Below are 243,793 nucleotides of genomic sequence, written 5' to 3'. Positions count from 1 at the left end.
AGACTATAAAAAATGTATTAATTTACAAATAACTTAAGTGCTTGCTTGACAAAGAAGACTACAACAGCATAGGGTGGCACTCTGAGTTCCTTTTCCAAGTCTGATCTTATTTTCCTTTATAGTTTGTTGTCAGACGTATTGAGGTGGAGACCTTATGTGGCCTTAAAAATGCATTGATTCACCCAACCAATACTGTTAAGCATAAGCAAATGGCTGTGGAATTAGGGAAAGTTATTAAAATAGTTACTAAGTTAGGAGGTAGGGGGAGTTATTAAGAAGAGGGACTCTCATGGACCTTAAATTTTGAAGAGTATAGCCATGCCCACCAAGAACCTCGACCTAAGGTGTTAAGAGGCATGAGAAGCCTTCCTGAAGGAGACTAAAGAAGGCTTTTGATTTGGGCTTTGAAGGAACTATGTGTATAAAACGTCTTAAGAATTATTCCCAGACGGAGAAAGCCAGTATGGCCATCGGGCACTTTTCTAAAGAACAACCTGCCCTCTCCCTCGAGGGTCACTGCTGCTTTATATACACAAAGCAAAGGGTTTTCCTGCAGCAAAGTAGGCACAATTCCAAGGGCAAGAGGATTCCATTAAGCGCTTCTGGGTACTGTGACTTGAGGATACAAAGATGAATGGAGCAAGTCCCAGATCTCAAGGAAGCGCCACCAGGAACTGAATCAGGCTCGGAGTATTGTCAGGCCGAGAGGCATACGCGGGACCAGAAGGAGTCACTGGAATGGATTTTCCGCACGGGGCCTCGAGGTCTGGATGCGCACTCAGTCCTCTGGTAGGCTCTAGCATTGCAGCACTAGAGATGCAAGAGGTTTGTTCCCGCGTGGGAGCAGCGGGCAAGCCTCCCCTAGCGCCCCGCAGTCCCTCTCGGCCCCGCCCACGCTCCAGGGCGGCTGCGCGACTAGGCCCCCTCGTCTCCACGTGATTGCCGTCACTGCTTCCACGAAGCGTGAACCGCCATCATAAGTCCTGGCGACGGGGCCTGGTCCTTCTTCCCTCCCCCTTCTCTTCTTCCGCGGGGCAGAAGTGACAGGTTGGAGTTGTACTGCCCGCGTCCTGTCCGGCTAGTGAAGCCTTGGGTCGCCAAGAGCCGGACGAGAAATTAAGACACACGGACTCCGGGGCAGACTGACCGGCTGGCCCCTCAGGTGACGGCACGGCGGGGGCGGTGCCCAGGGCCGCGCCCCGCCCCTCGCAGGCCAGCGCCCAGAGCCCGCGGCCCGTGCCCGTTTCCAGTATGGCCGCCCGCCGTGCTTGACCCGCGGCCTCTCCGCTTCGACTCTTCGTAGGCGATGCTGAGGCCGAGGCCGTGACTGACACTCTCGCTCACACGCACGTACGGACCCAGACCCACGCCCGGAGCCCGAGCCCTGGGCCCGGAACCACTCTCGCCCCCGGCGCCGCGGTCAGAGCCCGGACCACGGCTCCCGTGCCGCTGCCGCCTCGCCGAGAAGGGCCGCGCCGGACGTCGAGCGCGGCGGCCCCCGGCCGGCAGGGATGGGGAAGCGGGCTGGAGGAGGAGCAGCAGGAGTCGCCGCCGCCTCCACGTCCGCAGGGGCCGGTGTGGAGCCCGCGGCCAGCCGCGGCGGGGGCCCGCGGAGCGGGGCCGCCGGCCTACTGGGAGCGCTGCACCTGGTGATGACCCTCGTAGTGGCCGCGGCGCGGGCCGAGAAGGAAGGTGGGTGTCAGCCGGCCGGCATCTCCCAAGCCCGGCCCCGCGGCTGTCAGCGTGCCCTCGCGGACCCGGCAGCGGGACTACGAACGGGGACGAAGGGCTGCGGCTCGGGGCTCGGAGGGCGGCCGAACGCGCAGCTCCGTCCGGCGCGAAGTTGCCCGTTCGAGTCCCGTCCCGAGCCGGGAACTTGCAGTTCGGATGCCAACTCGTGGCGTTGGCCGCACGGAGTTGCTCTTGTTCGTGATTCTTTCCCCTTGCCTTCCCTGTTGACTCCTGTCACTGCCATTTCAAAACTTCCTGAGTTCTCGTATCTTCTTGCCACTTGGCTCACTACGTAGGAGGGGCATATTTGTAGTCTTGATTGCTGTTAATGGGCAAATTTTAGGACACTTTTCCCCCTTTGGTTGCGGTTTTAATAACGGCAGCTCACTTTTAAATGTCGTAGTAAAAATGGCAAGACTGGTGGAAAGGCTTCAAAACATAGCTCACAGAATTTTACTTTGAATTTGTTCAAACATTTCTTGGTGAGGAATCTTGTTTCTTCATCTTCCCTTTATCGCTTTGCAGTAGATTGTTTAGCTAGCAATTCTATATCCATAATACAGTTCCGTTTAGTTCTCTAGTTAAGGTATTGGAAGTCTGTTTACATTTTTAATTTAAGATCGGGTGTCATCTTTAACGTGAAAGATTTTAAAAGCAGATGTCCTTTCTAGTTTGCAAGCCTTTATAATTTAGTTAAGAAATGACACCTACTTAAGAAAAACTCGTTAGTATTGAAGACTACCAAATCTGTAGTTGTGTTGGGACTACGTGTTTTTGAGCCTAAGGAAATGGGTGGTCATAGCTTTCACAAAGAAATCACTAAAAGTGAATGGTTTTTAAAAAGCTAAGCAAAACCTGTTTAGCTTCCGTTTCCCACTAAACTGCCACTACTAGAAAATAATGTCTTTCCACAGTAACTTTCGGGTTGATATTCTGCTTTATGACTAAAGTCACTTGCTTTTTTATCATTTTTGAAGGCAATGGCTAAATGCAAACCAAATTAATGTTGAAGTGCAAATGTGCCTCTATTTACTGTTTTTCAATTTTTGCTCAAAACATTACATTCTCTCATTTAACTCTGTAAGCAACCTTAGTCTGGGTTCACATAGGTGGAAATTATTCAGAGAATTGCCATCTGTTGAAAGAATTAATCGACAGAGGCAAGATTATTTCCAGAATGAAATACTGCTGCTTTAGGACTAGTCAGGCCTGGTATTGTCATAGTTCATTGATTGGTTACAGATCTGCAGTTAGATGATTGTTACTATTGTGTGCCTACGGTGTCCAGCACGGGCTGGCCTGTGGTTTGTATCCAGTAAAGCTAAAACAGTACAGCAATTTAACGGGCATGTCTCCTTTTATTTCAAGTAGTCCTTGGCAGGTATTGTGGCCTTGATTTTCTGTTCTTTTGCTTACCTTGTACACTGCACACAGTGTACTCCTACACACAGTAGGAATTTAACACTAGTTTGAGTGAATGACTATCTTCATGAGCCATTAGCACGGGGAACTAAAATAATGATTGAGTCTTGTAAAACATTAAGGTTATCTTTCTGCTGCTTTTTTTTTTTTTTTTAACCCCAGCAGCCTTATATATGTTAATTTTCTGTGTATAGTTAACAACTCCTTTGTTTGAGAAATGTCAGCCTAAATTATATTTGCTAATTTCCTATTTGTTTATAAGTTTTAGTGTACCTCTCTACTCATGAATGTAGGGCTCACGTGAGAAAAATTACTTGCCAGGGTGTAAGGTATGAAAAGATGTGGTTGAATCTGTCAGTGGTCCTGGCAGAATCAGACATCTTTTGTGGCCCATGTTGTGTCTGTATGAACAGTTTGAATGTACAAACTAGCTAGTCAAGCTATTGCTGGTAATTACACTAATACAGAACACAAGCCTCTGCCCATCATAGATAAAATCTGGTTCTAATAAAATATTCTGTGAAGGTTGCTCCAAAAATGGCCTATGCTTTCAGCCTTCTTCCTGATCAAACTTTGGTGTTGTTTTTGTTTGAGTAAGTAGAAGAAATGGGATTGATTTTCTTAAATGATTGTGAGTGATACCATGAGTTTAGCATCTGATGGGGCACAAATACACCATTTGCCCCCCAGAATGTGCTGTTGAGTTTTTTCAGGAAACCTGGGCAGATTTCTGGAGGTGGCTGAGTTCAGTTTGTCAGTTTATACCCTGAGGATTTTTTGTGTTTATTTTAGTAGTATAAACTAGTAATTTTTCAAAGTTAAGATTTCCCTGCAATATTAATGATGGTTCTCTGAGTACTTTGTATTTGGTATATTTTTCCTCCATTGCAGCAGAATTTCACTAGAACATCTTCAAAACAAAATAAAACTCATTGATGAAGAAAAACAGTGGAAATAGCTAATTGCGTTACCTAATGCAGTTTTTTTTATGTTTGGACTAGATGTTAATTTTCTTATGTCAGAAGCATGAGCCATTTCCTTGTCTTAACATCCTAGATGTCTTAACATTCCTATATCTTAACAGCCATTTTTACAGCTCAATGGTAGTATGTTATTATTTCAGAGAAAAGGGACCTTTGAGAATGTTTTGGCTGTGGTCTATAGTTTGTAAGGATTTTGAAAGAGTTGGGAGAGGTAGAAGCTACTATAATTACTACAAATAATTCACTTACCCTGGATTGGTGTCAGGATTTTTCTTGAAGCTAAGATCTAGATATTGAGAACAGTGGAAATAGATGTGCGTAGTGAAAATGTAATAAAAATATATAATGAAAATATGTGTACATATGTTAAACATATAATTTTTAGTAGTATTCGATTTATAAATCTGCCCATTGTGGGGCACCTGGGTGATCAGTCCGTTAAGCATCCGACTTTGGCTCAAGTCATGATCACACGGTTTGTGGGTTCGAGCCCTGCATCAGACTCTGCACTGACAGCACAGAGCCTGCTTGGGATTCTCTCTCTCCCTCCCTCTCTGCCCCTCCCCCGTGCTCGCTCTCTCTCTTTCTCTCTCAAAATAAGTAAATAAAGACTTAAAAAAAAAAATCGGCCCAATGTGACCAGCAAATAAGAGCTTTTTTAAAAAAACCATCATCTATCAGCTAATACAGTTTCATTGTGAAATGGATCTTTGGAAGGCATGGTTGTCTTTTAATTCATTGTAAATAAAAAGCTACATCTCGTGTAGCTAGTAAATATAAACTTGAATAGATTTTCAGGAGTATGATTGTTTTAGTCTGTGGCAAATTAAATTTCAGTGTCACATGTATTTTCATAAATTGGCTATTAATGGCAAGGCAGAGTTTGATAGTGTGTATTAGGACTTTTAAATTTGTTTGCAGGATACATTAGTTTTGTGCAGAAATTTTTGTTTTAAGTTGTATTTGTGACAGATGCAGGAGGAGGGTACAAAAGTGTTTTATATACAAAGCATATGAACAAAATGCTGTACTTAGGAATAAAGGCCAGAAGAGATTAAACATAATCATTAGATTCGTCTTAGGAAGGCAGAATTGATCAGGAGTAGTATTTACTTTTTCTAATCAAATTATTACTTTATAATGTAAAAATATTTTTAGAAGTGATTTTCTTAAGAGTGAGGTATTTTAATCCTTTGTATGGTGGTGGAGTGGCTACTCTTTCATTTAGAGCCTAGTAAATGAATATTATTTTGTTAATACTACTTCACTAATAAACTTTTGTTGGCTTCTTTTTACTAAAAGCTGTTTGCTACTGCCAGAAGCTTTGGAATCCTGTAGTTGGAAAAAGTGTGCCCTCTCTTTCTCTTGTTAATGACTATTTTCTTTTTCTTTATAATCCTTTCAGTGGGTCCTCATAGACACTTGCCAAAAAGATCAGCTTTGGAAGTAGATGTAAAATCATCTAATTGGTTATCATCCGGAGTAGTAATAAGCCAGCCTACTCTTGGGGAAAAATTAAATCATTACTGAGTGCTTGATATTTTAGAAATTCTTTTTCATCCTGCATGTGGCTTGAGCTTTTTGACTGGCCTTGGCAGACAGAGGCCTTTCTTCTATGGCTGAATTTTTCTTCACTATCTGTTTTAAGCAGCATCAGACACTGTTGATAGCTGCTTCTTGGAACTTTTCTCCGTTTCTATGATTTTGTGCCTCTTGGTTGTCATCCTGCCTTAGTTGTCAGTCACTGCTCTCCAGCCGCCCACTGTCTTCTTTCCTATGTGTGTCCAGCCACCAGCACACACTGCACATGTCCAGGGCAGAATTACCTCGCACCACCTCTGGTTTCCCAGTTTTTATTAATGCTGTGATTATTCTCTCTGCCACATTGGTCTCATTTTTGACCCCTTAGCAAGTGGTGTCAATGTGTGTTTACTTTCTTGGGCGACTCTCCCAACAGCCTCCCGCCTGGGGGCACTGCAGTAGGCTCTCCCCTCTCCACTTTCTCCATTTCTGTTTGCATTGTCTGTTACTCATCTGTCATTCATTTTGACACATTTAGCTACTTTAATTATTTTATGGGGGACATTTCTTCACCCAGACTGGAATTTCTGAACCTCTGTCAATAGCAGCATTATGTACATAGTAGGCATTCAGTTTTAAATGAAGGTTTGTCTAACATGACCTTATCTTCCCCCAGTACCTGAGACCTGGGCTGAGAGTCAAGAGTACACGTAAAACTCTGACTCGGTTGCTGGTCTCACTAGGAATTCTGCTGTAATAAGACATAGGGTGACACCACTTTTTTCTTCCCTACATGTTGCTTTCCATTGTAACCGAGTGATAGACACTTATGTAAACCACACTTTCGTAACTTTTGGATTTTAAGATTTCAGATTCTCATATACCCGTTTATAGATCATGAAACAGGTACAGAGAAATTAAGTAGTATTCTGAAGGTAAAAGAGTTGGTAGGTAGTTGAGCCAGGATTCCATCCCAAGCCATCTGTTCCTAGACCAAGCTGTACAATCCTGGATGAGTTCTTAATGTAGTAGATTTTGTTGTACACCAACTGGAGAAAGAGCAGAACTGCCAGTTTGTGCAGAAGCAATGTATTAAATATTCCCGTGAAGTGCACTTTTTTTTATAGCTGTAAATACATATCCATATCACTTACCATTAACTTTTTTTTTAATGTTCATTTATTTTTGAGAGTGAGTGCGAGTGGGGGAGCCACAGAGAGAGAGGGGGACAGAGGATCCAAAGCAGGCTCTGCACTGACAGCAGAGAGAGCCTGATGTGGGGCTTGAACTCATGAGCTGTAAGATCATGACCTGAGCCATAGTTGGATTCTTTAACGGACTGAGCCACCCAGGTGCCCCACTATTGACTTGATAACCATTAAAATGATCTTAATCTTAGGCCATTCTGGATCATGTACATTCTGAAAAAGAAATTGAGGAGACCCATGAATGTGTGATCTGGGGAACAGATATTTGGTATTGAAAGCTACTGACCCTGTTCTTAGGTTCTGATATATTCTTGGATTAAGATTTAGACTAACTTGAATTCTGTGAACATTCCTTAGTTTTAGATTAGTGTGACAAGTTAGTCTAGATATGTGGAATATTCTCAGAAACTGGCCCTGATTAAAAGGAACTGGAGATAATCCAGAGGCTGGTGGTGACATCAGCTTTTGACAGTGGAAAAATCTCTTTGAGATTTCTATTAGAGGTCCAGGAGCTCCAGAAGTTCATTTGTGGGGCTTTGTTCTTTCTTATGAAGGCATTTTTGGATTAGGTGGTCATTAGTTTAATTTGCCATACTAGATCAGTTTTTCATTCCTGTGTTATTGCCTTAGAAAGATTTTTAGAAAGCCCTAACTCTTTGCATGATTCATCTTGTTGCATATAGCACTTATGGCAAAGGTCTGAAAAATCCCTACTGTCTAAGAGGATCCTTGACATGCCTGTCATGATAGTGTCAAACCTGCCTTGTTTGTTTCTCTATAATTGTAAAAAAACACGTGACATGAAATTTACCATCTTAACCATTTTAAGAGTACAGTTCAGTACTATGAAGTATATTCACATTGTTGTGGAACAGATCTCCAGAGCTTTTTCATCTTGCATAACTGAAACTCTATCCATTGAATAGCAGCTCCCCAATTCTCTCTCTGCTGCTCCAGCCTCACCATTCTACTTTCTGTTTTTATGAGTTTGACTACTTTAGATGCCTCATTTAAGTGGAATCATGCAAGATTTGTCTTTTTGTGGCTGGCTCATTTCACTTAGCATAATGTCCTCAAGGTTCATTATATTGGAGCATGTGACAGGATTTCTTTCCTTTTTAAGGCTCAAGAATATTCCGTTGTATTTATATACCATTTATCTATTTTATTTATCCATTTACCCATCAATGGACATTTGGATTGCTTTCACTTTTGGCTGTTGTAAGTGATTCTGCTATGAACATAGATGTGCAAATGTCTCTGAGATCCTGCATTTAATTCTTTTGGGTTATATACCCATACGTGGGATTATTGGATCATATGGTAGTTCTATTTTTAATTTTTTAAACCACTACCGTACTGTTTTCCATAGTAGCTGCACCATTTTACAATTCTACCAACAGTGCACAAAGGTTCAGTTTCTCCCCATCCTCACTAATACTTATCTTCTGTGTTTGTTTGTTTGTTTGTTTGTTTATAGTGGCCATCCTAATGAATGTAGGGTTATATCTTGTTTTGATTTGCATTTTTGTAAGTGATATTAATTGAGCATCTTTTCATATGTTTGTTGACCATTTGTATCTTTGTTTTTTGTTTTTTGAGAAATATCTATTCAGGTTCGTTGCCCATTTTTATATTGGGTTATTTTTTTTATTGTTGAGTTGTAGGAGTTCTTTATATATTCTGGGTAACAGCTCCTCATCAGATAGAAGATTTGTAAATATTTTTTCCCCATTCCATAGGTTGCCTTTTTACTCTTATGAGTGTAACCTTTGATGCACATAACTTTTAAAGTCTGTTGTAGTCCCATTTGTCTATTTTTGCTTTTGTTGCCTGTGCTTTTCATGCCGTACGAGAAAACATTGTCAAATCCGATGTCATGGAGCTTTCCCCCTGTTTCCTCTAGGAATTTTACAGTTTGGGGTCTTACATTTTGTTCTTCAGTCAATTTAGAGTTAATTTTTGTAAGATGTAAGGTAAGTGTCCAAATTCATTCTTTTGCATGCAAATACCGCATTTTCCCAGCACCATTTGTTGAAGAGACATCCTTTCCTCTTTGAGTCGTCTTGGAACCCTTATATGAGGGTCATTTGACCATATATATGAGAATTTATTTCTGAGTTCTCTATTCTTTTTTTTTTTTTTTTAATGTTTATTTTTGAGAACGAGAGAGACAAAGCATGAGTAGGGGAGGGGCAGAGAGAGAGGGAGATACAGAATCTGAAGAAGGCTGCAGGCTCCAGGCTCCAGGCCCTGAGCTGTCAGCACAGAGCCTGATGTGGGGCTTGAATCCATGAACTGTGAGATCATGACCTGAGCCAAAGTCAGATGCTTAACCGACAGAGCCACCTAGGCGCCCAATGAGTTCTCTATTCTGTTTGTCTTTTTAGGCAGTTACCACACTGTTCCAGTTACTGTAGCTTTGTTATAAGTTTTGAAATCAGGAAGTGCAAATCCTTAAGCTTTTTTCTCTTTCAAGTTTGGTTTGGCTGTTTGGGGTCCCTTGAAATTCCATATGGATTTTAGGATTTTTTTTTTCTGTTTATTCAAAAAGTGCTGTTATGGTTTTAATAGGGATTATATTGAATCTGTAGGTTGTTTTGGGGAGGGTGAACATCTTAACAGTATTAAGTCTAACACTTCATGAACACAGGATGTCATTCCATTTATTTGTGTTGTCTTTAATTTCAGCAGTGTTTTTGTATTTTCAATGTGTGTAAGTAAGTCTTTCTCCTCCTTGGTTATTATATTTATTCTTAGATATATTATTATTGATGCTGCTATAAATCAGACCTGCATTTTTGAACAAATTATTTCAATTCATACATGACTAAGCATTGTGAACATGTAGTTTTGGAGAAAAGAAACATGTTCTGTATTTGAAACAAAGAATTGTACATGCTTAAAGTGTTTCCTTAGGTTACTTATGTATAAATTGAAATGCATTTTAAGTCCTTTTAAGTTCTAACAAACTGTGACTATTTTCTGAATCAGTTATGATTGCAAAATCATATGACAGTCTAACTTTGGTTCTTAAGAACTAATTTTTTTCTATATATAGTATTACATTTGCATCAAAACATGATAGTAAAAAACTATCTCAGCAGTAAAGTTTGAGAAATAGTCTAAGCCAGCTCTACTGATACAAATTAATTAGCAGTTTGTATTCATGGTATGGCAATGGCCCTACTTGGATTTTTTTTTTTTTTTTTTTTGGTGGGGGCGGGGGGTGGGTGGCAGGGAATGATTAAATTGGAAGCAGAGGATTTTCTAGGGAATTTATAGTAGAAGGGTGCTGTCTAGAGCTTAAACCCTATCTCAAAGCTCTCTATAAATAAAGTTTATCATTCTAAAAGTTATTTGGTAGAGCAGTGCCTAAGAGAGGGCAGTGTGCTATTCAGACTGGATCATTTTAAAAATTGCTTGTGTGAATTGGTGGCATGGACTCATCTGAAGTATTGCTTCTTGGTTTGCAAGTAGGGAATGAAGTAGTGGTTAGCACTACCAAGAGGCAATTTGTCTTTCCCGAACTGGTGCAGCAGTAGTTATCTTTCATATGTAGGGGAGTTATTTCATATTTAGAGGTTTATCTCACCATACTTGGGGCTTCTCTTGGTTATAGCTGGGTGTGAAAAAAGGTAACTGAGACTCGAGTTGAAGAGAGGAAGATGTAAGAAAGAAGCAGCAGGCTGGAATTAGATTGAATTTTATTAAGATCCTAGAGATTCTTGTAGATAGGAAAATTTCTGAGTATTGTCAGTTTCTTCCCAACTGCATTTGGGTTTATTTGTGTTTGTATAGGATCTTGAGCTTTTGGAGGTTGAGGTCTGGGTCATGTTCTTCCTGCACCTATCATTTTAAGTGCTTCAATACATTCAGTCCTGTCTTGGTAGGAGAGGCAGTGAACCATAACCAATTAAAAATGAACTGGAGTGAAGAAAAGGTATTTCTGAAATGATAGTGTTTATCCAAGTTTGACATCTCACCATTTCAGGAATATATTATGTAAGCAGTTATTGCCTGTAATTGATAATGGTTGTAATTACTTAATGACAACAGCTAATGTTTATCAAGCACTTTCTTTGTATCCAGCACTGTTAATTGCTTTGCATGCCTCATCTCATTTAATCTTCACATTAACCCTATGTGGGGTGCTAGTCCTTCTTCCCTCACCCTTCAGATCTGTTTTTGGTTACAGTTCCTCTGTGGCTGTCACTGCTCCTTGGTGGGAGCAGGGTACGGGGTGTGGGCTTGCTTGTGATAGTGTAATACACAATTTTAAATCTCCACTGAAATGGGACAATATAATATACAATAATTTTAACTGTGCATACAGTCTGGAGGTCAGTTTGGAAAACTTTTCTTCAATTTCACAAAAAATGCATGTTGAAACAAATTGTAAAATACAAACGAGTAAATGGAGAAATTTTTCTGTAATCTATCAAGTACAAAGAACCAACATCAGTCATCAGTTTTCTAGGTTTCTGTGCCCTCCCCAACTCTCTTCCTTCCCCCTCTCTTCCCTCCCCCCCACTCCCCATTCGAAAAAAAAAGATATTGCTACGTTGCCTTTGAAGAAAACTTATCATTTGACATTTCAATAATACTTTGTGAGGGTGCCTGCTTTTCCTCATTGGCTATTACTCTTCTTTTAAGTCCTCACCAATCTGGTGAGAAAAGTTGTCACATTGTTTTAATTGATTTTTTAAAAATTGCTACTGTTTCTTAACCATGGCTTCATACCACTGTTAGAGTGATACAGTTAGGTGTAACAAGTACTTCAAGTTCAGAGAGAGGAAGAGTGCTCTAGGTGGTAAATTCCTGGGCCACTCTAGGTAGTATGCTACATATGTACCAAAGTGAAAATGTGTGTCAGCAAGGAAAGAATTCTGGAAACCACTATTCTTTGAGTATGGCAAGGAGTTGGGGTAGGAAGAACATACCAAAACTGCTTTGTGAGTTACCTAAGTCAGTGAGTGAGAATCATGGCCTTGCCTAGGACTCCAAGAGGTAATAGTTGAAAAGTGGAAATGGTGATTGAGCGTGGCTCTGGACTCTTGTCATCTGCCTTCTGGCTGTGCGACTTTGGTAAGTATGATTGACCACTTTGTGTCTAAGCTTCATTGTTCATAGAGTAGGGATAATGATAGCATTTTTGTCATTGAGTTGTTGCAGAGGTTTACTGAGTTGGTGGAAAGCTCTTAGCACATTGCTTGACACATTAAAAAAAAATTAGTAAGGTTGAATACTATTATAGATTTGCTCATTTGTATTACTTTTGTATTGTTCAATCATGTCTTTTTTCAGTTTTTCCATTGGTATTTGGATTTTCCTTTGTGACTTGATAAACACTTAATTAAAGATTAAGAGTTGCATTTTTCTAAATTTTCATTTGCATTTGAATATTCTATATTTGAATTTTCTTTCTTCTTAAAGAAAATTTTTTTAATGTTCATTTATTTTTGAGATAGAGACAGAGCACCAGCTGGGGAGGGGCAGAGAGAGAGGGAGACAACAGAATCCAAAACAGGCTCCAGACTCTGAGCTGTCAGCACAGAGCCCCACGTGGGGCTCAAACCCATGAACCACGAGATCATAACCTGAGCTGAAGTTGGATGCCCAACACACTGAGCCACCCAGGCACCCCTCTTTTTTTATTTTTAAGAGAGAGGGCACAAGTGAGTATAGGGCAGAGAGAGAATCCCAGGAGGGGCAGAAAGAGAGAAGCAGGGCTCATCCAAAGCAGGGCTTGAGCTCGCCAGAAGCAGGACTCAGACTCATGAACTGTGAGATCATGACCTGAGTCAAAGCCACATGCTTAATGACTGAGCCACCTAGGCACCCTATATTTTAATATTTATTATTATTATTTTAAAATTTATTGACCAAATCTGTCACTCTTTTCCTTTATGCTTTCCTTTATAGTTGTCATGTGTAAGAAGTCCTATGCATAAAGTGTATTCACCAATATTTTTTCTCTCTGATTCTATTTTTAAATGAAAATCTGTAAGTCATCAATCTTTTGTTATCAGGTAGGGAATCTATTTTTCTCAAATGGTTAGTTGCCTTCATACCACTTAATGAGTTATACACAATATTTTCTTTTCATGCAAATTCTATTATATATTTGGATGAGTTACTTGATTTTCTATTTTTTTTCCTAACTGATAATTTTATTTTATTTTGTCCATTTTATTATTAGCTGGCTTGACAGTTTATTACCTCCCCCTAAATTACTGTTATTCCAAAAGCATTTTCTGGTCTATCTTGTTTTCATTCTCTACAAACCGTAAAATCATTTTGAAAAAAATTTAAAATTTCTATTTGCTTTTTGATTAGGATTGTGTTAAAATGTTAGAAAAATTTGGAACTTGACATCATTTTTAATGTTTTCTATTTTCCTTTCACACACACACATATTAAGTTGAACTGTATGAAATTGCCATTTTTGTGGGCCCCAAATGATTGAATAACAGTGTAGTTATTCAGTAATATTAACATATATGTTTGCATGTATTATTGCATCGGCTAGAGCTTTAGAACACTATTAAATAAGAGTGGTGAAAAAGTGGGCCTACTTATGTTTTTTTGGTCTTCATTAGGGAAATACCTTCAGTGTTTCATTGTGAAGTATGATTGTGGCAGTTGGTTGGAATTAGATGTTCTTGATAATAGAAAATTTCTTATATTTTTAAGAGTTTTAGTCTTAAGAGTTATTAGGGATAGATGTTATACTTTATCAGTTCAAATTTTATGGGTTTTTTTTGTTTGTTTGTTTGTTTTACTTTAAGCTGTTGATTTTGGCTGTTTGAATTACAGAAGCAATTATTTTAACTCATTCCACTCAACTCTCTTTGTCAATTAATCCATGTTTCTCTTCCCTCTAGAAACCTGTTCATGGATGCCCATTGAGCTTGGGCTGCTAACTCCCACAGACATTCACATTTGTTCCCTCTAGTTGATGTATAATTTTTTTTTTTTTAATTTGAGAGAGAGAAAGAGTGCATGCGTGGGGGAAAGGGGCAGACAGAGAGAGAGAGAGAGAGAGAGAGAAAGTCCCCAGCAGGCTTCATGCTGCTGGTGCAGAGCCCGACTTGGGGCTGGATCTCATGACTGTGAGATCATGACCATCTGAGGTGAAATCAAGACTTTGATGCCCAACCGACAGAGCCACCCAGGCGCCCCAATGTGTGTATTTTTATTCATTGTTTCTTTCTTTATTTCTCTCTCTCTCTCTCTCTCTCTCTCTCTTTCTTTCTACCAAACCCTTTAAAAGCTTTTAAAATATTTCAGAAATTACAGTGCCTGAAATATTTCAAAAGCTATCAATATTAATAATAGTACCAACAAAAAGTGGTTTTAAGAATAACAAGAAATGTGCAGAATCTGAGGAAAACTTTAAAACATTCTTGAAGGCAGAGAAGTAGATTTGAACAGTGGAAAGACATTCCTTGCCCTTGGGTAGGAGAACTCAACATCATAAAGATGTCAGTTCTCCCTAAGCTAACATTAATTTAACACAGATGCAATTAAAAAATACCAACACAACTTTTTATAGAGTTAGAAAAGTTGATGTTAAAGTTCATATGGAAAAATAAACATGTAGGAATGCTGGGGAAATGCTGAAAAAGAAAAGTTATGAGGTGTGATTAGCACAGGCAGTTATTAAACATATACTGTAAAGCCATTATATACTTGGAAAAAGTAAGGTATTGATATATAAATAGATAAGTGGAATAGAATAGAAATTTCTTACATAAATGGAAATAAGTGGATGTGAAGTCCATGTGGTTTATGGTATATACCTGCTTTCCTTCAGGGAGTCTAGAATGTGCTAGGTGGAGAGTGTTTATATGATCAGCCCCCAATTAAAACCTTGAACCCTGTATTAATTTCCTATTGCTTTTGTAGCAAATTACCACAACTTTAGTGGCTTAAAACAATGCACACTTATTCACTTATAGTTCTGAAGGTCAGAATTCTAAAATCAAGATATTGGCAGGTCTGTGTTCTTTCTAGATGCTTTGGTGGAGAATGTGTTCTCGCCTTTGTGGGCTTCTAGAGGTCACTTGCATTCCTTGGCTCATATTACTCCACTGTCCTGCTTCATTCATTCCAGCTTCCTTCTTTCATTGTCATATCACCTTCTGACCCTCTGATCTGCCTCCCTCTTGTAAAGACCAATGTGATTACATTGGACTAATTTGGGTAATCCAAGATGACCCCCCTGTCTCAAATCCTTAGTTTAATCACATCCACAAAATGCCTTTTGCCATATAAAGTAACATTCACAGATTTTGGGGATGAGGATGTGGACGTCTTGAGAAGCTGTTATTTAGCCTGCCACAGACATTGAGTCTGTGCTTGAGTTGCCCTGGTGGATAAGACACCAAAAGCACAAACAACAAAAGAAAAAGTAGATAAATTAGACATCATCAAATGAAAAAGTTTTGTGTTTCAAAGGACAACGTCAGAGAAGTGAAAAACCCACAGAATGGGGGAAAATTTTTGTAAATCACATGCCTGAGACATACATGTCTCGGGGAAAATTTTTGTAAATCACATACATCAGACATGTATCTAGAACATAAAAAGAACTCGTAACAACTCAATAGAAAAAGACAACCCAATTAAAAGATGGACAAAGGATCTGAGAAAGCATTTCTCCAAACAATAAGCTCATGAAAAGATGCTCGGTATCATTAGCCATCATGGAAGTAATACAAATCAAAACCGAAATGAGATACTACTTCACACCTACTAATATGCTTGTAGTAAAAATGACAGATGATAACAAGTGTTGGGGAAGATGTGGAGAAATTAAAATGTCACATGTTGCTATTGAAAACATAAGATGGTACAATTTCCTTAGAAAATAGGCTGGCAGTTCCTCAAAATGCTAAGTAAAGAGTTATGTTCCAGCAATTCTGGGTATATTCCCAAAAGAGATGAAAACATATGTGCACACACAAACTTGGACAGAAATGTCCATGGAAATATTTTTCTTAATAACCCAAAAGTGGAAATAACTCAAATGTCTGTCTCATCAACTGATGAATGGATAAATAAAATGGAATATTATTCAGCCATAAAAGAGAATAAAGTACTGATGCAGGCTATAAATACAAATGAACCTTGAAAACATACTAAGCGAACAAAGTCAGTCACAAAAGACCATGCACGACCACACACACACACACACACAAAAAATGTCCAGAATAGACAAATCCTTAGAGACAGAAAGTAGATTAGTAGAGACAGAAAGCTTAGGGCTAGGATGGAGGAATAGAGTGACTGCTAAAAGGTGTGGGGTTTCTTTTTTGGGGTGATGAAAATGTTCAGGAATTAGTGGTGATGATTGAACAACTGTGAATATACTAAAAACCATGCATTGTGTATTTTAAATGGGAAATTGCATAATATGTGAATTATATCTCAATAAAGCTGTTATTTAAAACACTTATTTAAAAATTGACAAACATCTAAGAAAAAATACATAAGGTACCATTTCTCACTTATCTGATCGGCAGAAGTTTAAAAGCTCTTTAACCCCTCTGGTGAGCCTGTGGAAAAGTACGACTTTACTGGTGGAAATGCAAAAAAGGTACAGCCTTAATGGAAAGAAATTTGGCATGTTATCCGACATAACTACATATGTGTTTAGTATTTTGACCTAGCAATCCCAGTCCTAGGAACTTACTCTGAAGATATCCTTCTGATATACAAATGCATATGCACAAAGTTATTCATAACATGATTTGTAACTGAAAAATACTGGAAACTGCCTAAATGTCCATATGAGGTTGAATAAATTATATTATATTCCCATGTGGATTATTATTAGTACTTATAAAACAGAATCAAGAAGGTCTCTAGAGTCTGATATTCAGGGATTACCTGAATACACTGCAAAATGAAAGCAGAAGAGAAGTAAAGAGAAAGGAAGGGAGGGAGAGAAGGAGAGAAGGATGGAGGGGATATGTCTGTTTGTGTGTATATGGAGTATGCATGCTACCTTAACAAATTTTTTTTTTACTGAATTTTGTGTGTGTGTGTGTGTGTGTGTGTGTGTGTGTGGTGTGTCATTCTATGAATACATGTATAGATTTCTGTAACTACCACCACAATCAGGATGCAGAACAGTTGCATTACCCCCAAAACTCCCTCATGCTTTGCCATTATAGTCATACCCTGTGTCCACACTTCTAAACCCTGGCAAATGATGTGTTTTCCATCACTATAGTTTTCTCTTTCTGAGAATGTCATGTAAATGAAATCATACAGTATGTATAGTTTTGAGACTATAATGTTGAGATTGGTTTCTTTGACTTACCACAGTGCCTTTGAAATTCATCCAACTTCTCATGTATATCAATAGTTTGTTCCTTTTAATTGCTGGGTAGTATTCCAGTGTATGAATATACCATGATTTGTTTATCCATCATATTTTGATAAAACTGTGTGGTGTTGGCAGTTTTTGGCTATTACAAATAAAGCTTCTCTTGGGTAAATACTTAGGAGTGGAATGTCTGGATCATATGATAGCTGTATGTTTAAGAACCTCCTTTGTTTTCCAAAGTAGTTATTCCCCAGTGAATAATGATATTGAGCATCTTTTCATGTGCTTATTTATCATCCAGATATCTTTTTTGGTGAAGAAGCTCTTCAGATCTTTTGCCCATGTCTATATTGCATTATTTTTTTTTAAATTTTTATTTTTGAGGGAGAGAGAGAGAGAGAGAGACAGAGCGAGAGCAGGGGAGGGGCGGGGAGGGGGGGGGGAGACACAGAATCTGAAGCAGGCTCCAGGCTCTGAGCTGTCAGCACAGGGCCCCATGTAGGGTTCAAACTCACTAACTGTGAGATCATGGCCTGAGCTGAAGTCGGACGCCTAAGTCAGTGCCCCTGTTTTGTTTGTTTGTTTGTTTGTTTTTTTAAGTTTATTTTCAGACAGAGAGCATTCGTAAGTGGGGGAGGAGCAGAGAGAGAGGGAGAGAGAAAATCCAAAGCAGGCTCTGCACTGTCAGTGAGGAGCCCAGTGTGGGGCTCGAACTTATGAACTGTGAGATTATTCGACTTGAGCCAAAATCAAGTCAGATGCTTAACCTACTGAGCCACCCAAATGCCCCATTATTGGTTTTCTAATTGAGATTTGAGAATTCCTTATATATCCTGGCTGTAAGTCCTCTGGAGGTATATGTTTGCAAAGATTTCCTCCAAGTCTGTGCCTTGTATTTTCATTCTCTTAAGAGGTGTCTTTTGAAGAGAAGTTTTTAATCGATTAAGTTCCAGTTTATCAAGTTGTTCTTTAATAGATTATGTTTTTGGTATTATATCTAAATCTTTGCCTAACTCAAGGTATCAAAAATTTTCTCCTGTGTTCTCTTCTAGAAGTTTTATAGTTTTAGGTACTCCATTTAGATCTATGGTCCATTTTGAGTTAGTTTTTACATGTGGGACAAAGTATGGATCCAAGTTCACTTTTTTGTATATGGATATCCAGTTCTAGTGCCATTTTTTGAAAACGCTGTTCTTTTCTTACTGCATAGTCAGTGCAGTTGTTGAAAATCAGTTGCCTATGCATGTATTGGTTTATATCTGGTCTCTTGTTCCAATAATCTGTTTGTCTATCTAGGTGCCAGAACCACACTGTCTTCACTACTGTAGCTTTATAATAATTACTGAAACAGATAGTGTTAGTCCTCCAACTTTGTTCTTTTACAGAGTTGTCTTTGCCTATTGTAGGTCCTTCACATTTCCTTAAGAATGTGAGTCTTATCACTTTATGTAACAAAGACTGCTGGGATATTGATTGGGATTGTGTTAAGTGTATGAGGAGAATGGACATATTAATATTTAGTCTTCTCAACAAGGGAAATTTTATGTGTTTAGGTCTTTAAGTTTTCTTAGTAATATTTTATAGTTTTCAGTGTAACAGTCTTTTTATATCTTTTATCAGATTTATCTCCATTGTTGTATATTTTTAATATTATTCTAAATGGTATTTTTTAAATTCGGTTGTTATTGTTTTTGCTAACATATAGAAATGAATTGGATATTTGTCTATTGATCTTATCTTCTGTAATCTTCCTAAACTGACCTTTAGTTCTATAGCTTTTCTATAGATTCCATTATATTTTCTCTGTAGATCATTATGTTTGCAAATAAAGACAATGTTCCCTCCCCTTTTCCAGTCTGGACACATTTTATTTTTGTTGCCTGATTGTACTGGCTGAAACCTCTAGGACAGTGTTTAACAGAGATAGTAAGAGTGAACATCCCTATCTTGTACCTCATCTTAGGGGGAAAACATTCAGTCTTTCACCATTAAGTGTGGTTTTAGCTGCACCTTTTTCAGATACCCTTACTCTGGTTGAGGAAGTTCTCTTTTGTATCTGGTTTGATGAGGGTTTTTAACAGGAATAGATGTTGAATTTTTCAAATGGTTTTTCTGTGGCTCTTGAGGGTCCTTTTTTAGGCTGTTAATATGGTGAATTACCAGCCTTGAGTTTCTTACTTGATCATGATGTATTATCCTTGTAATGTATTATTGGATTTGGGGGGTGGGGTGTCTAATATTTCGTTTAGAATTTTTATGTCTATGGTCATGAGAGATAGTGTTATGTTTTCTTACAAAGTCTCTGCTTTTGGTAATGCTGGCCTCATAGAATTCGTTGAGAGGTATTTTTTCATTTTTAATTTTTTTGAAGAGTCTATATAGAGTTGGTGTATTTTTCGTATAATGTGTGATAAGAATTAAGAATTGAAACCATCTGGGCTTGGAATTTCTTTGTGGGGAGATTTTAAACTATATAATCTCAATTTTTAAGATTAAGACTATTCAAGTTATCTCTTTCTGAGTGAGCTTTGGTAATTAAAGTCTTCTCAAGACTGCGTCCATTTTGTGTAAGGTGTCACATTTATCAACAAGGTTGTTCATAATGTTCTAGTATTTTTTAAATATTTGTAGAATCTGAAGTGGTAACACCTCTCTCATTCCTGATATAATTTGTGTCTTCTCTCTTTTTTCTTGATCATTCTGTTCAGAAGTTTGTCAGTTTTAATATTTTGCTCAGAACCAGCTTTTGGTGTTTCTTTCTTTTGTTTCTTTATATTGATTTCCACTAAGATTTTTTTTTGTAATTTTTTATTAAAAATTTTTTTAAAAATATAATTTATTGTCAAATTACATACATCAAGTGTATTTTTCATCTCACACATTGTCATTTTCATCTCTAGAAGTATAATTTCAGTCTTTTTTATATGTTTTATTTCTCTCCTTTTAGAACATGTGGAACACATTTATAAAGCCTCTTTTGTTAACTAATTCTAACTTTTGTGCCAAGTCTAGATTGGTTTCAATTATTATTCTCCTATTGGTTCATGTTTCATTTTGGTTTTTGTTTGTTGTTTGAGAGAGTTCTTGCCTGTGCATGTGGTAGGCAGGGAGGGACAGAGGGAGAGAATCTCAAGCAGGCTCCACACCCCCATGAAGCCTGACATGGGCTCCATCTCATGACTGTGAGATCATGACCTGAGCCAAAATCGAGAGTCAGTTGCTTAACCAACTGAGCCACCCAGGTGCCCTGGTTCATGTTTTCTTATCTCTTTGCTCACTAACCTGTAATTGAATGCCAGATGTTGTGAATTTTATTTTGTTGTTGGCTGGTATATTTTTGAATTCATAGAACTATTCTTGAGCTTTGTTCTAAGATGCAATTAAGTTACTTCGGAACAGCTTGATCTTTTTTGGGTCTTGCTTTTCAGATTTGTTAGGTGGGTTTGGAGCAGTGCTTAGTCTAGGACTGAAAATTCCCCACAGCTGAGGCAAGACTTTAATGAGTACTCTAGTCCATATCTCATGAATTATAGGTTTTTCCAGTTTGACTGGTGGGAACAGGCACCATAAGTGGCTCTGTGTGAGCACCAGGTGCTGGTCCTTCTAATCCTTTTGGATGTCTTTTCCCCAGCCTTAGGTAGTTACTTCACATACATGTGCTTATCAGGATTTTGCTGGTATTCAGTGGACACCCTCTGTGATTCTCCAGTGTTCTCTGTGCAGGGCTGTTATTTCTGGTACTCTGTCCTATGAACTGTCAACTACCTTGGTTTCCTTAGACTCTCAACTCTGTCTCAACAACCCAGACAGTCCATCAGGCTCTGTCAGTTTCCCCTGCCTGCACTGTGGTCTTACTCTCTCCTGGTAGTAAGTTGGAGCAGTCATAGGGCTCACCTTGTTTGTTTCCCATATCTTCGGGATTGTTGTCCTTCATTAACTGATACGTAGGGTCTGAAAACTGTCATTTCATGCATTTTGTCTGACTGCTTGGTTGTTTCTGGTGGGAGGGTATTTATGGCCCTTGCTGTGCCATCATGCCCAGAAGCAGAAGTCTAGATCTCTGTATCAGTTATTATTCTTCAGTATAGCCGACATTGTTATTTTCAGGTGTTGTTCCTGAACCTCTTGCTACAGAAAACAGTTTGGTAATTAATATCAGGGTGTGTATTAGTTTCCAGTTACTGCTTTAATAAGTAACCACAAGCTTAGTGGCTTAAAACAACACTTATTACCTTATAGTTCTAGATATCAGAAGTCTGAAATGGATCCCATGGGCTAAAATCAAGGTGTTGATAGGGTTGTGTCCTTTTTGGAAGCTCTAGGGGAGAATCTGTTTGACTCTTTAAGCTTCCAGAGGCCTTGTGGCCCTTTCTTCTGTTTTCAAAGCCAGCAACATCTGGCCAAGTTCTTTCTTTTTTTAATTTTAATTTTATTTTATCTTAATTCCAGTGTAGCTAACATATAGTGTTATATTCATTTCAGGTGGCCAAGTCTTTCTTATGCTGCCATGTCTTTCGTCCTCCCCTTTCTGCTTCCTTCTTGTTATCTAGATAATCCAGAATAATCTTGTTATTTTAAAGTCAGCTGATTGTGGGCACCTGGGTGGCTCAGTCAGTTAAGTGTCTGACTCTTGATATTGGCTCAGGTCATGATCTCACAGGTTTGTGAGATGGAGCCCCGCATGGGGCTCTGTGCTGACAGTGCAGTGCCTGCTTGGGATTCTCTCTCTGCCCTTCCCCTGCTCATTCACTGTCTCTATCTCTCTTTCTCTCTCTCTGAAAATAAAAATAAATAAATATTTTAAAAAGTCAGCTGATTGCAATCTTAATTCTATCTGCAACTTTTTGCTTTGTGACCTAACATATTCACAGGGTCCTGAGATTAGGATGTGAACATCTAGGGGGTGGGAGGACGTTATTCTACCTGCCACTGATAGATGGCTTTCAGCATCCTTTTCCTTTGCTTTAGACGTTTTTCTTTTTTGTTCCAGTGAAGAAAAATGATATATTAAAAGATTTTCTTCTTAACCTGTGCATGTTAAAAAATATTATTAGAAGAGTAGCTGGGTGGCTCAGTTGGTTAAGCATCCAACTCTTAGTTTCAGCTCAGGTCATGATTTCACAGTTCATGGGATTGAGCTCTGCATTGGGCTCTGCAATGACCCCATGGATCTTGCTTGGGATCTCTCTCTCGTCTCATTCTCTGCCCCTCCCCAGCTCATGCTGTCTCTCTCTCTCTCTCTCAAAATAAATAAACATTAAAAAAGTAAAAAATAAAATAAAAAATACTATTAAAAACAATGAAACTATAAATCTGCCTTTTTAAAAAATGTTTATTTGAGAGAGAGACAGACAGACAGAATGAGCCAGGGAGGGTCAGAGAGAGAGAGGGAGAGAGAGAATCCCAAGCAGGCTCCTGCTGTTGTTGCAGAGCCCATCGCAGGGCTCAGTCTCCTAAACCATGAGATCATGACCTGAGCTGAAATCAAGAGTTGATCCCTCAACCAACCAAGCCACCCAAGCGCCGCTTAGATCTTAATTTTTATAGATTATTTCACAAGGTAGTGATTTGAGAATTTTTGAGCCCATTATATCTGGCAGTCTATAGAAACTTCCCAAGCTTGTGAAGTTGATTTATTGCCACAAATGTAATTTTAGACCGATCTTAATCTTCTTTGTATTTCAATATTTTTTTCTCTTAATATCATGTATTACCCCTCTCTCCCTTCCATCACAGTTAACTTCTTGTGCTTTGTGGTAGTTTATCACATGGAGCAGCTGGGAAGTCCTTGTGTGTGTTCTTTTCCTATTAGGTCTTTAGCAGTGTCACCCCCCACATGTCAACCGTTTCAGTATTCTTTGACAAACGTCAGTGTTGCAGACCCATGATCTTCTCCCTGACCTTTACCCGTAGTTCTGTGGGAAGGGTTATGTGTACTTAATATTGACTGAGTAATTTATGTTCAGCAGCTCTGAGTGATTAAATTTCACTTTCCCTTCCACAGCTGTCTTTGTGTTGTGGCTCCCATATTCCTCATATGTCTATCTACTTGTTGATGAAATTCTAAAGTAGTTTAATACAATGTTTCTTTATACTATTTAAGCCAGAAGTCAAGGCTCAAAACAATAGTGCAGAATGGTAAAGCAAATTTTAATCATTCTTTATTACCACCACCCCTTCCCCCCACCCTGCATTAAAAACAAACCAGGCTTTTATATGACCAAGCACAGTTGAAGGTCAGTAGGACCAGTTTTTACACCACACAGTTGAGCCAGGGACATTTGTCGATGAAGCCTTTAGCTGCTGCTTTCTTCTGTTTTGCTGCCACTGGCACACCCCTGGGTGGATGTGATTTCAGTGTGCTCAGCATGGCAGACCAGTAAGAAGTTGGCCGAAGAGCCCAGCACTTTGTCCTTGTTGCAGGAAAAGACTTGGAGTTGTTATCGTCCTCTGGCCACAATTCTGGGACCTGGACCCCAATTGGCTGAGCACCACTTCTCCCATCTGGCTGGCTTCTGACTGAGGTCTGGTACCTGGTAAATAGACAAGTTCAAGGCTTTGTGGATGGATGACTTCACTTCACATACTAGTTTATCATTTACTAGCTGTGTGTGTCTAAGGGACAAGTTAATTACTTGTGGACTTTTCTTAGCTATAAAATGGGCATACACATTCTTAACAGAGTTGTTAGGCACTTTACATAGGTACTCAAATGTTAGTTCTTGATATCTTTAGAGAGTACTTCCTTCTATGCTGTTTCCTTTGGCCTGTGACTCTGTTTACATCTTCCTGCCCCTTTTACCTCAGGAAAGGAACTGTGCCTGGAGCTTCTTTTGTCTCTTGCTCCCTCCCAAGCAGTTCCTTGGGGGCAAGGTAATCCTAAGGACATACCTCAAAGAGGTAGCCATTTCTTTAAGGTTGTTGTGTTTTTATTTTAATCATATAGGCAAATTTTGCATTCCATTCCATGCTGATTTCAATTGGCAAGCAATTTTTCCTAAGCAGATTCTCCTGGAAGATGTCTCATATTTCCTACTTCTAGTTCACAGCAGCACATTCCTGGGAATTTTGCTTTTTTCTTTTCTTTTCTTTTCTTTTCTTTCTTTCTTTCTTTCTTTCTTTCTTTCTTTCTTTCTTTCTTTCTTTCTTTTTTTTTTTTAAGAGAGAGAGCATGAGTGGGGGAGAGGAGCAGAGTGAGAGAATCTTAGGCAGGCTCCATGGTCAGCGTGGGGCCTGATGACATGGGGCTCAATCCCACGACCCTGGGATCATAACCTGAGCTGAAATCAGTTGGATGCTCAACCGACTGAGCCACCCAGGCGCCGGCCCCTGGAAACATTTATTTACTGGGTATAGCATCACTATTAAAGCAATTCTTAGTCAACAGTGAGAATGGAATGGAATGTTGCCGGGGTCTTGGTTTGTGGAGGCTGACTGCTAACCTGGGGTCCCTGCACAACTCAGCATCAGACATGCTGTTGTGAAAGGCAATGAGTAAAATTTAGAGAAATAAACAATTTTGTATTACTATGGTGAACCAGCTAGTCCAGTGTCGTACTTTGTAAGTGAAAGCCCATGGTGGATACCAGCTACTTGTGGGAGAAGGTGTTTGGCTTTGGCTTTCAGCTTAGTGGTTCTGTACCTCTAGATTCTTCCCGTGTCAGATTTTTTTAAATTGGATCAGGTTGTATACAGTGATATACTGATAATCTTTGTCAGATGGGTGTGTAGGTAGGTTTCTGAACCATTGCAGAATTAGTGCTCCAAGACCTTGGGATAGCAGCCTGGGTAGAGGAGCATCAGCACAGAAAGATACATTTGAAGATAACAGAGCAGGCCTAAAAGTATCATTAGTTAGATTCTGAAAAGGTAAAGTTTTCAAAAACATGAGATAGGCATTAGTGTCTGCAGACAGAGTTAGGGGAGGAAGGAGGTAATTCTAGCAGAGAGAAGTTTGGAAGGAGATGTTGGGGGTAGGGTGAAAGACCTAAGCAAGGGAGCTTGGCCTGGGGCCTGGAAGAAACTGGTGATTAAAAAAAAAAAATGGTCTCTAGCCTCCCCCACTACCACCCACCCCCAGGGTATCTTTAGGGGGCTTAAGATATGCATCACTGTACAGGATGATTTCTCTTCAGAGCCTTTGTACTCTGATAATAAAAGTCTTGAAAATAAAAGTCTTATACATTCTCAGTAGTCGTATCAACAAATTGTGCTTTAGTGAGTTAAGTCAGCTATGTAACCTAACTTGTCATATCCTTCTTGTTCTGATGGGAAGGCTGTGTCTTAGAAAACTGGCTTGGGGGGAGCTTGGGTAGCTTAGTCGGTTAAGCGTCCGACTCTCGATTTTGGCTCAGGTCATGATCTCACGGTTTGTGAGATCGAGCCCCTCATTGGGCTCTGTGCTGACAGCAAGGAGCCTGCTTGGGATTCTTTGTCTCCCTTTCTCTCTGCCCCTCCCTCACTCATGCTCTCTCTCAAAAATAAGTAAAGCAGATGATCTCCTAAAACAAACAGAATTGACTTGGGTAGTGAGTTGGGGGCAGCTGAGAAGCTTGCTGTGTTCAGGTCTCTGTCTTCACCACACAGACAAGTAGAAGCTGCTAGGAGTCACTCTTGCTTTGCACAGTCTTCCCTGCAGGCATATGCCAACACTGCTTGGCATACTGTCTGACGATTTATGTTTTCATCTGAACATCTTCCTTCTGAGGGTAGAACTGGTTGGTTCTTAGAGACCTCATTATGGAGAGATAAGAGCATCTACTGTTATCTGCATTGTGCATGGCACACAGCAAGTGCTCAGAAAATCTTGACTCATTTGAAAATTGAATTACACACTGTGGGTGAGTTCATGACCATCCCCGTGTTTACCTCAGAACTTTATGTTCGTTTCTCAAAATGTGAATACTTAAAACACAACATTGATTATTATTATTTTTTAAGTATTTTTTAATGTTTATTTTTTATATTTGAGAGAGAGAGAGTAGGGGAGGGGCAGAGAGAGACAGAGACAGAATCGCAAGCAGGCTCCACACTGTTAGCGCAGAGCCTGATGCGGGGCTTGCACACACAGACCGTGAGATCATGATCTGAGCCGAAACCAAGAGTTGAACACTTAACTGACTGAGCCACCCAGGCACCCCTGATTATTATTATTTTTATAAACACAGACCCTGTGAGCCCTTATCTGGTAGCCATACCTCACCAGACGAGGTCACCAGACTAGGCTGAATACTGATAAATTAATTCTTTAATTTTTCTTTATTTAGTGCTGTATCCTACCCTAGGTCTAGAAAGCTAAAGACACAGTTCTGGCCCCACACGAGCCTCCAGCACAGTAGGATGAGCAGGCCTGCAGACATCTGAATTATGGGTTACAAGTGGTTGCCCAGGATAGGCCAGTTGCTTTGGGCAGGAATAAGTGTACTAGGGTTGTTGCGGGAGGCAGTAGACCTTCATTGGGAACCGTGAGAAAAGACATTCAGTGTGATCCGGTGTGCACATTTCTTATCAGGATCATTTCTTCCTTAGAAGCCAAAGGTTTAGCTTTGAATAAAGCTTTTGGGGTCCATAAGTAAGCAAACACATTGTGAACTGACCTTGCTCCGACTAGGTAACCTATTTTTCGGTCTTAGGCTCGACACTGTAGCTTTGTCATGATATGTGTATGCCTCAAAGAGGGAGTTTGGGGTTTCCTTTTTCCTCTTCCCTTCCCCTCACCTTAAAAAAACACTAAAAATTGGGTAAGATATCTCAACAGGATGTTTTATGTGGGAAGACAGCATGGTTTGATTTAAAAAAAAAAAAAAAGCATTGAGTCTCTAGTATTTAACTAGCCCTGTGACCTTGGACAAGTTACTTAGTCTTTTTCCTCTTAGATTAAATTGAAAATATTTTATGCAGTGTTGAGGAGTCTAAACTTTTGGTTGGAGAGTGCTTAGTAAATCTACCAACACCATCTCTCCTTCAATATCAACCCTCTTGAAAAATTCCCCATTGTAAGCTTCAGAATAGTGAGTGTATAATTTTTAATTATAGATAATTTGTTAATTATCTATTAAAATTCCTTATTTCTATGTGATCTTCATATTTTGATTTTTTATTCCCTTCTCCTTTCTGCCGGTTGGTCTGTACCCAGGGAATTTAAATAAATGGAACCATCTCAAGCCTTACATTCTGTAGTCACGTGTGAATAAATTTACACACTGTGCTGTTATACTTCCTGTTACCTATTACTTTGCTTCTCTCATGCACCCAGTATTTACTGAGCACACTGTGGAGCTCTGGGAGTATGTTTATGAGTAAGACTTAGAAACTTATAAGAATTTCTGTTAGGCAGGCATAAACAAATTACAATGTAGGGTTGAAGATATGTATCAAGGTTGTGTGCCCACAGGAAGGACTTAGGTTGATTGTATAAATAAAGTTATGTTGGTCAGTTTATATAATGGAGAGAACAATACTAGTAATGATGTTAGGTCTGGATCCACGTAACCCAGTTTTACAGTGAGTCAAAACACTGCTTCATAGTTCCATTCGACTCACCCCTGCCACCCATCCATGTGCCTTTTTTGTTTGTTTCAAGTGGTGAGTAGGTGTGTCTGCATTTAGACCTATGAACACTCCTGGAAAAAGTTTGGTCAGAGCAAGCTCCTGTCTTCCTGATAAGTGATCAGTCCTGCATGGAGCCTTGGCTTCCTATCTCCCTGTAGAGATTAAACATATAGGTAGCTTGGAATACCACTTCCATTGTGACCTGGAGGTGTATCCAGCTGGCATGCCACAGCTTTCTGATATGTTTTGATAAGGATATTAGGAGTACCTACCTTCTAGGGTTGGTGTGAGGACCAAATGAGATCATCTGTAGGGCTTGGCATGTAGTAAGTGCTAGATTAGTGCTAGCTCTTGTTGTCCTTACATATTCATATTGTGTTTCAATCTGGACTGCTTGTGTAATACCTAGCCAGATTGCAATTTGTTTTCAGTTGGACCACGCTGACTCCTTGGACTCAAGGTATTCCATGTATTCAGCTCAACAAACATTTATTGAACGCCAGGCAGTATGTCAGACATTGGATCACTGAGGCCTCAGAGACAAGTAAGAGGTGATTCCTGTCCTCAAGTAGTTGATACTTTTTTTTTGGTATTGTACTCTGCTTTCCCAGAGTACTTTTAAGATCAGGACATTTAAGTAGTTATATTTGAAAAGTGGAAGAAAGAAGAAAATTTAAAAAGGGTTCTCTTAAAGTTAAAATATCAGGTAGTTAAGTGAATTGCCTCTCCCAGACCTTATTAACCGCCCCAGAAAGACTTCATCAGAGTTGAATGCCAGATACTGTGCAAATTTAACATCTGCTGAATTATGTTACAGTGAGCAACCACTCTACTTTGCCAGGTTTACATGTTTGGTGTATGCATTGTGTCAGCTTTAGTAATCAGACAGATTGACGTTAGATATCTATGATAAAAATGTATTTTATGACCAGGAAAAATATAGCTAGCCCTGTCAAGTTAATGATGGCAATTTAAATTTTAAAAAATTTGTTAGTGTCACATATGAAGTTTTCTTTAAGTTCTAATTTTGCTTCTGATTAATTTTTTTCTCTAGGTTCTGCTTATTCTTTTACTGGATTATCCTTACATTACTGTTTTTTGTCTACTCACTTAAATTTTTAGATGTAGTTGAAAGAGCCACACTACGAAACTTGTCTAATGCCATCTATTTCTGCCTTTATGTGAATTTCAGAATTGTATTTAGATCATTTCTCCATGGCAGACTAGAGAAAACTAGAAGCTAGCTTTTGAAGTTAGCCTGTCTAGGGGTAAGCCAGCTTACAAATCTAAATTCACTGGAGAATCTTCATATTTCCAGAAGCAGTAATTTTCATTACACTAGGGAATTTTTAAACAATCGATGCTGTTTGGGAAATCAGATGAGTTGATGCCCAGTCACAGGACTTGTCACACCGTCCACATTCATCATTCCTGGTTTCTAGTTGGTGCATGTGAGTAGCCCATAAATAGTCTTGATAGTAGGTACTTAGTCAGTAAGTGGTGGCTATTATATGCCAGGTACTCTACAATAGTGCCTGTTATAACAGGAAATGCATGCATATTTTAGAGGAGACTGGGGCTTAAAGATTATGTGTGTCAGTGTTTTCCCAAATTTTCCTGAGTGTGGTTAAATAGCATGTTTTTAATAATCTTAATCATTTGATAATGTTTCCCTATTTTAGAGATTAATATCTCCTGAGGATTTTTTGGGATTAAATAAGAATAGTGCATGCAAATTGTCTAGTTCAGTGCTCAGTGTGTGGCATTTAGCAGATGTAGTTTTTTGATATGTTTTTCTGTCAAAGTAAAGGTATAGTATAAGGATGTAACAATCTGGTTATAGTAGGGTTGACTTAGTCAAGGACGTTATCTTTTAACTGTGTATTAAACAAGCTCCATTCATAGCTACATCTGATTTTTGCTTTCCTCAGCAAGAATTATTTGAGTATTTTAAGGAAATTATAGAAAATATTGACTTCTTCCCTAACTATATTCCCCAAACTATAATTGCAGTAGGATTGAATTTACTCTAAATGGGAGTTGTGCGACTTGCATACCGGTTTAAGTAATAGAAAGTGACATGAGCAAAATTGCAAGGAAATAGAGGTCAAGGATCAGCCTTGAATAAACCCAGTAGAATGCCATAACAATTCTCCCAATTTCCTAAATTTTGGAGAAGTATTTGGAACTTTTAGAGGTGGTCTCCTTTATTTCTTTTTCCTGGGGACATAGGAGTTCTGATTGAGAAAGAAAAAGAGACCTTTGCCTGAGCTGTGTTACAGTAATGGGTGTGTAGGGATTGCTACTGTCCTATTGGCAGAACATTCCAGAATGTGAAAGCTTGGTTTGCCAGTTTTCTGGGAAGCAGGTTTGAGTGTCGTAAAACATTAATGTACCTATGCCACTTTATGTAAGCCTGTGGGTCAGAAAACTGGATTGAGGAAAATGTTTCTATTTGCAAAGATAACATTCTTTCAAGTATTAGATCATCCCGTATCCAATCTTAAAAATTTTAAACTTTTAACAGAAATTTACCACAATACATTTGCATAGAAGTATGCAATACATGATGTAGTATAAAATTTTTTTTTTTTTTTGGTCTTTAAAGTGAAAATCAAATTGTTTTAGCAATCTTAAAAATTTTTAAGCTACTTCCTGAGACCTTAAACAAAAAAAATTAAGCAACATACCTCTTTTCCTTTCCCCTTACTGTATAGGTGATAATAAAAGACAAAACTAGGTGACAGTTGTATGCCTGAGGGGTATTTACAGCATGTATGGCTGGAGTAATACGTACCTACAACAGTGAATAAACTTTATTGAACTTGTGCCAGCTTTCTTTTTTTCATGTTTTAACCAGTGTTACTGAAGTGTAATTTGTGTACAGTAAACTTCACCAGTTTAAAGTGTATACTTTGATTAGTTTCACAAACATGCCCAGTTATGAAACCACCACTGGAGTAATACGTGACACTTGCACCATCTCAAAAAGTTCCCTTGTGCCTCTTTGCAGTCAATGCCTTCCTCTCATACTGGCCCCAGGCAACCACTGATCTGTTTTCTGTCACCATAGTTTTGCCTTTTATAGAATTTAATATAAAGGGAATCATACTGCAGTTTCACTTTGCATAATGACTTTGACTTGTTTCACTTTGCGTAATGATTTTGGTATTCATTCATGTTGCACGTATAGTAGTAGTTTGTTTCTTTTTATTGCTGAGTAGTGATCCATTATAAGGATATACTACAATTTATTCACCAACTAATGGACATTTTGGTGGTTTCATGTTTTGGTCTATTACCATTAAAATTTTTATGAACATCCAAATAGAAGTGTTATTCATTTTTTTAAACAAATATGTTCATCTCTTGTAAGTAAATAGCTTAGGAGTAGGATTGAGTGTTTGGTAAGATCATATTTACCTTTATAAGAAATGACCAAACCGTCACCAGTAGCGCATTAGGGTTCCAGTTGTTTCTTGCTGTATGTCCTTGCCCACTTGGTGTTGTCAGTCATTTAGTGCATGTGTGGTGGTATTTCATTATGGTTTTAATTAGCTTTTGCCTCATAGCTAATGATACGAGAATCTTTTCATGTGGTTCTAGACTATTTATAGATCTTTTGTAATGTTTCTAGTTAAATCTTTTCCTCTTTTTTATTGACTTGTCTTATTAGCTTTTATAAATTCTTAATATTCTGCATATGATTCTTTTATCAGATATATAGGTAATATTTTATTAATTTTATTATGTATTATATTTCTACATTTATTTAATATCATATTTATTATCATACTTCACATAATTTTTTCCAAGTGTATTGTTTGCCTTTTCATTTTTTAAGTGTGTTTTGAGAGCAAATATTTTAAATTAAGTGAAGTCTAATTTTTTCAATTTTTTCATTTAAGGTTCTGTGCTTTTTGAGACCTGTAGCAATTTTTACCTACCACAGACTCACAAAGATTTACTACTCTGTGTGTTTTTCCAGAGTATTATAATTTTAGTTGTTCTGTTTAGGGTCTCTAATCCATTCAGACCTAATGTTTGTGTATGTTATGAGGTAAGAGTAAATATTCATTACTTGCATATAGGTATTTAGCCGTTCCTTTTTCCTGCTTAATTGGGGGAAGTTAATTAATTTTTCTCAGTCTTTCTGAAAATCATGTATATGTCTGGGCTTTCTTAAATCTATTCCATTGATTTAGTCATTTTGTCAGTACCACATGGTCTTGATTACTGAGATGTTTTAATTAGTCTTTAAAAGAGGTAGTAGAAGTTCTCCAAGTTTGTTATTTTAAAAAATTGGTTTAGCTATTTTAGTTTATTTGCATTTCTATATAAATTTCAGACTTAAGTTGTCAATTTCCTAAAAAAGAAAAAAAAAAGGCTGCTGGAATTTTGAATATTTGAGTCAGTTTGGAGAGAATATAATGTTGAATCTTCAGTCCTTGAACACAGTGCATCTTTATTTATTTAGGCCTTTAATTTCATTAAGTGGTATTTTATAGTTTTCAGTGTAAAAGTATTGCACATATTTTGTTAAATTTATGTTTTTGAATGCTATTATAAATGGAATTATATTTTTATTTTATTTTTCATTTGTTAGAGATGCAATTCATTTGTGTATATTGACTCTGTATCCTGCAGCCTTAATTAATTTACTTGTTAATTCTAATAATGCCTTTCTTTGGGTAGAGTCATATATGGATTCATCTACTTTGGGTGGATTCACACATGATCATGTCTGTGAATAAGAACAGTTTTACAGCTTCTTTTCCAATCTGTATGCCTTTTGCTTCTTTTCCTTGCCTCAGTGCGATGGCTAAGACTTCCAGAACAATGTTGAATAAGGAATGGACATCCTTGCCTTGTTCTTAATTTAGGGGGAAGATGTTCATTAAGTCTTTCGCCATTTTATATGATAATGGTTGTAGGTTTTTCATAGATGCTCATAATCAGGTTGAAGTAGTTCCTTTCTGTTCTTAGTTCATGGATAGTTTTCATTACAAATGGGCGAATTTGTCAAATGTCTTTTCCTTATCTGTTGAGATGGTTAGACAGTTTTTTTTTTTAAGTATGTTATACTAATAGCTAATACTATTAAATACTAATGTGATAACATTTTTTAAAAAATGTTTAACCAACACTGCATTCTTGGTATTATCCTCATTTGGTCATTATGTTACTCATTTTTTATATATTGCCGGTCTCAGTATGGTAAAACGTTGTTAAGCATTTTTGTATCCGTGTTAATGGGGGATATTGGTTTTAGTTTTTTAAAATATTTTTGTCAGGGCGCCTGGCTGGCTCAGTCAAGTAAACATCTAACTCTTGGTTTCAGCTCCAGTCATGATCTTAAGGTTCATGGGAATCATTCCCACATCATGCTCCTGGCTTACAACATGGAGCCCACTTGGGATTCTGTCTCTCCTTCTTTCTCTCTGCCCTTCCCCTGCTCGAGTCTTTGCACACACATGTCTCTCTCTCTCTCTCTCTCCTGTTTCTCTCTCTCTCTCAAAAATAAATAAATATAATAAAACCTTTTTGTCAGTTTCTCGTGACAGAATAATGTTGGCCTCATAAAATTAATTAGGAAGTATTTTCTCCTCTAATGTTGAAATATTTATTAGAATTGGTCTTTTTTCTTTTTTCTTTCTTTTTTTAAAAAATTTTTTTTTCAATGTTTTTTATTTATTTTTGGGACAGAGAGAGACAGAGCATGAACGGGGGAGGGGCAGAGAGAGAGGGAGACACAGAATCGGAAACAGGCTCCAGGCTCCGAGCCATCAGCCCAGAGCCTGACGCGGGGCTCGAACTCACGGACCGCGAGATCGTGACCTGGCTGAAGTCGGACGCTTAACCGACTGCGCCACCCAGGCGCCCCTTTCTTTCTTTTTTAAAGCTGTTTCAGGAAATCATCTAGAACTCACACAGGAAAACTATAAGGTGCTCCTGGAACATTTTTTTGTGTGTGTGCCAGCAAGCAAAAATGTGCTCAAGGACTAATGGGAACATATCAATAAGTCTGGCTCGCAGGGACTCCACTTGACCAAATTTGGAACATTTTGAGCATCAAAAAAGAATAATAACAGTAGTCAGTTATATTGGGAGAAAAATACACGAGTCCATAGTGATCCTCAAAAATGAAAAGGGTGGAAGGCAATGAAAATAGCATTACCAAAAAATGTCATGTAGCAAACATATAAGGAATGATTGAATTAGAAAATCACTGTTTTACAACCACAAGGGTAATAATTGATTCAGTCAAGAACCACCAGTGGATACCAAAATCATTGGTGAAAAGTGGTTGATTAGATGCTTAGTAGCTCAATGCTCTCCCCTATATACTACTTGTTATTTCAAAGGGAAAATGTCATCTTTCTCATAGAAAGATCTGGTGGATACTGTATTAACAAAGTAATCCAATTTAGCATCACCAGTAATGTCAGACAAAGCAACATATCTGCCTTAGGATGGGATGCACAATGTCTACTATATAATGTTTAATCTGTATCTAATCATGTGGCAGTAGTAAAGTAAATCAAGATTGTGGGATATTCTGTAAAATACTAGGTCTGGATTCTTCAAAAATACACCAAAGACAAAAAAAATATTTAAGGAGACTGTTCTCTCTTTGTTTTTTAATGTTTTAATTGAGAGAGAGAGAGAGGGAGAGAGAGAGAGAGAGAGAGAGAGAGTGTGTGTGTGTGTACACACATGTGGGTTGGGGAGGGGCAAAGAGAAAAAGAGAGAGAGAATCCCAAGCAGGCTCCGCACCCAGTGTGGAGCTGGATGCAGGGCTCAGTCCCAAAACCGAGAGATCATGACCTGAGCTGAAATCAAATGCCAGATACTCAACTGACTGAGCCACCCAGGTGCCCCTTTGAGGAGACTGTTCTGATTGAAAGTAGACTAAAGAAACATTACAGCTATTTGTAATACATGATCTTTGATTGGATTCTGAACTGCAAAAAATATCAGACACTTAGGTGGACAATTGCAGTAAACTTAAATATGTACTGCATGATCAACATGAAACTAGTCGTTCTGCTCTGCCAGTCAGAAACCTGTCTCAAGACTTACTGGTGGCTTCCAGTTGACCAGATCTGGTGGCTCATTTTAGTCTTTGCTTCCCCTTCCTTCCATCTTCTCTGTATGATAGCTTTTGACGTTGTCAAACCTTCCTCTCTTGGCCCCCATGACACATGCTCTGCTTTTCTGTTCTTCTTTCTCAGACACCTCTACTGTCAGTAGCTCCATTGCTGCCTGAGGGAAGTTCTGCCCTGTGTTAATCTATAGACTTTTGTATATACTTACCCTATACCTGAACTGTATAGACTGTGTATAGACTGTCTGCACCATTTCTTTCTTGGTGACTTTTTAAAGCTGAGGAGCTTCAGTTTTCATCTTTGTTTCAGGAGTGTCTCTAGTTCTGACCTCTTTCCCCAAGTTCAAATACTATCCTGGGACTGCCTGTATCAGCATTTTCACTTGCATATTCCATTGTTATCTCAAATCCTGTATGTCTGAGGTTGAGTTAAGCCTTTTTCTTTCTTCATACTCCCTTCAAATCTGGTCATCCACCTAGCTTCAGTTGAAAAGGCCTTTAAATCACTAATCTCTAAAGCTTGTGTGTGTATCACTATAAAATCCAAAGTCCCAGGCTCAATCCCAAAGAACATGATTCAGTAGGTTAGAAGTAGACTCAGAATGTCCATTTTACTGAATACTAAGGTGATTTGATCCAGGGATCCAAGGACAACCCCATCCCTCCCCCCTCCCCGCCCTGCTCTGAGAACTGCTATTTTGATGATCAACTTAAGGGTTATTGTACTATGGTTCACCATGGAATTCCTCTATCTTCAAGAAGCCAGTCTTGTTGAGAGAACCCCACCCCCCAATTATGGAAAATTGTTGAGAGGCAGCCTGAGTTTGAATTTTGTAGAAAAAACAGACCTGAGCTCTCATCCTGACCCTGTCCTTTACCTGCTGTGTGGTTTTGCGCAAGTTACTAGAAAAATGGGGAAAATAGCATATAACTTCCAGGGCTTTAGCATGGGGTGTGACTCAGCCTCTGCTTCCCTAGCCAGCTTTTTCTCTAATTCCTCCAATACTTCCTAAATTTCAGACTTACTAAATGACTGTTATTTTCTGAGAGTACCATAATTTCTCATACCCCTAATTCTTTTGGCCTGTTGTGCTGACTTTCACTTGTCTGGCATTCACATGTAACCACTACATGGAAGCATCTGAAGACTTGTGGCTAAATTGGGGGGTGTTAGTGTACCAGGAGCCCCCAGTATTTGATTTACTTGTTTCAAGTACCTATCCATCTCAGTCTGTGAGCTCCTTCAAGATGGCCAGTGTCTAGCTGTATCCCCTAGGCTGTGTGTAGTAGCTTCCCGATGAAAGTTTTTCTTGTTTGCTTTTTAAAAATAAATTACCGGAGGGCCACCTGGGTGGCTCAGTCGGTTAAGCGTCTGACTTTGGCTCAGTTCACGATCCTACGGTTTGTGAGTTTGAGCCCCGCGTCGGGCTCTGTGCTGACAGCTCAGAGCCTGGAGCCTGTTTTGGATCCTGTGTCTCCCTCTCTCTGACCCTCCCCCTTTCATGCTCTGTCTCTCCCTGTCTCAAAAATAAATAAACGTTAAAAATAAATTACCGGCTAACCTACTGTAGCATTAGGTAATTGTATCTTGGAGGCCTAATTTTGAAATTTTCTTCCTAACCTTGTTTGTCAGCATACATGGCAGCCATACCAACAGATGGGAAACTTTCCAGCACATTTTCAAAACAGGAAATATATGTCCTTTTCAAATAGAAGTTTTAGCACTTGAACACATTTTTTCCCCTAATGTCCGAAGAGGTAACTGGTTTCTCTTTTTTAAATTTAGGTTTGTAAGTGACTCACCCCCACGATGAGAACATACAGTAACCTGGGCCCTCCCTGTCCTGTGAGTTAGCTGGTACCTTCTGTTTATAGCCAGTGGTTAGTGCCAAAAATGGTATCCCTAGAACTTCGAAGCAAACCAAGACAGACTAGAGGGAAGTTAAGATTTGTGTCTCATTACTAGAGGGGAAAAATATATATAATGAGACTTTTATGTTCATATAATCATATGATAACATGAAAATAAATAATTTTTAAAGTAATAAAATTCATAATATTGCTACAATTAACATTTAAGTAAAACATTAAGTACTTAATGATAGTAGGATTTTTGTTTATTTTTTGTTGGTTTGGAACCTACAAAATTGGTGTCTTTGATTTTTTTTCTCTTTGTAAAAAGTGTCACATTTGTTTGAACATCTAATTTCATTTTTCAATTAATGTCCAACAATTTTTTTCAGCTTAAAATTTATGTCAGAGGTGGGGAATAAGCTATTAAAGAAGCTACCACTAAAGGGGCACCTGGGTGGCTCAGTCAGTTATGTGTTCGGCTCTTGGTTTCTACTCTGGTCATCATGTTGTGGTTTGTGAGATTGAGCCCCATGTCAGGCCCTGTGTTGACAGCACGGATCTTGCTTGGGATTCTCTCCCCTGACCCTATGCCCCCCCCCCCAAATAAATAAGTAAACTTAAAAAAGAAACTAAAGACTGAGTGAACAAAAATATTAAATCATGCATTTATAAAAATCACGTTTAATAGTAAAAAAAAAAATCTAGTTTCCACTGCTTACTGAAGAAAAGAAATATTCTTTAACTCTTTATTTCTAATTATAACACGTTCTCAATTTGGCATTTCTGTTTTCCCCCCAATTACTGTTGCGCCCAAGAAAATCTTTTCTAACTTTAAGTCTTTTATTCTTTTACCAGTTTTCGAGTATGATCTTGAGAGTTCCTTGAAAGAAACTGGAATTTAATTTGCACCCAAAACTGTTTGATCAGAGTATAGGAGATGTGAGTTAAAGCAAGGAATGGAATTAAAAAAAAAAAAAAGTGTTATTTGTATAATCAACAAATTATCCAAGGAGACATTGTAACTATTTTGTAACTTTCACATTTCAGCCGAGGGAAGCAAAATAAATTTGTTCTAAGGCACTAAATTGCTGTAAATTGCTTTAGCACCATTTGTTGAGAAAAGACTATCCTTCCTGTGAATTACTTCTGCACCTTTGTCAAAATTGGTTAGGGCTCTGTGTGTGGGTTTGTTTCTGGGTTCTGTATAGAATCCCATTCATTGATCCGTGTGTATATCCCTCCTCCAGTTGCACTCTGCCTTGACTGCTTTTAACTTTATAATAAGCCTTAATATTGGGTAGAGTAATTCTTTCTACTTTATTCTTATTTCGCAAGACTATTTTAGCTACTTTAAGGAGTGTGCCTTTCTATGTATATTTTAGAATATGCTGGTCTATGTCTATAAAATACCTTGCTAAGATATTGATAGGAATTGCACAAAATCGGTATACTAATTCGGGGAAAATTGACATTTATACTACAGTGAGAACTATAGTCCCTCAATATAGTGTATGTTCATTTCCTTAGGTCTTTTTTCTTAATCCACACTTTATAATTTTTAGCATATAGATCCTGTATATATTTTGTTAAGTGTATACCTTTTATTTTTCTGGATTGATTGTAAATGGTGTTTTGTTTTTAATTTGGTATCCATATATTTATTGTTAGTATACAGAAATTTGGGTCCATCTTGCATATACTGAATAAGGCCTAATCAGTCATGGTATATATATCGTTCCTTTTACACATTACTAGATTCAGTTTGCTAGTTCTTTTTATTGAGGATTTTTGTATCTAAGGTAATGAGGGATATTGGCCAGTAGTTTAAAAAAAAATTTTGTCATGTTTTTGTCTGGTTTTGATATCAGGTTAATACTAGCTTCATAAAGTGAGTTGGGAAATACTACCATCTTCTATTTTCTGGAATAGATTATGTAAAATTAGTACTATTTCTCCTTTAAATGTTTGATAAAGATTTTCAGTAAAGTCATTTGTGCCTAAGAATTTCTTTTTGGGGGGTTCTTTCTATTGATAAATTCAGTGTTTTTAATGGCTATAGGTGTATGCTGGCCATCTGTTTCATCTTGGTTGAACTTGGTATTTTGTGGTTGTCAGAATTGGTCAATTTTTTTTTAAGTTGTCAAATTTATGAGGGTGAAGCTGTTCATAGTATTCTCTTATTAGTCTTTTAATGGTTGTAGCAGTTATAGTGCTATCCCCTGCTCCATTCCTGGCATTGGTAATTTCTTTCTTCTCTTTTTAGTGTGTTAGTTTTGTTAGAGACTTGCCAATTTTGTTGATTTGTTTCAAAGAACCAGCTTTTGGTGTTATTTTTGTTATTTTCCTGTTTTCAGTTTCATTGATTTCTGCTCTTACTTGTATTATTTTCTTCCTGCTACTTGCTTTGGGTTTATTTTGCACTATTTTTTTTTTAAAGAATCCTTTGTTAAAGGATTCCATCTTGTTTTATCTATATTGTTTTTGAGTGTATTGCTTTTGTATTTATTTCTTAGTAATTGCTCTGCACATTTGTAGCATTTGTAACTCATCACAGTCTACTGATAGCAATGTTTTACTACTTGTAGTATTAAAACCTTGCTTTCATTAAGATTCCATTGCCCTCCTCACTATCTATCTATCTATTTATTTATTATTTTTAATACTTATTGATTTGTTTTGAGAGAGAAAGAGCAGGGAAGAGGGAGAGAGAGAGAGAGAGAGAGAGAGAGAATCCCAAGCAGGCTCTGTACTATTAGCACAGAGTCCTACATTACGCTCAAACCCTTGAACCCATGAACCGTGAGATTATGACCTGAGCCAAAACCAAGTCAGACGCTTAACCAATTGAGCCAGGCACCCAGGCATCATACCCTCCTCCCTTTATAAAATATAATTTCTGAAACATTTACTCTGCATACGTTGAACACAACAGATGTCCTTACAATTTTGTCTCAACCATCAAGTATGATTTAAGAAACTCATGAGGAAGGATAGTCTATTTTATTTATCCCTATTTTTATTTGTATTTTATTTATTTATTTTTGAGAGAGTATGTGCACAAGCAGGGAAGGAGCAGAGGGAGACGGTGAGAATCTTAAGCAGGCTCCTTGCCCAACATGGAGCCTCTCACAAGGCTCATTACCGTGAGATCATGACCTGAGCCAAAGTCAAGAGTCAGACACTTAACCAACCGAGCCACCCAGGCACCCCTATTAATCCCTGTTTTTAAAATATCTTTCTTGGGGTGTCTGGGCAGCTCAGTCAATTAAGCTACTGACTTCGGCTCAGGTCATGATCTCAGGGTCCATGAGTTCGAGCCCTGTGTCAGGCTGTATACTGAAGGTTCAGAGCCTGAAGCCCACTTCAGATTCTGTGTCCCTCCTCTCTCTGCCCCTCCCCCACTTGCACTCTGTCTTGCTCTGTCTCTCAAAAATAAATAAATGTGAAAAAAAATTTTTTTAAATAAAAATAAATCTCTTTCTGTATTCTTGTTTCCAAGTCTTCTTTTATCATTTTCTTTTTTTGGCGGGGAGCTTCGCTCAGCTTTCTTTAGGGGTAGGCATGGTAGTGACAAAGTTTTTAGTTTCCTTTCATCTGGTAATATTTGAATTTTTCTTCCTTTCCTGAAGGATGGTTTGCTGGATGCAGAATTCACAATTGACAGTTCTTGTATTTCAGCACTTAAAAAATGTGCTACTTCCTTCAGGCCTCATGATTTCAAATGAGAAATCCACTGCCATTGGAATTGCTGTTCTGCTGTAGGTAATGTGTCATTTCTCTTAGGTTGCTTTTAAGACGTTTTGTCTAATTTTTGGCAGTTTACTTGTGATATGTCTTGGCATAAACTTCTTTGGGTTTATCCTGTCTGGGATTTGTTTTGTAGGTTTACATCTTTCACTAAATTTGAGGAATTTTTGATCTTAATAGAATTTTATTTTCTGTTGTTTAACCTTCATTTCTGTAATTGACATTTTTTATAACTTTTTTTTTTAACTGAGGTTTGTATTTTTCATTTTTCTCAAGGGAATTTGTAACTACTTATTGAAACAGTATTAGGCAGCTTTAAAATCTTTTGTCAGTTCAAGCATTGGATTTATCTTTGTTTTGGCTTCAGTTGATTGTCTTTTCTCATTTACCTTGTGTGGTCTTGTATAATAAATGAGTGATTTTCTATTGTATTTGGAAATGTTGTCTGTTAGGAGACTCTGGATCAATTTAAATCTTTTATTTTAGCAAGCAATTACTTTTTTTATGTTTAGTGGGATGGCTTAGGTTTCCTTCTCCTGTTCCTCATTTCTCAGTACAACTAAATACCTTGGAAACAACTTGGCAGACAACCATTAAAAGATTCTGAAAGGTGGAAAGAAGTTAGACTGGCTAGGGACTTCAGGACTTGAAGGATGACACTATGGTAGATTCCCTGTGTTTTCTTTTTATTTCCCATATATTCCAGACTGGTGGGGTCTACAACTTGTTATTCCCAATAGACATAAACAAACAGAAAAACCTGTTGTTTCTGGCCAAAGGACCAGGAAGGGGGAGCCCAGCAGGGACCTAGCTGTGAGACATTTACCCAGCAGCATCAGTGGGCCTGGTCTGCCCACAGCAATAGCACCAGCACATATAGGGCAGAAAGCTCACGAATGGGGTGATCAAAAGAACAGGCCACGGTAAATGCTGTCCACCCATGGGTCTGGCATTCCTCTACCCAGCAACCTAAGCATACCGTGTGGCTGAAGGAAGTGCCTTCCACCTCTTTGTTGGCCTCAGAAGGTATCCACTGGGAGCTCAGGCAGGGCTAGAAGAATGAAGCAGGGAAGTATAGCATTACAAAGACTTGTTACAAAACTAAATTGTCTTCAGAACTGTAGACCACAAAAGTAGACTAGAACCTACATACCAAGTTTAAATGAGACCGTGTTTTGCTAACCACTTTAGATTAATTTCGCCTAATCGAAGGGAATTTTGCCATTTAAATATGTCGAGTGGTGTTTAATGTGAGTCTCCACGATCAGTTGAGTTGTTGGTTTATTTGGTTCCATTATTATTGGTTAGTCATTTTAACTTTACAATAGGTGAATCTGGTGAATACTAAAACTACGCTGCCTATTTCTCTAGGAAGTGAGTTCATCTTGGTTTGTTGGCTATGTCTAGGCTCACTATACTTCCTTTACTGCAAATTTTGGGACATTAGTGTCTCATAAAATACTAAACTTAATTCCCCTCTTTGAATTTATTGGCTCAAATTTTAGTCCTCTTAGGTTACAGGTTTACAACTGAGCAGTTTTTAATTCCATTGTATAAAAGACTGGATTGCAGTCTTGAGCTAATAAATCAGGATGTAGATGCAGTAAATACTGGACTCTGGAATCAACAGACTGATGTCCTAGTACTGGCTCTGAACTCATTCAACTTCTGTGTGATTTCTGAGCTACCCTTAAGGTTTAAAAAAAAAAAAAAAAAAAAAAGTCAAAAACACGATTTCTCCTAGGTTGCTGAAATTTACTGCTTCCCCAGTCTGTTACCACCTGAAGGAGAATATCCTGTAAAGGGGCCCTTCCCTGATGGTCTTTGCTGGAATGTGGAAGGGTACCAAGAGAAAAAGGAAAAACTTAGGGGCATGAGACTCAGAGCATACTGGAGAGAAGACTGGGGCTACAAAACCACAGAGACATGTCTGGGATAAGTCACAGAGAGGAAAGGTAGGAATGTCTATGAAATATAGTACTGGTACTCTCAAACTTTCACCAGTCCTTTTTTATTGAAGCATAATTTGTATGCAGTAAAGTATATACATCCTTAAGTACATGACTTTTAAAATTTTTACCTATGTGTATACTTGTGTAATTGTCATCCAGATGAAAATGTAGAATATTAAAGCTTTGCCAGTATTTTTGACTGGGAAATCATTTTTCCCATTCACTGCTTTAATGCCATAGTTAAAAATTGGTTTAATAGGCATTTATTTGTCTGTCTCATTTGTGCTGAAAATTCGATGTTCTACAAGATGAGATTAATATATGGCTATTTCTGAGAGGAAATATTTCAGTGTAGTAGGCTAGTCGAGTATGCAAGTCCAAGGAATAAGACCAGGAGAATGGTTGTACTTAGGAAGAAAAGGCTTCATATAGTTAATGTGAGGTAGTGATTTGGAATCCTTCAAAAGCTATTGTATAAAAACAACCAAAGAAACAAACCATGTATAGAATACAGAAAGGAATGTTGGCTTTTTAAAACAAGGTGCTGTGGTATAATTCACATACAGTAAACGATATACATTTAAAGTGTGTAGTTTGAGTTTTGACCCATGTACAACATGTGAAACAATCACCACACTGAAGATAATGAGCATATGCCCCCTCCTAAAGTTTCTTTGTGACCTTTTGTAATGTCCTTCCCACCCCCTTAGCCCCAGGCGACTACTCTTTTTGCTTTCTATTATAGTATATACTCTTAGGCTATCTGCCTTTCACTCAACATAATTATTTTGAGATTCAGCCATGATGTTTTTGTTTGTTTTTAGTGCCAAATAGGATTCCATTGTGTGGCTACACTACAATTTGTTTATTCAGTCACTTGTTGATGGGAATTTGGGTCATTTCCCCTTTTGAGCTATTACAGATAAAGCTACATATAACATTCATGTACAAATCTTTGTATGCACATCTTTCATTTTCTTTTGGGTAAAAGAAACTAGGAATAAAGTGTCAGGGGTATATGCAACTGTAAGAAACTGCTAACTTGTTTTCCAAAGTATACCATTTTATAGTCCCATCATCAGTGTGTTAGAGTTCTAGTCCCTCTACATCCTTGCCAACATTTAGTATGGTAAGAATTTTTTTTTAGTCATTTCAGCAGGTATGTATTGGTGTTGCATTTCCTGAATGAGGACCTTGACCATATTTTAATATGCTTTGTTTTCGTGTGCCATTTTACTGTCTTTGCTTACATGTTCAAATCTTTTATGCATTTTAAAAATTTGCATTGTTCATTTTCTTTTTTTTTTTTTTTTTTTTTTAATTTTTTTTTTTTTTTCAACGTTTTTTATTTATTTTTGGGACAGAGAGAGACAAAGCATGAACGGGGCAGGGGCAGAGAGAGAGGGAGACACAGAATTGGAAACAGGCTCCAGGCTCCGAGCCATCAGCCCAGAGCCTGACGCGGGGCTCGAACTCACTGACCGCGAGATCGTGACCTGGCTGAAGTCGGACGCTTAACCGACTGCGCCACCCAGGCGCCCCGCATTGTTCATTTTCTTATTTAGTTGCAAGAGCTCTTTACATATTCTGGATATCAATCCTTTATCAAGTGTTTTGCCAAGTATTTATTTCCAGTCTGTGTCTTTTATTTTTACTTCTGCAACAGCATCTTTTGAAGAGGAAAAGTTTTTAAACGTCATTTAAGTCCAATTTATCTTTTTATATTTATGTACACAGTTCATGATTTTTTGTATCCCACTTAAGAAGTCTTTGCCAAACCCAAGGTCACTGAAATTTTCTATGTTCCTGTCTAGGAGTTTTGGAGTTTTAGCTCTTACATTAAGTTGTCATTCATTTCAGGTTGATTTTTCTAAGTGTGATTTTTGAGATATTGAGGTTCTTTTCCCCTTTCCCATATAACTATCCACTTGTACCAGTGTTGTTTAGAAAAATTGAATTGCCTTGATACCTTTGTCAAAATCCATTGACCATATATGTGGGGGCCTATTTCTGGAGTCTCTATTCTGTTCCATTTATCTGCTGTCTTTGTGTCAGTGTTAGACTGAGTTGATTACTACAGCTTTAAGCCTTAAAATCAGGCATTAAGTCATCCGATGTTTATTTCCTTTTTCAAAATTGTTTTTACTGTTTTGGGGTCCTTTGTTTTATATATTTTAGAATCATTTTGTAAATTTCTACAAAAAGGTCTGCTGAGATTTTGATTAGGATTGCACTGAATATCTAGATCTATCTGGGGAGAAGTGATGTCTTTTTTTTTTTTTTTTTTTTTTTTTAATTTTTTTTTTCAACATTTTTTATTTATTTTTGGGACAGAGAGAGACAGAGCATGAACGGGGGAGGGGCAGAGAGAGAGGGAGACACAGAATCGGAAACAGGCTCCAGGCTCCGAGCCATCAGCCCAGAGCCTGACGCGGGGCTCGAACTCACGGACCGCGAGATCGTGACCTGGCTGAAGTCGGACGCTTAACCGACTGCGCCACCCAGGCGCCCCGGGAAGTGATGTCTTAACAGTATTGAGTCACTTGATTCACAAGCATAGGATTATTTTTCCATTTATTTAGATGTTCCTTAATTTCTCCCACCATGCTTTGTCAAATATATCCCTTAGTATTTCATATATTTTGGTGATATTGTAAGTGGTTTTTAATTTTAGTTTCAAATTGTGTCTTGCTAGTATTAGACATGTACTTGGCTTTTGTATGTTGCCATTGTATCCTGTCACTTTGCTAATCTTCTGGTAGATTTATAAGGATTTTCTACAGTGAAGAAGATATCTGTGTGTAAAGACAATTTTATTTTCTCTTTTCCATTCTACATGCCTTTATTTCTTTTTCTTCTTGGATTGGCTGACTTTTCAGTATGTTGAATAGGAGTGGTGAAAGGGGACATCCCTTTTTTGTCTTTCATCATTTAGTATGATGTTAGCTGTGACTTTGGTACATGGCTTTCATTGGTGTAAGGAAGTTCCTTTTGTTCCTGTGTTGTCAAGATCTCTTTATTATGGAAGGATGATGAATTTTATCATATGCTTTTCTTGCATCTTTTGAAATGCCTGTTTGTTTTTTTACTCTTATAGGTTGGGTTATGTTGTTGTTGTTGTTGTTATTGTTATTATTTTGAATGTTAAACCAATATTGCATTGCTCAGATAAACTGTACATAGTCATGATGTATTTATCCTTTTTATATACTAATGGATTATACTTGGTGAAATTTCAGTAAGAACTTTTGCATATATGATACTAAAGGATATTGATTTGTAATTTTTCCTTAAGTTTCTGGTTTTGGTATCAGAGTAATACTGGCTTCATAAAATGAGTTAGGAAGTTTCTCCTTTTCTGTATTCTGGAGAGTTGGTGTTAAATTGGTATTTTTTTCTTAAATATTTGGGAAAAGTCATCAATTAATCCATCTGGGCCTAGAGAGTTCTTTGTGAGATTTTTTTTTTCCAATATATGAAATTTATTGTCAAATTGGTTTCCATAGTGCTCATCCCAAAAGGTGCCCTCCTCAATACCCATCACCCACCCACCCCTCCCTCCCACCCCCCATCAACCCTCAGTTTGTTCTCAGTTTTTAACAGTCTCTTATGCTTTGGCTCTCTCCCACTCTAACCTCTTTTTTTTTTAATTTTTTTCCCTTCCCCTCCCCCATGGGTTTCTGTTAAGTTTCTCAGGATCCACATAAGAGTGAAACCATATGGTATCTGTCTTTCTCTGTATGGCTTATTTCACTTTGTGAGATTTTTAACAGCAAAATAATTCATTTAATACATACAGGACTGTTCAAGTTAACTATTTTTTCCTGACTGATCTTCAGCATTTTGAATTTTTGAAGGAATTTGCCTATCTCATAATTGAAATTGTTGACTAAATTGACAAAATTATTAATGACATTTCCATATTAGCCTTCTTATGTCTATTGAAGGTATAGTTGTGCCAGTCTCTCATTTCTTACGTTTCTAATGTGTGACTTCCCCTAACTGACTAGTCTAGCTAGAAGTTTATCAACCTTATTCATCTTTTCAAACAAAAAGCTTTTGATTTCTTTGATTTTTCTTTATTTTCTATTTCATTTATTTGTGTTCTTTATAGTCTATTTTATTCTTTTTTAGGTTTAATTTGCTCTTTATTTTCTAATTTCTTAGGTAAGATATGGATGATTACCCAGTAGTTAAAAATGTGATGTTATTTATTGTGTATATATGGATGCAACGTAGATGCTATATGCATATGCTGTATATCTTACATGATTGCATATTAGAAATACATACAAAATAAAGTCACTGCACAGTAGCTGAGTTGACTTACTGATTGATTGATTTATTGATTTATTTTGAGAAAGTGCATGCATTAGAGAGTGAATGGGTAGGGAGAGGGACAAAGAGAATCCCAAGCAGGCCCCATGTTGTTAGCGCAGAGCCAGACATGAGATTGTGACCTGAGCCAAAATCAAGAGTCAGACACTTAACCAACTGAGCCATTCAGCACCCCTGCATATTATTTTAACAGACAGTTTTAAGATGGCTATAATACCACTGTAGTCCCAGATACTTCAGCAATTTCTTGTTCTTGCTATAGTTAATCTGTGCCAGCAGTAAACATACCTCTGTAACCAGTATTTCCTAGTTGGCATAATTAAATAAGGACATTTACCATAGCTTGACATATGGCTTTTTAAAAGAGTATGTTTAAACATTCAAAATTTTATAAGTCTTGCATAAGTGATTTTCTGTTTTGTAAACTACATATTTAGAATATTCTCAAACTTCCAGAAAATTTCTAAGAATAAAAATAGACTTAAAAAAACACTCACATACCCTTACCCAGATTCACCTGTTATTTGAATAACTGCCAAACTGTTTTTCAAAGTGGCTGCTCCACTTTTTTACAGCCACCAGCAACTTATGGGTTTCCAATTTTTCCACATCCTCACCGATACTTATTATTATATACCTTTTTGGTATAACTATCCTAGAATGTGTGAAGTGGTACCTTATTTGGGTTTTTGACTTGTATTTCTCTGAGGCCTGATTTTGAGTATATTTTTATGTATTTATTGGCTATTATCTTTTTTAAAGAAATGTTTATTCAGATTCTTGGTCCATTTTTAAAAATTGGGATATTTGTCATTTTTAGTGAGTTGTAAGTGTTCTCTATACATAGTCTATGTACATATCCTTTAACAGATAGGTCATTTGCAAAAATCTCCCATTCTGTGAGTTGTCTTTTCACTTTCTTAATTGTGCCCTTTGAAGCACAAAGGTTTTAATTCTGTGATGAGGTCCACTGTATCTCTGTTCGTCCTTCCTTAGCTGTCTTAGATGAAAAACATTGCCTAAGCCAATGTTGGGAAGAATTCACCTGTGTTATCTTCTAAGGGTTTTAAAGCTCTTACACTGAGGTCTTTGATCCATTTGGAGTTAATTTTTACATATGGTATGAGGTAGAATCCAGCTTCATTTTTCTGCATGCAGTTTGCCAGTTGTCCCAACATCATTTGTTGAAAAGGCTGTCCTTTCCTCCTTTGAATTGTCTTGGCACTCCTGTCATAAATCAGTTGATCTTAAATGTTATTGATCTTTCTGGGCTCTTTGTTCTATTCCATTAATCTGTACATTTATTTTTTATTCCTGGTATTACACTGTCTTGATTAGTGTAGTTTTGCAATCAAGAAGTGTGAGACCTCCTGGCACAAAAACAGACACTCAGATCAATGGAACAGAGTAGAGAACCCAGAAATGGACCCACAAACGTATGGCCAACTAATCTTTGACAAACAGGAAAGAATATCTAATGGAATAAAGACAGTGTCTTTAGCAAGTGGTGCTGGGAAAACTGGACAGCGACATGCAGAAGAATGAACCTGGACCACTTTCTTACACCATACACAAAAATAAACTCAAAATGGATGAAAGACCTAAATGAAAGACAGGAAGCCATCAAAATCCTTGAGGAGAAAGCAGGCAAAAATCTCTTTGATCTTGGCCGCAGCAACTTCTTACTCAACACATCTCCAGAGGCAAAGGAAACAAAAGCAAAAATGAACTCTTGGGACCTCATCAAAATAAAAGCTTCTGCATAGTGAAGGAAACAATCAGCAAAACTAAAAGGCACCCGACAGAATGGGAGAAGATATTTGCAAACAACATATCAGAAGAAGTGTGAGATTTCAACTATGTTCTTTTTCAATATGATTTTGACTACTATGGGTAGTATAGAAATCTCAACATTACTAAGTATTGCAGACTATGAACACGAAATGCCTTTCCATTTATTTAGATCTTTAGTTTCTTTCATTGAAGCCTTTTAGTTTAAAGTATACTAGTCTTTCTTACCCTTGGTTGTGGTATATTATCCTCTTTATATGTTGCTGGATGTCATTTGCTGTATTTTATTGAGGACTCGATAATCCATATTTGTAAGAGATATATTTGTAGTTGCTTTTTTTGTGATAACTTTATCTGATTTGGTATCATAGTGTTAAGGCCTCTGTTTCCTCCCCTGTTATATTTTGGAGGAGTTTGTGAAATATAGGTGTTAATTCTTTAAATATTCGGTAAATTCATCAGTGAAGCCATCTGTCCGTAGGCTTTTCTTTGTGGGAAGATTTTTTGATTACTAACTCAACCACTTATTATAGGTCCATTCAGATTTTCTATTTAGTCTTGAGTTAATTTCAGTAGTTTGTGTCTTTCTAGATATTTGCCGATTTCATCTTGGCTGTCTACTTTGTCAGTGTGTAGTTGTTCGTAGTTCTTCTCTTATAATCACTTTCCTGTAAGGTTGGTAGGTTCTTTTTATTTCTGTTAAGTCAGCAGTAATGTTTCCTGTTTCATTCATGAGTTTTTGGTTGGTCAGCCTAAGCTGAAGGTTTGTCAATTTTGTTAATGTTTTCAAAGAACCAAATTTTTGTTTCATTAATTTCTCTGTTCTCAGTTTCAATTATTTTCACTCTAACTTATATTATTTCCATCTTTTTACCTGTGTTGGGTTTGGTTTGCTCTTCTTTTTCTAGAAGAAGGCCGATTAGGCTATTAATTTGAGATCTTTGTTTTATTTTAATATAGGCATATACAGCTATAAAGTTTCTTCTGAGCACTGTTTTCATCGCATTTCATCAGTTTTGGTATTTTGTGCCTTTGTTTTCATTTATTTCAAAATATTTTCTAATTTTTCTTCTGATGTCTTATTTGACACATTGGTTATTTAGGATTGTTTTTGTTTGTTTTTTTCCTCCAAGTTTTTATTTAAATTCTAGCTAGTTACATGCAGTGCAATATTAGTTTCAGGTATGGAATTTAGTGATTCATCATAAGTGCCTCCTTAATCCGCAGCACATATTTACCCCATCCTCCGTCTCCCACCTCCCTCCTTCAGTAACCAGCAGTTTGTTCTCTGTAGTTCAGAGTCTGATTCTTGGTCTGCCTCTCTTTTTTCCCTGTGTTCATTTGTTTTGTTTCTTAAATTCCATGTATGAGTGAAATCATATTGTATTTGTCTTTGACTTCTTTCACTTAATTAACACTCTCTGGCTCTATCCATGTTGTTGCAAATGGCAAGATTTCATTTTTTTATGGCTGAGTAATATTCCATTGTGTGTGTATATATACACACACACATGTACATACCAACCACATCTTCATTATTCATAAGATTGGTTTTTGGTTTAAATATATATATATATTTTTTTAATATATATATTAAATATATATTCTAATAGAATATATTCTATATATTCTAATATATAATATATATATATATATTAGAGAGTGAGAGTATGAGTGGAGGAGAGGGGCAGAGGGAGAAAGAGAGAGAATGTTAAGCAGACTCCATGCTCAGCACAGAGCCTGATACAGGTCTTGATCCTACAATCCTGGGATCATGACCTGAACTGAAATCAAGAGTTGGACACTCAACTGACTGAGCCACCCAGGTGCCCCCATAGGATTGTTTTTTGATTTCCACATACATTTTGAGTTTTTCAAATTACTCTGTTATTGATTTCTAATTTTATTCCAGTATGCTTCGATAAGACACTTTGTATGACTTCGATGCCTTTAAAGTTATAACTTGTTTTGCCTAATATATGGTCTGTTGTGGAGAAAGTTCCATGTGCATTTGAGAGTGTGTATTCTGTTGTTGGATGGAGTGTTCTATTGATGTCTTTTAGGTCTAGTTGGCTTCTAGTGTTGTTCAGCTTTCCTCATTTCCATGTTGGTCTTTTGCCTAAGATTTCTACCCATTTTTGAAAGTGGATATTGAATTCTCCAAGGATTATTTTGAATTTATTTCTTCTTTCATTTCAATCAGTTTTTGCTTCATGTATTGTAGAGCTGTCTTGTTAGGTGCATATACATTTATGTTTACTACGACTTCTTGATAGATTGATCCCTTTATCATTATGAAATGTCTCTTTTCTCTAGTAATAATTTTTGTCATTCTTGCCTTAAAAGTCTATAGTGTTTTTAGTGATTGCCATGGGGACTGACGTCATAATTTATAACATTCTGGTTCAGATTAATACTATGTATTCTTCAAATATTCTTCCTACCTTCTTTGTTCTCTCCTCTTCTGGGATGCCAGTTGTATGTATGTTGGTATTTTGATGGTGTCTCTTAGGTTACTGAGACTTTGTTCATTTTTCTTTTTCTTTTTCTTTTTTTTTTTTTTTTTTTTTTTTTTTAATTTTTAAAGTAATCTCTACACCCAGTTGGGGCTCAAACTCACAACCTTGAGACAAGAGTTGCATGCTCTATTGACAGCCAGCTAGGCACCCCTCTTCATTCTCTTCATTCTTTCTGTTTCTCAGAGCAGATAATTTTAATTGACCTATTTTCGAGTTTGCCGAATTTTTTTCCTCCACTTGTTGAAATATGCAGTTGAGTCCCTGTAATAGTTTTTAAATTTCAGTTATTGGACTTTTCATGCCCAGATTTCTACATACATGCCCAGATTTCTATTTCCTTTTCCTGATTTCTTTTTAGTGGTATTTTCTTTTTTCTTTTTCTTTTTTATTGTTTATTTTTGAGAGAAAGCGACAGAGACAGAGTGCAAGTGTGTGAAGGGCAGAGAGACAAGGAGACACAGAATCTGAAGCAGGCTCCAGGCTCTGAGCTGTCAGCACAGAGCCGGATGTGGGGCTTGAACCCACGAACTGTGAGATCATGACCTGAGCTGAAGTTGGACACTTAACTGACTGAGCCACCCAGGTGCCCCGATTTATTGATACTGTCTATTTGGTGAGACAACATTCTCATACTTCTCTTAGGCTTTTGTTTTGTTTTGCATATGGTTTCCTTTACTTCTAATTTATTTACAGTAAGTTATGTAACATTTTTGTATAGTAAGTCCTGTGTTTGGACTTCCTTGGGAACAGTATCTATTCAGTGCATTTTTGCCCTGTGTATGGGCCATATTTTGTCTTTTTTGTTGTTGTTACATTGCTTATAATATTTCATTAAAAACTAGGGAATTCGGGGGCTCCTGGGTGGCAGTCAGTTAAGCATCTGACTTCAGCTCAGGTCATGATCTCACGGTTTGTGAGTTCGAGCCCCGTGTCAGGCTGTGTGCTGACAGCTCAGAGCCTGGAGCCTGGAGCCCCCAGATTCTGTCTCCCTCTCTCTCTGCCCCTCTCCCGCTCATGCTTTGTCTCTCTGTCTCTCAAAAATAAATAAACTTTTTAAAAAATATTTTAAAAAACTGGGTAATTTCAATTACTGTACTTTTATTTGGTTCTTCTTATAAATTCTATCTCTTTATTAATATTCTCTACTTTGTGAGACATCATTTTCATACTTTTCTTTAGTTCTTTAGCTATGGTTTCCTTTAGTTCTTTGAACATTTTTAATACAGCTACCTTAAAGTGTGTGTTTAGTAATTCTAACACCTGACTTTTCTCAGCAACACTTTTTATTGAATACTCCTTTTCCTCCGGAGCATACACGTGCATGTCTTTCAACTTACTGTTGAAAATGGGACATTTAAAGTAATATGTAATTTGGCAACTAACGATCTAGATCTAGGAGGTTTTTTTATTTGTTTTTGAGTCTTTGGGATTTTTATGTAGATAATTATGTAACCTGCAGATAGGGACAGTGTTACTTCTTTTCCAATGTATATGTTTTTGTTTCTTTTTCTTGCTTTGTTGTAGTGATTGGAACTTCTAGTACTGTGTTAAGAATAGCAAAAGCTACATCCCTGACATGTTGCCAATCTCACTCTTTAACTATTAAGTTAGATATTACCTAGAGGTTGAGGTAGTTCTACTCTTCTGTCTCATTGAGAATTGAGCTTTTTTGTCACAGTGGGTGTTGGATTTTGTCAGGTACTTTTTCTGTTTCAGTTGATACAGTCAAGTAATTTTTCTTCTTTAGGCTGTTGATAATGGTAAGTTACATTGGTTGTTTTTTAAATTTTAAGCCAGTCTTGCACAGCTTCAATAAATCTCATTGGTCATGATGTGTAATTTTTATACATTGCTGGATTCAATTTGTTAGTATTTTGTTGCACTTTTTTTTGGTCCAAGTTAATGAGACATAGTGTTATAGTTTTTTTTTGTTTCTTGTTTTTTTAATACTGTTTGGATGAGTTTTTTGGAGAAAAATTAGTAACATATGTAACACAAAATTCAGTATTAAGCTATTCATAAGTATACAATAGAATAGCATTAATTGCATTTTACTATTGTGCCACCATTATCTATTCCAAAACGTTTTCATAATTTCAGACAGAGACTCAGTAACCATTTAGCAATAACCCACATTCCACCTTACTTCAGCCACTGGTACCTCTAACATACTTCCTGTCTCAATAAATTTGCCTGTATTAAATATTTCATGTAAGTGGAATCACAATATTAGTCCTTTTGTGTCTTAATTATTTCACTGAGCATAATGTTTTCAAGGTCCATCATGCTGTAGCGTGTATCACAACTTCATTCCTAGGGTCGCCTGGGTGGCTAAGTTGGTTAAGCGTCTGACCTCAGCTCAGGTCACGATCTCACGGTCCCATGAGTTCAAGCCCCATGTCGGGCTCTGTGCTGACAGGTCAGAGCCTGGAGCCTGCTTTGGATTCTGTGTTTCCCTCTCTGCCCCTCCCCCATTCATACTCTGTCTCTCTCTCTCTCTCAAAAATAAGTAAACATTAAAAAAAAAAAAAAACTTCATTCCTTTTTATGACTGAATAATATTCTATTGTGTTTATAACCATGTTTTATTGGCACATTCATCTTTTGATGGACACTTGGGTTGTTTCTGTTATGTTTGGAGACTTGGGTATTATTTACATTTTTAATTTAGCAGGCAGTCAGCCTGTTTAGGTTATTATGGAGATTCTTTTGTGAGCTGTGGTTCCAGTAACAGCTTAATTTTCACAGCCTTTACGTTGGTATTTTGGTCTGCTCTGGTGCTCCCCCTAATCCCTGCCTGTGCTGGGAAGGGGGAGTATAGGAAGATGTACTTAAGTGTATTTATTAGTGATGCTCTGTTGCTTGTTCAGAGTAGTTGGTGCTTCTCAGACATTCATTTGAAAGCTTAAGGTTACTGATTTTTTAAGTAAATTAAGCACTTCAGGATAAAATGAAAATTAATTATGGTATTTTATCATAAAATTTATTTTGGAAATATATGTGCCTCACCATTTTAGGTGTATGATGTGTATCTGGCACATTTGAGTTGCATAAACCTGTATTTTGACTTTTAGTAAACAACATGAACACAGCCTTTTTTAGGGAGCTGGTAATATTGAATGGTCTTGGTAAAATTAGAATTTGGCATATCTGAATTCTTTTGCACTTTTATTTATTTTTTTTAATGTTTTTATTTTTTTTTGAGAGAGAGAAAGAGCACAAGCTGGGGAGGGCAGAGAGAGGCGAAGACACAGAATCTGAAACAGGTTCCAGGATCTGAGCTGTCAGCCCGAGCCCAGCACGGGGCTTGAACTCATGAACCTCAGGATCATTACCTGGGCTGAAGTCAGACACTCAACTGACTGAGCCACCCAGGTGCTCTATCCTTTGCACTTTAATGTGAGAAAAAGATAACTTAGGTGTATATTACGCCTTTCAGATAAGAAAATTAATGAGGGGAAAATAAGGTTTCAGTAATAAAATATCTTTACAGATGTTCAGTCCAGAGTGTTCAAAATTTTTGTTAGTGTGCATTTGTTGAAGTAAAATACTGAGCAAATCTAACTTTAAAGAGTTATTAATATCATTAACAGTGGTGAATTCTGAAGTAATAATGCCATGATTTTAACCCATTTTTTAATTTGCCATTTTTCGGACTTTGTGCTAGATGACAGGCAAACCACAAACTAGTTACAGATTGTGGTAAGAGTTAGAATAGGGTAGAGGATAGAGGATAACAGAGAGCTGTCTGGGCAGTCATGGAAAGCCTGTCTGAGGGTTGGCATTTAGGCTGAGACTTGAAGGAGGAGAAGAGACTAGCCATGAGAAGAATATTCCTACCAGGAATATTCCTATCAGGAATAGGACATAGGCTTTGGGGGCCCTTCCAAGTCCTGCTTGTGTGGCCTTTTGCTTCCTGGTGATTAAAAAAGTCGCTTATTTAACTAGTCCACTCTCCTAACTTTGTGAGTGAGGAGACCATGAAGGCTAGAAAGTAGAGAATCAATGGTGACAGGCTACCATCCCAATGCCTCACACACACACACACACCCATACACGTATGACATATTCTGCTTATTTACATTCATTGTTTTCATGAATTATTTTAGAAGATGTGTGAAAACAGGCAGTTGCAATATTCAGGAAAAGAAATCTCTAGCTAAACAAAAAAAAAAGAATAGTAAAGATTTGACTTAAAGGGAAGGTGTTTTTCTTTTGTCATTCATTACTAAATGAAATAGGGAAGTAAAACTCAATTTCTGAACTGTTTTGAAAGTGAGTGATTAAAGACTCACTTTCATGGCGATTTTTACAGTGTATGGTAATGTGTTTGTTCCTCTCAGACCTCCTGGGGATGTGGGACCTTAAAGGACATCTTATGGAGCCCAGCTACACAGAGTGAATGCCTGCAGAATCATAAAAGCCGAGATCTAAATTCCTTTTGTTTATATATCCTTCTTTCCTCACTTTTTATTAGAAATATATGCCTAATTATAGAAATTAGTTTGCTTCAAGGTGCTATCAGTCAAATTTATTTTAATGTCAAATGTCAAATTTATTTTAAAAGTAAATAGTAATGGGTTTAGAAGCATAGATTCTGGGGTCCTTTTGGTGGAATTGATAGTCTGTCTCTAGCCACTTTTCTTGCTGAGTGACCTCAAGCCTAACCTCACTGCCTGCTTATCTTAAAATGGAACCTATAATGTCTAGGTCATGGGATTAGTTTGAAGTTTAATAATATAGTGATGATAATTATTAGATGTTATTCTCATTTCTGTTACATTGGATTGCTGTTTGTACTGGGGAGCATTGGGACAGTTTGGGATTCATTTAAAGTATAAATTTAGCAGGGCACCTGGGTGGCTCAGTCAGTTAAGTGTCCAACTTCAGCTCAGGTCATGATCTCACAGTTCCTGCGTTCAAGCCCCGCATCAGGCTCTATGCTGACAGCTCAGAGCCTGGAGCCTGCTTCAGATTCTGTGTCTCCTTCTCTCTCTGCCCCTCCCTTGCTTGACTCTGTCTCTCAAAAATAAACATTAAAAAATGTTTTTAAATAAAAATTAGGGGGGAAAGTTCTTGGAGTGGAAGTAGCTTGTAAGTTGTGGTTTTGAATCTGGAGATGGGAGAACTTGACTTGCTTTGGTTACTTTTTATATTTTATAGCCTAACGTTGTTAACACGTTAAATGGTTAAGTATTTCTCTAGTGTCAGTTGTGTTTTTCTAGGCATGTAATTTGAAGTTATTATAACTGGTCATTTAAAGTGAAATATCTTTTTTTTTTTTTTCTTATGTTTGAGAGTGAGAGAGAGCAAGCAGGGGAGGGGCAGAAAGAGAGGGAGACTCAGAAACTGAAGCAGGGTCCAGGCTCTGAGCTGTCAGCACAGAGCCGGACGCAGGGCTCAAACTCACAAACTGGGAGATCATTACCTGAGCCGAAGTCAGACGCTCAACCAACTGAGCCACCCACGTGCCCCTAAAGTGAAATATCTTAATTTATTTCATGCCTGAGTTGAATGCTATTCATTTCTACATCTTTTAAGGAAAATTGATGATATATAACACAGTATTTTAATTTCAGGGCTTTATAAGACAGCTACTGATACTGTTTTTGACCATGGTTATTCATGTTTTTTTTTTTAAAGCTCCTAATTAAAAATGCAATACAGCCAAATTATGTTCCTGCCTTTATCTTTATTTAGTGAAGTTCTCCTCATATTAGCTAAAGGTCTGATCTAGCTTGATGATGGGAAGTTAGGCGGTAGTCATCATATCATAACTAGTAGCTTCCAAATATATCATGTTTCTAGTACCTTCTGTGATGTCTCTCCTGATCAGATGGGGGCCCCTGAATATGGGGCAGCCCTAACGGGTGGAAGCTGGTCGTGGAGGTGGTAAAGGAATTCACCCGAGGCAGAACAAAGGAGATAGAAGGTTATTGAGTACATCACAAGGAAGCGGTAAGTAGGACAGCAAAGCAGTCTGCTGGCCAGGAAGCCCTGGTAGGGGGCTGTAGTTAAAGAGGGGAGGTGAGGAGGTATGGGAGCTTACGGAATTTACCTTTTTTGGTGCCTATGCCCTGGTGTAAGTAATCCATTGGTCAGCTAAGTCTTAGGGACATTTTGAGGTGGGTTGCCTAATGGGCCTGTTTGTATTAAACTAGGGGGTTGAGGGTCACTCTGGACCCTGTTACCTTACTCAGGTTTCCCTTGTTCAAATTGCCTAAATGTGGCTACTTTCTTACTGGTTTCCTCTGCTGATTAACTGGAAAGCTTCAAACTAGGAGCTCCTACTTTTTGTCTCTTCCATTGTAAGCATATGGCTATTCAGTTAATCCTTGTTAGTTCATTGTGCCCTGAGATCAATAAATCTCTCTTAAACGGGAGTATAACAAAAAGATATTTTCTGAGCATCTGAAATTTCAGTTTATGTTAAAAGGTGGAGGAAGGGTTAGAAATGGGGTGGGTGAGCTAGGCAGAGCCTTTTACATTCACAGTATGAATCTGAAACTAACTATAAGCTAGGACTAGATAACAGCCGGAAGGAGATCATTTGCATCAGCGAATGCAAATGCAATACTTACATCTGGGCAAAAAGGTGGGATTTTACTCATGCACTCAGTATTTGGAGTGTTCTCTATGTACTGAAAAGTGATGGGGAATGAGCAGTGGAGCAGGTTGGCACTATGGTTGAAGAGAAGCACAAGAAATGGAGGACAGGACTTTCCCAAAATAAGATCGGGATGTGATTACTAGAACAAGGGAAAAGTGATGCTCAGCAGGCAGGAAATACCATCCAGTTAGGTAATGTAACCTAATTGGCTTGTATCTCACCTTGCTGCTTGGCTTTTAGCTTTAGTCATACCGGAAATGCTCCCCAGTACATGGGATGAAACAGTAAGCTGCTTCCCTGATGAATACCCAAAGACCAACAAAGACGAGTCAGTGAATGTTGTATTAAGCCAAATGAAATATCATTACTTCATGTTTTTAAAGAATAAACTTTTTATTTTATTTTTCAAGTGTATTTATTTTTTTAGTAATTTCTACATCCTATATGGGGCTCGAACTCATGACCCCAAGGTCAGGAGTAGCACGTGCTCTTCCAACTGAGCCAGTCAGGTGCCCCCAAACATAAACTTTTTACTTTAAAATATTTTTAGATTTATGTAAAAATTTTAAAGATAGCACAGGGTTCCTATCCCCCTTACCCTTTTGTCTATTGCTACCTTACATCAATATGGTACTTTTTGGTTTTGTTTTTTGTTTTTTGTTTTTTTTTACAAATAATGAACCAATATTAATACATGGTTATTAACTAAAGCCCATATTTTATTCATATTTCCTTAGTTTTTACCTCATTTCCTTTTTCTTTTCTAGGATCCCATTCAAGATACTGTATCATATTTAGTAGTCATGTCTGCTTAGGCCACACTGGTGTGTTACAATCCTTTAGACTTTCCTTGTTTTCAGTGACCTTGGCAGTTTTCAGGAGTACTCGTCATGTATTTTGTAGAATGTTTCTTGTTTGGGATTTGTCTGATGTTTTTCTTATAATGAGATTGGGTTATGTGATTTTGGGAGGAAGACCATAAAGTACCATTTAAAAAAATTATTTTTATTTGTGTTTTTTTAAATGTTTATTTATTTTGAGAGAATGACCATGCTTGTGCATGTGTGCATGGGGGAGGGCCAGAGAGAGGGAGAGAATCCCACGCAAGCTCCTCCTCACTGTCAGCACAGAGCCCGACATGGGGCTCCATCTCAGGAACCATAAGATCATGACCTGAGCTGAAATCGGGAGTTGGATGCTTAACTGACTGAGCCATCCAGGTGCCCCTTACTTTTATTTATTTACGTTTTTTATTTGAGAGAAAGAGAGAGTGTGTGTCTGAATGGGGCAGAGGGAGAGAGAAGAGAGAGAGTGTGTGTGAGAGGGGCAGAGAGTGGGGGGTGGGGGGAGGGGGGAGAATCTTAAGCAGGCTCTACACTGAGTGTGGAGCCAGACATGGGATTCGATCCCTGACCCTAGGATGGGATCATGACCTAAGCCAAAATCACGAGTTGGACACTCAACCAACTGAGCCACTCAGGCACCCCTAAAGTACCATTTTTATTATGTCATATGAAAGGTACCATACTGTCAACATGACTTCATTGGAGATGTTGAATTTGATCATCTGACGAGGTAACATTTGTCAGTTTCCTCCACTGTAAAATTACTCTTTTTTCCCTCCTTTTCAAACTGTTTTCTTTGGAAGGAAACACTTTTGTTAAAAAGTTTCCCACATTTGTTAAAGGGTGAGGAGTTACGCTCCATCTTCTGGATACATAAATTGTTCAGAAACCATCCTGGATGGCTCAGTTGAATGTCCAACTTTGGCTCAGGTCATAATCTCGCGGTTCATGAGTTTGAGCCCTGCGTTGGGCTCTGTGCTGACAGCTTGGAGCCTGGAGCCTGCTTTGGACTCTGTGTCTCCCTGTCTCTCTGCCCCTCCCCTGCTCATGCTCTGTCCCTCTCTCTCTCTTTCTCTCTCAAAAATAAATGAACATTACAAAAAAAATTATAAAAAGAAATCTGCCTGGCAGTTTGTCTCTTCTCCCAGCTTATTTACTTATGTCAGTATGGACTCATGGATATTTGTTTTATACTTTGGGTTATAATCTAACACTGTTTTATTGCTTAAGTTGTTCCAGCTTTGGTCATATCGGAACTCTTTGTCTTAACTCTTTCACTCCTTTGACAAATTCTCATCAGTATATTATTTTTTTGTTATTTTGATGGTTAGCACTTTCTCACTTTCTGGCACCATGAGATGCTCCAATTTCATGTTGTATATATCTTGTCATATCTTGTCCTGGTCCTTAGATTGAGTCATTTCTCTAAGAAGCCTTTGTTCCTTTTACTAGAGAATGGTATTAGAACCCAAGATCTGGATGCTAGGTCTGCACTATGCTACTTGTGTGTTATTACTTCTAGGCCCTCTCAACTGGCAGAGCAAGAAAATATATGTGTGTATATATCTGTAACCTCCGCATGTATACATATTTATAAATATTTCTATATGTAACTCTCTGTATCTATATTAAACTAAACGTGAGTTCATACTGATGTTGTCAACTCAGTTTATTACCACATGGAATATTACAGCTTCTTTTCCTTACTTTTGTATAAACTCTTACTCCAGTAGTGACAAGCCAGACTTTCACCATCCATGTATTTAATTGTTCAATTCCCGTATTCCATGTATAGTGGCATCAGAATACTTAACCTAAGCTCCCATGAGAAGTAACTTTATCAACTAGAATATAATGCTTATATACAATTTCTTTCACCATTAGTCTTAGAGATTCCCTCACTTTCACATTACTTATGTCAGCTCCTCCTTCCACTCTACCCCTCCTTCAATGAGGCGGTTTCATACATTTGTAATAGAGTTAAATGGTTTTGTCATATTCTGCATTTCATCGTGGGATCCCCTGATCTCCAAAATGATTTTTTTAATTGCATACATTAGATTCACTCTAAAGTTCTGTTTTGATGAACGTGTAGTGCTGTGAATCCACTGTTCCAGTGTCATATAGAACCGTTTCACTGCTCTGAAAAATTTCCTTTGCTTCACTTATTCACATCTTCCTTCCTCTCCCCAAACCTCTAGCAACCATTGGTCTTTTTGCCATCTCTATAGTATAACCTTTTCCAGAATGTCATATCCTTGGAATCATACAGTGTGTGGCTTTTTATTTTATTTTTTGTTACTGAATAATATTCTCTTGTAGGATGTACTACAGTTTGTCTATCTACTCATCTATTGAAGGACATCATCTTGATTATGTCCAGTTTTGGGTGATTATGAATAGAGCTGCTATACAGAATTGCTTGCAGATTTTCATGTGGGCATACGTTTTCAAATCAGTTGCATAAATACCTGTGAGCACAATCACCAGATTATATGGTGAAAGTTCAGCTTTCTAAATATCGTGTCTTTGCACTATACTCAGTTTCTTGGAACAGAATAATCTCCTCTTGCCATTTTCCATGCCCATTTTCTCTCCAAGTCTCTCTCGACTGATGATGCCAGGTCTTGTCATTGCTATAAAAGAGCAGATGATACAGAACGTCAGCTTATCTTTCTTGGGGGAAGTAGAATCCTCTAATGATCTTTTCCATGTGCTTGTGATATTTTTGGTTAATCTGTCAGTGAAAATAACCAGTTGCATCTAGTTGAATTTGACTGTTTTGTGCTTTCTGGGAGTATAGCAGGAATAGATATTTTGCAAGTGGCTTACACTGCCTATAGGTTGTTAAAAACTGCTTTCTAATTGGGTTGTATTGTTTTATTTTTAAAGCATTTCATAGTTGCTAAAATCCTGAAGTATTGCATTTTCCTCTTTAACCATCACCCTCAAGCAGTACATTTTTTTTTTAATGTGTAATTGTATTTATTAACTTTAAGGTAAAAGATATTTAAATGAAATTTATGTTCCTGTAAAGTGATGGTATGTTTTGTTTCCTTCACAGCATTTATTCAGTCGGAGAGCATAATAGAAGTACTACGTTTTGATGATGGAGGACTACTACAGGTAATTTTATTTTAAGTTGAAAAATTATCTCAGTGTCAAACCTTGAATAATATCCGATTGTTATTTACCTTTAAAAAGTGTAACTGGGGCGCCTGGGTGGCTCGGTCGGTTAAGCCTCCGACTTCGGCTCAGGTCATGATCTCACAGTCCGTGAGTTCGAGCCCCGCGTCGGGCTCTGGGCTGACAGCTCAGAGCCTGGAGCCTGTTTCGGATTCTGTGTCTCCCTCTCTCTCTGCCCCTCCCCTATTCATGCTCTGCCTCTCTCTGTCTCAAAAATAAATAAACGTTAAAAAAAAAAACACATTTTTTTTAAATAAAAATAAAAAAATAAAAAATAAATAAAAAGTGTAACTGATTTCTTTGAAATATATTTTATGAGCTTTATATGCAGATAGGTCAATAGAGTCATTAGTAATAATAAAAGCCTCCTTAGCTATATGAATTACCTTTTAAATTAGATATTTCTGGGGAATGTTGGAAGGTTAGGTTGGGAGAGTCAGATCAGGAGCAATGGAATTGGTGGTTAGTGCTATAAGTATGGGTGTCAGACCTCAAAATATTTACCTGGAAGAGGACTTCTCTAGAGTGTAAGTTCTGTAGATGTACATCTATATCACTTTTCTAGTTGCCAGTCTAAGCCACATCTTTAAACATGTTATACCTAAAATTAGAAAGTATAATCTGATGTCCTTCCTTTCAGACCTAGCATAGATATCCCATGAAGCCCATTTTAGTCTTCCTAGCTAAAAACCAGTTCTAGAATTTCACAGCTGAAAGAGGGAGAGTGAAAGCAACTTAACTACCCCTCTGATTTTTATGACTGAGGTGTTTTCTTCCTTCTTCCAAACTTTTATTGTATTTGGTACTTGTCTTATAGTACTTACCACTTTTGTAATTATAACATCTGTTTTCAAGTACCATCTATTTGGTAGCATGACGTACGGTTTTTCCAAGGTTTAATTTAAGAAAGGTGCTGAAGATCCCATGACTTTATGGTAATGGGGCTGGTGTTAGAATTCTCGTCTCCTCACTCCAGGTGATTGTTTGTCTCTTTCCTACATGGTGCTGCCTATGATGTATTTATTTACTTAATTATAACTAAATACATGACTTAGCTCTGAAAAAATATTCCCTGTAGCTTATAATAATGTCAGGAAACTAAACGTTACATTAAGGCAATATATAAAAAATAATTGTGCTAGAGACCTGAAATAAGATTTCTGTTTACATTTTATCATAAATTTAGATTTCAGACAATAAGCCAAACAAAGAGAGCAAGAAAAAAAGTGATGGGTTATAATGTTCCTTTTCTCTGAAAATAAAGCAAGTAAGTGTTCTGAATGTTAACTTTTTCCTTGCTTCCAAATTTTTAAATAAATACATCATTCATACCTTTACACAACTGATGTTGAGAAACACAGCAGGCAGTGGCTGCATGGTACTTACAAAAAAGTCTTTGTACAGCTTTTTATATTGAAAAACTGAATAAAAACTAAAGATATATAATCTCAAATTTTGTAGAGCCACCTTACTAGAAAATGAGCTCGGTCTTGTTATCTGGTTATTTAATCTGTTACAAGGTGAGAACTTGGAGAACCAATAGGAATGACGGTTTTAAATATCTCCCTTTAGGTGGTTTGTGGGATCTAGATAACAGGCAAATCAGGACTGAATTTTTTGAAAATTCATTTTTCTTTATTGATTAAAGAAGGATCCATATCCTTTAGGAAATAGACACCCACCTAGGTTGCAAGTAGTAATTCATTTTGAAAATTCTGGAGTTTGATTTATATTTTTGTTGGGAGAGGTTGTCAATCCCTATCTAAATGGACTTGGCTATGGAGTAACTTGTGGCCTGGGATGTGATTTCCTCATCCTCTTTGGGTCTGCTGAAATGCTTGGACAAGAGCTTGGTAGAGACCTGAGTTGAGACCTGAGAGTTCTATGGCAAAGGTAATTTTAGACTGGAACAGGATTGAAGGCAGATGGTACCAGTTGGTTACCTCAGCCACAATAAAACCTCACAAAGATTACTGCAGAATGTCTGATACAAAGATGCTATATATATAGTGTATTGTTTATCCCCAAGTAGCAGAGTATAGACCTTTTTGAATAGATAAAGTAAATAGTTCATTTTAATGTTGAAGAATGTTTCCTAGGAACAACAGTTTTCATGTTGACATGAAAATTCATGTTGTCACTCTTTCTGATGATAATTTGCCAGTAGGTTCAACCATTTCTTGTTTCTTATGGTATGATTGGAACAGATATGTATGTGTAGCAGTCTTATGACAGAATATATATCACGTTTTTTCCAATTAAAACTAATGTAGAGAGAGAGTCAAAGCAACAGCCTTGTTTTGCATTATTTAAAATGAGAATTTTGCCTGAGAGCATTCCTTCTCAGATCATACATTTTATGTTACATTCATGTGGCTTGGCTCTTAGTAACTTTTTAAGCCCTGAAAATTAATTGATGAAAAGACCATAAAAATTGCCAAAACTCATAAAAATTTGCTACAGATTTTGTATTTGCCTTCCTTGTTTTTTAAAGATAAGGGAAATGAGGCTTATAGAAATTAAATAATTTGCTCAGTATTCAATTATGAGAGCAGAAATCCAACATCCAGTAAGTACTCGGCCTGTCTGCTTTCAGAGTTCTTAACACAGCACCATGCATGTGCAGTTCTTCTAGTGCGTTCCCTGGATTACCACTACTAATACTAGCTTACGATTAGAAATCACAGTAATCACAGAAAAGCCCACATTTTCTGTCATTGGTGCTTTGGCCATTGCCATTCCTGTTTGGCAAGGCTACTAAGATTTGGTATATAGAATATACAAGGATGAAACCGTGCCTGAGGGGAACATAGACCCTTCTCAACAGAAGACTCATCACCATAGGGTGTGCATGCCAGGTATCTCTAATGATCATTCCAATCCTAACTGATCAGAATGGTTGGCTTTTCCTGACCTGTTCCTTTGATAGATTGAATAACAAAAGATATTTTTAAAAGCCTTAATCTGTTTCCTAATCTAACTTTCTTACAAACAAAGATGAAGCCCAAGGAAAAGCCTAGCTTTTTAATTTATTTATTTTACTATTCTACCAGAACAGTAAACAGATTTTTAAGATGTTGGGAGGCAAGCTTTCTAACGTTCAAGTTGAAAACACATGCAGAGTTTTGCTTTCTAAAGCTCATAACTATATGGGGTGCCTGGGTGGCTCCAGTCATGTAAGCTCCAACTTCGGTTTAGGTTATGATCTCACGGTTCGTGAATTCAAGCCCCATGTCAGGCTCCATGCTGACAGCTCAGAGACTGGAGCCTGCTTTGGATTCTGTCTCCCTCTCTCTCTGCTCCTCCCCTGCCTGTACTCTGTGTTTTTCTCTCTCTCAAAAATAAATAAACATTAAAAAATAGTAATAAATAAACAAATAAATGAAGCAAGCAAGCAAGCTCATAACTATAGTACCACATAATTTCGTTATCTCACTTTGGTCAAGAAACAGAAATACTCTTTTCTGACTGTTCATTGTGCACTCATTGGTTTTTCTCATAACATCTAGGCATCTATTATCTCAACTCACTACCTGGCTTTCAGGTGCCTAAGGCAGAGGTGGCTAGAATTAGTATTTTTTAAGTACTTGCTGGAGTCTCAGCTAGTTCATTAATTGGCCCAAAATTTCAGTACTAATAAGGAGTACAAGAAGAATAAGAAGCAAGTTTGATTCCAAAGCTCTTAGGCTTTATACTTTCCATTGCTCTACTTCCTGAAAAGTTACAAGGTTGCCTTAGGGGAAAGATAAATTCCTAAATGCTGTGATTAGAAGACAGTGCAGGTCTAAGAGATCTTTTTATATACACACAATAGGTAATGGGTTCCACTTCTTGTTGTGCCCCAGTATGTCAGTTGCAGGACTATGGTTAGTCAGCCAAAGGATCTTTTGTTCATATTACAGAAATAACTCTTTTCCCAATCTTCTCAGAGGACAGTTGAGGGAAAGATTGTGGAAAGTTTGCCTCCTATTCTGTGTTAGGTTGGTTTGGAAAACACTATGGAGATCTTCCTTAACTAGACAGTTATTTGCAACACACGAAAACACCAATTGAATAAATGAGCATATACTTGTTCTTGGATGAACTTACATTTAAAAGATACTAATTTTTAAAGATAGCTATAGTAAAACTTAACAGGAGTTAAAGAGGTTATTGTTACAGAGGTTAGTGGGGAAAACTTTAGCTCCTAGATGACTTTGTTTAGTTTCTGTAACTAAAAGGAGATGAAGCCACTGGAAGCTTTGCCGTCTAGAAGATAAATCGTGTTCATTCTAGAGGTGGCCTAGTGTAGGTAATCTTCTAACCACTTAATTAGAGTCGTCTTCCAAGGAGTGTAAAAGATGTCCAAGAATTTGATTATTTCTTTTTCTTTAATTAAAGTATTTATTGTGAGATATAATTCATACATACATGCATAAAATGTGGGCTTTTTTTCCTCAAAGCCAACACCTATAAACAACTACCACCCTAGTTAAAAACTAAACACTCTCCTGAGTTCCCTCTGAGGCTCTCTCCCAGTCACTATCCCCAAAGTTGCCCATAGTCCTGAAGTTTATGGTAATTTCTTTCCCTAGAAGTCTTACCATCTGAGCATGTGTCTCTAAACACTATGGTTTCATCTGTTTTTTGAACTTCATACAGTTTGTATTCTTTTTTTTTTTTCCAGCTGCTTTTTCTTGTGTTATGTTTCTAAGATTCTCTGTGCTGTTGAATGTGGCCATAGTTATCCATTTTCATCACTGAATAGTATTGCGTTATGTGGATATGCCCCAATATGTATATGTGTGTGTGTGTATATATGCATATATATATACATACATATATATATGTATATATGTATGTATATATATAATTTCTGCTGTTGATTGACATTTCACTTGTTTCCAGTTTTGGCTCTTATAAGTAAATGCTGTCTCTTGGTGAACATACATATGCGTTTCTGGTGGAGTTAAGTGCAACTGCTGGGACATAGGGTATTAATCTTCTATTTTAAAACATAATACCATGTGGTTTTCCAAAGTGCTTGTTCTAGTGTACAGTCCCATCATCAGGAATTCCTCTACAATACTTCATAATGTTTTTTTAAAAAATTATTCTGTAGAGTGGGTAATGGTATCTTTTTGTGGTGATAGTTTACAATCCCTAATTCCTAATAAGGTGGAGCAACTTTTCGTGTTTATTTCACCATTTGGGTATCAACTTTTGTGAAATCTAAGTTAAATCTTTTGCCCTATTTAACTGTTGGGTTGCATATCTTTTTCCTTCTTGTTTTTTAGTTCTTTATAAATTCTGGATACAATTGTGATTATATGTATAAGAAATATCTTTTCCTACTTGTGATCATCCCTTCCACACATAATGGTGACTTTGATGAACAGAAGTTCTTAGTTTTAATTAATTTTAATTTTATTGTAGTTTAAGCTCTCAGTCTTACACATTACAGTTGATATTTTTTGTGTACCGTTCAAGAAATACTTTCTTATCCACGGTCATAAAAATGTTCTCCTGGGTGCCCCTGGGTGGCTCAGTCAGCTAAGTGTCAGACTTCAGCTCAGGTCATGATCTCATGGTTCATGAGTTCGAGGCCTGTGTGGGGCTCTCTGCTTTCAGCGCAGAGCTCGCTTCAGATCCTCAGTCTGCCTCTCTGCCTCTCTCCTCTTTCTCTCAAAACTAAATAAACATTAAAAAAAAAAAGGTTTAAAAAATTATTCTCCTGTATTATTGTCTACAATATAGAAATTTATTGTTTTGCCTTTCACAATTATAGCACTAATTCTAACTGGAATTGATTTTTGTTATTGGTGTGAGGTCAAGGTTTTATTTCTCATATAGATATTCACTTGTCCCACCACCCTTTATTAACTGTTCCCCAATATTTTTTCCCCAGTATTCTTCAGTGACACTTTATTCATAAGTCAAGTAGGCATGTATGCATGAATCAATTTCTGGGCTCTCTTGCCTGTTCTCATCTCTAAAAGTGGTAATTCGTATGGCTCAACATAAAATGTAGAAATACAATTGTTTTTTATATTTTGACTTTTACTCTGCAAACTAGCTAAATTGCTTATTGATGCTATTAACTTACCTCTAGATGCTCTGAACTAGGTCCATAAACTATCACAATCTGAGGTTAATAATAACATTTTATTTCTAACTTTCCAATCCTTTTAGTTTTAAATTCTTTTTCTTTTCTTGCATTACTTTACTGGCTACAACCAGCATGATGTTGAATATAAGTGGTATTTAGTAGGCATCTTTGACCCATAACTCATCTCAGATAAACCTTCAGCATTTCACTGTTAAGAATGTTGTTTACTATAGTTTTTCTCCACCCCCACCCCCAGATATCCTTTATCATATGTGTCAGTTGGGGTTCTTAGCAAGATCCTAAGACAGAGTTAGGAGTGCAAGAGATTTATTGAGGGCTAATGCCTTTGAAACATAAGGGGAAGGAAACATGATTGGGCAGGGAGAACCTCAGACAGGTTTGCGATATCTTGGCAAATCACTGGGGAATTGTGGAGTAACAGCTGCTTTTTGGAAGCATATCCAGAGATAGCCAGGCCCTACTATACCTGCTGGGCCTATTCATTGGCTGGGAGTTGCTCAAAAAGAACTTGGCCTTACCTTAGTCACTACAGTCAGGTACTGCAGTCACAGGCTGATAGCTAGCAGCATTTTTCATAGCTTGGATGGCAAGTTCTTCCTTTTACGGAGATCTGAGCAGTATACAGTAAAACAACTGACTATCAAAGGCAAAGAGATACATTCTAAAACCAACCAGAGAAAAAAAGAAGACCTTCAAAGAAGCTAGAATTAGCCTGACAGCTGAATTATAAACTGAAACAATTGGAGGCAAAAAAAAAAAAAAAAAAAAAAAAAAAAAAATTAATGAAAAAAATTGAACTAGAATTCTATACCCAGTGAAAATGTTCTTCGTGTGTAAAGAAACACAGGCATTTTCAAACAGACAAGAACATAGAGAATTTGTCACCAGAAGATTTGCACCAAAGGAAATAATAGAGGATATTCTTCAGCTTGAAGGTAGATTACCTCAGAAGCTTAGAAATGCAAAGGATAAAGAGCATTAAAAATAAAAATATGTGGATAACTAAATGCATGTATATTGTGTATAGCAATGATAATAATAGTATCCTGATGAATACAGCATGACAGCATTCTGGTACTACTAATACTAGATCATCAGAAACTTGGCAGCTTTTACCTGGGTCTCTTGGACCTCTAGAAATTGGGACATTTCTTTTGGGACCCAGTTGCCATGATGTGAAAATCCTAAGCCACATGGGGAGCCCCCATATAGTCCTACAGTCAGTGGTCCCAGTTGAGTGCCCACCTACCAGCCATCATCCCTTTCCTGCCACTGTGGATGAGCAGCACATTTAAACCTTCAGATGAATCAGCCACAACTTGCATCTGATGGCAGCCATTTGAGTAGCATCAAGTGAGACCTAACCAACTGAGTCTAGTCAGCCCAGAAGAATGTGAAGGATAATAATAAAATGCTGTTTTAAGCTGTTAAACTTCGGAGTGTTTTATTATACACCATTAGATAGCCAGAACATCTAATATCATGTAATACCTGGTTGGTCTGTATCCCTTTTCTTCTACCATTTCAGAAATTCTTTTTCATACTTTAGTTATTTAAATCAAGATCCAAACAAGGTCTGTATATTGCGTTTGGTTGATATGTCTCATAAGTCTCTTTTAAGCCATCTCCCTATGCCAATTTTTTGTTGTTGAAGATACTGAATCATTTGTCTATAGGACTTCCTACAACCAGGCTGAGCTAATATCATCTTCTTGGTATAATTTAACATACCTCTGTCTTGCAGATTTTCTATAAACTTTTAGCTAAATATAGAGTCTTGATCAGGTTTAGATTAAATTTTTTTCCCTTGGCAAGAATATTTGAAGTAGTTTTTGTGTAATGAAGAATATGAATGGTCTCTGTCTATAGGGAGACTTTAAATATTGGAATATCCTTAGAAGTAAGAGTGTCTTTGTTATTCATGAGCCCTTGGATCACACCTGAGTTAATGCCTACCACGATGACTGAAGATGGGGGTTGGTCACTAGAAAAACTAATTATGTGGTTAGAGGGTTTGGACTTTGAGTCATCCCATCTGCCTCCAAGAATGAGAGGGGGCTAGAAATTGAGTTCAGTCACATAGGTGGCCAGTGATTTAATAAACCATATCTTTGTAATGAAACTCCAATAAAAACTCTGGACACTAAAGCTGTATAGAGCTTCCTTGTTAGTAAGCACATCTGTGTGCCAGGAAAGTGACATACCCTGATTGCATAGAGAGAAGGCACAGAATTTCTGTGTTTGGGGCCCTCCAAGACTTCACCCTATATGTTTCTTTAGAAGAAAACTAGTTTAAGTATAGTTCTGAGTTCTAAGCTTGACGGGGAGGAATCATGGAAACCTCCCAGATCTGTAGTCAGTTGGTTAGAAGTACACATGGCCTCAACTCCCTAGCTTGTGGTTGGTGTATGAAGTAAAGACTGTCTTGTTAGGGACTGTATCCTTTAGCCTGTAGATTCTAAAGCTAACTCAAAGTGATTAGTGTCAGGATTCTATTACAGTCCACCAGTGATACTGTAGTTTTTGTTTTTCATCAGAAGACATGTCATGTCAGGTTGGTTGTTTTAGATTTTTAGGTCACAGATTTTCATATGTAGGCATTTAATGGTTCTGGAAATAAAGTGTTATAACATTACTTCTGTTGCTCTTCTAAGCTGGAAGTTGGCACACTTTATGTAAAGGGCCATGTATTAAATACTTTAGGGTTTGTGTGTGAAATGGTCTGTGTCCCAAGTACTCAAGTTCTGTTATTGTACTATGAGAGCAACCATAGACTGTATACAAGGAATGGGAATAAAACTTACATTTGCCAAAACTGGAGCTAGACAGAGGACTCTGGGAAGATGATAGAGTATGAAGTAGCAGGATTCCATCTCCCCACGTAGACAACAGTGGCACTGGTAGAATATGTCTTAATGTCTTTTGAAGGCTTGCAACTTTCAGAGGAAGGCTTGGGGGTAAATTGAAGTAAATTTCAGTCCATTTTAGCTCTTAGCACAGAAGCAACTACCTACTCCCACCCTCCAGCCCTGTGGCAGGCAGCTCTGCACACATTCATTGAATAGCTTGTACACAGAGTGCAGGAGTCATGGTGGGCAAAAAAGGAACTTGGAGATTCATGCCCTGATCATTACCCCTGATCTCAAAGGGGTAGATAAAGGAGGTAGCCATTGTTGTTGCAACTCCATCCATTATTAAAGTTCTCTGCCTAAAGTAACCCAGAATACTTAAAGGGCTAACAACCTTTTCCATCCATTTATTTTTCTCTTTTTCCCCTTTTGGGAGCCAGACATTAATGAGTAGGACATTCAAAGCAATTGCATATATGGGGAAATGATAAAATTACCACAAATGTTCAGGGAAAGACCTTAAATTTTGGCCTAGATAGAGCCTACTATAATTAAAAAATCAAAAACAATACAAACAAAACAAAAACAAACAAACCCTAGGAAAGAGGAGAGTCTGATGTCCACAGTTACCACATTAGGTTCACATGTCCAGTTTTCAACAGAAAAAATAGCAATGTATACAAAGAAATGTGAAAGTATGGCCCATTCCTGGGGAAAAATGACAGAAATTGTCTCAAGCAGACCTGATGGCAGATATACTAGACAAAGACTTTTTAACAATTTTCTTAAAGATACTCAAAGACCTAAAGGAAAATGTGTGGAGGAAGTCAAGAAAGTGATGTATGAACAAAATGGAAATATCTGTGAAAAGATAGAAAACTTAAAAAGAGTGACATCATCAAGATGGGGGAGTAGTAAGCCCTACTCTCATTCATCCATAGAAACACAGACATAATAATATTGGTATCAAAATACCTTGAGAGAAATTCAGAATTCACCTAAGAAGTTTAAGCACCCAGAGGAGCACAAACTGAGAGCATCCAGATATATACTTAGAAGAATAATATCACTTTACCTACATTAGTTCTTCCACCAAATTCAATACCAAGATCACCTAAGCCAGTGACTTCTTTCACAGTAGAGAAGTGAGATTGGAGTATGCTCCTAGCCTCCCAGCTTCACAGGGCATCCTCAGTGGGGCCAGTTTTTCTCTCACCTATGCTAAGTGCTAAATGAACTATAGAGCCTGATTCCCTAGGACATCTAGGAATGAATGAAAGAGGAGGGCACATGCCTGCAGGCATCACTGCTCTATGAAATTGTGAATAGACACAAGTTTGATTTTTTTTCTCCACAGTAAATGGAAGGAAGCTAAAAGACCCTTATCCCTGGCATTTCAGTGGACCTTCACTCAGTGGAACAGATTTCTGTGTTACCTCATAACAAGTACCCAGTGCCCTTGGGCAGCTAAGAACAAGGGAAGGCAAAAGGTATGCCCTTATAGCCAGCACTGGTCTGTGAGCCTGGGAATATGCATAGAAATGAGGTTCTTCCTTCACAAGGAAGGGTAAAAAGTAAAGGTCTTGTTCCCAGCGTTATGTTGCACTTCCTGAGGGGTCAGTCTGTATCTTGCTTTGTGTTTAGCACTGCTGACTGTGTTTAGAACTGGAAGAAGAGGGGCGCCTGGGTGGCGCAGTCGGTTAAGCGTCCGACTTCAGCCAGGTCACGATCTCACGGTCCGTGAGTTCGAGCCCCGCGTCAGGCTCTGGGCTGATGGCTCAGAGCCTGGAGCCTGTTTCCGATTCTGTGTCTCCCTCTCTCTCTGCCCCTTCCCCGTTCATGCTCTGTCTCTCTCTGTCCCAAAAATAAAAATAAAAAAAAAAGTTGAAAAAAAATTAAAAAAAAAAAAAAAAAAAGAACTGGAAGAAGAAGTTGCTTCTTCAAATGTGCAGACAACAAGCAAACCTACAAGAATCGTGAAGAATGAAGAAAACAAACACAGAGAAGGAAAACAAATCTCCATTAACCAACCTGAAAGAAATAGAATTCTGTGGAAATCCTGGCAGTGAGTTCAAAATAATCAATTTAACTTAAAAAAGCTCATTTACAAGAGAACACAGGTAAACAACTAAACAAAATTAGGAAAATGATACATGAACAAAATGAGACTCAACAGATAGAAACAAATAAAAAGACCCAAAAACACTGGAGTTGAAGAGTACAATAACTGAACTGAAAAATTTATTCGAGGGGTTCAAAAGCAGATTTTTTTCAAGCAGAAGAAAGAATGAGCAAACATGAGGAATTATCTAGGAAGAGGAGAAAAAAGAAAGAATGAAAAAAGAGTGAAGAAAGCCTATAGGAATTATGGGACTCCATCAAGTGAACCAATATATTATATATTTTTTTTATGTGTAGCAGGCGTTCCAGATCAGGAAGGAGGGGGAAGGTGGCTAGAAAGCCTATTTAAAGAAATGACTAAAAAGTTACCAAATCTTGGGAGGGAAATGGGCATCCAGATTCATAAAGACCCCAGGATTCCAGATGGATTAAATTTAAAGAGATCTACACTGAAACACATTATATCAAATTGTCAAAGAGAGTTGTGAAAGTAGCAAGAGAAAAGCGACTTGTCACAAAGGAGTGCTGATTAGACAGTCAACTGATTTCTCAGCAGAAATCTTTCAGGCCAGGAGACAATGTGATGATAAAGTCAAAGTACTGAAAGAATACTGAGAAGAATACTATACCCAGCAAAGCTGTCCTTCAGAAATGGAGAAATAAACATTTTCCCAGACAAAAGTTGAAGTTCATCACCACTAGACCTGCCTCACAAAAAAATGCTAAAGGGAGCTATTCAAGCTAACATGAAAAGACAGCAGTTAGCAACATGAAAACATGAAAGTATAAGCTTTCAACTGTAACGTAAATAAAATATAAAAGTATGAAAAATAACTATAACTGTAATAATTTGTTAATGGATGAATAATATAAATGATGTAAATTGTGACATCCATTACATAAAGTGTGGGGAAGGGGTAGAAATATAGCTTTCATATGTGATTGAAACTTAGTTGTTATTAGCTTAAAATAAAATGTTATAAAAGGTGTTTTATGCAAGTCTCATGGTGGACAGAAATGAAAAACTTTGTGTAGCAGATACACAAAATAGATATCAACGCATATCACTACAAAAGAAAAATCATCAGATTACAAAGGAAGAGTGTCAAGAGAGGAAAAGGGAACAAAGGCACTACAAATCGACAGAAAAATAATTAACAGAATGGCAGCAGTAAGTCCCCACTTACTAATAATTACTTTAAATGTAAATGGATTAGGGGAGCCTGGGTGGCTTAGTTGGTTAAGTGTCTGGCTTTGGCTCAGGTCATGATCTCACAGTTTGGGAGTTAGAGCCCCACGTCGGGCTCTGTGCTGGCAGCTCGGAGCCTGAAGCCTGCTCCAGATTCTGTGTCTCCTTCTCTTCTCTGCCTCTCCCCCTCTCACACACTCTCTCTCTCACTCTCAGAAATAAATAAAATATTTAAAAAATTTAAAATTGAATGGATTAAATTCACCAATCAAAAGACATATAGAGTGGCTGAATAAATAAAATAAAATAACCAATATCCAACCATATGCTGCCTATAGGAGTCTCCCTTTAGCTTTATGAACACACATATGTTGAAAGGCTTGGGAATAGATATTCCACGCAAACAGTAACTAGAAAAAGTGGGAGTGGCTATTACATTAGACAAAAAAGTACACTTTAAGTCAGAAACTGTCATAAGAGACAAAGAAGGTGATTATATAATGATAAAAGGGCCAATTCATTATGAGGATGTAACAACTATAAATATATATAGGCACTCAACGTGAGGGTCTCTAAATATATAAAGCAAGTGTTAACAGACCCGAAGGGAGAAATATCAGAAAGGAGAAATATTATTCTCAATAGCCAAGATACAGGGAAAAAAAGCCCTTAGGAATATTATTCAGCCCTAAAAAAGAAAGAAATACTGCTATTTGCAAAAACATGGATTAATCTGGAGGACATTATGTTATGTGAAAGACAGATACTGCACAATCTCACTTATATGTGAAATCTGAAAATGTCAAATTCATAGAAGTAGAGTAGAATTATGTTGCCAGAGCCTACAGGTTGTGAAATGGGGATACAATGGTTGGTCAAAGGGTACAACATGTCAGTTATACAAGATGAATAACTTTTCAAAGTTTAATGTACAGCAGGGTGAGTACAGTTGGTAATACTGTATTGTATACTTGAAATTTGCTAAGAGATCTTAACAGCTTTTACTCCCCAAAAAGGTAACTGAAGTGATGGATATGTTAACTAGCTCGTTTGTGGTGATCATTTCACAATGTGTATGTTTATGAAAACATCACATTGTACACTTACATAGTTTTAATTTTCCAGTTACTCTTCAGTGAAGCTGGGGTGGGGAAGAAGACAAAAAAGAAAATCTAGATCTCAAAGTACAATAGCTGGAATGAAAATTCCGGCAGAGAAGTTCAAAGGTAGATTTGAGCAGACAGAAGAAAGAATCAGTGAACTTGAAGATAGAACATTGAAATTCCGAATCTGAAGAAAAGTAAATGATTAGAGAAAAGTAAACATAGACTAAGAGACCTGTAGGGCACCATCAAGCAGGCCTGCATATGCATTGTGGGAGTGCCAGAAGGAAAGAGACAGAGTATTAAAAGAAATAATGACTGAAAAAGTCACAAATTTAATGAAAGACATGAATATAAGCATCAAGGAAGCTCAGCGGACTCTAAGTAAAATGAACTTAAAGTGACCCACTCTGAGACATGTTACAATAAAACTTTTAAAAGACTCTTGAAAGCAAAAGCAGTAAGATTATTAACAGATTTCTCATTACAAACTTTGGAGGCCAGAAGACAGTGAGCTGATACATTCACAATACTAAAAGAAATAAAAACTACTAACCAAGAATCCTGTATCAGGCCAGACTGTTCTTTAAAAGTGAAAAAGAAATTAAGACATTCCCAGATAAACAAAAGCTGAGGAAGTTTACTACTGTTAGACCTGCCTTGTAAGAGATGCTAAAGGGAGTCCTGTGAGTTTAAAATGAAAGGACACTAGGCAACAACTCAAAGCCATATGAAGAAACAAAGATCACAGTAAAAGTAAATACAGGGGCAATTATAAAAGCTGGTTATAAGAATGGTTTGAAACTCCTTTTTTTGTTTTTCATGTGATTTAAGAAACTAATGCATTTTTTTAAATGACAATTAATAGTCTAAAAGCTAGGATTATTGTAACTTTGGTTTGTAATTTCACAGTTTGTTTTCTACATAGGTTAAAGACTAATGTATTTAAAGAATTATTAGTCTGTGGTTTTGGACACACAATATATAAAGATGAAATTTTGTGACATCAGTAACTGAAAGGTATAGGGATGGGTCCATAAAGAAGTACAGTTTCTGTATATTGTTGAAGTTCATTTGATATAAATTCAAGTTAGAGTGTTATAACTCTAAGATTAAATCCCCTTGAAAACCATGAAGAAAATAACTAGAAAATACACAGAAATGGGGTGCCTGGGTAGCTCAGTCGGCTGAGCATCTGACTCTTGATTTCAGCTCAGGTCATGATCTCATGTATTGTGAGATTGAGCCCTGCATTGGGCTCTGCACTGACAGCATGGAGCCTGCTTGGAATTATATCTTTCTCTGTCCCTCCTCTGTTCATGCTTGCTTTCTCAAAATAAGTAAACTAAAACAAAAAAAGATTTTCCAAAAAAAAAAAGAAAATACACAAAAGGAATTTGAACATTTTGTTATAAAAGTCAGCTAAACACATACAAAAATCAGCTAAACACAAAAATGAAAGTAAAGAATGAAATGGCCAAAAAAAGCTATAAGGCATATAGAAAATAAATATCAAAATGACAGAAGTAAGTGTACTATTGAAGGTAAGTTGGTATTAATTTGAACTAGTTTGTTAAATATTTAAGATAATTATAATCTCTATGGTAACAATGAAGAAAATAACTAAAAAATACAGAGCAAAGGAAATGAGGAAGGAATCAAAATGGTACACTACCAAATGAATGAAACACAAAAGAAGGCAGTAATGGAGAAACTGAGAAACCAAAAATGTAAGACATAAAGAAAACAAAGCAAAACGACAAATTCTTCCTTATCGATAATTAGCTTAAATGCAAATGGATTAAACTTCAATCAGAAGATGGCGATTGGCAGAATAGATAAGAACACATGACCCAAGTATATGGTGTCTACAAGAGAATCAGTTTAGATCCAAAAACAAAAGTAAATTGGAAGCTAAAAGTTGGTGATACGGTCTGAATGTGTCCTTCCAAAAGTCATCAATGAAAAATTAATGTCTAGCATGATTAGGGTGATTAAGTTATGAGTGTGGAACTCTCATAAATTTTTTTTAGTAAGAGACCCCAGAGCGATCCCTTTCTTCTTCTGCCATGTTAGGATACAAGAAGACTACAAAACAGAAGGGAACCTTTATCCAACATGCTTGTAACCTGATCTCAGACTTCAGCCCCCAGAACTGAGAAATAAATTTCTCTTTTTTTAAATAATGATTTCAGGAGTAGAGTTCCACTAAACTCTAGCACCCAGTACTCATCCCAACAAGTGCCCTCCTTAATGCCCATCACCCATTCAGCCCCACAACCACACCCAACACCCCTCCAGCAACTCTCAGTTAAAAAAAATTACATGAGACAAAGGACATTATTTTATTCTATTTTATTTATTTATTTATTTTTTGGTAGAGAGTGCATGTGTGTGTGTAAGTGAGGGAGGGGCAGAGAGAGAGAGAGAGCCCAGCATGGGGCTTGATCTCACACTTGTGAGGTCATTACCTGAGCCAAAATCCATAGTTGGACACTCAACCAACTGAGACACCTAGGTGCCCCAGGACATTATTTATTATTAAAAGTCTCAACATAGCAGGAATATATAACGGTTATAAAGATTGGTGCAACACCTCTCTGACCTCAGCCGTAGCAATTTCTTACTTGACACATCCCCAAAGGCAAGGGAATTAAAAGCAAAAATGAACTACTGGGACCTTATGAAGATAAAAAGCTTCTGCACAGCAAAGGAAACAACCAACAAAACGAAAAGGCAACCAACGGAATGGGAAAAGATATTTGTAAATGACATATCGGACAAAGGGCTAGTATCCAAAATCTATAAAGAGCTCACCAAACTCCACACCCGAAAAACAAATAACCCAGTGAAGAAATGGGCAGAAAACATGAATAGACACTTCTCTAGAGAAGACATCCGGATGGCCAACAGGCACATGAAAAGATGCTCAATGTCGCTCCTCATCAGGGAAATACAAATCAAGACCACACTCAGATATCACCTCACGCCAGTCAGAGTGGCCAAAATGAACAAATCAGGAGACTATAGATGCTGGAGAGGATGTGGAGAAACGGGAACCCTCTTGCACTGTTGGTGGGAATGCAAATTGGTGCAGCCACTCTGGAAAACAGTGTGGAGGTTCCTCAAAAAATTAAAAATAGACCTACCCTATGACCCAGCAATAGCACTGCTAGGAATTTACCCAAGGGGTACAGGAGTACTGATGCATAGGGGCACTTGTACCCCAATGTTTATAGCAGCACTCTCAGCAATAGCCAGATTATGGAAAGAGCCTAAATGTCCATCAACTGATGAATGGATAAAGAAATTGTGGTTTATATACACAGTGGAGTACTACGTGGCAATGAGAAAGAATGAAATATGGCCCTTTGTAGCAACATGGATGGAACTGGAGAGTGTGATGCTAAGTGAAATAAGCCATACAGAGAAAGACAGATACCATATGGTTTCACTCTTATGTGGATCCTGAGAAACTTAACAGAAACCAATGGGGGAGGGGAAGGGGGAAAAAAAAAAAGAGGTTAGAGTGGGAGAGAGCCAAAGCATAAGAGACTCTTAAACACTGAGAACAAACTGAGGGTTGATGGGGGGTGGGAAGGAGGGGTGGGTGGGTGATGGGTATTGAGGAGGGCACCTTTTGGGATGAGCACTGGGTGTTGTATGGGAACCAATTTGACAATAAACTTCATGTATTAAAAAAAAAAAAGAAAGTAAACTTGCATTGAGTTAAGTCAAAAAAATAAAATAAAGATTGGTGCAACAATAGACCATCAAAATATATGAAGCAAAAGTGACAGAAAGGAGAAATAATTTCAGATAATATCTGTAGACTTCAATATTCCACTCTCACAAGTGGCTAGAAAAACCAGACAGAAGATAAGGAAATAGAAGACTTAATACAATAAAACAAATAGATCTAATGCACATATATATACAACATTCTATCCAATAACAGAAGCACACACATTCTTTACAAGTGCACGTGGGACCTGTTTCAGGACAGATCATGAGGGGCCACCATTAGGTCTCAGTATCTTTTTTTTTAATTCAAGTACAGTTAATATACAGTGTTATATTAGTTTCAGGTAATACAATATAATGATTAAACAATCCCATACATTTTTCAGTGTGCATCAAAGAAAGTGTACTCTTGGGGCGCCTGGGTAGCTCAATCAGTTAAGTGTCCAACTTTTGGATCAGGTCATGATCTCGCAGTTTATGAGTTCAAGCCCTGTGTTGGGCTCTGTGCTGACAGCTCAGAGCCTGGAGCCTGCTTCTGATTCTGTGTCTTTCTCTCTGCCCCTCCCCCACTCACATGCTGTCTCTCTGTCTCTCACACAAATAAACAAACACTAAAAAAAACAAAAAAGAAAAGTACCCTCTTAATCCCCTTTTTCTATTTCACCCATCCCACCCACCCATCTCCCATCTGGCCACCAGTAGTGTTTTCTGTATTTAAGAATTTGGTTTTGTTTCTTTTGTTTGTTTGTTTTGTTTCTTAAGTCCCACATATCAGTGAAACCATGTGGTATTTATCTTTCTCAGTCTAACTCATTTCATTCAGCATTATAACCCTCTAGTCCATCCATTTTGTTGCAGATGGCAAGATTTCATTCTTTTTTATGGCTCAGTAATAGTCTATTGTATATACATACCACATCTTCTTTATTCATCTATCCATGGACACTTAGATTGCTTCCATATCTTGGCTCATGTAAATAATGCTGCATTGAGCATAGGGATAAGTATATCTTTTTGAATTTGTGTTTTCTTATTCTTTGGGTAAATACCCAGCAGTGGAATTACTGAATCATATGGTAATTCTATTGTTAATTTTTTGAGGATCCTCCATACTGTTTTTCATGGTGGCAGAGCTAATTTGTATTCCCACCAACAGTGCATGTACGTTCCTTTTTCCACATATGCTCACCAGCACTTGTTATTTCTTGTGGTTTTAATTTTAGCCATTTTAACAGGTGTAACATGATATCTCATTGTGGTTTTAATTTTCATTTCACTGATGATTAGTGATGTTGAGCATCTTTTCATGTGTCTGTTGGCCATCTGTATGTCTTTTTTTGGATAAATGTCTATTCAGGTCCTCTGCCCATTTTTAAATCAGATTTTGTTTTTTGTTTTTTTGGTGTTGTATAAATTCTTGATATGTTTTGGATGTTAACGCCTTATTGCATATATCATTTGCACATATCTTCTCTCATTCACTAGATTGCCTTTTCATTTTGTTGATGGTTTCCTTCACTGTGCAAAAGCTTTTTATTTTGGCGTAGTCCCAATAGTTTTGCTTTTGTTTCCCTTTCCTTAGGAGACAGACCTAGAAAAGTTTCCATGGCCAATGTCAAAGAAATTATTGTCTGTATTTTCTTCTAGGAGTTTTATAGTTTCTGGTATCAATTTAAGTCTTTAATCAATTTTGAGTTTATTTTTGTGTATGGCATAAGAAAGTGCTTCCATTTCATTCTTTTGCATGTAACTGTCCAGTTTTCCCAGCACCATTTATTGAAGACACCATCATTTTCCCATTGTGTATTCTTCCTTCTTTTGTTGTAGATTAATTGACAGTAAAATCACGAGTTTACTTCTGGATTTTCTATTCTGTTCCATTGATCTGTGTGTCCCGTGCGTGTGTGTGTGTGTGTGTGTGTGTGTGTGTGCGTGCACGCATGCTCACACATGCATGTGTGGCAGTACAACACTGATTTGATTAGTATAGCTTTGTAGTAGATCTTAAAATTTGGGATTGTGATACCACCAACTTTGTTCTTCTTTTTCAAGATTGCTTTGGCTATTCAGGGTCTCTTGTGTTCCCATACAAATGTTACTATTATTTGTCCTAATTCTGTGAAAAATGTTTTTGGTATTTGATAGGGATTGCATTAAATCTGTAGATTGCTTTGGGTAGTTCTTTGGGTATGTATGTATGTATGTATGTAGTATGGGATGGGTAGTAATTTTACAATATAAACTCTTCCAATCCGTGAACATGGAATATCTTTCCATTTGTTCATATCTTTAGCTTCTTTCATCAGTATTTTATAGTTTTCAGAGTACAGAACTTTTACCTCCTTGGTTAAGTTTATTTCTAAGTATTTTATTATTTGGAGTGCAATTGTAAATGGGATTATTATTTTTTTATTTCTCTTCCTGCCACTTCATTATTAGTATATAGAAATGCAATGTATATTAATTTTGTATCATGCAACTTCCATCAATTCATTAATCAGTTCTAGTAGGGTTTTGTTTTCGTTTTTATGAAGCCTTTAGGGTTTTCTGTATATAATATCATGTCATCTGCAAATAGTGAAAGTTTTACTTCTTCCTTACCAATTTGGATGTCTTTTGTTTCTTTTTCTTATTTGATTCCTGTGGCTAGGACTTACAGTAATATACTGAATAAAATAGGTAGAGTGGACATCCTTATCTTGTTCTTGACCTTACAAGAAAAGTCTCATTTTTTTACCATTATGATGTTAGTTATGGGTTCTTCTTATATGGCCTTAATTATGTTGAGGTATATACCCTCTACACCTACTTTGTTGAGAGTTTTTATTATGAATGGATGTTGTACTTTGTCAGATGCTTTTTTTGCATCTGTTGAGATGATCATATAAATATTGAACCACTCTTGTATCCCAGCAATAAATCCCACTTGAGTATGGTGAATGATTTTTTTTATGTATTGTTGAATTCGGTTTGCTAATATTTTAGCAAGCCCGGTTGAGGGTTTTTGTATCTATATTCATCACAGATAGTGGCCTGTAATTTTCCTTTTTTTGTAGTGTCTTTATCTGGGTTTGGTATCAGTGTGATGCTCGCCTTGTAGAATGAATTTGGAAGCTTTCCTACCTCTCCTAATTTTTGGAATAATTTGACAAGAATAGTTTAACCCTTCTTTAAATGTTTGGTAGAAATCACCTACTGATGAATCTTTGTGGTCCTGCCTGGACTTTTGTTTGTTGGGAGTTTTTTTAATACTAATTCAATTTCGTTGCTGGTAGTCAGTCCGTTCAAATTTTCTATTTCTTCCAGATTCAGTTTTGGAAACTTATGTTTCTAGAAATGTATCCATTTCTTCTAGGTTGCCCAATTTGTTGGCATATGGTTTTTCAAAATATTCTGTTGTAATCCTTTACATTTCTGTGGTTTCAGTTGTTATTTCTCCTCCTTCATTTCTTTTTTTTTTCTTTTTTAAAAGTTTATTTATATTGAGAGAAAGTGCGAATGGGGTGGGGCAGAAAGAGAGAGGGAGAGAGAGAATCCTAAGCAGGCTTTGTTTGAGCTGTCAGCACAGAGCCCAGTGCAGGTCTGGAACTAAAAAACCTCAAGATCACGACCTGAGCTGAAGTCAAGCCAGATGCTTAACCAACTGAGACACCTAGGTGCCCCACTCCTCCTTCATTTCTGAGTTTATTTACTTGACTCCTGTCTCTGTCTCTGTCTCTGTCTCTCTCTCATTCTCTCTCTCTCTCTTTTTTTTGGGTGAGTCTCGGTAAAGGTTTATCACTGATGTTTATCTTTTCAAAGAACCAACTCCTGGTTTCCTTGTTCTGTTCATTGTTTTTTAAGTCTCTTGTTTCATTTATTTCTTCTCTAATCTTCATTATTTCCTTCCTTCTGCTGGATTTTTTTCCCTCTTTTTCTAGCTCCTGTAGGTGTAGAGTTTTTAATTACTTGAGATTTTTCTTGCTTCTTAAGCTGGGGTTCTTTGCTGCATCCTAAAGATTTTGGACCATTGTGTTTTCATTTTCATTTATCTCCATGTATTTTTTTATTTCCTCTTTGATTTCTTGATTGAATCATTTATTGTATGTTACACATGAATATATAGCATGTTATTTACCCTCCATGTATTTGTGTTCTTTGCAGATATTTTTGTTGAGATTGATGTCTATTTTCATACTGTTGTGGTCAGAAAAGATGCATGGTATGATTTCAGTCTTTTTGAGTTTATTGAGGTTTGTTTGTGAACTAACATGTCATCTATCTGGGATAATGTTCCTTGTGCACTTAAAAAGAATGTGTATTCTGCTTGGGGATGTTCTGAATATATCTGTTAGGTTCTCTGGCCCAATATGTCATTCAAAGCCATTGCTTCCTTGTTGATTTTCTGTCTGGATGATCTGTTCACTTTTCTAAAGTCCCCTACTATTACTGTAATACTGTCAGTTTCTATATGTCTGTTAATAGTTGCTTCATATACTTAGGTACCCTCATATTTGGTGCATAAATATTTACATTTGTTATATTCTCTTGTTAAATTATTTTATTTATCATTATGTAGCGTCCTTCTTTTCTCTTGTTACGGTCTTTGTTTTAAAGTCCATTTTTTTTTTGTCAGGGAGCCCGGGTGGCTCAGTTGGTTAAGCGTCCAACTTCTGCTCAGGTCATGATCTTGCAGTGTGTGGGTTTCAAGCCCCACATCAGGCTCTGTGCTGACGATGTGGAGCCTGCTTGGGATTCTCTCTCTCCCTCTCTCTCTGCCCCTCCCCGACTTGTGCTTTCTCTCTCTCCAAATAAATAAACTTAAAAAAATTTAACGTCCCCTTTTTTTGTGATAAAAGTGTGCTACTCCAGCTTTCTTTCTGTTTCATTTTGCATAGTACATATTTTTCCATCCCTTGACTTTCAATCTGCATGTTTCGTTAGGTCTGAGATGAGTCTCCCTTAGGCTGTATATAGAAGGGTCTTGCTTTATTATCCATTCCATCACCCTGTGTCTTTTGATTGGATCATTCAGTGCATTCACATTCAGAGTAATTATCGATAGATATGGGATTGGGATTGCCATTTTGTCAACCATTTTATGGTTGTATTTGTAGTTCTCTGTTACTTTCTTCTCTTGCTATCTTCCTTTGTTGTTTGATGGCTTTCTTTAGTGATATGCTTGGATTCCTTTTTATTTTTGCATATCTATTACTGGCTTTTGATTTGTAGTTTCCATTAGGTTCATACATACATCTTATGCAGATAGCAGTCAATATTAAGTTGATGGTCACTTAGGTTTGAACTTATTTTAGAAACACTAAATTTTTATTCCTCCACACCCATGTTCTATGTATATGATGTCATTTTCTCCAACCTTTTATTTTGTGAATCCTTTGACTAACTTTTCTATATTTAACTGATTTCATTGTTTTTGTACTTTAATGTCTCTACTTTTTTTATAAGTGATAAATCTACTACTTTTATTATGTTTGCATTTACCTGTGAAATTTTTCCTTTCATAATTTGTTTCCTCCTGATTATGTACTTTTCTTTTCACTCAAGGAATTCCCTTTCATGTTTCTTGTCATGCTGGTTTAATGGTAAACTCCTTTAACTTTTGTTTGTCTAGGAACTCTTTCTCTCTCCTCCTATTCGGAATGATAGTTTTGCTGGGTAGGGTATTTTCAATTGCAGGCTTTTCCACTTTAGCACTTTTAATATATTATGCCACTCCCTTATGACCTGCAAAATTTCTACTGAAAAATCAACTGACAGCCTTATGGGGTTCCCCCTGTGTGTGACTGTTTTCTTTTCTCTTGCTGCTTTTAAAAGTCTCTTTATCACTACTTTTTGCCATTTTAATTACTATATACCTTGGTATGAACCTCCTTTGGTTGATTTTGTTGGGGACTCTCTGTCCCTCCTGAATCAGAATACCTGTTTGCTTCCCCAGATTCAGGAAGTTTTCAGCTATTATTTCTTCAAATAAAATTCTTGCCCCTTTCTCTGTCTTCTCCTCAGATCCCTATAATGCAAATGTTATTATGCTTAATGACATCACTGAATTCCCCTAACCTATTCTCATTTTTTACTCATCTTTTTTTCTTTTTGATCTTTCATCTTGTTTGCTTTCCATTACCTGTTGTCCAGTTCTCCGATCTGTTCTTCTGCCTCCTCTAAATATGCTGTTGATATCCTCTAGTGTATTTTTAATTTCAATTATTGAGTTCTTCATCTCTGATTGGTTCTTTTTTATATTTTCTCTCTGTAATGAGTTCTCACAGAGATCCTCCACCCTTATCTCAAATCTAGTAAGTATCTTTATGACCATTACTTTGAATTCTTTGTTGAGCATATTGCTTATCTCCATTTCATGTAACCCTTTTGATGTGTTTTTGTCTTGTTCTTTCATTTGGGACATATTCCTGTGTCCTCATTTTGTCTAACTCTGTGTTAATTTCTATGTATTAGGAAAAATCTACCCTATCTCCTGATGTTGAAAGTAGTGGCCTTGAGAAGAGTACCTGTGGTGCCCTGTAGTGCAATGACCCACGTTCACCAGAACCATACATTTCAGGGGTGTCCCCTATGTGGGTTGTGTGTGTCCTGCTGTTGTGGCTGAGCAGCATTTGTTTTCAGTCCAGTTAGCTGCTGTTGTCCACTTTACCTCTTTGGGGTACAGTTTGGTCCCTGTGCTGTTAAGGAGCCAGTCTGGGGCTGCCTTGCACTTGTAGTTAGGTGTTATCTAGTGGTCAGACCAGATGCCTGCCCTCCTCCAGTTTGCCTAGGCTACAGTTGCACGGAACTTCAGAGCTCTCTCTCTGTGGTGCCCCCCGAGAGGTTTTTATTGGTGGACAGGGCCAGCAGTCAGATCAGATGTCTACCCCCATTTCATCTGCCGGGGCTGTAGTCAGACTGGTGTGTGTGGTTATCTTCCCCTTTCCCCAGAGGAGGAGTTACTTTGGAGTGGTACTGGTCCCTGCCAGGACTGCTTGCAAGAAGTGACAGCAGGAGCCACTTGGGAGGGACTTCTACTGAGTGGGGCAGGTTGGACGGGGCAGATCTGCAGGAGAATGCTGGTGTGTGGTGTTGCCGTCTTAGCAAATAGGCTGTTTTCACTGGCTCCCACAAGTGTCTAGCTATGTGAGGGGGTGGGGGATGGTACCCACCAGATCTTTTGTTCTTAAGGAAGTCTCCTAAAGATTCCTCCCCCTCCAGCACATGTTCTGATTTTAGTAAATAAATCACCTTCACATACACCCCCAGGCACTTTTCAGACTGCTGCTTCTATGATGTACTTCCATGGATTTGTGTGTCATGTTGTCTCTTTAAAGGAAGGGACTCAGTTACCTAATGGCCTCTAGCTCTCCCAGACCTAGAGTTTGTAAAGTACCCAGAGTTAAGTTAAGCTCCACTGATTGTAAAACTTGCAAAGTTAAGGCCCATTGGTTTTCTAAGCCAGATGTTATGAGATCTCATCTTCTTAGGGTAGGTCCTCCTGTCTGGGGTGCATGGTGTATAGTTTGCTTCTATCATTACTCCCTGCTTGTTGTGTCCCTCCCTCCTGCTTGTGGTTAGACTCGCTAGGAGATTGATTCCCAACCATGTTTCTGCCCTTCCCACTCTTTTCAGTTGGCCTCTTCTCTGCAGTGAACTGTGGCAAGTCTGTTTTCCCAGCCCACATCATTTTCTGGGTTAGTTGCACTGATGTGGCTATTACCTAGGTGTGTCTGTGGGAAAGAGGTGAGCTTAGTTAGGATCCTCCTACTCTTCCCAGAAGTCTATTGAAGACTATTGAAGAACGCGCTTGAAGTGTTTATAAGATAGATATCATACAAAGTTTCTTCTCCAGCCACAAGATGAACAGAAGGAAAACTGAAAAATTCAGAAATTTGTGGAAATTACACAAGGAAGTTAGAAAATATAGATAGATAAATGAAAATGAAAATGCAGCACACCAGAAACTCGTGACACACTAAAAGCTGTGGTAAGAAGGAAATTTATAGCTGTAAACGCTTATGTTAAAAAACAAAAGGGGCACTTGGGTGGCTCAGTCATTTAAGCGTTCAACTCTTAATCTCAGCTCAGGTCTTGGTCTCAGGGTTTTGAGTTCTAGCCTTGCATTGGGCTCTGCACTGGACATGAAGCCTACCTAAAAAAATAAAAATAAAAACCCCAAACAATCTCAAATCAGTAACCTAACTTTATAATTTAAGGAATTAGAAAAATAAGAACAAACTAAACCCAAAGCTAGCAAAAGGAAGGAAGTAATAAAGATGAGAACAGAGATAAATGAACTAGAGAATAGGAAAAATAGGGAAAATAAATGAAACCAAAATTTGGTTCTGTGAAAATATCAACAAAATTGACAAAGTCTTACCTATGTGGATTAAGAATGAAAGAAGACCAAACTACTAAACTCAGAGATGAAATTGAGGATGTTACTATTGATTGTACAGAAATAAAAAGGATTATAGGAGAGTACCATGAGCAATTGTACACCACCAAATTGGGTAGCCTCAATTAAATGGACAAATTCTAAGAAACATACCAAGGTTAAATCATAAAGAAATTTTTAAAACTCTGAATAGACCTATAAAAAGTAAGAAGATTCAATCAGTAATCAAAAATCTCCCAAAGAAGAAAACCCTATACCTAATGGCTTCATTGGTGAATTCCACGAAACATTTGAAAAACTGCCAATCCTTCTCAAACTTTTCCAAAAAATTTAGGAGGAAGGGAACATTTCCTAACTCATTTTATGACACCAGCATTACTCTGATACCAAAGCCAGTGCACTACAAGAAAGGAAAAGTACGGATCAATATCCTATATGAATATTGATACAAAGTCCTCAACAAAAGATTAGCAAACTGAATGTAGAAGCATATTAAAAGGATTATATACCATGTCAAAGCATGGAAGCAACTCAAGGGTCCGTTGAAAGATATATAGATAAACAAAATGAAGTTTACAATAGACCACTTTTTACATACAGTAGAACACTACTTTAAACAAGTAGGAAAGGTCAACATATGGTACAACATGGATGAACCTTCAGGACATACACTAAGTGAAATAAGTCAGTTACAAAAAGATAAATCCTGCATGGTTCTACTTATATGAAGTACTTAGACTAGTCAAAATATAAACACAGAAAGTAGCATGATGCTTGCCAGGGCTGGAAGGAGGAGGGAATGGAAAGTTGTTTTATTGGGTATAGAGTTTCAGCTTTCCAAGATGAAAGGAGTTTTAGAGATACATGGTAGTAACGTCACACACTATGAATAATACCACTGAACTGTTATACTGTTAAAAATAGTTAAGATGGTTAAGTTTTACATTATGTGTATTTTACTATAATAATAAAAGGGAAAAGCAAAAAACTGGTGGCAGGCTAGATTTGGCTTGTGGACTGTAAGATTATCAGCCTCTGTTCTAAATTTTCTTGGGAATGGCCTTACTCTTTTCTTAAGATAAAGGGAGAAGGATCTGTGATTTGGATGTATACAGAATTATAAAAGTACTCATCTTTTTTTGTAAAGTAGTTCTTTTATAAAAGAAATATATTCTTGTAGAAAATATGGAAGATTTGGAAAAATAATAAATAACTACAGGTAATATTTACTGGATATTGTGGAGTGCCAGGCACTCTTTTAAATTCTTAAATACATGAGTTAGTCATTAATTTTATGATCATTTACCAGGAGGCATATTAAAGTATAGAGAGTTTAAGTAACTTAACCCAGTAAGTGCCTTGTAAGTGGTAAAGCTAGAATTCAAAACGAAGCTTTTGGACTCTAAAGCCTACATTCTGAACCACCATGCTCTAGAGTGGGGCTTGGGGTGTTATGCTTGTATCCCAGTACCAAATGTAATATAAGTTAATACTTTGATTTGTTTCCTTTCTATGATTTTCACTGCAAACATAGCTATGGTTTCTCATTTTACAATATAAACAACTAACGTTATGCCCAGAGCAGCTGTTTCTCATCATGTCAAGTCAGTTACCTGTTGCTGGAGGTGGGGACATGCATGGGACACAGGAAGGCCTTCATCAGAGGCTAACATCTGTGCAGCTCTTCACAGTTGACAGAAAGTCTCCTGACAGATTTCCCATGGTTGCTTGGCTAGGGCAAGCAGAGCTGCTTCTTTGTGTTTTTTTACTTCAAATTCTAAGTCTTCTCAGAACTCTCTGCTCTCCATCTCATGCCCATTTTTGACTCTGTACTCTCTTCACATTACCATTTCCTACCTTCTGTTTTAAAAATAAATGGTACAAAAGAAGTTGAATAACTGGCTCAGAAATAGCCTTAAAAACTAGGATCAAAGAACACTAAAAAATATTTATATAGTATTAAATATACAGACAGCCCTCATACCCTGTATACAGAAATTAGCTCAAAACTGATTGTAGATTTAAATATAAAACATAAAACTATAAAACCTTTAGGAAAAAAAATTGGAGAAAAGTTTCAGGATATAGGGCTATGCAGAGTTCTTGACACCAAAGACACCAAAGTACAATCCGTAAAGGAAAAGCTGATAAATTAAAAGCTTGCTCTGCAAAAGGCCACGTGAAGAAATTAAAAGCCAGACTATAGGCTAAGAAAATACTTGCAAACCATGTATCTGATAAAGGACCTCATTTTTAGAATATATAAGGAACTCTCAAAATTCAATAAAAAAAAAATCCAGTTGGACTCAGCAAAGGATATGACCACACATTTTACTGAAAAGAACATACAGATGGCAAAGAAGACACTGAAAGGTGTTTGACCACATTGCCCACCCAGAAAATATAAATTAAACACAGAGAGGGAGGGGTGCCTGGGTGGCTCAGTCGGTTAAGAGTCCAACTTTGGCTCAGGTCATGATTTCATGGTTTGTGAGCTCGAGCCCCACATCGGGCTCTGTGCTGATAGCTCAGAGTCTGGAGCCTGCTTTGGATCTTGTGTTTCCCGCTCTCTCTGCCCCTCCCCTGCTTGTGTTCATTCTCTCTCTCTCTCTCTCTCTCTCTCTCAAAAATAAAAATAAACATTAAAAAAAAAAGAGGGAGGCAAGTTATAAGAGACTCTTAAATACAGAGAACAAACTGAGGGTTGCTGGAAGGAAGGTAGTAGAGGGATGGGTTAAATAGGGTGATGGGCATTAAGGAGGGCACTTGTTGGGATGAGCACTGGGTGTTATATGTAAATGATGAATCCCTAAATTCTTCTCCTAAAACCAATACTATCCTATATGTTAACTAACTTGAAACTGAACACACACACACACACACACACACACACACACACACACACACGCACACACGCACACAAAACCAGTAACACTGGAAGCTGAAACAGTATGGAGAAATGATGTAAAAATTCTGATAGAAATGATTTTGAATCTCAAATTATATACCCAACTGCTGTCATTCAAGCGTGAGAGTGGAATAAATATTTTCTGACACAAAAAGCATAAAAAAAACCCACAAACTCAACAAATCTTTTCATTGTAAGATTATTAATATTGTAACCCTTCTCTGTGTGCTTTTTTCCCTTTTCCCATTTTTGGGGTATAGGGACATTTACCCTATTTTTGCCCATTGTTTGTCAACATTTCTGCATCATTTTGTATTAGGTATTTACAGTTTACAGTTGGGCTTTGGTTTTCTAACACAATCCTTTTGTCTTTTTTAACTAGATGAGTTTATCTCCTTTAATCATACTGTATATGTGTTTACTGCATCCAATTTTTATGTTTCCTTTTTTGTTTTTTTTCTCTCTCTTGATTTAGGGGCTTAACTTTCAGATATACATTTAAATTATGTTTAACCTATTATTTCTCAAATTATTTCAAAAACAAAATAGTGTCTATTGTGATTTTTTACTTTCTCTCAATACTTAGGGTGTTTTGTTGGCATGTACTGAGATTTTTATTCTTTATTATAATTAAATGATTTTTCTATTTTGTGGCTTATACTTCAAAAACAACATTTACTTTCTGCTTTTCTAATCTTATTTCCACAGTTCCTTTACCGTGACCATCTGCCTATCTTTCACAAGACAGCTTCCTCATTTGCAATTCTTCATGAGTAATCTTGTTGGCCAGATTGTCTTCATGAAGATTTTTCCCCCTTAAGAAAGTGTACATGGGTGATAAACTTTCCGAGTTCCCTTTCGGTCAACTTCACATGAGAACCACAGAGTTTTGCATGTTCTAGAATTCTTAGGTTACGTTCTTTATTAAGGTATGAATGACAGACAATAACCTGTACATATTTAAAATGTACAGTTTGAAGAGTTTGAATATTTATACGCTTGTGAAACCATCCCTGCAATCAAGATAATGAACCTATCCATCACACCCAAAAGTTTACTTGTATCCCTTGGTAATCTGTCCATCCTTACCTCTGTCTCTAGGCAATCACTGATCTGCTGTCACTATCAATTTATATTGTAAACTATTTTATATAAATGCACTCACACAGAATGTACTTTGGGGGGGGTACTCAGACTCCACATAATTGTTTTGAGATTCATCCATGTTGTGTGTATCATCAGTTTATTCTTTTTTTTCCTCAAATGTTACTTTCTGCTCTTTTAAAAATAATATATTTATTGTAAAACAATAAATGTTTAAGAAAAAAGGTTCCCAGTCTTTACTTTATTCTTTTTATTGCTGAGTAGTATTCCGTTGTATAGATATACCACACTTCATTTATCCATTCACCTGTTGATGGAAATTTGGATTATACCAGTATTGACCTGCTATCAACATGCTATAAACATAAAGCTGCTGTAACCATTCATGTATAAGTGTTTTTCTTGTGTTTCTCTTGGGCAAATATCTAGGAGTTGAGTGGCATCATCATATGTTTAACTTCGTAAAAAATTGGCCAAACTTCGGGGCATCTGGGTGGCGCAGTCGGTTAAGTGTCTGGCTTTGGCTCAGATCTGATCTCACTGTTCATGAGTATGAGCCCCGCATTCAGGCTCTGTGCTGACAGCTCAGAGCCTGGAGTCTGCTTTGGATTCTGTCTCCCTCTCTCTCTGCTCCTCCTCCTGCTCACACTTTGTGTGTGTGTATGTCTCTCTCTCTCTCTCTCAAAAATAAATAAACGTTAAAAAAAAATTTTTTTTTAATCGCCAAGCTTCTTCTAGAGTGGTGGTTTTATTTTACATTCTCACTGGCAGTGTAAGGAAATTCTAGTTGTTTCACATTCTCACCAACTCTTGTTACATTTTCAGTTTTGGACATTGTAATAGGTGTATAGTATATCATTACGATTTAAATTTCCTTAATAACATACTGAGCTTTTCCTTAATAACATACTGAGCTTTTCCTTAATAACATACTGAGCATCTTTTCATGCACTTAACTGACATTTGTATAATTGCTTATTTTTAAAAATTGTGTGGCTTTTATTATTCAGATTCACAAGTTCTTTATATGTTTATTATACAAGTCTTTCATCAAATATGTGATTTGCAAATATTTTCTCTCAGCATATGGTTTGCCTTTTCATTTTCATAACAATGTCATTTGGTGAGCATCTTAAAACTTTTGATGAAGTTCAGTATATCAGTTTTTTCCTTTTACAGTTAGTGTCTTTTTGTCCTGTTCATGAAATCTTTATTTCCAAGATTGCAAAGATAATCTCCTGTGTTTTCTTGTTGAAGCTGTATGATTTTAATTTTTATGCTTAGATCTATGATCTGTATAAATGTAATTGAATACATGGTATAACATAAGGATAAAGGCTTATTTTCCCTTACATAAGTTTGTCCAGTTGTTCCAGCACCATTTGCTAAAAAGATACATGTTTCTCCATTGAACTGCATTGATGCCTTTGTTGAAAATCAAATGTCTATAAATCTATGAGTTCATTTTTGGCCTTTCTCCAGTTCCATTGATCTATTTGTGTATCTTTATGGCAGTACCACAATGTCTTCATTACTATAGCTTTTTTTTAAATTGTAGCAAAATATGCATAACATAAAAATTATAATTTTAACTATTTTAATTGTGTAGTTCAGTGATACTGAGTACATTCATATTTGATTTTGTATCACTACCATCCTGCTCCAGAACTTTTTCATCATCCCGAACCTTAACTACTCTGTACTCAATAAACAGTAACTCCTCATTCCCTTCACCCTAACTCTTGACAACCACCATTCTACTTTCTATCTCTATTTGACTTCTCTAAGTACCTCATATAAATAGGATCATGTAGTATTTGTCCTTTTGTGACTGATTTATTTAACTTAGCGTAAGTGTTGACTTTGTCTTCGAGGTTCATCCATGTCGTAGCATATGTCAGAATTTCCTTCGTTTTTCTTAAGACTGAATAATGTTCTATTGTACATATAAACCACATTTTGTCCGTTTATCCATTGATAGATACTTGGATTTCTTCCAACTTTATTGTGGACAATGCTGCTATATACATGGATGTCCACATATTTGTTTGATTCCCTGCTTTCTGCTTTCAGTTCTTTGGGGTATATGCCCAGAAGTGGCATTGCTGGATCATGTGGTAATTCTGTTTAATTTTTTGAGGAACCACCGTACCATTTTCCATCGCAACACCACATTTTACATTCCCATTAGTAGTGCATAGGGTACTGATATCTCTACAGCCTTACCAGCATCTGTTATTTTCTGGTTTTTTGATAGTAGCTATCCTGACGAGAGTGAAGTGGTATCTTATTGTAGTTTTGGTTTGCATTTCCTTAATGATTAGTGATGTTGAGCATCTTTTCATGGGCCTGTTAGCCATTTGTATATGTTCTTTGGGGAAAGGTCTATCAAGTTGTCCACCATTTTTTAATCATGTTTGTTTGTTTGCTGTTCATCAGTAGTAGCAAAGTTGAATTGTAATGGTTCTTTATGTATTTGTATATTAACCCTTTACCAGATATGTGATTTGCTCCCATCATTAAAATCTTCATAACGAAAAGTTAAACATACATAAAGTTTACTTATTTGAGAGAGAGTGTGTGCACAAGTGGGGGAGGGGCAGAGAGAGAGGGAGAGAGAGAAAATGCCAAGGAGGATCCGTGCTGTCAATGCAGAGCCCAACACGGAGCTCGATCTCATGAACCATGAAATCAGGAGTTGGATGCTTAACTAATTGAGCCAGCCAGGCATCCTGAAAAGTTAGACATATTTTTAAGCACAGGAGATAGAAGAGATGAGAATGAATTACCTACTGCTGCAACGGTTATTAACATTTTGCCATATTTCCTTTATTATACACACATACTTCCATGCACATGCAAGTCATAATCCTGAAACAATTTAAAGAAAATTACAGAATTTAAAGAAAATTACAGACATCCTGACACTTCACCTGCACCTGAGCTTTCACTTTCAAACAATAAAGACGTTTTCCCACATCTACCATATTTCCCCTGTATTCATTTTTCAAAATACCATTTCAAAAGAATACGTATTAATGGGGAAAATAACACCACAATTCTACTGCTTTTTCTAGTTATGACATAGAAGCTAACTCCTTTTGGAATAAGTTCACTGACAGTATTCCTTAGGATTTTGGCATTTTCTCACATATCATTATTAAGAACCTATCTTCATCAATTGCCTACCAACTTCTTGCTTTCTCTCTTGTCTTCCCCTTTATCCTCTCTACACTGCAGCCAGAATAGTATCTTTAAAACTTAAATCAGACCATGTCTGTCTCTGTCTCTCTTACTCCGACAGACCCCTTGTACTGCATTTAGGATAGAACATGTTCCAAATTTACCATGACTTCTTACCAGGACACAGCATGGTCTGACCCCTGCCCAGCCCAGCTCCATCCAATTTGACCTACTATCTGTTTCTTCAACATCCAGGCTCTTTCCTCAAGTAGGACTTCTGTGCATGTTGTTTTCTCCACTACCACACAGCCCTGCTTCCACACACAGCTCTTTTTTACACTTTATCACATTTAACATAAATATGATCTCTTCACACAGGCCTTTCCTCATGACATACTGAAGCACATCACCTATTTGTGCTCTTTCACAACAACCTTTCCAATATTTTCCTAGTTCTTTCATATTTATTTAGTTTTAAAAGACTGTCTCCTCCTACCTCTGCCCCCACAACCTTCAGTTCCCTGATGGCAGGAACCGTGATGCCCCAGCACCCATGACATAGCTGGTAAGCAGAGAGCAGTGAGAGGCACAAGTAACCTCACAAAGTGATTATAGACAGGGCTTTTTTCACAGGATATATTGGTTGGGCAAGCTTTTAAAAATCAATCACATTACATTGTATTATTTCCATGTGTGTTTAAAATCTAATCCCAAATTATTCTCTCATTTGAATTACATAATGTGACAAATCATTTCATATGATTTAGGGATCAGGTTTAACCTGGAAATCTGAGTGAGTATAAGATCAAAGTTGAAACTACAGTATATTTTGGATGTTCTCTATGTCTGTAATATAAAGATTTGTTTTCAGTATTGTCATGGTTTTCTTCCTTTTACAGACTGAGACAACACTTGGACTCAGTTCGTATCAACAGAAAAGGTAAGGAAGGAATATATATATATATATATATATATATATATATATATATATATTATAATGTATAAAATGTTATGTATTTGATAAGATAATAACATAACTTCAGTTCTTTTTGGGGGATTCCAGCAATGCTGTCCTTCTCTTGCACCAACTTTTTTGGTGAAGAAGGAAAAGCAACTTATAAATCACATTATATCATGTTATTTCAAGTACTGTGTATGGCAAACCAGGTTTAAATCTGGATTTGCAGGTGATATACTGCGTAGCCTTTCTCTTCCTTGTATACGAAACGGTGTTACCCTCAGTGAGGGGTGAAACGCCCCCTTGCTTCTTAGAGGATCAGCTTTGTAAGTCCCTGGTGACTTCTTGTGGCTATTGCTGCCTTTCATGGACCGACCCTTGCTACCCTCAGTTGTTACAGGGTGTCCGCCTGCAGGCCCCCGGAGGAGGAACTCAGAGCAGTGAAACTCAGTCTTGTGACTGAAAGAGAACACTTTTGAACCCAGTTCCTCTATGATAACAAACAAGGGAGTTATTTTACCCTAAGGTTTTATGAAAATATGTACATGCTTGTGAATTTGAAGATGTCTTCCTCACATCTGAATTCTTTGGTCTTTTGGTAGCTTTTCACATCTGTTAGACAATGTAAAAGAAAGTTACTATCCTCATAACCTTTCCAGGCCAGAGGTTCTGCACCTGGTTTTTAAAGGACAACGTGAGCTATCTGTGAATTAGATAACCTTGAATGTCCTTAGGGCTAGTGAAGTGCAGATTGCATCAGCAAAGAACTTTATTTTGAGAGAGATATAGCACATATTAAGACTATATAAGTTTAACTTCATAAATACCAAAATGAAGCTCCTTCAGTATTCACTGGTTTTGTTCTTTTCACTCTTTCATATCTGCAATAACGTGGCCCTATTTCCCCATTTTTGTCCATCTCCCTAATTTTATATATGCCCTGTTGGGACGGGCTCTACCCATGAACCCTGACCAAAGGATACACCCACTGCCTACAGTAAGATGTAGACTTCTCTGCTCTTATGATTATATAGCATAATGCCACTCTTCCATCCCTCTACCCCTTCCCAAATATTTTTGGCACAAGGATGGATTGTTTCTGGACTACTTCATATCTAGCCTGATGCTAGACTTGGCTGGGCTATCTAAGAACCTAGACTCTGACTCATTTAGAGCTAAACTGGTGGGAAGAAAAGCATGCCTGTTATCTTAGGCTTCTTCCATGATACTTTATTGCAGCAGTTAGGAAATTAGCTATGAAACTATATTGGCTACATTTATGAAGATGATGTTATTCATCCATGATCAAGATTTGGCTTTAAGGTATTTTCTTAATATAATGAAGAATTTACATCAATACATAATTATATTCTGATCTCATGTTCCACTTACCTATGATCTACATCTGCCTAACAAACTACCCAAACTTACTAGCGTAAAGCAATCATATTATTATGCTGTCAGACTCTGTAAAGAGTTGAGACAGAAGGAACACAGCAAAGATAGCTTGTCTCTGCTCCATGATGACTGGGGCCTCTGCTGGGGAGACTCCAGAGCTAGAGGCCTGTTCACTTGCATAATGATGCTAGCTTGTTGCCTGGGACCTCAGCTGGGCTGTCACCTAGAATGCCTACATGTGGGCCCTTCTGCCTGGTCTTTTCACAAAGGCTTGTTTGGGCTCCCTCACAGGATTATAACTGGATTTCAAAAGAGAACATCCCACAGAGAACCCACTTTTGTTTTTTCAACCTGCCTTCTGAAGTCATAGTGTTACCTCTGTCAGATGCTGTTGTTCAGTCATTTAGGTGGTTATTGATTCAAGACATGGCGGAAGTAGAGAGACATGGGGGTGAGGGATAAGGTGAGGGGAATGACCCCCCACTTATCTATAGCAGGAATATCAGATGATTTGCAGACATGTTTTAAAACTGTCACACTTTTGTTTTGTTTTGTTTTGTTTTGTTTTGACCAAGATCATGAACTGGATAAACACTTGATTCAAACTGGTATGCATACCCTATGGGTTTGAAACTAGATTAGGTACTAAACATATGTTTTAGTTCAGACTGCTGTAACAAAATACCACATAGACTGAGTGGCTTAAACAACTTTTATTTCTCACAGTTTTGGAGGCCTGGAAGTCCAAGATCAAGATGCCAGCAGGTTTGGTTCCCTAGTGAGGGCTCTATTCTTGGCTTACAAGATGGCTACTGTCTCTCTTTATCCTCAGATGGCAAAGAGAGAGAATGGAAGCAGGCTCTCTGGTGTCATTTGTTTTGAAGGCACTAATGCCATCATGAGGGCCTCACTTTTGTGGCCTTCTCTGAACGAAATACCTCTCAAGATTTTCATATTGGAGGTTAGGGCTTCAGCATATGAATTGGAGTGGGGGGTACCAATTCAGTCCATAACAACATACAGGTCTAAATTTATATTTTGAGCCTCATATCAACTAACTAAAAACTAAACTGAAGAACAGGGTTTATGAATCACGCTTAATAAGTCATTTTAAAACATTTGTGACATGGAAAAGCAAGTAGTCTCCATACATACCAGGCATGTGATGATTAGAACATAGCTTCCACATTGAAGGGATTTAGCCATTTTTTTAAATATGTGACTTAGTGCTGCACAAATTAAACACTGCCAGAGCTCTCTATAAGTAAGAATAACTTTAATGAACATGCATATGTAAAATAAAATGTGAATGAAAATACAAAATTGTGCAGTTGTAGAACAGATGTTGTAAATAAAATGTATAGTTGTAGAACAACAGAAATTGTGATTTGTTTTCAGTTTAAAAACTATTCTATAAAAGTGCCAGCATTTGGGTTTGAAAACTTGAGTAAAATGAAAGTTATCATATGATTAAATATTCTAAGTACAGAAGACCCTATTAGATGGTCTTCTTGAGCCCCTCGTTTAACAGACGAGGCAGCTGAGACCCTTAGAACCGAAGGATATGCTGATGGTTAAAGTGGCAGAGTTTCATTAAAATTCATCATCTTGCCAGCCCCATGTTGCATTCACTCTCTTTGCATAGCAAGTATGGAATCCTTCAGTATTCCCTGGATTTTCTTTTTTATTTTATTTTATTTTTTTTTCAACGTTTTTTATTTATTTTTGGGACAGAGAGAGACAGAGCATGAACGGGGGAGGGGCAGAGAGAGAGGGAGACACAGAATCGGAAACAGGCTCCAGGCTCTGAGCCATCGGCCCAGAGCCTGACGCGGGGCTCGAACTCACGGACCGCAAGATCGTGACCTGGCTGAAGTCGGACGCTTAACCGACTGCGCCACCCAGGCGCCCCCTGGATTTTCTTTTTTAGCCAGTATTCATTCCTGGGAGTTTCTGAAAGTATCTGCTCAGTGCAGGGACTATGCACACAGCCCCTGCCTGCAGGCATCTTGAAGGGCACTGAAGACACCCGTTCTGATGAGGTCATAAAGCATAGGTGTTGAAGTGACAAAACACAGCCTACTTTGTGGAAGAAAGCAGCACGCTTGAGAAGGATGTTTATAATGGGTTTAATTGCAGGGATCAAGGTACATAAGGTACACGCATGTGCCTCACTTGCATCATCAGGCCCAGGTCATAGCTGAGGTCATAGCTTCTGACTCCAGAGTCTTGTCTCCATCTCTGGAGTGTGCCACGTCCACCATTCTCTCCTCAGGGACATGGTTAGTGTCCACTGAGCTTTAGAGATTGCTGGGAGGGACCCTTTGTCTTTTGACCTTCTGTAGTCATTTCTGCATCAATTTCTCACTTTTTCTCTTCCCCAGTTTTACAATCCACATGCTACCTGCTCTCTGGCTTTTTCAGTAAGCCAGTAGATTCAGCCCCATCCTTTCCCACGTTGCTTGTACATGATCTCTTGAGTCAAAACTCTCATTCTGTAAGTGGAATTTAACCTGCCCCAGGGAAATTTGTATCATGAAAAGATCAGCTAATCAAATGATTCTGTAGCTAGTGCATTGTATGGCAGGCAGTACAACAGTAGATGCTAGCCTCTGGCCACCATTTCTTCCTCTCCTGCCTCTTCTCCCTCCTCTCCCTCACCACACACCATTATCATCTGCATTAGTTTTGGGGGGCAGGCTTGGCTCCAAGGGCTTTCTGGGAATGAAAGGGAATGAACTACTGCTTTCACGACCACAGGATTGTGGGAAGTAAAACCACGGAAAACAGAATTTTCCAGAATACTCTTTTTTTCTATTCCTCTCCTATGTTCCAGCTCATGCTTTCTAATTTGTTTTAATACAGTTATCAATTACATAATAATACTTTGTTTAAAAGTGAAAGCATGTGCTGCCTTTATGATATGATGGTGGAGAATGTGCATATAGTGTTCCATCAGTGTTTATTTGAGTTGAACACCACAATATTATAACGAGTACCAGTAATGATTTAATATTTTGCGACATGAGGCCATCCTTTATGGATGACTTTTCCTAGGATTGTGGAGCCCTGTGGTGGAAGATTAGGCATCAGAAGTCCTGAGTTCTCTGTTTACCGGCTGTGTGACCTTGAAAACAACTGTCTAACTGCTCTGAGCATGACTTTCATTTGTAAACTGGGGAAGATTCTTTCTTGGCCTGATATATATATGATATAAGGTTATGCATTATTTGTTGTGAGGATCAAATGAAAATATTTGCTTGGGTAACAGTAGTTTATAAACTTTAAAATGTTATATGAATACAAGTTGTGGGTATTTGATAATTTGCTCAGTCATTCAGCAAACATTTGCTGGGATCCTTGCGTATGCTAGGCTTTGTTATAAGAACTGGTGACTCGGTAATTGTATCTGTTATCTATGGCCGTGTAGTATAATAAACTACCCCCAAACCTGGCAGCTTCAAACAGCAGACATGATTTATCTTTTTGCTTCTGGGAGTGAAGAATTTTGGAGCATCTTAGCAAAGTAGTTGTGGCTCAGGATCCTTCCTGACATGGCAATCAAAGTATCAACCAAAGCTGTAAGTCATCTGAAGGCCTGGGAGTGCTACATCCTCTTCAGGATGGTTCATTCATAGAACTCTTGCAAAAGGCCTTAGTTTTTGCTGGCTGTTGGCAGGAGGCCTTAGTTCTTCACCGTGTCGAACCCTCCATAGGCTTGCTTAAGTGTTGCTGCATCATGACAGCTGGTGACCCCAGAACAGGTGATGCAAGAGAAACAAGGAGGAAGCCACAGTGTCTTTTGTAATTGAGTCTTGGAGTCACACTATCACTTCTGCCATATTCCATTCATAAGAGGTTACCTCCAAGGCCAGGGGAGTTATCAGAGAATCTTTGCACGTATTTTAAATCTGCTACAGGGGCGCCTGGGTGGCGCAGTCGGTTAAGCGTCCGACTTCAGCCAGGTCACGATCTCGCGGTCCGTGAGTTCGAGCCCCGCGTCAGGCTCTGGGCTGATGGCTCGGAGCCTGGAGCCTGTTTCCGATTCTGTGTCTCCCTCTCTCTCTGCCCCTCCCCCGTTCATGCTCTGTCTCTCTCTGTCCCAAAAATAAATAAAAAAACGTTGGAAAAAAAAAAAAAAAAAAAAGAAAGAAAAAATAGAAACAGACCTAGAAATGACAGAGATGATGGAAGTAGCATACAGGGAATTTAGTACATCTATTATATGTGTTCAGTGATTTAAAGGAAAACATGAGAATAACGAAAAATGGACATTATGAAAAAATAAATGGAACCTCTGGAGCTGAAAAATACAGTTTCTGAAGTAGAAAATTTCACTTACAGCAACATAGATGACATTAAAAAAAGAAAAAGTGAAATTGAAGACGTAGTGATGGAAACAACCCAAACTGAAGCACAGGAAGAAAAAATTACTGGAAAAAGAATAAACAAACCCCTGGTGACCTGTGATACCATGGCAAGCAATTTAACACACATATAGTTGAGTTCCAAGGAATGGCGGGGGGGGGGGGCGGGGAAGGCTGTTGAAGAACTTCAGTAAACCCAATGCAAAAGTAACAAAGAAAACCACACCAAGTCGTATAGTATTCATATTGCTGAAAGCCAATGATAAATTGAAAGGCAGCCAGAAATAAATAAATTACATGTAGGGATACTAAAGAGAAGAATGACTGGTGCCTTGTCATCAAAGACAGTACGAACCCAAAATCAACAAAATGGCATCTTAAAAATATCAAAAGAAAAAATTGTCAACCCCCAAGATATTATATCCAGCAGAATTATCCTCCACAAATACATTTCCAGACAAAAGCTGAGAACATGTGCAGCCAGCAGACTGTCACTATAAGAAGTGTTAGGGAAGTTCTTTACATTCTGAAGCTAGTAACCATTACAGGTGAAAACACAGCTCTAAGCACAATAATGAAGATCACCAAAAAAGGTGAAAATATGTGGATAAATATAAAAGACATTTTTTTCTCATTAAAGATTGTTTTGAGATAACTGACTTTTAAAAACAAAAGTAATTACAGTGTTTTATGGGATTGATAGCTTGTATATGTTACACGTATGATGACAGTACAAAGGGCAAGGGAGGGGTAATTGAGTTGTAAAGCTCTTACATATGTAAAGTAGTATAATATTATTTGGAGTTAGACTGTGATAAGATGAAGCAAATACTAGAAGATATATTAAAATCATTTGAAAAGAAAAACAACCCAAAGAGATCTAGCTAATAAAGCGGTCATGGAGACAGAGTGGAATACTAAAAGAATACTTGATCTAAAAGAAGGCAGATGAAGAAGACAAAAAGAATAAAAAGCAGATGGAAAAAAGTGAAAGCAAATAGCAAGATGGTAGCCTTAAATCAAGTATATCAAAAATAATAATAAATGTGAATGGTTTCAATACCAGTTTTCAGACTCTATTAAAAAATAAAGATCCAAGTATATGCCGTCTATAAGAAATGTACTTTATTTTTCAAATTATATTTAATTTTTTACCTTCTGTTTTGCAGTGATTTTAGTTATTTTTTAAACATTTTTTAGTTTATTTATTTTGAGGTGGGGAGGGGCAGAGAGAGAGGGAAAGAGAAAATCCCAAGCAAGCTCCATGCTGTCAGCACAGAGTCCAGTGTGGGGCTCCATTCCACGAACTGTGAGATCATGACCTGAGCCAAAATCAAAGAGTCAGATGCTTAACTGACTGAGCCACCCCAGGTACCCCAGCAGTAATTTTAGTTTAGGGAAAAGATGCAAAAATAGTACAAAGGATTCCTATATACCCTTGACCTAGATTCCCACTTTATTTAATATTTTACATATGCCTTATTCACAATCTGCCTCTCTACCTCTTCTCTCCTTCCTTTTTCTTCCTTCCCTTCCCCTGTTTGTCCTATGTATACATGTAATGTATATGTAAGCATTTTTTTTTAATTTTCTGAGAATCAGATATAGATGTTGCTCCTTTACTCCTAAAAACGTCAGTGTATAGTTCTTGTAAAGAGGGATATTATCTTATAAAACCAAAGTATACATATCAAAATCAGTATATTAACACTAACACACATAGTATTTTTTAATCTGTAGACTTTGTCAGTTGTCCCATTATTGGGACAATTTTTATTTTAAAAAGAAGATAAATTTTGATCCAAGCCTCAAGTCCATATCGGTCATATTTAATTTTCATGTCTATTTAGTCTCAACTTTAATGTGCAACAATTGATTTGTCTCTTTATGTCCTTGACATTTTTTTTTTAAGTAGTGGCCATTTTATAAGTAGTGGCCACCATCCTAGTTTGGGTTTTCTCATGTTTCATTTCAGATTATGTGTTTTTGGCAGGAATATCACTTAAATTTGTGTCCTGCCCAGTCCATCTGATTATCAGCAGGTACATGATGTCTCTTTGTTCGATTTTTCTTTTGTAATTTATAAATACCTCTCCAAAAAGTACCTTGAGACCATGTAAATATGCTGTTTGGCATCAAACTCTTACTAGTTACAGCATTCACTGGTGATTCTTGCCTGGAAATTACTGCTCTGGTGATTTTTTTTTTTTAATTTTATCATTCTTTCTGTGTTTATTAGTTGACAAACTAGTGCAAGGAAGATGTAAAGGTCAAACTTCATTTTTGCAGGTGTAGATATCCAGTTATTTCACCACCATTTTTTGCAAAGACTGTCTTTTCCTCATTGAATTACCTTAGCACAGTCACTAAAAATCAATGGACCATATATGTTTGGGTCTGTTCTGTATGCTTTTCACATGTCCCCTTTCATTGAACACTTCCTTACTTTCTGAAACATCAAGATGTTCTAGGCTTACCTCATTATTTTCCTGCCCAAGCCCTGGAATATCCTATTTATTCAGAGACTTCTGCTTCATTTTAGTGGAGGATATTTACAAACTAAGATCTGTGTGCTATGTGTACTCATTGCTGCTGGGGTGTCGTTGTCTCTGGGTCTTGTTAGTGAGAGTTAGGAATGTTTCTGTATGTGTGTGTGCACAAACACACACATCTCTTTCTATATCTATGTATATTCAAAACCATGAGTTGTTACCAATAACTCCATTTTTAATACACCACCACAGTGTTCCTTCTGTCCCTTTTTTCTGTATATTTTCTGTATATATTTTTGTGTTTTCTCCAGCTATGAGAAACCTGGCTCCAGTTATCCACAGAATTTATACCTGATTTCTCAATCCTAGAATACAAACAAATTCATTTCAAATTGGTTAACTCATACCACCATGAAAAACAAACCTACTAGTTGAAGTACAGTGTTTAGAATTTATTTTTAGTTTGAATGTATATGGTCAAAAATACTATATTCAGAATTTACGTGTGTTATGTTCTTTACCTTTCTCTCCATCCTCTCCACTGCCCTCTTCCATCATCATCTGCATTGTAGGTCTGTTCATTCAAAAGAAAGTTTGGTTCTTTGGTTTCTGTCTATATTCCATTTGAGATTTTTTTACCTCCATTTTACAAGTCCACTCATTTTAAATATGTGAAAAATAGGATTCAAAAAGTCAGAATGATACAAAAATGTCAAATGTGAATGTTTTTACTATATTTCTTTCTCCACAAAAGGAAGCATGGTATAGATTTTTTAATGTTTCGTTTTATTTACTTAAAAATCTATCCTTTAGAGACCTTTCTCATTATTTTTATAGACTGCAGCATACTATATTATGTGAATGTGGATTATATACGAGCAATTTGCTTCTAGTATTTTGCAGTTGCAAACAGTGCTTCAAAGAATAGCCTTGTGTATATGGATTTTCACATTTTTGAAAGTTATCTGCAGAATAGATTCCTACTGTTAGGATTTCTGAGTCAAAAGATAAGTGCATATGTAATTTGTATTGTTGAAGGAGCATGGTTAGGGTAAATTCCTAGACATGGGATTGGTGAGTCATATATAGGTTTGTTAGTGTTGTCAAATTCTCTTTCAAAAGAGCTGTGCCAGTTGGCGTACCCCTCATCAGTAAATTAGAGTCCCTATATTCCTACAGCTTTTCCTACAGAAAAGGGAAATACTTTTTAATTTTTGTCAATCTGATAGGTGAGAAATTCTGTTGTCATGTAGTTTTAGCTTGTCTTTCTCTAGTTATGAGTGAGGTTGTATATGTCTTTTATACTATGCTCATATTTATCTTTTGATACTGTCTGTTCATTTTTATTCTACCTCCTTTTCTATAGGACCTTTGATCTTTATTTCTTCCATTTAAACAGTTTTTTATTAAGGATAGTAATCCTGTGTTGCAAATATTATCTTCCTGTTGGTCATGGAGATGTGATTTTGAAAAAAAGTACTTTTTTTTTTTTAACATTTATTCATTTTTGAGAGACAGAGTGTGAGTGGGGGAGGGACAGAGAAAGAGAGAGAGAGACAGAGACAGAGACAGAGACAGAGAGACAGAATCTGAAGCAGGCTCCAGGCTCTGAGCTGTCAGCACAGGACCTGACAACAGGGCTCAAACTCAGTAGACCACAGATCATGATCTGAGCTGAAGTCAGACGCTTAACCAACTGAGCCACCCTGAAGAAATGAACTTTAAGTATAAAAACACAAAAAGTAAAAAGATGGAGTAGGGAATAACACTATCAGAGAAGTTAGACTTTAGTACAGGAAATATTATTAGAGATAAAGAAACACATTTTATTATTACAGAAGAGATAATGTATCATCCCAAGTCTGTATAAGTCTAAATATCAGAGTTTCCAAATACATGAAGAAAACATAAATGGTTTTTGTTCCAAATATTTGTTCCAAGTAAATGAAAAAAACAGAAATGAAGGCAAATTCACAATTATAGTTGGAGATTTCAAAATTCAGCTGTCAATAAAATAAACAGAAAATCAGTAAAGGTATAAAAGACTTGAACAACACTATCAACCAGCTTAACCTTGTAGGTATTTTTCTTCATAGATATTTATTGAACACTTCACCCAGCAATTGCAGATTATGTTCTTTAACACAGCAGAATTAAAATAGAAATCACTAACAATTTGGGAAATTTTTAAAATTGAAATTAAAGCCTATGACAGAATTCAACATCTATTCATAATTAAAAACACTGAGCAGACTAGAATTTCCTTGGTCTGATAAAGACCATCTGTGGAAAAACAACAGTTAACATGTTTCTTATGGTAAAAGATTCGGCTCTTTCTTTCTATTGAGAACAAGACAAGGATGTCCACTTTTATTTCTCTCCATTATTGTACTGGATGTGCTAGTCAGTACATTAAGGCAAAAAATAGAAATAAGAGACATCATCTGGAAAGGGAGAAATGTGTTTGTCTACAAATAATATGATTGTGTGCATAGAAGATCCTAAAGAATATACCCAAAAAGCTTTGAGAATAAGTTAATTTAACCAGATTGAAGGATATATAGTACTTTTCTATATTCTAAGTGAAAAAGTAAAATGTTATATAAAAATGCCATTTACAGTAGCCTCAAACCATGTTACATACTTCAGGATGAATTTACAAAAAAAAAAAAAAAAACCCAAAAAACAAAAAAACACCAAACTTTGAAACCCGTACACTGAAAACCATGTGGGAATTAGGAGCACCAACCCCCTGTCCAGTTGAGAATCCACTTATAATTTTTGACTTTCCAAAAACGTAACTACAGATAGCCTAATGTTGACCAGAAGGCTTATTGATAACATAAACAGTTGATTAACACATATATCGTATGACCTGAGCTGAAACCAAGTGTCAGACACTCACCTTACTGAGCCACCCAGGTGCCCCCCCATTCTGTTTTCTTTTTGCTCCTCTTCTTGGATAATTCAAAATTACCTTTCAGTTCATTGATTCTTTCTTCTGATGGTCAGATCTGTTGCTGAAGCTCTCTGTTGAATTCTTCAGTCCAATTATTATATTCTTTATCTTTAGGATTTCTGTTTGGTTGTTGTTGTTTTTTTATAGTTTGTTTCTTTGTTGAACTTCTCATTTCATTCAGGCATTTTTTTTTCTAATTCTGTTTAGTTACCTGTGTGTTCTTACAGAGACAATTCTTTAGTCAGCTTAACTTGGGGTTCTTAATGAGTCAGCTGAAAGTGTCTTGAACAAGTGGGATTTACTATCCAGGTCGCTATTTGGCCAAGGATGCTTACTGAGCTCTGATGTCAGCAGGGGCACTGGCTGGGAATGGTTAGATAGGACTGCTGACTTAGTTCCCTGTCCATGCACAGCTAGAACATGGCCTCCACAGTGCTTGGATTCTCTGCCCATGTTTCTTGGTTGGGCAGGACTGGGTGCTATACTCAGCAGTTAGGCAGGACTATGAATTTGTTTCCCTGCCTGTATGGGGCCCTAAAGCAGGCTCCCTAGCCATTATGACTTGATGGCTGGGGACCTGAATCTAGCAAGCTGCCCACCAAGCTCTCTGGCCAGATGGGGCCACCACTTCAGCTCTGCACATGAGCTAAGCCACTGGCTGGGTTCTCTGCTCAATTGTCCTTTTAAGCAGGGCTGCAGGTTAAGCTATGCAGCTTCCCAGATGTTCTGGTTAGGTTTCCTGGTTGCGTGGGGTGGAAGTTATATTCAACCCTAAACAGATCTTTTAATTTGCTTCCCAGCCCAGGTTTGCTTCCCAGCCCAGGTTGGGCTATAGAACAGGCTTGTGGCAGGTGTGGCTCATTGGATAGGGATCTAAATCATGTGGAATTGTCCACCAAGCTCCCTGGCCAGACGGGCCGGTGGCTTGACTTTGCAGTTGGGCATAGCCACTGCCTAGGATCTCCACTTGGGTGTCATTGCTAGGAGGAGTGTGGTCTGTCAAGATCCAAGCACTGGTTGCTGTACATCCTTCCCTCCCTTGCATCCCAATCTGATCTCCAGTGGTCAAGACCCACAGGTTCACCCCTGCAGATTCCCCCAGTGGTCCCCTTGTGACAAGACCCAAGTGGGCCTTCTGGGAAGCAACCCATAACACTGAGGAAGCTGGACATCCACCTTGGTCTATATCTTTCCCACTGGAAAAACTGTAGGCCCAGGGTACTCTCTTAGTGTGGTTCTGTCCCTGCCTTGGAGAGGTGATGTGGTCAGAGTGTAGCCATTCCTCTTACCTTTCTAATGTAGTCCTTTTCAGTCTCTGTGGTCCAGGAGGGTTCTTCAACCTCACTGCTGTGTTCTGGGATTTTCACAATAAGTGTCATGTCCATGGATAGTTGCAGGTTGGTCTTCCTGTGAAGGGTGCTATAGTTAGCAACAACTTGAGTCACTGTCTCAGTGACATCACTCCCCAAAAGACAACATTTATAATAAGAAAAGGAGGAACAGGGAAAAGATATTCACAGTACACATATTTGACAGAGGGCATGTATCTAGAATAGGTGAAGACCTCTTATAACTCAGCAAGACAAACACCCCTGTTAAAAAACTTTGAATAGACACTTTACAAAGGAAGATATCTAATTGAACAATAAATAAATGAAATGATATTCAACATTATTAGTCTTTAGAGAAATGAAAATTTAAGCTAAAATTTATAATTATGTGATTTATTTTAAGTCACTGTTTTTCAGCTGTCTCTAATAAGAATCATGTTTGAGGGGCACCTGGGTGGCTCAGTCGGTTGAGCGTCCGACTTCAGCTCAGGTCACGATCTCACGGTTTGTGAGTTCGAGCCCCGCGTCGGGCTCTGGGCTGATGGCTCGGAGCCTGGCGCCTGCTTCCGATACTGTGTCTCCCTCTCTCTCTGCCCCTCCCCCATTCATGCTCTGTCTCTCTCTGTCTCAAAAATAAATAAACATTAAAAAAAAAATTAAAAAAAAAAAGAATCATATTTGAAACTATTTTAAACTGTTGATGACTTTGAAAATTTTATATGTTAAGGTACTTTTCCCCTCTTATTTCTTCTTGCAGTACTTATTGTGGATCAAGATGCAAAAGAGTAGTAACCAAATGTGAGAATATAACTGGCTTCTGGGTTTTTTCTAGACTTAAGGAATCACATTCTGGAGGTGGGGCTCTGGAATCTGCATTTCTACAAGCGTTCTAGATGATTAAGAAAGATACAGGTAGACCACAGAGCATTCTTTAAGAAGTACTGGGCCAAAGAGTACCTTTTGTTTAGGTACTAACTGCCTTTAGGAAAACATTTTAAATTTCCTGGTTTAAACAAATTCCCAAAGCTCCAAGAAGGCTTTATTTGCTTCATTTGGGAGCTACCTGCTTAACTTGGACCTCACAGTCCACCAAGCAACATAGACAATGTCTCACAGGAAAGATTTTTTTGTATCTTCTCAGTTGTTCCCTTGCTTGAAGTCAGAAAATAGTCCTTATGCATCTCCTTATCCCCACATAAATAATAAAAGGAATAAAAATATTTGAGACTTTGAGAACAAATACAATCACTGTAGGAAGCATAAAATCATCCAATATCCTATTATAATGTCTCAGTCTATTTCTTTGAAATTGGCAAAGAATACCATTTTTTACATTGCCTTTGCCCCAATTTATTTTTCAACATTAAAGACTTGCAAACATTTGCTTTCTGTTAATAAAACGCTCAACAATGTCATGCCCTTTTAAAAAAAGCGTAGTAGTGGGGCACCTGGGTGGCTTGGTTAAGCGTCCAACTTCGGCTCAGGTCATGATCTCACGGTTTGTGGGTTCGAGCCCCGCATTGCGCTCTGTGCTGACAGCTCAGAGCCTGGAGCCTGTTTCAGATTCTGTATCTCCCTCTCTCTCTGCCCCTCCCCCACTCGCACTCTGTCTCCCTGTCTCAAAAATAAATAAACATTAAAAAATTTTTTATTATTTTTTTATTTTTTTGACAGAGACAGAGCATGAGCAGGGGAGGGGCAGAGAGAGAGGAGACACAGAATCGGAAGCAGGCTCCAGGCTCTGAGCTGTCAGCACAGAGCCCGACGCGGGGCTCAGACTCACAGACTGCGAGATCATGACCTGAGCCGAAGTCAGACACTCAACCCACTGAGCCACCCAGGCGCCCCTAAAAGAAATTTTTTGAAATAAGCATAGTAGCAAACATCTCCGTCAGCTGTGGATACATGACAGCTATGTCATTGAATTTTGGGGTTTTTTTAAATAAGATTATACCTGTGACAACTTGTGTTGTACCCACTCAAATATTAAACTGTTTCTTAGACATAAATCTGCTATTGTTTTGAAAATACATGTTTGTTTATGAGGGAATCATCTTTATGTATTTTTCCCCTCTCATATTTTGTGAGAAATCTGTAAATAACAAATGTCAGACACCACTTCTGTGGAGCACTTTTTGGGAGGTCTTAGCCCACTCAAAGCATAAAAAATGAAAACAAGGGGCACCCGGCTGGCTCAGTCAGATAAACATCTGACTTCGGCTCAGGTCATGATCTCACATTTGTGGGTTCAAGCCTTGCGTCAGGCTCTGTGCTGACAGCTCAGAGCCTAGAGCCTGCTTCGGATTCTGGGTCTTCCTCTTTCTCAGTCCCTCCCTCACTTGCGCCCTGTCTCTGTCTCTCAAACAATAAAACATTAAAAAAAAAATTTTAATAAATTTTTAAAAAATGGAAACAAGTTCTAAGGATTTAAAAGGAAGAAATAGAATTGCCATTGCTTGCAGATGATTTGTCTACAGAGATAATCAAAGATAGTGATCATTTTGGCAGCACAGGTAGTGACAGGAAAATCTAAGGGAATCTATAGACAAACTATTAGAATCAACTTGCCAAAGTGACTTGGGTATGAGATCAGTACACAAAAATCAGTAACTTTAAAAAATAAAAATGTGGGGGCGCCTGGGTGGCGCAGTCGGTTAAGCGTCCGACTTCAGCCAGGTCACGATCTCGCGGTCCGTGAGTTCGAGCCCCGCGTCAGGCTCTGGGCTGATGGCTCGGAGCCTGGAGCCTGTTTCCGATTCTGTGTCTCCCTCTCTCTCTGCCCCTCTCCCGTTCATGCTCTGCCTCTCTCTGTCCCAAAAAAAAAAAAAAAAAAAAAAAAATTTAAAAAAAAAAATAAATAAATAAAAATGTGGAAAAAAGTCATTAACTTTTTTTTTAAGTCAGTAACTTTTTTATGGAAAGTAATAACCATATATATCCAGCAGCCTACTTAACATCTCATTTAGATAAGACATCTCAAATTTAAATGTCTAAAGCCATAAGTACTCTTGAACATCTAAACTGTCTATCCTTCCTCACTTCTTACCCACACTTCCTATGTCATGACTACATATCTGGTTTCTCAGGCCAAAATTTTAGAATTAAGTCATTCTTGATTTCTCTCCTTTCTCTCACGTTCCAAAACCAATCCATCAGCATGACCTATTGCCTTTACCTTCCAAATACATTCAGAAAAGAGCCACTTCTCGCCACACTGCCTCGCACTCCCACAGACCACTGCTACCATCATCCCCTCTTGTCTGGACTACTGCGAGACTCCCTTGCTGTCACTCTGGGGCTCCTACAGCATACAGCATCTAGAATTAACCTTGTCAGATGTGTCAGATCACGTCACTCCCTTGCTGAAAACACTACAGAGGCTTTTTGTTACACTTAGAATAAAATGCAGGCTCCTGAAAGGAGACGTGGCCTTTGTACTTCTCTGATCTCAGCTCCTACTTCCACCCCCTCCTTCCCGTCACTCTGGCCACTTCGGCCCTCTGTTCTTCAACATGCCAAGGTATGTCTCCTTTCTTCCCCCGGATCTCCACCACTCAGGTCTTGGCTGCAGCACCCCTCGTCACAGAAGGCTTCTCTGTTCCTACCGTGTTTGGTCTGCCTCTTTGTATGTCCCATCATTACCTTGTAGGTTCTACTTTTGTCTCCCCTACTGGGATGTTAGTGCAATGAGAGCAGGCTCTTTGCCTTGTTCCCATAGCACTGGCCACTAGACAGCCCCAAGCATTCACTACCTTTGTGTTGAGTCAGTGGGGGTGTGCATGTTTTTTGTTTTTGTTTTTGATCTTACCTGACCACTTTAGATGCTTCCATTTGCAACTTGGGGAATAGATTCTCATTTCTGTGAGAGAGAAAAAAAAAACTGTATTTTAATCTTCTTTATATTTCTAGCATCTAATACAGTCAATGTTTATATATATATAAATTAATGACATATACATATGCTTCATGCATTATACTTTTCCCCCTTGATTGGATTAAGATTTTGTATGTTTGAGTTTCACACCCTTGAAACTGATGAGCTAGTCGGCATCCCTTGACTTAAAGGTGCCAGAGAGTATCCTTGTTATATCATGCCTAAGGAGAGCAGAAATCAAAAGAGAGTAGATTCTTTACCTCTCACTGCAAGTGGCTCCTGTCTTGGGGGCACTTGTGCCTTCTTTGTTCCAGTGTCTTTAGATTTTTGCAAAGTAGGATCTTAGATTTTTTGTAAAGTAGAATCTTAAATTTGCTGTTTTCCTCCTTATTTGTGTTTTTCATCTTTTCTGTTCAGCATATGTAGAGGGATTATCAAGCTAAAAACTCTTAGACATTACTTTTAGCACATTGATTCTACTACTCAGACTATGTAATCTTTGCAGAGTTGAGTTAAAGCTAAATTTGCAACATATTCTCAATGTCCTTGTCTATTTCTAATATATTTCTAATGTATCATTTGAAGCTTGTGTTCTTGTGAATTATGGTAATGGAAATAAAGTCTTACAAAATGGTTTTGCTCTAACATCATTTCTTAAAATACAACAGAAAGATAAGCATTCACTATTTAGAAATGTTAGTGGCTTCCTCAATTTTTTACTTTCCCTGTGCTTAAACAGATGACTAGAGGCATGTGGACATCCCCACATCCTCCCTGTCATTTCTATATTGCATCATTGTTAGGGCGTGTCATGGTGATGTTTAGGAGGTTTGCTGTTCAGAAATCTGTTTTGGTGACAAGTTCTAGTATCAAGTGGGATAGTTAGAAATGATATTCATATATTTAGGCTAAGATGTTATAGATCAATGTGTTCCAAACTCTCAAATGAAAAAGCTATTTCAGTTCCTAAAACTTTGTCCCCAAATTCATTTTTGTTTAGTTCCTTTGACACTCTTGTTACAATGTGATTGTGGTTTTTGTCTGTATACTGTATTGTCTGCCAAGGATGTAGTTGTGTTGACTATTTATTGTTCATTGTGCATGTATCAAAAAATACAAGTGAACATATTTAGATATGTTGGTGTCAACTATATCAACCAAATAAATTTCAACATTGAATCTACTTGAGCATTTTCTGCTTTCACATACCTTTGAATAGGAAAAATACTCCCTTTTCTTCATTTTTTAAAATGTACATTTCTTGATTTCATCTAATAAGAAAAGTAATGCACAATCCTGATAGGACATTAGACTCCATTTTTCCTAAAGATGACAGTCTCCTTCCATCAAATATAAGAGACTTAAGGAAACATGGCATGTATTTTGATCTTCATAAAAGAGTTCATTATTTTCTAACTAACAGTGAGTTTTCTCTCTACAGTAAAATTGTCTTTGAGTATGTTCTCTCATCCTAGAGTGGACCAGAATGGAGACTAATGAACCATTCTGAGATTATTAGGGCACGAGCAGTATTTATGGCGACACCTGAGGGCAGGGAGAGGAGGTCGGCATACAACACCAAAATTGTTAGGCTCAAACACCGAGTATTCTTACTTAGAAAGTATTCTTTCTTGTGACAGAATTCAAGTGTCTGACTTCAGTTTGGGGATATATATTTTAAAGAATTATTTCTTACGCTGTTTTCTTTTTACTTACAGTATATCTCTGTACCGGGGTAATTGTAGACCTATACGATTTGAGCCACCAATGCTGGATTTCCATGAACAGTAAGTTTAAAATTTTCAGACCATAGTTTCTCATTAAACTATTATTTGTATTTTATGCATGCATTTGTCTTGCTTTTCACCCATGTTGTCTCTATGAGAAAGTTACATTCTCAAGTCGTCAAGGAAACCGTGTTGTTGAATATGGTTTGAAAATGGGAAGCAAGTATCTATTATGAGTATTAACTTCTGAAGTTTGAAAGATAACTACCTATAGAGTCCCTGGTTCAAAGGATCTTATATTCAGGAGCTGCATGAAACTTTTAGGTTACTTTTTTGATTAGCACTTTATCTCCACTTTTATTATGTAAGTTTTCCATGTGGATATAGAAAGATACAGTATTTATTTGTTTGCATGTGCTTTTAAAGTGCAAACTTCTATATATCACCAAATAAATATTATCAGTAACCCAAAAGGACAAACAAAAGAAAATCCTGCAGAGAGTTGTAATTGAACCACAGAATTGCTTCCTCAAACCAGATTTCTGGCTTCCCTTCTACCTCTGCGTATCAGGTTTTGCACATCTCAGATACACTGAGGAGAAGACAAGTCTTCATCTGTATTTGGTTCCAACCTAATTTAGCAAGTAGATAAAGAGAATATCTTAGTGATATAACTGCTAGAGTAATGACACTCTGGTAAGTTAGGAGAAAAAAAGAATTTGAAAGGTAAGTGATAGAGAAACTGTACGTAGATCTCTTTTGATTCAGTTAATGAAATTTGTAATTTTCTTTAGTGTTGTCAAAACTGTAATTAGTCATTTTTTATTATAGTAAACACATAAGGTTTGAATAATTTATTTCCAATCTCAAACCTGGAATAATCAAATACACTAATTATATTTGTGTAGAACCATGTTAGAGTAGTTAGCATTAATAGCAAGATATCTGATAGCAGCCCCCATCTTCTAAGGAGATTATATTCTGACACAGATCATGGATTTGGGTGGTGGGAGTGCACAGAAAACTTCGTGTGATTCTTTGGGCATTTCTAGGTGGAATCAATATTTTGGAATAGTCATTATGTAAGCAAAATTGACTTCTGGGGTGTCTGGGTGGCTCAGTTTAAGCATCTGACTCTTGATCTCAGCTCAGGTCTTGATTTCAGGATCATGAGTTCAATCCCCATATTGGGCTCCACACTGGGTATAGAGCCTACTTAGAAAAAAAAAAAATTTGACTTCTGGGTGTTAGATTTAAAGACCATAATGTTCTGGGATGCCTGGGTGGCTCAGTTGGTTCAACGCCCAACTCTTGATTTCTGCTTAGGTCAAGATCTCACAGTTCGTGAGATAGAGCCCACATCAGGCTCTGCACTGACAGCACAGAGCCTGCTTGGGATTCTCTCGCTCCTTCCCTCTCTGCCTGCCTCTCTCTGTCTCTTTCTCTCACTCTCTCTCTTTCAAAATAAATAATAAACATTTAAACAAAGAAAGGACCATAGTGTTTAGATAGGAAACACATCACTATCATTTCTTATAAAAACAGTTCAGGTACAATGTCGAGATTGCAAGGAACATAAAGTAGAGCCTTAATCCATTCATAGTAATGTGTCACCCACAGTCTCCTTCTGTCAGATGTAAGAGATTTAAAGAAATATGGCACATACTTTGATCTTCATAAAAGAGTTCATTATTTTCTAACAGTGAGTTTTATCTCTACAGTAAGATTCTCTTTAAGTATGTTCTCTCATCCTAGAGTGGACCAAAACAGAGACTAATGAAGAAACATTCTGATATTAGGGCATGAGCAGTATTTATAGTGATGCATGAGGGCAGGGAGAGGAGGTCAGCCTACAACACTGAAACTATTAGTCTCAAGCACCAGGTATTCTTACTTGGAAAACTTAACAGTAACTATTCTGGAGAGATCTTGTCAAAAGTTATATCCAGCCCTTTTCACTTTATATAATTTGTTTTTTTTAGAGAGTTTTATAAATTGTATACATCACTTGAGATAAAGACATTTTCAGCTGTACAAAATGCCTAAATAGAAATTAGGAATTCCTGTTCCAAATTCTCTCTCCCTGGATCCTTTAAATAATGCCCCATCCCTGAAATAGGAGAAATTGAGATAATGTCACACAGGATTCTGGACTAGTGATTTTAACCTTTTTTTGATCATGGGATCTTTTGAGGACTAGATGAAAGCTGTGAACCTCTTCCTTTCTCTCTCCAAACTCACACAAAGACACACAGTTGTATACAAATGGCATCTTGCACACAGGTTCAGGGATTTTCTAGACATCCCTCTCAAGGTCCATACCAGATCCTTCAGAGCTAGTGAGGAATTCCTGTTCTAGGCCACAGATTATTAAATCACCACCACAGAACTTACTGGGATTTTGCTTATTATGCTAGCAGTGCACGTCCACTGTAGTAAACTTAGAAGATACTTACCAAGGGAAAGAAGAAAATAAAAAATTACCAACAGTTCAGCCCCTCAGAAACATTAACATTGAACTTTTATAACTCAAGTCCTTTTTCCATACCTCTATATTTATTTATCGAGTCACAAAAAACATAACCATATTTTCTGAACACAAACTGTTTTATAACCTGCTTTCTAAACATAATACAGTGTATTTTCTTCTTTATTCCATTGAATTATCTGTTACTTTATTTTATGGTATTAAAGGACATTAAATTGTAAGGATAGATCTGTTAAATTCATTTATTTTTTTTATATTGTTTTAAGTTTAATTCTTACCAGTGCTGAAGCTAATGATTTAAATACAGCATGACTATATCCTCAGGAGAAAGTCCTAAGAATGGAGTTGTAAGATGAAATGATATGCAGAATATAAAGGTTTTCAATTAATATTTAGGCTAGAGAATAATTTGGTGTCATGCACAAAGAGAACTGGTAAGAATAAGTGAATTAATGTGTGACTAGAGAGGAAATAGATGGGATTTCCTTAAGAGCCTGGAACTGAAATCTCATGAGCTGAGAGAAAGTGTGGAAGTTTATTGAAAGTGTGTGAGTGGACAGGTGAACTCCAGTGCAAGCAAGGCTCAGGCAATACAGTGAAGAAAATTATTTGAAGCCTAGCATGAGGTCCTAGGTATAGCACAGGAAATGAATATAGTAGGTATACTAGGCTATTCCCTAAGCCAGCAAATTTACATGCTACTCCCAAAATAGAGGAAAGGAAAAAAAAAAAAAAGAAAGCCATTCTACCATTTTAAACTTCTCTTTGTCCAGTCTGAGAGCACTGAATGGAGTTTGTTTTTTCTCACAAAGGTAGAAGTGGATCTGTAGAAGTAGGAGTTGGGGGCAGATGTGAACACATGTATATTAGGGTTCAGTCAGAGTTTTTATATGACTGTGTGAGTATATATATGTGTGGAGTTTTTATGAGGAATTGGTTTATACAGTGTGGTAACTGGTTAAGCCCAAAGTGTACAGGGGCAAGCAGTCAGGAATGGAAGATCATGAGTAGTCTGGAACCCCAGGGGCAGGAACTTAAAGCTTGATATCCACAGGCAGGTTCTCAGGGAAGATGCTGAGGAAGCAGAACAATTGCAGATCCATCTGTTATTTGGAGTCTCTTAGGTAAGGCCTGACTTCTCTTTGAAAGGGCTTCCAACTAGTTAAAAGAGGTCTACATAATCTCTCTTTTAATTAATTTGAAGTCAGCTGCTTAGGGACTTGAATTATCTCTGCAGAGTCCCTTCCCAGCAGCGCCTACATTGGTGTTTGAGTGAATAACTGGGAGAAGGTATATGTATGCTACAAAATGGTGGCTGCCTCCCTTCCATGTTCCAGCTCTCAGGAGAGAGCATCACGTGGAACCCACCCTACGCAGAAATGTATGAGGGAATTCTGGGGACTATAGTTCAGCCCGCTCCAGTTCATAGACCAGAAAGCCACCACATGGATGTAAACAAAGAAGTTACTAAATTTTGAATTTTGACCCTACAAGATTGCAGATAATGTGACTGGAAGAATTTGCCCAGCAGTTTAGAGCTAAGTTTCTTTTTATGAAACTTGAAAGTAGTTTCAGTACAAAGAGAATGAAGTTGTGCGTTTTCACTGCAGAAAGTAAATTTTCAGTGGGTTAAGAAGTAACTGATTGTTACTAAAGGATTTCAGGGAACAGATTTTTTTTTTCCACTCTAAAAAAGAGACTTAAGGAAGAATATTGTCTGCAGGCAATACCTGGGGTACTGTGGGAACCATGTTGCAATTAGGGGTGCTAGTCTAAGGATAGAGCCAGCAAAATTTGTCTGAAAGTGGAAAAGTGGAAAGAACTTGCGTCCTTGATTATAGTGTTGAATTAATCGACCCTGGAACTGCCCTACTTTAGGTCTTCTTGTTGGATAACACTAATCTTGTCTTTCTTGATCTCTTGTAGAGTACGTGGCACCGCTGACTTCCTCCTTCTCAGATCTTTGTCGGCCTCTATCCTTGTGAACTCACTCTGTGTTTTTCTCCTGTGTCTAAAGCTCTTTTTTTGTAGTCTCTTTCAGGGTTCTGTTCCCTGTCTGTCCCCTAACTATAGCTGCTTCTCTTTCCTCAGCCCCTTTTAGCCAACTCCACGTTTTTTACGGGGTGATCTCTTCCATGCCCTTGGCATATGCCTATGGCTTCCCAATCTGTGTCTCACCCCTCTCCCCCTACCACTTCCCTTGTGTTTGCAACAACACCTTAAACTCAGTGTGTCCTGCTTTTCTGTATTTCCAATCTCCGTGAATGGTACCAGTTAGTCACCAAAGCCAGAAATCCTGATGCTTTCTGGATTCTTTCCTTTACCTCAAAGCACTCCATCCCTTCCCTCCCCCCCCCAAATCCATTACCAGAATTCTATCAATTGTTCATATCTGCTTTTCTCTAATCTTGATTTCTCACCTTTCTCCTCTTAATTCAGACCCTCTCATCATTTCTTATCTAGACTCTTACCACATGCCTGCCTTTTTCCAATTTATGATCTATACTATCAACAGAGAAATCTTTTTACTATCCAAATCTAACCATGTCATTTCCTGTATGCTTTCCCACAAAAAATCCTTTGATGGTTCCTGATGTCTTTAGGATAAATACTCAATTTCTCAATATAAAATCTGTCCTTTACCTTTCTCCTGTACGACCCCACCCTAAACCACCCCTGTGGAGCACTACTTACCATTTCCTGAAGTAACTGGGCTTTCCAAGCTCAGGCATGTTGTACATACTTTGAGTCTCCCCTGTAAAAAGAATTCTGTGGACACTTTCATATAATAAAAAAAAAAAAAAAAAAAAAAGGAGAAAGGACAGGTAATAAATGTGCCCTTAACCTAAATTCAAAAATAAATATTTTTGCCATATTTACTTCATATTTTTGCCCATTTTAAATCATTTGAGAGTAGTGGACATAATGCCATTTTACTCCAATACTCTTGAGCACACATTTCCGTATATAAGAACATGCTACATAGCTATAGTAGTATTACTTGTAAGAAAATTAACAGTAGTTACCGGGTGCCTTTAATCCCTCTGTTTTGGTTAGTGCTGTAGTTGTTTGGTTCTAAGTAATAGAAATCTGACTGAAACTACAGAGGCAAAAATGAACATATATTGGAAGGAATACTGAGGATTGTAATATATCTGCAGAAAGGTCAGAGATACAGCTATGACCCAGAGACAACAGGATCCATGTTATCACACCGCCAGAGGTCTTCTCTCAGTCTTGTATCTCTGCCCCACTCTGTATTGGCTTATTCTCTCCCACTGCCAATATCTTTTTCCTATGACGATGAAAACAATTCCACTGACTGCTCTTCAGACCTATATTCTGTAGCCTCCCTCTATCACCACATTTATAGCTTCTTTTCCCTTAGTTTGAAAAATCTCAAGAGTAGCACACTGATCACCTATGGTTAGATCATGTATGAACCCCACCAGACAAACAAGGAGAGTATTTGATAGTGAACATGCCTTCCAGGTGTTGTCCCTATGTTTATAAGGGTTTCACCCAGTGCAGAGAAATCATACAATGGGCAGATACTCCAGTTGGAGTCCACTACAACCTCCTTGGCCTGTTGAATCCCTAATGACCTTTAGTACTGTAGAGTACTCCTCTTCTCTGTACAGCAAGCCTTCCCCAACCTGCCTAGCAGAGGTCGAAAGTGCCTTCTGTCTGCTTCCATGGTGTTGTGTTCACCTCACAGAGGTGGGGTGGATCCCGACCCAAAGTTTGGGTCAGCTGTCAAGACTGATAATGTCACATGCACACACACCAAGTTTATTATATTCACAGAATGAAGCATGCAGGGTGGGCTCCCCAGCAAGTCTGAAAAATGCCCTTTAGAGTGCAGAGAAAGGAGACTAGCTTGGCTTTTATTGGCAGGAAGGAGTTGGTGAGGCTGGGGCAAACTTGCAAAGTTTGAACTTCTCACTAGATCCGAGAGAGAGAGAGAGAGAGAGAGAGAGAGAGAGAGAGAACTGGCTTTCTTATCTGCTTGCCCAGGTGTGGGATGTAATCAAACATCAGAAATGAAATTAGAGTCTTCATTACTCATGACATCTACTGACTTATGTCAGTGTGCTGGGTTTTGCTCTAATTGTCTGTTTAGATGTCTGTTTCCCTGCTAGACCAGGCTGTGAAGATAATTTACCTATTTATTTTTGTGTCTCTGGTACATGTTACACACTCAACACTTCTGAAAAATTTTATTTTAGAAAGAGAACATGAGTGGGAGAGAGGGGCAAAGGAGAGAGAGAGAGAGAGAGAGAGAGAGAGAGAGAATGAGAATCCAAAGCAGGCTCCACGCTCAGTACAGAACCCAACACAAGGCTTGATCCCACGGCCCTGGGATCATAATCTGAGCCAAAACCAAGAGTTGGATGCTCAACCCAATGAGCCACCCAGGTGCACCACACTTAACACTTACATATGGTACATTATCTTATTTAAAAAAAATTTTTTTAATGTCTATTTTTGAGAGAGAGACAAAGAGCACGAGCCAGGGAGGGGCAGAGAGAGAGGGAGACGCAGAATCTGAGGCAGACTCCAGGCTCTGAGCTGTCAGCACAGAGCCTAACATGGGGCTCGAACCCACGAACTATGAGATCATGACCTGAGCTGAAGTCTGATGCTTAACCGACTGAGCCACCCAGGTGCCCCTTCAGTAAATTAAGTCCAGCAAGATTGCCTGTTGATTTCTTGATTTCAGTTAACTTAATTTTACATTCTCAAGTGATTTTGTCAGACTACAATGAATATTTGTTACACCTTTTCTACTTGATCCGGCAGTGTACTGACTTAATGCCCATGCTGGAAATGTTTCATTGTCTTGATATGTATAGCAATAATTTAAGGACTTGAGAAGAATATCCTTAACAGAACACTTTACAGTATTTTTCCAAAAAGCGTAAGTAGTTATCATTGCTTACTACCTTGACTCACACACTGAAGTTTTGCCTTGTATGTTTTCTGTGACCTATTTCCATTGCTTGTGGTCATTTTTGGTAAATCAGTTTTAAAACACCCTTTGCAGTATCTGGAACAACTTTCAATTGGATAGAATTTACCATTCCAAGTTGTATCTGATGGTCATCCAGGGCTTCCAGGAGAGTTTCAGGCCTCTTAGCAAGGATGCCACTCTAGTACCCTGGCTGCTTTCTAGACCCCCCTGTAACTGATTCCTCTCACTACTTTGCTCATTCCTACTGCTCTCTAGAGCTGCTTTCGTAGTAAATCATGTTAACTTTCTTCAAAAATAGGCTTTCTTTGTTTTCATCTATTACATTTCAATTGATTCTGTAATTCTACCTCTTTTCCCCTCTCCCCTTCCTTCCCCCCATCTCTCTATTAACAGTTAGTTGGAACAGTCTGGGCATGGCCACCTCCCCGCATCCCTCTGCACCCCCCTCAGTTATTTATGCCAGTGCTGTTAAATATTTTTCTGTTTCCATAACAACAACTTTTTTCAAACATTTCTTGCAGAGTGCAGAAAGATGCTTTGGGTGGAAACTTGGTTTGCTGAGTTCTTTGGTTTATGTAATTATTAAGTACAGAAAATCTTGATTTCAAATCTAAAGCTTAAAATGGAGACCTAATGGCTTGAAGAAAAATGGAAACTGTTGCTTAAAATGGAGGTCTTTATTTTCAAGTTAAATTCAGTTCTTGAAAGGTGTTTCTTCCAGTCACTTTTTCATAGTCCAGTAAAATCAGGTAGGTTCTCTTCTAAAGAGATGTTTGGTGCCTTTTAGCTTTTCAAGTTTCTAACTATTCCACCAACAGCCCCCTCAGCCCTCAATCTAAAATGTGCTTAAGAAGATGTTCAGATTTTGTGGTAATTGAGTGGTACAGAGTACTGCATATTGATTTGACCCAGTTTCCTGCCAAAAGTTGTGTTTGGTAGAGTGCTGTGTCACTGTCATTCATAAGGTTTGTCTGAGGGCACTTGCTCAGCCATTTCTTCAGCTGTTTCCTGGCATTGCGTTGTCTTTCTGTGGCATGGGAAACTTGCCATTGACCACAAAATTGCAGCTTACTTTTCAAGCCGGTCTCTAGTTCATAACTTCTTCCTAATTCTTTTGTGCCTCAGACTCTTCTGAAATATGGACAGTCAGTAGCTCTGCACAGACAGCACAGAGAAAGCTGTGTATTTGATTCCACTTGGTTTATCTATAAATAATTCACACTGTCCTCTTTGGCCCTCCTTTGGTCTTTGGAGTAGGTGACAATGGAAACAAACAGAACTGGCACTGTAAGCATTTGAAAATCTTTTTTTAATTTTAAAATCTTACTGTCTAGGAGCGCCCAGGTGGTTCAGTCGGTTAAACATCTGACTTTGGGTCAGGTCATGATCTCATGGCTCATGAATTTGAGCCTCATGTCGGGCTCTGTGCTGACAGCTCAGCCTAAAGCCTGCTTCGGATTCTGTCTCTCTTTCTCTTTCTGCCCCTCCCCCGCTCATGCTCTGTCTCTCTCTGTCTCTCAAAAATGAATAAACGTTAAAAAAAAAAAATTTAAATCTCACCTGTCTAGCCAAGTGTCTCGCATGCTGTTTATGACGGGCAGAATTCTAAGATGGCCTCCCAAATTCCTGGCCTCCAGGGTGCACACACACACCTTCTCCCAGTCAAACATGAATCTAGATGTTGCTGTGAAGGATTTTGGAAATGTAATTAAGATCCCAAATCAGTTGGCCTTTAAAACAGGGAAATAACCTGTGAGGCTGAGATGATGTCATGAGCCCTCCACATTTGGCTGTAAGAGTCATAGACAGAAATGGCAGTGATTTCAAGAGAGGTGTTGATGTAAGGGAGTTTGTTGTGCCGGTTTTGGAAATGGAGAGGGCCATATGGCAAGACACTGGGAGCAACCTAAATATCGCCAATAACCTGAATGAGCCTGGAAGATGTGTGAGTGAGACCCTGAGCAGATCAAGCAGTCATGCTGGGCCTGGACTTCTGATTTACAGACCTATAAGATAATAAATGGGTGTCATTTTAAGCCTCTAAGTTTGTGGTAATTTGTTGTGTAGCAGAAAACTAATTGCGCTGCTTATTTATTTACAAGTAAGCATGCATTAGTACTTGACCAGAGTTTTTCATGGTTTAGTGTGACTTCTCTTTTCAGTCTCCCATTTTATCATGGATTCTGTTCACAACTCCAAGGGAAGAGAAGAGAGGGAGAGGGAGGGGCAGGGGAAGCTGTTTTAATATGAGGTCTGTAAGCAGTTCTGTCCTAGGAGGACTCCTTCTGCTTCCTGTGGTGTGGACTGCCCAGAGCTGCAGGAAGCCTACTCTGTCCAAGCCTGCATAACTAGAGTGGCCTACTGATACCCTTCCTGAGACGTTCCCTCTGTTCTTGTTACTACTAACTTCTTTGAACAGCACGAGTAGATGACCCTTCTCCCCTGAGCAAAGATTCATTTCTGTAGGGTGTGTCATTTCCTCTTTGATCCCTGGAAGAAAGGGCAAGACCAGCCTCAGCAGCATTGCAAATCAAGCATTCTGATCCACTCCCCCCTGCCAGGCTCCTTATGCCTCCAAGCTTGTTTCCTTACCCCGGAGTCCTCTCCTACAGAAGGCCATCTTCAGTCGTCTTCTTGAAGGATCCCCCAGATTACCCGTCTGTCTTATACTGTGTCTTCTTTATCTTAACTGAGATTGATTACACTGAGGTCATTGGAGGGAAAACGGGAAGATCGAATTCATAGGGAGTGAATGACTGGTTGCCAGTCACCCTGCAGGACATTTGAATTGTGAAAGAGTGTAGTGGTAAACTTACAGGATATAAGGACATTTTTGTTTCCGTGTACTGTTATTCTATTTACATATCTATATAAAGCTTGAGAAAAAGGAATTTTATCTTCCATGTTGTCTTTGTACAGCTCCCTGCAGCATCACACACAAAATTTGAGACCCCAGCTGGCTCTGTACCTATTTCCCTGTTTCATGGTCCTGTGACCCCCACATGCAATTGATGAGCCTGTTGGTTAAGGGGTCTAGCTCCCGAGAAAGTCTCGGGAGCAAGAGGAATTCCACTGAGTTTGAAGAGCTTCTGAGGGCAATCAGCTTCCTACTTCCTAACCCTAAATGTGTTGTTATAAGCCTCCTGCAGATACCCCTCTGCCCCTGCCTCAGGACCTAAGCCCTGGTTCTGCCTTTGGTTTTTTTTTCCTCACAGTTGGACTCTTAAGCCACAGAAAGATTGTAGACCTCATGGTGGCTGGACTGTAAGCCATGAAATTATTCTGGACCAGTCTTTTGCTTCTACATCCTTCCCACTTGTGACAAGAGTTTGTAGCATCTGCAGTGTTGAGCTCTCAGAAGGGAAATATGACTTGGTGTTTAGCCCTTAGAGGCACCAGAAAACATTAACCTCAACAAGAAAACTTCATGTCTCATTATAAAGAAATTCTCAAATGATGTGTAAAATAAACCATAGTGTAAACCATTAATCAAAACCTTTAAAATGGGTTAAGTGTTATAAAAGACAGCGAATAGTTCTTTACAAATTGGTAAACCTTATCTAGATGAACCTGACTTTTTTGTGTAATATGGAACAAGAGAGTGTCATTCCATTGTAGAAAAGACAAAATGTTTAAAATAATCCAAGATTAGGGGCGCCTGGGTAGCTCAGTCATTTAAGCCTCCAACTCTTGATTTCTGCTCAAGTCATGATCTCACGGTCGTGAGATTGAGCCCCACTTCAGGTTCCACACTGAGTGTGGAGTCTGCAAGATTCCCTTCCTCTCCCTCTGCCCCTCTGTCACTTGCACTCTTTCTCTCTCTCAAAAAATAAAATTTTAAAAATGACAACATTTAAAATAATCCAAGATTAAAGTATAGACAAAGCTGCAAAAAAAATGAGTAAAGGGGTGGTAAATTGATTTTGATGTTGATTTAGATGATAAGGAATTTGAAAATCAGGTGAAATAATGTGACTATATTAAAAGTCAGATTCAATACATGAAATTCTGACCAACTTTTGACTTTAAGGATTTTGGAGAAAAAAAAAAGTGAAGCCCTAATGAGGACGTTAAACAGAAACCTTAAGGAAACAAACTAATCTTTCTACTTGGACAATAAAATGACCTTTGATTTTATTTATTGTAATGTTTAATTATAATACTTCTGTCCTGAGTTCTCTAATATTCTGTTTTGTGTAGCATTTGTTAAAGTACTTTTCAAATTGAATTCTTGGGAGATCATATTTAATATATGGGCTCTCTCTTGACTAAACAGGATTCAGCATCGTACAGTTATATAAGAATCACCTGTAAAAATAAGCCAACATCATGATAAAGCTGGCTTACATGTAGGCCTTCAGCAAATACCTTTTAACTCATTGACCTCAAGTAACAAAACCATCTTAACTGATGGTCACTCTAAACCAAAAAAAAAAAAAAAACCTCCAAATGCTTTATTCTAGTTTTATATGGTGATGCTTAATAATTATAGAGTAGTATTGCTTTCCATATATTCTCATTACTTTACCATAACGCTGTTTACTTTTTTTCATGAAATATACACATAGAAAAATGCATAAAGTATATATGTAGTTTTACATATGCTACCCAGTCAGATATTATTATATATTTTTAGTTTATGTAATTATGTTTCAGTATACAGATACTGTGATATAGATCATTCTGGGGGTTTTTTTTTGTTGTTGTTGTTGTTTTTGGTTTTTTTGGCTGTATTGAGATGTAATTAACATAACATTGTAAAAGTTTAGGTACACAACATATTGATTTGATATACTTACACATTACAAAATGATTAACATGGTAAGGTTAACACTGTCGTCACAGCACATAATTACCACTCTCTTTTGTGGTAAGAACATTTAAGGTTTTAGCAACTTTCAAGTACATAATACAGTATTAACAACTATAATCACTATACTGGACATTAGAACCCTAGAACGTATTCATCTTCTAACTAGAGGTTTGTACTCTTTGACCAACATCTCTCTCTTCGCTCCCCGCCCTTACCCCTGGTAGCCACCAGTGTTTGTCTTTCTCTGTCTAACTTCATTTAGCATAATGCCCCCAAGGTCCATCCATGTTGTTGCAAGTGGCAGGATGTCCTTTCTTGTGGCTGAATAATATTCCATTGCATATAAGCATACCATATCTTCTTTATCCATTCATCCATTGACAGACACTTAGATTATTTCCATTCCTTAGCTATTGTGAGTAATGCTGCAGTGAACATAGGAGTGCAGATATCCCTTTGAGATCTTGTTTTCATTTCCTTTGGATATGGGAAGAAATAAGATTGCTGGATCATGTGGTAATTCTGTTATTAACTTTTGAGGAACCTCCATATTGTTTCCATAGTGGCTGCATAGTTCCTTCTTTTTCTTACCTTTTTAAAGCTTCATTTTTGTTAGATGTCCATCTGTTCTCTTATTTCTAACCATAGCAAAGAATCCACATTTTACCCATAACTCCTTCTTCAGTGGCTATACATATTATCTCTAATACCCTACCGCCACAAACAGCCCTGCAGTGAATACTCTTGCAGGTTCACTTACGGACTTTCATGAGGATTTCTTTGGAATATAAGGCCAGGAGAGGAATGCATAGGTCATAAAGTGTGAGTACACTTCACTGTCTAGGTGTTGCCTGGTTGCTTTTGTGCTTATCTGTGCCTTCCTATATTTCCACATCCCCTGTATTTGTACTAATGCTTAACATCAGCCAACTTTCTGTTTTTGCTAGTTAAATAGGGATAATGTGGTACTTCATCATTAATTTTGTATTTCTCTGGTTGCTATTAAGTTACAGTATCCATCTTTTTATATGCTTATTGGCCTTTTGGGTTTCCTCTTCTGTGAATCGCCTGTTCATATCTTTTGACCTTTTTTCTTTTGGGATTCTTACTAACTTGTTAGAAATTCCTTTTGTAAGCTAGAAATAACTTTAAAGTCTAAAGATATATTTAGATATTGTAAATATCTTTTCCCAGCTTGTCACCTGTTCACTCTTCCCATCCCATACTTTGTTGAATCAGAAAGTCTTAATGTTTTCCCCAAATTTTGAAAAATTTAAAAGTTCAGAAAAGTTGGAAGAATAATATGGTGAATACCTATATAATCTTTATCTAGATTCACCAAGATTCAACCTTTAGCACATTTACTGTCTCTCTTCTTCTACACACACACACACACACACACACACACACACACACAACACACACACACAGAGACTGCTTTTTTTTTTAAGTAAATGTGGACATCCTGCTACTTCATCCCTGTGTTCATTAGTATGTAAATCCTAAGGGACAGACATAACCATATTCAGTTTTCCCTAATCACCAAAAATATGTCCATTATTGTATACGGTCCCCCAACCAGGATCAAATCAAGGATGACACATTGTATTTGGTTGGTTGGTGTCTTTAATCTTTAAACTACCTTTCTCCTTTTTTGCATTTATAAGATAGAATTTTTTGTAGTTCAGATCAGTTGATGTATAGAATAGTCCACAAACTGGATTTGCCTCATTATTTCTTCATGATTAGAATCAGGCTAAATACCTTTGTCAAGAACATTATATAGATAATGTATATTTCCCATCACATAACATGAGGAGGCCAGTAAGGTCCGTATTTCTAATTGTTAATGATGCTGAGTTTGAGTACTTCCTAAGGTACTGTCTACCAGATTCTGTACATTGTAAAGGTACCTTTTCCTTTTTGTAATTAGTAAGTAATATGTGGGGTTAATAACATGTTCTCCAGCAACCTTTCATTTTAATAGTTCTACCTACTTATCATATTATTGACTCTTGCCTAAATCATTTACTACATTGATAATTGCAAAATGGTGATTTCTTTTTTTCCTCAAATTCTAGCAGGTTTTATTTTCATTTAGGAGCCAAGATTTTTCTGTGAAAAGTATCATTCTCTCTTTTTCCTTTGACTGTCACTATAAACAAAAGGTCAGCAAATTATGGCCCTTGCCACCCATTTTTGTAAATAAAAGTTTTATTGGAACATAATCATACATGCTCATTTACACTTTATGGTTGCTTTTACACAACATTGGCAGAGTTGAGTGTAATGACAGAGATTGCATAGTCTGTAAAGTCTAAAATATTTACTGTCTGGGGGCGCCTGGGTGGCGCAGTCGGTTAAGCGTCCGACTTCAGCCAGGTCACGATCTCGCGGTCTGTGAGTTCGAGCCCCGCGTCAGGCTCTGGGCTGATGGCTCGGAGCCTGGAGCCTGTTTCCAATTCTGTGTGTCTCCCTCTCTCTCTGCCCCTTCCCCGTTCATGCTCTCTCTCTGTCCCAAAAATAAATAAAAAACGTTGAAAAAATAAAATAAAATAAAATAAAATAAAATAAAATATTTACTGTCTGGCCCTTTACAGAAAAAGGTTGTTGATCCCAATTATAGACTCATATATTCTCTTCTTTATTTAATGTGTTATAACCCTTTGCTTTCACTCTTCTTTTTGTTCCAAATTTTATAAATTTTCCCAGTAGAAGCCTGTTTAAGCTGATTTCTATCATTTTTTGTAAGTGCCATTAACCTTTGAACATTTCTTTGCTTTCTGATTCAACAAGACATTCTAGACTTCCCTTTGTTTTCATTGTCCTAGACCTGGAATGAGCCAAAAGTATGAGAAGTCCTGGTTTCTTTTTAGGGGAAGTGACATTTCAAACCCATATCTGGGCACCAAAGTGTGCTTATTGCTCTGGATGTCATTGCTTCTAGGCTTTTGTGAAAAGATCTATAGAGGAACATAGGCGTATACTATATAAATGAATATATGTAAGTCATGTCCCATACTGATAATTCTAATTCATATTTTACCAGTTCAGATCCAGAGTCATAGAGTTCTTCCTCATTATTCCCCATTTTGTATCTGCATCTTATTTTTCCACAAAATAATTATTAGAATATTACCTTTAAATATTTGGTAAAATTTGCCAGTTAAGTACCCATGGGCTGGAATTTTCTTTGTGGGAAGGTTTTAAATTATGAATTTAATTTCTTTAGTAGTTTTATTTTTTGTAATGCTTACATTTTTTTTTCTTATTTTACCAGTTTTGGTAAGCTGTGTTTTTTTCTGGGAGTTTGGTAGTTTTAGGATAATTTTTAAATTTACTACATAAAGTTGTTAATATTGTTTTAACGTTTGCAGTATCTGTAGCGATACCTCCTTTTATCATTGCTCATACTGATATTTTGTGCCATCTCTTTTTTCTTTCTCAGTCTTGCCAGGTAGTTGTCAACTTACTAGTTTTTTACCCCCAAGAAGGGTGAACTTCTGACTTCATAGATCATCTCTGTTTTACGTGTTTTATTACATTGATTTCCACACTTGCTTTTATCCATTTTTTACTTGTATCTTCTTTAGATTTAATTTGCTGTTCTTTTTCTCATGACATGGATGCTTAGTTCATCAAATTTTAGGCTTTTTTTTTTTTTTCAAATATATACATTTAAATTCATGAATTTTTCTTTAAGCACAGAATCAAGTTTATTTTGCAAGCTTTTAATAAGTTAAGTTTTTAATTTTCATTCCAGATAGTTCTTAATTTTTATTCAGATTTTGTCTTTGATCCATGGGTTATTTACACATGCACTGATCTATTTACATATTTATAGAAAATCAAGTTATCTTTTCTTATTGATTTCTGTTTAACTGGGCCAAGACTAGAAAATTCTGCATATAAAAGAGTTTTATAGAAGAGATAGAATAGAAAATAACTAGCAAGATGGTACCTTAACCATATCAATAATTACATTAATTATACATATAAATAGTCTAAACACACCAATGAAAAGACCAAGATTTTCAGATTAAAAAAGCAAGACTCAACTAACAATAGAAACCCAAAATATAGGAAGCAAAACTGACAGAACTGAAGGGAAAAGTAGACAATTCAGCACTAATAGAGACTTTAGTACCCCACTTTCAATAATGGATAGACCGTCTAAGCAAGAGATAACAAAAGAAACAGAAGACCTGAAAACAGTTCAATGCCATTAGACATCTATAGAACATTCCACTCAACAACAAAGTACTTACACTGCTCACACACACAAAGAACGTTCTCCAAGATAAACTGTATGCTAGACCATAATGTAAGCCCCTATAAATCTGGAAGTCATACAAAGTATGTTCTCTGATAACTTCATTCTTTAATTAAATAAATTGGCAAGCAATAAAAAAAAAAGAATCTTGAGATATTAAACAACATATTCTTTAATAATGAATCAAAGAAGAAAATCAAGAAAGGAATTAGAAAATGCTTTCAGATAAGTGAAAAGAAAATATACCAGAATTTATGGGGTACAGCAAAAGCATTGCTCAGAAAGAAACTTACAGCTATAAATGTCTTAATCAGCAAAGAAAAAAAATCTCAAATCAGAAATCTAACCTTCCACCTTGAGAAACTAGGAAAAGAAAAGCAAAATAAAAAATAATTAGAAAGAAATAATAAAGACTAGAGAAGAAATAAATGAAATAAATGAAAAACAGCAGAGAAAATTAACAGAAATTGGTTCTTTCAAAAGAGCAACAAATTTGACAAACCCTTAGCTAAATTAAGCAATAAAGAGAAAAAGACTCAAGTTACTAAAACCAGGAATGAAAGAGGTGATCTTTGTATAGAATATAACCTTACAGAAATAAAAAAGGATTGGGGCACCTGGGTGGCTCAGTCGGTTAAGCATCCAACTCTAGATTTTGGCTCAGGTCATGATCTCATGGTTCATGAGATCAAGCACCTTGTCAGTCTCTGCACTTGTAGAATGCACTCTACAAGTGCAAAGCCTGCTTGGGATTCTCTCTCTCCCTCTCTCTCTCCCCTCTCCCACTCATGCTCTCTCTCTTTCTCAAAATAAATAAATAAACTTAAAAAGAAATAAAAAAGGATTATAAAGGAATACCATGAACAACTGTATGCTAACAAGTTCATTAACTTAGTTGAAATAGACAAATTCCTGAAAAGACACAAATTTCCAAAACTGACCTAAGAAGAAATAGGAAATCTGAATAGACTTATAACAAGAGTTTGAATTAGTAATCAAAAAACTTCCCAGAATGAAAGCTCTGACTCACAGAAAGCCTTATTGATTAATTTTATAAAAAATTCAAAGAAGAATTAATACCAGTCCATCATAAACTCTTCCAAACAATAGAAGAGTGAACATTTCCCAACTCGGTATGTTAGGCCTGCATTACCCTTATACCAAAATCACACAAAGACACTATAAGAAAACTACAGACCAATACTCCATATGTTAAAATTCCTCCACAAAATAATAAAATATCTAAAAAAGATTATATACCATGGCCAAGTGGCATTTGTTCCAAGAATGCAAGGTTAATTTAACATCTGAAATTCAATTAATGTAATATACCATGTTAATAGAATAAATGGGAAACATGTGAGTATGTCAGTAAATAACACACACAGAAAAGGTTTTGAATAATACATCCTTTCATGATAATAACACTCAAAAAACTAAGAATAGAAGAGAATTTCCTCAGCCTGATAAAGAGCTTCTATGAAAGTCACATAGTTAACATTCTGTTTAATGGTGAAAGACTGAAAGCTTTCCCCCTACATCCAGAACAGAGCAGTTATGCAAGAAAAAGAAACAGTAGGCACCCAGACTGGAAAGGAAAAAGCATCTCTATTTTCAGATGTTATACTCTTGTATATAGAAAATGATAAGCAGTCCACTTTTAAAAACTTGGAATGAGTGAGTTCAAGGTTACAGGATATAAGATCAATATACAAAATAAATTATATTTCTCTACACTAGCAATGAGCAATTTAAAATTAAGAAACAATTCATTTATAATAAATCAAAAAGAATAAAATACTTAGCTATAAATTTAGCAAAAGTAGTGCAAGACCTATATATTAAAAACAACAAACCATTGTCAAAAGACATTAAAGAACTATAAATAAATGGAAGCCATTTCATATTCAGAAATCAGAGGACACAAATAAAGATGGCAGTACTCCCTAAATTGATCTATGAATTCAACAAAATTCCCATCAAAATACCAAATGACATTTTTGTAGAAATGGACAGGCTGATCTTAAAATGGACATGAAATCAGAGGGATTCAGAACAGCCATTTTTTTTTAATTTTTTTTTTTAACGTTTTATTTATTTTTGAGACGGGGAGAGACAGAGCATGAATGGGGGAGGGTCAGAGAGAGGGAGACACAGAATCTGAAACAGGCTCCAGGCTCTGAGCAGTCAGCACAGAACCCGACGCAGGGCTCGAACTCACGGACCGCGAGATCATGACCTGAGCCGAAGTCAGCTGCTTAACCGACTGAGCCACCCAGGCACCCCCAGAACAGCCATTCTTTTAAAAGGAGACCAACATTGGAGAATTTTTAGTGCCCAATATTAGAAACCTATAAGTTTTAGTAGTCAAGACACTGTGACACTGCCATAAAGATAGACATATAGGTAAACAGAAAAGAATTTAGGTTCCAGAAATAGAAATTTACATTTATTGCCAATTGATTTTGACAAGGGTGCCAAAACAATTAAATAGAGAAAGAACAGTCTTTGCAACAAATGGTGCTGGGCCAACTGGGTATCCACATGCAAAAGAATTAAGTTGCACGCCTGCCTTAGAGCATACACAAAAATTAATTCAAAGTATATAATAGAGCTAAATGTAAATGTAATAAAGCTGAACTATAAAAGCTTTAGAAGAAAAGATTGGAATATATGAACATATCTCCATTATCCATTGGTTTATGCAATGATTTCTTAGCTATGACCCTAGAAGCACAAGTGATAAAAGACAAAATATACAAATTGAATTACATAAAAATTAAAAACTTTTGTACTGCATGCAAATGATACCATCAGGAAAGTTTGGGGCACCTGGGTGCCTCAGTCAGTTAAGCGTCCGAATTTGGCTCAGGTCATGCTCTCGCAGTTCGTGGCTTTGAGCCCTGTGTCAGGCTCCATGCTGACAGCTCAGAGCCTGGAGCCTGCTTCAGATTCTTTGTCTCCCTCTCTCTCTCTGTCCCTCCCCCACTCACACTCTGGCTCTGTCTGTCTCTCAAAAATAAATAAATGTAAAAAAAAAAAAAAGAAAGAAAGAGAGAAAACAGTCCACACAATGGGAGAAAATACTTGGAAAAAAATCTCATAAGATACTTAGATCCGCAATATATAAAACTCTTGCAACTCCTTAAATTTTATTCTCTGTTTAAATACAGGGTTTCCTTATCTCTCCTTGTTGACACTTCATGAACCCTTTCAGTCAAGAATTAGTTCATCTTTTTTTAAAGTTTGTGTTTTACCAGGGCACCAACTTCGGCTCAGGTCATGATCTCACAGCTCATGGGTTCAAGTCCTGCGTCAGGCTCTGTGCTAACAGCCCCTGTGCTAACAGCCCTTGCTTATGCTGTGTCTCTCTCTGTCTCTCAAAAATAAATAAACATTAAAAAAAAAAGTTTGGGTTTTACCCATTAATTTTGTCCATATTCCTTAAATATTCCTATAGTCCACCTTCCAAATATTACCATTTCTAGGTGTGCCCTACATATCTGCTTCTCACCTTTTTTTTTTTTTAGCTCTGTCTTTTAAAATATTCTGAGTATGTATTTTTTTCTTGCTGAATTGTGAGCTAAATTGTCAATCCGATCTTCCAACTCACTAAGAGATTTTTACCTACCTTTATACATTGTACTTTTATACTAATAATTTCTTTTGTTTTCTGTATGATTTCTTGCTTCATTTTACTAATATCTTGCCATATCTCCTTAAGTATATCACACTGTGCTTGTTTAGTTCCTGGTTCAACTTTTCCAACTTCAGGTGTGTGTTACTCAGCCTTTACCAGGTTATGCTATGACCACAACCAACCCAAAATCTTAGTGGGATGTAGGCTAAAAGCAGCACTCCTGAGATAGGCCATTTCTTGGAAAAAGAATACAAGACGACTTTTAAAACTTAATGTTACATGTCACTTTTGCTCACATTTCATTGACCAAAGAAAATCATATGGCCAAGCCTAATGTTGAAGCAGAATTCTCTCACAGGTTCAGTCAGCAGGTTGGGAATACCACAGTTTATCACAACATTTTCTAATGTTTGTTTTCTAATTCTATTCCTCATGGAGTTAACTTAAGAGCTCCTGTCTTGTAGTGCGTATTGAGGAAGGGCAGAATAGAAAGACTTGGTCTTTGTCTCTTGTGAATTTAAGAAGGGAGATGATCCCCAAGGTAGAAAGACCCAGTTCCACACACACATACATGTAAAAACTATTAATTGTCCTGTTTGCCACCACTGTATCTGATAGTGCTTAGGCAGAAGCATCTGGGTGGAGATGTAAATGTAATCAAATAGCCCTTGGTCTTTGGACTACCAAAGAGGAGTTAGAGGCAAGTGTGCTCCAGGGTAGCTGATTATCAGCTTCTTAGCTCTCTAAGCCTCTCTGCTATTCTAGGTTGAAAGGGCAAGCTCTGATTGTTCCAGGGCAAGCAGGGAAAGAAGGAATTGGAGAACAGAGTTTTGAAGACTTCTACCCTAGCCTCTCATTGTCAGCTTAAGCTATTCTTTGTCCCTCACTTTTCCCCACCTGCCAGTTCAAGTCAACCTTCTGTTCCCCCCAGGGTTTCTTACTGTTTTTTAGTTAATCCTTGGAATCAGTACCTTCCTCTAACTTCTAAATTTTTCCAGGATTGTTGTTGGGGGGTAGGTGGGTTCAAGGAGAGCCAGGAGCATGAATAAAATAAAAATATGGACCAGGGGGTACCTGGGTGGCTCAGTTGGTTAAGCATCTGACTCTTGCTTGGTTTCAGCTCAGGTAATGACCTCACAATTCATGAGTTTGAGCCCCACATCGGGCTCCAAGCTGACAGTGCAGAGCCTTCTTGGGGTTTGTTCGTTCTCTCTCTCTCTCTCTCTCTCTCTCTCTCTCTCTCTCAAAATCAAAAATATTTTAAAACAAAAACACATGGCCCAGAATGGTTGCCTGAGGAGAGGACCTTGTGAAAGAAGTTGCATTTGAATTAGAAAATGAGGATTTGGATTGGAATAGGGGGATAGGGAGGAAAACGGAGCAAAGAGATTGGTAAAGCCATGGGGGCTATGCACATGAAACCAGCCTGATCCAGGTTGGAAGGTTTAGATTGTGAAAACATAGGGAGTTAGTTACTTGTTTAGGTCAGGTGATGTCAGGGTAGGGAGGATCTTAATTTCCACTAAGGCAGGGGGGGAGAAAAGGGAAGGGAGGGAAGCTCACCCGTGCACACTCTTACCAAGTGCCTGTGCTAGATAATATGGAAAATATGGAGTACACATATAATGTAACCTTTGTCTGAAAGGTGCTGATAATCTTGAGGAAATAAAACTGGTGCTAATTAAATTATTAGAGGACATTAAGAAACAGTTTATATGCAGAATTCTCTGATGCTGTAGGAGTTAGGAGGCCTGCCTGTACAGCTGAGATTAGCTGTGTAAGTACTTAATGGACTGCATAACTAAGGAGATGTCACTTTTAAGAGGAAACTCTAATGTGGATACCAAGGAGAACATTAAAATGGATCTATGGATGTCAGATCACTGAGTGTGTGTCCTCCTTAAGAGGAGGCAGTTTAGTATAATGAGTTAGAACATGGACTAAAGCCAGATGGCCTGGATTCAAATTTAGAATCCAAGTATGACTTTGGACAAGTAACTTTTCTGTGCCTCAGTATCCTCATCTATAAAATGAGGACAATAATAGCCCCTAATTCATAAGGCCGATCTGCTCACATAACTTTGCCACTCAGTTTCTCCTAAATTGAAGAGCATGTATCAGTGGAATTTGGGGAGAAGGGGACATGATTCAGAATTAGTAGGAAAGCAGGGTGGTATTACAGAAGGAAATGAAAAGATCTGACCATTTTATTCCCTGCCTGCTTCCTCACTAGACTGTAAGCTTTATCTGGACAGAGATTTACTTTATTGTATCCTAGCCCCTGGCTCAGTGTGAGACATAAAATGAGCACTCAGTATATATTTGTTGAATGACAAAATGCATTTCTATGTGTAATTTTAAATATAAACCAATTAAATAGTTTTATATGTTTGCATATGTACTTGTACAATAATTTTGATGTTTAAATTTTTTTAGCAGCTAGAAACTAATTCAACAACTAGAAATAATCTTTGAAGTATTTGTGACAGTGGTTTTGTTTTTTGTTTTTGTTTTTGTTTTTGTTTTGCTTTTACAGGCCAGTTGGAATGCCAAAAATGGAAAAAGTTTACTTACATAATCCTAGTTCTGAAGAAACTATTACTTTAGTATCAATATCTGCTACAACATCACATTTTCATGCATCATTTTTTCAAAATAGGGTAAGTTTTTCTATAAATGTTTCTCTTGAGTTTGAAATTGAAATATCTAGATATTTTATGTATAATTTCATTTTGCTATAATTAAAATCCGGTTCGAGTGTTTCATATTTGTTGCGGGTTTCAGTTTGCCCTATTTCCTAAGAATTATCACTTCTACTCTTAAACACACATTGTGTTTCTCAACATAAAACAATTTAACAATTCCACTTTGAACCTAAGTACTCTGAAAAATGTAGTAGTCAGAAATTTAGTTGATTTTTTTTCCTTTTTAAATAATAAGTAATTCCTCAGTGTTGTGTTAGTTTTCTATTGCTACCTAATAAGCTACCACAAACGTGATGGCTTTAAACAACCCCCACTTATTAGCACATAGTTTATCAGTTGTAAGTCCAATGTGTTCTTTGCTCAGAGTATCATAAGGCTGTAATTAAGATGTCAGCTGGGCTCAGTCCTTGACTGGAGACTCAGGGAAAATCCACTTCTAAATTCACTTGAGTTGTCAGCAAAATTGATTTCCTTATGCTTGTAGTCCTGAAGTCCCCATTTCGTTGCTGGCCCTTGGCCAGGAACCTCTCTCAGTTCCCCAGGGCACCCACATTGCTTGTCACCATCTTTAGGCCAGGAGCAATGTGTCATATCTCCCTTATGCTTTGGATCATTTTGGCTTTCTCTTCTGCCACCAGTAGAGAAAATTCTGCCTTAATCATGTCATTGGGACCACCTGGATAGTCTCCTTTTTCATGATATGAGTGAACTAATGTCCTCAGTTACATTTGCAAAATCCCTTTTTATCATGTAAGGTAATTAACCACAGGTGTGGTATCTCCTCATACTTACAATCTCAGAGATATTAGGGCAGGAAATTTGGGAGGCTATTTTAGAGTTCTACCTACCACAAGTATCCTCTAAAATTTTACTTTATAATCAATTTCATAGATAGTTTGCAGACTTGTTATTTACATAAAAATTAATCTGACAAAAAAGTTGGGTCTTAATAAATTTTGAATTTGAGAGAATACATACATTAATCTTTAATATATAGACTGCTAAAGTAATAAATAAGCTTCAAAAACAGCTAAATAGCAAGTATTAGAAGGAAGTAAATAAGTGAAACCTAATTTCATCTTCCCAGAGTTTTCACTAATTCCTTTGAAGAGATGTGACCAAATCAAAAGGAGCTTTTTTAAAAAAAAAAGCATCTAGGGGCGCCTGGGTGGCGCAGTCGGTTAAGCGGCCGACTTCAGCCAGGTCACGATCTCGCGGTCCGTGAGTTCGAGCCCCGCGTCGGGCTCTGTGCTGACTGCTCGGAACCTGGAGCCTGTTTCCGATTCTGTGTCTCCCTCTCTCTCTGCCCCTCCCCCGTTCATGCTCTATCTCTCTCTGTCCCAAAAATAAATAAAAAACGTTGAAAAAAAATTAAAAAAAAAAAAAGCATCTAAAATTATATCAATTATTTAGATTTTATACTTCTCCTTTCAAAAATCCTATTTCATCATATGCTGTCCTTAGCAACATATGTTGCTAGCAACATGTCCAGCAACTTCTGAAGTCAAAAAAAAAAAAAAAAAAAAAACAACTTAATTTTGGCTTTTTTAAATTTAAAAGTATGTTATTAACAAGGAATTGATGAGTTACCATATTGCTTTCAATAGCAAAAACTTCATTTTTGTGGTATTCATGAAAAACACCCCTTTTCTAATATATTTCTTTAAATAAGTTTCCCTTGAGTTATTTTTTGTTGTTACCTAAAGGATGTTTTCAGAGTTTTTATAAACATGCTGATGTTCTCAAATAATAAAATCCCAGTGCTAGAAGAGATTTGTATATTCATCTAGTCTAATAATACCCTCATTATACAAAATGAAGAAAGAGCTCAACTCCAGAGGGGTTTGCCCCCCGTCATGCAGTTAATGACAGGATCCAAGTTGAGGGTCTAGGTGCTCTATTGGCCTACACGGTGATTTGTATCGTATTAAGCTATGGTGTGTGGCATATATGTTATGCCACCTGTACACAGAGATGCACTTATGTGTAAATGCAACCACACGGGCACGGCCAGTATGCAGAGACATGTTGGGTTAAAGGGCAAAATAGTGAAGTGAAAATGGAAACAGTTTAAAAATAGTTCACAACTGCCCTACAGATTTTATTTTTAACTTGTTAATGGTACTTTGCTAATTCAAGCAATGTTTTGTTGTTTTTAATCATCCAAGCTTAACCCCGTTAAAGGGTTTTCATAGACCAAGAGTTACAATTACAGATTCTTACAGGGGGCAGATAGACAATGTAAATGAGAGAAGCAGGCCATGTGGAATGAGGGTGACCTGGAGAGCACATGGTCTGTCCAAAGGGATCAACCCACACTCTGTTCCAGCCGGTGGTTGCCATGTGGGAATGTAAGCACATGCCCCATTCTTCTCATGTTCCAAGAAGAAACAGAAATAGGAATTTTTATATGATATCTTCCAGTTTTTACACATTGAAAATAAATTCAATTTTAGAAAGACAGATGGTGTGGACCAAACAAAACAAGCTAACGGCCCCTAGTTTGACATTTTCGAACTAGACTCTCCCAGGGACTTATTTCTGCACATGAACTTTATGTAAAGAGGAGAGTTTTTCTGAAAATTCTTCAGAAGGTAAACTAAATGTGCCTGTTAGTCAAAGGACAAGTTGAAAACCAATATGTGTTTTCCATTGTCAGGAAATTGGATTACACAATAAAAATAATCTATACCCATCAAAACCTCCAGTTAGGTCAGCTAGATTTGACTTCAAAAGCAGCTAGCGAAAATCTGTGCAGTCTTCTCTGTCTTCTTCTTCCTCTTGGTTTCCGTTTTTACTTCTTGCAGTAAGGTATGGATTCCCAACAGCTCAAGAAATGGAGAGGAGACATGGAATGAATTCTTAAGGGAAGAAATAACCTTATTTCCCCTCCACTTCAATTTTATGCCTATGATAAGAGCCTTTGGTGAACAATGAAAAGAGTCTTCTCATGTTCAGGAGAGTAGACCATTTCTGTAATTTTATTTTAACTCTTTGTCACCTTCTGAATTCCTGGTCAGGTCTTATTTCCTTGAGAATAGAACATTTTCTATAACTCACTTAAGTTTTTGGTTATTTACCACTATCATCTCTATATTAACTAACCAGTAGGAAATAGAGAAAAGAATCATTGTTTTCATAAGGCCAGGTTTAAATAACCATTTTATAACACACACGCAAATAACCCCCTTATAGGAAGGTCTTGTTTTAACCTGGAAATCAAGAAGAATAAGGGTAATAAGGAATGTGTTTGTGTGAAAATTTGTTTTTCTTTGTTTAACTTCTAATAATTATCTGTTATTTATAATTACCTGCTAATTAACTATAATTGTCTAATTAGTTATAATTACAATTAAAAATTATATAATAAGACTGCAACTTAGGCCTACTCATCTTTCATGACTGTATTGTATATTAGTTGTAAAATATGTAATACATATTTTGTGTCTAAGAATACAGATTTTTTAATACTCTAATAGTCAAATTTTGATTATGGTAAGAATTATTTTTTAAATTTTTTTTTTCAACGTTTTTTATTTATTTTTGGGACAGAGAGAGACAGAGCATGAACGGGGGAGGGGCAGAGAGAGAGGGAGACACAGAATCGGAAACAGGCTCCAGGCTCCGAGCCATCAGCCCAGAGCCTGACGCGGGGCTCGAACTCACGGACCGCGAGATCGTGACCTGGCTGAAGTCAGACACTTAACCGACTGCGCCACCCAGGCGCCCCAAGAATTATTTTTAAAACTGTGATGTAATTGCGGTATAACATTGTGTAAGTTTAAGGTATACAGTGGACATATAACACTGTGTAAATTTAAGGTGTACAAAGTGTTGATGTGATATACTTAGGGGCGCCTGGGTGGCTCAGTCAGTTGAGCGTCATGACTTTGGCTCAGATCATGATCTCATGTCTCAGCTCGTGAGTTTGAACCCCGCGTTGGCTCTATGCTCAGAGCCTGGAGCCAGCTTCGGATTCTATGTCTCCCTCTCTCTGTCCCTCCCCTGCTCATGGTCTGTCTCTCTCTAAAAAAATAAACATTGAAATAAAAAAAATTTTTTTGATACATTTATAAATTGCTATAGGATTATCACCATAGGATCAGCTAACTTCTCTGTCATGTCACATAATTATCATTTTTATGGTGAGAACTGTTAAGATCTAGTGTCTCAGAAACTTTGAGATTTACAATACAGTTTTATCTGTGATCACTATGCTGTGCATTAGATCTCCAGAACCTCTTTTTCTTATACTTGCACGTTTGTACTCTTCAACAACACATCACTACTTCCCCCTCCATCCAGTCCCTGGTAATCATTGTTCTGCTCTCTGTTTTTACATGTTTGGCTTTTTTATTTTTATTTATTGTATTGTATTGTATTTTATTTTATTTTATTTTATATTTCATTTTATTTCATGTTTTAAGTTTGAGAGACAGAGCACAAACGGGGTAGGGGCAGAGAGAGTGGGGAGAGAGAGAATCCCAATCTCTGCACTAACAGTGCAGAGCCTGATGTGGGGCTCGAACTCCTGGAACCATGAGATCATGACCTGAGGCGAATCCAAGGGTCTGATGCTGAGCTACTCAGGTGCCCCAAGTTTGGCTTTTTTAGGTGCCATATAAGTGATAGCAGAAAGTTTTTGTCTTTTTCTGTCGGAATTATCCCATTTAACATAATGCCCTCAAGGTCCATCAGTGTTGTTGCAAATGGCAGGATTTCCTTTTTTCTTATGACTGAATAATATTCCACAGTGTGTGTGTGTGTGTGTGTGTGTGTGCACGCACATATCTTTTTTACCTATTCATTTGTTGTAGACACTTGGGTTGTTTCAATATCTTAGCTATTGTGAATAATGCTCCAGTAAAAATGGGAGTGCGTATATCTCTTCAATATCCTGTTTTCATTTCCTTTGTATAAATACCCAGACCTCAGATTGCTACATCATATGATTGTTCTATTTTTAATTTTTTGAGAACCTCCATACTGTTTTAAACCAGTTTACATTCCCACCAACCGTATACAGGATTCCCTTATCTCCACATCTCATCAATACTTGTTATCTCTTCTCTTCTTAATGATAGCCATTCTAACAGTTGTGAAGTGCTATCTCTTTGTGGTTTTGATTTGCATTTCCCTGAGGATTAGAATTATTGAACATTTTTTTATATACCTGGTAGTCCTGTCTCCTTCGGGAAAATACCTATTTGGTTCCTCTGCCCATTTTTTATTCAGATTGTTTGGGGTTTTGTTATTAAACTATTGGAGTTCTTTTATGTATTTTAGATATTAACCTCCTATCTGACATATAATTTGCAAATATCTTCTCCCATTTTGCAGGTTTCCTTTTTGTTTTGTTGATCTTTTATTTTGCTATGCAGAAATTTTTTAATTTGATGTCGTCCCACTTGTTGATTTTTGCTTTTGTTGCTGTGCCTTTGGTGTCATATTAAAAAAAATCATGGCCCAGGCCAATATCGGTGTTTTCTTCTGGAGGTTTATTGTATTAGGTCTTACGTTTAAGTCTTTGATCCGTTTTTAATTAATTCTGGTGAGTGATGGAAGATAGGAGTCCAATTTCATTTTTCTGCATGTGGTTATCCAGTTTTCTTAATACCATTTGTTGAAGAGACTGTCTTTCCCCATGAAGTGTTCTTGGCTCCCTTGTCAAATATTAGTTGACTGTATATGCAGGGATTTATTTCTGGGCTCTCTATTCTGTTCCATTGGCCTATATGCCTGTACCATACTGTTTTAATCACTTAGCTTCGTAGTATAGTTTGAAAGCAGGAAGTGTGATGCCTTAGGCTTTGTTCTTTCTTGAGTCTTGCATGCTTCCATACAAATTTTGGGATTGTTTTATCTGTTTCTGTAAAACATGCCATTGGGCTATTGATAAGGATTGCACTGACTCTATAAATGACTTTAGGTAGTGTGGATATTTTAACAGACAGTTATCAGTATATTCTTCTAATCCATGAGCATGAGGTATCTTTCCATTTGTTTGTGTCTTCTTCAGTTTCTTTCATCAAGGTTGTATAGTTTTCATAACACAGGCATACCTCAGAGATATTACGGGTTTGGTTCCAAACCACCGCAAGAAAGTGAGTATCACAATAAAGTGAGTATCACAATAAAATGAATTTTTTTAGTTTTCCAGAGCACATAAAATTTCTGTTTATACCCTATTGTAGCCTGTTAAGCATGCAATAGCATTATGTCTTAAAAAACAATGTACATACCTTAATTTAAGAATACTTTATTACTAAAAAATGCTTACCATTATCTGAGTCTTCAGTGAGTCATAATCACTAATTACATATTACCATAAAAAATATAATAATAATAAAAAGTTTGAAATATTGCAGAAATTACCAAAATGTGACACAGAGACACAAAGTGAGCAACTGCTACTAGGAAAAAATAGCACCAGTAGACTTGATCAATGCAGGGTTGCTATAGGCCTTCAATTTGTTTAAAAAAAAAAAAAAATATATATATATATATATATATATAAATAAAATAAATGCAATTATCTGCAAAGTGCAGTAAAGTGGAGCACAATAAAATGAGGGTAAAGCTGTACAAATCTTTCACCTTCTTGGTTAAATTTATTCCCAGGTATTTTTTTTTTTTATGCCACTGTGAACCAGGATATTTTTCTTTATTTCTTTTTCAGATGTTTCACTGTTAGTGTATACCAACACAACTGATTTCTATATGTTGATTTTATATCCTGCAACTATACCAAATTGGTTGATTAATTCAAACAGTTTTTTGGTTGAGTCTTTAGGATTTTCTTTTTTTTTTTTTCCAATATATGAGTTTATTGTCAAATTGGTTTCCATACAACACCCAGTGCTCATCCCAAAAGGTGCCCTCCTCAATACCCATCACCCACCCTCCCCCCCCCCCACCCCCTTCAACCCTCAGTTCTCAGTTTTTAAGAGTCGCTTATGCTTTGGCTCTCTTCCACTCTAACCTCTTTTTTTTTTCTTCCCCTCCCCCATGGGTTTCTATTAAGTTTCTCAGGATCCACATAAGAGTGAAACCATATGGTATCTGTCTTTCTCTGTATGGCTTATTTCACTTAGCATAACACTCTCCAGTTCCATCCATGTTGCTACAAAGGGCCATATTTCATTCTTATTGCCACGTAGTACTCCATTGTGTAAATAAACCACAATTTCTTTATCCATTCATCAGTTGATGGACATTTAGGCTTTTCTATATATATATATATATATATATATATATATATATATATATATATATATATATAAAAGACCATATCATCTGCAAATATGACAGTTTTACTTATTCCTTTCTGATTCAGGTGCCTTTTATTTCTTCATCTTGCCTAATTGATCTAACTAGGCCTTTCAGTATTATGTTGAGTAAGTGTGGTAAGAGTAGGCACCCTGATCCTAGAGGATCAGGGCATCCTGATCCTCAGTTTTTTGTCATTGAGTATGATGTTAGCTGTGGATTTTTCCTATATGGCCTTTTTTTTTTTTTAACTAAGATATCTTTTTGTGTTTATTTATTTTAAGAGAGAGAGCAGGGGAGGGGCAGAGAGAGAGAGAATTCCAAGAAGGCTCCATGCTGTCAGTGCAGAGCCCAACATAGGGCTCAATCTCACAAACTGTGAGAGCGTGACCTGAATCAAAATCAGGAGTCATACACTTAACCGAGAGAGCCACCCATACATACCCTTATGTATGGCCTTTAGTATGTAGAGTTGTATCCTAGCTGTACCCAGTCTACTGGGGGTTTTTATCATTAAAATATGTTGTATTTTGTCACATGCTTTTGATTTTTATGTTTTATCTTTTATTTTTATCTTTTTATCTTTTGTTAATATGGTATATCACATTTACTGATTTGCATATGTTGAACCATCCTTTCATCCCAAGGGTAAATCCTGCTTGGTCATGGTGTATAATACTTTCAATGTGTTTTAGATTCCATTTGCTAATATTTTTTTAAGAATTTTTGCATCTACATTCATCAGGGGTATTGGTCTGTAGTTTCTTGTTTGTTCTTGTCTGGCTTTGGTATCAGGGTAATGCTGGGTTTGTAAAATGAGTTTTGAAATGTTGTGTCCCTTCAGTTTTTTGGAAGAATTTGAGAAAGATTGGCATTAATTCTTCTTTAAATATTTGATAGAATTCATTAGTGAAACCAGCTTATCCTGAGGTTTTCTATGTTGGGAGATTGTTGATTTCTGATTCAATCTTCTTACTGGTCTATTCAGATTTTCTATTTCTTCCTGTTTCGGTCTTGGAAGGTTGTTTCTCAGCATTTATCCATTTCTTCTAGCTTATCCGATTTATTGGCATATAATTGTTCATACTAGTGTTTTATGATCCTGTGTATTTCTGTAGTATCAATTGTAATGTCTCCTCTTTCATTTCTGACTTTGAGTATTCTCTTCTTTTTTCATGGTTTGTGTAGCTAGAGGTTTGCCAATTTTGTTTTATCTTTTTGAAAACAGCTCTTAGTTTCACTGTTTTTTTTCATTATTGTTTTTCTGCTATTTCTGCTCTGATTTTTCTTTCTTTCCTTCTGCTGACTTTAGGTTTCCTTGAGGTGTAAAGTTAGGCTGTTTATTTGAGTTGTTTTCTTAACATATACATTTACTACTATAAAGTTCCCTCTTAAAACTACTTGTGCAGCATCCCATAAGTTTTGGTATGTTGTATTTTCATTTTCCTTTGTTTGAGTATCTTTTTTTTAGGTTTCCCTTTTGATTTCTTTTTTGACCCCTTGGTTGTTCAGAGATATGTTGTTTAATTTCCACACATTTGTAGATTTTCCAGCTTTCCTTTTGTTGATTTCTAGTTTCATACCATTATGGTCTGAAAATATACTTGTTATTATTTCCATCTTCTTAAATTTGCCATGAGACTTTTTCTGTGTATTGTCATATGGTCTGCATCAGAGAATGTTTTATGTGCACTTGAGAAAAACATGTATTTGCTGCTATCAGATGGAATGTTCTATAAATGTCTGTTAGACCTGTTTGGTCTAATATATGGGTCAAGTCCAACATTTCCTTGTGCTTGTTCTGTCTGGATGATCTATCCATTGAAGAAAGTATGGTATTGAGGTCCTCTGCTTTATTTTTGTGTTGTCTGTTTTCTCCCTTCAAATCTGTCAATATTTGTTAATGTATTTAGATGCTCAGATGTTGGGTACATATGAATATATAGTTGTTATATCCTCTTGAAGCATTGGCCCCTTTATCATTATGTAATGACCTTCTTTGTCACTTGTGACCATTTTTGGCTTTTAAAGTCTGTTTAGTCTGATAAAAGCATAGCTACCCCTACTCTCTTTTGGTTTACACTTGGACTAAATGGCTTTTTCCAGCCCTTCACTTTGAGCCAGTTTGTGTTCTTAAAACTGAAGTGAGCCTTCTGTACGCAGTATAGAGTTGGATTTCATTTCTTTCTTTTTTTTTTATGAAATTTATTGTCAAATTGGTTTCCATACAACACCCAGTGCTCATCCCAACAGGTGCCCTCCTCAATACCCATCACCCACCCACCCCACCCTCCCACTCCCCATCAACCCTCAGTTTGTTCTCAGTTTTTAGGAGTCTCTTATGTTTTGGCTCCCTCCCTCTCTAGCCATTTTTTTTCTTCCCCTCCCCCATGGTCTTCTGTTAAGTATCTCAGGATCCACATAAGAGTGAAACCATATGGTATCTGTCCTTCTCTGTATGACTTATTTCACTTAGCATAACACTCTCCAGTTCCATCCATGTTGCTACAAAAGGCCAGATTTCATTCTTTCTCATTGCCACGTAGTATTCCATTGTGTATATAAACCACAATTTCTTTATCCATTCATCAGTTGATGGACATACAGGCTCTTTCCATAACTTGGCTATTGTTGAGAGTGCTGCTATAAACATTGGGGTACAAGTGCCCCTATGCATCAGTACTCCTGTACCCCTTGGGTAAATTCCTAGCAGTTCTATTGCTGGGTCATAGGGTAGGTCTATTTTTAATTTTTTGAGGAACCTCCACACTGTTTTTCAGAGTGGCTGCACCAGTTTGCATTCCCACCAACAGTGCAAGAGGGTTCCCATTTCTCCACACCCTCTCCAGCATCTATGGTCTCCTGATTTGTTCATTTTAGCCACTCTGACTGGCGTGAGGTGATATCTGAGTGTGGTTTTGATTTGTATTTCCCTGATGAGGAGCAACGTTGAGCATCCTTTCATGTGCCTGTTGGCCATCTGGATGTCTTCTCTAGAGAAGTGTCTATTCATGTTTTCTGCCCATTTCTTCACTGGATTATTTGTTTTTCGGGTGTGGAGTTTGGTGAGCTCTTTATAGATTTCAGATACTAGCCCTTTGTCCAATATGTCATTTGCAAATATCTTTTCCCATTCTGTTGGTTGCCTTTTAGTTTTGTTGATTGTTTCCTCTGCTGTACAGAAGCTTTTTATCTTCATGAGGTCCCAGTAGTTCATTTTTGCTTTTAATTCCTTTCATTTCTATATCTAGTTCCTGTGTGCCTTTTGATTGGTGAATTCTATTTGTTAACATTCAGAGTTATTCTTGATATGTAAAGACTTACTAATGCCATCTTCTTAATGGCTTTGTGGGTGTTTTGTATTTCCACTGATTCTCTTTTCCTCTGTTTCTGCCTAACTTTAAGACTCGTGATTTTCCATGGTATCAGTCTGTTTCCCCTTTAATTTTTGTGAATCTGTTCTTGCTTCTTGATACCATGAAGCTTACGTAAAACATCTTACAGATAAAGCAGCCCATTTTAAGCTGATAGCAACTTAACTTCGGTTGCGTGTAAAAGCTTTACCTTTTTAATTTTTCCCCCTTTTTTTATATGCTTGATGTCATTATTTAACTCTTTTTATATTTCGTATTCATTAACAAATTATAGTAGCTATAATTATTTTTCATACTCTTCTTCTTTAACCTTTGTATTACAGTTAGGTGGTTAACACACCCATTACAGAATTAGAATTTTCTATGTCTAACTGTGTATTTACCTTTACTCGGTGTGTTGTATACTTTCATATGTTTTTGTGTCATTATTAGTGTCTTTTCTTTTTTTTTTTTTAAATTTTTTTTCAACGTTTTTTATTTATTTTTGGGACAGAGAGAGACAGAGCATGAACGGGGGAGGGGCAGAGAGAGAGGGAGACACAGAATCAGAAACAGGCTCCAGGCTCCGAGCCATCAGCCCAGAGCCTGACGCGGGGCTCGAACTCACGGACCGCGAGATCGTGACCTGGCTGAAGTCGGACGCTTAACCGACTGCGCCACCCAGGCACCCCTATTAGTGTCTTTTCATTTCAGCTAGAATTCTTTTCAGCATTTCTTGCAAAACAAGTCTAGAGGTAATGAACTCCCTCAGAATTCTCCAGTGAATTGTTAGTCCAGGAAAGTCTTTATTTCTGCTTTGCATCTGAAGGATAACTTTGCCAGATAAGAGTATTCTTGGCTAGCAGTTTTTTCTTTCAGTACTTCGAATATGTCATCTCACTCCTGGCCTATACAGTTTCTGCTAAGAAATCACTAATGTAGCCTCATGGAATTCTTTTGTAGGTTACAATCTTTTTTTTCCTGGGTACTTTTAGGATTCTGTTTTTATCTTTGAGTTTTGACACTTTCATTATACGATGTGTTGGAGAAGGTCTTTTGCATTGAGTTAATAGGGTTATCTATTAGCTTCATGAATATAGATGTCCAAGCTTCTCCCCAAGTTTGGGAAGTTCTCACCTATTATTTCTTTGAATAAACTTTCTGCCCTCTTCTCCCTCTCTTCTCTGAAACTCTAATTATTATATTTGTTCTTTGATGGAAAACCATAGACCTGATAGGCTTTCATCACTCTTTTTGACTCTTTTTCCTTTGTTCTGCTCTAATGGGTTAATTCAAAATTTCTAGATCACTTATTTGATCTTCTGTTTGCTTCACTCTGCCACACATGCTGTCTATTGCTTTTTATTATTATTATTATTATTATTATTATTATTATTATTTAATTTCAGCCATTGAAATCTTAAGCTCCAGAATTTCAGTTTGGTTCTTTCCTAAATTATTTCTTCTCTTTGTTAAATATTTCATTTTGTTTGTGTGTTATTTCCTAATTTCATTGAACAGCCCTTCTGAATTTTCTTATTGATCATTGAATTTGTTCAAAAGAACTACTTTGAATCTTTTATCAGCTAGTTTGCAAAATTCTGTGCTTTTGGTTGTTGGAGAATTACTATTTGTGATCACATTGTTTCAATTTTTCATGTTCCTTGTAGTTTTGCATTCCCACTTTTGCATTTGAAGTAACAGACACATTTTTAAATCTTTACTAGTTGTCTTCAGATGGGGTAATATAACAGCACCAGCTGTTATATTTGTTAGTGCTGTTATATTTGGGTTTTCTCCACCTTTTAGATTTTCCAGAAAATAGTGCTCAAGTTTGTGGTTTCTCCCTTACCCACAGGTCCTACTGTTTTTCTGATAACAGTCCATTTACTGAACTTGCTCTCACCACTGCATTTGGGAGTGAGCTCCAGGAGCCAGCTGCAGTGTGAGGGGAGATGGGGGTTTAGCACTCAGAGCATTAGAGTGCCTATGGTATGGGGATCCTCAAGTAAAGTATTCCCAGAGGCTCATGGGCAGACTTCCTGCTGAAGTCCTGAGCACAGTCAGCAGGAACTGTGTACCTTTAATGCCCTTTGATATTCTTATCTGTCCCTTTCCTGCTCTGCTCCCACCTCCAGTTTTGGAGGTCCTGCCTCAGTACTCTGGGTGCCCTAGAGAGAAACGGGTTTCCCGTGCCATGTCCTGCACAACTCACATAGCCAGGTACTCATTGACTGCTCTCCTTTTCTCTTGTGGGTGAGGTCACCACTGCTGGATAATTTATTCCCATGGAGTGTTGCCTTGGCAGGGTAGTTCCGGAAGAGGGAGTGGCACTGGGAAAATTCCTCTTAAGGTTTCCACTGTGACCAAACTTTTTTGTTTGTTTTTTGTTTCAATGGCATAATGGAATATGTCCCCGGAAAGGCTGGACTTTTGCAATATCTCTCTTGTCCACGAGCATCTTCCTAGGTCAGTACTCTGCAGATTTTTTTTCCCCACATGGCAAGAGTGGTTGGGGCAAATGTACTGGTTCTGTGGCCCATACTAAAGTTTGTCCATCTATTACCAGATGTACAGGTGGTTGAGACAACTCCCAGGTCCCCTGGCATATGGTGCTGAATCCCACATTTTCCACAAAGGCACTTCAGTTTGTGGATGGATATCTAATCCATAGCTTAAATGCAGGGACCAAAAGGGGCACCTGGGTGGCTCAGTCAGTTGAGCTTCTGACTTTGGCTCAGGTCATGATCTCACAGCTTGTCGGTTTGAGCCCCGCATCGGGCTCTGTGCTGACAGCTCAGAGCCTAGAGCTGTTCTGGATTCTGTGTATCCCCTCTCTCTGCCCCTTCCCCACCCACACTCTGTCTCTCTCTCAAAAATAAATAATAAAACATTAAAAGCGGGGAAGGGACAGAAAGACACAATGTCTTTTGCTGCCATGATGGTGACATCATTCCTCCAGTTTTTTTTAATGTTTATTTATTTATTTTGAGAGAGAGAAATAGAAAGTGATGACCAGTGGGAGGGGCAAAGAGAGAGGAGACAGAATCCCAAGCAGGCTTCACAACTGTGAGCACAGAGCCTTATGCGGAGCTTGAACCCACGAACCATGAGATCATGACCTGAGCCGAAACCAAGAGTTGGACACTTAACTGACTGAGCCACCCAGGCACCCCATCACTCTTCCAATTTTAAATAAGATAGTCAGGGCAAGCCTCATTCAGAAGGTGACATTTGAACAGACTTGAAGGAGGTAAGGGAGAGGACTGTATGGAAGGAAGTGGAATATATGGAAGAAGAACATTCCAGACAGAAGGTACAGGCAGTATAAAGACTCCTATGTGAAAACACACCTGGATGCAAAGAGGACAGTGTGGTTAGCTAGGCCAGAGTGATCAAAAATGAGAGAAGTGAAGGGGAATAGGTAGGGTAGATTGTGAAGGGCTGTACAAGCTATGATATGAGGACTTTGGCTCTTATCCTGATTGAACTTGGAAGCCTTCACGGATTTGAGCAGAAAAATGAAATGATAGCTTACGTTTTGTAAGTATCACTACTTATCAAAAAGAGATCATAGGGTACCTGGGTGGTTCAGTCGGTTAAGCATCCAGCTCTTTATTTCAGCTCAGGTCATGATACCAGGGTTTGTGAGTTTAAGCCCCACATCAGGCTCCATGCTGGCAGTTCAGAGCCTGCTTGGAATTCCCTCCCTCTGCCTCTCCCCCGCTTATGCGCTCCCTCTCTCAATAAGTAAAAAAACAAAAAACAATGAAGAGCAAAGGGAGAATCAGGGACACCAGTTACATTAGCTGCTGCAGTACCCCATGGTAAGAAGACAATTACTCTGACAAGAGTGAAGAACTGAAGAAAGCTGTTGGATTTGGGATATATTTTGAAGATACAGCCAATAAGCTCTCCTGATGTGGGACTAAGAGAAAGAGAAGAGTCAAGATCTGGTTTTTTCCCCAAGCTACGAAAGGACAGAATTGCCATCAACCGAGATGGAGAAGGCTGAGGATAGAGCAGGTTTCGGGAGTACAATCAGTAGTTCAGTTTTGGATGTGTTAGATTTGAGGTGTCCTTAGACATCCAGGTCCAAGTGCCAAGTGACAGTTGGTGTCTGAGTTTGGATAATAAGAGAAAGGACTGAACTTGAAATGGAAGTTTAAGAGTCACTGGTGAAGATACAAAGTCGTGGACCTGGATGAGCTCACCAAGGGAGCCAGCCAGGGACTGAGCTGTGGTACAAAGGTGAGAGATACTTAGCTGCAGATAATGTTCGGTTAAAGCTAGCACACCTTGTTTGTTCTTCGTTACTTTTTATACTGTTTTCTAATTTTTCATCATACCAAATTCATCTAATTTAGAAAGTGTCTGGGAAAGAGGACAAAAGGATGATTTGTAGCAAATCTGATTAATTCTTATGGGAAGATTACGTTCCTGAGTCTGACTTTGCTGTTCTGTTTTGTTATATCATTGTCACTTGGAATTAGATTTTCCCTGTTATTAAAAAAAGAAGAAAGGAAATATTTGTTCTTTCTCAACATCTTCTTAAAAGTACTGAGATAATAATCTACTCAAGTCTTGATAGGTATTGAGAACTGTCAAAGAGAACTTGTACTCATATCTAGACTCTTCTCTGTTCCACCCCACCTTCTTTCCCACCGGATAGAAATGACATCATGGAGCAAAGCCTCCATCTTCCATAGGAATTAAGCAGTGAGACTGGCCATATTTATGGTTTCTTTAATAATTAGGATCTCAGATATCATCTAATAAAACTGGCTTATTTTGAAATTAGGAGAAATTGAGACCTACAAAGGTTCAATGACTTGCCAAAATCAGTTTCTTTTTTTGTTTTTTTGTTTTTTGTTTGTTTTTAATGTTAGTTTTGACAGAGAAAGAGACAGTGCAAGTGGGGTAGGGGCAGAGAGAGAGTGAGACACAGAATTCAAAACAGGCTCCCGGCCGTCAGCCCAGAGCCCGACGCAGGACCCAAACCCACAAACTGCGAGATCATGACCAGAGCCAAAGTTGAACGCTTAACCAACTGAGCCACCCAGGTGCCCCTCAAACTCAGTTAATGGCAGAATTAGAAACTCAGATCTCCAAATGTGTCACCTACTTACTCAAAACTAGATGTCCAGTTCTGGTAGTAGCAAAAGGTTATGCTAAGAATTAAGCATTCCATGATGATTTTCCTTACCTTTTGTAACTTAGATGGGCTTTTGAAAGATATTATTTAAATATTTACATACATTCCCATAAAAATTTTAAAGGAAACCAGTTTTTTATCTGGCTGGATAAATTTCCCTGTAGTAAACCACAGGCCTTTTGAGTATCTTCATTGACATTAGAACTGTTGTCAATAGACAGCAACATGCAGAAGATTGAAACTAGACCACTTTCTCACACCATTCACAAAAATAAACTCAAAATGGATAAAGGACCTGAATGTGAGACAGGAAACCATCAAAACCCTAGAGGAGAAAGCAGGAAAAGACCTCTCCGACCTCAGCCGTAGCAATTTCTTACTTGACACATCCCCAAAGGCAAGGGAATTAAAAGCAAAAATGAACTACTGGGACCTTATGAAGATAAAAAGCTTCTGCACAGCAAAGGAAACAACCAACAAAACTAAAAGGCAACCAACGGAATGGGAAAAGATTTTTGCAAATGACATATCGGACAAAGGGCTAGTATCCAAAATCTATAAAGAGCTCACCAAACTCCACACCCGAAAAACAAATAATCCAGTGAAGAAATGGGCAGAAAACATGAATAGACACTTCTCTAAAGAAGACATCCAGATGGCCAACAGGCACATGAAAAGATGTTCAACGTCGCTCCTCATCAGGGAAATACAAATCAAAACCACACTCAGATATCACCTCACGCCAGTCAGAGTGGACAAAATGAACAAATCAGGAGACCATAGATGCTGGAGAGGATGTGGAGAAATGGGAACCCTCTTGCACTGTTGGTGGGAATGCAAACTGGTGCAGCCACTCTGGAAAACAGTGTGGAGGTTCCTCAAAAAATTAAAAATAGACCTACCCTATGACCCAGCAATAGCACTAGTAGGAATTTACCCAAGGGGTACAGGAGTACTGATGCATAGGGGCACTTGTACCCCAATGTTTATAGCAGCACCCTCAACAATAGCCAAACTATGGAAAGAGCCTAAATGTCCATCAACTGATGAATGGATAAAGAAATTGTGGTTTATATACACAATGGAGTACTACATGGCAATGAGAAAGAATGAAATCTGGCCTTTTGTAGCAACATGGATGGAACTGGAGAGTGTTATGCTAAGTGAAATAAGCCATACAGAGAAAGACAGATACCATATGGTTTCACTCTTATGTGGATCCTGAGAAACTTAACAGAAACCCATGGGGAAGGGGAAGGAAAAAAAAAAAAAGAGGTTAGAGTGGGAGAGAGCCAAAGCATAAGAGACTCTTAAAAACTGAGAACAAACTGAGGGTTGATGGGGGGTGGGAGGGAGGGGTGGGTGGGTGATGGGTATGGAGGAGGGCACCTTTTGGGATGAGCACTGGGTGTTGTATGGAAACCAATTTGACAATAAACTTCATATATTGAAAAAAAAACTGTTGTCAGTAGGAATACCATACTCATTGATTGTAAACAATTTTTTCAACATTTTTAGATCTCTGAAATTTGGGGTTTAATTTATTCTTTTTTTAGTTTCTCAAGGTGGAAACATAGATTATTGATTTGAAGCATTTCCCAAAATAAGTATGCTTTATCTGCAGCCAGCAAATTTTGATATGTCGTGTTTTAATTTCTAGTTGATTCAAAATATTTTAATTTCCCTGTGACTACCCCTTGGACCAATGGGTTATTTAGAAGTTTGTTAATTTCAAGCTACTTAGAGATTTACCAGGTATCCTTCTCTTACTGACTTTGGCTCAGATGTAACCTCCATCTAGTGTCTACAGCTTCCAGGGGTTATATACTCTGATTTTAGCCCACTGTCAGCTTTTAGCGGTGTATAAAAATTTTGGCTGAATTTATTTTACCCTCATATGGTAGCCTCATCTTCCCATTTTCTGCCATAGGTGAGCCATTACTCACATTCCATCTCTCCTTGGAGGTGCTTGTCTTTCCTTAAATTTTGAGCTACCTGATGCAAACTCTGTGATAGGGTCAAGAAAAGTTACATTTTTGTAGATTATCCTTTTGGTTGTTGATAATGCACAGGAAATGCTCTTTCCAGCTTTCTGCTTCCTGAGGTGAAGCCAGAAGTCTCAATGCCTGGTATTTTAAGCTACAATTTGGGGAGTGTTTTAGAGTTCAAGCCATAGAGGCAAATGAGAAAGGTTGATGACTTTACACATTAAAATGCATCATAAGGCTTCATCACAGACAGAACTACAGTCACAGTCCCTTGAACTCCATGGAGTAGCCCTATTGTTTTGTTGTAATAAAGTTTTATTTCACTAACTACAATGACATTCTCAACCTGTACAAGAAAACAGGAGTGAGTTTCTGTGCGTATTGTCACTCCTGCCTTCTTTCCTAATTTAAGTTGCTGGCACATACAGCGCCATGTGTGAATGGCTGACAGAGGTCAAGGGGTTAAGGCGTGGGCTTATTTCTTCTTGGGAATAGTACAAGTTGTTGTTTAGTTGTAGAGTAGTACATCTATATAAGAAGCCCAGCCTCAGCTCAACTCCTACTGAATTATGTGATGATGGAACAGTCTGTAATTAGGTACTTCATTCCAGCCTAATGATTGTTGAATGAACAGCATCTAATTGGTATTTGATAAAGCTGTGTGACTGTAGACATCAGTATGAAGACATCGTTTTTATTATTTTTCATTGCAGAATAATTTGGCTAATTTAAAGCTTAAACCTTCAGTGGGAGAATCTAGTTCATGGAAATGATTGTGAGATGATTGCTTTACAAACTTCGGCTATTTAATTGCGGTCAGCATAATCGGATTTTTTAGTTACTCATTTAACTTTATTTGTTGCTCTTCTTTTTCAGAAAATACTTCCAGGAGGAAATACGTCATTTGATGTAGTTTTTCTTGCAAGAGTAGTGGGAAATGTAGAAAATACTTTATTTATTAACACGTCCAATCATGGGGTATTTACTTATCAGGTAAGAACCAGGATTAAATCTTTTCTTTATTTTATAAAATATTGTTCTTATCTCCAACCTATCCTATGACTCTCTTTAAAAACTCAGGGATAATAGGAAATGTGAGAGTTTAGACTGAGAGCATTTTTATTCACTGCTCTGTCTGTGACTAGCCCCTATCAAATCAGACTGAACAAATGATCTTTTAAAGCTATAGCTAAAGTTTTAATGTAAGATTGTTGGCAAAAGAATAGTAAAAAATATTTTATAATAATTTTTTTAATTTTTATTTTGCACATTTATGAAGCGTACTTGATAATAGTTTCAAAATTAAAACATGCATGCTCCCTTTTCTTTAGTGAATAGATTGCTTAAAATTTGTTCTTACTTTCTCTGTGTAATGTTTAGGTTATTAGAGATTGTTAATGTCTTATGAGTCAAGATTTTTATAATCAAGGTTATCAAGATTGTTAAGAAGAATTGCTTCTGTGGCACTATACTACGTACTTTACAAACATTTCTGCATGCGTTATAGATACTGTTAGTCTCATTCATTTAGATAAGGAAGGTGAAGCTTAGAAAGGTTAAGTAGTTTGTTCAAATTATGCTACTAATAGATTATTAAGCAGGGATTCAAACCCATGCCTTTATAACTACAAAGACCATCCTATTAACCACTGTGTTATACTGTGCATAGAACACAGTGTTTTAACTCCTTACTTAGATAATGTCTTACTTTACAGTTTTTATGATTTTGTTTTTGAACATTTCTTTTCTAGGACCCAGAACATACCACATATCTTGAGAATTCGTGTCATTAAACCAATTAGTTAGGCACTTGTATTTATATACAGTGAATATGTCTTTAACAGTTGTTTAGTAGGCAACCTGTGTAGATAAATAACTTAGAAGTGCTATATAGATGATGCTTATTTAACATACACCTGTTGAGTAAATGAAGACTGTCATAAGAATATTACTACCATTGCCCTCTAGGGGCAGCCTAACCGACTTAGGTGGATGTGGCCAAGCTGCACTACTTGAGGGTTGTAATCGGTTTGTTCTCAAGCAGAGCCTCAGTGGCCAGCTGCTTTTCTTCACCTCTCCACATCTAGTCTTTCACAAAGTCTGCCTCCTAAATATATCTTGAGTCTAACTCTCTCCTCCACACTGCCACTGCTCTCTTCTAAGCCACCATTACCTCTCCCTGGGTTACACCATAGCCTCCAACAGGCCTTCCACTCCTCCACTGTCCTTACCATAGTCTGTTATTCACTGTAGTCGGAATGATCTTCTGTGAACATAAATCACATCTAGTCAACTTCCCCATGGAAATCTTTATGTCGTCCTATTGCTTTCCGAGCAAAATGTAAATTTGTGACCAAGGCCAACAAGGCTCTGAGGTTCTGACTCCCATATGTTCCTTCTATTCCATCCCATTTGACCATGCTTCTCATCTTATTCCTGATCTTCAAGTTAACCCCTTTCCTGCCTTGTTTCCTTTGTATACTTCCCCTCACCCAAATACACTCTCAGTGCTGGTTTGTTCTCATCTTGCATCAGCTCATAATCACTTCTCCAGAGAAGATGACCTTGACCATGCTCCCTAAAAGAATATCCCAGCCTCACCCCAGCCAGTTATTCTATATCACATTACCATTTTTTAAAAACTTTTTTATTGTTATCTAGTGTGCCCCTCATACTGGAATGTAAGTTGCATGAGGGCAGGCACATTATCTATCTTGTTTACTATTGAATCATTCACACTATATATATTTGTGCCTAGCAAATCATAGGCACTTAAGAAATATTTGTCATTTGAGGGGCGCCTGGGTGGCGCAGTCGGTTAAGCGTCCGACTTCAGTCAGGTCACGATCTCGCGGTCCGTGAGTTCGAGCCCCGCGTCAGGCTCTGGGCTGATGGCTCGGAGCCTGGAGCCTGTTTCCGATTCTGTGTCTCCCTCTCTCTCTGCCCCTCCCCCGTTCATGCTCTGTCTCTCTCTGTCCCAAAAATAAATTAAAAAACGTTGAAAAAAAAATTAAAAAAAAAAAAAGAAATATTTGTCATTTGAATGATGGGCTCACTCTGTTTAGTCAACCCAGGACCTTGCTTTCTCATGTGGGAATGACCTGGAGCTGGATTTGAGAAATTGTTTGAGCCCTAGATCCATCTTCTTCTCATGGTTGGAATAAGGAAATCTTTTGATTCCCTGTTGCCTTCTTTTGTCTATTCTGTGAGCTCATGAAGGACTGCTATCATTTTAATTTCCAATATATTATAGAAATAATTCCAAATACACATATATGTAGTAAATCAAATATATAGCCAAATCAAGGATAGAAACCACATGTGTATTCTTTTTAAAGGTAGTCAAGATTTTTCCATCTAAATAAGACACATCAGTTTTCCCTAGATCAATCAGTTATAACTATAAAAATGTTAGTTATGAAAGCAACCCAGATTGCATTTTTTTCTCCTTTAAAATAGGTATTTGGTGTTGGAGTTTAACCCAGATTGCATTTTTTTCTCCTTTAAAATAGGTGTTTGGTGTTGGAGTTCCAAATCCATATCGACTGAGGCCATTCCTTGGGGCCAGAGTCCCTGTGAACAGCAGTTTCTCACCTATAATAAATATACACAATCCTCACAGTGAGCCTTTACAGGTGAGTTTATGTTGATGATATTGAATGAGTTACATTTTGGTGGAAATTAATGCTTACCATGAAATCTCAGTTTGTTACAGTTTGCAAGACTATTTAAAATAATGGGATTTTATAGATGTATCAAAGAGTGGTTATTCTTTTAATGCAACTTGCTGTGGTCAGAATTTTCGATTACAATAGTCCAGGTATTGACTTTTTGGAACCACTTTTTAAACAACTGTGGTTTCTCTGGTGTTACAGTTTAGCAGGTCTGCATTTAACTTAAGAGTTTTCAACTACACAAGGCCATTGCTTTTCTGATGTAACGTAAATTTTTAAAACAGTTCATACTTATTTTTGGTAATAAGTTTTGGGTGATGGCAGCCTGGAAGTTAAAGTCTGAGGAAGGGTAAATATAGAATCACGATTAAAAGCAAACTTATTTTTTGTTTAAAAAGTCCAACTCCTGGGATGCCTGGGTGGCTCAGTCAGCTGAGCATCCTACTCTCAATTTCCAACCAGGCGACAAACCCAAGGTCATGGGATTGAGCCTAGTATTGGGCTCCACGCTGAGCATGGAGTCTGCTTAAGATTCTCTCCCTCTCTGTCTCTCTCTTTCTCTTTCTCTGTACCCCTCCCCTGCTCTCTCTAAAGATGAGATGAGATGAGATGAGATGAGATGAGATGAGATGAGATGATCCAACTCCTAATTTTGCTCAATCTGTTAGGTACTGATTGTTTTCAAATTTGACATCTCTCCTCACTAGTTCCTGGTCTCTTTTATAGTCAGAGTGGCAAGTGTCACTCCTTTATGTGTTTCCTAAAATCCCCACCGTACATCCCAAGAGACTTCCAACTATGTGACATTTGCTGCCACTGTAGGTTCTAGTTGCGTTGTCTGGTTGAAAGGAGATGTGGATGCTTTCTGGAATAGTTTATAATATCCACACCCAGCCTCCCCAAAGTTCTTTAGGACCAGTACTGCAGGCCTTAACAGCAGCTTGAACATAACAGGAGGAGGGAAAATACTACATATTGTAGTAAGCTACAGAGCTTTGACAACCAAACTGATTCTTGTCATCCCAGAACCCCCGGTAGAAATGTTCATGAACAATGAAAAAGAAAATGTAGAAGAGAAAAAAATGAGATTTTTAGAGCCTGAATTGTGAAATTATATGCTAAGGTAGCAAAAAAGAGGTTTCTTCCCAACGTTTGGCTAACAATTAGGTGAGCATAACTACTAATAAAAATACTCTACCCAAATTTGAATTATTTTTAGCTAGATATTTTCATTACAAGAGAAGAAAAGTCTCTTGTGTCCTGTTTTTACAAGTGAAAAGTATTTGTATTTCCTCTTCATCACTCAATCATTTATATCCTTTTGCTAAATTTATTTTTTTTTTCAATATATGAAGTTTATTGTCAAATTGGTTTCCATACAACACCCAGTGCTCATCCCAAAAGGTGCCCTCCTCAATACCCATCACCCACCCTCCCCTCCCCCCCCCCCCCCCCCCCATCAAACCTCAGTTTGTTCTCAGTTTTTAACAGTCTCTTATGCTTTGGCTCTCTCCCACTCTAACCTCTTTTTTTTTTTTCCTTCCCCTCCCCCATGGGTTTCTGTTAAGTTTCTCAGGATCACATAAGAGTGAAACCATATGGTATCTGTCTTTCTCTGTATGGCTTATTTCACTTAGCATCACACTCTCCAGTTCCATCCATGTTGCTACAAAGGGCCATATTTCATTCTTTGTCATTGCCATGTAGTACTCCATTGTGTATATAAACCACAATTTCTTTTTTTTTTTTTAATATATGAAATTTACTGTCAAATTGGTTTCCATACAACACCCAGTGCTCATCCCAAAAGGTGCCCTCCTCAATACCCATCACCCACCCTGCCCTCCCTCCCACCCCCCATCAACCCTCAGTTTGTTCTCAGTTTTTAACAGTCTCTTATCCTTTTGCTAAATTTAGATAATAATGTATTTTCTCTGTTTTGGCAAACTTTTATCAGAAATTATATAGAAACCTCATAAATAAATTCCTGCTGCTTTCTTTCCTTGACTGTTTTTGGTCAACTTATTTTTGTTGTTGATGATGTTCATCTAGGCTTTTTCTAGTTATAGTATTTTAATTCAAGAATGTATGCCACACTGGACTTTTCACCAGCATGCAGGAGAGCAATGGAAAGACCAAAGCTGTCCTCTTAGAAAAAATATAGATTATTTTTTTTAATGTTTATTTATTTTTGAGAGGAGAGAGAGAGAGAGAGCACACAGGCAGGGAGGGGGCAGAGAGAGAGGGAAACAAAGGATCTGAAGCAGGCTCCACACTGTCAGCACAGAGCCCGATGTGGGGCTTGAACTTAGGAATTCGAAAATATCATGAACCTGAGCTAAAGTTGGATGCTTAACCAGCTGAGCCACCCCAGTGCCTCACAAGTATAGATGATTTATCTGGAAGGCACTCTTAACCTGATGGTTCTACAATAAGTTATACTGTGCCATTAGTCTTATCCTTAAACTTAAGAAAATACTGTAAACAGGAAATTGTATGTGATTTGTTTATTTTGTATAAAACACAGACCCATTAGTATGTTCTCACTGAAAAAAAAAAATGTTAACAACTCAAACATGTAAAGCAAAACTCCCCTTGAACTTCTACTTTTTTAATCCAGTGCTGTCCACTAGAACTTTCTTCGGTGGTGTGTCTGTATCTGCTCTGTCCAGCAGCCACTAGCCACACGTGGCTAATGAGCAGTTGAATTTGTGCCTAGGGGTGGCTAAGAAACTGAACATTTATTTTCTTTTATTTCTGTAATTTTAAATGTAAATAACTCCAGGTATCTGGTAACTGTTGTGTTAGCTCAGCTCCAGTCCCAGACCCTCCTCATAGATACTACTCATATGATCTTGGTGCACCAGATCAGACCTCATTCAGGGCACTTGTACACATATATGTGGACACACAAAAATAAACACTCTTTGCAAAAAAAATTTTTTTACACGAACTATATTCTCTATATTTTGCCTTTGTTTTTTTTCTACACTTTATTAAATTAGAATAAATAGCACTGGACTTAAAATCAGTGATATGTCACATTCCTAATTTTAATGTGATCTTTCCTTTGAATTTTATAATGTAGTCTTTTTCTGTACCCATTTCCTTATTCCTTTCCCGATAATCAGTAGTCTACCCTTTAATCTTCTGTTTCCACACATTGTTAGGCTTGTTTCCTTAATACCTTGGAAGTTGAAATGAATAATATGTGATGTCGTCTGGTTTTTTCAGAAAAGATTCTACAGTCATTCCATCAGTTAAGATGGTATTACTATTGGGGTACCTGAGTGTCTCTGTCAGTTAAGCGTCCAACTTTGGCTCAGGTCATGATCTCACAGTTCATGAGTTCAAGCCCCGCATCAGGTTCTCCACTGCTAGCACAGAGCCTGCTTTGGATCTTTGTCTCCCTCTCTCTGCCCCTTCCCTGCTCGCATGCTTTCACTCTCTCTCAAAAATAAATAAACATTAAAAAAAAAAAAAAGATGGTATTACTGTCAATACAACTGGGACCATAGGGGAACACTGTACTAAATCAAAAGGCAGGTAATAGGGGCCCCTGGGTGGCTCAGTCGGTTAAGCTTCCAACTTCCGCTCAGGTCATGATCTCACGGTCCATGAGTTCGAGCCCCGCGTCGGGCTCTGTGCTGACAGCTCAGAGCCTGGAGCCTGTTTCAGATTCTGTGTCTCCCTCTCTCTGACCCTCCCCCGTTCATGCTCTGTCTCTCTCTGTCTCAAAAATAAATAAACGTTAAAAAAAAAAAAAAGGCAGGTAATAATACTTAGAAAATCTTAGCTCGTTAGTTTTTGCTAAATGCATTACTCTAACAACATAACACGCAAAACCTTTAAGTTCATACTAAAGCATTGCTGTTTTTCCTGCATTCTCCTTTCTTATGTATTCCTGAAGGACTTATGTGATAAAACAAGTGAAGGTTTTCCACCCATTCTTTTACTTCACTCCACATTTGAATTTAATTAAATATATTATTTCTTTTTAAGAGATAGGGTTACCTGCCTTGAAAGGAAAGTCTCCAATGGAGGACCTGGGTGGCTCAGTTGGTTAAGCGTCCAACTTGGCTCAGGTCATGATCTCGCTGTTTGTGAGTTTGAGCCCTCCATTGGGCTCTAGTGCTGACAGCTCAGAGCTTAGAGCCTGCTTCGGATTCTGTGTCTCCATCTCTCTCTGCCCTTTGCCCGCTAATGCTGTGTCTCTCTCTCTCTCAAAAATAAACAAACATTTTTAAAAATTAAAAAGAAAAAAGGAAAGTCTCCTGCCATATGACCCATTCTATCCCTAGGTATTTACCCAAGAGAAAAGAAAGCAGATGTTCACACAAAGACTTATACAATGCAGTGTTCATAGCACCTTTATCCATAATGACCAAAAACTGGAAACAACCCACATGTCCATCAGTAGGTGAATGGATCAATAATTGTGGCATAGCCATAAAATTGAAAAGAAATGAACTCTCCAGTTCCATCCACGTTGCTACAAATGGCCAGATTTCATTCTTTCTCATTGCCAAGTAATATTCCATTGTATATATAAACCACATCTTCTTTATCCATTCGTCAGTTGATGGACATTTAGGAACTGGAGAGTGTTATGCTAAGTGAAATAAGTCAGGCAGAGAAAGACAGATACCATATGTTTTCACTCATATGTGGATCCTGAGAAACTTAACAGAAGACTAGTGGGGAGGGGAAGGGGGGAAAAAAAAGTTACAGAGAGGGAAGGAAGCAAACCATAAGAGACTCTTAAATACTGAGAACAAACTAAGGGTTGATGGCGGGTGGGGGAGAGGGGAAAGTGGGTTGATGGGCATTGGAGGGCACCGGTTGGGATGAGCACTGGGTGTTGTATGGAAACCAATTTGACAATAAATTACATATATAAAAATAAAAGAAATGAACTATTAATACATACAACAACATGATGAATCTCAAAATAATTACACCAAGTTAAAGCAGCTTGACACAAGAGTATATACTTGTATGATTCCATTCATATAAAGCTCTAGAAAATACAAATTAATCTAGAGTGGCTGAGCTCAGCTCATTGGTTGCTTAAGGATATAGGGGGACAGAGAGAGACAGGTAGATTGCAAGGGACATGAAGAAAATTTGGAGATAATGGGTATATTTAATGTCTTAATTGCAGTGGTAGCTTCACGCCTGTATATGTATGTCAGAATTTATCAAGTTGTACAGTTGAAATATGTGTTGTTTATTGTATATCAGTTATACCTCAGCAAAATGGTTTTTAAAAATCATGAGTATAGATACAAGCCACAGAGGTATTATTAATGGTTCCTATGGTTTTGCCACCAAGAGAAACCAGATATTGTCATAGTGCTTTAAAAATGTTACATATATCTCAGAATAACATATTCTTCACTATTTCACAATTATAGTGGTTATTAGATCTGCTAAAGCTTGTTATAAATGTGTGAATAAAGAAGCATTTGTGTAACTACAAGAAATACAAAATTTATATTTCTAAAATTTGATAATTTCCATAAACTATTTTTCCTTTGAAAATAAAAAGTGTTCTATGGATAGATTTTCTTTAATCCAGTGTCTGAAATAACTATACTGTTTCTAACTTTAATGTTTTAAATTTACCTTGTTTTAATTAAAATTAATCACCATTGGGGAGCCTGGATGACTCAGTTGGTTAAGCATCCAGCTTCAGCTTGGGTCATGATCTCATAGTTAATGAGTTTGAGCCCTGCATCGGGCTCTGTGCTGACAGCTCTGAGCCTGGAGCCTGCTTTGGATTCTGTATCTCCCTCTGTCTCTCTTCCACTCCCCCACTTGCACCCTGTCTCTCTGTATTTCAAAAATAAATAAATGTAAAAAAAAAAAAAAATCATCAGTGCTCACACATCTGAAGCACTGACTCCAGTGATAAGACATGAGACTTATCCTACTTTTATATCTATAAACATTTTTAAATTTTTCTAAGACATAGGATGTCAGACTTATTTCTATATAACGGCAAATCACTTGCGTTGAGAATATGATTTTGAGCTTAACCATCATGTCCCCTTTCATCACAGGTTGTAGAAATGTACTCTAGTGGAGGAGATCTTCACCTAGAACTCCCAACAGGTCAACAAGGAGGCACCAGAAAACTGTGGGTGAGTGCTGCCATATTTCTCTCTCGATTACTTGCTCAAATACACCAGAAAATAGTTTAACTTCCTATCACATGAATAAATGTGGGTGACTCCCCCTTAATTATATCTTAATATTAAATTTACATCAGATATTCTTGAAAATTGGATGATACAGGGAGAGAAAAGTATAAGTAATTTTTGGAAAAAGCAGTGAACAAAATTGGTGGGAGCTTTAACCCACTGTGTAGAAAGCAAGAGATTTCAACTATCCACAGAGTTATATTGGTAAAGTTGTCTCTGACTCTAACAATTTATAATGTGCTTTTTATACTAAGATTTAAAAAAAAAAAAAAAAAACCTCTGGGAAGGATCCATTATATGTTTGAGGTAGAGAATTGAATTTTCAGACTTATTGTTGATAGAGATGACGTTTTCGGAGGGAATGTAGTCAAGCCCTTGTGACGACATAGAAAATTTTAAATTCTTAGGTGATCTACATCCACCTTTAATATTATTGACTAACACTAGTTTGTGTCAATGCTTAGAGAACCCCTGTTTCTTAGAGAATACCAGCAAATATTAATGAATGTGTAGCAGCTACCTGATTTGTGAAGTTTCCTGCCTTAGGAGAGTTTTTCTTTAAATGTTGTTTGCCAAGCTTTAATCAAAGAGGGGAAAGGCACAGTAAACACAGTTCTTATACTGAGGGCACTCTAATCATTGTTTATCCATAATTGAAGACAACGGACTTTACCACTATGAATGAGTTCTGAAGATCAGATTTATTTATTAATTGCTAACTGTTAAACACACGTAGCCTCTTGTTCTATCTTCTGACCAGTCTCAACCAAGGAAGGGATGCAGAAGGGACATTTTTAGGATGTTCACTTGAGCAATTAGAAACAAATTTGTCAGGATTTGGTTAACTCCCCAAATATAGAAACACACTGGCAAATAGGAATATGTAATGGATGGTTCATTTATATCCTTTCACAAAAATGTTTTATCTTGAAATTACGTTATTGTTTGAAAAGCCTTTGAGAGAAGTAGTATATAAAACAATGCTTCAGAGAATTAACTATAAGCTATTAAGTTTGTATTATAATTCTACGTAGAAGAGCTAAGAATTTACTGTGAACTATAATTGGTATCTAATAAACATAAGAGAATTCATATTTCTAATTAGTTAAGAACTGTAATGAATGGTAGCAGAGATGGCATAATGTTTTAATAGTCCCAGTGGCTGCAAGAAAAGATAAAGTTATTCTTCTTCCTACAAACGTAGAGTAAAAATAAAAGTCAATTGGCCTTGACCTCACCCTCAGCCCATTTCAGTGTACATAAGAAAAGCCCAGAGACCAAGTCAGCTCCCTAGAGATGGGGAAGTGGATGGTGCATCTCTTGTGGCCCCAGGAGGGTTCCAATCACTTCTTTCCTACTTTGAGGCTAAAAAGTTAAGAGAATAGAGGTAAGTGAGATGAATAATAAATTCTAAAACACAGGGATTTCCTTAAATATGCCAGAAGGTATGTGCAGAGAAATTCTGATGGTCCCAAGCAAGCCAGATTGTTGTAAAACCAGGAAAAGAAATCCATCTCAAAAAAAAAATTTTTTTTGCCCCAATGAATCTTCCCTCTAGTGTATTTGTCAGTGTTCTCTCATTACAGGCCTGAAAATTTTTCCATCTTCCTTGCTAAGAGACTTATTGAAAGCAGTTGGTCAACTGTGGATTTGCCTGAGAAGCTTTGTTGTGTTAGGTTTTAAATGAAAGGACAGAGAGAGTCCAAGCTCTCTTGATTATTATTTAAAGAGATCCTGTAGATTTCTAGAAAAGGATTTCCCTCCAATGCTGACATCTCTATTTGGTGGAGAATTTTAGTACTGAATTATATGTCCAAGCATCACACTAAAAGATAACTGGTTTTATAGATTAATTCTATCTTTTAATGATAATTTTGCAACTGAAAATTTTATTTCTTTCACTTGGCTCAATTTTACATATCATGCTTCCTCAGTTCTAAGATGGGCTTCTTTCACATTGTAATATTCTTCACATTGGAGTATGTGTTACAATCCATAGAATATATCCATTTAAATGGCAGTGTGTTGTGTTTTTTTTTTCTTAGTAGGTATATAAAATAATAATGCATCCTCAGTCAATGTTGTTTTCTTCAAAAAACTATGGTGGCTTTTCACCATCACAAAAGCTGTGCTACATTATGGTCTGTTAACTTGTCAGGAAATTCCTCCTTATGAAACCAAGGGAGTGATGAGAGCCAGTTTTTCATCCAGGGAAGCAGATAATCACACCGCCTTCATCAGAATAAAGACAAATGCTTCAGACAGCACAGAATTTATCATCCTTCCTGTGGAGGTAGAAGTTACAACAGGTTAGTAGAAAACCAGAGGAACAGTAAATGCATTTGTTTTGTATTCAATACATCTTAACTTTGGGCAAAGAAAAATCTAATGGTTTACTTTTCTGTCTTCCAAGCTCCTGGAATTTATTCCTCAACTGAAATGCTAGATTTTGGTACACTACGAACACAAGGTAAAAAAAAAAAAAGGTGGGGGGGGGGAGACTATTTTTATAAGTCTTTAAAAAACAAAAATGCCTCTGTTCAGTGCTGAATGGCTCTACTTTTAACTCCTTTGTAGCTCAGCTTTGAAATTACTTGTCAGTGGGTTGCATGATCTTATAGAACCCTTCTTTGGGGAACTTCAAGCCCTCACAGGTTAATACCCCATTCCTTTGAGGGCTACCATTGCTTACCTGGTGGGAAAGCAACGTCATAAGATAACTTAAGGGAATATTGAGGCACAAAGTAGTTTCTGAGTTTTTAAATCCAAGTTCTCACCTATTCAGTTATGCTTACTCCTTTTTTTAACAGTAAATAAAAGGGGGGGGGGGGAAGCTTTACTTCTGGATTTTTATTTAGAAATGGATTACTCAGTTGCATTATAATAGCATAATGTTAAATTATGTCCCAGATGGTCAAAGAAAAAATTCAAATTCTAAAATTGAAAATGCTCAAGTTAAAGGATTTATTAAGGAAAAAATAGAAATACTTGTAATTTGGGATTTCTATGGACCATATGTAATTAGAAGTTGGTTGTTAAGAATTGGAGACCCCTTTTTGAAAATTAGATTTTTCACACTGATAATTTAACATTATTAATTTGCTTCCTTATGCTTTCCTAGAGAACTAAAAGATTAGTAATAATGTCTAATTTCACTAAAAAAATATGTTTTGTTCTGATTTTTGGTCTGGTTGTTTAGGAGGGGACAGTTCTTATACAGTGTCCTTGTGAGTAAGGTGATTGCTATTTATGAGTTAGGTGGAATCACATTCTTTTTATTAATGTGATTATAGTTCTTTTTCACATTCTAGAATAGATTCAATCTGATATCTAATAAGGTAAAATTCTAGTTTGCCATAAAGCAGTTCTGTTAAAGAAATATTTCTTCTCTTCAATTTTAACAGATCTACCAAAAGTTTTAAACCTTCATTTATTAAATTCAGGAACAAAAGATGTACCAATAACAGTAAGTTTTTACTTATTTTCTCCTAATTTATATATTCTTTGTTTTTAAACTTATGACCACCTTAAAACTAATTAAACTCTTCCTCTAAAGGATTCTGTTCTTTGGTGGCCTAATGACACTTTGGTTCTAAGTGTGATGTGAGAAACCTGTTCTGCCTCTAACCACCAAATTTCAAAGATGAGAAGGAAAGTAGGTGATCTTCCCCAAGCTAAGTCTGAATCAAAGTTCCTGAGGTTCTTGTTGAGGCAGAATCATACAAGAGGCTTGTGGATTCTGATAAACCCTAGGATGTATGCCATGTGCAAAGAAAAACAAGTTATAAAGATTCCATCAGGTTTGGTTGTTAGACTTAAGGTATGGGTAAATGAAAAGGAAAAAAGGTTCAGATGAATTGGGAAGGGAAATAATAAAGCAAAGAGATATGGTAGGTAACATTAGAATGCTATTAACATCTGTCAAAGGTACCCCTTCCACCTGGCAGCTATTATAGTATACTAAATAGCAAACTATAAACTGAGGTCATCTCTTCCCCTCACACATGCACATAGAACAAGTGATTTTTATGTCTTACAGTGGAATTGAGGAGCCAGTACACAATTTGAGGGAAAAAAGTAAAAGAGAGCTATCTGGATTTTGCTTTGGCCCACAACCTCACCTTCTGGTGAAGTCCACAAGATACATACATAGGGAACAATGGAAAAAGGAAGCAGTACATTTTTATTATAATGTGTGCTGATTCAGAAGCCTAAATTCAGAGAACTCTGATAAAATGATATAGATCAAAGGGGCATGAGACTTAAGGGACCTTTGTCCATCCAGGGCCAAACCCAGAGTTTACTGCCAACTGGTGGAGTAGACCAAAGAGAGAAGAGTTTATAAACCCTAAATGAGGGAGCAAGATTGGGTAACCATATTTTAAATTTTTTTTTAATGTTTTTATTTATTTTTGAGACAGAGAGAGACAGAGCATGAGCAGGGGAGGGACAGAGAGAGAGGGAGACACAGAATCTGAAGCAGGCTCCAGGCTCTGGGCTGTCAGCACAGGGCCTGACGCAGGGCTTGAACTCCCTGAATGTGAGAGCATGACCTGAGCTGAAGTCAGACGCTTAACCAGTTGAGCCACCCAGGCACCCCAAGGGGGTAACCATATTTTAATGCACAGTGACTGTGCTCATGAGTGGGATCACATTCTGGGTGGTGTCTTGCTGTCTGACCTAGTATTTCTTCCTGCTAGGTAGAAGAACTGGGGGAATGGGTTTTGTAGAATGCTTCCCCACTATGCAGTGGGTTGAAACTGCCCCACTTGGAGTTCCTGCCTGTCCACTCTTGGGAGCCTGAGAGCAGGCTGAGAGCAGTTGCCTGGGTCTGCCGTGATACATACCCGTACCCCTCAAGGATCCTCAAGGGTTGGGACCCCACTGCAGGTGATAAGGAACAGCTCTTTTGACCTGGCCACCCTGATACCATTGAAACAAAACACAAAGGCAGTGAGCAGCAGCATTATGTCCCTTGTTTTTGTTATTTTTCTTCCTTGATAGCAACAAAGGTCCCTTAGTCCATGTATTTTTATATGCTTGCTTTCAAAAATATATTCATTTTTTTATTTAGTGACTTTGTTTTTTTTAATTCAGTTTTTTGAAAGATTGTCATCAAAGTCTCTATGGAATGAAATTGTCAGCATGTTCTCCGGTAGTGACCTTTTACATAAGAAAGTATTACAGTGAATGTTCCTGTGTATAATTTCTGTTTAATTCCTATTTATAGCAATAATTAATTACACTTTTCAAAAAATACATAATGGTGATTGTTGCTATATTAACTGATTAGTGATTGGTTTTGGCTCTTTATAGTGAAATTTTCACAAATCTATAGAAAAATAAGCAAAATAAGGACAGTATAAATGTTTCTAAAAATATGAGTTACATGTATGTTAATGCAAACACCCTTTCTAAACAAGGACCGTTCTGCAATAATATGCTTTGTTTTCTTTGTTTGATGTTAAAATATCAGTTATTTTATAAAGGTAGTAGATAGCTGTTTTGCTAGTGTTGTGGTTTCCAACAGAATGAGTTGGAAAGTATTCTCTCCTTTTGGGGCAAGAATTTGTGAAGGATTGTCGTTAACTCTTCTTTAAATGTTTGGTAGAATTCACCAATAAAGTCCACTGGGCCTGGACTTTTATTTGTGGGAGGTTTTAGAATTCAATCTCTTTAGGCCTATTCAGATTTCTATTTCTTCTTGGTCGGTTTCAGTGACTTATGACTTTTCTAGGAGTGTTTTCATTGCATCTTAGTGTTCTAATTGGATGGCATACCACTGTTCATAGTGTTCTCTTCTAATACTTTTCTTTTTTCCCTGTGAAGTAGATGGTAACATCCCATTTATCATTCTTGATTATAATTAATTTAGTCTTCTCTATATTTGAAAAGTATTTTGAGTCAGTCAAGCTAAAGGTTTGTCAATTTTGTTGATCTTTTCAAAGAACTAATGTATGGTTTTATTAATTTTCTCTATTTTTCTTTGTTTGCCATTAAAACATCCTTTTATTTGATGAATCAAGTAGATAGCAGGAGACTCCCTTTGTTCCCCTGCCACTATCATCCTCACATTTGCAAACTAAAAAATTAGAAAACCTGTTAGTCTTCCCTCCCCAACCATAAACACATACACACACATTTTAGGTTTTACCAGTCAATGAAATGCAAAGGCCTTCTTATCACTGCTCTGTGTTAACATTTTAAAATCGTTCTTTACACCAAGAATTGTGATTCTTTTTGTTCAAAAGTCTCGAGGTTAATTTATCAGACTTTCCTCCATAATAGAGTGTAATTCCTTCTGCTAGATATTTCAGATTGCTTTGGCTCCAGCCTACTTTTATCTTCTTTGAACTTTTTGATACTGATTTCTTTTGTAGCCCAATTGACCACATAGAGCACCTGTACTGTATACATGGTAATGTAGGCAGCACTCGTCCCAGTTCTTTTTCTCTCCAAAGCTCAAGTGTTTTCTCCACTGAGAAATCATCTGGTTGCATAGCTTCTTGGTGACACGTTCAGAGATACCTCTTTAGCTGTGGACGGCAGTTCATTTGCCTGTGGGGCAGACACTGGCTGTTGTTGATGGATCACCCTGCTGTTGCCTCAGTTTGAGATGTCAGATAATTTTTATTTTAGTGTGTTCTCCGTGCTGTTTGCCCGTGAGTGGTTTCTTCCATCTGTAGGATGCCTTGCACCAAGCAGGGTCGTTAATGAGAACTTTCATGTCAGGCAGACTTCAGGCCTGCAGTCACTTCCCCAAATGTGAGGATTTAGAGATTTGATGGCAAAGTACCTTTACATAGCCCAAACAATCTTCTCTATTTTTTTTTTTTTACATACAATGAATGGACCAAAACAAATGTCTTTTACAATAAACATTTTCTTTAAAAGTGAAATTATCAATCTTAAGAATATGAATGAAAGGCACCTGGGTAGCTCAGTTGGTTAAATGTCCAACTTTTGATATCAGATCAGGTCACAATCTCATGGTTCATGAGATCAAGCCCATGTAGGGTTCTCTGCTGACAGCCTGCCCCTGTTTTGGATTCTGCGTCTCCCTCTCTCTGCTCCTCCCCCACTTGCATTGTCTGTCTGTCTGTCTGTCTCTCTCAAAAATAAATAAATAAACATTTTAAAAAATTATTTAAAAAAAATGAATGAAAAAATACTGTTGTATTCAGTTCAATTATAACAGAATTAAAGAGGCAGTTTTAGGATACATTATAAGTGAACATTTTTGTTGTTACTATGGGTTATGCACTATGCTAGTTTCTTTACATAGATTACCTTATTCAATTCAACAGTCCTATAAAGTACACAGGTTCTAGTTTTCCAAATAAGGGAAATGAATCAGCTTTTTTTAATTTTTTTTTTTTAACGTTTATTTATTTTTGAGACAGTGACAGACAGAGCATGAACGGGGGAGGGTCAAAGAGAGAGGGAGACACAGAATCTGAAACAGGCTCCAGGCTCTGAGCAGTCAGCACAGAGCCCGACACGGGGCTCGAACTCATGGGACCGCGAGATCGTGACCTGAGCCGAAGTCGGATGCTTAACCGACTGAGCCACCCAGGCGCCCCTGAATCAGCTTTTTTTAAAAGTGACTTCTTCAACCATAAAAACTCAAAAGTTACTTGAAGGTATATTAGTATATAATGACACCATTAAGTCTTTATAAATATATCATTTTAATTTCATATTCAGTATTTCTACTAAAAATCTTTTAATCTATAATATATGTCTGTATATCTGCATTTGTAGCTACGTATGTATATATTTTTCCTAATATCCAGAGCCTACACTCTGCCAGTGTTTTATTAGTTTCTTCTTACTTCCTCATTCATTATTCCGTTTAATGGGCGTCAACTATATGCCAGCTTCTGTGCGAGGTGTGTGAGAACATAGCAGTAAATCAGATAGCCAAGGTTCCTGCCCCTATTGAACTCACTTTTTAGCTGTGAGACTGATGACAGACAGGTATGCAACAAAATTGTAAATCAAACCAAGTTCTAACAAAGAAAGAAACAGAATAGAATGTAAGTGAGGGAGAGAGATGGTTAGACAGGGTTGTCTCAGAGAAGCTGACATTTGAGGTAATAAATGAAGAGTAAGAAGTTGGCACCCCTAAGAAAGCTAGCTGACAAGTGTTACCATCAAAGGGAACAGTGATTGCAAAGGCCTGAGGCAGAAACAACTTTGGATGTCCTGGGAAAGAAAGGAAGGTTGAACATAAAGGGAGGGCCGGAGGGTTGATCCTGGTTTTCTGGGCTCTCGGAGGTGTTTAGATTTTATTATAAGTGCAACAGCAAATTACAGAATTTTAAGCAAGGGAGAGACATCATCTAATTAATGTGTTATAAAGGTCATAGTAGCTAGTTTGTGGAGAATTCACCGCAGGAAGTTAGGAGTCCATTGCAGTGGTCCACTTGAGAGGTAATGTTAGCTTAGACTTCTTATCTTATCAGCCAGGAAACAAACCCATCTACCATGGAAACTGAGTTATAAGAGAGCTTCCTAAGGTTTTTTCCTGTATCTTGCTACATAATATGCCATACTTAGAGACTGACATATTTTTATAAATGTCCCACCTCTGTCCATTTCACAAATATATAATATCTTTAGGATGACCTAGGCATTGCCAGAAGCTGGAGGGTTGTTGTTGTTTTTTTAATTCCCCTTAAAGGAATTCAGAGTTTCTTCATCTTTCTAGATATGGGACTCCTGAGGCAAGCATCTGAAAATAAACAGTTCTCACCTGTTAATGGACAAGATACTCAGGTTCAAGCCTGTCTGACTTTGATTGTCTGTAATGCAACTTTGAGAATATGGTTTTTCCTCAACACTTAAAAACCATTAATGCAGTATAAATGATGGAATAAATTTGCTTTGAGATATCTTAAAAGGAACATTTGCATGAAGTTTCCTTACTAATTGATGAATAAGAATGACAGATATACTTTAATTTTACCAGTGTAAACTTGATATGAGCTTTAATAAATTTGTGTATCTGTTGTTAGAAATACAATTGTTACATACTGGAAGATTATTTTCCTTTTCAAATGTTTTTCTAAATAGTTTTAGAATGTGCTGGGCCTTTGAATCTCACTTGAGAGTTACTGAACATTAGTTGGGTATGAATATCGTGAGAAAAGGCTAGAACTATATTTAGAATATGTGCAAGCTGCCTTTCCTGGGAATCTTGCCATATTTTTTTCTACTTCTCCATTATCTTTAGTATGCAACTGTTAGTAACTGATTCTAAAATAGATTGTTAGTGTAAATATGCTTAATACAAGTTAATGATTTTGTATTATTTTTCATTTAAGGCCACCAGAATAGGGGGGGAAAAAAAACCAGAATGAGCCACTACTTAAATGTTTTGTTTGTTTAGCTTTGTTTTTGATTCCTTGGAAAATGGATTTTTCCATTTTGTTGGGCTTTTTTTAATAATAAGTGAACAGTTCAGATCATTTGTATAAAACTTGAGTCAGTGGGGCCCCTGGGTGTCTCAGTTGGTTAAGCATCCAACTTTGAGTCAGGTAATGATCTCCGGGTTCATGAGTTTGAGCCCTGCATCGGGCTCGCTGCTCTCAGCACAGAGCCCACTTCAGATCCTCTGTCCCCATGTCTCTTTCTCTGCCCCTCCCCCACTCATGTGCACACTTTCCCTCTCTCTCTCTCTTTCTCAAAAATAAATAAAACATTAAAAAAGTGAGTCAATTGAATGTTTGCTTACTATTGGTGCAATAAAGAGAGAAGGAGAGAGTTAATAATACTGAATATAAAAATTTTCTTCTAGGGGCATCTGGGTGGCTCAGTTGGTTAAGCATCCTGCTTCTTTCTACTCAGGTCATGATCTCACAGTTTGTGAGTTCAAGCCCCACATTGGGCTCCATGCTGACAGCTCAGAGCCTGGAGCCTGCTTCAGATTCTGTGTCTCCCTCTCTCTCTCTGCCCCTGCCCTGCGCTTGCTCTCTCTCTCTCTCTTTCTCTCTCTCTCTCTCTCTCTTTCTCTCTCTCTCTCTCTCTCTTTCTCTCTCTCTCTCTCTCTCTCTCTCTCTCAAAAATAACTTAAAAAAAAAAAGGAAAACAATTAAAAAAATTTTTTCCTCTGGTAAGGAAAATCTTAGAGTAATATGTTACATGTGAGAAAAACATTTTTCATCAAGTACTCTAAGCTCCTACTATTTACAGTGACTGTTTTAAATAAATAAATAGTTCTATTTAGCTATTTCTGTTATGGTGTCGTGCAGGCTAATAGCACTCAAAAGGTGTCGTCGTCATTACTAATGAACTGCTACTTGCAGTCTTTAAGCGTGTTTGAAAATGGTCAAGATTCCATTCCTACTCTGACACATTCAGTAGAGCATGTGGAAGTCCTCTGCAAACTACAATGCTTTATACGATCATCTCTGTAACAAATCTTGACCTCAGGGTAAAAGTGCTCATTTGAAAAAAGAACAAAATTAATACAACCACCAAATTTTGTAAATAGATGGAATCTTAGAAAATACCTAATCTAATCCCCTAGTGTTTTACAGGCAGGAAAAATAAGGCCCAGAGTAGATGGGCAGCTTACTCAAACTGACACTTCTAGTTAAATACTTAATATCTTTTTTGTTGCATAAATTCATCAAATGGGATTGTCACGTACACTTCTGTACTGCTTTCCTTTCCTTTAGAAGAAGTATTAGTGTAGGTATGTAATATATGAAACCTTCCCGTTTTATAGTCAAACTGCTTTGTTTTATTGTTAAAAATCACACACACACACACACACACACACACACACTCTTTAAGGGATGAAGAGATTTGTATTTTAAATGATTGCTACTAATCACAACCATACTGATAATAAATATATCAATATGAACAAATCCACTTACAGCCCCAGTTAGAGATTCCAAAGCAAATGAGAAGTTCAGAAGAAAGATAAAAGAGTTAAAATACCAAAAGACCCTGAGGCCAAGAGCTCAGGCTATTAAGATTTCCAGCTCAGAAAACTGCAGAACCATCCTTAGGGTCATCATTCCAGGCCCAGTAAAGACTAACGAGCAGTGAGGAGGGAGACGCCCCACCATCTGGTAGTAAAAGCAGTGTCTGTAATCTTTATGTGTAACCAACTTTCTTCCCTGTGATAGCACACCAGTGCAAAAGGAGCAGTTTTTCTTCATACTCTCTCAGGTGGTTCTTGTACCTTCATTCCACCTTTGTAGTCAGATTCCACCTTTACGGATGTACTGAAGGGTGGGTAGGGAGACGGGGAAGAACTTGGTGACTTGCAGGGACCTGACTGCACCTATGTTAGCAGGCGTGTGCCTGGTGGGTGTCACAGAAAAGAACTGTGTTCTTTCTATGGGAAGCATCAGGCTTTGACAAGTTTATAAAGCCCCTGAAAAATCAGCAAAAAACTCCAGAAACATTTTGAGACCAAAGTAAGATTCTAAATGAATTCTTTTGTTTTTTGTTTTTTGTTTTTTTTTTTGAGAGAGAGAAAGAGATAGAGCACATGAGCTGGAAAGGGGCAGAGAGAGAGAATCTTAAGCAGGCTCCGCAGGGCTTGATCCCATGGTTGTGAGAGTGTGACCTGAGCCTAAATCAAGAGTTGGACCCTTAACTGACTGAGCCACCCAGGTACCCCCTAATTGAATTCTAAAGGAAGAGTATTGATCAAGATTTGTGTACAATACCATGACTTCATTAATACATGTTTAGGCACTAGGATGCCAGTAAAGGGCCCAGGCCCTGAACCAAGTCAGGACATCTGGTTTCCAGTCCCGCCTCTTGATGCCTAGCTACTGAAACATCACTCCATATTGCAAGGTTCTCTTCATCTGTAAAACAGGGAAGGAGATGGGGATCTTTAAGGTTCCTTCCAATGAAAAATGCTTTGTGTCAGTAAGGTAATAAAAAAGTAACTCACCTTAAACTGTATTTATTTTTCTAGTTTGCTCCAAAAGTGCAAGCTTTTATGGTATTTGTTATTATAGATTTAGTTGTTGAATAGAAAAATCTTATTTTTTAGTTTAAACTGTTCTGACCTCTCCAAGCTACACAGCCCTTCAGTCCACTGCTCAGTCCCACAGATGGGAGTACAGCCTTGCCTGGTAACAGTGGCATGCCTCACTTACACAGCCATGCCCTAGGGAGGTAGAGAAAGTCCCATTAGAAGTGGGATCTGCAAGGGGCACCTGGGTAGCTCAGTCGGTTGAGTGCCCAACTTCAGCTCAGGTCATGATCTCGTGGTTTGTGGGTTTGAGCCCCACATCGGGCTCTGTGCTGACAGCTCAGAGCCTGGAGCCTGCTTCAGATTCTGTGTCTCCCTCTCTCTCTGCCCTCCCCCACTCATGCTCTGTCTCTCTTTCAAAAGTAAGTAAACATTAGGGGCGCCTGAGCAGCTCAGTTGGTTAAGTGTCTGACTTTGGCTCAGGTCATGATCTCATGGTTTGTGAGTTCGAGCCCTGCATCAGGCCCTGTGCTGACAGCTCGGAGCCTGGAGCCTGCTTCGGATTCTGTGTCTTCCTCTCTCTCTGCCCGCTGCCCCCGCCCCCCCCCCCCCCAGCTTGTACTCTGTCTCTCTCTCTCAAAAATAAATAAACATTAAAACAATTTTTTTAAGTAAGTAATAAATAAATAAATAAATATTTTTAAAAAGTAAGTAAATATTAAAAGAAGAGGAAGAGGAAGAAGAGGGATCTGCAAAAATACCGTGGCAGAGGAGTACTGGCTCCCAAATTCACATAATTCTTCATTTTCAGGATGTTATTCAACATAGTCAGGATGTTACATTTGGTATGGTGGAGTTCTTTAAGAGGGACCCTATCAAAATCTTCGTGTCTCCTTTTCTCATATATGACTCATTATACCTTTTTTTTCCTGTTTTATGTATTCATACCTAGTGTATGGTACTAGTTTGTCTCTAGATTTTTACACTCACTTACTGATCTTAAACTCTTCCTATGGCCATCATTTTATTGCATGAAGATATTCTGATGAAATTAATGTGATGTTGTGCCAGTTTGACCTATTCTATTGATTTGTTGATAGAGCACACATGTGCCAGCAGGGCAGAGGGAGAGGGAGCTAGAATCTTAAGCAGGCTCCATACCCAGCATGAGCCCGTCGTGGGACTCAGTCCCATCACTGTGAGATCATGACCTGAGCCAAAATCAAGAGTTGGACACTCAACCAACTGAGCCCTCAGAATAGGCTCCCCTGGCCTATTCTGTTTAAAGGGAGCGCATAAAGTTAAACTTCCATTTTTTTATTCTGCTGCATGTTTCCAGTACACTCTCCAGTGTAATGTAACTGAACCATGAGACTAAAATAATGATACATATTTTTTTCTGTTTGCAGAGTGTTCGACCTACACCACAAAATGACGCTATAACAGTACACTTTAAACCAATTACGTTAAAAGCTTCAGAAAGTAAATATACCAAGGTTGCAAGTATTAGTTTTGATGGTAAGTATTCGGCTTTCACTCTCTAATGGGGTGATCTTATTTTGATAAACTAGAAGACATCTGTACTGACATCTTCATATAGAAACCCTGACCATTTTACAGTCAGATTTTGTATTACTGCTTAGGTTGGTTTATCTTATAAACCATCACAAATTCTTATTTGATTGCTTCATGAAAGAATGCAGCTTCATAAAGTGACATTAGTATTAGCAAATACATTAGGATTGGATTAAATTTTTGTAATCTGGGCTTTCACATATATACCTAGTGAATATATAGTATTTAAGGTATTTACCTTAATTATGAAGTCATTATTTTTTGTAATTGAGTGATAATGTATTTGAGTTTCAGAAGCATGTTTGAGAATAGAAATAAAGTATTCCCTGTAACAGTTTCCTATATTGGCTTTTTAAACAGGGAAGACAGCTCTGCCTACCTAAAATAATAGCCTTTATGATAGCATTGTCAAATTAGATTACTATGATTTCAAACATATATATTGTATATTTTGATATTTGAAATGTTAACCCAGACTTTAACCTATCTTAATAGCATGTTTTTATCCAGCTTTATCCCCTATACTAGAACATTTATTGAATTTGCGGTCACAAAAATTTTTAAATAGTGATTTGATAGCTGCTTAACTATGTATGTAATTACATTTAATAAGAACTGAAATCCAAATGGGGCTTTTCTCATAAGGGCCCTTGCAGAGTGAGGAGCCCTGAAGCTTATACTTTGGCTTTATCATGTAGCCACCTCTGCTCGTAGCCCACATTTCACACCTACACTCCTCATCACAAGAGAGCATTTGATCACTGTGATCTACCGAGTATAGCAGAATACTGGAAGACTCTGCACAGTGTTTGTGAGGGCATCTGTGCTTACTCCTTGCACTTGAGGGCTCTGGGGAGGATCGGGAGCAGTGCACATTCTGGGTGCCAAGCTTTAGTGTTCATCCCATGAGCTCAGAGAAAACTCCCAGAGAAATCAAGATTAAGGGGCACCTAGCTGGTTCATTCAGTGGGGCATGCAACTCTTGATCTCAGGGTCATGAGTTTGAGCCCCATACTGGACATAACACTTACTTAAATAAATAAAATGTTCAAAAAAGTTTTTTTTAAGAAATCACGACTAAATATGTGGCATACTTTCATAACCCAGCTATCAAGAAGTAGTACTGCAGAAGGTTTTGATGCCACAGTTATTTCCAGATCTTTGGTAAATTATCTTCTCTGTTGCTGGGATACCACAGTCATGTCCACCAGTATTAGCATCAGCAAGTACATTGTCTTCTCTTACTAAGAAGAGCGGCCAATAGTAATTCCTGACCCTAAGAACGTTTAGGATCCATCCTTCTGATCCAAGCAGTGGGGGAGTGTTCACCAGGAACAGTTGTTCTATGTAGTTCTCCCACACTGTTCTTCTCCAGCTCCTGAGTTGACAACCCAGTGCAGTATTTCCCTTCTTGATATAAATGAATGTCAATAATGTTGGTTCTCCTGAGATCATAGATGCTAAAATAGTATTTCTTAAATTATGTAAAATTTAATATAAAGGAAAAGCATCTTTTAAAAGTAAATGATTCGTTTCTTAAAAGTGGTTTTTAGGGGTGTCTGGGTGGCTCAGTCAGTTAAGAGTCCAACTTTGGCTCAGGTCATGATCTCGTGGTTTGTGAATTCGAGCCCTGTGTTGGGCTGTGTGCTGACAGCTCGGAGCCTGGATCCTGCTTTGAATTCTGTGTCTCCCTCTCTCTCTGCCCCTCCCCTGCTCATACTCTGTCTCTCTCTGTCTCTCAAAAATAAATGTTAAAAAAAAAAAAAAATGGTTTCTATTACCATGGGAATGGTGTCACCTTCTCCCTCCCCTTCCATCCTCCCATCCATAGTAGGAATATTGTACAGCCTCCTAAAATAATAAACCTAGTAATAGCCATATAACAAGCAGAAAGAAATGAGGTTTAATGGGAGGCATTTTTTTAAGTTTATTTTTTTATTTTGAGAGAGAGAATGTGTGCACACGTGGAAAAGAGAGAGAATCCCAAGCAGGCTCTGCACTGTCATGTGGAGCAGACAGAGCCTGAGGTGGGGCTCAGTCCTCTGAACCGCGAGATCATGACCTGAAACCGAAATCAAGAGTTGGACGCTTAACTGACTGAGTTACCCAGGCACCCCTTCTTATCTGGGGGGGAAAGGGGGGCAGAGGGGGAGTTTTTAAAATCTGAAATCACTGTCTATACATAGCCACATACTAGATGTCATACCCTTTTTGTTGTTGTGTTGTTGTTGTTTGTGCTAAAGTTGGATTACACACATTTGCAGAACTAACTGGAAGTGTTCCTGAAGTACCTTAAGTAGGATAAAGATAAACAGCTTCTTTATTTGCTTTGAAAAGAACATCTAATGGGTACCCAGATTGGATCCAACTGAATCTATTTCTGTAATTCCAGATGGATTTATTCACAACTGCTACAAAATGTAAAGATTTTACGTCATCTGTAAGGGCAATATTATGGCAGGGAGAGTCTTATACTATGAGTTCGGGTAGGCTAATACACAACACCGGATGCTTCTTGCACCATGCTACTTTCTTGGTGTTTATAACAAGACTCTGGCCATACAAGGAATGTTATTTCTTAATACAGCTGTAAACCAGGGGTTCTCCATGGGGGCCAGTTTTGCCTCCTAGGCCAGGGGACATTTGTCAGTGTCCACAGACATTTTTGGTTGTCATATCTGGGGGCTGCTACTGCTATCTAACACGCAGAGGCCTGGATGCCACCAAGCATCCTACAAAGCACAGCACAGCCCCTGCACCCCAGAAAGAACTAACCTGGCCTACAACGTTACTAGTGCCCAGGTTGAGAAGCCCTGGTGTGAGGAAAGTCATGGCTTATGGCTCTAGGGAAATAGCTCAAATACAGTGTTTTCCTCCTGAATTGTGTTCACTTGTTAATTCCTTATCTGTTTAATCCCATTACTGGAAAATTAAAATATTTTTCTTCTTTTGGATAAAAAGTGTGATAATGTGATGTAAAATGTAAAAGTCTCCTCTTTGCCAATCTGAAACTTCAGCTTTGTTTTTAAGATTTTGTCAGCTTACATCAAGTCACTCTCATCCTGCTCTGTATATAAACTCTGATAGCAAAAGGTGACAGAGATTATTTTTTATGCTTCCTTTTAGCATCAAAGGCAAAAAAACCGTCTCAGTTTTCTGGGAAAATAACTGTTAAGGCAAAGGAAAAGAGTTATTCTAAACTTGAAATACCATATCAAGCAGAAGTTTTAGATGGGTGAGTTTCTCTTTAAAGTAAGCTTTCTAAGTTTTCACTAATCAGTAAATTTTGTTTTCCTACTCATTGACCCTAGCAAAAGTAGTATCCAAATTCACATAAACTCCATGGAATTGTTGAAAAGAACAACTTCCACTGTAAAGGAGAAAAATCTCCTGTTTAACTTTTTAGAAGAAAAAGGTAAATAGGATGATATAATGTGGGCTTAAATAAAGTCTTAATGATTCAGTAATACAATAGAAAAATGAATCTATGATTTTTAAATAATATTCAAATCATTGAAGCTGTTTCTGTAATTCCTTCTGTAACATACAGTCAGTTGTGGCTTGTTATTAAGGTATATTGTCACTTGAAACAAAATCATTTGTATTCCTTAATAAACTTATAAACAGTCGTCTAGAATTACAGCTTTTTATAAATGGGCAGTAAAATATGTAGTTCATTTTCTGATTATACTTGAAATAATAATAGTTCAATATCCCTCTTGGTAGGGACTCATCTTAACAAAGCTGGTTGCAATAAAATGATGAACATGATTTTTCTTAAGTAGCTTAAAACTTTTTCTGTTAATACGTCCTTGATTTTACTTGACTTCATATAATTCAATAGAGAATAATTCTTTATATTACATGTCAATATTTTGTAAGCTAAGTTTTGTTTTAAATCATGTGCAATCTCTAAAATATTTATAGTTATACTTCTCCAGTTATGTCCTTAATGCTAAATGTAAAGTTATTAAAAACAGAAGAACTTAGATTTTAAATTAACACATGGAGGTAAAAATGATTTGTTTATGTTTTTTCAAATAGTTATTTGGGATTTGATCACGCTGCAACATTATTTCACATCCGAGACAGTCCTGCTGATCCTGTGGAAAGGCCAATTTACCTTACGAACACTTTCAGCTTTGCAATCCTCATTCATGATGTATTGCTACCAGAAGAAGCCAAAACAATGTTTAAAGTATGTCTGGGAACACCCATACTTTTGATTTTACTAATCTATCAACTAGATGATGCTGACACATTGTTTTTTTTTCTCTCCCCTCACTTCCTAGGTTCACAACTTCAGCAAACCAGTCTTAATTCTTCCAAATGAATCAGGATACATTTTTACTCTGTTTTTTATGCCATCCACATCATCCATGCACATAGATAACAATATTTTACTTATTACCAATGCTTCTAAATTTCATTTACCTGTGCGGGTATATACAGGATTTTTAGATGTAAGTATGTTACCTACCTTTAAAATTTTAACTCTACCCGTCTTTTGTGTGTTCAGCTATTATTAGGCAATCATTTTGTACAGGTACATACTTAAATTTTGCCATTTTCTGAGCTCTACAAGTTGGTGTCATCCCTCCTCAGTCAGTACTTTTCAGATAACTGGTTTTCATCCTTCCCAGCGGCCATCTCTTATCATGTCACAGTTGAATCCTTCCCTTACAGCTTGTACTTAGATCTTTCCCACATTGTGCTTTCTCTTGGTTTTGCTTTTAAACTGTTACAATCATGGGGAAAGTAAAAACAAACTAAGTAGGAGAAAATAATAAGCAGAAAAAAACAATACTACAGGGAGAGTGAAGAGGAAAGTATTTAAGGAAGAGATGACTCAAACTAGGAAATACAAGGTGAAGAAGAGAGTCAAATAATAAAGGTGAAAGTAAGGTGGTAAAGACACACAGTTGGGAATAGTAGGAAAGAGTAAAGGTCTTTCTAATACAGAAAATAAGCCAGAGGAAAAAAAATCCAAACTAAGCTGTCCTTAGGATAATCAATGAAAGAACTTTAGATAAGAAATAAAACTGGTAAGAAAGATATAAAAGCTAAAAAGAAAATGAGAACATATAAAGATGTAATTCTCCAAAAAGCCAACATCAATAAGAATTTCAGAGCTGGGGATAATTGCAGAATTATCCCACTTCTTCATTTGTTTTGCTTGAATAATTATATATCATGGCTGCTCTCATGAATGCATAATGTTTCCTGAGACCAAGGATTTTTTGCCTCATCCTCTAGGGCTCCACTTAACCTTCCCTAGTACTTTATCTTCCTATTTCTTTTATGTGCCTTTAGAGAAGCAATATTATTCCATAGAGACTATGAATGTTTTCATTTCTGATTACTCAAAATATTTCATTGTACAGAATGCTTAATTATATTTTATATATGTGTATATTTGTGTTTATTGACATAAAATATAGAAACCTTAGGATATCTTCATATAGCTACTTTCTCTTGATAACATTCTTTTATGTAAATGTGATTGTATATTTAATCTAGTTCTTTCATATCTTTTCAGTACTTTGTATTACCCCCTAAAATAGAGGAACGTTTCATAGATTTTGGCATATTGAGTGCTACAGAAGCAAGTAACATTTTATTTGCAATTATAAACAGCAATCCAATTGAGGTAAAAAAATATATATATGTTTTTATTCTAAATCACATTTAAGGATTTTATGCTAGTGCTGCAATAATCACTTTCATATCTTTCTCTTTTTTAAGTTGGCCATAAAAAGTTGGCACATCATAGGAGACGGTTTATCGATAGAACTTGTAGCTTCTGAAAAAGGCAATAGAACTACAATAATTTCAAGCCTTCCGGAATTAGAAAAATCCTCTTTATCAGACCAGTCGTCAGTAAGTAAATTTTCTTATTGTTGCCTTAAACTTAGATGTATGTCTAAACCCCAAGTAAAAAACTATTCCTACAACACATATTTCAGTTAATATTTTTGTGAGATTCATAGTAACATTTGTTATTTGATATTAAAAGGTTCTTGTGGGTAATCTACTTCAACCCCTCCTTTTATATTGAGGGCACTTGAAGCCCAAAGGAGTAAGTTCTGCCTTGTCATAAAAAGTTCTATAACAAAACTTAAATAATCTCTTTGTAACACAAGTGTCATTATAAGAGAAATCCCCATAGGTACTAAACTAATCCTGTGTTCATTGAATTTACTTGGCCAAAAAGATGGCCCTGCACACTGGCAGAAAGTGTTTTCGATTATACAGAATATTTGTGGCCAGTTTTCTGTACTGATGAGAGGAGAGTATCAGTGAAGCAAACACTGTTTGATCCCTTTCTAGATCTGCCCTTGTACTTCTACTCTGTTGTATAAATAGGTACATTTGGTCATAAAGGAGCATGAAACAGAGATAACAGATATATTAGTCAAAGCCCTTTCCACTACTGAAAGTGGAACTTGGAGTTTATACCTACTCAGAACAGAACTAGTAGAGTCACCTTGTATGAGGAGGAGCTTAACATATCCATCCATTAAGCTAAGGATGGAACTTTTTGTGGCAGTTTTAACAAAAGAAAGATAAAATGTCCTTACGCACAGAGATGGTTGACAAATAGGCTTCCATGGAATGCCATAGGCTATAAAAATTGATTTAAACAGTTTATACTAGAAGGATCCCCAAAAATAGTTATTTTGGAGAGCAGTTTGGCAATATATACCACTCCTGGGAATTTTTCCTGTGGAAATAATTTGAAGAAGTAAAAGCTGAGAGAATGGAGATGTTTATAGTAACATTACTAATAATTCAAATACTTGGGAACAGTCCAGTACATAAAGTAAATCATGATTTTATGATTGAATATGAAGTAAATAAAAATTTGATGATTGTGTGTAGAAGCTTGGAAGAGGATTTATGAAAAGGGGGAAAACAGTACTGACATATATTCTAATTGCAACTATGTAGCATTCAAGCTACATAATCAGATATTTGTGAATAGTGGTAATTTATGGCTGTGTATATTTCAGTAACTTATAGTGTATTAAATTTGATTCAAAAATAAAGCCTCCTTTTAAAACAAAGATATATCCATGAGAAGTAATATTTGTCACTGCAAATGAGATTTTATTTTTAATAGAAATAGAATGCTGAAAACATAATAATTAGGCCAGCCATTAATGTATTCCTTTCAACAGTAAAGAGTCAAATCATGTGTATATCTGCTCCCACGTGGTTGAGTTTTCTGTTTCCTAGTAAGACATTATAAACCAAATAATTCTAGAAATCTGGATCATTTCCTAACAATAAATAGCATATGTTAACACATACTATTTAAATTTGAGAGGTCCATTTAACAACAGAAAGCCTGTTTGACAATTTAGGGTTTTAGAATTAGCTTTTATATGAAACTCTAAATTTAAAAACAAGGGACAAAAAGATGAGATCATTGTTATGAACTCTTAAAATAGGAAGTTGTAGTGAGTTGCCAACTTCAAAATAGCAACTCCACAAAATGATTTTTTTAAGCTTACAGTGCCTAAATTTTCAACTGTTTTCCCAAAACCCAAAGCTATGAACTAAATTAGCATCCTGTTCCGTATGAAACACACATTGCCAACAAGTCCATGACCTTCAGACCTGTGTTCTGATTTGGGCAGCAGGAGTCATGATGAAAGTGTTAGAATTGCACAAAACCAACACAGAAAATGCTTCTAAAAAAGGAGAAAGCGAGTCTGTTTGGTGTGTCGACATTTGTTATTTTAAGGTAAATGTGAATTCTAGATAAAATATAACTACTAATAATTGAAGTACAGCTTCACAAACTGAATTACTTACTTGCCATTGGGAATCTCACAATTGAAGAGAGTGTGGAAAGAATGACACTGGACCACTGTCACACACCACTCACAAAAACTGACTCAAACCAGATGTGAAAGACTTAAATTTAAGACCTGAACCCATAAAGCCCCTAGAAGAAAACATAAGGGTAAGTCCCTTGACATCAGTCTTGGTGATGATTTTTTTGGATCTGACTGCAAAAGCAAAGGCAACGAAAGCAAAAATAAACTGTTGGGACTACATCCAACTAAAAAGCTTCTGCGTAGCAAAAGAAGCCATCAATAAAAGGAAAAGACAGTGTACTGAATGGGAGAAGATATTTGCAAAACATGTTTCCAATAAGGAGTTAATATCCACAGTATGTAAAACAACTCATACCACTCAACAGCAAAAACATGAGCAGTCTGATTTTTAAATGGGCAGAGGATTTAAATAGTCATTTCTCCAAAGAAGATATCCAGATGGCCAACAGACACATGAAAAAGATGTTCAACATCAGCCATCATCGGGGAAATGCAAATCAAAACCACAATGAGATGCCACCTCACACCTGCCAGAATGGCTGTCAGAAAACAAGAAATTACTAGTGTTGTCAAGGATGTGGAGAAAAGGGAACCTTCATCTGTTGGTAGATACAGCCACTGTAGAAAATTGTATGGAGGTTCCTCAAACAATTAAAAATGGAACTACCATATGATCCAGTAACTCTACTTCTGGATATTTATCTGAAGAAGACGAAAACACTAATTTAGAAAGATATATGCACCTGCATGTTTATTGAGCATTATTTACAGTAGCCAAGATATGAAAATAACCTAAGTGACCATCAATGGTTGAATAAAGAAGATGTGGTTAATACGCAAACACACACACACACACACACACACACACACACACAAGGATATTAGTCATAAAAAGGAATGGAATCTTGCCATCTGCAGCAACATGGATGGACCTTGAGGGCATTATGTTAAATGGAAGAAGTTGGACAGAGAAAGAGAAATACTATATGAGTTCACTTAGATGTAAAATATAAAAGAATAAAACAAACCAAGCTCATAGGTAGAACAGATTGGTGATTGCTGCAGGTAGGGGGTGGGGGTGGCAAACTAGGTGAAGGGGGTAAAAATCTACAAACTTACAGTTAAAAATCATGGGGATATAATGTATAGCATGGTAACTATAATTAGTAATACTTATTGCGTATGTGGAAGTTGTTAAGAGAGTAATCTTAAAAGTTCTCATCTCAAGAAAAATAAATTTTTAATTATGTGTGGTGATGGATAGTGACTGGATTTATTGTGATCATTTCATAATGTATACAAGTATTGAATCATTATGTTGTATACCTGAAACTGATACAACGTTATATGTTAACTATACTTCAGTTAAAAAGAGGTAAATGCCAGAAACATCAGCAAATAGCTTGAGAAAACAGATAAAATTTCCATACTTCTTTCAAATTTTTATTAACTCTTCTTTCTTTCCATTATATTTGACACTTTCGTATGACGCAATAATCTCAGTTGCTTTGAAGGCATGATTATTAATGTGACAGTTAAATTCAGAACTTGAAACAGAACCAACTTTGTACTTGTACCCTAAAATAGCTGAAGGATTGGTGGAAAGCTGTGTCCCTTTGCTCCAGCTCTCACCCTCTGTGCGGGTATAGGTGTGATGTGTGAGGACCATACCCCTTTCCATCTTGGTAGATGGGAATCAGATTGTTCCTCAGGAAGCCAGTTTTCTTGGTGGCCCATGGAATAAGTATCAAAGGATGGACATTATTTTGAGATATTTGTACAAGATGGTGTGGCAATTCACTGTCATACACTAGACATACATAAGAATTCAGAAATCACTTCATCACAATAGCTCTCTTTACCATTTTAATAGGAAACTTGAGCTAGCAAGGCTAATGAATGATGTCATTTCTACTACATACAGGTAATATTAGCTTCAGGCTATTTTGCAGTGTTCAGAGTCAAACTTACTGCAAAAAAACTGGAAGGGATTCATGATGGAGCCATACAGATCACCACAGACTATGAGGTAAGACTATGGGGATTCATGTCAATGAGGTATTTCTGATTTAGTCCTTTTTTTGTTTTCAATAGAAACAACTAAGTTTACTGATAAAGTTACACTTTATCTGTTTCATAACCTTTAAAACAATGGTGTTCATTAGCTCATAGTTTTCTGATAAAACCCAAACCTCTTAACTGAAAACAACTTGAGAAAAATGGCTTTGGCACACTTACAATTGCTCTGTTAGAAACCTGCTTAGGTTATAGTACTGCAAAGACCCTGACTGAAATTCCTGAATTAGATTACTGATTCTTCTGCAATCATTAATATCATCCTGTGTGATATTTCCAAAAAGGAAGATACAGTCGAAAACTCACATCTTAATTTGAGTTCTTATATTTACATGAGTCATTCTAAGTCAAGGGCAAAGTGAAGATCATTGAGTGAAAGACTCTTTGTGGTGTCTAACATGTTGCATTTAGTGGGATTTTGAATGGATATATTTCTGCCACACCTAGATTTTAATTTAATATTTTAATTTAATATTTAGCAGTTCTTTGTGAATTTGAACACTACTAGATTCAACAAGTTGCTGCCCTTATTCTCCAACCTTTTTTCATCATATACCACCCCCACATGAATGAAAGTGAATTCAGAATAAACATAATTAGTGATATAATAATAATATATAAAAATAATAATTAGAATTAAAGTAATAATAAATGATTTGTTGGGAGTATGGCAAATTACCTCCAAAAGTAAAGAATTCCTGTTAATCACTCATAATACAAATAAGTGCATTTCATAGCTATGACAAGTTTTTGTTAGTATGGATAAAAATGAAAACTAGGAAAAAATATCTTAGAGAAGTATCTTTGTAAGTTATGAATAGAGTATGAGTTGATATTCTAAATCTATAATGTTCAACTCATTTTTTAATTAAGTTGATGTTAATTTATTACTATATACAAAAAATAGAGAACTATGTAACTCTAGAAAATGCTGTTTTTCATACATTGTTTTAGGAGTACAATTTGACTTTCCTTGTTAAATTAATAATCTGCAGAATAACCTATTATGAAAATCTGCTCTTCATTCCTTTCCCATTGTTTGGTCTTATTTACCATGTTTTCTTTGAATCACTGAGCAGTACATGGAAATTTACTGTATTTCAGAGCATTTGATGGAGTACATTGGTCAAGTTAAACGGTATATGTAGGTAATTTTAATATTACTTTTGAGTTGATTATTGCTAATATAAGTCCCAAGTTGAGTTTTTTTACATCTTCAAAACTTAGGCAGTAATGATCAAGATTACTCTCAGACTTAAACACTTATTTCCTTATGGTCTACTTCACTCCACAGATTCTAACAATTCCTGTGAAGGCTGTAATCGCAGTGGGTTCACTGACTTGCTTCCCAAAACATATGGTTCTTCCACCTTCCTTTCCAGTAAGAGATTTAATTTATAGATTTTTTTTGTAATTTTTTTCTTTGCCTTTACCTCTGTGTCCCTATAATCTAACAGTAAAGTCAGTTATTCTTTATTAATTGCTTATTTTAAGGTAAGACATTGCACCAGCTTCCACAGGAGACACAAAGAGAACTAGTTCCTTCTCTCAAAAAGTTTTCGATCAAGAATGGGAAATGGATCCATGATGCATAAATGTAAAGCAGGATGTAGAGAGTGCCCTAAAAAGTATAAAAATGAAATGCTGTGAGGGAAATACATATGTAATTGATAAAGGTACATGTAAACTGGCTTAGAATTTCTTTTAGCAGGGAAAATAGGGGAGGTAAAAACTTGCATTCAGGACCCTGGAGTCAACCTGAGTATAGACACAGAGGCAGTAAAGTCTGAGATGGCTTTACACAGTAGTGAGTTGCCCAGTTTGATAAGAATGGAGGGAAATTTGGGGCGCCTGGGTGGCTCAGTCGGTTAAGCATCCGACTTCGGCTCGGGTCGTGATCTCGTGATCCGTGGGTTCAAGCCCCACATCAGACTCTGTGCTGACCGCTCAGGGCCTGGAGCCTGTTTCAGATTCTGTGTCTCCCTCTCTCTCTGACCCTCCCCCGTTCATGCTCTGTCTCTCTCTGTCTCAAAAATAAGTAAACGTTTAAAAAAAAAAAAAAAAAAAAGAATGGAGGGAAATTTAAGAAGATGGAATGACATGTTGGAGTGATAGCATGAAAAAAAAAAATTAGCACATTTAAGTCCATGAAAATTTAAAGTTTTTAAGCAGAAGCTTGACATCATCAGAGCTGAGTTTAAACTTTTTTTTTTTTTTCTGGCAGAAGTAAATATAAGGTGAATTAGGAAGTGACAATAGAGTGCCTGAGGCCAACCTAGGCACTCATACAGAATCTGTATGAGAAGTGTCAAGAAGAGGTTTGAGCTTAGGGCATTGGCAGAGCAATAAAGCCCTTTCATACCTCTAAGCCTTGGCTGTTTGTCTTGAATGCCGTTCCTCTTCCCCTACCTTCAAAGAACTACACTGTCTTCCAAGATTCAATTCCATTGTCATCTCTTCCCTGACCATTTCTTGACTCCACTAGACATTACTAGGTGTTACATGTGTGATCTTAAAATGATTTTAAATAAGCTCTCTTGCAACAGGCCTCACATGTGCTTTAAATATTGCCTTATGTGTTGGTCTCCCCAGTAAGACTCTGAGTTCATCAAAGAAAGGGATGAAGGATCTTTTATCCCCAAAGCAGGCAGTTAGTAGATAATGGGTGGCTGAAGGAGCAAAATAATGGAGACAAGAACTTAGGCAAGAGACATTTCACATTTGAATTGTGCTTGAATATCCTGAGAAGGTCCTACTAATTGAGGCAAGTATGGGTAGGATAGATAGAGTCAAAAATATGACTTAGAGTTTGAACCTAGAGAACAAGGAGAAAAGAAGTAGGGAAATCAAGAGACAGCCACTGCTTTTTGCAGAAAGATGATATGGTCAGTTCAGGGTACATGGGGACAAATGTAGAAGTGTCCCCTACCCTGTGGAAGGAGACATGATGGGTTAAGAGAAATAGTGCAGTGTAAAATCTTAAATAAACCTAAATTCAGAGTTGAGCAACTTAAAAATATAAATTTTGAGTTAACAGGTCCCACACATTTAAGTTGGGTCTTAATGAAATTTTTGTCTTGTGATTCCACTTTGCATTGACTGTACAGAACTCTTGACTTCATTATTTATCCAAAAAGACCTTGTTCCATTCTTCAGTTGCCTTTTCAATCAGTGATATTAAACACAGAATAAACCCTAGAAGGGAATAATTCAGTAGATGACACAGTGAAAGGCCCATGGATGGAGTAAACGAGAAAGCATCTGTATAAAAACAAGGTGTTGGTTTTGAACTACTTTGGGTCGAACTTCTAGATATCTTCAGGTGGCTTACAGGACCAAATATTTGCTTGGAATCACAAATTAACTTGATGTTACTGCATTAGTCAGGCTGCTATAACAAATTACCATATTGTGATGACTTAAACAACAAACATTTACTTCTCACAGTTTTGGGTGCTGGGAGATCTGGTGTTTGGGGAGGGCATTCTTCCTGGTTTTGCAAATGGCTGTCTTCACTGTAACCTCAATTAGCCAGCAGAGCCGAGAGGAAGGGCATGCTCTTTTGTCTCTCCACTAATCCCATTCATTAGGACTCCACCCTTATGACCCGATCACCTCTCTGAAACACTACTCCGAAATACACCTCTAATATTACTAGAACATTGAAGGTTAGAATTTCAACATATGAATGAGGGGAGAGGGGTTCACATTCAGCCCATAACAGTCATCAGGTTCTATAAAATCTCTTATCTAGTGGAGTATATTCGTGCCAACTAATGAAAACAGTACCTCCAAATAAACATTTGAAGTAACTCATAGTTTAATACTTAATATTTGAATACCATTGTAAAATAAACTTTTGTATCTGTTACCTCTTTTGACCCCACCCCCACCCCCACCCCCCTGAAAGACAAGACATGGACTTGAGTGAAGTGGTTATTACAGGTGCATGAAGACCAGGTAACTGCCAGGAACACACAGCTGGTTAGAGGCCAAGCTGGGGCTGTCAAAGGCCTTGTGCTTCCTGCTCCTGTGTTCTCCCCATCATAGCAGCACACCTGGCCTCTCATAGCTGTCTGCTGTTTCCCTCTGGCTGGGCTGCAAATGATGAGTGTTACTTAGAACCTTACCTTCATTCAGCTCTTTTTTCTGTACACTCTCTTAACCTCTGTGTCTTCTAGTACCAAATATTAGCCCAGTGGGTATGATCATTTTCGAGACTTCTTCAAATGACTAGGAATCAAATTATAAGGTAAAATTCTGTACTCAAACAAAAGAAAGATTATAACATAATTCTTATTGAGGATTATTTAAATCATTCAATTTTTTACTTAAAATCTGATCCCCTATCATAGGGAGAAGCATACAGTTGATAAGAGCAGTCACTGGTTATCTAGTCATTTAATCTGCCTGCTATTTTAATAAGATACTTGATAACCTGTATTTTTAAAAGGTATCTCATTTCTCTTTGGTACAAATGACATTTTCTTTTAAAAAGAAAAAATTTTTCCTAAGGAAATCTGATTTTTGTTTTTGTCTTGTTTGGCTTTTGATTTTAAAATTAAATTCTTTCATCCTGAATTTGGATACTTTGGGGGCAGCCTGGCCTTGGTAAACAAACCTTGCTTCACAAACTGACAGTGACCATTTCCTTTATTCAGAGCTGTCTCTGTTGGCATCCTCGTTTTTTTAACATCAAGTGTGAACATTTTTTTTTACTTTCTTATTTTAATTCATTTTCATAAGAGTGCAGAGATTTGTCCCGCTAGTTTTTCTATAACAGGCTGTGAAAAAAACAAATTGTGTGTGTGTGTGTGTGTGTGTGTGTATGCGCGCGCACACACACACACACACACACACACACACAGAAATAGCAATATAGATATATTTGAGAGGGCTCTGATTAACAAATTAGAGATTATTAAGTGATAAAAATTCTAAGTATCCTTTGGGCTTCAGTTTCTGAAAAATATGTCTGTCACCTCTAAATTGTGTGTTCTTAAGAAAATGAGTTTGTTTGTTTTCTTCCTTCAGGGGAAAATAGTTCATCAGAGCTTAAATATTATGAACTCCTTCTCACAGAAGGTGAAGATACAACAAATACGATCTTTGTCAGAAGATGTGCGATTTTACTACAAACGGTTACGGGGCAATAAGGAAGACTTAGAGCCAGGAAAAAAGTCAAAGGTTTGAAAACGTTGTGTTTGAGGATTCCCATGTGTTAGTATTGTGTTATTGTGACCTTCTGTGGACTTGGGATTCACAATTCTCCTGTGCCTCTTTGTAGATTGCAAACATTTATTTTGATCCTGGACTGCAGTGTGGGGATCATTGCTATGTTGGCTTGCCTTTTCTATCCAAATGTAAGTTATCTTGCTATTCTCTCTCATGCCCTTCATTCTGCCCAAAATATTTTTTGATGAAAGGCCGCCACTCTATCCTTTGGTACCCTGGAAATCATTTGAAGGAAAACTGACAAGTGGATATAGATGTAGGGCTAAACGTGTCATAATACATGTTTCCTTGTTTTAGCCGAACCCAAAGTACAGCCTGGTGTAGCCATGCAGGAAGACACCTGGGATGCTGACTGGGATTTGCATCAAAGCCTGTTCAAAGGATGGATGGGAATAAAGGAAAATTCAGGTCATAGGTGAGTGGTTTTGCTTTAAGTATTTTAGCTATCTTTACCAGTTCGAAATGTACCTGTTGATGTTACTTTCTAGATGTTACTCTTGTATTAGGTTATTTTACTTCTCTATGGCTAAGAAAATAACACCTTATCTTCAGAAAATTATTAATGAGGCATCTTGAATTGCCATTTTAATTGTATATTGCTTAGAAATATACACACTACCTTTTTGTTCGTTTCTCCAGTGCTCTAGATAGTTCCTTAAAATCAAAGAATTATTTGAAGTTGTCTTTATATAGGATGAATACAGTGTTCACCTTAGATACAGCCATTTGCATAAGAAAGAAAGTTTTTACCTACCACTGACCTCTGTTAGAGGCAGAGAAAACATGTCTTGGGTTTAATCCCACAATGAAGACCAAGTGTCCGTTTGCTCATTGCGAAAAGAACTACCTCCTCCCTTTCAAATGCTGAACTGTTAGGGGGCACACAGAGCCCAGTTCACATAGGCTCAACGATATATCTTTGGCAGGCAGAAAATGTGCTAATGACAAATCACTACCACACCTGGATTCAAAAGTAGATGCACACTTACTCAGGAATGTAGAAGTACAATCTTTCTTATGCTTCAGCAGAGAATGTGACTAGAATAATGACACTATGGCAGCTGATAAAAACTGGTCTTCTTGGGGTGCCTGCGTAGCTCAGTTGTTTAAACTTCCAACTTTGTTTGGCTCAGGTCATGATCTCAGAGTTCGTGGGTTCAAGCTCCGCATTGGGCTCTGTGCTGACTGCTTAGAGCCTAGAGCCTGCTTCAGAGTCTGTGACCCTCTCTCTGCCCCTCCCCAACTCGTGTGTGTGTGCATGTGTGCGTGCTCTCTCTCTCTCTCTCAAAAATAAATAAACTTAAAATGTTAAAAAAAAAAAAAAACTGCTATTCTCCACTTGCCTAATTTGAATCTATTTGTCACTATCAGGATATTCTCATTTATAGGTACTAAATTTTTCAAACCATTAGCAATTGAATTTAAGACGTTCTGTTTATCTGAACTATCTGCTGTGGAAGGATTTCTTAAGGCAGACGAGAGTTAAATTTGTACTTTAAAATGGTTAAAATAAGTACAGAAAGACTTCTGATGTACTCAATCAAGAGAACACTCAATAAAATAGTTCTTCGTCCCCAACATTTCCATTACAGACATTACAATGTATAGACAGTCTCCAAATTTTAATATTATGAATACATAAGTTGGAGTGCTATAGAGCAACGTCTTCCCCTCCTACCCACCAAAACCCCTACCTTCTTCCACCTGTGCCCAACACTCCACTGCTAAAGAGCTGGGCTTTGCATCTACCCCGTACCATCACGTCCCAGGTGCACAGTGAGTGTGGCATTCTCCCTGCTCCTACTGTGTCACTGTGTATGTTACAGAGAATTTCTGTTTCTAGTCTTGTAAAGCCTGTATTCTTACCAATATAGAGTATTGGTATTCACTGGTATTGTGGGTTAAAGTAGGCTTCAGTGTTTGGGCCCAGGGACCTTAGCCCCATGTGTAATGTTGTTTCCTTAGGAAATGTGTTCTTGGTCTCTAAACAGCTGGTTCTTGAACAGTCATAAGTAGGGAAATACTCAGATGACATCCTGAATATTGCTGATAACTTTACATATATCTGTATAAAGGTCCCATATGTATTACCACTTCAACTAACATCTTCATTGCATGTCAGGATTTTCCTTCATTTTTTAATCCCAAAGAGGGAAAGCCATATGCCAAGCAATGCACTGCCATCCCATAGGTTGTCCTGATGAATATTCATCAGCAGCCTGCTGTTGGTGTCTAGATCTTTCCACTAGGTATGCAGGATCCTTTAGGATCCCCTTAACACCATATGTTATCTGTGTATACCTGCCTTGTCCTTTACATATTTGGTACAAAAAACAACACAGGTGATCAGTGATAGAGACTTTGGCAGCTCTTTGTGCCAAAACAGAGACATCTTCATACGTGTCTATTAAAAGTGTAGTAAAATGTCAGAGCAAATAAAACTGTGTTTAAGAATATAATAATAGATCGTATTCAGAAAATTCAAATATTTTATTTTGATATAGTGATTTACAGGGGTGCCTGGGTAGCTTAGTCGGTTAAGCGTCTGACTTCAGCTCAGGTCATGATCTCACTGTGAATTCAAGCCCCGCGTCAGGCTCTGTGCTGACAGCTGGAACCTGTCAAACCTGGAACCTGCTTTGAATTCTGTGTCTCCCTCTCTCTCTGCCTCTCGCTCTGCCACTCCCTAACTCATGCTCTGTCTCTCTCTTTCAAAAATAAACATTTGAGAAAAAAATTTTAATGATATAGTGACTTACAAATTATTTTTTTCTAGATTGAGCGCTTTATTTGAAGTAAATACAGACCTTCAAAAAAATATACTGTCAAAAATCACTGCTGAGCTCTCTTGGCCTTCTATAATTAGCTCCCCCCGGCACTTGAAATTTCCACTTACTAATACAAACTGCTCCTCAGTAAGTATTCAGAATGACCTTGGTTTTGGGAAATATATAATAGGGTTATAAAGTATCTACCCTTAACTTTTAACTGTGGAAACCTCTCATTTACTGTTTTGTTACTTTGTTTAAGGAAGAAGAGATTACTTTAGAAAATCCTGCAGATGTTCCTGTCTATATACAATTTATTCCTCTAGCTTTATATTCCAATCCTTCAGTCTTTGTAGATAAGTTAATATCAAGGTAAGCATTGCTTTAAATAATCAAAATGTTCCATATTAGCATCGATTATTATTTTATACATTTAAAACTTTATTGCAGCTTATACAGTAATAGAATTGGCTTAGAGAAATTCTAGATCTGTAATTAAAATTGAGAGGAAGTACTGGGGAGAGATATAGCTATATCTAAGTATTTAAGTATCTAGAAAAGTTTTCAGCTTAAGACAAGAAAAAGTAATGTTGAACTCCTTTCTAAAAAATTATAAAGAGAAAGCAAGTGGAACCTTTCAAATGTTTTAGTTTTTAAAAAATGAGCAAAATATTAACAATAAGTTGTGGCCTTTAATTTTTGGAAAGCCATTAATGTGGTAATACTGACCTCAAAATCAGCCAGAAGGTAATTTGCAAATAAAATACAAACTTAATAATTACTCTTTACCCCCTAATTAATTATGATGCTGTTTATGAAGAAATATATGTACATTTTTTATTTTAGGTTTAACTTGAGTAAGGTTGCAAAGATAGATTTAAGAACACTAGAATTCCAAGTCTTCAGAAACACTGTAAGTATGTAAACTTCATACTAATTCCAAAGAAATAACTATGATATGATCAGAGCAAATTTGGAAGAAAACTACTGACTACCCTGAAATTTGACTGAAGGGCAGGTTACTAAAGAAGTCAAAGCAGTCCAGTAATCATTTTAGAGGCAAAAAACCAGGAGGAATGGATGGGATTTAGAACATGAAGCACACAGGATAGAAGGTTCCTGTTTGCAGGCATTATAAGCTCATGAAGTTTTATAATAATGACAACCAGAAACCCTGAGGATATATAAATGCGGTATAAACTAACATAATTTATTTTTATTAAGCCTCAAAATAATCAGCTCAGTCATTTAAAATTTTAATTTGGATACTTCCTAATAAAATTGTAAGCTCAATGAATGCCAAACCCATGGTTGTTGAACAGATTAAACAAACTCACTTGGGAAGCCCTGCAGTTGGTTCCTTGATATGTAGGAATACCATGGTGAGTGTTGACTGGATAAGACAATCTGTGGCTCAGTAGGCCAGGAAAGAAAAGCAGTGCAAAGTGTTTTTAGTATTTGGGGGCTATGTTAAAGAACCTTTCCCAGTTTTTCATGAGCATCTAGTATGTGTGAGCATTTGCCAGAGACATTCACACTTATAATTTCACATAGTCATTATAGTAGCCAACTGAGCAATTACTAGTAACCCAGGAGGTATTTCCCTTGTTCACTTGGCAGGAAAAAGAAGTCTCAGGGAAAGAAAGCAACTTACTCAAGTTCATATCCGTGATAACTGGCAGGGCCAAATTCAAGTCTAGTTCTCTCAGATCCCAGAGCCCTTGCCCATACTCATGCCACATGGTCATTGCTGATTAGGAATCACTAATTAGCCCGTTAAACCAGATATTTTATAGTTCTTGAAATATGTGTGTGCTTTCCCATAGTTTTGTGTTTTATTCTCTAAAGCATATGTTAGCTAAACCTTTGTAGAATAGTTTTTATATAGTCTTTAAGTCAATTTTGTATAGGAAAGTAATTCTCAATATGTCTTTCTTCTGCCAAATAATAGAACACTAGACTGAAATTTAGGCAATCATATATTCTAGTCTCATGCCCTTCTCTTGGAATCTTTTTGTAATCTGTTTTTTCCATACGTAGAGTGACAACCTAATAAGCTCAAGGTTATCTACATTCCAAATAATTAGAAATCTCAGTAACCAGAAATTCCTTTCATTCTGCTTTGATAAGGATGGAAATACACATAAGAAGTAAATGAGCTAATTTTTACCTTTTTTTCTTATTGAATACAAGTTCTTTTGTGTTATTTGCAAGATATAAAACACTGAAGTGTAGGCACTGTGAGAAGTAGGAAGACGAATGAGAATACTCTAGACTTCAGAAATTTATTATAAATGTGAAGTTCTAGGTCTTAGGGTGAACTTACGATAAATTCTATCACAGTTCTCTATAGTGCTGATAAAACTGTGGTTCTCAAAGTATTGGGTCTCCTTTATAGTCTTAAAAATTATTCGGGACTCCAAAGAGATTTTTTTGTTTATGTGGGTTATATCTATCCATATTTAGCATAATAAAAATTAAAACTGAGAGATTTTTTTTATACAAAAGGCCAAAGATTGGGGTGCCTGGGTAACTCAAGCAGTTGAACATCTGACTCTTGATTTCTGCTCAGGTTATGATCCCAGGGTCATGGTATCAAGCCCTGCATCCAGCTCTGTGCTGAGCATGAAGCCTGCTTCAGATTCTCAGTCTCTCTCCCTCTGCCCCTGCACCCACCTTGTATGTGTATGCTCTCGCGCTCACTCTCTCTCTCTCTAAAATTAAAAAAAGGAGTATCTTAATTGCCTTTTTAATTAATTCTAACTCTATGCATCAGTCATTCAGAAAATATTGGTTCATCTAGATATGCAGAGCTTCCAAATGTTGACATGATTCACTCTATAAAATTCAAAAAAAATAATATTCATTAATACAACTACCAGTCTCATCAGGGAATTCTTTAACTATTGGGAGGCTGTGAAGTTCACAGGGGGTGGATTCAAGTTTCCCATAATTCTAAATTTTCTCACTCGAATTTTATCATTGGCAGCAAATACGTCAGTTGTTGTTCCTTGATTGGATAGATGCACTTCATTTTTGTGAATTTGTCACCAAATATCAAAGTCTGAATAACCACAGATTAACTGTCAATCATTCTTCCAACTGTAAATGGTTTTCCAGGAGAAAAGCAGCTAATTCTATTTGTATCTCAAATGATAGCTTCTCAAGACAACATGGTACTTCAGCAGGCAGCAGGAGTGCTATATGCATACTTCCCATTTTATCACACAATGGTAAAAATGCATGTGCCCAAAGACTGAGATTTATTAAGATTAGTATCATTACTGCTTTATTAGTAATAACTTTTTTTTAACTACAGGTACATGGCAGTGAAGAAGACAGTAGCTACTAAGGAAGTTAGATACCACTGCCTTTACTTTAAGCTGAAGCATCAGCAGTTTTACCCACCATTGATTTTGCTGACCATTGGTGCAAATGTCGACACAGTGGAAAAGGCAAATAGCATCTGCCAGTGTTATGAAAATAGTTTTGACACCATGGATACACTGAAAAGATTCTGAGATCCCCAGGGGTCCCATGGGTCACTCTTTAGAGAGCCACTACTGCAAAATTACTGAGAATTATTGAGGCCTTAATGATATCCCTGAGGCATCACAACATCCTCAAATGTTTGCCAAATCATCAGAGTTTAAATTAGCTAGTGTTTATTGGTAAGATATGCATAGTATATAATGTGTCCATCAATTACTCAGAATAGTTTACCTAACAAAGAACTTATTTACCAACCATTTTGGAGCAGTCAGGATATTTCATTGTCCCGGTAGATGTTGACAGAGAAGAATGTTAGATTCAGAAAAAAGTTTGTGCCTCAGAATCAAGAGTTAAAAATTAAGGGCGTCAGTAAGTCTATTAACTAGAAATAATGTTTGTAGAATCATGCTAACACAGGTAGGTAGATCTATGTTTGAAACCTAACTATGCCAAGTGGAGTAGAAAGTCGTACAAACCTCACTCCCCTTCCACATGTTAGCAGAGCCATGATGAGCCATGGACGTTTATAGTCAAGTGTTGCCAGAGCACCTGGGTGGCTCAGGTTGAGCATCTGAGTCTTGATTTTGGCTCAGGTTATGATCCCAGGGTCGTGGGATTGAGCGTGAGTGCTGAGCATGGAGCCTGCTTAGGATTCTCTCTCTCTCCCTCTGCCCCTCTCCTCCCATGCTCACGTGCTCTCTCTCTCTCTCTCTCTCTCTCTCTCTCTCTCTCTCTCTCTCTAAAATAAAAATATATCCAAGTGATGCCAACCCTTCCCCCAAAAATGGTTAAACAATGTTACTTAAGAATTAGAATAGTTGGAAAAAAAAATTAGAATAGTTGGGGTGCCTGGGTGGCACAGTTGGTTCAGTGTCCCGACTCTTGACATCAGTTCAGGTTATGATCTCATGGTTGGTAGGATCAAGCCCTGAGTCAGGCTTCGAGCTGACAGCCCAGAGCCTGTTTGGGATTCTCTCTCCCCCTCTGCCCCTACCCCCTTCCCCCATCTCTCAAACATTTTTTAAAAATCATAACAATATATCCTTATATTTTTTTTAAATACAAAATGAATATCTAAATCTTATCAGTAGGAGTGCCTGGGTGGCTCAGTTAAGTGTTGGACTTCAGCTCAGGTCATGATCTCACGGTTCATGAGTTCAAGCCCTGCATCTGGCCCTCTGCTGTCAGCACAGAGCCTGCTTCAGATCCTCTGTCTCCCTCTTTCTGTTCCTCCCCTGCTTATTCATATTCTCTCTCTCTCTCTCTCTCTCTCTCTCTCTCTCTCTCTCTCTCTCTCTCTCTGTCAAAAATAAACCTGTAAGGTTTATTAACAATATATCCTTATGTTTTTTTTTAAATACAAAACGAATATTTAAACCTTATCAGTAGGAGTGCCTGAGTGGCTCAGTCGGCTAAGCATCCGACTTCAGCTCAGGTCATGATCTCACTGTTCCAAGTTCAAGCCCCACATCGGGCTCTGTGCTGACAGCTCAGAGCCCGGAGTCTGCTTCTGATTCTGTGTCTCCCTCTCTCTCTGCCCCTCCCCCACTCTCTCTCTGTCTCTCAAAAATGAATAAATGTTAAAAAGAAATTTTAAAAAAATAAAATAAGTAAACATTAAAAAAATAAGTTTTATCAATAACAAGCTGTCAAGAAGTCCTATTTTGGTTATTAAACTATTTAATCTTTCAGTCATCAAGTGTTAATGAAACAGTAATTATATGCTGAGCTCTCAAAATTCAAAGATAGATTGATATTGGGTTAGAATTATTTTTACAAATAAAATCTGATGCAACCTGAAGACCCTTTGGCTGATACCCACCAGAGGGGGAAGGAGCAGGAAAACAGTGTGAAAGTGAGAACAGCATCCACGAGACTTAAGGCTGCTGGGAGCTGGGTGCACGGCTGTTTGCTTTGTGCTAAGACATTGAGCTACACTTCTTAAGTTTGTGTCCTTTTATGTATGTGTATTACATTTCAAAAAATTTTTAAGTTAAAAATAAAAAGATCTGTATACAAAAACAAATGCCTAACACATATGAGGACTTTGGTCACTTGGGGTTCAAAGCCCTCTTGGGGACTTAATGCACAGTAGTAAGGGTCATCACTGGTTGCCCATTTCTGCTTGCAAACTGACCAGTATCTAAATCATGAGGAATAAAATTGTTCACATATTTAATCTATTCAAGAAACTCATACTGGGCTGTGGATGGCGTAAAGGAAAAGTCTTTCCAGAGAATATAGTAATGACTTCTGTTTATTTACCCAATGATTCAAGGCTCATCCACTGCAGAGTTCAACAGGATTTACAGAAGGCCTGTCTCGACATTTAATTTTAAACCTAATTTTAAAACCTGGAGAAAAGAAATCTGTCAAAGTAAAGTTTACTCCAATTCACAACAGAACTGTTTCTTCACTAATCATAATCAGGTATGCATTATGATTTAAGTGTGGGTCAGTTTTTAGTACTTATACAGAAGTCCTTACTTGATTTTTAATTTGGGTTTACGTGTCTAATTTATTAAATAGGGTATTCACTTTGTCTAAAACATGCACGCATCACACCACACCGGATGAAATGTACCTCTGTGATTATGTTTATAACTTGAAAACCTGAAAAAATATTCTTACTGTACCATGTGTGACTCTTAAAACTGAAAAACCCTTCTCTCTGTGTAGATTTTTAAATTCTTAGAGGATAAATGTTTCAGTCTCAAATTTAGTGGGAGAAAATTCTGTAATTCTTCTTGCACAGAAATAACCTGACTGTGGTGGATGCTGTGATGGTCCAAGGACAAGGAACAACTGAGAACTTGAGAGTAGCAGGCAAACTTCCGGGTCCAGGGAGTTCCTTACGCTTTAAAATCACAGAAGCATTATTGAAAGACTGTACAGATAGTAAGTATTCCTAACAGTTCCAAGGGCACAACTTTCAGTATTTGCTTCCAACAATAAATAATTCCCCAAAAAAGAACAGTATTTCTATACATGCACCTGTATATATTAGTGATGAATACTTAAGATTTTTAATGAAATACTCTGACTTGCTTTCAGGGTTGTTTAATTTGGATCCTAAAAGATTTAAAGGCTCCATATTCATTGCATGTCTTAGGTGGTTTACTCTGAGTATGGAAAGTAAAGCATAATTAAACTTTGGTGTCTAAAATGACACAGTAAAGTGGAGTACTTCTGATGAAAGCTGGGTACCAGCTGATCTCTTTGGCATGAGGAGGTAGTTCATAATGTCTGGCATATATTCATTGAATCTGGAGAGCATGCAAGATTTATATTCACTCTTGATTTTTTTTTCCTTTAGATTTAAAACTAAGAGAACCAAATTTCACATTGAAAAGAACATTTAAAGTAGAGAATACAGGACAACTTCAGATTCACATAGAAACCATTGAAGTCAGTGGGTACTCATGTGAGGGATATGGCTTTAAAGTTGTTAATTGTCAAGAGTTTGCACTAAGCGCCAACGCCTCTAAAGACATAATCATATTGTAAGTATTTTCTTCTGAGGTGTAACGAATCACTAGCTTCTCATCAACCTCAAATAATACAGTTGCTTAAACTCCGTGCAAAGATACGTTTTCATACAACAAAAGGTATTTTATCCACAAATGTAGTTTATTTGATTTCTTTTTTCCACTTAATCGTTGGTTATTTCTTCATTGTTTTCAAAATTGTGAAACTTCCTCTGTATCAGAAGTGGATCAGATAATCTTAGAAACTGGTTTCAAAATTATGTTCAGGGTTGTGTTAAAGTGTAACATGTCGGTAGGAAATTGACTATAAATTCAGTCTCAGCAACAGACCAGTCCCTTGTATCACATACGTGCACTTTTCTGTGTGTGCAATGTAGGAGTGTGTAATATTTTGGTCAGAAGATAATTTTTTTTGCCTGTATTAGTAATAGCTGCAGCCTATTTTAATATTAATTGACAACTTGTTAGATTATAGAGTTTATGTAATAAAATGTGACCTCTGTCCCCTTAATTGAGTGATAATTTCATGGTGTTCGATGGACGTTGACTCAGTACATAGTGATATTACTCAGGTAAGGTATAATGCTTGGTACCTAAAGGTACAGTGAAGAATAAGACACCTTTCCTCAAGGTATAGATCATCTGGTTGGGGAGCATACAGTTAACAAAAAGTAAAAAATGAAATAATTGGGGCAGAAAGAAGTACTGCGGGAGATAGGACAAGGGCTAGGATGGTTTTGGGTTTTTTGGGTGGTTTTTTTTTTTTCAAAGGTGTTATTGGAACTATATCCTGGGAGAAGAGGGTAGATTCAGATAAAGGAGAAAAGAAGGGGGAGGGAGAGAAGCTCAGAGAACACTTCCTGAATTAATAATTACGCAAAGCTGCGTTATTCTTTTTCATGTAATTTCTTCAGTTATCCACAGAATATAGCTGTATTTGTTATTAACCTCATGGAATAATGCTTTCTCCATCTTAAAATGAGGAAGTGGCACAGAACTATCAAACTCTCAAATTCTCTGTTAGGCTTCAAAGGTGTGTGAGACTGGTGTTATATGTAAACTGCTATGGTATATTTTTAAAACTTAGTCTGACTGCTACCATTCTGTTTTAGGTTTACTCCTGATTTCACAGCTTCTAGAGTTATTCGTGAACTGAAGTTTATAACAACCAGTGGCTCTGAATTTGTATTTGTATTGAACGCATCCCTTCCATACCATATGTTAGCAACCTGTGCAGAAGCCCTACCCAGACCCAACTGGGAGCTGGCTCTGTACATCATCATCTCAGGAATAATGAGGTACTTGTGTCTGTTTTTGAGGTTGGTATTCAGGCGTCACTTGACACTGTTCATCACATGCTCACTGTGTGCCAGTCACTCTTCTGAGTGCTGGGAATCTGTCAGTGAACAGAACAGATCTTTCTGCCTCAGTCAAACCTGCGCATACTAGTGGGAGCAGTCAGAACTAACCCTGCTTGGGTGGCATATGCAGTAAAGACATATCTTCTTCCCTTAAAATTTGTTACACAAATTAAGTACATGTTAATTTCTTAAAGGGGAAAAAACCATTTATAATTTACCAGGTACAGTTACTTCATTTCAGCATATGTAACTTAATCAACATGATAGAATATTTTTTTTGAAACAGACCCAAGCAACATGAAACATGAGAAATACTTTTTAAATCCTCAGCAACCTTATCTTTTTTTTTTAGTCTGTTTATGTGTTTGGAGGGTCAGATACACTTGCCTCTAAATTTACATGGTTACCCCACACATCCTTTAAGGGAAAAGAGTTGGTAGAGAGTTAAAACTGCAAGATAGCTTACCTTCTTGGTAAAAGGAAAAGTGTCCTCCAAGTGTCTGTTCTGATACAAATAATTATTTTCTTTATAGAAGTCTCCATGTAAGTTGGCATTCTGTAAAAACAAGTGTGTAGACTTTTATCCATAGTGCTTTGTTTTTGTCCAGTCCAATGAAAACTGTCACCAGCATCTCTGTTTTTTATATCCTTGTGTACTTTACCAAGAAACTCTGCCTTTAATATTAAATTTTGTTACTCTTGCACTAACAAATGAATCCCGCTGCTCCGCCTTCTGTACCCCTACAGTGCTCTGTTTCTCTTGGTAATTGGAACAGCCTATTTAGAAGCTCAAGGAATTTGGGAGCCATTTCGAAGGCGACTATCCTTTGAGGCCTCGAACCCCCCCTTTGATGTGGGAAGACCATTTGATCTCAGGAGAATCGTTGGTATTTCGTCTGAAGGAAAGTATGTTCACATGCTGGAAATAAATTTTCTAGTATACATAGATTTGACTGATGTAATTCAAAGAAAAAATAAGTTTTTCTTTTCATCTTTGCTCAAGGGAGAAAAAATTTTAATTCTAATTACTTAATAATCTCCTGTGTATATAGCTGTCTTCTCTACTAAGAACTCAACAGCAAATCCCACGTTTTTGTTATGTTGGTGAGGGTTAAAATATTCGTAATAAGATCACTGACTTGGTTCCTAAATTTTCAGAGAATAGACCGTATAAAATTGTGGAAAGTATCCCTATGTCTTGCTGGGGTTTTTTCCTTAGAGTAGCTTGTATTTTTCTCTTGCGGCTGTACTGATGAAATAAAAATTTTTTAATCTTAGATTTTGTAGGTTGCTATTTACTGATCTACAGTTGGTCCTTTTTTCAGCTTGAACACACTCAGCTGTGACCCCGGTCACAGTAGGGGGTTCTGTGGAGCAGGCGGCTCGTCATCCCGGCCCAGTGCAGGGAGTCACAAGCAGTGTGGCCCACCAGTCCACCCACACAGCAGTCACAGCAATAGAAACTCAGCTGACGTGGAAAACGTCAGAGCCAAAAACAGCTCAAGCACTTCTAGCAGGACTTCTGCACAATCTGCTAGTAAAGCAAGCCCCCTTGTCTTAGATTCAAATGCAGTGGCCCAGGGTCACACAGCAGGCAGAAAGTCCAAAGGGGCAAAACAGAGCCAGCACAGCAGTCAGCACCATGCCCACAGCCCACTGGAGCGGCACTCTCCACCTCCACCGCCACCACCAGTGCCTCAGCACCAGGAACCGCAGCTGGAAAGGCTGTCACCCGCCCCCCTCTCGCACCCTTCCCACCCAGAACGTGCCAGCAGCACAAGGCACAGCTCAGAGGACTCAGACATCACCAGTCTCATAGAAGCCATGGACAAAGACTTCGACCACCATGATTCCCCACCCCTAGAAGTGTTTACAGAGCAGCCGCCATCACCACTGTCCAAAAACAAAGGTAATCATCCGCTCTTACTGTCAGAAAAGCATGATATATGAAGGGAAAGCCAGTGCATAATTAAGGAGCTGTTGCGATCATAGTTGTGATAAACAGCTAATTTAGTAAGTGTTCTTGTGGTTCAAATTTACCTCCAGTTTGGACTGAAACTTTTCTGTATCAGATGTAAATAGAGAGGGACCCATTTATCATAAAAGATATTTGTACTTCTTAGGTACTTACCAAACTCAGAAACTTATTGGACAACTGTTTCCATTTTCAACTATTTGTGTTTGTTGTCTTGTGATAGGTTGAGCTTTCTTTTTTTAATCGTTAAAATAATTTTTATACAGTGGTAAAATGGAGATCATCTCTGCCTTTTAACTCAAAAATAACATTTCCACAGAACCTGTACTTTAGAGCAGGGGTTGGCAAACTACAGCCAGTGGGCCAAATCACCACCTGTTTTTATAAATAAAGCTTTATTGGGACAAGCCATGCTCATTCATTTACATATTGTCTATGGCCACTTTCATGCTACAACAGCAAAGTTGAGTAGCTGCAAAAGACCATAAGGTCCACAAACCTGAAAATATTTACTATCTAGCTCTTTACAAAAAAAGTTTGCTGATCCCCGCTTTGGAGTTCTGTATGCTGTGTTAGTTACCTATTTCTCAGTAACCAATCACCTGAAAACTTCGTCACTTAAACACCAACCTCTACTGTCTCAGAGTTTCTGTGGGTCAGGCATCTGTGTGCCGCTTACTTAGCTGGGTTCTCCAGCTCATGAGACGGCAATCAAGGTGTTGCCTGGGGGTGAAGTCATCTTAAAGTTCAAATGAAGGTGGATCCGCTTCCAAGCTCACTCAGGTGGTTGATGGTAGGATTCAGTTCTTCGTGGCCTGTTGGACTGAGGATCTCAGTTGCTTGCTGGCTGTGGCCAGCAGCCTCTCATGGGTCCTTTCCATAGAGCAATTCAAAGCAGTTAGCTTCACCAGAGCAAGGAAGCTAGAAGGCAAGAGAGGGAACAAGCTAGAAGGGCAGAAATCAGAGTCTCTTACAACCTAATCTTGGAAGTGACATCCCATAACTTTTGCAGTGTTCTGCTCATTAGGAATATGGTGTGGCCCATACTCCAGGAGAGAGAACTCCATAGAGCATAAACACCAAGAGGGTGGAGCTCACTGGGATTCACCTTAGACATTACATACCACACATACACAATGGTAGCCCATTTGGTAACTTCCAAAATCAAAATATAAAAACCAGTAAACCAGTAAAAGCCAATTAATCCCTTTACAGCCTGAACTTTTTGCATCTTCCTCTCTCTCCTGTGGCAGCCCTGCTAAAACACGTTATTGCAAGCCTGTTTCGATATCTTCCTCACTGGTGTACCAAGGAGGTTTTTGCCTTTGGTTTATGCAGGGAATGGGGAACTTGGCAGCACTGAAAGGCCAAAAGCAATCCAGTGTCCCAGAGTCCAGGACTTTTCTATTAGATAATTTCCTGGTCCCAGTGATACAAAAACTAGTTACCTAGCGTCCTCTTAGAATTACATGTATTTGGATTTGCAAAACAGTAAAATATCTTGAATATTACTTAACTTTTTCCAGAGAAATCTATTTTTTGTTAATTCATTATTAATAGAGCTTACTTATTTTAGGGAAGTTTTTATAGTAATATTAAATGAATGTTTAAGTTCTTTTTTTAATTAGGTCAAGTTACATAATATGTTTTCCCCATATTGATGACATTAATAAAATGAATGTAGATGATCCTTTCTTACCAGAAAGAAAGAATTTGTCAAACTGAATACCTCACCGCTGTGTCTAAGATAGTGTCTGTGTCGATCAGTGTGATAGGCCCATTTTTATTTTCAGGGTCATTCACCTAGAATGTAAATTTTAAAATTAAAAAATGGGGGGCACCTGGGTGGTTCAGTCGGTTAAGCAACTGACTTCAGCTCAGGTCATGATCTCACAGTTTGTGAGTTCAAGTCCCTCATTAGGCTCTGTGCTGACAGCTCAGAGCCTGGAGCCTGCTTCAGATTCTGTGTCTCATTCTCTCTCTGCCCACCCCCCCCACCACGTGTGCTCTGTTTCTGTCTCTCAAAAATAAAATAAAAAATTTATTTGTAGATTTGTAAAAAATTTGTAAAAATTTATTCGCAAAAAAAATTTTTTTAATTAAATTAAAAAATGGTTTTTAATTATCACAGCAGTCTTAGAGTCCGCCTACTAAAAGATATGTAATGATGGCTTATGGGCACCACATTGTTACTGATTCTTTAGCCCACAAGGAGACAGTGGTTCCAGGCATCACATGAGTGGCCATTCTGTTTGTTATCTTTCCTATTGCTGCTGTTCAGAAAGAAGAATGGAGACAAAATCTTTAATTTATTTTTCAGCAAGTGTTGTTATCAAAGTGTAACATACATATGGAAAACCAGCCTCATTGATCTCCAGGTTGCGAAGTAGTGGCATGTCATAAAACCCTAGGCTTTTAGTTGGGCTGAACCTTTATAACCTCTCTAAAGCTTTCCCCCAGTGCCCTACAAATAGTCATCATGTTTACATGAAGTATGAACCTTCTGTTTTCAGAAACACCCTGTTCCCCCTACCCCTCCCCAGTATCTCAAACAAAAAGTCTCCCTTGTAATGAGTTTATGTAATTTCTAGCTTTTGGAGACTGCTCAAAGTGACTTACCTTCAAATAAAATACAATCTTCCTAGATCTTGCCTAAATTGTAGGCTGTCCAACCATTTCCCTAGTCATTCCTCCATCCACTGCTCCTCATGGAAGGTGGCACCCAGAAATGCCCTCTGTTCACAGCAGGGCAGTCATTAGACTCTATACTTATGTGGTTTCTTCCCCTGCAGTATGTTAAGTCCTAGAGGCTGGACAGAGGCTGTTGCTGGATTGAGGTTTAAAACCTGAGGAAGCTCTGAACCTGGTGCAGGCACTTCTCAGTATTTCCGTTAACTGAAGAAATGGAATCTGCAGCCATGCTCATTTCTGGCTTTGGTAAAGTGAAGGGCAGCTTTATCTAGGGTGGGGAGATGCAGAGTGGTACAGGGTCGTGAGGCCAGTCTCTATCATAAGGCAGGCCCAGAGATTAAATCATGGCTCTGCCCCTTACCGACTGTGTGACTGTGAAATTAGTTCTCTGGACCCCCATTTGTTATCTTTAAAGTGGAGAGGATAGCTGCTACCTGCATCATGACTGGGGTGTAGCTCCTGCTATGATCGTTACTAGGGAAGGAAATGGTGCTCATCGTCTTCAGCCTGCTGAGTTGAAGAGCGCTGTGGAACACCCCAGCAGCAGTGTCTACTTGGAACTTAGTCTTAAGGGTGAGAAATGGGACAAACAGAGGGCTAGAGACAGGGCCCTGAGGGCAGGGCCAGCAAGGAGAAGGCCGGCAGACAGTGTGACAGAAAGCAAGTAGAAGATGTGGTTGGCATATCCCAACAAGGCCAGAAGTAAAGGGAGAACAGAGCTCTACAGAGCCTGGCAGCTTGACCTTGACCTTGGCAAGATAGTTTCAGTGAAAGGACTAGAAACCAGGTTACTGTGGCATACAGAGTACTTTTCACATCAGACTGTTAACAGTGGCCGCTTCTGTTTATTGTCAATTTCCCAACTTAAATTTAACTGAAGTATTTGCAAACATTGTACACAAAACGAATAGCTTTTAGAATGTAGCGTTTTTACTCTTGTAGTAATTATTTATATTAGATTGGTTAGAACACTAATGTTCCGTGAAATTTCTCACGCCAAGTTACATCTAGAATGTTTACCTCAATTTGAAGCAGATTAGTCAGATGTTGACAACTAATCCTAATGGTATGCCTTGTTTGAATTGCTGAAGTTGCAGTAACGGTAAGATAGGATGATAGTACCTACATCACCAGAGGTTCTGGGACTTCTGAATTGGTGTATAGCTGCAGGGGTTGGCATTCAGCCTTTGAGAGGGTTAAGCTGAGACTGAATACAGATAATTTGGTCAAATTCTGAGGCTGAGGTTGAACATCAGTGTATCCTTAGTAAAAGTTCACTATTGGGCATTGTTGTAGAAATGGAATGTTGATTACTAAAGACAAGGAAGAATTAGGTTTTAGCTCATCTTTTTATGTGTTTAGTCGAATGTCTTGTGATGGCAGTGGTATTGAAGTGGAAAAAGATTACACTGAACAAAAAAAGATCTGAGCAGTTATATTAAAATGAAAAACATAATTCTGATCCCTTGGTTGATTTTTTTTAACAGGCTGTCTAGAGCTGCACATGCCACTAAGCCGTGTGTGTTGATTTGCATTAAATAAAATGAAAACTGTAATTCCTTAGTTGCATTAGCCACATTTCAAATGCTCAACAGTTACATGTGGCCATTACAAAATAAGGCATTTCCAGAATTGCAAAAAGTTCTAGTGGACAGCACTGTGTCTAGAGTGACAGTGAAAAAAGTAACATCCTGTTAATGTTTTGATTATAATATACTTAAATATGAAGAAAGCTTTTTATATTGTTTATACTTCTGTAGTTTTTTCCTTGAAATGACAGGCTGCCTATCCCTTAGAGATACGAGGAAATTCAGAACACAGGTGTTGAATGATGTTTGAAACCCACATCCTGCCATTCTGCATTGTTTTCACATGTATCTGAAGCACAGCATTTTCTCTGGTTTATACTTTTAGAACTTTAATTTTGTTTTCATCCTTTTTTTTTTAATTCAAAGTTAGGGTGTATTTGATAAACTCAAATAAAAAGAACCCATTTTCTGATTACTAAACTGAAAAAAAAAAAAAAACAGTGGCCACTTAGTGCTTTGGGGGCAAGTAAGTGAAAGGGGGTATTTACTCTTTAACCTCTGGTTTCCGTGGTCTTTAACTTTTAATCAAAACAAAAGGGATGAATATATCCTTTGGTAGTATTTTTAATGAAAAAAAAAGCGGGGGGGAACATGGTGCTTGGAAATATCTATGGGTCAAGGACAAAAAAACCAGTAGAGCTGAGAGTGATGGTGTTGGTCACCATTAATGCTCCAGGCGTGATTGTGCAAGCATCGTGCACCCTGGTGATTGGCATTGCTGTGACCCTGTGTCTCCAGTTAGGAAACCCAATCCAGAAAGAAAGGTTGCAGGAGGCAAATATGTTAGCCAGACCCAGGCCCAATTCTGAGTCGACGGCTTACAACCCCACTGCACTGCCACCTCCAAAAAAGAAGAGAAGCAGGTGCCCAAGGAGGTGGGTTGTGGGGGAGACCCAGTCCAGTAGATTATAAAAGAAGGGACACTCCTCATTCCACAGATACATGGATGTGGATGAATGGGTTAGAGATGAAGAGGCAGAACGGGGGCGTCAGGGGAGCTTCTGTTTGAACTGAAGTAACAGCTGCTGGGACTGAGGGGAGAAGCGGTAGGGTAGAAACAATATAGAGACCGTTTGGACATTTCTGTGGACTGGGAGTCCGTGGTACATGAGAGCTGGATGTACGGAACAGCCCTTTGGGTAACACTTGGACCCAGCTGAGGCTCACAGTGGCACTCCCTCAAACTTTTGCCCTTCTTCTCAATCTGCACTGCAGCCCAGGGGTGAGGCACCAAAGCTGGGTAGTTGGATTACAGTACTGTCGGAGTTCTGCAGGGCAGGGGTGGCAGAAAGACCCAGGGTTGTTGGCAGGAGAGGCATATGCCAGACTTGGAGGCATGGAACTTGGAGGATAGAGAAGGACCTCACGCTAGAAGGAGCCCCACAGACAGGGAGAACATGAGCAGTCAAGGGACGGGAGATCCAACACATCCAACTGCAGGGATGGCAGCAGCACAGGAGTGGTGGGAGACTGTGCTCTGGAAGTGAGGCCTGACACTATAGGGCTTCAGAGGAAATGCAGTTCTGGGCAGTAACAGGTTCTTAGGTGCAGCATTGGGAATGGGGTGTGGAAGCACAGTGGAAGTAAAGCCCATTGGCAACAGTGAGGCCACAGAGCTACAGGTCTGCCGCCCTTGACACAACTCTGGAAGCCTCACATATTTGGGAGTTCCGATTCGGGGAAAGGTATGCAGTGCATATACCATGTGATTCATATGACTCTAAAAAGTAATATCAGTTTAAAAAAAAAAAAAAAGTAACATTAGTTCAGCTTAAATTGTACCACCAGAGTTTAAGCAACTGGTTTCGTTTCTAAATGAGTTAGGGAGAAAAACCTCTGAGAGCTTTTTGGATTTCAGAGGTACTGATGAGAGATTATTGACCTGACCCATACAAGGCCTGGGGCCCAGATGATGAGAGATTGAGGGTCAGAGGAAGTCGGTGAGGCTGGTGCCAGGGTCCTCAGTGAAGACTGGGAGACATTCAGGGCACGATGTTGAGGCCAGACAGTGTGTAGGAATGTAATGTGTATGCAGTTGTCATAAATGGAGTAAATCCAACCTGATTTGCCCAATACAGGTGGAGAAGTGGATCCAAGTGAGCCGAGAGATGGGCTAGTATTGGCACAAGGGGAGTAGTATTGGTAGTAGTTGCTACCCAAAGTTGTGGTCCAGGGACCAGCAATAGTGACATCACCTGGGGGCTTTTGGAAATGTAGAACTGTGGGCCCCAACCCAGACTGCTGAATCAGACTGCACATTCAGCAAGGCCCACAGGTGATTGGGATAACTGTGTGAACCCAGTAGTGAAGGTAACCAGTGAATGTCCTTGGGAGGTGGGCACCTGTCCCTCTAGTGGTCCTTGGGCAGACGAGGAGTTGCCCTTAAAGGGAGTGAAGAGAAATGTCTAGACAAGACAGAAGCTGTCTTCTCCTGACATCAAGTTGTAGTTGAGTGTGCTTTTGTAATATCTGTGATATTTGATTTCTAGAATAAACAAATCCAAAATTGAGTGTAATAATTTTATGAAAACCCTATGTAATTTAATCCTGGATACTATTAAGTTTTGGTGGTGCAGTTTTTTCCTAGTCCTGGGTACCTTATTGGTTCTGCTTACCCCCACAAATGGTATATAAGACCTTATAAAGGTACAAGAAAAGCTAGAATAAAAAGAGTATGGGTGTTCCCACAGACTCATTATTAATTCCTTCCCTGGGTTAGAAGTAAAATTATTTCACTTAATAGGAATTCTTTTCTAACTTATATTGAGTTAAACAAGTATCTTTACAATCTAAGCACAGAGTTTAATCAGACAAAATATGATTACTGTAAAATTTTTTTTTAGTTTTTAATGTTTATTCTTGAGGGAGAAAGACAGGGTGCGAGTGAGGGAGGGGCAGAAAGAGAGGGAGTCATCGAATCCAAAGCAGGCTCTAGGCTCTGAGCTGTCAGCACAGAGCCTGACACTGGGCTCAAACTCATGAATCACGAGATCATGACCTGAGTGCAAGTCAGACGCTCAACTGACTGAGCCACCCAGGCATCCTTGATTACTGTAAAAATTTGAAAACTATTTGCTTTAGCTTAAAGAATTCCTGAAGAGTTTTCTTCATATGCATCTTTTGGTATGTTTTAGTTTATCATACTCGTATAAAGGTATTATTTCTGAACAAATAGGGAGAAATAAATTTGCATGACCAATACTGACCCAAGTAAATTGCATGTGGGTCTGTTTATTGGCCTCATTTAGACCATTTCAGCAGCCAAAACGTGAGGAGGCAAATTCATGCCAGAATTGGTGGTTCTCTAGAGATTCTAGTCAGGTGTTGCAATTGACATTACATGGCCTGCCTTGGGTCCCCTGCTGCCAGGGACTGCACATATTCAGAAAAACCATTGGCTGGTAATTGAAACTTTACTGAAGTGGTTCTTTTGGGTAGAAGTTAAATGATTTAAGTGGAAGAGAGACAGCCAAAGCAGCTTGCCCAAACTAGTTGATTGCAAATTCATTTATTCACTACTTAGTGTCCTTAGTAGAGGACATATTCTTTAAATTTATATTCATACTTTTCCTACTTAAACTAATTGGAAGTGGTTTAAATTATTAAAGCACGTGTAAAATAGTGAATAAAAGACGAAAAGGAGTTTTTGCTGTTTTATGTGTTTGTTTTTAATTATGGTGCTTTCTCATCAGAAACTAGAACAAACTTAGTTGTTATCATCAAGTGTTAAATTGAGCAGCACATTTCTTGGCAGCTATGGCCAGACATTGTTATGTAGTTCTCATGCAGGAAAAGGAAGCCTAAGAATTCACCTGAAAAAAAACAGACTTTGCTGGCATTGAATTCCTGCTTGAATCTGAGGACACTGAATAACAGTGTGGGCATTTTGCCTTGATTAGAGAGAATATGGGAATGTTCTTCACGTTCACATTGTCTTGACCTTATAACATTAAATCCTAGCTCCTCTCTTACATCACGCCTCTTAGATGTACGCCCAGCCTCACCCACGCACACAGCACTTGTGGTGACTACAGCATGTATGTAGTCAGCTCATAATTGGATTATTTGATGAGGCTCATAGCTTCACTGCTCAGTAAGGATGCTAGCTCTGTAAGATGCAGGTGGTACTCTGTCACAGATATGTAGCAGCCTGCCTTATGTTCCCATACACACAGCCCAGCCCTGAGGGACCCTGCAGATAGGGACAAATGGTTTTGGTCAATGAAGAGTTTTGTATCCACTCAGTCGTTAGAAAAAATATACTCCATCAGGCTTTAAAGCAATGAAGAAAGTGTTTCATTTTGACCATTTTTATGAGCAGGCATGGCAACCAGCAACTGCATACAACTTAGTCAGCAGTCCAATATCACAGCCCGGATACAGGCATGCTCCTCTTCTGCACTTCGCTTTTCTGCACCTCGCACGTAACTGTGTCTCTTACGGCTGTGGCGGTCCTGCCTTTAGTATCCTTCTAACAGCGCTTGCTCACTTCATGTCTCTGGGTCACGTTTTGGTAATCCTCACAATACATCACAACTTTTCATTATTAAATTTGTTGTAGTGATCCATAATCAATGATTACAACTCACTGAAAGCTCAGATGGTGGTTAGCATGTTTTAGACATAATGTATTTTTTAATTAAGGTATGTACCTTTTTTTTAGATATAATGTTATTGCACACTTAATAGACTACAGTATATTATAAAGAGAACTTTATTTTTATTATTTATTTTGAGAGAGAGAGAGAGCACAAGCAGGTGAGGGGCAGAGAGAGAGAGAATCCCAAGCAGGCTCTGCATTGTCAGGGCAGAGCCCGATGCAGGCTTGATCTCATGAACCGTAAGATCATGACCTGAGCCAAAATCAAGAGTTGGATACTTAACCAGCTGAGCCACCCAGATGCCCCTGAAGATAACTTTCATATGCACTAGGAAACCAAAAAATTGACTCACTTTATTGTGGTGGTTTGGAACCAAACCTGCAGTAACTCCGAGGTATGCCTGTATTAATACCAATACAGTCAAGATACAGGACATTTACATCACCATGTGATCCCTTTTGTGTCCTTTTCTAGCCACAGCCACTTCCCTCCCACTCCTGTCCCTTCCTTAACCCCTGGCAACCATTAACCTCCATTTTATAATACATCATTTCAAGAATGTTGTATAGGGGCACCTGGGTGGGTGAATTGGTTAAGCGTCCAACTTTGGCTCGGGTCATGATTTCACGGTTTGTGAGTTCGAGCCCAACGTCAGGCTCTGTGCTGACAGCAAAGAGCCTGGAGCCTGTTTCGGATTCTCTGTCTTCTCTCTCTCTCTCTCTCTCTCTCTCTCTCTCTGCCCCTCCCCTGCTCCTGCTATGTCTCTCTCTTTCTCTCAAAAATAAATTTTACACAAACATTAAAAATTTTAAAAAAAGATTGTTGTATAAATGGAATCATACAGTTTGCCACGAAGACTGACTTTGGATTCAAACCTGGATTCAAATTCTACTCATAGAGTGAGATGGGATGAGCTTCCGGACTTGGGGTGGCAAGTCTCAGAGCAGGTCACACTGTAAGTGTATTTCAGGATTTAGAAAGGCACAAAACCAACTTGTACAGCTTGGCAGACCCTGGCCAAGCACTTGCTAGGTGCTGGGCACCATGCAAGGCCCTGAAGATAGATCAGTAAGGCTGGTCGCTGCCCTGCAAGTGTTTAAACTGTATGAGGAATGACAATGCCGAGGGGGCATATGTTGACCAAGTAGGTCATGGACACATGCTCAATCTAGAGTCTGCTTGGTGATGGTGGGAGTGGGCAGACAGAGGGTGAGTGGCCCCCGGGACTTCACCCAGACGGTGGTGTGAAGTCTGAGGAACCTGTCGCTCATGTTAGGTCTATCAGCCACTGCTGGTAACACTGGGTTTTTCTAAGCTGCTTTTCCCTTCAGTTTGTATTGTCTTTACTTGGATGGGTTAGTTTTTATATAGATTATACACCAGTTAAGGTGTGGTTTCCTTAAGGCAGGTGATATCCTGTGTCCTCCACTGTGTATTGAGGTAACAATTTTTCTTGGAGAGGGCAGTTTCCTTGTGACTTTTGATTCCCGCTTGCCAGTCCCCTCTTGGCAAAATGTTTGAGACTCTCCTTTCCCAAAGCCCAGTCTTTCCACTGGAACCAGTCCCTAAGGAAGGGAATAAACCCTTGAGAACAAGCTTGACTGAGAAGTCAGCTTCTTCCCTCACCCCACCAAGTGGCAAGAGGAAGACAGAGGCCACCCCAGTGTGTGCAGCCTTGCAGGGCACATAGGCCCATCATCAGGCTGATCCAGTCAGAATTATTTCTAGTCCTTTGATGACAACATGTTCTCTCCCCTCCCACCAACATTTGAATTTGGGAACAGAAGCAGCAGAAGAAATCACACAGGACAGTGAAGCAGCTGCTAGCCTAGGCCGTAGGACTGATACAGTGGTGATTGTGTTGATACCATTGACTACTGATTCTCAGCCTAGTTACACGCTAGAGTCACTACAGGAGCTTTTTAAAAATTTACCCATGCCAGGTCCCACACAGAACTGCTTAATCAGAAACTCAGTGTGGAGCCCCAACAAAGCGACATATCTTAAAAACTGAGAACAAACTGAGGGTTGATGGAGGGTAGGAGGGAGGGGAGGGTGGGTGATGGGTATTGAGGAGGGCACCTGTTGGGATGAGCACTGGGTGTTGTATGGAAACTAATTTGACAATAAATTTCATATTTTAAAAAAAGCACCCCAGATTAGTCTAAATTACAGCAGATTAAGTATGATTGTTACAGACTGAGAACCCAAAAGATGTTTTTTAGGATATTTAACCCAGTTTGGGCATTTTAGATTTGAATTGTTTATGTCAAATTAATTAAAGTGAGCCCCTGGGGGGACTGTAAAGGAGAAAGAAGTTCCAAGGGCATATCTCCAGGGAACATCAGCAGAGATGAAGCCAGCAAAAAAGTTGCCAAAAGAATCCCAGTACCAGAAAAGGATAATACTGTGACATATGGCGGGGCGGGGAGGGAGATGGGATATTCTAGTGTCCAAACAGGTCTTGTAGAAGAGGAGTGCTAGAGGTCATTGGTATTGACAGCTAAGGAGTTATTGATAACCTTTTCAAAATGCCATTCATTAAGGCGTTGGGGACAAGTGCAAGTGCAGCATATTAAGAAATTAATAAAAGATGGGGATTTGGAGGTAAAAAGTGTAAACTAGTCTTTTGTGAGATAAGCTTTTTTTTTTTTTTTTTACCCAAGTTTTCAGTTTAACTCTTGGTTTGTTAAGTGTTTCTTTTTCTCCTTTGTGTATCCATGTCGTCAGTATTTGAGTCCAGCTTTAAAAAATGTATCACTTCTAACACTTTCCTATTTATTAAGCTAGTTTCAGGTTATTGTAAATACGATTATTTATATAGGTAGTGCCTCTCACACAGTGAACCTAAGCATGACAAAATTGTATAATTGCAGGTGAGAAATTCATTGCATGGGGGATTGATCTCTATCATGTGGGGAAGTTTGAAGGGCTCTCAACATGAACTGTTGAACTCAGAATCTGAGAAATCCAGGGGCTCCTGGGGCCAGAGTAGGACCGGCTCCTTCCCTTCTGCCATGGCAGAGAGGAGCTGCAGCCAGTCAGGATGGATCAGAGGCTGTAAATAAACCAACTGGCCGATCTTCTGCTGAAATAAAGACTTCTCAATTTTTGAGACTTAATGTCCCAGTTATGGTTTCAAATGTAATACCCCCTGGAATCAGTGTGAAAGTAAACGACAAAATGACATTCGTAAAAATCAGAGCTTTACCTATTCTTTTTCTAGAGCAGGCTCAGCAAAAGTTTACTGGAAAGGGCCAGACAATAAATATGTGAGGCTTGATGTGCCACAAACTGCCTTCTGTCATATATTCTTGTTCCTTTTTCCAGTCACTTAAAAAAGTAAAAATCACTCCCACCTCACAAGCTATACAAAACAGGCTGCAGGCCAGATTTCATCCAGGGGCCATGGTTTGCTATCCCCTGTTCTAGATGCCAAAGTTTGAGTTTCTGACAACAATTAACAGTGGCCATGAAATGTTGGGATTTAAATAACTCGTATTAAGCTACCATTATCAGAGTAATGTATTTTTAATTGGCATATATAGAATGGTTAAACTGTGGCTTATGTGGCTTCTGCAGCTTTACCCTGCCTGCCCACCCAGGTGACTCCACAGGTGTTGGAATCCGGGGACTTCTCTGCAGCTGTCTGATGCAGCTAGAATATAAGCTCTGTGAAGGCAGGGATTATGTTGTTGGTGCTGGTGCTGTACTCAGGACATGGAATTCTGCTTGGGAAATAGTGGCACTCAAATATACTGTGGCTTCTTGTTTGTCTTGGGAGCATCCACATCTTTTAAAAAGACTAGGCTTTCTAAATTTTTTTAATGTTTATTTATTTTAGAAAGAGAGACAGAGCATGAGCAGGGGAGGGGCAGAGAGAGGGAGACACAGAATCTGAAGCAGTCTCCAGGCTCTGTGCTGACAACTCAGAGGCTGACATGGGGCTCAAACCCACGAACTGTGAGATACAAACTGTGAGCCAAAGTCAGACACTCAACCAACTGAGCCACGCAGACACCAATAAAAATACTAGGCTTTCTATAGCTCTGTTTCATTCTGTCCATATAGAACATTCCGTGATGTTTATGTGCCAGGCACTGCTCTGAGGGCTTTATGAATTCCTCATTACAACCCTGTGAGGTGTTGTCTCTCCCAGCTTACAGATGGGAGGCCAAGATCACACAGCTTGTTAAGGAGAGCCAGGATTTGGACTCAGCCATCATGGTTCTGTCTCCGGGCCTCTTCTATCCCTTGGGTGATATACATGGGCATCACCTTCAGGCTTCCATCTCCAAACAGGCTTGAAAGGATCTCTGGTTTTCACTTCTGTGACTTTTCAAAGCTGCATCGCCCTGTGGAGTATAAAAAGAATATTCTAAGACAGACATAAACTGGTCAAAACTACTGAGTTTGCCAAAAGTCATTGAACTCTATACTTAAAATGGGTTTATCTTACTGTACATAAATTAATTATGCCTCAGTAAAATTGACTTTCACCAAAATTCTAATCAAAAAGCCAAACATGATTTGGAAAGCTGTAATTAGAGAAGAAAGAAACCTTTATTAATGAGAAAAAGAATCCAGCCTCTTGGAGAAAAGTTATAATGGCTATGTTTTCTGAGCTATTTAAAAACCAAGAAGTTATTTTATTTTGACTTTCACCCCCAGGGAAAGGAAAACCTCTTCAGCGCAAGGTGAAACCACCTAAGAAGCAAGAGGAAAAGGAGAAGAAGGGAAAGGGAAAGCCACAGGAAGATGAACTGAAAGACTCCTTGGCTGATGACGACAGCTCCTCCACCACCACAGAGACCTCCAACCCAGACACAGAGCCTCTCCTCAAGGAGGTATGATGGGCTCCCCCAAACAAACGATGGAAGGAGGTGTCTCATAGATTGGGTTTTTTAATATAGAATGAACCTTTTCTCTTTAACATATGTACGTGTTCTGAGGATTCCTTCTCAGCGTGCACAGGCAGGCCTAAGCCACTGTCTTGCAGGAAGGAGTCACAACCCCCGAATGGAGGTCTTCATTTCCCCCAGGCAAGAACATCTGCAAGCATGTTGATAAAGTAAAATAATTAGAAATTGGAAACCCTGCTTGAAAGATAGGGACTATCTAGAATAGTAACTACCCTGGCTCATGCAATTTGTTTCAAATTTTAAGTATCAAAAGAGGATGAGAAAGAACTAGACCACTTTAATTATATTGGATTTCTCCTGTCTTATCACAGCTGGTACAGCAGGCTTCGGGAGCAGCTCACTCCTCCTGCCAGGAGGGCAGTGACTGTCCTGGAGTGGAAGGTGGCCTCAGGGAAGACCCAAGGCTTTAGTGGTCACCCAGAACTGGCCAGCTCAGCAGACATCAACACATCAAGAAAGCTTCCCTATAGCCCAGAGTCCTCAGCAATCAGGGTAGTCACCAGTGTCAAATAATACTGCAAAAGTCTGGTACTTAGTGGTGTTAGGTAAATGGAAGGTAAGGTTACTATTGTGAATGGGTCTGAGACTGAGTTATAGGTGCTTTGTAGAAAAGCGAGGGCATAATTCTATTTTGGCATTTTTATTTTTAAATAACTATATTTCAAATTTAATATGATCCTAATATAGCCTTTAATACTCCAGGCCCAAATTCCTTTTTCAGTTTTAATCTAGTAACCTAAGGAATCATTTCTTAAAGATGTCTAACAGTGTCATCTGCATATATTAATTTTTTAAATGAAATTTATATGTGACTTATTTTTCTTGTCAACTCCCTTCCCCTTTGCATCCTTCACATTTGGTGTGGTGCTCTGTATGCCCTCAGTACAGTCCATAGCATTGGATTCTGTACTGGGTTGTATATCCTTTCTAACAGATTCCTTCAGAAATGCAGAATGCCATCTACTCATCTTTGAGTGCAATCCCAACAGTTTTGATGATACAAATAAGCATTTGGAAAGCATTTTCAGCACAGGCTTTCTTCACAACTTTTCCTCACTTCCTTTCTTGCCTTTCCAGCTTTTCTCCTAACACTTCTCTCCAGCTGACCCTGTCTGCCGCCATTCTGTGTGCACCCACTGGCATAATTCTCTCTGTTGTTCGTTTCCTCCTGCTTCTCCTGTCTCCTCCCTGCCATTTGCTTCTTGCAGACACAGCACAGAATCCTCCATGCGGCCTTCATGCCTGCTGTCCTGCTCCCTTCTGATCAGCTTTTATTCCTCCTTCTCAGTACTCTTGCATATAATTTATGTGCTTTTACTACTTTGTGACTGGTGTGTTTTCCAGTTGTGTGTGTTTCCTTCCTAACTAGATGACAGACTTGACAAATCACTTTCCCATAGATGTCTTTTCCATCCTTTTTCTACCCTTTCATTCAAAAAGTAGAAGGGGCGCCTGGGTGGCGCAGTCGGTTAAGCGTCCGACTTCAGCCAGGTCACGATCTCGCGGTCCGTGAGTTCGAGCCCCGCGTCAGGCTCTGGGCTGATGGCTCGGAGCCTGGAGTCTGTTTCCGATTCTGTGTCTCCCTCTCTCTCTGCCCCTCCCCCGTTCATGCTCTGTCTCTCTCTGTCCCAAAAATAAATAAAAAATGTTGAAAAAAAAAAAAAAAGACAAAAAGTAGGGATTGGGTGGACTATTACACAGTCGTTTAAACGGGATGAGCGCTTGCCATTTGCGACAGCATAGACGAGGGGTGTTAGGCTAGGTGAAGTAAGTCAGACTGAGAAAGACAAATACCACATGCTTTCACACATATGTGGAATCTAAAAAACAAAACAGATGGATAAACAAACAAGAAGCAGAATCAGACCCACAAATAAGGAGAACTGGCTGTTGCCAGAGGGGAGGGGGTGGAGGGATCGGCAAAATGGGTGAAGAGAAGTGGGAGTTACAGGTTTCCAGTTATGGAATGAATAAGTCACAGGGGTGAAAGGCACAGCTTAGGAAATATAGTCAATGACAATGTATAGTCAGTGATATTGTGATATTTCTGACAGGTGGTAGGTACACTTGTGGTGAGCACAGCATAACAGCTAGAGATGCTGAATCACTATGTTGTACACTTGAAATGTATGTAACATTTGTGTCAGCTATCTGCAAAATCTTTTTTAATGCAAATTAAAATTTAAAAAAATTACGTACCTGACCACCCAAGTGCCAGACCTTATGTCTGGGAAACAACAGAGGACAAAAAGACCATGTTCTTGTCCTCAAAGAGCTCATGGTCTACAAAGTCCTTTATGAGTCAACTGGTCAAGAAATAATTCTTGAATAATTCAGAATAGTCTTTTTTTTTTTCAATATATGAAATTTATTGTCAAATTGGTTTCCATACAACACCCAGTGCTCATCCCAAAAGGTGCCCTCCTCAATACCCATCACCCACCCTCCCCTCCCTCCCACCCCCCATCAACCCTCAGTTTGTTCTCAGTGTTTAAGAGTCTCTTATGCTTTGGCTCTCTCCCACTCTAACCTCTTTTTTTTTTTTTTTTCCTTCCCCTCTTCCATGGGTTTCTGTTAAGTTTCTCAGGATCCACATAAGAGTGAAACCATATGGTATCTGTCTTTCTCTGTATGGCTTATTTCACTTAGCATCACACTCTCCAGTTCCATCCACGTTGCTACAAAGGGCCATATTTCGTTCTTTCTCATTGCCATGTAGTACTCCATTGTGTATATAAACCACAATTTCTTTATCCATTCATCAGTTGATGGACATTTAGGCTGTTTCCATAATTTGGCTATTGTTGAGAGTGCTGCTATAAACATTGGGGTACAAGTGCCCCTATGTATCAGTACTCCTGTATCCCTTGGGTAAATTCCTAGCAGTGCTATTGCTGGGTCATAGGGTAGGTCTATTTTTAATTTTCTGAGGAACCTCCACACTGCTTTCCAGAGTGGCTGCACCAATTTGCATTCCCACCAACAGTGCAAGAGGGTTCCCGTTTCTCCACATCCTCTCCAGCATCTATAGTCTCCTGATTTGTTCATTTTGGCCACTCTGACTGGCGTGAGGTGATATCTGAGTGTGGTTTTGATTTGTATTTCCCTGATAAGGAGCGACGTTGAGCATCTTTTCATGTGCCTGTTGGCCATCCGGATGTCTTCCATCCGGATGGCCAACAGAATAGTCTTAAAAGGTGTGGGGACAGGAGGGTGTTTTAGCCCTTTTCCTGATTATTTACTCTTGACACTTAAATAGATTGACCTGGTGTGACCTGTTAAAACCCAAGTTGCCTTAATAACCATGAACTCTGAAGCTGGGTAGCTTCTAATATACCTTTATGCTTGTAATTCCTCCCACACCCACAGCTGTGCTCGTTTGCTGAGTCTGTCCTTCCCCTGTCTGTCCCCTGACTAGCCTCAGTGCTTCCTTGCACACAGTACTGCTCAAACTGTGTGTGATGAAGAACCAGGGTGTTTTTTATTTCCCATGTGTCATCTAGATGGTCGTACTATACACAAGTAGTACACACCCACGCCAAATGCAACTCCCCAGAGAGTTCCTTAATACCTGAATGGATCCTTGCCCTGTTTGGGAGACAAGTCCACTGGTCTCATGCTTGGATGCCACAACTGTCGAATTACTATAAAAATGCATACGTGTGGGTTCTGTACTTACATAGTAGTCAGGGGCCAGAAACCTCAGTGGGCGGACTGGAAAATAGTACGGCTTTAAGGTGCAGCTTGGGTGTGTCCTTCTCAGCACAGGCTCCACACTCAAGCCAGGCAAGACAGCCCTTCTGTGCTCCAGTCATAGCCAGTGAACATTTCTACACGAAGGTACAAGTTCATCTCCAGCTGTCATGTGTGTCCCCCCCCCCCCCACTAGACTTGGGGAAAGGACCTGGGCCCCCTTGGTAACCCCATTGCCTAGCACCAAGTGGCTGACCGGTAAATGTTTGTTGAGTAAGTGAATGAATAACTAAGCTTCTTCTTGTTGGTGGTGAATGGTTAGCATTAAACCCGCCATAACACTTTCACGGCCATATTGTCACTCATGGACACTTAGTGAACAGGTACGAACACTTACTACTTGCCGGTGCTGTTTTCTTGCCCTGGGTTTTACTTGTGCTCAGGATTTAGGAGCATTTCCAGAGTGTGTAACTTTATACTGTATTCCAAGCTGAATTTTCTTATTTAAAAAAAAAAAAAAAAAAAGCAAGGTTTGCTCCCCAATACTTAAAAATAAGAAGCCACCAATTTGCTGCTACCACTGCACCCACCCCAGACAGAGTAGGAGTATAAATAAAATAACATTCTTTATAATTCAGACTCACCAAAGCATAATTATAATAAGTCAGAGGCTAAAAAAATTGAGAGAACCATAATAAAGATAGAAAGGAGGTTGTTGTTTTTATACATACGTGTTGTATCTGGTCTGTCTTTGGTTTTGTGTCTCTACCTTCATATAGACTTATTAATCCTTCTCAGCAGCTAAGTGTACATTTTTTTCCAGGATACAGAAAAGCAAAAGGGAAAACAAGCCATGCCTGAAAAACATGAAAATGAAATGTCTCAAGTGAAGCAAAAAAGCAAAAAACTCTTAAATGTTAAGAAAGAAATCCCAACAGATGTGAAACCCAGGTAAGAAAAATGAATGAGTGCAGAGAACTAAGATATATATAAGAAGTTACTGGTGAAATCCAGGTAATGTTTTTGTGGTTGGTCAGTTTTTATGGAGTTTTTTGCAACAAAAGTCATATACTGCATCATGTTCCTCTTGGGTTTTTTTTCTAATGCTTAATGTTGACTGGGGACCACATGCTTCTGATGTCAGACATGTAAAAGGCAGAGTTAATGACTTGTTATGAAAGTTTAGGTTGGTAATTTGCTCCCAGGCAGAGAGCCATTTCACTTCTGTACAAAGGTGACCTTGATAGTTCAGCCACAGGTATGAGCCTAACTTTTCTCAAAAAGAGCTCTGAATCTGTTTACTAACCCACCACTACAGTTGGGTTCTAGGATTCTTTGCCACAAAACTTGGAAGAATTTGTTCTTACCTTAATGCTCAGGACAGTTATCACCTATCAGACAAGTCTAAGATGAATGAAGTAGGAAATAACTCAATTCCAGTCACCATGGAGCAGGATTCTGGTGAGCCCCACAGGGAAGACTTGCTGCAGAATCTTTCTGCAAGTAAATGAAGGAGTTGAACTGTTAGGTTATTAATTAAGCCTACTTCATACTTTCGTTAAACCTTAGATCTACCTAATAAGCTAATTTTAGTTTCAGTATTGTTAATGCCCTTCATAGTTCATCATATAAAATGGCCATCTGCATGGAGGCTGATATTTACCTTTTGTGTTAAGTGAGCATCAACCTAGGAAGTTGAAAGAATTGGGTATAAGTTAATAAAGGAAGACACTGTTATCATTAGAACTGGCCTTAGTTTTTGTGGAAGGTCTATTCTAACTTTGATTCAGCGAACAATATGTAAGCTTTCCAGAAGCACCAATAGACTAGACTCTCTACCTAGGTAATAAATATAGCTTAACTCAGGCACAGGCATTCTGTTCTGTAGAACTAATACCTAATAAGAAATTAAGTGTCAGGGTGCCTGGGTGGCTCAGTCGGTCAAAGGTTCAACTCTTGATCTCAGATCAGGTCTCAATTTTCAGGGTCATGAGTTCAAGCCCTGCATTGTGCTCTACACTGGACATGAACCCTACTAAGAAATTAGGTGTTACCCTAGTGAAATGTAACCTTTAACCTAAATTTATGAAATAATACAGCATATGGCAGTCATTCATTATTAGTGGAGTATTCGTACCTAAAATTCACTCTTACATGCACATTGTTATTTGAGTGATTCGATCCCACAGTGTGATGAGAACCAATCTGACCCAGCTAGCAGCAATGTCAAGGGGCGTAGTGGTTGACACACTTGGATCTCTCCCGAGAGAAATCATCCTGAGGCACTAATTAGTGCTAATATTCTGGCACTCCAGGAAAGGAATAATACCTTAGTGACCAGAACTATTCTTCTAGGCCTATTTCATGCTTAAGTGATTGATCAGATATTTCTAGATAAATAGGGCTGAAAAATACAAATTATGAAAAACCCTAGTTTTCATGGGGCTCTTGCAAGAATAGACAATCTGGCTATGATTCATATCACAAATTTAAAAACCAAGCTTCTAAGAATTATCATAAAAAATTCCATAGGTGACTTTTGTCAGATCTGCATGATTAGCCTTGATGCCTGAGCTGTCAGACATAATTTTTAAAACAGATAGTGCTTGTTAATTCTTACGTTCATCCCTCTTCCACTGACTTGTGTTACATTCTGATTTTTTACTAAAAATTGGCCATTAACTGGATTTCCATAGCAAAACCATTCCACAGGTTACTTTGACCCATTCTGCACTGTTTTAGCCTTGATGCCTGAGCTCAGAGGCATAGTATTTTTTATACAAATAGTACATGTTCATTTTTACCCTCATCCCTTTTCTGCTGATGTCTGTTGTATTCTGATTTTTTTATAGAATAAGTTGACCATTAGCAAATTTGATTTTGAAAAGGCTTCACTTGAATACCACTAGCTTTGTAAGGATTTCAAGTTCTCTGGTAAACGAAAAGCTACAGTATCCCCTTCTCCACCACCTAGTCAAGGGACAGTTACAGGGATAACTCATGTTCTCTTGATATATAGTCAAGAGAAAAACCGTTACCAGCAAGACAGTTTAAGCAGTGTTCTCTGAATTGTCTTTTTACCTTGTCATTTGTAACTGGAGAAATCCGTATGCAGCCTTACTCTTCTAATCTCCTTAATCTAATCTCTTTAAACTCACCAGTCTTGTTTTGTGTTTTCCCAAACACGGGGATAAAAGTATTAAGAGTCAGAATTAATTGGTACATCACTCAAATATGGAATTAAACAGACTGGTTTTTTTAATAACCAGAAAGGTGGCCTCTCTGAATAGAGCCATTCCCTGTCTACAGTGAGTTATGACAAGCCTTGCTCTGTGGCTCAGGTAAAATCACTGCCAGTTCTAAGTGATACCCAAAACTCCTGTCACCTCAGAAGTGCTGTCAATGTGTTACTCTGTGGTTCCACATATCTGAAGGGTATAGATGCACTCTGAAAAAGGGGTATCATTAATAAGGCATTTGTATATTGTCACCTTTTAGAAGCTTTATCTGATTAGGAATAAATGTTTATTCTATATATCAGTTAGCCAAAACACTGATATTTTAATATTAATGAAATCTGTGGGCTTAGCTTGCATTTGCTTTCTGAAAAATTAGTCTTTAAATATTATCAATATTATTGGAATATTATGTTATCTCTAAGCCAGAAGGCCCCAATCCTGAAATGTTGAAGAATTTGGGGGGTTTAGTTGTTTGTTTTTTTTAAGTTTGTTTTGTTTTTGTTTTTGTTTTTTTGAAAGCGAGAGAGAGCAAGCAAGCAGGGGAGGGGCAGAGAGAGAGGGAGACAGAATCCCAAGCAGGCTCTATGCTGTTGTCAGCACAGAGCCCAATGTGGGCTCTCAAAAAGACTGTGGCTCAGTCTTACAAACCGTGATGACCTGAGCCAAAATCAAGAGTTGGATGCTTAACTGACTGAGCCACCCAGGTGCCCTGAAGAATTCGTTTTCGTATAAATAGGTAGTGATAAAGCCAGAGCAGTGCCTCAGTCGTGGTCTCTGCTGGTGCAGCCACATCCTACCATACTCGCATAAATTCACTTCACAAAATCATTTCCTGGGAGTGTGGAGCATGGTGTCACAGTGGTAGAGACCCGGTCAATCCATTTTGGCCAGCTTTGACACCGCAGAAGGAAGTGGACCTGTAGACCTCCAGAAAGCTATATTTTAGGTCCAAGATGCCAGGGAATTAGAGTTCACTCTAAGACACTAAAAGGACTTCTGTGGTATCAGGCCTGGTTTAGAACAGCAGTTTATCCATTGATCTTTCTGTTCTCTGGTTGTCTGTCAACATTTTACATGTTTACGTGACTTAAATGTAATCTAAAATAAGTGGGGAAAGTCTTCATAGAATAACTGTACTCTCTAATCATCTGCTCAGACAGCACACTCTGCTCAGGGCCACAGGCACCACCTTTCACACCCTGGCCTCCAGACCCATGAGCACTGGGAAAGCCCTACCCTTTCCCTCAGCAATCTGCCTCTCCACTTCCCCCAGACAGGGGCATGTACTGTGTATTACATGAGCAAAAATGAGGCCTGGCATCTGAACCACCTTATGGTTTTTCCCTTTTAGAAAGATCATTTAAATTAAGTAGGCTCTTACCTATTTTATTCCAAAGCCTTCAAAAAGGTTTCTTGATAGAGATCATCTAGCTTAATTTAGGAAAGTATGAATCAGCGAAAATAAAATAGTTGTTTGGCACCGTTTTTCTTAAAAACCAACTAATTTTACAGCGACACAGAGTTACATTTTGTATAAATAGCCCCCACTCCCATACTTATAAGTGACTTCCTTAAAAATAACTTCCACACACCCACCTCTGCCGCCACCACCACCAGAGTGCTGGATGTCTGTTTCATGGGAGCCTTTGTGTTTTTTTTAAGATGTTGTTTTTAAATAACTGTCAGTAGGGGAAGGACTTGGAAGATTCATAGAACTGTACATTAATAATCTTGCCCGTAAATAGTGTATTTTTTCATGTCGGTTTGTTATCCTGCCAAAAATTCTACATAATTTGGGTTAACTGAGCCCTTTGGATTTTTGGTTAGCTCATTTACTAATTCTAAACGTAATACCTATTTATTATAGAAAATTTGTAGGGGCACCTGGGTGGCTCAGTCACTTAAGTGTCCAACTGTTGATTTCTGCTCAGGTCATGTTCTCAAGTTTCATGAGTTCAAGCCCCCCACATTTGAGCTCCATGCTCTTAGCGCACAGCCTGCTTGGGATTCTCTCCTACTCCCTCTTCCCCTCCCCTGCTCACTGGTACACACACGCACTCTCTCAAAAATAAATAAAACTTTTTTCAAAAAAAATTTTGTGAGGGGCATCTGGGTGGCTCAGTCAGTTAAGTGTCTGACTTCAACTCAGGTCATGATCTCATGGTTCATGAGTTCGAACCCCACATCGGGCTCTGCACTGACAGCTCAGAGCCCGGACCCTGCTTTGGATTCTGTGTCTCCCTCTCTCTGCCCCTCCTCCGCTCACACTCTGTCTCTGTCTCTCAAAAATAAATAAACTTTAAAAAAAAAAATTGTGTGAAATATGGAGAAACGAAAGAAAGAAAATGACCTTTGCCTTACATCCATATAAATATTTGTAAATAGCCTCTGTTAAACTGTATTTATATTAATAATATTTACGTATTATTTTATCTGGAAGGTTTGAACCTTTCTGCCCTTTGAAATCAGGTGTGAATTAGTATAATGGGCTGTCCCTGTCCCAGGACCTAGCAGAAATTGGCTGCCTTCCAGAAGTGAGAAGTTGGCGTAGCAACGGAAGGAAGATGATGTGGTGCATAAAGAAATAAAAGAATCTGAAGCATGGGCGGGGGAGGCCACAGTGGGGTGTTGGGGTCACACACCTGAAGGTTGGGGACAGGACAGGAAGTACACTAAGGTGGAAAATGCCAGAGATACACCCATTTTAGAACATCTAAATCAGCCAGTAAACTTTGTCAGATTTTTAATGAAAAGCAAGCTATCAGCTCAGCCTTGAACGGACAGTTTTCTGACCATCACCAGGAGCATGATGGAGATCACTGATGATTTTTGGAAGAATTCTCATAAGGGGCCACTGGGTTCTCTAAGCTGTGTCTCAGCCTTCACTAGAAAATGCCCTTCTTGGACTTGTTAGCTTAACTCCTGTCAGAGGCCTTCCCAAGCCTACAACTTGATCTTGGTGGACATTACAGAAGCAACTTGGTAAAGAATGTCCTTATGGCCCAGATAGCTACACTCCTCACACTGCTACCTTGTATGTGTCACCTACCCATTTGTCCTAGAGATTGCTTCTCTGCCAACAAATTTTAATGTTTTCTTCAATCAGGCTGTGGAAACTTAAAATAGCTCATCATGCCTGCCATTCTGCCTTGTTGGACAGGAAGTTCAGAGCCAGTTCTATTTATATATGTTTATTATGTTAAGCTTACCTCTAAATCTTTTAGAACACATGTACACTCTAAATAAATAAAAATAATATTTAAATTTTTGCCCAGGGTTAACCTTGAGTTCCAAGAATAAAGAAGAAAATTCATCTCACCCTACTCACCCTATACCTTAGGCAAGTAGTTCAGTCCTGCTATTCTGCAGTGAGTTAGTGGATTTTCATAGGCAACCCAGGAACTTAGCCCTGGTTCATTTCGTGGTTTCTATGAGAAAAAAATGTGTTTAAAGTTTGGGATAGCAGGTGCCTTGACGTTTTAAGTCTGAGACCTTTCAGAGGCTCCACATTCTAGAATCTCACTAGTAGTCTAGATGCTGGGAGAGACTCATTCACAAGCAAAATAACTGTGGTTAGCAACCCCAAAAATGGCAAGTTTGTGCTAAAGGCTTTGTACCCATTATGTGAGGTGGGTGCTGTGACCCATTACAGATTTTCAGATAATGGACTTCAGTTTGTCAGCACTCAGAATAGCAAAGGATAAATCTGTAAGTGTCTCCTGAACAGTCTTAGGAATGTTTGGAAAGCAGCCAGTGCTAAGTTAGGATCATGACTACATAGTGCCTAAGGAAGCTAGATTAGAAAATGCAATGGAAATTGTAGTGTGATCAGTAACTTCTACTCTTTGCTGTAAAACAAAGGCATAAATTTGAATTTTCCATCCATAACTGTCTTTCAGTTCTTTAGAGCTCTCCTATACTCCCCCACTGGAAAGTAAACAACGCAGAAATCTCCCAACCAAGATTCCTCTTCCAACTGCATTGACAAGTGGATCCAAATCACGAAATTCCCAGAAAACAAAAGGTATTTTCATTTGAGTAATATATTTTCATAATTCATTGTATTAGTAATTATTAGTTGTGAGGTGCCAGTAATCGATTAGTAGTTTTCAGTGCTTTAAAAGGCTAGGGTGGTGTTCTCGTCCTCATTAGAAGGTTCGTTGAGTGCTCGCTTCGGCAGCACATATACTAAAATTGGAACGATACAGAGAAGATTAGCATGGCCCCTGCGCAAGAAGGTTCGTTGAAACAGATCTGAAAGAAAGGAATTATTTTCCATTAATGGTTTTTTTCCCTGGTTTTTGTGCAGGTACAAATAAGTTAGTGGATAACAGGCCACCTGCCCTAGCAAAATTCCTCCCAAATAGTCAAGAACTAGGCAACACCAGTAGCTCAGAGGGTGAAAAAGACTCTCCACCACCGGAATGGGATTCTGTGCCAGTTCACAAACCCGGCAGCTGTAAGTATGGAGATTTGGAAACCATGGTGCCCCACCCTGGGCAGGAAAACTCCACGGGGCATATTGTGTTAAAAGGAGGCCTGGCCTCTGTGGTCTGCTAGAGCCCACTTGTACCAGCCAGCAAAAGCCCATTGTTCAATAGTCTGCCAGTTGTGAAACTGTCATAGCTTGTTTGGCTGTGGTAGGAGTATTTACACCAGAGAAACCGACAGACAATTCACATTAGGACTCTTTTTTTCAGAGCTGGTAGACCACACCACTTCCCAGTGTAGAAAATGGGAAGATCTGGCTGGAGCAGTGAATCCTCCAAAGAAATACTATTTTATGAAATCATTCACTCAGCAGTATCTTCTCTGACTAGTTCCTCATACGTTTACAGTGTAATCATTTTTGTAAAAATTCAGTCTTCTTTCAACTTTACCCACATCTTTTCCATATGTTTATGGAAAACATAACACATTCCTGTGTGAAGGTTTCATTATTTTTCTCACTAGCTTCTTGACCTTGTTCATCCGATTTGGCCTGCAGTAAATCATGACAGTAGCACAGGCTACTAAAAAGAGAGGCCCTCGCCCTGGATACTTAGGACCCAAAATAGAAGACAACAGAGACAAACCCAGGGAGGAGCCTAATTATAAGGATTTGGGGTCAAGAGAGGACCAGCCTGAGGACTGATCATCTACATTCACCACAGTGTTAGAACTCACACTTGGCCAGTTTGTGCCAAAGGGAAAATTAGGGTTGAACAACAGGATTGTTTGGGGTGAAGGGACATTTAAATGAATAGTGGGTGACTGAAGCCCTCAAAGTTGAATGAGATCAAAGAACTTGGAAATCCAGGTGCCATGTACATTAAGCGTGGCGTCTTTCACATTTTCACTTACATAGATACGCAATGGAAAGAGATGCTTTCTGTGTTAAAACCTGTAGCCCCCTATTTGCCATGAGATTTCCTGGCACTTTTTAGTGCTGTTTTTTGCCTGGGATGAGATATAAACCTAAATCCCTGGTCATTCAAGAGATCTCACACGAGTCTCTCTGTAGTCCTTGCATCCAGGCTGAATGCTTTTTGCTCCTTAGATTCCCCTCTGAGGTTTCAGCTAGACACCAGTCCTAGGCTTATAGTTTGTGACTTGGGCAGTTCTGCATTAAACAGACCTTACCTCCACCACAGAGGGAGGTTTCCAGCACTGGGAATACAACATCCCTGAGGAGCCAGTTCCATGGGGTTGTCTGTAGCCCAGTAAAGTAAACATAAACTCTGCTAGTGTGAGTAACAACACATGATATGGTAAAGAGGGCCGTCACCAGACATAGCCTTCAAGACAAGATCACTGGCTGTGATAGTGTTGTCACCAAAGTGGCACCTGATGAACATGCTGGCATCACTCCTTTGGGACAGAGGAGAGAAGGATGACCAGATCCAACCCAGTGGGAGTTTGGCTCCACACCTCAGGAGGGAAGAAATGCGAGAAATGCTAGACAAATGGTCTGGAGAAGAAAATGTTTGGAAAGCACAGTTCTTTGGGCACAGTTTTTGGAAAGCACAGTTCTGTTTCCTCCCCAGGCCCATCCACGAAGGCTGAGAGAGCCCAGTGCCTCAGAGCAGAGCTCACTGTCATACAGCTAGATGGTTTGCCACTGGAAAAAGTGTATACTTGCTCCAAGGCCCACAACTGCATAATTATTTTGTTTTTTCAGTCAATGCATACCTTACGTTGATCCCACATCCTGTAACCTCTCTGTTCTCACCACCAGCCTACTAGAAAGTTCTCGCAGGGCTCCACTATATACACAATATTGCTATATGAAACCAGTAAGAATCAGTCCAGTAAACTTCCTCCACCCCTGCTTTCTCAGTCTTTTTTACCCTTCTCCACCCTTCTCTGGCTGAGACTGCTAGCCTCCAAGCCCTCTTAGCAGTGCCTCATTTCCTAGGGTTCCCAGCAGATTAAAGCATTTTCCACTCAGGGCTGTGCAAGCCTGCGCTTTGCTGGGAATCCATGTGTAGAGATCTTTCTACCCCAAAGTAGCACCCCTTATAGCGTGGTGCCCTGTACCCATAGGAGATGCTGAGAAAATTCTCCTGGAATAATTTCGTGGTTTAAACAGACAGCATATCCAAGGGGTTATTAAAAGGCAAATAGCCACAGAGGAAATATATTGAGTCAAAAAGCTCTCTTAATTGCCCATGCCCTGTGCTATTTTTGGCCACCCCTTACCTTCCCCCATCTTCCCTTCCTACATCAAGCATTATTCCATAAGATGTTTTTCTGACTTTTCTTCTCCTGTTTCGTTCTGACATTTAGTAAGTGCTTCCGCAGCTACTGGGCCCAGTAAAACACATCCCACTAAAGGAGAGCTGCCAAGGGATGCACCACACGCTGCCCCCCCACCCCCACCAGGACAGGCACCTGGGGCGAGCGAGCACACCCGAGGCGGAGTGTGGCCCGTTCCAGCGTGGGCAGTTCCCAGCTCACTTCGGGGGGTGGGGGGCGGGGAGGGGGGGTGGGGTCAGAGAGAAGGTGTCCTACAAGGAGTGGCTAGGGAAGGGTCAGGACAGTTGTACAGATAATGGCCCTACAATATAGAGGTGATATCAGACAGACACTATGTTAGGGGCTTTTGAGGCAGGCAGAAAGGTGGAGAGCTTTGAGCAGGGCCCATATAGGAGATAGCATTTGAGACGGGCCCTGAGCATGGACATCGAGTCAACAGAGAACAGAGCATGTGAGGATTATCCACATAACCATGGGTGAAAGTTGGTGGGGTGAAGACAAGGACAGTGTGTGACGTGCCAGCACCACTGAGGAAAGTCAGAATTCTTGGGGTAGTTCACAAGGTGGCACTGAAGATGGGGAGTGAATGGATACCTTGGGCTTCAAGAAGTGTGCTTAGCATGGCAACACCATAACGGATGCCTTGACACAGCCAAGGAACATGCGGTTTTATCCAGGCCCCGAGCCCTTGGGGTTTAGGGGAACCACTGGTGCAGGAGAGAATCACAAGGGAAGTTGAACCACTGTGTTGAGCAGGCTTCTGTTCTGGAAGTGAGATGAAACAGACCCTTCACAGAAAATAGGAGTAGAGCAAACTGTCCTCACTGTGGGCAGGGCTTGCACAGGGTGTGAAGGGCAATCAAGAGGGGATGAGGTGGAAATGCGCCAACCTGGACAGAGCTGTGTTGGGCAGGGATGGAAAACGAGGAGGACAAGGCAGGGCAGCCTTGCACACCAGGAGCCCATGGAGACTGTTTCGCGGTAGCTGGAGCAGGATGCCACCACGCTGCACACGGTGGACGTGCAAGACGATACCATTTGCTGAACGAAGTTCTATGTATTTGCTTTTAGTGAGAGCAGGATAGGTTTTTCACAACAGAAGTTTTTTCTGTTTTAAACAAATTTTTTAAGATTTTCAAACAGCTGTGTACACATTACCCTAAAGGGCAGCAGGACTCCTGTTAGCTCATATCCTTGAAAAACGGACTGGGGGTGGCCACACACCAGGCCTGCCAGCAGAGTGCAGGGTAGCATCATGGAATAGAACTCAAGGATGTTTTGCAGGTGTGAGCCTGGGTGGAAGCACAGAGACTCTTTCAGGGCCAGTCACTGGCTCTCCCTGCGCATGCCTGAAGGACATGGGAAAGCCACCTTCCCAGCCTGAGGTGGGAGAAGCTGTCCAGGAGGGTCCTGCAGAGCACAGAGAGGATGGGGCGTGCAGGTGATTCTCGGGAAGTCTCCTACTGCAGAGAGAGACACGACTTCCCTCTTTCCTTTCAGACCTTTAAACAGAACACATGTAAAAGCTTTACTTTTTTTTCTTTGTAGATGCACTTGAGTTCTGCATTGTATCAGAACCTCAAAAGTAACTAATTTTTGAAGAGTAAAAATCAAAACACATTAACGAGACCTTTTATTTTTCATTTCCAGCTACCGATAGTCTTTATAAACTTTCTCTGCAAACCCTCAATGCAGACATTTTCTTAAAACAACGCCAGACCTCACCGACACCTGCCTCTCCTTCTCCCCCCGCCGCCCCCTGCCCGTTTGCAGCCCGGGGCAGCTACAGCAGCATCGTCAACAGCAGCTCCAACAGGTGGGTCCCTGGCTCTGCCACTCCAGATAACTTAAGTTCTGCAGGTGCTCGCCCCCTTCAAGTGGAAATGCTTAGTGGCCACAGCCTGCTGTCCTGTCCTGCCTCTCACATCTGTGCTGTTCAGTGTTCTGCCCTTGCCCAGGGTCAGTGCTCCCATGTCTATGCCAGACTCCAGTCGTCAGCTTTCATCACCCAGGAACCAACAGGTTCATCATTTAACTTAGAATTACATTATAATTCTAGAGTCAGTAAGCATCCTGAGTATTAAATGAAGATCTACAGATGCCCTGTGCATGGAGGACGTGGCTTTACGGGACATTTATTTTGAGCTTAAGGCAGTGGAGCTGAGCACTTAAAAGACCAGGGTCTGGCACAAGCCTGGCTGTCACAAGAGGTGCTGCCGGAAGTGCTGTGCCCATGGGAGGCAGCCTCCCAACTGCACTCCTCCATGGAGGTCCAGAGCCCCCGCTGTATTTGCCTAAGTTAGCAGTGAGAGTGAGGAGCCTGTAACAAGTTCTTACTGTATGTTCACACTGCTGTCAGCTCCGCGTGTCACCCCCAGCAAGCACAGCTCAGGTGCCATCACCATCCCAGCCTTTCACTTGGGGAGCCACCTACCCACCTGCAGCAACCCTGCCCAGTTTTTATCTCTCGCCAAAGAGGCAGTAACCACTGAGGCTGGGGGCAGGCTGCCCTGCTTGGGACCTTGCTGAATCAGGCCCCTCACCGGCTCCTGACAGGAGCAGATGAGCCCTGTCGAGCTTTGTTGCCCACCGGCAATCTCTTGTTCTCCTCGTTCTACAACCCACTGGCTCCCTCTCTGGTGCTCTTCTCTGCTGGGATTGCAGCCTTTCCAGTCCCTCGTCCAGTCAGCTCATCCCTGCCCTCGTCTCTTTCCTAGGGGCCGTATATTTTTGTACCTCTCCCCCAAGTCCCTATGTCCCATCAGACTGCACAGTCTTAGGTGTGGGAGCATTTTACATGAGGCTGGGCCATGGTCTGGGGGCTGCCCTGGGCCCAGCCCCAATGAAAGTACTGTGTGCACTCAGTCCTGTGGCAGTCCCACCGCCTGAGACAAGGGCCCCCAGCGGCCGTCCACTGTGGACAGTGCTGATGAGGAATGACCTTGGTCTTTGCTTCTCCCTTCAAGTGACCCTAAACCCAAGCAGCCAAATGGAAGCAAACACAAATTGACAAAAGCAGCCTCACTCCCTGGCAAGAACGGCAACCCCACTTTTGCTGCAGTCACAGCCGGGTATGACAAGAGCCCAGGTGAGTGGCTTGGTGTTGGACCTGTCACACCCCGGCTGTGGGCAGGGCAGAATTGCCCAGTTGATTGATTCAGAGTGTATTGTTACAGGAGGGAATGGCTTTGCTAAAGTTTCTTCAAACAAAACAGATTTTTCCAGCAGCCTTGGCATTTCACACACTCCTGTTGACAGCGACGGTTCAGACAGGTACAGTAGACCATTCTTAATCGAAAGATAAATGTTCCTCAAGGCAAGTTAGCCTCTTCTGTCCATACTTGTGTCTCCCCTAGATTACAGGTAGGCCATCAAAGCAGTCAGGCACCTCTAGAAACCCCTGTCTGTTGTGTGGAATCAGAGCCACTTGCTGTGCTCCCCCTGGTGGCACCCCCGACAGGGAAGGAGGCACACGGGCATCTCAGGGATTCAGATGTGTGCTCATCCTTCTTCATTATCATGGTCACAGGACAGGATGTGATCTGATAATCAGACATAGGAGAACAAAAATGTGCTTGAGAAGGAAATTGAAGCCAGTGCTAGACAGCTTATTGTAAATTATTGGACATGCCACTTTCCTGACCCACAGAAATCCTACTGGGCATGGCGACATACAGTGCTTGCCTTGGCTCATGGTCCCAGATAAATATCAGTTAACACTGTCAGGATAGTCCCAATTTTACCTACTTTGCACTAAAAGGAATGAGTCCTAGATTTGAAAGTTTTTAAATAAATCTCCCACTACCAGAAAGTAAACATATGGGAAAAAATAGCTATTTTCTCTTCAGAACACTTGCTTTGAACCCAACTCACAGCTTATGGTAGGATAGGAGCTCAGGACCTCTCCGTGCTTAATCCTTCATGGCAGAGAAGCCATGTTCCAGTTCTGCCTTTGTCTTTAATATTTGAGCACCCCCAGTTGAAGCAGCGTCTGCTGTTTGTGAGGCTGTGTGTAATGGGCCTGTCCCCACTAACCACTGTACATCTCTGTGTGTTGTGTTTTCCTCCTGTAACATCCAGCTCGGGTCTGTGGAGTCCTGCCAGCAACCCCGGCAGCCCCGACTTCACTCCCCTCAATTCATTCTCGGCATTCGGAAATTCTTTTAACCTAACTGGTGGTAAGTGTTTAACACTAGACCTGTAAATGATAAGCCTGTAGACAAAGAAGAGAGGAAGACGAAGTCTAGTTTGTGTAGAGAGGCCCACTGAAATAGGAAAGGCTGTCACTCAGTAGACATTTCTAAAAGGTGCGTTTCTTCGTCATTGTAGTCAGGTCCCAACAGACATGAGATACGCAGGCTGATTTTAAGGCAACGGGGCTGAGGCTTCTCTCCCAGACAGGTGCTCAGGAGCCCGGGCCCGCTCAGCCCCTGGTACTGTAGCCCGGGAAGAAGGAAGCCCAGCGTGAAGCTCTCAGAAGGGTCTCTTGTTCCATCTCCACCTCCCCACAAGCCCAAAGCCAAAGGCACAAGCTTAGTGCTGGGAGTGCCAGGTGGTTTGTATTCCCAGCATTTAAGAACTTCTAGAAAGGATTTTGTGTCTGAAATACAACTCCTGGCTGTGCTGGGCTCCTTACTTGCTGTCCAGAATTAGAGGCAACAGCGCAAGCTTTGCATTCACCACAGTCATGTCAGAGATGGGGTATTTGCACTCGATGTCATCCAGTGAATGGTGTGGGTAAAGAGCTCAGATTGTGTGCCTGTGTTGTGGGGAACGCCCCCTGTTCCCCATCCTCCCTGGGGTGTGGTGGGAGCTGGCAGAGCAGGTGTGAGACTCCAAGTGAGCAGTGGGGGGACATGTGCCTCTGAATGCCCCATCTTGTCCTACATGAGTGAGTGTGGCAACATAAGATACAGAATTGATTGCTTCCTTACTTGCAGAAGTTTTCAGCAAACTCGGGTTATCTCGGTCGTGCAATCAGGCCTCCCAGAGGGGCTGGAACGAGTTTAGTAGTGGCCCTTCCTACCTTTGGGACTCTCCAGCAACGGATCCCAGCCCTTCCTGGCCAGCCAGCTCCGGTTCCCCGACCCACACGGCCTCTGTGAGTACTTGGGGATTGGACCTCACCTGAACCCTCATTATTACTGCTGTCACTGTCACTCAGGCAGCACTGGCGCCGTTATAAAAGCCAGAGAGCAATGTGGAAGGGTCAGGTTAGTTCTTTTATTGTCTCCATTGCTGTGTTCATACTCTGCCAGAGTGACCCATCAGTATTCTTCAGAGCTGTTACAGTCAAGAAATTATAGAAAGAGCAAATGAGCAGCTGTGGGTTTGGTCTCCTAGTAGAGAAAAGTCATTCCAGCATCTTCCCAACCTGTAAATGTGCCCCACCTGTGGCTGGGGCCAGACAGCGACTGAGGGTGGCCTTCACCCTCTCCATCCTGTGGCCCCTCAGCCCCCCAGGAGCAAGCTGCTGGAGGGTCACATTTATTTTACTTCTGAGAAACACCTGTGTCTTAGCTTGAGCTTTTCCATTGTGTGTTTCTCGGCTAGATTTTTCCGTAAAGACCATGCACCAAAAAAGTATTCTTACCAAGGAAAATAATTACTGGTTTCAGCTTTCACAAAATTATGACAGAAAAAAATATCCCACTGTGATTCTTTCTTCATTCTCAGGAAAACTAAATTAGACAAGCAGGGTTGAACAGGAGATACTTTGCCTTCACGGATTTCAAACTTATCTTCACTGTAATCGTTCTAGCTTCATTTTTAAAGAATGGTTAAGGTGCCTTTCAAACAGGGGTCAGGAGAGATCTTAGGCTTTGCGGGCCCTGCTGCTTCTGTAGCGTCTGCTCACCTGCGCCACGGCAGCACAGAAGTAGCGGGACGGCACGGCCATAGACAGGTGCGGCCGTGTTCCGGCAGACCTCCTGTGGACAGAAACAGGCAGGGCTGGATTTGGCCCTCCGACTGTAGTTTGCCAACCTTTCTTTAAAACACCAGACCCTGAGATGCCCATATATATGAAACATTTATATACAAGATAAAGAAGGTTATCGAAGCTGCGGCCCAGCCCCGGTTTGTAGCCTAACCTTCACCCGCGTCCCACCTGCGCGCCTGTCAGTCCCGATGTTCCATGCTACGTTTTCTGTCTTGTCAGTCGATCCTCGGCAACACCAGCAGCTTGTGGTCCACCACTCCATTCTGCAACTCGATCTGGTCCAGCAGCCTGAATAGCACCCTGCCCTTCTCCACCCCAGCCAGCACGCTGCCAAGCATCGGCCTCATGGGCACAGAGACCTCTGCTCCTCATGCTCCCTCCACCTCCAGTCCGGCCGATGATCTGGGGCAAACGTACAACCCGTGGCGGATATGGAGCCCCACAATCGGAAGAAGAAGCTCTGACCCTTGGTCTAATTCGCACTTCCCTCATGAGAATTGAAATTAGGCAAAAAAAAAAAAAAAAAAAAAGTGGGGGCCCCTCATCTAGATCATGATATGCCAGTTTTTGAGACATCTTTTAAGGCTGTTACTGCTATAGCTTCCCACTCCCCACCCTCCTCATCTTTGCAAAACAGATTCAAGCAGGGCAGGCTCGTACCACTCGCTTCTTTCAGATCTTTCTTGCAATTACGATAATATGAGATTTGCTGTTGTGCTTTTAGGGAAAAGTCTGGACTCAGCCACAAACTCTAGTAAGGCCTGTACATCTGAAAACCTTAACTGCTATCAAGTTTCCACCACCTGTCTTCTTCCATCCTTTATTTATCTGTATGAACACAAATTTGACATTTACAGCTAAGGAAATAATTTGAGTTGAATCAGAAGTCCTGGCATGTGACAATTTTATTAAATTACCAAGTTTGGTTTTTAATAATTTCACAATATTACGCGCCAAGATCTAATTTTAAAAACGTATGAGGACTTTGTGCTGAAAAATACAGAGTATTTTTTTAAAATAAGGCTGTCTTGGTTTAAAAGCAGATTACAGAAATGTAAGTCAACTTTAAGAACAGTGAATGAATGTAAAAACATTCGGTTGAGACCATATGCATTTTCTGTGCTGTTTGTACTTGAGGTATGTACCATTTGTATACCTGAATTTATTTTAAAGATAAACTGAAATGCACATAGCCAAGTCTTGAAATACAAGATTGAATGTGTATTTCTTAAAAATACAACTTTGTGTTGTACTTTGAAATAAATGATGCTTTTTTCAAAAGCCTTGAATTGTTGTGTGTCTCTTCTTTACAGCAAGATTAATTTATTTGGATTCTCTCACCCCAAAGTACACCCTTCTATCATTGCCTTATTCTATGCAGTTTGATTTATCGTGGCTGGAACCTCCTATGGTCTAAATTCCGTGTCTTTCCACGGTGGTCATTGAAGGTCCCTGATAGAAAAAAATGCACACATCTAATATGTCTTCATCCTTTTAAATAGAAGAGTGTTGACCCTTTTCCAATTTTAAAACTCCCACAAATCCTCCAAATGGTACCTGTAGAAATAACACACACATGCCAGGTAAGCTGGGTATGCCACAATAGTGTCAGTTTGGTTTAATCTTTCAGAAAGTCTTGCCTGGTTTCTTCCCCCTGCCCCCACTCCCGGAAGATGGTGGTGTAGCAGGATGCTGGGCTCACCACGTCCTGCTGATCACTTAGATTCCACCCACATCGGACTAAATAACCCAGAAAACCACCAGAAGACTAGCAGAACAGATTCTCCAGAGCCAAGCATGGACAAGAGGCCCACGGAAGAGGGTAGGAAGGGTGGAAAGGCGGTGCACGCTACACGGACTGGCAGGAGGGAGCCAGGACGGTGGAGGGGCAGCCCGCCTGGCAAGGCAGAGCCCCCAAGTCTGGCTTGCAAAAGCAGAGGGGCTGGACTGCATGAGTTCTGACAGCCAGCAGGACTTAACATCTGGAATGTTATAAGTCAACAGCTCTGCTCGGAGAGTGGGAGGGCTAGAGGACAACGGGAGGGAGAGTTATTGAGTCCCTGGAAGGACAGAGCTCCACGGGGGAACAAAAGTGCTGGCAAGCGCCATTTCCCTCTCCCATCCCCCAGCCGAAATTCTAAAGGGAACAAGTTCCCGCCACCAAACTTCCTTGCACTGCGCAAACACCCAATGCTATGCTTCTGTGGATCCATCCCTCCGAGGGTCTGCCTCCCTCCCACCCCTGTGCACCTTGTGGATCCACCCCAGCTAATATGCCAGATCCCATAGAAGCAGCACCACAAGCCTGGCAGTGTGCAAGTAGCCCAGACAGGGGCCACACCACTCCACAGTGAGTCCTGCCTCTGGGAGAGGGGAAGATAAAGCACACACCAGTCTGACTGTGGCCCAGCGGTGGGGTGGGGGCAGACATCAGGTCTGACTGCAGCCCCACCCACCAATGCAAGTTACTCCAGACAACACAGAAGAAGAGCCCTGCAGTTCCGTGCCACTCCAGGGACTATCCAAAATGACGAAATGGAAGAATTCTCCTCAAAAGAAACTCCAGGAAGTAGTGACAGCTAATGAACTGATCAAAAACGATTTAAACAGTATAACAAAATGAATTTAAAATAATAGTCATAAAATTAACCGCTGGGCTTGAAAAAAGTATAGAGGACAGCACAGAATCTATTGCTACAGAGATCAAGGGACTAAGAAACAGGAGGAGCTAAAAAATGCTATAAATGAGCCACAATTGAAGAGGCAGAGGAGAGAATAGGTGAATTAGAAGATAAAATTATGGAAAAAGAGGAAGCTGAGAAAAAGATAAAAAAATCCAGGAGTATGAGGGGAGAATTGGAGAAGTGATGCAATCAAATGGAACAATATCTGTATCATAGGAATTCCAGAAGAAGAAGAGAGAGAGAAAGGGGCTGAAGGTGTACTTGAACAAATCATAGCTGAGAACTTCCCTGATCTGGGAAAGAAAAGGGGCATTGAAATCCAAGAGGCACAGAGAACTCCCATCGGACATAACTTGAATCAGTCTTCCACACGATATACCATAGTGAAACTGGCAAAATACAAGGATAAAGAGAGAATTCTGAAAGCAGCTAGGTATAAATGGGCCCTAACATACAAAGGTAGACACATAAGGGTAGTATCAGACCTGTCTACTGAAACTTGGCAGGCCAGAATGGAATGGCAGGAAATCTTCAATGTGATGAACAGAAAAAATATGCAGCCGAGAATCCTTTATCCAGCAAGTCTGTCATTCAGAATAGGAGGAGAGATAAAGGTCTTCCCAAACAAAACTGAAGGAACTTATCACCACTAAACCAGCCCTACAAGAGATCCTAAGGGGGACTCTGAAAGTGAAATGTTGCAAGGATCACAAAGTACCAGAGACATCACTACAAGCATGAAACCTACAGATACCACAATGACTAAACCCATATCTTTCAATAATAACACTGAATGTAAATGGGCTAAATGCTCCAACCAAAAGACATAGGGTATCAGAATGGATAAAAAAACAAGACCCATCTATTTTCTGTCTACAAGAGACTCATTTTTTTTAAGTTTTTTTAAAAGTTTATTTATTTTTGAGACAAAGAGAGACAGAGTATGAACGGGGGAGGGTCAGAGAGAGGGAGACACAGATTCTGAAATAGGCTCCAGGCTCCGAGCTGTCAGCACAGAGCCTGTGACAGGTCACAGACTGCAAGATCATGACCTGAGCCAAAGTCGGCCACTTAACCAACTGAGCCACCCAGGCGCCCCAAGAGACTCATTTTAGACCTAAGGACACCTTCAGATTGTAAGTGAGGGGATGGAGAACTATCTATCATGCTACTGGAAGTCAAAAGAAAGCTGGAGTAGCCATACTTATATCAGACAAACTAGACTTTATATTAAAGGCTGTAACAAGATGAAGAAGGGCATTATATAATAATTACAGGGTCTATCCATCAGGAAGAGCTAACAAATATAAATGTCTATGCACCAAGTATGGGAGCCCCCAAATATATAAAACAATCACAAACATAAGCAATCTTATTGATAAGAATGTGGTAATTGCAGGAGACTTTAATACTCCACTTACAACAATGGACAGATCATATAGACAGAGAATCAATAAAGAAACAAGGGCCCTTGTATATCATTCATATACTAGACCAGATGAACTTGACAGATACATTCAGAACTTTTCATCCTAAAGCAGCAGAATATACTTTCTTCTCGAGTGCACATGGAACATTCTCTAAGATAGATCACATACTGGGTCACAAAACAGCCCTTAAGTAGTATAAAAGAATTGAGATCATGCCATGCACACTTTCAGACCACAATGCTATGAAACTTGAAATCAACCACAGAAAAAGTCTAGAAAACCTCCAAAAGCATGGAGGTTAAAGAACACCGTACTAAAGAATGAATGGGGGGCGCCTGGGTGGCGCAGTCGGTTAAGCGTCCGACTTCAGCCAGGTCACGATCTCGCGGTCTGTGAGTTCGAGCCCCGCGTCGGGCTCTGGGCTGATGGCTCGGAGCCTGGAGCCTGTTTTCGATTCT

General features: G+C 38.4%; 1 protein-coding gene, 1 long non-coding RNA gene and 1 other non-coding gene across 4 annotated transcripts; 2 read left to right on the top strand and 1 right to left on the bottom strand.

The window, feature by feature from the left end:
* Positions 1-1,238: 1,238 nt before the first annotated feature.
* TMEM131 (transmembrane protein 131) lies at positions 1,239-240,510 on the top strand. Of its 2 annotated transcripts, XM_058684342.1 has the most exons (41): positions 1,239-1,692; positions 61,584-61,645; positions 95,295-95,335; positions 113,493-113,561; positions 136,227-136,350; positions 155,037-155,153; positions 157,673-157,795; positions 163,900-163,980; positions 166,199-166,349; positions 166,454-166,510; positions 167,445-167,506; positions 177,400-177,508; positions 180,692-180,800; positions 181,610-181,763; positions 181,858-182,028; positions 183,105-183,215; positions 183,311-183,445; positions 187,337-187,441; positions 188,783-188,869; positions 192,523-192,675; positions 192,776-192,851; positions 193,021-193,138; positions 195,500-195,638; positions 195,754-195,863; positions 196,338-196,404; positions 201,262-201,413; positions 201,739-201,881; positions 202,300-202,486; positions 203,584-203,769; positions 204,580-204,738; positions 205,158-205,741; positions 219,360-219,535; positions 224,127-224,254; positions 230,442-230,566; positions 230,852-231,001; positions 234,931-235,096; positions 236,247-236,368; positions 236,457-236,553; positions 237,361-237,458; positions 238,221-238,381; positions 239,441-240,510. In XM_058684342.1, exons 1-41 carry the CDS (start codon positions 1,512-1,514, stop codon positions 239,720-239,722), a joined length of 5,628 nt encoding a protein of 1,875 aa, XP_058540325.1. In that variant the 5' UTR covers positions 1,239-1,511; the 3' UTR covers positions 239,723-240,510. The 2 variants fall into 2 exon arrangements, with proteins under 2 accessions (XP_058540325.1, XP_058540326.1); XM_058684343.1 differs by lacking the exons at positions 1,239-1,692; positions 61,584-61,645; positions 95,295-95,335; ... (3 more) ...; positions 157,673-157,795; positions 163,900-163,980 and adding an exon at positions 165,072-165,427.
* On the bottom strand, positions 105,438-118,761 carry LOC131485211 (uncharacterized). The gene is made up of 5 exons (XR_009248707.1): positions 118,684-118,761; positions 111,709-111,759; positions 107,859-107,976; positions 106,588-106,789; positions 105,438-105,613 (listed from the first exon to the last, which is right to left on the bottom strand). It is a non-coding gene; the product is annotated as an uncharacterized LOC131485211 (long non-coding RNA).
* LOC131486388 (U6 spliceosomal RNA) lies at positions 230,707-230,816 on the top strand. The gene has a single exon (XR_009249302.1). It is a non-coding gene; the product is annotated as a U6 spliceosomal RNA (small nuclear RNA).
* Positions 240,511-243,793: the final 3,283 nt, after the last annotated feature.

This window comes from Neofelis nebulosa, chromosome 9 (assembly GCF_028018385.1).
Source record: "Neofelis nebulosa isolate mNeoNeb1 chromosome 9, mNeoNeb1.pri, whole genome shotgun sequence".
NCBI lineage: Eukaryota > Metazoa > Chordata > Mammalia > Carnivora > Felidae > Neofelis > Neofelis nebulosa.
This window is presented reverse-complemented; position numbering and strand designations above follow the sequence as displayed.

Bases quoted from the DNA above. Each gene is read 5' to 3' on its own strand.
- TMEM131 (XM_058684342.1), top strand. From the start codon at position 1,512: ATGGGGAAGCGGGCTGGAGGAGGAGCAGCAGGAGTCGCCGCCGCCTCC. The intron at 195,639-195,753 runs GTAAGTATTCAG...ACTTTGTTTAAG, and splicing joins CTAATACAAACTGCTCCTCA to GAAGAAGAGATTACTTTAGA. The intron at 203,770-204,579 runs GTACTTGTGTCT...GTACCCCTACAG, and splicing joins ATCATCTCAGGAATAATGAG to TGCTCTGTTTCTCTTGGTAA.